General features: G+C 43.5%; 7 protein-coding genes and 1 non-coding gene across 24 annotated transcripts in view; 5 read left to right on the forward strand and 3 right to left on the reverse strand.

Moving 5' to 3' along the window:
* Positions 1-3,037: 3,037 nt before the first annotated feature.
* PPP6C (protein phosphatase 6 catalytic subunit) lies at positions 3,038-37,535 on the reverse strand. The gene is made up of 7 exons (XM_030293141.2): positions 37,386-37,535; positions 16,944-17,039; positions 12,519-12,584; positions 11,370-11,511; positions 6,075-6,154; positions 5,693-5,902; positions 3,038-4,823 (listed from the first exon to the last, which is right to left on the reverse strand). The coding sequence occupies exons 1-7, from the start codon at positions 37,458-37,460 to the stop codon at positions 4,575-4,577; spliced, it is 918 nt and encodes a 305-aa protein (XP_030149001.1). The 5' UTR covers positions 37,461-37,535; the 3' UTR covers positions 3,038-4,574.
* Positions 24,513-24,866, forward strand: LOC115499320 (mitochondrial import inner membrane translocase subunit TIM14-like). The gene has a single exon (XM_032595498.1). The coding sequence runs from the start codon at positions 24,513-24,515 to the stop codon at positions 24,864-24,866; it is 354 nt and encodes a 117-aa protein (XP_032451389.1).
* Positions 37,536-43,244: 5,709 nt separating the features above from the next.
* RABEPK (Rab9 effector protein with kelch motifs) lies at positions 43,245-64,585 on the forward strand. Of its 2 annotated transcripts, XM_030293102.1 has the most exons (8): positions 43,245-43,274; positions 45,244-45,302; positions 47,724-47,881; positions 52,014-52,166; positions 56,945-57,106; positions 60,492-60,641; positions 62,531-62,680; positions 63,261-64,585. In XM_030293102.1, exons 2-8 carry the CDS (start codon positions 45,250-45,252, stop codon positions 63,551-63,553), a joined length of 1,119 nt encoding a protein of 372 aa, XP_030148962.1. In that variant the 5' UTR covers positions 43,245-43,274; positions 45,244-45,249; the 3' UTR covers positions 63,554-64,585. The 2 variants fall into 2 exon arrangements, with proteins under 2 accessions (XP_030148962.1, XP_032451385.1); XM_032595494.1 differs by lacking the exon at positions 52,014-52,166.
* Positions 64,586-64,817: 232 nt separating this feature from the next.
* Positions 64,818-69,243, reverse strand: HSPA5 (heat shock protein family A (Hsp70) member 5). Of its 3 annotated transcripts, none has more exons than XM_030293098.2 (9): positions 69,161-69,242; positions 68,856-69,079; positions 68,522-68,753; positions 67,963-68,100; positions 67,527-67,639; positions 67,035-67,425; positions 66,671-66,908; positions 66,186-66,353; positions 64,818-65,732 (listed from the first exon to the last, which is right to left on the reverse strand). In XM_030293098.2, exons 2-9 carry the CDS (start codon positions 68,975-68,977, stop codon positions 65,170-65,172), a joined length of 1,965 nt encoding a protein of 654 aa, XP_030148958.1. In that variant the 5' UTR covers positions 68,978-69,079; positions 69,161-69,242; the 3' UTR covers positions 64,818-65,169. The 3 variants fall into 3 exon arrangements, with proteins under 3 accessions (XP_030148958.1, XP_030148959.1, XP_030148960.1); XM_030293100.2 differs by having other exon boundaries at positions 64,823-65,732; positions 68,856-69,050; positions 69,161-69,243; XM_030293099.2 differs by having other exon boundaries at positions 68,856-69,212.
* Positions 69,244-69,544: 301 nt separating this feature from the next.
* On the forward strand, positions 69,545-76,461 carry LOC115500112 (hypoxanthine-guanine phosphoribosyltransferase-like). 2 transcript variants are annotated; one of them, XM_032595631.1, is made up of 3 exons: positions 69,545-69,966; positions 71,316-71,341; positions 75,066-76,461. In XM_032595631.1, exon 3 carries the CDS (start codon positions 75,159-75,161, stop codon positions 75,813-75,815), a length of 657 nt encoding a protein of 218 aa, XP_032451522.1. In that variant the 5' UTR covers positions 69,545-69,966; positions 71,316-71,341; positions 75,066-75,158; the 3' UTR covers positions 75,816-76,461. The 2 variants fall into 2 exon arrangements, with proteins under 2 accessions (XP_032451522.1, XP_032451523.1); XM_032595632.1 differs by lacking the exon at positions 71,316-71,341.
* Positions 76,462-79,976: 3,515 nt separating this feature from the next.
* On the forward strand, positions 79,977-155,642 carry GAPVD1 (GTPase activating protein and VPS9 domains 1). 6 transcript variants are annotated; one of them, XM_030294451.2, is made up of 26 exons: positions 79,977-80,113; positions 108,732-108,949; positions 110,754-111,597; positions 113,571-113,657; positions 115,436-115,570; positions 115,716-115,905; positions 120,344-120,504; positions 122,577-122,643; positions 123,845-123,970; positions 126,536-126,709; positions 128,336-128,476; positions 129,558-129,692; positions 130,169-130,288; positions 134,195-134,272; positions 134,408-134,778; positions 135,744-135,831; positions 136,836-136,916; positions 140,460-140,582; positions 142,141-142,270; positions 143,281-143,390; positions 143,583-143,742; positions 144,598-144,785; positions 145,485-145,698; positions 147,911-147,983; positions 148,896-149,093; positions 150,564-155,642. In XM_030294451.2, exons 2-26 carry the CDS (start codon positions 108,765-108,767, stop codon positions 150,702-150,704), a joined length of 4,320 nt encoding a protein of 1,439 aa, XP_030150311.1. In that variant the 5' UTR covers positions 79,977-80,113; positions 108,732-108,764; the 3' UTR covers positions 150,705-155,642. The 6 variants fall into 6 exon arrangements, with proteins under 6 accessions (XP_030150311.1, XP_030150312.1, XP_030150313.1 ...); XM_030294450.2 differs by having other exon boundaries at positions 79,985-80,113; positions 122,577-122,706; XM_030294452.2 differs by lacking the exon at positions 136,836-136,916 and having other exon boundaries at positions 122,577-122,706.
* Positions 155,643-196,476: 40,834 nt separating this feature from the next.
* Positions 196,477-196,589, forward strand: LOC115500226. Its single transcript, XR_003964461.1, has one exon. It is a non-coding gene; the product is annotated as a U5 spliceosomal RNA (small nuclear RNA).
* A 10,079-nt stretch (positions 196,590-206,668) lies between these two features.
* The window catches only part of MAPKAP1 (MAPK associated protein 1), a 245,090-nt gene continuing 163,400 nt past the window's right edge, over positions 206,669-288,358 (reverse strand). For 4 of the 8 annotated variants that reach the window (XM_030294466.1, XM_030294465.1, XM_030294469.1 and 1 more), the window contains 5 exons: positions 270,686-270,793; positions 250,841-250,981; positions 234,835-234,972; positions 213,305-213,402; positions 206,669-208,327 (listed from right to left, as the gene is read on the reverse strand). In XM_030294466.1, coding sequence (XP_030150326.1) covers positions 208,202-208,327; positions 213,305-213,402; positions 234,835-234,972; positions 250,841-250,981; positions 270,686-270,793 — 611 coding nt within the window. In that variant the 3' untranslated portion in view covers positions 206,669-208,201. Of the gene's footprint in view, positions 208,328-213,304; positions 213,403-215,083; positions 215,170-234,834; positions 234,973-250,840; positions 250,982-270,685; positions 270,794-282,734; positions 282,894-288,358 lie in introns of all 8 variants that reach the window. The other 4 variants (XM_030294471.1, XR_003964401.1, XM_030294467.1 and 1 more) reach the window with 4 other exon arrangements.

The raw sequence follows: 288,358 nt of genomic DNA on the forward strand, positions 1-288,358 counted from the left end.
ACTAATTTTGAAATATCATGCATTACAGTTCTTAAAAATAGGGATTAAAATCCCATGTGGTTTTCAAGATCTTTCCTAATTGGCCAACTCCTCTCTGATACATGGTTCTGCCAATAGAGCTGGAGCTTTTCATTTCTTATGCCTTCCCAAGAGGTACCCTCAAGTCCCATCTTCATGTCACATGTAAGTTCTAGTAATCTCCGCTTCTGTTTTTACTATATAAGAAATGTATATCCCATCATTCCAGTTCACATTTAATTCACACTTCCTCTTTTAAGCCTTCCCCAATTACTCTATCCTATGTCAAACACTTCCTTCTCCAAATTTGTTGTAGTTCCAGAAGCCTCACTATATTAGCAACTATCTATTGCCTTAGATTACTCTTACTTCCCAACTACATTTAATTTGGGCAAATACTATATTAGAGTGAGCTCTCAATAAATAGCAGCTTTGGGCCAGGGACCAGGTGCTTTATGTGTGCTGTTTTTAATCTGGAGGTTAACCCTGTATGGTATTCTTATTTTAGACACAGAATTTTAGGATCTAGAGAACCCAACTCACTCAGGGTCATACAGCTACAAAAACCAATAATGCTTACGATGGCTTAAGAGGGTTTAAGATGTACTCTTGCATATCCTAAAGGAGTTGAAGTTCCAGCTCTCCTATGCAACCTTGGACAAGTTACCTATCCTAAGTCTGTTTCCTCATCTGAAGTCCTCCCCTAAGGGGCAGGGCACAGAAAGAGGTAATATAGTCATAGAACCATAGTAAAGGTAAACACAAAATAGGGCATGTACATCATTTAGCTAAGTTAGCTATTACTGCCTGGTAGAGCTGAGTTTTTACATAGATCTGACCCCAGAGCCTATATTCTTTATGCTTTCCATAACACCTCCATGTACTCTTTTATATCTCATTCCCATTTATACCCAAAAGCAGAGTGCTGAGAATAGTGGATGTCCAGGGTTTGAGTGGAACATACTTACGTAGTAAGTATTTTTGTTGATACACACAAAAAAATCTTCACAAATTTCATGCAGTTTTGAATAAAGAAAATATTTGAGTGATCCAAGTCAGAATAGTCTTACTCTCCTGAGGGTAAAAAAGGCAATCACCAACTGATTGGTAAAGAAATAGAAAATGAAGAAGAGGGGAATAAGGAACAAACAGTCCCCCAAGCATCTACTGTGTCGGACACCACGCTAGGGGACTTTGCAAATGCTTCTGGGTGTTTTACTACTGTATACTTCATCAGCATGAATACACACTGTAAACACACAATCGAAAGAGTTGTGACATCTCGTGATGCATGGTTCTGGGCATGGGGTCCAGGACGTAACAATGACTACTTCCTTTAACGAACTGGAACACTTAGCTCAAAGTCAAATGCAAAACAAGAAAAAGTTTCACTTCTGTTTACTAGTCAAGCAACCAAGTGAAGGAATAAGCATTTTTTAGTTTAAATTGTGTTATATAAAATGCTAACTTTTGGTCGGGACATGCTACAGACTATGCATCAGATAAAATTTTCTGACAAACTTCCTATAATCTTTTTATTAATTTACACTGAGAGAATATAGCACCTTTCATCCAAGGAACTGAAGGTGCTTTACAAACATTAGCATTTAAAAAACAATTACAATTAAAAATCTGGATTCGTGCTGTTAAATCTCTTCGACTCCAGGTACACAATTTTCTGGAGGCTGATGGAAAGCAATTCTATTTCTGACAATGAAAAAGGCTCAGAAAGAGTTCAGATTTGCTTTCACAATACAGGCATTTCCAAAACCTGGTGCTGGGCTCACAAAGCAAAAACACACAAATCTTAATGCAATGAACAATATTTCAAACCTTATTTCAAAAGCAAAACCCAGGGTTTAAGACGTCACAATCTTCCAACAGTTCTAGTCATCCAGACGGAGTAGGAGCTGATGCATGTTGCATATGAGATGTGCTCTTGATCCAGGCTTTTTATGTTCACACCCAAATGAACACATTTAAAGTGGTGAGATGTTTCAGAAAAAAAGCATTAACCTATAAAAAGCTAGCCAAGAGCATATCAGGAAGAGGGGAAAGGGAGTCATTGGCAATTAAAAGTAGACAGTTCTCACTAGAGCCTAGGACACTTTATTAGAAACCAAGTATATCATCAGCAAATAAAAATAGTTATCACCCCCATTAATACAACATAAAGGATTTTACATTCAGCCTAGATACAGGGAGTAACAGATCCTCCTGCCTACAAATCTATGACTTGCAAGTATCTTCCACTACATGATTACTCTATATCGTACATAGCCCTTATTTAGTAGAGGGATCCAAATATTCCTTTTAGGCTTACAAAGTCCAATACATTCACTCTCTCTTCCCTTTACATGTCTAATAGTAAAAACTATTTTTTTTTCATGCAAAAAAGCCGTTATTCAGCTGAAGAGAAAAAAATCAGACAAAATAGAGATGGCAATTAAGGAATGGACAGATTATTATTGGCACATGCCCAACTAGTGACAAACAAATGCAGTACACCATGACTTAAAAATAAAGGTCACATTACAGGGATAACTAAAACAACTACATCAATCTGAGCTAGGGAGTGTCAAATGGGAAGGGAGGGCTGAGGTTACCGATTTTATTGATACAACTTAAAAGCAGAGGAGCAAGCACTTAAATACAATTTATGGTAACAGAAAAAAATACTGCAGAGAGCTGTTCAAAGACCACACCAAGTTGTCTGTATCATTAATTTCCAGTGTTTCACAATTAGTAAAATACATAGCTACATATCCCTGTAAGATAAAAATACCTTTCCCCCTGAATTACACTGGGGTCAGGGCAGTAACACAAAGCTACTGACCCAACAGTTCAAGTGTGTGCAGCAAATGTCTTAGCCACTTCTTTCATATAGCTATACAATTAGAAACTAAACAAGGAGCTAGGTGGTTGTGGAAAAAAAAACAAAAAACAAAACATTATTGTGCTCATTTAATAAAAAAAAAAAAAAAAAACCCTGATGAAAAATTATGTGCCAAGAAGCTTAGACTATAAAGATTTTTTATTGCATTTTTAGGTAACCTGGAAGTTCTTATCCTGAAGGGGAAAAGTTGGTTTTCAAAACTACCTGAACAGATACTAAAGTGCTTTATTAACTGGCTGGCTTCACAAAGATTTCCTGGAATGACAAAAATTAATTATAGTAGTTAAGGGATACCAACTATTTCACAAAATAGTAAATTCCCACATCACTTATGACCAGAGTCATAAGAGACACTGGAACACTTGTCCTTATTAAGTGGACAGTTGCATATAAAGAACCGATCATCACACCCTTTGGATATTCAAATTACTTACACAAAGCCGAAACATGGTATCACAGACCTTTACAAAAAAAGGACAATTTGTTTCTTCCTACACTTTTTTAAATTTTGCTTCCAATTACAGTTCACAAATACAAGAGTCCTGACTTTTCAACCTTTCCAGTTGCAGTTAAAAAATGAACACTTTCTAAAAGTTAAGGTCAAGTGTTACAACAAGAGAAGAATGATTCCCATCGAAAAGTACACAGATTTTACTTAATGATACTCATGATAGATTGTAAACTGGATCGATCACATTCTACTCAACTGGTATCAAATGAACACATCAGCATTACAAGTATTAAATGTTTTTCTATTACTCTAGAGAATATAAACCAAAACATTAATATGGCAGTTATGTTCTTTAGGCACAGTTTAGTGATTTTTTTTTTTTTTAAATAAATAGTATTGAATTTCGGTTGAAGTTTTAAACTCAATAACCAAAGGGTCAAGAACTCTGATTAGGAGGGGGGGAAAAAGAATAACTTTAAACTAACAATGTAAGCTGTTTAAAATTTCTAACACTTTAACCTATCTGGGTTTTATTTAAGAGTACTTTATTAAAAAATACAAGGAATCTGAAAAAAGATCAATACAATTATCTTACTGTACAAAGTCATATGCTGTAGCAGTTTTAACTAAAATTTAAAAACACAACAAGGAGGGCAGCCCTTTAGACCAATTTATTTTATATCCACTTAAAATATCATCCAACAAAGGACAATGACGTTTACATCTGGGACAGGTATACATAACTCGAGGCATCTGCAGTCCATCGTGCCCACTGAATAACAACTTTGCTGCTGAAATTTCTTAAAACTTACCAAACTAAAACAAAAGGCTGAATGATACAAAAGGAGGAGCATTTCGGTGTAGTCTGTTCTGTCAATTGGCTTTTTAAAAAGAGGAAACACATCCTGTTTCCCCCAGACCAGTAAATAAGCAAGAGCTACATGCAGCAGTGTGAGTATTAAGACATTTCTCAAGTCTTTTCAAATGAGTCCAAGGTGGGGATGGGATGGGGGAGAAAATTGATAGAAAAACATTGCTATAGACACCGTAACAAACAATAAATTTAGATAATTTAAAATTAAAAAAAAAAGGCAAGAGGCAGCATTTCAGCAGCAAAGTGCTTGATAAAAAGTATATTGAAGAGGGTAATACACGAGAGTTGGGGTAAGAAGAGGGCAGAAAAATGGGTCAGCAGGATGGGCGAAGGCCTCAAAGGAAATACGGCGTCGTCGTTCTGGGAGGAATAACACGTTCTGAATCTGGAACTGCCCGGAATAACTTTGGTTCTCTTGTATTTACATCTTTGAAGACCATGATCGAAGCAATATTTCCACAACGATAGCAGTAATTAGGAGCTGACCATACTGTTACCAGCTTCTCATCAAACATAAATTTATAGCCTTCGTGCACTAGTTGGTGTGCTCTGCAGATGAGTTTTAAGTTGTTGATATGGACAAACTGTAATTTAGAAAGGTTTTGTTAAGTAACCAGCACATTAAAAAAAAAAAATCATGCTACATCAATAAAAGAATAATATCTAATGAAGTATAAATCCTGTTACTACTAGAGTTCTCATGATTACAAAACCCATTCTACTAGTTATCCCCAAAAATTCCAGTCAGTTACACACAAATACAGCTGCTTTGACCTAAGTTATGGAAATCATCCAGTCACGTAATTATATAAAAGTTTCTGGACAAAAAAGCATTCTATAAGTACTAGCAGATATGAAAAAAGTTTTTATAGTGTAATAATAAGTATATTGCTATTAATATCTATCATACTGAGGGTTTAGTATGATCCTTAAAAGAATTCTGAGATTTATCGTCCTTCTTTTGTAACTTAACAGAAGCTCAGAGAACATAAATAACTTACTTAAATTATGCTGAACCCAGCTCTTTCATTCCATTATGTTGGATTACTTCCTTATATAAGCTCATCCCTACATGCGTATGTAATGTGTGTGTATTTAACTGAAAACAGCCTAACCTCAAAAGTTGGCTTTTCACTATAAAAACACATATCAAATCATCATGATGTACATCTAAAACTAATACAACGTTACACGTCAATTACATCTCAATTAAAAATATAGTAAAAATTGTTTACCTGTGTGTGTGTCTATCTTGCCCTTGCTATATTAATATTTAATTGCAATATTTGAAAGAAAAGAAACATTTATTTTATACATATTACCAAGTGGATACTGAGGAAGACATACATGATAAGCTAGATGAGAAACAGACGGTTGTTATCTATAGCCACATAGTTCTTTATGTAGTCTACTAGCAACCAACAAACCATTTTCTCAAAAAAACTGGCTTTACCTCATTTGTGACCTTTGCGCCAAAAAGCCAACCTGCTCCTCGGGGACTGATTGCCCAAGTATCCACATCTTCAGGATCTGACCAAACCAGATCACAAAATGCTCCTTTATGAGGAATTTCCTGATTCCGTTCAATGGTTCGAATTTGATCCAGTGTTTTGATATCAGGAGATAAACCACCATGAACACACAAAATCTGCTCATCTATTAACTAGCAAAAAGGATAACAGAGTTGAAAGTGTAATAATAAACCCAGTCATATCTAAATTCATCAATGAATGCTAATGATAACAATATAATTGAGATGGCAATTGGATGAAAGTATGCAAAGTGTTACTGGCAGGAAAATACTTAAGCTTTTACAAAGATTTCCATAAACTTACAGCTGCTACTGTGAGCATGTCGAAAACTTTGGTACAATATCTCCAGGCATTAGCATTTCCATATTTGGTTTGGCACTCATCTATCAAAGAAACAGAAGAGTTCTCACTAATGAAGTTCTGAATCTGCTGATAAAAATAAAGAATACTTCCAATAATAAAGAAGTTTAGCTTAAACTAGGATGGCAAATTATGACACTTATTGAGCCCTGGTAGGTCTTCCATGTAGAGCCATGAAGGAGACGAGTGTTTAACTAGTCTAAGAATGTGGTCCTGCTTTTCATTCCAGAAGCAGCCCTACAAAGCAGCTGACATCAACATGCTATAATCAGGGAGAGCTAAATATTAAATTCACATAACCCAAAACAAATGCTTTTATCTAGTATGTTATTCACACTGGACAATTCTATCAAGCTGAGTAATTTCTTTAATGTGACCACCTTATTCTACTAGGGTAAACTAATTAGAGGACCCTTAATTACAGGAGCATGGGTAATTCCTATCTCAACATTTCTCAGGCCTAGATTGTCTCCTCTGAGATTTCTGCAAATCATGCAATGAAATACTTGAGCTTCAGTAAGTACACCTGCAGTCATCACTGGGAGACAGACTGCCAATCAGGTCCTTACATATTCCTAGCTGAACACTTTCTATGCTGTCTACAACAGTTAATAGGATATTCATCTCTTCTTTCAATTAATACCATGGAAGTTCTGTTCTTTGACTTCTTCCTTAATTTTGAAAAAAAAAAGTAACATATCGTTATTACAATGATATAGAAGACTACAGGGTATGGTCCATCCTCATGATTCTCTAAATTACATGTCTGTGTGAAGCAGGATCCTTATGTAAACTCACCATGAGAGAGAGAGCCAAAGCATAAGAGACTCGTAAAAACTGAGAACAAACTGAGGGCTGACGGGGGGTGGGTGATCAGTATTGAAGAGGGCATCTTTTGGGATGAGCACTGGGTGTTGTATGGAAACCAATCTGACAATAAATTTCATATATTTAAAAAAAAAAAGAAAGAAAGAAAAAAAAAGAAAAAAGAAACTCACCATGAGAGCGCTAACACTGAGCTGAGCTTGCAGACAGGAATCTTGTCTTTTTCATCTTCATACATACACAAAGCATTTGGTTCACAATAACTGCTCAGTATACATTTATCAGTGTGAACTGAAGGCCCAATATAATTAATAGCTATATATGGACATTTTTACTACTTCAAAATCAATGTTAAGTTCCATGTTGACTAAAATTATCTCCCACCTGAGGAGCTCGTGGGCTTCCTGTCATTAAAACCATAGATAGGCACAGCTTGGGAACAAGAGAATTCAATACTAGATGTTATGCTGTTGTCATTTTCTTCAGTAAAGGCATCTTGATTAAAATGTTGTCTTTAAAAAAAAAAGTCTTCCTTCTCTTCCTCCTTTTTTGCCTTTCATTGATAAATGTTGGTCGGGGGCACCTGGATGGCTCAGTGAGTTTAGTGTCCCACTTCAGCTCAAGTCATGAGCTGTAGGTTCGTGAGCTCAAGCCCCACATCGGGATTCTTTGTTCCCCATCTCTGCCCCTCCCCTACTCATGAGCATGCCAGTGCATGCGCACATGCTCACTCTCTCTCTCTCTCTCTCTCAAAAATAAACAAACATTAAAAAAATAGACGTTGAGCAAAAATGAACTACTGGGACTTCATCAAAATAAAAAGCTTCTGCACAGAGAAGGAAACAATCAGCAAAACTAAAAGGCAACCGGCAGAATGGGAGAAGATATTTGCAAATGGCATATCAGATACAGGGTTAGTATCCAAAATCTATAAAGAACTTATTAAACTCCACACCCAAAAAGCAAATAATCCAGTGAAGAAATGGGCGAAAGAGATGAATAGACACTTCTCCAAGGAAGACATCCAGATAGCCAACCGACACATGAAAAAATGCTCAACATCATGCATCATCAGGGAAATACAAATCAAAACCACAATGAGACACCACCTTACACCTGTCAGAATGGCTAACATTAACAACTCAGGCAACAACAGATGTTGGCAAGGATGTGGAGAAAGAGGATCTCTTTTGCATTGTTGGTGGGAATGCAAGCTGGTGCAGCCACTCTGGAAAACAGTATGGAGGTTCCTCAAAAAAACTAAAAATAGAACTACCCTATGACCCAGCAATTGCACTACTAGGCTTTTATCCATGGGATACAGGTGTGCTGTTTCTAAGGGACACATGCACCCCCATGTTTATAGCAGCACTATTCACAATAGCCAAAGTATGGAAAGAGCCCATATGTCCATCGATGGATGAATGGATAAAGAAAATGTGGTATATATATACAATGGAGTATTTACTCGGCAATCAAAAAGAATGAAATCTTGCCATTTCCAACTACGTGGATGGAACTGAAGGGTATTATGCAAAGTGAAATTAGTCAGAGAAAGACAAAAATCATATGACTTCACTCATATGAGGACTTTAAAAGACAAAACAGATGAACATAAGGGAAGGGAAACAAAAGTAATATAAAAACAGGGAGAGCGACAAAACAGAAGAGACTCATAAATATGGAGAACAAACTGAGGGTGGCTGGAGGGGTTGTGGGAGGGGGGATGGGCTAAACGCGTAAGGGGCATTAAAGAATCTACTCCTGAAATCATTGTTTCACTATATGCTAACTAATTTGGATGTAAATTTTAAAAAATAAAAAATAAAATTTAAAAAAAGATGTTGATTGGGGCGCCTAAGTAGCTTAGTTGGTTAAGCGTCCAACGGGCTCAGATCATGATCTCAAAGCTGGCAGGTTCAAGCCCCGCATCAGGCTCTGTGCTGACAGCTCAGAGCCTGGAGACTGCATTGGATTCTGTGTCTCCCTCTCTCTGCCCCTCCCCTGCTCACGCTTTGCCTCTTTCTCTCTTTCAAAAATAAACATTAAAAAAAATTTAAACTTATAAAAAAAAGTTGGTCAAATTTGGGGGTGTAGTAATATGTATAATAACAAGCTTAGAGCCAGCTGGCTTTTACTAACACCACAGTATGTACTATCCAAACTATTAACTGTCTTGCATAAGAATCAAAAAATTTTAATTCAAATGGTACTTGGTATTTTATGAATGAAAACCAGAAGTAACTTGTAAAAACAAGTAACAGCCATCTAACTTTTCAATTACTAATAACAAAGTTATATAAACAATAAATTATCAAAATTTCTCAATTTAATAATTCACAATGGCTTACAAATCAAAGAGTTAAGAGTTTACTTATCTTTATTTTTTAGCTTACCTTTATAATGACAAAAAAGAATCCAAAATATAAAATCCAAAACTAAAGGGTCATGAGATAAATATTTTCAAATTTCTCAATATCCACCTTAACTGTGCTTAAGGAAATTTCATGTTAATAATCTCAATAGCTCTGCTATCTTCTTCAAAGAGCTTCCTAACCTCATTTTTTTTTTAAAGATTTTATTTAAGTTTGAAAGAGCTTGTGTGCACATGCACAAGACGAGGGTTGGGGACAGAGAGACAGGGAGAGAGAGAATCTCAAGCAGGCTTCATGCTAACAGCGTCAGCACCCCCTGAAAGATTAATTGATTCATGGCGCCCCTTGCAGGTTTTACTTTAAAGTAATCTCTATATTCAATGTAGGGCTCGAACTCACAACCCAATAATCAAGAGTTACTGCTTTATCAACTGAGCCAGCCAGCCTCTCTCTAACCTCATTTTTTAAAACTTTCAACCATATAAAAGTTTTATAGAAGCAGATATTTTGCTTTTAATGGCTAAGTTCTGTTTCTTTTTTTTTTTTTTTTTTTTATTAAAAATTTTTTTTTTTTTCAACGTTTATTTATTTTTGGGACAGAGAGAGACAGAGCATGAACGGGGGAGGGGCAGAGAGAGAGGGAGACACAGAATCGGAAACAGGCTCCAGGCTCTGAGCCATCAGCCCAGAGCCCGACGCGGGGCTCGAACTCACGGACCGCGAGATCGTGACCTGGCTGAAGTCGGACGCTTAACCGACTGCGCCACCCAGGCACCCCCTAAGTTCTGTTTCTGATCCCTGAGGTCCTGGCATTCTCTGGAGCAAGCACACAGGCAGACAAATGGATACATACATACATACATAATTTTATATATGTAAAAGGATATTCTTTCAGCTATGTGTATAACAGCAATTTAAAAACAACTCCAAGGTTCAATGTTAAAGGTATTAGTTTAATCAATTATAGTACATCCATATAGTGTAATATGATACAACTATAAAAATAATGTCAATGAAGTGAAAAAAGGCTGGTCACAGCATTAAGTGAAAAAAGCAGGTATGTACACACACAAAAATATGTTTACAAACACACACATACACACATATACATAGAATAGGTTCTCAAACTTTCTTTTTTTTTTTTAACTTTTTTTTTAACGTTTATTTATTTTTGAGACAGAGAGAGACAGAGCATGAATGGGGGAGGGGCAGAGAGAGAGGGAGACACAGAATCTGAAGCAGGCTCCAGGGTCTGAGCCATCAGCCCAGAGCCCGACACGGGGCTCGAACTCACAGACCGCGAGATCGTGACCTGAATTGAAGTCGGACGCTTAACCAACTGAGCCACCCAGGTGCCCTGGTTCTCAAACTTTCAAGAGCAGAACATTCACCTTTAGCAGATTCTAGGATTCCCACTCCAAAAGGTTTTCAGTGGGGTCCAACAATGCACATTTTTAACAAGCACCCCAGATGATTCCAATAAGGTAAACTGAGGACTACACTTTGAGGCACACATCTAGAAAGATGTACACCAAAAATTTAAGAATAGCTCTCTCACCAGGGGCACCTGGTTGGTTGAGTGTCCAACTCTTGATTTTGGCTCAGGTCATGATCTCGCAGTTTATGAGACTGAGCCCCATAATGGGCTCTGTGCTGACAGTGCAGAGTCTGCTTGGGATTCTCTCTCTCCCTCTCTCTCTATCCCTACCGCACTCTCATGCATGCTCATGCTCTTTCACTCTCTCAAAATAAACAAATAAGCATTAAAAAAAAAAAAAAAAAGAATAGTTCTCTCTCCATGGTAAGGTTCTTGATTGGGGAAAGAGGAGGATTCAAAGGTTGAGAAAGTAGGGGTGCCTACGTGGCTCAGTCAGTTGAGCCAAAGTCATGATGCCAAGGTTGTGGGATCGAGCCCCACATCAGGCTCCACACTGAATATGGAGTCTGCTTAGGATTCCGTTTCTCTCTCCCTCTGCCTCTCTTACTCTCAAAAAAAAAAAAAAAAAAAAAAAAAGAATCAGAGAATAGAAAGTCTTACCATAAAATCCATACACCTGTGTTATCTGTCTACTCTCATGATTTCCTCGCAAAAGTGTAATACGATCAGGCCATTTAGCCTTTAGTGCAAGAAGGTAAGTGAAGGTCTCCAAACTATAGTAGCCTCTGTCTACAAAATCACCCTGTAAAATAAAAGTTTACAGTTAGAAACAATAGCAACAATATTTTTTTAATTATACCAAAGTGTACAAACTCAGAGACCCAGTCAAAAATAACAAAAATGAAGAATCAAACATTGAATTATTTGAATATTGGATTTTAACAAAAAATTCAAATTGAAGTAAATAACTATTTCTACTAAATGTCTGTGCTAGTCTTAGGATTCAAGAGCAGTGCAGGAACCTGCTGTGCAATTCTCTCAAGGATCTTCCCTGGAAAATCACCATTTTTCCAATTCTCTATCGCCTACACTAGCAGATATTTCTAAAAGGTCATGTGTGAATCAAAAAACTTTAGATGAATTTCAAAAATCACTTTAACTGCATCAGAAAAGCTACCAAATTGAAGAAATAGTATTTTTGTAAAAGCAGATACCAAAATTATACTACTGTTCTGGGTTCAGCTTTGTATTTAACAACTGCATGTAAAGCCATACTAATTACACTTCTCATTAATGTCTTACTTGGGACAATATTAGAACAATAGGAAGACACCTAAAAGAATAGGAAAGTGACCCACAAACCTTTAGAAGGGAGGAAAATGACAGGATTCAGACAAAATTCAACAGTAACATTACATTCCAAAGGGAAACTAAGCAAATATCCACCTTAATACCAAATGTGTATATGCCTATATTCATCAATCCACAGATTAATAAACGATGAAATTGCTCAAAACGTGTGATAAAACAACAGTAAAATTAAGATTTGTGTCTTAAATCTATGGTTCTGGGCTATATTTCTGCCAGTCACTACTTAGGGCTACAACCCAGTCCTATGCACACAGCAATTTACTAAAGCAATTATTTTCAACTAGATGACATGGCAAAATGTAAAAAAATACAGAATCACCTTTTCATGTATTTAAATAGTGAATGTCACATGGCAATGAAATTATTACATAATTTACATGTAGCAAGTCAGATCTTTTCCATTTTAATAAATATTTGGTATCATTGGGGTTTACGTACCATAAATATGTAGTTTGTGTCAGGAACCTGACCTCCAGTTCTGAATAGCTCACAAAGGTCATAAAACTATAAAAGAAAGGCAATATATGCTGATTACAAATTCCTGTGAAGGAGTAAAATAATAAAACTGAGAGCGAAATATGTAAAGAAGCATTTAATTAAGAAGACCTCAAATATTTACACTTACAAAAAGAAATTAAGTGTGAGCAAAACTGCCAAGCACACAGCTCTCAATCTTAAAAAAAAGCACTAAAATAAATCTCACAATTACCATTAAAGTCATTCCTAGATCATTAATATTACAGGCCTTCCCCCTCAAATTTCTGTCATTTATCTCCCCATCTATCACTCAAGAATTTTTTTTAAGTAATTTCTATGCACAGCATGGGGCCTGAACTCATGACTCTGAGATTAAGACTTGCATGCTCTACAGACTGAGACAGCCAGGCATTCCATCACTTGAGTATTTGAAATAACTGATCATTTATCTAACTTGTCAATAAGCTAACCTAACCACCCCACCACATACTCAGTAACTATTTTAATGAGACAAAAGATAAGAAAACAAGTGGATAAGAATTTCTTTCAAAGAATAAATTTACATGATACTTCATAGTATCTTGAAGAGCAAATCAACCTACCTTCCTACACTCTACTTTGGAGATGTGTGTACCCTCAGGCTCTACAGCTATGGAGTGTCTTCTCAATAATTAGTAAAACAGAACTGTTTATTTCATCATATTCTATTTGACTGAAAATTGGAAACTCATAAATTGTCCATTTGGTAACTTCAGTCAACTAGATTATCTTAATCCTAATTTCTAAAGAAAACTTCACAGTTTGTCTAAGAAAGGATTTTGAATTAAAGGAATTGACTGTAATATATTATACCAACTACAACTAATTATTTCCTATACAGTTAATCTTCTACACTTGAAACTAAAAAATTATTACTTAAATTTCTAACACTTAAAACAGTACAGAAAGGGGCGCCTGGGTGGCGCAGTCGGTTAAGCGTCCGACTTCAGCCAGGTCACGATCTCGCGGTCCGTGAGTTCGAGCCCCACGTCAGGCTCTGGGCTGATGGCTCAGAGCCTGGAGCCTGTTTCCGATTCTGTGTCTCCCTCTCTCTCTGCCCCTCCCCTGTTCATGCTCTGTCTCTCTCTGTCCCAAAAATAAATAAACGTTGAAAAAAAAAATTAAAAAAAAAAAAAAAACAGTACAGAAATCTTAGTCACAGTGAACAAAACTGAAATTTAAATGTTAACTACTAAAAGAAATAAAGCACTACTCTTTATAATGTTTCATAAATCTGAAGCGTTGTTACTTGCTTAGAGTTAAGAAAAACTTTAACAAGTTTACAATAAAATTTTCCTATCTTCTTAAAATTAGCAAGCAAATAAATGAAACAAATGTTCAACTCAGTCAAGTGGTAAACTTTTGTCCAAAGTATTTGCTGTCCATTTCTACTACGTAAAGACCTTCCCTTTGAAAGTATACTTCTCAATTCCCAACCCACAGATGTATATATGATATATACATATCATTTACATAGTATATACACACACACATAATATGAGCATGTGTGTGTGTGCACACACATGTTACTCTGGCCTAATATTTCCACTTCTTTGACTATATCCTAAGGGCAAAAAGAAGGAAGGAAGGAAGGAAGGAAGGAAGGAAGGAAGGAAGGAAGGACGGACGGAAGGAAATAAATGCTGTGTGAAAATATAGAAAATGTGTTACAACATCATTTATAACAAAAGAAACAACCTTCACGACTAACATAAGACACTATTTTAACAAAGTATGATCTACCAACTCAAAGGCCTGGACCAATCGTGAATAATGATTATAATGCCTGGGTGGCTTGTCAGTTGAACATCCAACTTCGGCTCTCATGGTTCATGAGTTCAAGCCCCATGTGAGGCTTTGCACTGACAGCATGGAGCCTGCTTCAGATTTTCTGTCTTCCTCTCTCTCTCTGCCCCTCAACTCAATCTCTTTTAAAAATAAATGTTAAAATTTTTTTCTTTTAAATACTAATGGTTATGATGGAAACTATGTACCAAAATAAAAAAACAATTAGGGAAAAGAATGTAACACAAAAGTTTACCTATAATAAACTACACAATTTTGTTATGTAAAAATTGAGTATGTACACACAGAGAGTCAGAAAGGGAACATTTAAAAGTTTTATAAAACAGTTGCTTTTGTAAAGGTATGGTAGAAGTGTCCTTTAACTCCTATTCATGTTTATAGTTCTTATGGTTCTTATAGCTATATGTTCTTAAATAAAAACTTTTTAAGTTCCCATTTACCCTATATACATTTAAAAGATGATCAAATATTCTGCTTTAGGGACCCAACAGTTCCTGCCCCAGAATGGAAGTTTTGCCAGAATTAACGAACATAATAAACATTTACTGAGAACATGTGAAGACAACTAAGCTTGTCCTACATTACTGGAAGCTCACCTCATCATTTCACAAATAATCTCTAACGTGTATTATGTTTTCCACATCACAGAAACTCTATAAATGTTCTCATTTTAAAACACAAGCAATCCTGAAGTGGATTTTATTCCATTGTTTGAGGCAAGGAAACAGCTGGCTAGCTCAGTAGTTTTTAAACTTCTTAGCTTCAGGAACATTCATAATTCATATTCTTAAAAATCAGAGGTCCCCAAAAAGTTTTTTGCTTATATCAACTGCTATTAACCATATTAGAAAACTAATCACTTTTTAATATTTAATTTTTTAAATCAGTAACAACTCATTAAATAGTAACACAGATTTCTAATGAAAAATAAACAATGTTTTCAAAAACAAAACAAATTTAATGTCTGGCTAAATAGATTTTCATAACCTGACTCTGTATTCAACCTGTTGGGATATTTTTATTTTACAAAAGAGTATTTTAAGAACATTAAGAAATAACGGTACATATTCCTTTAATACATCAAAACTTGACAAGTGGTCTTTTCCTACTCTGTTAGTAACAAAGACAGACTGGTCTAACACTCTCAGTAGCTAACACACTGGTCATTTGGAAAACAGAAATGATATTTCATTATACATCACCAAAAATCATATTTGTTAATATCACACTAACAGAAAAGTAAGAAAGTAAGTATATATGTATGTATGTATGTATGTATGTATGATTTTCCAGAAAAGTCTTTAAGTATCAGAAGCTGATAGCCTCAGGGCACCCAGTCAGTCACTTCCAACTCTTGATTTCATCTCAGGTTATGATCTCACAATTTGTGGGTTCAAGCCCTGCATTGGGCTCTGCGCTGTCAGAGCTTGCTTGGAATTCTCTCTCTCTCCCTCTCTCTGCCCCTCCCCTACTTGCTCACTCGCACTCTTGTTCTCTCTCTCTCCCTGGCCCCTCTCAAAAAAAAAAAAAAAAAAGTGACAGCATAGGCCTGTCACAAGCTAAAGTAGCCTCTTTTTTTATGGAACACTATTTTTACTTGAGATAATGAAAGACATACGATGGGTATTTGGCAAACATCTTTGCAACAGTGAAGGAAGTGAGCCAGTCACTTCAAGGAAACAATTGACAGTATTTATTGCCAATGACAAAATTTGAGTTTTCAAATGAAAAAAATAGGATTGAAAATTTGAGTCCACAGAACTGTCACTGTATCATATGTCTTACAGCCACAATTCCATTGTATGCATACAGCAGACTGAGTTGAGTGTTCTGTTCAGCTTTCACTCCCAGTTTAAAACCAAAAACCAAACCAAAAAAAAAAAAAAAAAAAAAAAAGAAAAACAAATACAAATACCTCTACAAAACACAGAGGGTTTCCAGCTAGGCTATATGGTGACAGTAAGAGTCTAAAGATGAGGTGTACTCCTCCTGCCACTGCTTTGAAACTCTTAAAAAACAAACAAAAACCTAGCAGGTGAGAAAAGGAGACAAATCCTCCTCCTCCTATTCTAGCAGTGACTTGCTGTGAAATCACGCACCAACAATTTTATCTTTCTGAACCTTTACTATCTCATTCCCACTAAGGAAATGATACATTAAAATATGACATGAATGAGTAAAGTGAATAAATAGAAATGAATAGAATAGAAAATTAGTGCCTAAAACCAAAGCACCTCCTGTTAATCACAATCACTGTGAACTGTCCACATTTATTTTCTCTCGTCCCCATTCCACAGAGCAATAATGCTGCATTCTATCCACTTTGCAAGTATAATTTCAACAAATTCCATGAATAATTTGATCACTGCTTTTACTCACTGTATTAGTAACCAGGAATCATTAGTGTCACACAGACTGAGGCAATCTACCAAATGACCAGCTGTTTTTGTTGTTTTTCTGGTGGCTTTTTCACAGCACAAATGGAAACACACATGGACTATGGACAGTACAAAAGCTAAAAATCTGCTCATGAAATTTTACCTGTCCGTGTATGTCTCCACACACTGTTACTGGTGTTGATACTGGCTGGACATTTGACTCTTCTAAGAGGAGGTCACAAACATAGTCACATAGCCGCTGTAGAAAGAGAAAATAGAATGCAACCTTTCACTACAATATTAAAACTAAAGATCAAATGCAAAAAAGACAAGAATATGTATATTGTTTCATAGGAAAGGAAACTACCCTTTAATGATTCTATGATATGATTTCTGTCTGTTTTTTGCCTTCATCTCATAATGCCTGCGAACAATACAATGGCTATTCCAAAATACAAACTCCCTGGCTACACAGACAATAGGTTTAAGAAAACATCTTTAAAGAAACTGTAAAATGAGGGGCGCCTGGGTGGCGCAGTCGGTTAAGCGTCCGACTTCAGCCAGGTCACGATCTCGCGGTCCGGGAGTTCGAGCCCCGCGTCGGGCTCTGGGCTGATGGCTCAGAGCCTGGAGCTTGTTTCCGATTCTGTGTCTCCCTCTCTCTCTGCCCCTCCCCCGTTCATGCTCTGTCTCTCTCTGTCCCAAAAATAAATAAACGTTGAAAAAAAAAAGAAACTGTAAAATGATGTTTTTCACCAAACAAATAAAAGAGTAAATAATTTTAACATGAAAAGTTTTTTATCTACTAATTTCTATCTACTAATTTTTAAAGTAAATTGCAAACCATGCACTTACCATATGACCTAGCAACTGCACTCAGCAATGAAAATTTATGTCCACATAAAAATCTGTGCACAAGTGTCCACAGAAGCTTAATTCATAACAGCCAAAAATTCGAAACAAATCAGTGTCCTTCAACAAGTGAATAACTGAATTAACTGCTATATTCATTCCATGGAATACTATTCAATAATAAAAGAAACCACTGACACATAACAACCTGGATGAATCTCAAGAGATTTATGTTGAGTGAGGAAAAAAAAAAAAACAAACCCTATCCCAAAAGGTTACATAAGGTATGATTCCATTTATATAACACTCTTGAAGTAACAAATTTATAGAAATGGAGACCAGCTTAGTGATTGCCAGGGGTCCAGAAGTTAGGAGGAACAGGAGGGGAGTGGGTATGATTACAAAAAGACAAAATGAGGAATCCTTTTGGTAATGGAAATGTCTGTGTCTTGAATATGGGGTTGGATACATAAAACTACAGATGTATTAAGATTGCATAGAACTGAATACACACACACACACACACACACACACACACAACACAAATGAGTACAATAAAAACTGGTGAAATCTGAACAAGATCATGGGTTGTGTCAATGTCAATATCCTGGTTGTGGTACTGCTACCACAGTTCTACAAGACCTTACTCCTAGGGAAAACTGAGTAAAGGGTACATAGGATCTCTCAGTATTATTTCTTTCAACTACAAATAAATCCAGTTATTTCGAAATAAAAATTAAAATTTAATTAATTACAAAATGTAAACCTAAAATTGAGGAGTCACCTTACTTTTTAAAAAGAACTGTAGGGGCACTTGGATGGCTCAGTTGGGTGAGGGCCCAACTCTTGATTTCGGCTCAGGTCACGATCTAAGGCTTCATGAGTTCCAGCCCTGCATCAGGCTGTGTGCTGGCAGCACAGAGTCTGCTTGGGATTCTCTCTCTCCTGCCCCTCTCCCCACTTGCTCTCTCTCTCTCAAAATAAACATAAAAAAAAAAACAAAAAAAACAAAAAACAAAACAAAACAAAAACTTAATGAAAAACCATTTGTCCTCTGAAAACATATCAAAAGATTTTGTAGAAGGAAAATGATTCTCCCAACAGTGCTATGGAGAAGGAAGTGTATCATCTTGCTCTCCATGGAGAACTGGAAGAGAACCTACCTTCCAAGACCAGTTTATACTACAGTCAGAGGCCCTACTGGGTTTTATGATAGGTCTGCCAAGAAAGGAGAAATTAAACTACACAAGCATTAAAAAGGTATTTTATTATTTTTTTTAATGTTTTATTTATTTTTGAGACAGGGAGAGACAGAGCATGAACAGGGGAGGGTCAGAGAGAGGGAGACACAGAATCTGAAGCAGGCTCCAAGCTCTGAGCTGTCAGCACAGAGTCCGACGTGGGGCTTGAACTCACGGACCGCGAGATCATGACCTGAGCCGAAGTCGGCCACTTAACGACTGAGTCACCCAGGTGCCCCTAAAAAAGTATTTTAAAAATTTTACTTACTTACTTACTTAATTAATTAAAAGGGGAGGCACCTCACTGGCTCAGTCAGTAGAGCATAAGACCCTTGATCTCAGGGTCATGAGTTCAAGCCCCAGGTTGGGTGTACAGCTTATTCTTAAAAAAAAAAAAAAAACAACTATGCAGACATAATGAAATTATTTTAAACATTAAAAAATCTAAACGCAACAACTTACTTAAACATATGAGAGACACACTTTAACAGCTATAGCTACTGTATACAGAGCCAAGCATAGGAAAGAACTCACAATGAGAGGGCAGGGGAGGCCCCTTGAAAGAAAATGAGGGGAAATATAGCTGCTCAGAAAATTTCAAAATAAAATGGCTTGTTATTATTCCTAGGGTAAGTTCATGACCTTCAAATACCACCTCAAAGGCAAGATCTTTCGTCTGGCCTAGAGTCCTTCTGGCCTTGGGTGTCTGCGTAGCTAGCTCCCTCTTGGGTTGAATTTCCCACAATCTTCAGATGCTTCACCGATCTTTACTCCTGCCAATAATCCATCCACTATTCATAACAGGAATAGACACCAGTGAGTAAAACAATGTTTCTGAACTCAGAGCCTTACCTTTACAATAAAAGATGGTCAAGGTTCTTTCAGTTACACAATTCTGGCTTACATTTGTAAAGGAAAAAAAATCCAGCTTTTTCTTTCCTATGTAGGGAAAAACTCAGTCTTCCCTAGCGTGTGCTTCTTTCCTGTGTGTTTCCTTTACTAGTCACACAGAACATTCACACTCTGGTCACCAAATGTGCAGAGGTTTTTTCCCCCCACAACAAGAAATTCTCTGTGACACCAGCTGGTTGTCCTACAATTTAACTCAATTCTGCCACTACCCATCCAGATCCCACAAGGGCTCAGTCCCACAAGACTGTGCCACCTCTTCCCCACCACAGACACATACTACAGACATCAATCACAAGTTCAGGTTATCACCTATGTTTCTGACCAACTGGCTGCAGATCAAAGGTTATGGAGGTTACAAAGATCTCCTCCTTGGGTTTAATTAATTTGCTAGAGCAGCTCACAGACTCAGGAAAACATTTACTTACATTTATCAGTTTATTAAAGAATATGACAAAGAGAATGAATGAACATCAGATGGAATGTTCCCCCATACTTCGGGGATTTTATGGAGACTTCATCATGTAGACATGATCCATTATTAACTCCATTTTCAGCCCTTCTCTCTCTGAAAAGAATGGGGGGCAGGACTGAAAATGCTAAACTTTTTTTTTTTTTTTTAATTTTTTTTTTCAACGTATATTTATTTTTGGGACAGAGAGAGACAGAGCATGAACGGGGGAGGGGCAGAGAGAGAGGGAGACACAGAATCGGAAACAGGCTCCAGGCTCTGAGCCATCAGCCCAGAGCCCGACGTGGGGCTCGAACTCACGGACCGCGAGATCCTGACCTGGCTGAAGTCGGACGCTTAACCGACTACGCCACCCAGGCGCCCCGAAAATGCTAAACTTCTAATCACGGTTTGGCCTTCCCGGTGACCAGCCTATATCCAGGAGCCATGTAGAAGCCCACCCAGGGTTACCTCATTAGAACAAGACATTGCTATCACCCAAGACATTATAAGGGTTTCTGTGATAGGAACTGGGGGCAGAGACCAATATACATTTTCTATTATATCACAGCACCAAAGACCACCTATGTCAGGGGGGCCTGGGTGGCTCAGGTCGTGATATCACTGTTTGTGAGTTCGACCTGGCACCAGGCTCTCTGCTCTCAACTCAGAGCCTGCTTCAAATACTCTGTGGCCCTCTCTCCCACTCGCATGCTCTTTGTCTCTCTCTCTCTTAAAAATAAATAAACATTAGGGGCGCCTGGGTGGTTTAGCAGGTTAAGTGGCCGACTTCCATTCAGGTCATAATGTCATGGTTTTTAAGTTCAAGCCCCAGGTTGGGCTCTGAGCTTTGCATTTTCTGCCCATCCCCCACTTGCATGTGCACCTTCACACACACCCCCCCCTCAAAAATACATAAACATTTAAAAAAAAAAAAAACCCTCCTATGTCAAATCTCTCACTGGACCCAGATGATAAGACTGAGACCCACAAGCATTCAGGTCACAAAGTTACTTAATTTTTCCAACAGATCTGGGATCCTGGTTACCTACCTCTTTTCACTGTACTATCTTGAATATTCAGCTGTTCAACATAACAAATATTTACTGAGAGTCTAATATGATTACCAGTTATTATTCTAGAAACAAAGTAAATAAATAGTAATGACCAAACAGAATAAAAGCCCTGATCTCAGGGGCTTATACTCTAATGAGGAGAGGTATAGAAAATAAACAAGTAAAAAATATATACATATTACTTTTTCAGATACTAATAAGAGGGAAGGAAAAAAATGAAGCCCTGTAATAGGGATAAAAATGGCAGAGGTGGGTAGCAGGTACTGATATTTTAAATGGGGTGAGCACAGAAGCCTTACTGATAAGCAACTTCTGAGCAAAAATCTAAGAAAGGTAAGTTTATGGGTGAAACAGCACTGAAGCCAGAGAGAACAGTAAGTAAAAAATGCTCAGAGGCAAAAGCATCCTTGGTGTTTTAGAAACATCAAGGCTGGTGTAGTTAGTGGACTGAATGAGGAGAAAAACAGAAGTGCACCACAGAACACTTTTAGGTCCTTTGGGGTGAATGTAAGGACCTGGGCTTTTAATAGGAAGCCACTAGGAGGTCCTAAGCAGAAGAGTGATATGATCTTATGTCTGCTATGTTAAAAATGGTCTATGAGGAACATGGGAGTAGGGAAGAGGCAAAGGCAGAAACAGGCACACCAGTTAGGATGCTTCTACAATAATCTAGGTAAAAGTTAATACTGGCTTGGACTAACATCATGAAAATAGGAAATGATCACAAGTGAATGGATTCCAGATGTTTTCTGAATGTAGTATCCACTAGGTTTGAGAACAACTAGATAGAGAGTGTTGAAAGAAAGGAATCAAGCATGACTCAATGTTTTTGGCTTAAGTAACTACAAGGATGTTAATAGTCTTATCAAGATGGTTAAGACTCCAAGTAAAGATTTTCTTATTGTAGATTCTTTGGGAGAGAGAGAATCCCAATCAGGCTCCACGCTGTCAGGATGCAGTCCAATTAGGGGTTCGATCTCACAAACCCTGAGATCATGACCTGAGCTGAAATCCAGAGTCACACTCTTAAGTAACTGGGCCACTGAGGTGCCCCCCTTTTTTTCTTTTAAATAGATTTAATTTTTAGAGCAATTTTAGGTTCATAGTAAAATTGAACAGAAGATATAGAGAATTCCCATATATCTTCTGCTCACAAACACATACAGTTTCCTCCACTACCAACATCCCATATCAGAGTGGTGCGTGTTACTAATGAACCTACATTGATACATCATTATTATACAGAGTCCACAGTTTACATTAGGGTTCACTCTTGTTGTTATACATTCTATGGGTTTTGACAAATGTATAATGACATGTATACAGAATAGCAATATCATACAGAATAGTTTCACTGCCCTAAAAATCCTCTGTGCTTCATCAATTCCTCTTTCCCTTCCCCCAAACCCTGGAAACCACTGATCTTTTTTACTGTCACCAGTTTTGCCTTTTCCACAATGTCATACAGCTTGAATCATACCTTAGTCTTCAGATTTGCTTATTTCATTTAATGATATGCATTTAAGATTCCTTCATTTTTTTTAATGCTTATTTATTTTTGAGAAAGAGAGAGAGCATGCACGCACGGAGGACGGGTAGAGAGGGGGGGAGACAGAGCATCCGAAGCGGGCTCTGTGCTCACAGCAGAGAGCCTGATGAGGGGCTCAAACTTATGAAACCTGAGATCATGACCTGAGCCAAAGTCGGACGCCTAACTGAACCATCCAGGCACCCTTCCTTCATGTCTTTTAATGGCCTGATAGCTCATTTCTTTTTAGTGCTAAATAATATTCCATTGTTGGGGCACCTGGGTGGCTCATGAGGTTAAGCAACTGACTCCTGACTTCAGCTCAGGTCATGATCTCACAGTTCTTGAGTTTGAGCCCTGCATTGGGCTATGTGCTGACAGTGTGGAGCCTGCTTGCGATTCTCTCTCACCCTATCTCTCTGCCCCTCTGCTTTCTCTCTCAATCTCTCTCAAAATAAATAAATCAAATTAAAAATAATTTTAAAAATAATAATGATATTCCATTATCTTGGTGTACCTACTTATTTATCCATTCACCTAATAAAGACATGTTGGTTGCTTCCAAATTTTAGCAGTTATACATAACACTTCCATAAACATCCATATATAGGTTTTTGGGTGAACATAAGTTTTCAATTAATTTGGGCAAATAGCAAGGAACATGACTGCTAGATCATATGGTAAGAGTTTGGTAAGAAACTGCCAAACAATCTTCCAAAGTGGCTATACTATTTTGCATTCCCATTAAGCATGAATGAGAGTTCCTGCTGCTCCACAACTCTGCTAACATTTGGTGTTGTCAATGTTCTGGATTCTGGTCATTCTAATAGTCTTGTGGTGGTATTCCACTGTTGCTTCAATTTGTATTTCCCTAATGATGCATGATGAGGAGCACCTTTTCATATGCTTATGTGTCATTTGTATATCTTCTTTGGTGAGGTGTCTGCTCCTGTCTTTGGCCCATTTTTTAATGGAGCAGTTTTCTTATTATTGAATTTTAAGAGTTCTTTGATTTGCATATTTTTTAAAAAACTTTTTTTAAAATGTATTCATTTTTGAGAGACAGAGTGAGCAGGGGAGGGGCAGAGAGAGAGGGAGACACAAAATCTGAAGCAGGTTCCAGGTTCCAAACTGTCAGCACAAAGCCCGACATGGGGCTCAAACCCACAAACTGTGAGATCATGGCCTGCACCTAAGTCGGACGCTCAACTGACTGAGCCACCCAGGCACCCCTGATTTGCATATTTTGGATGAAAGTCTGGTATCAGATGAGTGTTTTGCAAATATTTTTCTCCCAGTCTGTGGCTTATCTTCCCATTCTGTTGACAATGTCTTTTACAAAGTAAAAGTTTTTAATTTTAATGAAGTCTAATTTATCAATGATTTCTTTCATGAGCAGACTGTTTTGATTTGAGTTTAGTTTGAGGGACGGGGAATGAAGAATTCGATTTTCAACAACTTCATTGAGATATAATTCACATACCAAAAAATACCTCCAAAATTCAGTTGTTTTTTAGTATACTCAGTGTTGGGAAACCATCATTGTAATTAATTTTAGAACATTTTTGGTGCCTGCTGGTGGTGGCCTCATCACTGTGTGGGAACTGGTTGGTTGCAAACTCTGGGCTGGGAAGGACCACGCTCTCGGTGGAGGTGGGGGAACCAAGCCAAAGCCATGGCCAGTGCAGCGGCAGCAGTCGGACTGACTGTTGCTGCTGCAGGATTTGCAGGCCGTTATGTTTTGGAGGCCATGAAACACAATATGGAACCTCAAGTAAAACAAGTTTTTCAAAGTCTACCAAATTCTGCCTTCAGTGATGGCTATTACAGAGGTGGGTTTGAATCCAAAATAACAAAACAAGCAGCAGCATTAATACTAGGCGTAAGCCCTACTGCCAATAAAGGAAAAATAAGAGATGCTCGTCAACAAATTATGCTTTTAAATCACCCAGACAAGGAAGGATCTCCTTATATAGCAGCCAAAATCAATGAAGCTAAAGATTTACTAGAAGGTCGAGCTAAAAAATGAAGTAAACGTGATGAATTTTAAGTTTTTGATAGTTTATGTATACAAGTGCCAGCTTTTTAGAATAAAATGCCTCAAGCTACAAACTAAAAAAAAAAAATGTTCATCACCCCTAAAAAACTATGTACCCATTGGTAGTCACTCCCCACAACTCCACACCACCGCACTAGGCAATTACTAATCAATCTACTTTCTGTTTCCATGGATTTGTCCATTCTGGACATCTGGCCTTTTTTTTTTTTTTTTTTAATGTTTATTTATTTCTGAGAGAGAGTGCAAGAGCACAAGCTGGGGAGGGCAGAGAGGGACAGAGGATCTGAAGTGGGCTCTGCACTGACAGCAGACAGCCTGATGAGGGGCTCAAACTCACAAACCATGAGATCATGACCTGAGCAGAAGTTGGACACTCAACCAACTGAGCCACCCAGGTGCTCCTGTCCATGTGGCCTTTTGTGCCTTTTGTGGCCTTTTGGCTTCTTACGCTTAATATAATGCTTTTCGGGTCCATCCATATTGTAACCTTTGTTATTATTTTGTTCTTTTTTATAAATAAATAATATTCCATTGTATGTATTTACCACATTTTGCTTATCCATTCACCAGTCACTAGACATTTGGGTTGTTTCCACTATTTGGCTAGAAGAATCTGATTTTGACATATTAAGTCTGAGGTGCCTATCAGATTTCCAAGTGCCTCAGATGTGCTGTAAACAAGTGATCAAATGAGTTTTGGGTTAAAGGAAAAGGCTATGGGTCAGAGAGACCAATTTAGAGATTGTCAGGATATACGTACGTACGTACGTACGTACGTACATACATACATACATACGTACATGAATGAGACTAGAAGATATAACTAAAGTGGTAGCTACAAGCAGAGAAAAGGATAAGATCAATAAATGATCCTTCAGATATACCAATATTTAAAACTTAGGCAAAAAAAGAAGGAACAAGCAAAAGAGCTTGGTGAGACAGAAAGGCAACCATGACAATGTGGTATCCTGGAAGTCCAGTAAACAAATGGACTCAAAGAGGAGTGATCAAAGGGCGGGGACAAAAAAAAAAAGAAGAAGAAGAAAGAAAAAGAGGAGTGAGTGATCAACTATGTTCAATGCCGCTGCAAGGTCAAATTTTGGAGAAACAGCATAGGGCTGAGAGGCAATACTCCTTTATTTCTAATCAACAAGTACTAATCCCAGATTATGTTATCCTCTAAGACAGAAAAGGGGCACACCAATTAATGCCATGGCATAGTTCAGAGGTTAAGAGCATAGCCTTTGAAATAAAAAAAGACCAGAGGCCAAACAATCAGCTCTATCTCTTACAGATTACTTAGCTTACTGTCCATTACTTAGCTGTGTATCCCTGAGCAAGTTACTTGATTTCTGTGTCTCAGTTTCTTCATCCACAAAACAGAGACACCTACCTGGGGATATTCTAAGTATTAAATGAGACAGTGCATGCAAAGTGCTCTGCAGAGTTTTATACACATACATACACAGTTATATCCTCGATCTACTACATAATAAGTGTACAATGAATTATATAACACATGACCCAGAAGGAGGGGTGCCTGGGTGGTTCAGTCGGTTAAGCACCTAACTCTTGGTGTCAGCTCAGGTCATGATCTCACAGTTCATGAGATCAAGTCCCACATCAAGCTCTGCACTGACAGCATGGACCCTGCTTGGGATTCTCTCTCCCTCTCTCTCTGCCCCTCCCCACCCCTCTGAAAATAAATAAATAAACATAAAAAATTAATAATATATATTTTTAAAAGATTTTTAAAATTAAAAACTTAAAAATAAATAAACAAGGGCACCTTGCTAGCTCAGTCAGCAAGAACATGTGACTCAGGGTTGTGGGTTCAAACCCCATGATGGATGTAGATATTACATAAAAATACCTTTATAGGGACACCTAGGTGGCTCAGTCAGTTAATCATCCTACTTCAGCTCAGGTCATGATCTCACAGCTCATGAGTTCGAGCCCCATGTCGGGCTCTGAGCAGGCTCTGTGCTGACAGCTTGGAGCCTGGAGCCTGCTTCAGATTCTGTGCCTCTGGCTCTGTCTGCCCCTCCCCCACTCACACTCTGTCTCTCCTTCTAAAATAAATAAACATTAAAAAAAATTTTAATAACATCTTTATAAAGAAATAATCTTAAAAATAAAATATTTAAAAAATTAAAAAACTTTTACAAATAAATTAAATTTTATGATATAAATTACTCCTCAATAAGTCTATTATTTATATATATATATATATACGTCTGTATGTATATACATAACCTGTTACTGTAAAAAAATAATAATAATAATTAGGGGTACCTGAATGGCTCAGTCACGTGAGCATCTGACTCTTGATTTTGGCCCAGGTCATGATCTCACAGTTTGTGAGATCAAGCCCGCGTCAGGCTCCGTGCTGACAATGTGGAGCGTGCTTGGGATTCTCCCTCTCCCTCTTTCTGTGCCCCTTCCCAATGTGTATGCATGCACTCTCTCTCTCTCAAAAGTAAACAATAATAATAATAATAACCATCTTGATGAAAACCACTTAAAATCACTCCTTATAGAGATGGCTGCTCTTCCAATTTCAAACATTTCTGAAATGTTTTTTCTGATATTATACAATTTTTTTAAATAAGAGAATATAATGATTTTTAATTTTTTTAATGTTTATTTTTGAGAGAGACAGACAGACAGAGCGTGAGCAGGGGAGGGGCAGAAAGAGAGGCAGACAGAATCCAAAGCAAGCTCCAGGCTCTGCACAGAGTCCAGTATGGGGCTAGAACTCATAAACTGTGAGATCATGACCTGAGCTGAAGTCAGACACTTAACTGACTGAGCCACCAGGCACCCCTACAGTGATGTTTTAAAGTACCTATCTTGGGGGGGGGGGGGCGTAAAGTACCTATCTTGGGACCTTACCCACCTTATTTAGATATAATGCCTTGTCTAATTAATATTTGTACTATTTTTTCAGGTACACTCACCAAACCTTCTCAAAGAGAATTTCACCAATGTATTTATAGAAGTACTTTGCTGATCTGTATAAGACTGGGCAGAGTTTTCTGTCTGTTGCCCATGAGGCCTGCATCTTTTCAGGCATTTGCCTCATTCACACTCCCTTCTGGATTTTACACCTTTTAAGAAAAGGTCAAACTTCCATCTGTGAAGGTCAGAACCCATACCAGGAGTTTCAATGTTTCCCCCAATACATCCTCTGACACAAGCTGCCAAAGAAGCTACCTCCCATTCTTCTCTCCATAATGCATCTCTGGAAAAGTTCTCTATTTCCTACCATGTTGATCAGGCTACTTGCCCACTCTCACGAAACTGTTAGTTACTTGTAAATTTGGAGGCTCCACTGTGTACATCCCTTTGAAGATCAGTTACTAAAATGTTACCCAAACAAACCTACAAACCTACTACAAACTCCATCCTGAATTAAGCCAATCTGTCCTTCAGGGAGGCCTGTCCTCACCCTGCATTATACTACCCTCCTTTCCCAATTGCTTTTTCCCAAATTACAACACTCTCTATATATAGATAGATATAGATATACATATATATTTTATTTATTTATTTATTATTTTTTTAGTAGGCTCCACACCTGATGTGGATCCCAAAATGCAGGGCCTGAACTCATGACCCTGAGATGGAGACATGAGCTGAGATCAAGAGTCGGATGCTTAACCAACTGAGCCACCCAGGCGTACCTCCCAAATTTATACTCTAACATCATGCCACACAGCTGTGGTAAGGGACATTCTAGGAAACAGAGCTGGTCACTGTGTAGACTATAAACAAGGTGCATAGGATGCTATTATTAAACAGTTACCTTCAAGGAGAACCCAATAGAGGAATGCCTCTTTGCTCCCTCTATCAGGGATAGGTGTGATTTCCCTGAGAAGATTGTGTTTGTCACCTTTGAGACAAAGACAAATCTTTGGTGAATTTTTTAACTGATCAGTTTCTATCTTTCAGTAGACTCCTAGAAAACTTAGGACTTCATCTCAAAGAAGTAATCTAGTCATCACAGCTTTTATTTTGTATACAATTCTTACTTTTACCACTGGCTCCATCTTGGTTTCCTATCTTTACATTCTTTGTCTCATTTTTCTTACTTATTCTAAATGTAATTTACCTTGCTATATTGAATGTACCTTCATAAGCCATTCTATATCCTTTTGGGAACAAGGTAAGATATCATTAACATTTTGAAACTAATGACAGCACAGATTCCTGAGGGACTCCATGATTCCCATGTTGAATGTGCCAGAATTTGCACCCACATATGTCTGGCTCTCTTAACCCATAATGCCCCCTTAACTGCAAGCCACCCGTAGTGACCAGCCCATACCCCTCAGGGCTCATCTGAAAGTGACAGTAGACCATAAACTCAAGAACATTACTGTGAAACCTTGCCAATCTTAAAAGCTGGTGAGTGTCTAGGGAACACATGTAAACTACTTAGGCAGCATCTTCAACCCAAGGCCAGGCACACTACCTGGAGTAAAATAACAGCTGCCTCTTGTCACTGACACTTCTGTGGTTCCAAATGAGGACTTAAAGAGCTGAATCTCTAAGCCAAAGCTATTTCCTCTCATCTCTCCAGTTCAGCAGTAGCTTACAAGTTCAAACCAAACACATACAAAGTAAGAAGTCTATGAAATCTCAGTACAAACTCTACGTGAGTCAGCCAACTACACACACAGTGGCCTCAAGGAGTGTACCCTTGCCATGGGGAAGACACACGACCCTTTCTTCCAAAGCCCTTTACAGCTTTGTTCTACTGCTCAGTTTGTATGCAGTGTGGTTTCTCTTATTGCTCCAAAACAGTCACTGAGGCAGGATTCTCAATCTTCCCCAATCTTAGGGCAAACTACACCCATCCCTCCCCACAGTGCCCAATGAATTCCCAATCCTTGGACAAGTAGGGGCTCATAGCCCCCTTCTTAGATGAACCTATTTCCCTTCTCTACCTTTCCCTCAAGATAGTCCAGGTTCCATTCTGTTCTCTGCTCCTATCTTCCTGTTCCCTCTTGCCCCTCAAATTTAAAACACTGGGCTTTAAATTTTATAATTCTATGTTTAGCTGCTCTTGTTAGCTAAAGCATACTATTTCCTTTAACATACTGGCATTTATAAAATCTCTTGGCTTAAGAAACAAAAATCTATCTAAAATTATTTTTTATATAGCCTTTGTATAGAACTTCTACAAACCACTGGGAATGAGGAGCTGGAATCCAAAATGACAAGAACATTCACACCTTTACAATGCAGAAGGGAGTATCTGTATCTTCAACCTAAACCAAAGTTTCTTAGCCATGGCACTATGGATAATTCTTTGTTGTGAGGGGCTGCTGTCCTGTGCATTATAAGATATTTAGCACCATCTCTAGCCTCTATACCCCCTAGATACCCACAGTAACTCCCTAGCTGTGACTATCAAAAACGTCTCCAGACACTGCCACATATCTTCTCAGGGGTAAAATCACCCCCAGTTCAGAACCACTGGTTTAGACTTTTCTCTTGAGTTAAAACTATTAGAACTATTAGTGTCTGAAAACACATTTGACAATCAATAAATATTTGTTACCTAACCAGCCTGTGTATCTAACAGTCTTCTGGCCATCTCTACCTTGATGTCTTGACTTGGCAGCATCTCAAACTCAGTATGGCCCAAACCAAACTCCCTCACATTCCTTAATCTAGTTTCAGTATTTACTGAGTAATCTATGCCAGAAACTGAGGTTACGTTGAACTCCTCTCTTTCTCGTAACCTAGACCTAACCTGTCAACAGGTCCTACTAAACCCAACATGGGCTTGAATTTACTACCCACAGGTCAGAGTCGCATGCTCTTCTGACTGAGACAACCAGACGCTCCCATCTCCTTTTAAACACCACAATCACTTGTCACTGTCTTACGTCAAAATCTCCTGTCATTCGGCCTACTGCTTCTGTGACACTTTTGTCCCATTCCAAACCATGGTCTACAAATGCTGCCAGACTATTTCTTTTCTTTTTTTTTTTTTTTTTTACTGTTTTTATTTATTTTTGAGACAGAGAGAGACAGAGCATGAACGGGGAAGGGGCAGAGAGAGAGGGAGACACAGAATCGGAAGCAGGCTCCAGGCTCTGAACCATCAGCCCAGAGCCCGACGCAGGGCTTGAACTCATGGACCACGAGATGGTGACCTGAGCTGAAGTCAGACGCTTAACCGACTGAGCCACCCAGGCGCTCCAATTTCTAAAACCTATTGTCACAGTCCTCCTTAAAAATCTCTCAAAGGTACTCCTCTGTCTATGGCAGTGTTTCCAAAACTCTATTCAGGTAACATCTTCATGATTTTTGTCATATTCCCACCACATACAACAGTGTATGTTGTATATACTATAATACAGTGTATTCCTGTAACAGTTTTCTTTGAATCTACTTTTCTTTTTAGTTAGCTATATTTTAAACAACATCCCAAAGTCACAGTATGATTTGTTTTCCCCTAAAATATAAAAGCATTTCAAAGTGTTTATACATATACCACCTAAAAGATAAAAATCCAAGTTTATCAGCCTAATCTTCCATGATTTGGCCTCTGCCTGCCTTCCAAGCACCATCTCCAGCCAACCAAACCACTAGAAGTTCCCTGAACTGGTCATGTTCTTTCAGATTAAGCTATACCACTGCATATGGTATTTATTCTGCTTGAACATTCTTTCCTTCCTGTTTTGTCTACCTGAACAAACTCTGCTCATCCTCTCATTGTTCCTTCTGTGTGAAATCATCTCTGGCTCCAGTTAGATGCTGCTTTTAATATGTTCCTCAATATCCTGAACAGCCCTCTATTATATCACCTAACACACCATGCAATAATCATTTGTTTATCTATTTCTTTTACTATTTTGAGAGCCCCTCAAAGGTAGAGAGAAGTATCAGATTCTATCTCTAGCACCCATAGGGAACAGTACTTGACAAAAGGAGACATCTGAAGAAATGTGTGTTTGTAAAACGGTATAAAATTACATTAAAAAAATTTTTTTAATGTTTATTTTTGAGAGAGAGAGAGAGAGAGAGAGAGAGAGAGAACGTGATGGGTGGGCAGGCAGAGGGAGAGATGGAGACAGAATCTGAAGCAGGCTCCAGGCTCTGAGCTGTCAGCACAGAGCCCGATGTGTGGCTTGAACTCACGAACACGAGATCATGACCTGAGCTGAAGTCAGACGCTTAACTGACTGAGCCACCCAGGTGCCCCTATACTTTATTTTTAAGTCTATTTATTTTGAAAGAAAGAACACGCGCACAAGCAGGGGAAGGGCAGAGAGAGAAGGAGAGAGAGAATACTAAGCAGGCTCCGTGCTCTCAGCACAGAGCCTGATGTGGGGCTTGAACTCACAAACTACGAGATCATGACCTGTGCCGAAATCAAGAGCTGTATGCTTAACCAACTGAGCCACCCAGGCGCCCCCAAAAACCAGAATACAACTAAATTCAACGAACCTTAACTACCTGTCTATCACATACAATGCAGTGTTCTCTAAGACTATGGAGAATACAAAAATAAACATACATGATCCTGGTCCTCAAGAAACTTGTAGTCTAGGGGTACCTGGATGGCTCAGTCAGTTGAGTGTTCAACTCTTGATTTCGGCTCAGGTCATGATCCCAGGGTCATGGGATCAAGATCCACATCAGGCCCCACGCTGAGTGTGGAGTCTGCTTAAGATTCTCTCTCCCTCTGCCCCTCTCCCCTGCTTGCGCTTTCTCTAATTTAAAAAAAAAAAAAAGTAGAAGAAGAAGAAAAAATAGAAGCTTTGCAGTCTAGTAGAGACTGACATATCTGCTACCACAGAAGACAGAGTGGTAAAGTGGAACAATAAGGTGCTATGTGGCAAAGGTCAGTGCAGGAAAAAACAAACAAACGGGATTTCTAAAAAAATTTTTATGGTAATTTATTCTTGAGAGAGACACACATACAGCGTGCAAGCGGGGGAGGGGAAGACAGAGAGAAGGAGACAGAATCCGAAGCAGGCTCTAGGCACAGAGACCAAAACAGGGCTTGAACCCACGAACTGCGAGATCATGACCTGAGCTGAAGTCAGATGTTTAACCGACTAAGCCACCCAGGCGCCCCCAAAAACGGGAATTTTTAAGAGAAAATAAATTCAGGTATATACTCCGCTGAGTCACTATAGCAAAACCCACTTAAACCTCATCAAGTCTTGGCTCTGATATTTGTTCTGCCTTACACAACTGTGTAAATGATAGAATAAACATGAAGGTACCCTGAAAACTGTAAGCAGCGATGTACATTCTAATCATTGCTAATAATTCTGACTGTAGAATCCAGGAGCTCTGCATAGAGAAAGTGGCATCTGAGCTAGAGCCCAAAAGGGGCAAGGGGGGTACTGCACAGAGGAAATATAAGTGATAGTTATAGATGTGAACCCTGGACCCAGACTGCCTAGGTTTGAATCCTAGCTCCTCCACCTACTTCCCAGCTTTGTAACTTTGGAAAGTTACTTAACCTGTCTGTGCTTCAATTACCTGTCTACAAAATGGAGCAAATATTATACATAACTCATAGAGTATTAAATGATTTAATATTTGTGTTATATAAGTATTTAAAAAGTAGGTGATAGAAACAGACCGAGCAGAAGCAAAGGAGGAGGAAAGTACAGAGCATGTTGTCAGAAGAGAACAGTCCAATGTGCTTAGAATGGGAAGTAAAAAGGAAAGTAAAGTGCAAGATGTACCTAGAAAAGCATACTATTTGTCATCCTAAAAAAGCTATTAACTGCATCAGAAAGAGCTCTGAATAGGGAGGCTTTCCAACCTAGTTCGTTGATTAGGTGTACATCCTTAGGCAGATCATAAACTCTGTGGAGCTCAGTACCCCTCAGTAAAGTAAGAAGGGTACAGAACTAGAAGAACTCTGATTTACTCTTAGCTCTGAAATTCTAGAAAAGGGACTAGGGAGTCATTACAGACATGCACTGTTCCATAGGACATCTACAGCTACATGCCATTAGTCCAAATGTCGATGTGTCATAAATGTAAAATATACGTATTTCATAGACAGTACCCCAAAAAGGATAAAATATTAAATTAATAATTCTATACTGATTACATGTTGAAATTGGGTTAAATAAAATATTACTAAGATTAAAAAAAGGGGAGTACCTGGGTGGCTAGTAAATAAAATATTACTAAGATTAAAAAAGGGGGGGTACCTGGGGGGTCGGTTGAGCATCCAACTCTTGATTTTGGCTCAGGTCATGATCTTACAGTTTGTCAATCGAGCCCTGCGATGGGCTCTGCACTGGCAGTGCAGAGCCTGCTTGGGATTCTTTATCTCCCTCTCTGCCCCTCCCCTGCTCACTCTCTCAAAATAAATAAACTTTAAAAAAAAAAGACTAATTTCAACTATTCCCTTCGATTTTTTTTAAATTTGACCTTTTGAGGTTCATGTTTCTGACCATTTTATTTCTACCAGACAGCACTGTTGTAGACTATTTTCATAAGCCATAGAAGACTGATTCTGTGGCCAAAAAGATAAACAAAATGGCAGATATTATCAGAGAGGGTCTTGAAGACACTCTTCTAGCCCTACACAAAGCCATAATATATTCCTATCTGCCGCATTGGGTTTGATTTTCCTTACTTGAAAAAAAAAACAATGAAAAACCACTCAGGTAAACAGAATGATCAATAACACAAGCACTAAGGTGAGTGACTAAACTAATGGGTTGCATACTGTTTATGATGAGAATCTATAAAATCAGAGTTTGAAATGAGGAGGTGCAAAATCTCAAAAAATCCAGGCAGAATTTTTTGAAGCTTTATGGAAGCATTTCAAATAAAGATACAACTTTGCAGACCCAGGAGCCTTATATGAAAAACTCAGAGATGGCTCAAACTAAACACAAAAATGAATTCCAAAAAGATTACATTAACTATTAATTCACAAAAGTGGTTATTATGGAATTGCACAGTTCCTTGTGCAATTTCTTTACTTGCATGTCATCTTTAAGAACCGTTCAAAAGATCAATCTACAAACTATAGAATCCCTACTCCCCAAAATTCTTCAGTATTCAGTAAACCTGCCTTTATCATTCGTTCTTCCACTTGGCCAGATATGGAATCTGTATCTCCTATGATCCTCTCTGAAATCTTTATTGTAGATGAGAACCACATGAGCTCTTTTTAAAGAAAGGTTATGTTTTGGCCCACTCACTTTCATATATTTCATCTTTATTCTTACAAAACAACTTTGTACATTCAATCCAGTATTAGTGATCTGACCACTTCCAATTCAGATATAAAGAAATCGTGATTAGATCTAAAACATCCTATGCATTTATTATTTTATTTAGTGCTTCCAACTTCTAATCAATTTGAAAATACAGGTGAACTGCTGTCTTTTCTACCAGAACAAACCATTAAGTAGCCCCAATGGTTTGTTTTTTTCCTCTGACACAATCTTTTATTTTGGCTCTAAAGCCTCAGAAAAGGTACTCCTGAAATACTTTCTTGGCTTGTCTAATTTTAGTTTCTAATTCATGCCAAGAAATAGAAACAAAATTAAATTTCTTTAAAAATACTCCAGACAGGAACAGCACAAGTACATTAATCTGATCAAACCATTTCCAAGACAAAGAAGAAAAGCCTCCACTTACAGAGAAAAATTCAGAATTCTCTCTTCCCAGTAGTTGCCCAGAAGGTTTAAAAAAAAAATTGTTTATTAAGAAACAGATACATACTAAGCACAGTCCAATAGTGTTGCAAAGAGAAATGAAATGGTTTGATATCTATATTTCCTTAAGATGGGAAGGAAATCCAATGTTTAACAAACTAAAAGTTTACCTAAAGAAAATCCAACTGATCATCTTTCAAATAATTTCAACAGCCAATCTCAAATTAATATCAAGACATATTGTAATAAGCAACGTTTTATTAATTATAAACACAAAGCTTAAAACAGCTTTATATGCGCTAAAGAACAAAAAAGTCCACATCAAATCACTGGTATGAAAAAATCAACTTCGTCTATGGAATTAACAATGCTACCACAAGACATGTGGTTAGTTTTCCACTAATTAGGTCCCAATGCTGGTTGTATCCTCACTTCTTTAAAAAAGCATATAACAGAAGGAAGCTACAAAACTCATGTCTGAAAGACTCAGATGAACATAAATAAAAGCTACATTTCTAGTACCGGCTTTGTCCTCGTTTTAATCAAATTATCCTATTAAAAAGGGGAAAATGCACACGAATGGCTCCCCCATCATACAGCACATATAATCAACAGGTACACTTAACTTACATCCACCAGAGCTGATGTGACCTTAAACATTTTGCATACTTGTTGACTGATGTTAAATATCAACTTCCTGTATCAACAGAGCAAAAGAAAAAAAAAAACAGTAATATCTTCCTTAAGAGAAAGAATTTACAAAGATAAATTGCTTTAAATCCACAGATGAAAGAAAAAGGACTCAAAACCATCAACAGTTTACCCACTTACTACACAGCAAATCAAAGTTAACTGAACACGTAAAACGGGGACTAGGACTCACCGCTAAACACTGTCAGACATCTAAGCACCGGTTTTAACAAGCGCATGGGAACACTTGTCAGAAAAGCAGTATACCCCAAACTGAATTCCTCTTCTCTTACATCCATTCTTTACCCACACATACATGCACTGTTATTACCCGGACTAAGCAGTAGCAAGGAACGACTCGTCTCCTTTTGGAAACCAAGAAAATGAAATCTTGAGTTAAGAAGGGATTATGAGGAAACAACTTAAGGAACAGAAAAGTATTTGCATGGAAGGCCTACTACTTTACACACTGAAATCAGCTCAACAACCTACTGGAAAACGGGTTCATATCTGAATTAGTAGAAGGAAAGCAACGCTCCTACCAAGCAATTGGGACGCGGGGTATGGAAAGAGGGAAGACCTGGCGTTCTCTGACATCGCTACCCGACCGCCCTGGCCCACCGTCTTCTCATTCCGCCGAGACCTGAACACACTGGGGTCGCGTTCCGGGAGCCGGTGGCATCTCCTGTCAGACGCCGGCCACCCCACGCTCCTGTCACCACTTCTGAGGGATGACCCCATCCCGAGGGCACTGTCCGCTGGGACTCGGTCGGCCTCCGGGAGACCGGAGTCGGGGAGAGAGGAGAGGAGTCCTCCAAGCAAAGCTGTCAGGGCTCCGAGCCCTGGGGTAGTCCGAAGGCCAAGAGGGGCAACCCTGGGGCAGAGGCCGCGACATCCCTCGGGATCCCCTCCAAGGAAACTAGGACAGCATTTGGGGGACTTGGGCTCCCTCCCGCTCTCCGCGTGACGCCTGGTCTGACCCGGTCGCTTCGCCCCGCAATAGGCCCTCCACCGGAACGGGACCGGACGGGATGCCGGCGGGGGTCCCGCGGAGAGAGGAAGGGCGGGCCGGCGGGAGCCCCACTGCCGGAAGGGGCGAGCCCGCAAGCAGCGCTCCCGCCCCGGCTGGACTCACCTTCAGGTCGTTCTCCGGGAGGTACTTGCACAGCCGCGCTATCTCCACATACTTGTCCAAGTCTAGGGGCGCCATTTTAGAAATAACAAGCCCCGACGGCGACGGCGGCAGCGGCGGCGGCAGTAGTAGCGGCGGCAGCGGCAGCGGCGGAGGCCGAAGCCGGAACTGTTCCTACGTCACGTCCGGCCCGTGTGAGGCGTCTGCGCAGCGGCGTAAAGCTTGACCCGATTCTCCCCGCTACCTCCGCACGGCATACGCTCTCTTCAGCTGAACCCAGGCTGCAGGTTCCTAGAGGCGAACCCCAGTTCAGCCCGTGAAACCTACTGGGACCCGTAGTTGTCTGCAGCCTGGGGTTCTGGGATTTGTAGTTTTTAGTAGTGGCCCGCTACTTCACTTTTACTCCCCTTCCCTTCCTTTAGACTTTCACTTCTATCGGCCCAGAGAGGCTTTTCCGATGCAAAAAGACAAAGTAGGTGACTCTAGCCATTCCTTGGTTTCTCGGTTCGACCCTTTTAAGCATTCTGTCACCAAAACATCTTAAAAATTGGGTAAGCCTCGCCATAATAACCTGTTTGTACTTATCCAAGTCCTCGTGAAAACCTCGTCTAAGCCTGTCAGGGATATCAGGCTACCAATCTTGCAGCCTTGGAGAAAAGGAAACAGTGATTAAGCGTTTCTGATGCTAAATGATATATAAATGCTGTTTTTCCGTTTAATTCTCATAACAGTTGATAGGAAACCAAGGTTCAGAGAGGTTAAGTAACTTGCCCCCAAACACACAGGAACTAGGCATAGTAGCCGAGGTTGGAACATAGGTCTAACTGGTTTAAGTATGCTTCAGTGTGAGTCTGATGATGGCAGGGAGTCTTCTGTTCTACTCCCAGTGCAAAAAAACAGAACCTGGCACTTAGTATAACCAACAATTGTTCATTTAACAGCTATTTGTTGAACACCAACTGTATGCCAGGTACTATTGTAGCCATTTAGGATATTGAGCAAGCAAAATAGACAAAGATCTCTATCCTCTGTCTGTAAGTACATTCTAGAAGAGGAGACAGAACATAAACAACATAATAAATAACTACAGCATTTTAGAAAGTGATAAGTGCCGGGGTGGGGGAGCAGTATAGGGAGATGGGGTGATGTATTTCTAAGAACCACCAGAGGTAGGGGAGTTAGCCAGTCAGACACTTGAGGGCAATTATAGGGAAGAGGTTGGCACAGAGAACTTAAGGTGGAAGCATATCTAGATGGAATTTTGGAAATGGGAAGATTAGTGTGGTTGGAGCAAGAGGAGAGGAGATGAGAGAAAAGAACGGTTTTACTTTTAATCTAATAGGGAGTTACTGCAGGGTTTCGAGCAGAGGAGTAACATGTATAACTCATTTTAAAAGGATCACTCTCTGGGGTGCCTGGGTGGCTCAGTTGGTTGAGCGTCTGACTTCAGCTCAGATAATAATCTTGCTGGGTTTGTGAGTTCCAGCCCCACGTCAGGCTCTGTGCTAACAGCTCAGAGCCTGGAGCCTCCTTCAGATTCTGTGTCTCCTGTCTCTGCCCCTTCCATGCTCATGCTCTGTCTCTCTCTGTCTCTCAATAATAAATAAACGTTAAAAAAATTTTTTTTAACAAAAAATAAAAGTATCACTCTGGTTGCTGTATGAGATTGTAGTAGGTAGTTGTTGCAGTTGAGAGACCACTTAGGAGACTTATAAAATCCAAAACTAGCAGGTGCTCAATATTTGTTGTGCGAGTGACCCAGGACTGGATCTTCTTGCGCTAAAGTGTATTTGGGGGACATTTGACTAAACTTTAATGAGATCTCCGAGTGAAGTTCTTTCCAACTATTCTGTAATTGTGAAATTGTTTCAAAGTAAAATTATTTTTTTTTAAGATTTTCTTTTTATGTAATCTCTACACCCCATGTGGGACTCACACCCACAACTCCGAGATCAAGAGGCACATGCTGTAGTGACAGCTCAGTAGTGACTGAGCCACCTGGGCACCCCTAAAATTAATTTTTAGTTTGTTGCAGAGTGCCCGGGTGGCTCATTTGGTTAAGCATCTGACTCTTGGTTTCGGCTGGGTCATGACCTCACAGTTCTTGAGTTTGAGCTCTGCATCTGGCTCTGCGCTGACAATGCAGAGTCTGCTTGGGATTCTTTCTTTCTTCCTCTCTTTCTCTGCCCCTCCTTAAAAAAAATTTTAAGTGTGTTACAGAATGAATGATGCCCACAAGCATACATTTCTTCATTTATTCACTAAATAGTTATATAGCACTTATAATGTGAATGAGACAGATATGATCCTTCCCCTCATGGAGACAGAGGAGACAAATGATATACATATAAACAAGCAAATACCTAATTGCAGTGTGTGATTAGTGCTAAAAAGGGAAAGGAGGGGTACTGTAAGTAAGAAAAATGGAGTGGAAGAAGCCTACTTTAGGTTGGCGGTATATTTTTCTTTTAAGTTTACTTACTTAAACTTGGGGAGGCGCAGAGAGAGAAGGGGAGAGAGAGAACCCCAGGCAGGCTCCGCACTGTCAGTGTAGGGCCGACATGGGGATGGATGAGGCGGGGAGGGGACAGCAGGGCTTGAACTCACAAACCGTGAGATCATGACCTGAGCCCAAATCAAGTCAGATGCTTAACCGGCTGGTCCACCCAGGCACCCTAGGTTGGCAATATAGTAGAGGTAAAGTGTGCAGACTCCAGCACCAGATGGTCGAGTTCAAGTCTAGGCTCTATTACTCGTACCATGATTTTGGCAAGGTTATTTATCCTTTTGGCGCCTCAGTTTTCTTGGCTTCTCTATGGAGATAATAACTGCCATCATATCGTATGGAGATGATAAGCATAATACTTACTGTATAGACTTGTACTGAGGGTTAACAGAGTTAATATATAGAAAGGGCTTAAAATGATAACATGTACAGAGTGAGTGCAATGTGTTAGCTCTTAGTATTAGGTGAGCAGGAAAGGCCTTTCTGAAGAGGTAACATTTGAGATTTTAGGAAAAAAAAAAAAACAACATAAGGATGGCATGCTCAGAATTTCTTGGAGAAAAAATTCCAAATGAGGAAAAGATGCTATTATTTTTGAGGTTTTAAAATTATGATTACAGTCCTCTTTAGAAAGATGGCAATTCACTTTTTTGGCTCTGAACCTCAGTAACTGGGAATTAATCCTACTCAAGATACTTTCTCAGAACTGGGAAGGAAGGCAAGTAGGGGGATGGACATGACTGTTCTTTACAAACTATAATGTGCTTGAAAGGAAGGTGTCATCAGCATCATTGTTTCCCTCTCCGATACGTCAGTGAACAGGTAGGTAATGAAAGCAGATGGTATCCCCTTGCAGCGAAAGCAGGTGGCAGTTCCCACATTACCAAACCATCTGGCAAACTCCCTCCTGCAGCCCCACCTCATTCAGTGAACCTCACTCTTGACATCCACAGCAGAGAGAGATGAGGGAAGCATTCTTCAGAGCGTTTGGTGAGCTCTTAGAAGAGGTAATAGACACATCGGTCATTTACTTTGAAAACTGTACAGAACATGCTGACTGCCATGTGTTCTTTTTTTCTTTTTTTTTAAAGTAGACTCCTCCCCCAATGTGTGGTTCAAACTCAGGACCCTGAGGTCAAGAGTCGCATACTCTACTGACTGAGCCAGCCAGGCGCCCCCTGGAATGTGTTCTTAGTGTTCCTTGGCAAAGCAGTAAATCCAGGCTCCTGTTTCTGCCATTTATGTAGGCTAGTTCTTTGTAAGTTCTCTGGGCCTCAATTTCCATTTTTTAAAGTTTTGTTTAATGTTTATTTAATTTTGACACAGAGAGAGAGACAGAGACAGAGACAGAGTGCGAGTGGGGAAGGGGCAGAGAGAGAGGGAGACACAGAATCCGAAGCAGGCTTTAGGCTCTGAGCTGTCAGCACAGAGCCTGACACAGGACTCGAACCTGAGCCAAAGTTGGTCACTTAACTGACTAAGCCACCCAGGTGCCCCTCAATTTCCATTTTAAAAATAGATCTCAAAATTTCCTTCCAGCAATTTCTGAAATGTGACTTCTAGTGTAAAGCCTAGGTCTCACAATGAAAGTTGGTTGCCGTTTTGCCCACAGACCTCTTCCAATTTTTCTTATTTATGTGCAACTGCAGTTTGGAATCTTGAAATGGAGCTAGCCAAAAGACACAGGGCCCATCAGAGCATTCCACAGCTCTGAGCAGAAATCTCCATCAAGATGTACATGGACATATGGCAGAGCCAACTTAGCCTTGGTTTTCTTTCCTGAAGGAGAGCAGAATGACTGAATGTGGCAGACAGCAGTGGAGATTTTTCCATTAATAATGGGAACTCATAAAGACTCCAGGTGTTTGAAATAAGATATTTGAGTAGTGAGGAGAGCTGCAGACCTCGAATTCCATTTTGTCAATAAATTCCCGTTATAGGGTAGCCTGAGTGGTTCAGTCGGTTAAGTGGTAGACTTTGGTTCAGGTCATGATCTCATGATCCATGAGTTCAAGCCCTGCATCGGGCTCTCTGCTGTCAGCACAGAGCCCACCTCAGATCCTCTGTCCTCCCCTCTCTGTACCTCCCTGCTATGCTCTACCTCTCTCTCTCTTGAAAATAAACATTAAAAAAAATTTTAATGTTAATAAATTCCTGTTATAATTTCAAGAATTGGTATTCAAGGTATTATGATCCTATCCAAGAGATGAGGAAAGTAGGGCTCAGGAAGAATCATGAACTTGGTAAATGTCAGGGTTAGATGGTTAGTGCTGGAGCCTGGATTTGAACCCAAGCATGGCTGTCTGGTTCCCACTAGGCACTATACTTCAGGAGCTCCTGAGATCTCCTTCCTTAGCTTTTTCCTGTTTCCTATGACACAACAACTGGCCTCAGCCCTCCTAAGTGATTGTGGGATTCTCTGGAACATATACATAGGTGAGTCAGCTCTGCATTTTCAGGAAAGCTGCAGAGAACCTATGCTCATGGAGATCAGAGGTAATGCAGATGAGCAGTCTAGCTCAGGACTAGTGTCTAGAGTTTATTTATAGGAATAGCATTATACTTTGCAGAGGACCAGCTCTATGCCAGCCGCTGTGAACTGAGCGTTTTATATTCATTAGCTCATTTATTCCCTGCCATAACCTTGTGACAGAAATCTTACCAGCTCTATTTTACAGATGGGTGACACTGAGGCCCAGAGAAAAGTAACTTCCCCCCAAATGCTCTCGTCGATGAACATTTTATTCCTTGCACTTTTTGCAAATGTACCTAATTATTTTTCTGTTTAATCTCGCTCTCTAGTTAGACTGTAAACTCCAGGAGGCCAGGGGCTACGTTTGGTTCAACATAGTGCCTGCCATAGTTACAAACGCTAATTATGGAATGAGTCAGCTGCTTAAGACACCAAAGCTTGAACTGACCTAAGACCAAGCAGGGACATTTCACACCTAGGAAAGGGTCTTTGAAACCATTTCAAAAACCATTTATAACATCCGCTGGAACTGAAAACACCGTAGCTCCTTCAGGGGAGCCCAGCTGCAGAAGGAATTTGGGTCCTCTAAGCCGATGCCCAACCCCCTGCACTTCGCCTGTTAAGTCGTTTCCAAGGAGCCCTGGCTTATTTACTCCGCCGGGGAGGAAAGGCCCCAGGGACGGCCGGCCAGTTTGGCTCCCGAGACACGCACAGCCAGACCGACATTCCTGGCGGGTAGGAGCCCTCCCGGTCCCCTTCCAAGGGGCGCGCCCTGGGGACCGGGCCAATGACGCGGGGAGACGGCGAGCGGTTGGCAGTCCCGCTCTTCCGGGCCTGGGGGAGGGGCGAAGGCACAACCCCCGCCCATGTTAGGGGCGGAGCCACAGTCCGGGACCTTCCTAAGCTGCCGCAGGTAATGCGGTTCGGGTCTGGGGGTGTCCGGGCCGTGGGTTTGACGCGATCCTGGGCGGGAGCCGCCGCATCCTTTAGGGGAGTGGGCCCGGGCCGGGTGAAGAGCCCTGGGGAGGGCGTGCTCGGGTTCCGGCCCGGCCTCATTGACGGAAAGAAATCAGCCTGTTCTCTCCCGACACTGTGTCCTCTGTCGCTGCCACGCGGGGATGGAACTGGGGGATGGGACTGGCAGAGGTAGCTGCAATGAAGTCTCCGCTCATACGAAGTTTACCCACTGGGCTTTGGGGACCGCGGTCAGTGGCTTAGGCCAAAAGTTGGATTTATTCGTTTATCTCCCAGAAATCTCATCTATGTTCTTTCTTCATTCACTCATCCCTCAATTCTACTCTAAGCCGGGGCCCATTGGTAGGTTCTTTGAATGAATCTGAGAGGCCCAGCTCTGTTGGAATTTACTCTAGAATCTTTTAAATGGATAATCACATTCAGAGTGATCCCTGCAATGATGGTGACTTCATTGATAACCTTCAGAGGGAGAAGGAAGTAACTTGAGGATGTAAATGGAAAACAACAAATCAGGAAGGTTATACTGAGGGAGGGACTTTTGAACTGGGCTTTGGAGGTTGGGAGTTTCCTAGTTGACCAGAAGGGAAGGGACATTTCAGGTACCAGAAGTAACACGCAGATGCGAGATATGAAAGGGCCTGACATGTTAGAAACAACAAATATAGCAACAGTAGCTCACTATAGCAGTGGAGGTGAGTCCCTGGGGAAAAGGTTGAGTCCAGAAGGCTTTGAATGCCATGCTGAGGCATGGATTTATCCCAGAGATCAGTATTTCCCAACCTTTTAAGGTATTTTATCTTTTGGGGTGCCTGGCTGGCTCAGTCAGGAGAACATGTGAGTCTTGATCTCAGGGTTGTGAGTTCGAGCCCCGTGTTGGGTGCAGACATGACTAAAAGAAATTTTTTTTAATGTTTTTATTTTATTTTTGAGAGAGAGAGAGAGAGAGAGAGAGAGAGAGAGCGTGAGTGGGGGAGCAGAGAGACACAGAATGTGAAGCAGGCTCCAGGCTCCGAGCTGTCAGCACAGAGCCTGATGATCTGAGTTTCGAACCCACAAACTGTGAGATCATGACCTGAGCCTAAGTCAGACACTCAACTGACTGAGCCACCCAGGCACCTCTAAAATAAATTAATAAAGCTTAAAAAAAATAAAATATAAAATATTTTATCTTTTGATGAGTATAAACATCTTATGACCCTTGCAAATATTTTTTTAATGTTCATTTATTTTGAGAGAGAGTGCTAGAGCATGGGGGACGGGGAGGGACAGAGATAGAGGGAGAGAGAGAATCCCAAGCAGGCTCTGTGCTGTCAGTGCAAAGCCTGACATGGGGCTTGATCCCCCCCAACTGTGAGATCATGACCCCAGCCAAAATCAAGAGTCAGGCGCTTAACTCACTGAGCCACCCAGGCGCCCCACTCCTGAAAATATTTTGACATATGTCCCTTCTCCATGAAAATCACAGACAGACAGAAAACTTTAGCCAAAAAAACCTCTGTAATTGGGGGCCCCTGGGTAGCTTAGTCAGTTAGGCATCTGACTTTGGCTCAGGTCATAATCTCACAGTTTGTGAGTTGGAGTCCCACGTCGTGCTCTTTGCTGATAGCTCAGAGCCTGGAGCCTGTTTCGGATTCTGTGTCTCCCTCTCTCTCTGCCCCTCCCCTGTTCACCCTCTGTTTCTCTTTCTCAAAAATAAATAAAACATAATAAAGAAAAACCCTGTAATTGTGTCAATAAAGTTGTGTTATATTTGCCTCCCAAATTTAAGTTTATATCAAAAGGTTGGTAATGCTTATTCAGATGAACCAAGCCCTAGAAATCGGCACATCAAAAGGAAAGGTTTTAAAGAAGGAAGTGACCTGATTTGTCCTGTGTGTCTAAAAAGTGCCTTTCTTTCTTATGCATAGGACACCATGAAGCTGCTGCCAGTCTTGGGGCCTGGAGACAAGCCCAGGAAAGCAACATGGTCTGTAAGGAAGGATTCAGACAGAGAAAAACAAGAGTTTTTGTTTCATTTATAAGTAGTTTACTAACATATTTGATCATCTCTGTGAAAGGGTAGAGACGAAGCTGTCTGTAGTTGCTGGTAATTAGACTCAAACTGTCTGAAAAGGTCTTCAGAGGAAAGATAGTGGGGCAATAATTATCACAGAGCAGATGTTGATTTTATTAAAATCCATTTACTAGGAAGAATAAGGCACTGACCATCTGGCATCCACAGCTCCAACACTGTGTCTTCCCTCAAGCTGTGACTCATTTTTAAGATTCTCAGGGAATTGGATTTGGATTAAACTGGCCTTACTGCTTCTTGGTTGCTTGCTCAACCAATGCTTTATTCAACTAACAATGGCCTGACGGGCAGCTGCTGTGTAGGTGCTGAGGGTACAAAGGTGAATAGTCTCCTAGTAGTGGGGGTTACGGACTAAGCAGGTGATGGCGGTGAGTGTGATCAGTACTGAAGGAGGGCTCACAGAAGGCTGTAGAGAGGAGACAATGCTTCTGCAGGACCCTGGAGAGGAGGGTCTCCAGTTTGGCTTCCCCATGTCCCCTCCTGCTCTCTAGCCAACGTAAATCTGCTCCTGGCATTCCCTGGTTTAAAACCCTTTTGTGCCTCTTTGATCTTAAGATAAAAACCAGAGTCCTTAAAATGGCCCACCTGTCCCTGCCTGTCTTTTCCAACCTCAGGTACCCTTACTCATCCTTTGTTCTCTTTCTCTTCCTTAACATGCCTTGCACTGCCCACTCAGGTACTGTATGTGCTGATCTCTACCTGGGTCACTCTTTCCCTCCATCTTTTCATTCCTCTCTTTGTCCACCTAACTTCTCATACTTCAGAGCTCAGTTCAAATGGTGCTTCTTCAGGAAGCCTTCTCTGACCCCCTCCCTCTCACACCTCTCCTTACAGGCTGAGGTCCCCTTAGGATATGTTCTCATAGTATATACCCCTATCTATATCCTGTACTCCTTTATAGCACAATTAAAATAAAATGGGTATTTGTGAAATTACCTGTTTAATGTTTCTCTTCCCAACTAGTCTGTGAGGGCTCTGAAGGCAGGGACTTTTTGTCGTATTCACCACGTATCTGGGTGGCTGTGTGCTCTTGGGTAAGTTATTTAACCTTTCTGAGTCTAGGGTTCTCAGTTGTAAAAATCAGATGGTGATAATAGTACCGTCCTCAAAGGGGTTTTGTACAGATTAAGGGAAACCAGGATTGTAACGAAGTTCACAGCCTACACGGTACATTGTTAGTAATCATCAGGTGATCATAGGGTATGTGAATCTGGTTATCAGAAGAGGGATCTGGAAAAGAAATTGAGACTGGAAATCGCTGATGAGTATGTAGATGGGTGGTAAATTGAGACCATCAGTGCAGATGAACTTGACAGGATAAGTGAACACAGACTGAGAAGAGAATCCAAGGGTATTAAGGGTTAGGAGAAAGCTGGTAGGAAAGGAGTCCGAGCAAGAAAACAGAAAAGAGCAGCCAGAACAATGGGTAGAGAACCAAAAGGAAGGGATGTGGGGAAGCCAGGTGAGGAGAAAGGTACAAGAACGAGGAAAGAGTCAGGAGTACCAGATGCCTGAGAGGTCTAATGAGCCAGGGCCTGAAAAATAGCTACCGAATCTTCTTTTCCAACCGGGAAGTTTGAATTATGTTTTTTTGGTTGGCATTCAGAGGGACTTTAGAGAATGGGATGAATGGATCCTGTGTTTGATTTTTTCAGAGTCCTAGCTCTGGCTTCTGAGTCAAGCTTTCTGAGTAATCTGGAAAAGCTCTTAAAATCTATACATTTTGGAGAATATTCCTTGACAGAGCATCATGGGTTAGGGGCAGGATCGTTGGGGCTGTAGGTTCCTACGTGAGTGGCCATAAAGCTCCAGCCACCATTTACTGAGTCCTTCCCTGCACTGTTACAAGACTTCATCTTACCTTCACAGCAAAGAACTATTGCCAACCTCACTGTCCAAATGAGGAAACTAAGGTTCAGAAAGGTTAAATGACTTCTAAAAGGTCACACATCTCAAAAGCACCTGAGCTGGGAATTCACAAACCATGCTCACAGGTACCATTTTGTGCTGGGACACACCACTGAACTTTTCTGGGTGTCAGTTTCCCTGTCTGCCAAATGGGGACAATTACTAGTCCAGTGCAACCCCATTAGGTTAATGTGAGCTACAAGTGGTGACAAAATTGAAAAGTCAAAGGTTATGTGCAAATGTAGGGACAATTATCAATGAGGGAAATACTGCTTTGGTGGATACAACTTAAGGTGGGTGTATGTATAAGACTCTTCATTCTGGTGAGTATTTCATGAGGAGTAGAAAGAACACACGGCCTCGTTTATTCTCCGCTCAGGTCTCCTGAATACATCCTTCCTTTGGCAGGTACACCTTGACCCCCCCTGGAGACAGCCCCTGTGCTCGGGTTGGCCACAGCTGTTCATATTTACCCCCAGTTGGTGATGCCAAGAGAGGGAAGGTCTTCATTGTTGGGGGAGCAGATCCAAGCAGGAGCTTCTCAGATGTGCACACCATGGATCTGGGTAAGACCAGCAGCTGCGGAGCCCATGCCCTGTGGCCAGAGAGCAGGGCTTGTGCTACCGGCCATGACCAGACCATTCGTAAGAACACTGGTTGAGACCAGAGAGCAGGGTTTTCCTCTAAGAAAATGAACGTCACTGAGAGGCCCCTAACATCTCAGCAGACGTCCACCAACCAATACCTCATTTTGGGGGGTGAAAGAGTCTCTATAGAGCCCTGGACATCCAACCATTGCTTCATCAGATATTTTTCTGGGAGATATTGATGGCTCCACCTCCTCTTCCATCCACATAATTCATTAATCACCAAGCCCTAAACGTCTCTATCTTCACCCACATCTGTCCATTTCCACTACTACTACTGCAGTCCAAGCATTTTTACTTCTCTCTCTTTTTGTTTTAAAGCCTGTCTATTTTTTTAAAGAGTTTTTTTAATGTTGATTTATTTATTTTGAAAGAGAGCAAGCAAGCCAGGGAGAAGGGCCCAGAGAGAGAGGAGAGAAAATCCCAAGCAAGCTCCACATTGACAGTGCAGAGCCCTTTGCGGGGCTCAATCTCAAGGACCATGAGACCATGACTTGAACTGAAACCAAGAGTCAGACACTTAATCAACTGAGCCACCCAGGTGTCCCTGAAGTTGTTTGTTTATTTTTTTTTTTAACTTTTATTTATTATTAAGAGACAGAGAGAGACAGAGCATGAGCATGGGAGGGGCAGAGAAAGGAGGAGACACAGAATCTGAAGCAGGCTCCGGGCTCTGAGCTGTCAGCACCCAGCCCGACGCAGGGCTCGAACTCACAAACCGCAAGATCATGACCTAAGCCGAAGTCGGATGCTTAACCGACTGAGCCACCCAGGAGCCCCTAAAGTTTGTTTGTTTGTTTGTTTGTTTTGAGGGGGGGCGGGGACAGAGAGAGAGGGAGAGAGGGAGAAAATCCCAAGCAGACTCTGCACTGTCAGCACAGAGCCCAGTGAGGGGCTTGAACCCACGAACAGTGAGATCATGACCTGAGCCAAAATCAAGAGTTAGACACTTAACCGGCTGAGCCACCCAGGTACCCCTAAACATTATTACTCTTCAGCTGGACATAACAACAGCCTCTTTTCTGGTCTCCCTGCTTCCAAGTTTACCCCGTAAATGCACCGTACGTGCATTTTCCATACCTAGACAGTATTGTCTAAAATACAAATCTGACCATGTCGTTCCTACATTTCAAGCCTTTCCCAGCTCCTTTCTTGGCTCTCCCAAACCCATATTTGCTACCCTGAGTATCTTTCAGTTCCTTGAACATGTCTTAAATTCTGGCCTCCAAGCCTTTGCACCTATAGTTCCCTCTGCTTGGAAGGCTCTTCCCTTTCCTTATCTATCACCTGGCTACTATTCCTCTTTCAGATCCCACATTAACTGCCACTTCCATCAGAAAGCTTTCCCTGATACTTCTGGGCTAGTTTAGGCAGTACCACTGGAAAGGAGAAATCCTGTTTTCCTTCTCTACTCCTGTCTCTCCTCCCAGCACTAGTCTCAATACTTTATTTCTGGCCACCAAACGTCTGGGAGTCTTTCCCCATACCAAACAATTCTGCAACACCCACTGGGTGTCCTACAACTCGATTCAGTTCTGACAAGATCCAGTTGGACTTAGCATCACATTCTCACAGGTTAAGGGCTCGGTCCCATGGAACTGTCCTGCCCCTGTCCCACTGCAGACGCTAACCCCAAGTCCAGGCTGTTGCCTATGCTTCTGACCTACCAGCTATAAATTGGAGAGTCCCATGATCCCTACGGTTCCATTAATTTGCTAGAGTGGCTTAGAGAACTTAGGAAAATAGCTTACATATTAGATTACTGCTTTATTATAAAAGGATATAATTCAGGAACAGCCAGATAGAAGAGATGCATAGGGCAAGGTATGGGGAGAAGGGCACAGAGCATCCTTACTCTGAGGGTGCACAATCCTCCCAGTACCTCCTCGTGGTTACCGACCTGGACGCTCACCAAATACCTGGTTTTTTCTGGAGGCTTCTCTATGCAGGCATGATTGATTAAATTACTGGCCATTGGTGATTGATTCAGCCTTTCCCAGCAGTGGATGTGGGAGGCTAGGTGAAAGTTCCAACCCTCTAATCATATGGTTGGTTCCCCTGGCAACCAGCCCCCATCCTTAGAGCTTTCCAGAAGTCACCTCATAAACATAAATCCAGGTGTGGTTGACAGGGGCTTTTTATAAAAGACATCCTTTTCAATCTTATCACTTGGGAAATTCCAAGGGTTTTAAGAGCTCTGTGCCTGGAACTGACAGAGATCACATATATATTTCTTCCTTCCTCTCTTTCTTTCTTTCTTTCTTTCTTTCTTTCTTTCTTTTCCTCCTTTCTTTCTTTTTTATATTTTTTATTTATTTTGAGAGAGAGACGGGGAGAGGGAGAATCCCAAGCAGGCTCCGTGCTGACAACAGATGCAGGGCTCGATCTCATGAACCGTGAGATCATGACCTGAGCCGGAATCAAGAGTCAGATGTTTAACCGACTGAGCTACCCAGGTGCCCCAAGATCACATATATATTTCTTAATATAAATCACAATGTCACAACCACCCTCTATATTTCCATAGTATCCTGTACTTCCCCATCCTTATTCCACTTCACAGCTCTTGCCACGTGTGATTATTTCTTATCTGTCTTCCCCACAGGAGTATAAGCTCTTTGGAAACAAGGAACATAGTTATATTATTCATCACTGTACCCCCAGCCACTACCATAGCACCTGGCACAGAGTAGGTGCTTTCTAAGTATTTGGATAGATGAATATGAATGGAAAATGAACGGATGGTGACCACCATGTGCTCTACACGATGGCAGACCCCCATACGTGTTTTGTTAGGCCCATGCAAAGTCGCTATTATTGATTTAATCTAAGTTGTTTACCAACCAAATGTACAAGGGTCTACATATAAGAATTGAGATGGTTTGGCTTCTCTTGATGATTTTGGAAGATCTGACATCAGTAGGCCTGTATGTCTACATGGCAACAGATTTTTGGCACTGAGCTGCCCCACCTATCAAATGGGGTTCTCATCCCCCAACTTGCCACGTTCCCTCCTATGTAGGCACTTGAATTTCTACACCCTGCACTAGGAATTCAAAGGCAATTAAAATTTCTTCCAGCCCTCAAGAAACTCGCTGTGTAGTCCACTTATATTTTTGGTGTGACCTATTATTACTAGCTTTGTGACTCTGGTTAACCTGTGTAAACCATTTGGGCTTCAGTGTCCTATAAAATGGGGCTACTGTCTTACTTCCCTGAGCAGTTGTGAGCTTGTTTTAGCCAGAAATCATTTAGCTGCAGGTAACAGAAACTCTCTTAAACCAGCAAAAAAAGGGAAGAATCTAAACATAGGAGATAAAGCCTAGACTCAGGACAGAGTAGAAGCAGGAATTGGAAAACTGTCAGAGATCATCTACCTCCTCCCTCATCTCTGAGGAGATCTTTTTTTTTTTTTTTTTTTTTGTAGTTATTTGGTATTTCTTTTCTTTTTTTTAAATTTTAACTTATTTTATTTTTTATTTTCTTAAATTTACATCCAAATTAGTTAGCATATAGTGCAACAATGATTTCAGGAGTAGATTCCTTAGTGCCCCTTACCCATTTCGCCCATCCCCCCTCCCACAACCCCAAGGTCTTCTTTATGTAGATGTTTCTTTCTTTCTCTTCTCCATACTTTGGCTTTAGCTGCTTCTCCATACATGCAAGAAGAAATCCAGAAATCTGTTCGAATTCCAGATTCTCTGGAGGGAAGATCTGATTGACCCATTTGGGGTCAAGTAACTACCTTTGACCCAATGAGCTGAAGCTAGAAAGTCAAGGTGTAGTACAAACAGATCTTCTGGGATCTCTACCCCTCTGGTTGGGAGAATGGGGACAGTTTCCATAGAGGAGGGTTTATAGACTAGGCAGACAGCCCCCGAAATTCTATTATAGAACTTTTTGGAATTTGACCATATTCCCTGCCAGTGATCTGATGGTTGTGGTGGTTATGCTTTTGACTTTTTCTCCTCACTACTCTCCCCCAAGTTTGTCAACTGGCATAAACTACAGTGGCAGTTCCAGTGCAGGAACTGAGTGAAATGTTTTCTAGGAACACACCGGTGGGATTTAGCCACCTCGGAGGGCCTCTTGCCCCGGTACGAGCATGCCAGCTTTGTTCCCTCTTGTGCTCCTCATACCATCTGGGTGTTTGGAGGTGCTGACCAGTCAGGAAATCGAAATTGCCTACAAGTTCTAAATCCTGGTAAGTAGCCAAAGGTTCTTTTATTTACCTAAAGAAAGAAATCCAATTCCAATTCCTATAGCAAAACTCATTTGGATTGTACTGAATAATCTGTTTAACTTGCTGGCCTCATAGAAAACAGGAATTTTAACTTCTGGCAAAATCTGAAAATAACAGAATTGCGTTTCCCCCACCCCCTCATCTCGTAACACTTGAGCAATTATCAATTTGTTAAAAGCCGAAACTGGAAGAAACTTCAGAGAACAGTTATGCCAAGTGGGCGACCCAGGTCCAGGGGAAGTGACTTTCCTAAAGTCCTAAGAGAGTCAGTGACTAAGCTAGCCTAGAACCTGTCAGCTAGATCAGGGGGTCTTAACTGGGGGCGATTGTGTCCCTCAGGGGACATTTGGCCATGTCTGGACACATTTTTGGTGATCAAACATGGAGCATGGGCAGTTGCTACTCGCATCTAGTGGGCAGAGGCCAGAGATGCTGCTGTCCCCCCTGTAATGCCCAGGACAGCCCCCCAGAATAGCGAATTATCTAGTCTCAAACGCCAATAGTGCCAAAGTTAAGAAACCCTGACCTAGATCCTCCTATTATGTTTCTTTTAGCCAAACAGTGCAAAGTTCCTACCCAGTCTCACTGGCAGTTTTCTCGCTGACAAAGCAGTTTGGGAACATCTCTTCTAAGAGATTGTTGCTGAACCACCCATGGGAGGTGGACTTGTCTTTTGTTACAAATTATAATTAAAATTTTGTTGTTGTTGTTTTCTCTTTATAAATATAATAAGGGGCGCCTGGGTGGCTTAGTCGGTCGAGTATCCGATTCTTGATTTTGGCTCAGGTCATGATCTCACGGTCGTGGGATTGACCCTGCACATCAGGTTCTGTGCTGAGTGTGGAGCCTGCTTAAGATTTTCTCTCTTTCCCCCCCTCTACCCCTCTCCCTCTCTAGCACAGGCTCTCTCTCTCTCAAAAAATAAATACATACATAAATAAATATAAGTAAGTAAATAAATAAATAAAATTCATTTTAAAATATTTGAAAACTGGGGGCAGCTGGGTGGCTCAGTCAGTTGAGTGTCTGACTTCAGCTCAGGTCGTGATCTCGCGGTCCATGAATTCGAGCCCCGCGTCGGGCTCTGTGCTGACAGCTCAGAGCCTGGAGCCTGTTTCGGACTCTGTGTCTCCCTCTCTCTCTGCCCCTCCCCCGCTCACGCTCCATTTCTCTCTCTCTCTCTGTCAAAAATAAATAAACATTAAAAAAAATTTAAAAATAAACATTGAAAACAAATTAAACAAATTTTTGGAAAGTGTAAATAAGTGGACAAAAGGCATCCACAATCCTATGACATTAAGGCTACTGAGAACATCTCAGTACTTCCTTTCTTTTATTTCTCTGCATTTTTGTAAGCCTGAGTTCATACTGTTTCACCAGCACACTGTTGTACCTTTTTCCTTTTAAAATTCATAATTACTGCAGAAATTATTTCCTGCTGACATTGCTGTAACATCACCTTTAATGGCGGCATGATACTCCATTTTGTGACAATACCATCATTTGGTTGTCAGATTTACACCATTATAAATAACAAAGCAGTGAACATCTTTGCTCAGAAGTCATTGACAATTATTTGCTTAGAATTCATGCCTAGGAATAAAAAGACTATATAAAACATTGAGCCTGACAGCCTTTCCTCTGCTGTTCTGCCTGCCATTCCATTGTGGTATATTCAGTAAACTTCTATCTCCTTTGTTGTGCTAAAACAAAACAAAACAAAACACTGTGAACTTTAAGACTTTTGATACATGCTACCCAATTGCTCTCCAGAATTTTCCAACTGCTTCTCTCTCCAGCTGTGTTTAATAGTGCATTTTCACTCCTGGCTGACTTTGAATTTACCTTTTTTAAAAAAATATTTTAGGGGCGCCTGGGTGGCTCAGTCGGTTAAGCGTCCGACTTCAGCTCAGGTCACGATCTCGCGGTCCATGGGTTCGAGCCCCGCGTCGGGCTCTGGGCTGATGGCTCGGAGCCTGGAGCCTGTTTCTGATTCTGTGTCTCCCTCTCTCTCTGCCCCTCCCCCATTCATGCTCTGTCTCTCTCTGTCTCAAAAATAAATAAAGGTTAAAAAAAAATTAAAAAAAAATTTATTTTTAAGTAATCTCTATGCCCAAGGTGGGGCTTGAACTCACAACCCTGAGATCAAGAGTTGCATGCCCCACTGACTGAGCCAGCCAGCCACCCTTGAATTTATCTTTTTTTTTTTTTTTTTTTTTTTTTTGAGAGAGAGAGAGAGAGACAGTGAACAGGGGAGAGGAAGGGGAGGGAGGAGAGAGAATCCCAAGCAGGCTCCATATCCAGCATGGAGCCTGACGTGGGGCTCTATCTCACAACCATCAGATCATGACCTGAGCTGAAACCAAGAGTCAGATGATTAACTGACTGAGCCACCCAGACGCCCCTGAATTTATCATTTTTAAACACTGCTAATTGGATAACCCAAAAAGCTTGTATCTAATTCTTTAACTATGCATTTTGTTAATGATTAGCAACCTGGACATTTTTCATATGCCAGTCAACTCTTGCCCAGTGCTCTATCACTAAGATGCTTGTTTGCAGACAGTTGGTCTTCTGTCATTTGGGGATAGTAATAGTTTCTACCTGGTTAAGTTTGGCAAGGATTCAAATAAACTCAGTATCTGGCACATAGTTAATGCTCAATAATTGTGGTGGTGGTGGTTGACGTAACTGTGGCTTGGCAGATGGAAATCAGTTCTGGATCCCTGGGCTTCTGACTTTCAACGATGGCATCCATTTGAATAAAATACAGAGAATTTGGAAACCGTCTGTCAGAGGAATTGATTTTCTACCAGATCCATTTTCTCTCCTAGATAGTATAATTTGACACCATGCCCAAGATATAGGAAAAATGTGAGTGAATCATTAGCTGTTTTGTTACTAAGGCTGGTCCGCCAAATGGCTTAGGAGTCCTTTGTGATTATTTGTGCCAGCGTTTGACTTGGCAGCAACACAGTCCCAGGACCTTCTGGTCCTGGAGGTTGAGCATCGACTAACCCCCCACCCCCAAGATCCAAAAGCTCTCCAAGGTCTGTAGCTATAGAGATAATGACATTTTGCTTTAGATATAGGCTGAGACTTGTTTCATCTCAAGGTTCATGTTTGAGTCCAATACATATTCCAGATGCTTCCTCTGGTACTCTGTGTACTGAATGAAGACCTTTACAAAAGGCACAGAATTTCCTAGACGAGAAATAATCCCTGGTGTGTTGCAGTGCACGAGTGTGGGAGTCTTGACAGAACTGAGTTCAAACCTCTGCTCTGCTACTCACAAGCACTGTGACCTGGGGGAAAGAACTTGCATGTTCCGAGCTTCAGTTCCCTCATCTGCAAAATGAGGATACTTTCCAGCCACCTGCTAGAGTTGAGTGGATAATGACAAGACAGAAGGTTAAGGGCAATGATTCTGCACAAGGAAGATACTCAATGTAATGCGTCTGTTTCTATAAAACTCATGCTTCACTCTAAAAAGAAATAAGCTTCTTTGCACCTCCCAAGGTAGTGAAATTTTATTCTCAAGTCAGATGAGTGGAAAACACCTAGATCTTGGTGTTAATCAAGGTGGAATTTGAATCCCAAGTCAGCCATTTATTAGCTATGTCCCTGTATTTTTTTTTAAGATTTTATTTTTTATTTGTTTTTTAAAAAATTTTTTCAATGTTTATTTTATTTTATCATTTTTTTAAATTTAATTTTTTATTTTTTTAAACTTACATCCAAATTAGTTAGCATATAGTGAAACAATGATTTCAGGAGTAGATTCCTTAATGCCCCTTACCCATTTAGCCCATCCCCCCTCCCACAGCCCCTCCAGCAACCCTCAGTTTGTTCTCCATGTTTATGAGTCTCTTCTGTTTTGTCCTCCTTGTTTATTTTATTTTTGAGAGAGAGAGACAGAGCATGAGCAAGGGAGGGGCAGAGAGAGAGTGGGACACAGAATCTGAAGCAGGCTCCGAGCTGTCAGCACAGAGCCCGACGCGGGGCTCAAACCCACGAACTGTGAGATCACTACCTGAGCCAAAGTCGGACCCTTAACCAACTGAGCCACCCAGGCGCCCCAAGGTTTTATTTTTTAAGTAAACCTCTACACCCAACATTGGGCTCAAACTCACAAAATCAAAAGTCACACGCTCCACTGACTGAGCCAGCCAGGTGCCCCTAGCCATGTCATTTTAAACAAATGACTTAATCTGTCTCTGCTTCAATTCTCTTATCTGTAAAATGGAGAACTAATATTTACTTAGCACTTACTATTTATAAGGAACTATTATTATTACTACTGAAACTGTGATAACTTTGTCTACTTTCTTTTAATGCCACATAGTCTGGGGTAATTTGGCACATTTAGTTCTCACCTCTAGTGGGTATGCCTTTTAGCAGATGTTGGTCTCCTCTGAATGGGCACAGGGCAGGGTAGTCAGCAAAGCAGAAGAGCGTTCAGAGAGGACGTTTGAAGGAAGGCCTCCAAAATCAAATCGACCTCATTCTTAATTGCATGTATGACTTTTTCAATCTTGGGGATTTGCCTCTATCTGGGAAAATTCTAAGTATCACCCGCTACCCCTCCTTGACTTTGGTGGCACAAGAACCCTGCCTAGGCCTTTGCTGTCCCCCTTGGGGATAGGGGTATGAAAGGTAACCCTGCCTGGCCTCAGAGTCAAGATGAGAGGCCCATCAGCCTGGATATTTTAGGTGACTGCCTTCTCTCTCTAAACCAGAAACCAGGACTTGGACCATGCCGGAGGTGACCAGCCCCCCGCCATGCCCAAGAACATTCCACACATCGTCTGCAGCCATTGGAAACCAGCTGTATGTCTTTGGGGGCGGAGAGAGAGGCGCCCAGCCTGTGCAGGATGTGAAGCTGCATGTGTTTGACGCAAGTATGGACTGGAGGGCACCCCAGGGTTGCCACTTACCAGGTCAGAGCCACCCTGGCCTACAGCTTACCTGGTGTAGGAAGAAGAGGTTAGAAAATGACACTTTGTCTGAGTGTCTCTCTTCTAGATGTCTTCGGTGTATCCCTTAGCTAATATCTTCTTCCCACAGCAAAATTTGCATTTAAAAAGGTATAAATGATCACTTTAACATAAAGTGTCATTTATAAAGAAAATACTACGAGTTTCCCCTTTAGCTTTTCCTTCCCCCTACATAAACAGAGGTAAACATTGTTAGCAGTTCCTAATGTCTCCTTCTGGACATTCTTACGCGTTTATGAAATTTCTATGAATTTTGAAGTTACATAAAAACTTTAAAACACATACATGGAATCAGATAATAAATACAGTTCTATAGCTTACTTTTGCAGGGGTGAGGCTAAATCTTAGTAGTTGAAAACATGCCCTTTGTAGCCACATAACCTGGACTCAGGACCAGAACTGACACATACTTTCTGTATTGCTTTTTTTTTTTTAAGTAGGCTTCACGCCCAGTGCTGAGCCCGACATGGGGCCCAACACGGGACTTGAACTCACAACCCTGAGATCAAGACCTGGGCTGAGATCAAGAGCCAGATGTTTAATCGACTGAGCCACCCAGGCACCCCTGTATTACTTGTGACTAGTTAATCTTTCTAGGTCTTGGTTTGTTGATCTGCAAAATAGAAATGGTAATAGTGCCCCTACTAAAAAGAACTGGGAAGATTAAATAAGATAATGTCATACAGTGCATAGCACAGTGCCTGGCATATCGGGGGCACCTAAGGGACATGAACTGTGTTATCATCCCTTCATTTAATCATACGTCATGGATGTCTTCTAAGTCACGACCGGTTTCCTTGCAGAGCATATCCTGTGGGTATTCCTTATTTATTCAGTCATTTTCTTACTGATTGACTTTTTGCTGACAGCGCCACAGTGAACATAAATTAATTTTTGTATGTGTTACAAACATTTATGTGGAATAGATGCTGAGAAGTGGAATTACTGGGTGAAATGATATAAACATTTAGAATTTTGAGCCCTCTGGTCAAATTTTTGTATAAGGAACATTTATTTGCATTTCTTCGGCTTACTAGTAGGCATTTATGAATAGCGATTTATAAATAACATGTGACAAAAGTAGTTTTCGTGTGTGCTTTTTAAGAGAGATGTAGCCTTTTGTTGAGAAGATGCAATAAGCAAAATTTCAAACTTATAAAGTGAAATTGAAAGACTGGAGACAGAGTATAGTATGACTTTTCTCTTTCCAGAAAGAATGGTGTTTGCAATTCTTTTAAAGCACTTTTTATTTCAAAAAAAGTTTCATAAGTTTATTTATTTTGGGAGAGCGAGAGTAGGGCAGGGGCAAAAAGGGAGGGAGAGAGAGAATCTCAAGCAGGTTCCACACTTGTGAGTACAGAGCCTTATGTGGGGCTTAAACTCACAAACCGTGAGAACATAGTGACTCTTAATCTCAGGATCATGAGTTCAAGCCTCACATTGGGGGCAGAGCTTATTTAATTAAAATTTTTTTTTAAAAATAGCAGAAATAGGGGCACCTGGGTGGTTCAGTCGGTTGAGAGCCCGACTTTGGTTCGGGTCATGATCTCACAGTTTGTGGGTTCGAGCCCCGCATGGGGCTCTGTGCTGACAGCTCAGAGCCTGGAGCCTGCTTCAGATTCTGGGGGCTCCCTCTCTGCCTCTCCCCTGCTCGTGCTCTGTCTGTCTCTCTCTCAAAAATAAGTAAACATTGACAAATATTTTTAAAAATTAAAATTAAAAAAAGCAGAAATAGGGGCGCCTGGGTGGCTCAGTCGGTTGGGCGACCGACTTCAGTTCAGGTCATGATCTCGCAGTCCGTGAGTTTGAGCCCCGCGTCGGGCTCTGTGCTGACAGCTCAGAGCCTGGAGCCTGTTTCAGATTCTGTGTCTCCCTCTCTCTCTCACCCTCCCCCGTTCATGCTCTCTCTCTCAAAAATAAATAAACATAAAAAAAAATTAAAAAAAATTAAAAAAAAAGCAGAAATAATTTCATATGTAATATTTGTGTCTTGTATTTTTCACTTAAGCACAGTTCTCCTGTGATCATGAAGTCTTCAACAATTTTATTTATTTATTTATTTGTTTGTTTATTTTAAGTAGGCTCCACACCCAACGTGGGGCTTGAACTCATGACCCTGAGATTAAGAGTCACATGCTCTACCAACGGAGCCAGCCAGGTGCCCCAATCTTCGACATTTTTTTTTTTTTTGCTTTTTTTTTTTTAAGTTTATTTATTTATTTGAGAGAGAGATAGAGGGAGAAAGATGGTGAGTGGGGGAGGGGAGAGAGAGAGAATCCCAAGCAGGCTCTGCACTACCAGCACAGAGCCTGACATGGGGCTCAAACTCGCAAACCTGTGAGAACATGACCTGAGAGGAAATCAAGAGCCAGAAGCTCAACCGGCTGAGCCACCCAGGGACCCCTCCACTCTTCAACATTTTAAATAAATGCACAGTATTCTATCATGACTGTAGCAATAACAACTATTCACTTGTCTGTGCACTTAAGCTATTTTCCATTCTTTATTACAAACAATGCCGTGATGGACGTGTTTATGCGTAAACCTTTTTCAGATTATTTCAGATTGTATCCCTTTGAACGGTGGGGCTCCGTGCACAACCTTCAGGCATACCACAAACAGTAATTCTCACACAAACTCTCATGTATTGAATACTTTCTCTGTGCTTATCTCACTTGATGCATACTTCAACCCTGAGAAGGAGGTATTATCTCGATCCCCATTTTACAACTGTAGAGGCTAGAGCTTAGAGAATTAACTGGTGCAAGGCCACGAAGTTATTCAGTGAAATGACCCAGTTTTCACTCCAACTTCCCTGGTCTGTTATCCTATACTGCTGCTCCAGCAGGCCCTGCTAACTTCAAAAGTAACCTTATTTTCCCATGCTTCCAGCAAGTCAATTAAGGGTATTGTCTTGGAAAAAAAAAAAAAAAAAGACTCTGAGGCCTGTCACAGAAGAAGCAGACTATTCTTTTTAATTTTGCTGCCGTTCCAGGTTGAAGCTTAAAGGAGGTCTTTTTAAATTCAAAGCGAGGACTGGTTTCCTAAAGCCCAGTAGAGTGGGCAGGCGTGGTAGGTAGTGAATTCTCCAGCCCTGAAAGTGTCCAAGCAGAGGCTCTACAGGTCGTAGAAGGAAGGAGGTCTGGATTGAGTTGGCAAGTTGGAGTGAATGTCCCCAGGTCACTTTTTGCTTTCACCGTCTCTGCTTGCTGGGGAGTGAAGCTTGGGTGTATTTCTCATGTTCTGGCTTCATAGCTTTTTCATCTGATGCCAATGACTACTTTTCTAGACACTCTGGCCTGGTCACAGCCAGAGACCCTTGGAAAACCTCCATCCCCCCGGCATGGTCATGTGATGGTGGCAGCAGAGACAAAGCTCTTCATCCATGGAGGCTTGGCAGGGGACAAATTCTACGATGATCTCCACTGCATTGATATAAGTAAGTAGGGTAGAGGGCATGGGCAGTTATCTGCTTAAAATGAAATAAAATATACTTTGATAGAATATAGCTTTGCTCTTAAGTGTGGGTAATTTGGCCAGCCAGTGGAATCTTGGCTAGATTTCTGGCAAATGTGGCCTAAATAATAATAAATAATAATACCAATGAAAGCAATAATTTTCTGAGTACTTGCTACGTACCAGCCATTAGTTATCTCTTATGTTTCCAACAACCCTGCTCTTTCATTAAAACTCATTATGCTTTGGGTTCCCTGACTGGATTCCCTGACTGCCATTAGCCATTAACCCTATGCCCGTGAGGGATATGTGTGTCCTCGGAGTATGTCTGGGCGTTGGGGACCAGAATTGCCATGCTAAATGGTTAAAAACCCCTGGAAGAGGAAAGCTGGGGAGAATGTGAGAATCGTCTTTCAGTGTCTGAAGGGCTGACATGTCTTAGAGATCCTGGACTCATTCTGGGTTATTCGTTTAGATGATGAGCTCCCTTAGGGCAAAGGCTTTTTCTGTTTCCCCGGTATGTTTCCAGCATTTAACACAGTATCTGGCAGATTGCAGGTGATGAGTATGTATCTTGGGTGGACAGACAAACAAATGAACATGTTCTGCATTGCCCTAGACTATAAGAATTGGAGCTGTGGGCAGAAGGCATGAGAACTGCTGCTCAGTGTATTGGGCTGCCTTGCCCAACAATGAGTTCTCTGGCTTGGTGACATCTGAGGCCAAGTGACGCTGGCTGGGATTCTTACGTTGGCTAGAGTTTTGGCTCGGCTGAGTGATTCTCCCTTCCAACCCTGAGATGCTGGGCCCCTGCCTTGAAGTGACAAATGGAAAACATCTTCACGGAAGAGTTCCCTGCAGCGGTCAGCTGGGGTTGTAATGCTTATTTAGAAAAAAGAAAGTCCTGGGGTGTCTGGGTGGCTCAGTCAGTTAAGCGGTCCAACTCTGGATTTCAAGTCTTGATCTCACTGATCGTGGAATTGAACCCGTGGGATCGAACCCGCAGCGGACAGCAAATCACTATGCTTGCTTGGGTTTCTCTATTTCCCTCTGTCTCTGCACCTCCCCTACTCACATGCACTCGTGCACCCCTGCGCTCTCTTTTCCAAAATAAACTTAAAAAAAAAAAAAAGTCCTATTTCCTTGTGCTGAGGAGCTACTTCCTGGTTATTTCTCTTCCTTTCCTACTCTAGTAATTCTCTAAACCTAAAATCCAATAATATCTTGCCTCATTTCAATGCTTGTTTGAAAAGACGCAAATATCCTTGCACAAATAGGTTGGGAGTAGGTGTTGGAGGCAGCACATTACGGTGGAGAGAACACAGGTTCTAGAGTCAGACCTGAGTATCATAGCTGTGCTTCTTGCTAGCTGTGGGACCTCGGACAAGCCTCGCCCTCTTTAATTCCATTTCCTCAAATGTAAGAACGAGGGTAGACAGAAGTAATAGCAGTTTCTTGGGGCTGTTAGGAGAATTAAGCGAACAAAATATTTAGTGTCTAGCCAGCACTCACAGAGTTGCTAAGGAACTGCTAACATTTAAAATGCACACACGCAGACATGGAACTCCCCTCCTGTGGGCTCCAAAATAGTAAATGGTGAGTCACCAAAGACAGTATCACTCAGTGGGCTCCAAAGACCACTTACCTCAGAATTACCTGAGGTGCTTGTTAAAACTACAGATTCCGGAGCCTCTCCTCCCTCCCCGGACCACCCAAACAGAATCTCAAGCTCCCCCAAGTAATAAACCTTGTAATACTTAGAGTGCTTGGTGAATGAGCTTCAGTGATTGGTTTGCAAACTACACAAGTCTGACAAGTAAGGTTGAATCCATATTCTAGGCCGTGTTATACCCACTTTCTTTCTCTTGGCAGATGAGATGAAATGGCAGCAGCTAAGTCCCACGGGGGCATCTCCCGCAGCCTGTGCTGCCCACTCAGCTGTGGCTGTGGGGAAACACCTGTACATCTTTGGAGGGATGACTCCCACAGGAGCACTGGACACAATGCATCGGTATCACATAGGTGAGCAGGTGTTCACTGTGGATCTTTAATGTGACCATTCTTTGAAAAGTATCACAACGCTTTAGTTTTTCATTTTGGTCCCTCCGCATCTAAATCTAAAGGAATCAGGGGTGCCTGGGTGGCTCAGTGGGTTAAGTGTCTGACTCTTCATTTTGGCTCTGGTCATGATCTCAAAGTTTCACGAGTTTGAGCCCCGTGTCAGGCTCTGCACAGACAGCACAGAGCCTGCTTGAGATTCTTCCTCTCTCCTTCTGCCCTTCCCCTGCTTGCAGTCTCTCTCAAAGTAAATCAATTAAAAAAAAACAAAACCCAAAACTTAAAAATAATTCTCCCTCTCCCTCTGCCCCTCCCCTGCACACATGCACACACTCTCCCCCGCTCTGTCAAAAATAATAACCCAAAGGAATGAAAACCAAACTTATAGGGAATGACATCATGAAAGCAGTAACACTGCCAATAGATTTTTTTTTTCCTTTTATTTCTTATTTCTGCTAGTACTTAGTGATAACAGCAAATCACTGAGCATTTCTGGAAATTTTTTGACGCAGAGCCTTTGTGTATATTGTTTTTTCTAACACAGAAAAGCAGCATTGGACCTTGCTTAAATTTGATACTTCTCTCCCCCCTGGACGATTGGATCATTCCATGTGTGTCATTCCATGGCCAGTGATGTGTACTTCTGAGGAAGAAGATTCCAATTCTCTCACTCTGAACTGTGATGCTGAGAAAGGGGATTCCGCCAGCAAAGGAGTGACCCAAGGTGGTGACTCACACGAGGAAAGTCAGACTGACACACTGCTTTGTTTTGTGTTCGGCGGGATGAATACAGAAGGGGAAATCTATAGTGACTGTATTGTGACTGTAGTTGACTAATCCCACATTTTTATTAAATGACAACTTTTCAGGGAAGTTAAATGAAACCTTAGCTATTTTATACCTCCAAAATATTTTCTGCACTATATATCCCTCTCTTACCTAATTTGGGAGGCGAAGAAATGGATAGCCCAGTGCAAAAACCTCTATTATATAAAGGGTTTTACCAGCAATACAACCTAGGTGGTAGGTGTGATTCGTCAAGATACTGATCACAAAAATGTTGGAGAATTAAGCTGTAGAAACCATAGTGTGGACATTTACAGGTTGAAGCCTGTCTTTCTAGTATTCACCTAGTAGCTGCTCTCCAGAAAGAGGTGCAGCCTGTTGGCATGTGAGAGCCACTGGGGACAGGGATGAAGACTGGCCCTTGTCTTTCCTATCCACCTGCTAACCCCACAACATACAGCACTGCAGGTCACTTTTAACCGTTGTATTGAACTTGGCCTGAACACCCTTGGTATTATACTCCATGCTTGTCCAAATGCTTCTGGGGCACTGCAGAAGTGTGGGCCTCCGACTATAAACAGTCATGCCATCAGGTTCCAGTTCTGACACGTTAGAAAATTAACCTTTTAGCCCATTGCCCACCCCATAAAATATCTATCCTTGGGCAGTATTGAGTTTCATATCAGCACCAGAGAGCCTGCCCTTTTCGATCATGTAAAATCATTTATCTAGATCATCCTTTTCCCTCAGGAAGCCAATCCAAGTAATCTTGAACCTCCCTTGATACAAATGACTACCTTTGATCCACAGTTGTAATAGGGCTTAAAGTAATTTCTCACCATCCTAGACCCCAACTCCAGACAACTAGTAAGAAATTTCAGAGATGAAGATTCTGACATAGTGGGAGTTTAAAATATACTTTTATAAAAAATAATAAAATACTTTATATCCTAAAATTATGAACTGAATCTCAGTGTATAAAGTTAACATCAGTGATCCATCACTCAGAGCAAGTCTCAACGAATTCTAGCAGCTACAAAGCATTATTAGTAATAAAAAGCCCCCAGAAAGTTTTAAAGGTAAGGGGAAATTGGAAATTTCGACTATGTTCAAGCAAATTCTGCTCTTGGGCATGTGAAATGACTCTTGCCTAGGTAAGAATGTTTCTTACCTTTCCCACCCCTTTTTTAAATTAACGTTAGGGCAAGATCCCTGAAACAACTAAATAAAAAGGTTTCTTTACCTCAAAACCCCACCAAGTAAGAATGTAACCTTGAAGCAACTGACTTAATTAGAAGCTTATCACAAAAATTAGACCAGTGTAAATAACAAACATTTATTGGTGTCACTTATGGTAGAAAAAGTTCCTACACCAGATGCGCATGACCCAATTGTTAAATAGAACATTTCCAAGATGAACACACGCCCTAACTCAGCTTTTTTTACCCACTTTTTAAGATAGCCAATTCTTCCTTCCCCCCCACCCCCAAGACATGTGAGCAACTGCTAATGAAAAGCAGTAAACAGCCACTTGGGCTATAGCATTTTCAACTCCACTCCAAGGTGAAGATTCCAATTACATTCGAGACTTAAGTTCTCTCAATTTTCTCCTAACGAAAGTTCCTGAGTCCAGTATTTACAATATTACAGCACTAGCAGAGCAATGTCTACAACTCATCTTTATCTGCTGGTTCCTCATCACCAGTTGGGGGAGGGCCTGCACTTCCATAGAGTTTGCTGATAATTGGCTGAACAATTTCTTCTAGTTCCTTCTTTTTAGCTTTGAAATCTTCAATGTCAGCGTCTTGGTGACTTTCTAGCCATTCAATCTTTTCCTCTACGGCTTTTTCCATGGTTTCCTTGTCTTCAGAGGAGAGTTTACCTCCCAGCTTTTCTTTATCTCCAATTTGATTCTTTAAAGAGTAGGCATAGCTTTCCAATTCATTTCTAGTATCAATGCGCTCCTTGAGCTTTTTGTCTTCCTCGGCAAACTTCTCAGCATCATTAACCATCCTTTCAATTTCTTCAGGTGTCAGGCGATTTTGGTCATTGGTAATTGTGATCTTATTTTTGTTGCCTGTACCTTTGTCTTCAGCTGTCACTCTAAGAATGCCATTCACATCGATTTCAAAGGTGACTTCAATCTGTGGGACCCCACGGGGAGCAGGAGGAATTCCAGTCAGATCAAAAGTTCCCAGAAGGTGATTGTCTTTGGTCAGGGGTCGTTCACCTAGAAGGTATACACACACACAAAAAACTTGTTAGGAACAACTAACAACATTAGTCTTACCTGGATCCTTACACTGTTAGAGCCTACGGTGGCAAGGGCGTGTTTATCAAGCTAGAAGGGGGTCAGTCAGTATTGCTCTACAAGGAATTTCAAGTGGGCCCAACTGTTACATTACTACTAACTTTTAATTGAATTTCATCTACAGCATTATGAACTCTATTCTTATGGTATTCGAGGAGCCAGCTCAGAAGTTACTTCTAATGGCAAAGAATGATAGATAGCTAGATGATAACTATTATTTTAGGACTGACTCTACCAAACTCAGCACCAGTTAAATTAGGGACCCCTGTCTGAAACCAGCAGATTCTTTCTTTCCCTTCTGTTTTCAATACAATATCTTAAGAGGTCACTTTCCACAAACATACCATGTCATTAACAAAGATAGAGCATTACCTTCATAGACCTTGATTGTAACAGTGGGTTGATTATCGGAAGCCGTAGAAAAGATCTGAGACTTCTTGGTGGGCACCACGGTGTTCCTTGGAATCAGTTTGGTCATGACACCTCCCACAGTTTCAATACCAAGTGTAAGGGGACATACATCAAGCAGTACCAGATCACCTGCAAAGGTAAATTAACCAAGGTTAAGTTCTAATTTGAGTCACAGGAGCACTACCAAGCAGTCTCCCCATGAACTATGTAACTTTATCTTCTCCATCTTGCCATTTAATGAGAGGTTGTATGCAAAATCATTTCAGAAGCAGTAAATTAAATGTAATTGCTAAGGATCTTGAAACTGAGCCAGGTCTTGTCCTCACTTTACCCTTTACCAGCTGTATGACCTTGTTATACATACTCTCTTGCTTTCTAAAGCAATAGCTAATTATACTCTATCAAGCTATTGAAATACTGTGGAAGATGCTGTGACACTGACTTACCTGTATCTTGATCACCAGACAGTACCCCAGCCTGGACAGCAGCACCATATGCTACGGCCTCATCTGGGTTTATGCCACGGGATGGCTCCTTGCCATTGAAAAATTCTTTAACCAGTTGTTGAATCTTCGGGATTCGAGTAGAGCCACCAACAAGAACAATTTCATCAATATCAGACTTCTTTAAGTCAGAATCCTCCAGCACCTTCTGGACAGGCTTCATGGTAGAACGGAACAGGTCCTAGAATAGGAAACAATTACTGTGATGATGCCTATTATACCTAGATACTGTCTAAATAGCTAAATGCAGTGTCCCCAACAGAGTCTAACTAAATCTCGTTAGCAAAGCAAAAAACAAGGAACATACCATGTTTAGCTCTTCAAATTTGGCCCGGGTCAGAGTCTCAGAGAAGTCCTCTCCTTCATAGAAAGACTCAATTTCAATTCTTGCTTGATGTTGAGAAGACAGGGCCCGTTTGGCCTTTTCTACCTCACGTCGGAGTTTCTGCACAGCTCTGTTGTCTTTCCTGACATCTTTGCCTGTCTTCTTTTTGTAGAGCTTGATGAAGTGTTCCATGACACGTTGGTCAAAGTCTTCTCCACCCAGATGAGTGTCTCCATTAGTAGCCACAACTTCGAAGACACCATTATCAATGGTGAGGAGCGACACATCAAAAGTTCCACCACCGAGGTCAAACACCAGGATGTTCTTTTCCCCTTCCCTTTTATCCAAGCCATAAGCAATAGCAGCTGCTGTACTATTAAGAGAATGAAAAAGAAGAAAAAAAAAAAAAAGTTTAGTTAAGTTTACATTATCCCTATTTGGCAAATACACCATACTTCTGAGTTTAACACTTACGGCTCATTGATGATTCTCATAACATTCAATCCAGCAATAGTTCCAGCATCTTTGGTTGCCTGGCGTTGGGCATCATTGAAATAGGCTGGTACAGTAACAACTGCATGGGTAACCTAAGAGAATAACAAAAGATAATTAAGTGTATTTTATCACATTGTTTAACTCATATAAGTTGCACTCAAACCTTCGCTTTAGTTTCTAACACAGTTTGTTAGATACAACATACATCATCTCATACCACGGATTTGCAAGCATTAAGTGATAACATGTGAAAAGTGCCTAGTATTTTGTTTGGCCTACAGTAAGACATACAAAAAACTAAAACTGAAATACACAGATATCATTCAGATTCTAATTATTAAACCAATGAAGGCATCTACGCAACACAATCAATAGTAAAAACAAAATTATTTAACACTGTTCTAGAAGTATTTACCTTCTTTCCCAAATAAGCCTCAGCAGTTTCCTTCATTTTAGTGAGAACCATGGCAGAAATTTCTTCAGGAGCAAATGTCTTTGTCTGCCCACCTCCAATATCAACTTGAATATATGGTTTAGTTTTCTTTTCAACCACCTATTTTAAAGAATGAATTATTATTTTCAGACAGAAGAACATTCAAAACTCTTAATAAAGAGGATGGTCTGAGGCCCACTTCCTCCCCCATTATTTGGTTTACTTTGGTTGCTTGGAGCTAAATAGTGACCAGCAACACTTAAGGAGCATGAGGAGTGCCTTACAAAGGCAAGCATATTCAGTTTCAATCAGGCTACCAATACTAAATGATGTAGACAAATAGTTACGTGTGACATTCCTTCGTACGCCAAGCTTACTTTACCAAATTTTGTAACATACTAAGATTACTCAATAAAAATTATTACATATACACTATGTTCGCATCCTTCTTGTTATCTCAACAATTTTTCAGTAGCTTATTAATCCTAAATACTCCCACCACCACCCACTTTCTATCCGGGTGACAAAAACCCCGTCGGACCTTGAAAGGCAAGAACTTGATGTCCTGCTGCACAGATGGGTCGTTCCATGTGCGGCCGATGAGCCTCTTGGCGTCGAAGACCGTGTTCTCAGGGTTGGAGGTGAGCTGGTTCTTGGCTGCATCACCGATCAGACGCTCCCCTTCAGGAGTGAAGGCCACATAAGACGGCGTGATGCGATTGCCCTGATCGTTGGCGATGATCTCCACGCGGCCGTTCTTGAACACCCCGACGCTGGCGGAAAAATCACCAAGAACGGAAATAATCAGCACTGCGATCCTCACAGCAGCCCAGGAGACCACGCCCCATTCCCCCCTTTCCACAAACCCCACTTACCAGGAGTAGGTGGTCCCCAGGTCGATGCCGACCACCGTGCCCACGTCTTCCTTCTTGTCCTCCTCCTCGGCCCGCGCCGCGCCGAGCAACAGCAGCACCGCAGCCACCAGGGACAGCTTCATCTTGCCGGCGCCGTAGGCCAGTCAGTCGGTCAGCAGGCAGGCAGGACCTCAGAGGCAATCCAACGACAGGCCGCTGCACGGGGGCGCACCGAGGTTACTGATCTGAGGGTACAGGGCCCGGGGTGAGCAGGGGCAGCTGGAAACGCGAAGGGCAGGTCCGGAAAGGCAGGCCGCGGCGCTTACCTCTCAGATTCACGAAACCTCCCAAGCCGTTGAATCTGTGATGTCTCGGCCAGCGTCGACCGCGCCGTCGCCGACGCCGCTTATATACCCTCCCCCCAGCCCCGTCGTGGAGGCCACCGATTGGCGAAGGCCCTGCTCGTTGGAGGCCGCTGATTGGTCCAGGCCACCAAGCTGGCCGCAGCCGATTCGAAGCGGCCTCCTCCGCAGCTAACGTCACCGCTACGCCCCCCCGGCTGGCTCATTGGCTGCTGGTCGCGCCCAACAGTCACCAACGGAAGGCAACATCCTCCCCAAGCATAGGCCCCATTGGTTCAGCAGCTGCCTGTCCCTCATGCGACCTCTCACCCGGAGGCCGTTTCCGCCGGTAATTGCAGAAGTCCCGCCTTCAGGCTGGGCCCCGGGGGCCTGTCCAGTCTGGAGTGCGTGATTCCCCCGAGGCGGTGGGATTTGAGTCCTTGCTTCTCCTTTTCCGCTGCCCTCTTGTCCATCCTTCGTCCCTCATTTCGAAGCGGGAAGCGTCTGTTCCTTCTTCCAGCCTCCATCCCGTCCCAGGCAGGCAGGTCTCAGCGTAGATGCTGTGATTACCTCAGAAAAAAACTTTTCTGTCCTTTATAGCTACTACGGTTCTGGAGTGTCCGAGCCTCAGGGCCTTTTGTTGCTCTCCGGCCCGCAGCCCTCGAGCGGAGGCCTGGCCGGAGCACCGCCCAGCTGCGGATCGTGGCTCTTAGCCAGTTCTGTCGGCCCTGCTCTCCCTAGCCAGCTAGTTTTGTCTATACCAGGTTTTCTCCACATTGCCCTGCCCCACGGTAAGTCACAGGCCTGGCCAAAGTAACTGCCTCCTCGTCCTGAGTCCCCACCCCAGTGTGGCAACCCTGTCCTGAAGAGCTTACTAATGCCATCGCTCACACCCTGCGATGTATCATTTTTCTAGCTTGGCACCCCTTGCTTTCCCCTCCTCTGCCCATCTTTTTCCTTTGTGGCTTGGGTTATCGTTTGCAAGGCCTTCCTGAGCCTTTATTCTTGATGCCTTTCTAACTTCACTCTTCCTAGAGGAGGTCAGATTGTGCTTAAATCCATCTGATAGAGATGTCTTGATATTGCTTTACTCTTGTATAGCCATCCTGTAGCAAAATATAATAGAGGCTACTGTTTACTTTAGGCTCACTATGTGCCAAGCATTGTTCTGTTTCCTGTGTCTTTCAGTTTAATACTTGGCATTTCCCATCTTCCAAATGAGAAAATTGAGACTGAAATATTAAATTATTAGCTTAACGTTGTATAGCTGGTGAGTGATGGAGTTAGAATTGATATCCAAGTCAGCTTGGCGCTGTAGCCAATGCTCCTAACAATTTTTTTAAGTACTTAATTCATTCAACAAATCTTTTTGGAGGACCTGCTATCGACAGACCCAAAGGCCTGATACAAGATATTTTGAGGTGCTTACAGAAAATGCATGGGAGATTGTCACAGTCAGGAACTGATGGCTCCAGTATTTTTCCCACTAGATGTATTTTTGAGATTCATGGGTATGCACAATACCATGTTCACATAGCATTGAGACCTCTTAACATACAGTTTCCTAAGATGCCTAGGAGTCAGTACTCAAGAATTTTCCTTTCTCCTCCAGTGCTTCTGAAAGGTTATGCTGGTGACTCAGAATTGACTATAGAAATTGCATCACCCATCTTACAACAGGGCTTGTAATACTGCTGTGACACTGACCCTCTGTAGGTTGCATCAGTTCATTATCAGGATAGAAGTCACTATTCAGCCACATTACAGCTTCATACCATTTCAAGCAAACTTTGTATGTATAACATCCATTTAAAACAAAGCTCCTAATTTCAGCCTTGTCCTTGATTGATGGAGTAATCTTCTGCAACTCTGTCTTTTCTAAGATTTAGAGAAGCGATAGCTAACTAACTTCCAAAGGGAACGAGTATATTGGTGGTTGTAGTGTAGTATATCCAAACTGATCATTTATGGATTGAATAGAAAAGCACATAGGTAAATCTAGTTTCCTGAATGTTAATGCCAATAATAGTATCGGTGCCAAATTATATATATTTAAGTACCAAACACTGTGTTAAACACTTTATGTGCATTATCTCTTTTACTTTTTACAAAAGCATTTTTTTTTTTATCCTTATTTTAGAGCTAAGGAATCTGAAGACCCAAGAGGTAAAGAAACTTGCCCAGGAGTTCACACAGCTGAGAAGATAGGGATCCGGGATTTGAGCTTTGGCAATTTGATTTTTAATTTCTGTAGTCTAGATTGTCATCCTGAGCTTTGGGGTTATAAGATTTGTATCTTTTTCTTACTGTTGGTTTATTTATTTTGAGAGAGAGAGAGAGTGAATGTGTGCATGAGCAGGGGCAGGACAGAGAGGCAGAGAGAGAATCCCAAACAGGCTCCATGCTGTCAGCACAGAGCCCCACTTGGGGCTCGATCCTACAAACTGTGAGATCATGACCTGGGCTGAAATCAAGAGTTGGGTGCTTAACTGACCGAGCCACCCAGGCACCCCAAGATTTGTATCTTGCTTAGGATATAGGGGAGTTACATAGTTTGCAAATATTTTGGTAATGAGTGATAGACAAATGTAGGTTTTTATCCAGTAGTTTAAACCAGCTCGCTTCACTTGTGCTCCTATGGATAAGAAAATAGATTTCTATTTCCCATCTGATCTCAGAAATCTAAGCAGAGCTAGGATTGATTAGGAATGGATGTCATTGTTATTTAGTTCCTAAATGTTCCTATCTGAAAGGGAATTAAAGGCACAGAAAGGAAGGAAGAGGAAAAGGCTTATATGACAAATTGAATGTTTAGACCCTGGTAATTGAGAATTTTCCACATCCGTTTTTGGTGAGAATATTCAGCTAAGAGTTAAAGCACTTAATCTTGGAAAAAACTAACCTACCAGAGTCTCAGTTTCTTCATCTATTGAATGTCAGGGATTTCTGTCCTGTCTTATTGGCTTGTTAGGATTAGAGGAGATACTGTATGTGAAAGTGTTTGGAAAGTTGTAGAATAATAGGGAGGCTATTAATCATATGAATATACTATGAGAAGATGGGTTTATGTTTTTTAAAAAATATTTTTTAAGCTTATTTATTTAAGTAGTCTTCACCAATGTGGGGCCTGAACTCATGACTCTGAGATCAAGAGTCACATGCTCTTCTAACTGAGCCAGCCAGGTACCCCTGTGAGAAGAAATTTTAGAAGCCCTTCAAGAAAACCACCTCCTGAGTGTCAATTTTCAAGGTTTCTTTCAATGGGAAATAATGTTTGGTGGTTTATGTTGAATTTGACAGATTTTTGGAAATGCTTTTAAAAGTGCTATATCTAATTACTTTCTTACATTGGCCACCCAGATGCCTTTTTTTTAATTTTTTTTTTCAACGTTTATTTATTTTTGGGACAGAGAGAGACAGAGCATGAACGGGGGAGGGGCAGAGAGAGAGGGAGACACAGAATCAGAAACAGGCTCCAGGCTCCGAGCCATCAGCCCAGAGCCTGACGCGGGGCTCGAACTCATGGACCACGAGATCGTGACCTGGCTGAAGTCGGACGCTTAACCGACTGCGCCACCCAGGCGCCCCCAGATGCCTTTTTTATAAAGGGAGTGGGAATAATTTCTCAACCTTCATTAAACAACTCAGGAGTAAAACAAAAGTATCTCCCTAACACCTGAGCCAGGAACAATACTAGGTATAAATCATGTAGCATTTTTTTGTGCTTTTGAAAGTGCAGTGTGCTATGCAATTAAGTCTCCTTCTTTGTATTGACTTTTTTTTTTAAAGAATTTTATAATTAATAGGGAACCTTCCCCACACAAAATGAAAAGTTACAAGCAGTGCATCTTCTACTCTTCACTTTTTTGTTTGTTTGTTTTAGTGGAAGGCATTTAGGAGGGCATGTAGTGTCAGATAGTATGATAGAAAAGCCCATGGAGTTTGAAAGCATAAAAACTAGAGTTCCAGTTCTGACACTTAACTAGCTATGATTTAGGGCAAGTCATTTAATCTCTCTGAGGCTCTGTTTACTAATCTGTAAAATGTAATAATCTGTAAAATGTATATAACTTTGCCTCAACAACAAGGCTGTTGTTACGATAAAGGCATTTGATTACTTGTAAAGCCTTTTGGTTTTATACAGAAAATGCTTTAATTCTTCTGTTTTAAATTGTCTTTTGAAGTAAAATAAGCTATTAAGCATAAAGAGCTACCTCTGTAGAATCTGAGTGGTAATATTCAATATGTATTCTAAATTTCTACATTTAAAAATTAGGAAATATAGGGGTGCCTGGCTGGCTCCATCAGAGGAACATGAGACTCTCGATCTCGCGCTTGTGAGTTCGAGCCCCACGTCGGGTGTAGAGAGTACTTAAATAAATACTTAAATAAAAATAAAATCAGAAATGTAAGTACATAGTATAAAATTAGAAGGGTACAACATGTAATATACAATGAAAATAAGTCTGCCTACCACCCCATCCCCAGCCTTGTCCCTCTACACTGGTAAAGGTAACCACTGTCACCACTTTCTTGTGTAGTCTTCTAGTGCGGTTTTATTCATATTCATATACAGGATGTATATCCCTGTTTTAAAACTAGTGATGGAGCATGCTCCACATGTGGTTCTGCTTCCATGCAGTTAGCTGTATTTCTTGGAGATTGTCACAAATCCACTGCCTCTCTCTTTTTTTAAATGTCAATAGTAGCTACCTTTAATTGAGTATCTACTATGTGCTGGATGTTTTACATATTTTAAACCTTTTTTTAAATAAATTACTATGTGAATACAGAAAAGTTCATAAATGCAATTGTACAGTTTAATGAATAATCATAAAGTGAATCCCTAGGTATTCAAGTCAAGAAAAAGAATGTTGTCAGCACCCGGAAGTCCTCACTTTTTCACCTCAGCTGATCCTAATTCCCTCTTCCATAAAAAAGTTAACTTTTCTTTATTGTTATAGTCTTTAGAATTTTACCATTTATCATATTAGCTTCTGTCTTAATTACTATAGTTTGATATCCAGTAGAACAGGTCCTTCCACATTGTTGTTCTTCAGGAGTGTTTTTTGCTATTCTTGGCACTTGTATTTCCATAAAAATTTTAGAATTTGCTTGTCAAGTCGGCATAACAAACCTATTATATATTAAGTAAGAAAAGTAGGTTATTCAACAATATGATAATACTATATCTTTATTTTTTTAAGTTTATTTATTTAGAGAGAGCATACATGCAAGCAGGGGAGGGGCAGGGAGTGAGTGAGAGGGAGAATCCCAAGTAGGCTCAGCTGTCATTGTGGAGCCCAACTTGGGGCTTGATCGCACAAACCCTGAGATCATGACTTGAGCTGAAATCCAGAGTTGGATGCTTAACCGACTGAGCCACCTAGGCACCCCTACTATACCATTATTTTTAAATAAGCTTTACAAAGTCTTACATCTCAATTTCTGTATTCTAGAATTTTTTAAAAAATTGCGTGAGTTTAGCATTTAAAATTTATCAGGAATAAACAATTTTTATTTCAAAATCATAGGTTGATACTTCAGTATGATGAAATATTATGTAGCTATTAAAATTGTTGGGGCGCCTGGGTGGCCAAATCCAATCTGATTTTGGCTCAAGTCATGATCTCCTGGTTTGTGAGTTCGAGCCCTGCAACGGGCTCTGTGTTGACAGCTCAGAGCCTGGAGCCTGCTTCAGATTCTGTGTCTCCCTCTCTCTCTGCCCTTCCCCTGCTAATGCTCTTTCTCTCTCTCTCTCAAAAATAAATAAATATTAAAAAAATTAAAATTGTTGATATCTATGTTTTTCAAAGAGTAAATCATAAGTATGTTACTTTTTTAATCTACATTTTCTTGTTATTAAAAAAAATCCCTGTTTATCTATCAGGAACTTACCAAGCTTGAAAAACTTTAAGAACTTAAAAACTAAAAGTAATACAGAAGAGAACTGCCCTCAGTCCACGAACCAGCCAGCTCCATTATGGCAACGCGGAGCCCCAGCATTGTGATTAGTGATGATGAATCAGGTTATGACCTAGATTTATTTTGTATACCTAATCATTATGCTCAGGATTTGGAAAAGGTGTTTATTCCTCATGGATTAATTATGGACAGGACGGAACGGCTTGCACGAGATGTGATGAAGGAGATGGGAAACCATCACATCGTAGCCCTCTGTGTGCTCAAGGGGGGCTATAAATTCTTTGCTGACCTGCTGGATTACATTAAAGCACTGAACAGAAATAGTGACAGATCCATTCCTATGACTGTAGATTTCATTAGACTGAAAAGCTACTGTAATGACCAGTCAACAGGGGATATAAAAGTAATTGGTGGAGATGATCTCTCAACTTTAACTGGAAAGAATGTCTTGATTGTTGAAGATATAATTGACACTGGCAAAACAATGCAAACCTTGCTTTCCTTGGTCAAGCAGTATAATCCAAAGATGGTCAGGGTTGCAAGCTTGCTGGTGAAAAGGACTCCTCGAAGTGTTGGATACAGACCAGACTTTGTTGGATTTGAAATTCCAGACAAGTTTGTTGTAGGTTATGCCCTTGACTATAATGAATATTTCAGGGATTTGAATCATGTTTGTGTCATTAGTGAAACTGGAAAAGCAAAATACAAAGCCTAAGATGAGTGTTCCAGTTGAGTTTGGAGACATCTAGAGTCCCCTCGAAATCACTAGTAAAATGATCAAATGTTCTACATCTGTGGCCAGCTGCTTAGTAGACCTTATTGCATATATCTTCTAAGAATTTTATCTGTTTGGTATTTTTGTTAGAAATATCATTTGCTGTTTCCTAAAGTCTTTATTCGCACTGGGAGTCTATAGATTATTGATTCCCTTTGGGTGCATTGTTATTTGACTTGTGAGTGAAAAATCTCTTAAACCACACCACTGTTGAATGAAAATATTGAAATTGTATCTGTAGGAAATATTTAAAGAGGAGATATATTCGTTTTTAATTGGTATTCTAATTTTTATATATTCAGGAAAAAATAGTATTGAATATTGTTAATTATACCACTGTTTGTTTAGAAAAGCAGTCCATTTTTGTTTCAATGACAGGATTTAAGAAGTACTGTTTTGTCAGACAAACCATGTAGGCTTGAATTATTTTACTGTTTCAGTAGTATTAACTGTATTTTCCTTCTTGTTCACATTATTTCTGGTGAATCTTTGTCAACGGTTTCTTTTAAAAACATCAATAAATCCCCCCAAAACCTTAAAATGTAAATAAATAAAAGTAATTTAAGAGAACAAAAAGGTTGTCAGTAAAAGATGTGTAAGATATAATTATGTTAAAGATATTTCATACGTTATAATTAGTCATAGGTTAAATCAAATACAGATGACACACCAAATTTTATGTTGCATTAACATGATGGCTCCCATCAGTGTGGACATCCTGATACTAATTTCACTTTGCTGAAGTGTGAGTTACATGATTTATGATGGTTCAATAGGAGTCATTTTCCTCCTTATTAAGTTCTAGGCTTTTATCTGTTGTCCTCAATTTAGCCAATAATTAAAATTTCTTTGGCAGATGTCACAAAACCATATTGACTGTGACTTGCTTGGGCCTTAGAAGGATCCCCAGGCAAGTGAGTGGCCCTAAATCATGCTTCATAGCAAATCCACCTCTGAGTACTGCTACTATTTCTGAGCCTGCCAGTGGGGGCCACTGTAGGACAATCAAGGGCCCAAAACACGAAGTAAGACCGTGACTCAAGTCTTGTCCTTTACTTTCAACTGGGATGTTCCAAAGAGCAAAAAGCATTTTATAAAGGAATACTTTCTGCCACCTGTGTATAGAACAGCTTCCATGCATGTCTTTCTGGATTTTTGTTTGTTTACAGATTTCCAGAGCTTTAGAAATTTTTTCTCTTAAAATTTTTTTTAACTATGTTAAAAAATATGTAGTTAATTCATGTGAATTTTTCGTTATTCAGAATATACAGTCAATCTAAATGTCCATCAATAGGGTATGCTAATCAGCTATGGTAAGTGATTCTATGGAAATATTGTGCAAAGGTTCAAAACAATGAGGTGGCTTTTTATGTATTGATATGGAATAAAGCTTGGGATTTATTTTTTTTAATTTTTTTAAATTTTAATTAGAGAGCAGGGGAGAGGGACAGTGGGGGGAGAAGAAGAGAGGGGGGTGGGAGAGAATATATTAGGCAGGCTCCACGCTTAGCGCAGAGCCCAACCAGGGCTCGATCCCAGGACCCTGGGATCATGACCTGAGCTGAAATCAAGAGTCAACATTCAATTGACTGCGCCACCCAGGCATACCAGGATTTACTTTTATTGTATGTATGTATGTATGTATGTATGTTTGTATGTATTTATGTTTATTTTTGAGAGAGAGAGAGAACATGAGCAGGGGAGAGGCGAAGAGAGAGAGAGACACAGAATCTGAAGTAGGCTCCAGGCTTTGAGCTGTGAGTACAGAACCCTCCACAGGGCTTGAACCCATGAACCGCAAGATTATGACCTGAGTGGAAGTCATGTGCTCAGCTGACTGAGTCACCCAGGCGCCCCTCAGGATTTATTTTTAAATGAAAAGAAATTACAGAGCACAGAACTGTATGTAGAACATAATCCTATCAGGGAAGGCTGAATGGTGTAGTGGAAAACAATGAGCTTTAGCCAGGGCTCACTGTTTATTCATCCCATTCATTGAAAAGAAAACAGAAACAGAACAAATATGTATTACATCCTAGGCAGTATGCCAGGTTCCAGAGGGACAGTGGGGAACAAACGGGTTCTCTGCCCTCAGGGAGTACTATGTATTGATTTTGAGCATCTTTGCACCTCTTTTTAAAAAAAAAAAATTTTTTTTAATTTATTGAGAGAGAGAGTGTGTGTGTGTGTGAGAGAGACAGAGAGACAGAGAGAGAGCAGGGGAGGGGCAGAGATGGAGGAGGGGCAAAGAGCAGGAGAGACAGAATCCCAAGCAGGCTGTCACTGTCAGTGCAGAGCCCAATGCAGGGCTCCATGAATCTCACGGTTCGTGAGATCATGACCTGAGCCAAACTCTGATGCTTAACTGACTAAGCCACTCAGGCACCCAGAGCATCTTTTCACCTCTTGAGTTCACTTCTCCATGTGTAAAAGGTGTTAAGAACACTACCTTCTACATATTCCACCAGAATTACTGTTGTAGTGATCCATTGTTCTAATGTGGGGGTTGTGTTCCTTGAGTGTGCTAGGTGGGAAAAAAGTTGAAAACCACACCTATTCAAGTTATTCATTTAGAGATGACAGAGTAGGGCTCAAAACAATTGACAATCCCAGTGCTCTTTTCACGACCCTCAAGAACTTTTTGCAACTTTTGGGGTCCTTTTCTTCCTCTCCTCCATGGCGTGGGTGTGTGTGCTCCAGCCCATCTAGAGTACTCAGTGTTAAGTGAAAGCAAACAGTGAATGTGTTCATTTACACATTCATTTTGCTCAGGATGGGTTCTTCCTTAGCAATCCTCACATGCCATTTCCCTTCTTGAAATCCAGCCATCCAGTAACTCCCCAGTGTCATCTTCTTCTTACAGTCATGGCCCCTCAACTTGATGAAGCTTTTCTCAGGGATTCTCATAGAACTACCCTAGATTGTAAACTGTATCTAGTGGCTTTTTTTTTTTTTTTCTCATTCCCCTGAGGCTTTGGGCAATGCTTTAAAACAAAGTTGATATATCGTCTTTGGTTGAACTGAACTCTTGAATCAGTTGAATGGCAATATGACAGTGATAATAGCTGAGTAGCTAACTATAGAATGCCATCGTGGTAATAAGATGAGGCAATAAATACAAAGCAAATTTTGACAATTTTTAAGGGTAATACATCAAAGAGAATGACTAAGTGGAAAGCAGTCTCAGAGCTGATTCATATTTGAAATGGTTGGAAAACTATTATTACTTTTTTTTTTTTGACTGGAGACTCTCAGTGTTGGAGGATATAATCATCGTTTTCAATTTTTTGAAAGGCTGTCAAGTGGAAAACATTCTAAATTGTTCCAGGCATCATAACCACTAGAAGCGGAAGGAAGTAAAAGGGAAGCCGGTTTCAGTTCACACAAGGCAGAACTTTCTAACTTTTAGAGCTGTCCAACAATGGAGCAGGCTGTCCTAAGATTTTGAGGTCCCTGAAATTCGAATTGTTGAAATAGAAGTTGGAAGACCATCTGGCTGGCATGTACAAGAGCGAATTCCTGCCTGGGCGGGAGTTGGAATGACCTTTAGGGTGTCTTCCGATTCTAAAGTTTCTATGACTGCGGCTAGGTTAACTTCACATTTGAATGTATCTGAATTGTTTTTGTAAAATGATAAATCAGTCAACTCAAACTGCATGGTCAAATTTACAAACTAAAACGATACAATGAGGACTGGGAAATCAGGTTTAAAACCGGAAATCCAGATACCACTGAAGGCAATTTGCGACACTTTTAACAGAAAGGGAGAGGTGGTGTGTGTGTGTCTGTGTCCTGGGCAAGTGACACTTGTTAACGAAAATGTAAATGCTCTAAATTGTCTTACTTTACACGTGTCTCTTCCTGAGGGTTTTTCACATCTAGCAGCACCGTATGCGCCAGCAAGTGCCCGCGTCTCCTGAGGAACGACTTTCGGGAAGGCACTTCTCGGTACCGCAGGTGCCCACGACCACTCAAGCCAGGGGCGGACCGGGCTGGCTAAAGCGGAAGGGCTCGGCGGGTCGTGCGCACGAACCACCAGTCCCAGGGGCCCCCGCGGCGCCGCGCACGCGCGATGGCGTGGCGGCAGCGCCGCCGCAGGACGCAGGGAAGCCAACTAGCGAGTAGTGGCGGCGGAGGCGGCGGCAGCGGCTGTGGCAGTTCGCGGCGAGGGCCACGGTTCCGAGACCGAGTGGCGGTTCGGCGGAGGCCTGGGTGCCCTCCTCCGTGTGATCCTCTTGGTGAGTGCGCGTCGCCGGTTAACCATCGCGGAGTGCGCGGCTCGCTGCCTGGCGGCCGGGCTGCTCTGGCCTAGGGCCTCAGCCTGCGCCTAATGGCCGGACCGCCCAGTTCAGCTGACCCCTAGGCCCCGGGCCTTTCCCTCCCGCGTCGGGAGACGTGGGGGTCGGGAGACACACGGTTAGGCCCAGGGGAGAGATTCGGCGGCGCGCAGGGGCCAGGGCGCCCTGGGGCAGATGGGAGGGAGGGACGCGTGGGGGATGGGATGGGAAGGGACCGGAGAACCGCGGGGCGGCTTCGGGTGGGAGCCACAGGCGAGCGACCTGGAAGGTAGAGAACTGAGTATAGGGGGCGAGAAAGAGATGGAATGTCTTCTGGGTGCCGCTGGTGAAGATGTCATGCTTCCGGGACTCTTGACAAGCTGGACTCACGGATCTGGGGGTAGCCCACCTCTGAAACACACACACACACACTCACACTCTGTCTCTCTCTCTCTCTCTCTCTCTCTCTTTCTCTCTCTTTCTCTCTCTTTCTCTCTCTTTCTCTCTCTTTCTCTCTCTCTCGGCATCTTTTCACTTGCTGTTGGATGTCTTGGAAGTGAGGGACTGTTGGTTGCCTCCATCTCCTTTCCTTTAACTTCACCTTTTATTGACTGTCAAAATGTAAATGAGTGCTGGCTAGGCAAACCATAGAAATTGGGTTCTGTGTGTAAGTCTGCGGAAAAACAGGCATGGTGATAACGTTCAGATGAGAGGTCAAAGGAAGAATCATTATTTTTATATTAAAATTTGTGACAGAAGTCAGTTTGCGCACGCTTTGCACTAGAAAGGATTTCTAACCTGGGATTTCACCATTTGGTGGGTAGAGTATAGGGGATCTTTGAAGTAGAATGGGGATAAAATCACATCTATTGTTATTATCTGATAACGAATTTATTAGTTCTTTCAATTATAAATGTAGGCATTAAACCATAGTAGAATTAGCAGTGCCTGTGACTTTGTCATCAATAAAAATTACCACTATTTTTGTATCATGTTTGCAGTTTTTGCAGATATCTTAAAATATCATTTATGCTTATTTCTTCGAATTTATGGCATTATTAGACACACTGTTAGATCTTGTTATTTAATGTGATGTTAAAGCTGCACATACATTACCGAATTACGATTTTTAAATTGGTTTGCTAATAGTTCAGTATAATTGGTTTCTTTTGTAATTTTGAATATTTAATTATGCATTTAAAAGCAATCTGAGGGGCACCTGGCTGGCTCAGTCAGTAGAGCATGCGACTCTTGATCTTGGGGTCATGAGTTCAAACCCCATGTTGGGTCTAGAGATTCCTTAAAAATAAATTAACTAAAATAGAATAAAAATAAAAGCAATCTGAGAGAGAGTCCATAGCCTTCAGCAAACAAAGAGATCCATGGTACATAAAGACTAATAATTCCTGAAGTAGAAATAAGTGTTTGGGGATCTATAAGTCTGCCTGGAAGGATATTTGAATTATTATTTTTTTACTTTTATTTTTTTAAACGTTTTTTTCTTTTTTACATTTGTTTATTTTTGAGAGACAAACAGAGTATGAGCAGGGGAGGGGCAGAGAGAGAGGAAGACCCAGAATCCGAAGCAGGGTCCAGGCTCTGAGCTGTCAGCACAGAGTCCGACGTGGGGCTCAAACCCATGAACCATGAGATCATGACCTGAGCCGAAGCCGGACGCTTAACTGAGCTACCCAGGCACCCACCCCACCCCTTTTTTTTTTCTAAGATAGAAGACAAGGCAGGGATGCCAGGGTGGCTCAGTCAGTTAAGTGACCAACTTTGGCTCCGGTCTTGATCTCGTGGATTTTAGCCCCGTGTCGGGCCCTGTGCTGACAGCTCAGAGCCCGGAGCCTGCTTCAGATTCTGTGTCTCTCTCTCTCTCTGCCCCACCCCTGCTCACACACACTCTGTCTCTCTCTCTCTCAAAAATAAATAAGCATTAAAAAAAATGCTTTGAAAAAAAAAAAAAGACAAGGCAGATAGTATTATAGTTTAGATGAAAGAGGGAATTTTGTAAATAGGGAAGTAAAAGAAAAAGAAAAGATTTGACTGGGTCAGGGTATAATTTTGAAAAATAGACTGCAGATATTTCATTCAGGGTACTGGGGAATCAGCAAAATAAACTTAGGAAAAAAGGGAAGTGAACACTTTGGCCCTTCGATTTTTTTCTAGTAAGGCACCTCCTAGTTCTAAGTGGTTGAAGCCTTCTAAGCTCTTGTGTAAGCCCGTGAAAGGAAATTTTAATGCGTGCTGGTTTTCTTTAAATCGTGTAGGTAGGTAGTGTGGCTTTTGAAAGAGGGGTATATTCCAAATCTTTTATCCTTAAGTAAAAACTACAAGATCTGTCTTCCAATACATTTTCCTATTGCTATTATTCTTTTCATATATGATAGGAAGTAAATGTGCAGGTGATAGAGTTGGAGAATTGGTAAGTCATTTTCTTGAAATTCTATTTTATTTATTTAAAACAGTTTTTTTTTTTGAAAATTTTTAATGTTTATTTTTGAGAGAGGGAGAGAGACAGAGTGCAAATGGGGGAGGGGCAGAGAGAGAGAAACAGAATCCAAAGCAGGTTCCAGCCTCTGAGCTGTCAGCACAGACCCCGACTCGGGGTTGAACTCACGAAGTGTGGGATCATGACCGCAGCCGAAGTCAGACACCCAACCCACTGAGCCACCCAGGTGCCCCTTGAAATTCTATTTTAAATTCTGCAGTTCAGCTCCATTTTGGCATCAAACTCCTTACTGACAAATCAGTTGTAACATTTCTAAAAAAAATTTTTTTTAACATTTATTTATTTTTGAGAGAGAGGGGTGGGGGAGGGGCAGTGAGACAGAGACAGAATTTGAAGCAAGCTCCAGGCTTTGAGCTGTCAGCACAGAGTCCAAAGCGGGGCTCAAACTTACGAACTGCGAGATCATGATCTGAGCCGAAGTCGGATGCTTAACCGACTGAGCCACCCAGGCACCCTGTGTAACATTTCTTTAGAATATGTGTGACTTGAGGGGCGCCTGGGTGGCTCAGTTGTTTAAGAGTCTGACTTCAGCTCAGGTCATGATCTCATGGTTGGTGGATTCGAGCCCCACATGGGGCTCTGTGCTGTCAGTGGGGAGTCCGCTTGAGATTCTTTGTCCCTCTCTCTCTGCCCTTCCCCGCCTGCACTGTCTCTCTGTCTCTCTCAAAATAAATAAATAAACTTAAAAAAAAAAGTTTCTTCTAGAATATGTGTGACTTGAAACTTGAACCTGTTTGTGACACACCTGTCAATATCTTGTGTGAATTTTTTTTTCCCTCTAAGATAATAGCAATAATGGAAAAGCCAGTGCAGCAAACTGTTTTGGGTTTTTTTTGGAAAAAATAAAGGGGAGTAAAGGAGAGTATTTTATGAAACGATGTTGGTGCTGAAATACTTCATGTTGAATTAAACACACCATATTACAAAATCACTGCCTTGGAGGGATCTTGTCTTGCAGGGGTCTTGCCTGGTGTTTTTTTGTGTCCTTAGGCTGCCTCCTTTGTCATTCTTCGCCCCTGTCCCTTCATTTTTTTATAGAATGTATTTATCTGATCTTATGTTATTTGTAGGTATTTTTGTTTCCCCATTAGAATGTTAGCTTTGTGAGAATAGGGACTTTGTCTTCGCCATGGTGCTGGAATGGTGGCTGGCCCGTAACAGGTATTCAGTAAATAGTTGCTGAATAAGTTAATAAATCAGTTAATTTATAATAGCTAGGTTATTTCTGGGAATAAAACCTATTTATTTTTTAAATCTTCCAAGGAGTATTATGTATGCTGGGTTGGTTGAATTTGAACCTTTTCTTCTTACATTTAAAAAAAAACAATTTTTTTAAGTTTATTTATTTTTGACAGAGAGAGAGAGAGAGACAGATAATGAGCAAGGAAGGGGCAGAGAGAGACACACAGAATCTGAAGCAGGCTCCAGTCTCCAAGCTGACAGCACAGAGTCCGATGCTGGGCTCGAACTCACAAACTGTGAGATCGTGACCTGGGCCGAAGTCAGATGCTTAACTGCCTGAGTCACCCAGGCACCCCACTTCTTACATTTTTTAAAAGACAAATTATTTCCCAAACATTATGTGGGAGTTTTTGTGGGCATTTGGTTCATGTGGGGACTAATCGTTCTTAATACATGTTGCCATGTTTGATTATTTTTAACTTTCTGCAGTGATGTGATGAAAGGAAGGGTCTGTGGATGAAGGTCTTTTTTTTTTTTTTTTTAAGTTTATTTATTTTGAGAGGGAGAGCACGAGCAGGAGAGGGGCAGAGAGAGAATTTCAAGCAGGCTTTGTGCTGTCAGTGAAGAGCCCAACATGGGGCTCGATCTCACAAACCATGAGATGACCTAAGCCAAAATCAAGACTGGGATGCTTAATTGACTGAGCCACCCAGACACCCCTGTTGATGAAGTTCTTATTTTGCTAACGCTCTTTTACTTTGCGATCCTAGATTGTTATAAATGACACCGAATTGTTCATATCAAACTGATAAAAAATTTTAATGTCTGACAGTATCAAATATTAGTGAAGAGGTCGCTGAACATGGTAATTTAGAAACTGCTGGTGGAGTTTAAATTGGTACAGCTGCCTTGAGAGACAGTGTTTGTGGTATTTAGTAAAGTTGAAAATGGGCATACCCTACCTATAATTTCCCAGCTTCTGGCAGGCAATAAGAATGGGTGGGGCAAAGGGGATGATCCTGTAATTTTTTTTGAAAGACTGAAAGCAACTAAGGCGATGTTAACAGTTAATTCTGGGAGGCAGAATACAAGTACTAAATCATCTTTGCACCTTTCCCTATTTTCTGTTGATTTTGTTGTTTTGAATCCGTAATTTTTTTTTTTTTTTTTAAGTAATCTCTACACCCACTGTGGGGCTTGAACTCATGACCCTGAGATCAGGAGTTGCATGTTCTCACTGAGCCTTCCAAGTGCCCCTAAATCCATAACTTTTAAATATTGTTTTCCAACTCTGAAAAATCCTAAGCCTACAGAAGGGTTGCAACAGTATGTCATAACAACACCTTTGTACTCCTTACCTAGATTCGATAGTTGTTAATGTTTTGCTCTGCTTGCTTTATGCACTAGTAGACATAATTTTTTGCTGAAGTATTTGTGAGTTACTTTCACAACAGTTTACCCCTAAATACTTTTAGCATGTATTTCCCTAGAACAGACACTTTCTTCTACATATCTGCAATTAGTAGTCACCCTCAAGAAATTTAACGTGGATATTATTTTTTAATGTATAGTACATATTCAAAATTCCCCAGTTGTCCCAATACTGTCCTTAGATGTTTGATTTTGTGTTTGCCCCAAGATTCGTTTAAGGAGCTTACATTGCATTTAGTTGCCTGCTTGAATCTGGACTGGTTTTCTAGCCTTTTTTTTTTTTTTTTTTTTTGGTGGGGGAGGGGAGGGGTCTTTCAGAACAGTAAGTATCTAGACCAGTTGTATTGTAGGATGTCCCTCAATTTGGATTTGTCAGAATATTTCTTTATGATCACATTATGTTAAACATTTTTGGTTGGAACGCTGTGTAGTTGATTTTATGTCTCAGTGTATCACATCAGAGGTGATGTAAATATTTCAATATTTCATTATTGATGTAAATTTGATCATTTGAATAAAGTAATATCTAATAGACTTATATTGTAAAGGCACTCTTTTCCTTTGTAATTAATAAGTAATCAGTGGGGTGATTATTTTAAAACTTTCTCAAACTCATGAGTTGTTAATACAGGTTCTAGTACAAAGAGTGAAGAAGATTTAGACTGGAGACACTACTGAATGGGAGAGTGGAAGATTAGGGAATGCTGTTTGAAAGACATGACATTTGAACTGGACCAACAATCATAGATGTAATTGGCACTAGGGCTATCGGAGAAAGGCCCGAGGTGTAGGGAACAACTTGAACAAAGAAGAGGAATTTGTAAATTAGAATATCCAAGTCTCCTCCCCCCCCCCCTTTTTTTCTTTTTTTCTGGCTAGTGTGTTAGGTCTGTGAAATGGAAAAATGGGAGGAAAGATTGTAAAGATAGCTTGGGATGAAGAAATACTGGAAAATGGGGCTACCCAGATGATAGTGTGTGATCATTTGCCCACAGGTATATATATCACTTCCTTCCTAGTGCTCACTGTGGTGAAACTGCTCACTGGGAGCCTGAAGTCAACAAAGAGCCAGAGAGGCAGCACAGGGAAGTGAAAAGAGTGTGGGCTGTGAAATCAAACAAATCTAGTTTTGAATTCTCTGCTGCATAATAGCTGAATGATTTGTCAGTAAGTTATTTGACTTTTCTAAACCTGATTCCTCATCTGTAAAGTGGAGGTGATAGGATTGACTAATAACAATACCATATGAAAAGCATCAGGAACGTGGCTTTCATTCAGTAGTTGCTAGTTAATCTTTTGATGCTTCAGCTCTCAACCTTTCACTTTCCCTCTTTGGCACCATATTCCTGACTTTAAAACAAGCCTTACTCTTCTCGTGCATTCTTGGACACTGTCACATTGCTGTCACTTCTCAGTTGACTCAGTTGGCTCCACTGTGAGTTTGTGAGCTGCTTTCCAGTGATGGCACAGAGCACTTCCCACCTTAGAGGTGATGCCTGATAATGGCATTCTGAAAATTGCAGCAAGTTAATTTATTTGGAAAAATTACCTCTAATTTTTATAGAAAATTGAAGAGGGAAAGTGGTTATATTCCCAATACTAAGACATTTCACATTATTTAAAAAAAATATGCGGGCGCCTGGATGGCCCAATCATTTAAGCATCCAATTCTTGATTTCAGCTCAGGTTGTGGTCTCATGGTTGTGAGATTGAGCCCCTCCCCCATGCATACACTCAATCTCTCTCAAAATTAATAAATAAACATTTTTTTTTTTAGAGTTGTATTAGGCAAAGTTGGTTACTTGTTACTCTAGGATTCTGTAAGGTAAAATGTAATTTTTTTGTTTGTTTGTTTTGGTAAAGGTCTTATATACATGGAATCCCTTTTATTTGCTATGGAAAGACCAGTACTTGAAAAAGAATTTCTCAAATGGTTAATTAATTTTTTTTCCCTTGCAGTTTTCTGTTTTTTCACCACATGTAATTCCTTCTCTGGAATTAATTTTTTCATAGGCATGAAGGATTTTAGTTATGTACTTTTTACATTTGAACTGCTTGAACTTTTTTTTTCATAGAATTATTGTGACTTTGGGGCACCTGGGTGGCTCAGTTGGTTGAGCGTCTGGCTCTTGATTTCATCTTAGGTCATGATCCCAGGATGGTTGGATCAGGCCCCGAGTTGGGCTCCATGCTCAGCATGGAGCCTACTTGAGATTCTCTCTTTCTCTATCTGCCCCTCTCCCATGCTTGTGCTCTTTTCCTTTCTCTAAAAAAAAAAAAAAAAAAAAAAAAAAATATTTGTGGATTTAACTCTGTAAGTAATCCTAATCAAGGTATTTTCTTTCTTTTTTTTTTTTTTTTTTTTTTGGTTTTTTCATTTTTAAAGGAACTAAGCCCAATAATTTCTGTATCATGTATACATTTTAGAAGAGGCTTTAGGGACTGAGCTGTTTGGTTTCTTGTTTTTAAATTATAGTTCGTTAAAATTTCTTTATACTTAACCTATATTTTCCAATTTGGGGGAGTATGTTTCAATATGTATTATGATTTTTTAAAAAGTTTTCTTTTTTTTAAATGTTTGAGAGAGAGTGCCAGTGGGGAAGGACAGAGAGATGGGGGAGAAAGGATGCAAAGTGAGCTCCAAGCTGACAGCAGCGATGCAGGGTTTGAACTCATGAACTGTGAGATCCTGACCTGAGTCGAAGTCAGGATGCTCCCCCCCGTTTTTTTTTAGTTTTAAAAGCATTTCCAGTAGGGCAGTTTTTCACTGCTCCTAAGCTGAAACCCAGTTTTGTTTTGTTTTAAAGCTTTATTTGTTTGTTTGTTTGTTTATTTATTTATTCAAAGTTTATTTATTTGAGAGAGAGACTGTGAGCACACACAGGTTGGGGAAGACCAGAGAGAGAGGAGGAGAGAGAGAGAATCCCAAGCAGACTCTGCACTGTCAGCACTGAGCCAAACTCGGGGCTTGAACCTACAAACCAACTGTAAGATCATGACCTGAGTCAAAATCAAGAGCTGGACACTTAACCGACTAAGCCACCCAGGCACCTCTTGTTTTGTTTTTTAAGTTTTTTTGTTCAATCTCTACCCCCAACCTGGGGCTCGAACTGGACCAAGAGATTAAGAGTTGCATGCTCTTCCACCTGAGTCAGCCAGGTGCCCCTGAAATCCAGTTTTGAACTCTGCATGTAATAGTCAGAAGTGGTGACTATCTGTTGATACTACAAGTTCTCATATTCACTATATATAAATAAAAGGTTAAACAAATGTTTAAGCAAATGCTAACAGTGTAATTTTATATATGTGTATATATGTGTGCATGTGTGTATGTGTATATAGACATAGATATAAATCAAGCCAAAATTATCTTTGTATACACCTTTTCATATGCCTTTTTTAAAATATAAGGCTTTAAGTATAATGTAACTGTAAAAGCAGCGAGATATCTGCTCATTAATCTGTGTGTCTGAAAAGATGCTTGCTTGGTCTTGCTCCCATGTAATGCTGGTACACCCACCCTAAAGATTAGTGGGAAGCATGTCATCAAACATGTTCAGCTCTTCTTCCTTTTTTTTACTTACTAATTTATGTTTTCAGTTTATTGTCTGTGAATCTTTGATTAAAATTGGAAAATTTTAAGGAAAAAAAAATATTAGTCAAGGGATATTAGCCTGTTTCTCTTTTTATAGGATCAGAGTCAAATTATCTTCCCAAGCAATCTGAATTTTACCCAAATACATTCATTTTTAAAGTTTTAAGGACTTAGGCTAAACTCACCTATTTTTAACCCACTCTGAACTGTCTCCTTTCACTTTCTAATGCAAAACTGACCCATCTCTTGATTTTACTTTCATTACTTATAAATCATGACTAGCTGATAAAAAATACATTTGGTCTAAAAATTGTAAGGCAGAATTGCAAAATGTTTACAAATACAGATTTTTGTAATAGAAGAGCTTAAGAAAGCATAGGTGAATTATTTTTGCAGAATTTGTTTCATCTTTATTACCTCCTTTAGAACCCAAGGAATTTTTGAGTCCTCTAAAACCAAGTGTTTTTTGATAAATAACTATTCAAGGTTGTGATGGGCCAGCTTGGATTCTGAGAAAGTGACCTACTAAGTGTCCTTATGAGTAAATTTCTGTTCCACCATTAATGATAATAGTAATTGGCATTTATTGAGTTCTTTCTCTCTTTGTAGACATTAGGTAAACTAGTTAAAATTATGAATTCCATAATTCTGTGGAGGGATCTTAATGATTGATTTCTTTTTGAAAAGCTATTTTAGGCAACTAGATTTATTTATTATTTATTTTTATTTATTTTTTGTGGTCCAGGAGGTTCCTTTTAGGTAAAACATAGTCAATGGTAATAAATAATGCTGCTTGAAGTTTGATAATATTTATAAATTTATGGGGTGTCTGGGTGGCTCAGTTGGTTAAGTGTCCGACCAACTCTTGATCTCGGCTCAGGTCAGGATATCAGTTTGTGGGTTCGAGCCCTGCATAGGGCTCCATGCTGACGGTGCAGAGCCTGCTTGAGATTGTATCTGTCTCCCTCTCTCTCTGCCCCTCCCCTGCTTGCTCTCCACCTCTCAAAATAAAAATAAACTTTAAAAAATATTCATAATTTTATGAGATACCATTCTGGTAAATCTGATGAAATGGACTGACAGCCTGCTGTTTATTATACCTTCCCTAATTTTGAGGGTGGACTCTTGGATCTTGAAACAGGCTTTACCAGTATTACAGCTCAGCAAAAAATGCAGCTGAAGCTCACAGTTCTCTTTCTGTTTGGTTGTTTTGTACACCCACTGTACTTATGGAGGAAGCTAAGTTTATGCAGGGACCAAAGCTTCCTCAAAGCATGTGAGGTGGTGAAATCATTCTCTCCGAAATTCTCAAAGGGCTCTTAAGGACTTTAGGTTTTTTTTAATTTAAATTATGTAGTTTATCTTGAGCTCCAGCTTTATGAATGTCTAGTGAGTTGTCATTAGAGATTGTTGAATTGGAAGAAATTAGATTTGGTGGTATTTAATTTCAGACTAATAAAATTAATGGAGATTTATCTAACTGTGAAAGTTCCTGATACCCATTTCTAGATTGGTGCCATTGCAGTTCTGCTTATTAGTGTATAGCTTGTTATTGTTGAACTGTGTCCATAAGTACTATCCTTTTTGTTGCACTTGAAATTTTTCACACTTAGGGGCGCCTGGGTGGCTCAGTCGGTTGAGACGTCCGACTTTGACTCAGGTCATGATCTTACAGTTTATGGGTTTGAGCCCCGCTTTGGGCTCTGTGCTGACAGCTCGGAGCCTGGAGCCTGGAGCCTGGAGCCTGCTTCTGATTCTGTGTGTGTGTGTGTGTCTGTCTGTCTGTCTGTCTCTCTCTGCCCCTCCCCTGCTCACACACACACACTCTCTCTCAAAAATAAATAAAACATTAAGAAAAAAAAAAAAAAGCATCTGATTTCAGCCCAGGTCATGATCCCATGGTTTATGGGTTCGACCCCTGTGTCAGTCTGTATGCTGACAGCTCAGAGCCTGGACCCTGCTTCGGATTCTGTGTCTTCCTCTCTCTCTGCCCCTTCCCCACTCATGCTTTGTCTCTCTCTCTCTCCCTCTCAAAAATAATAAATGTTAAAAAAAAAATAAAAATTTCCCATGTGTAATATATTATCATTCACGGAATTTGTCTGGTCCTGAGTGTTTAAGTAATTGCACTAACAGATCATTTAGCGGAGGAATCTTAGTCCCAAGTTTTTATTTAAAAAAAAAAATTTTTTTTTAGTTGTTTATTTATTTTTGAGACAGAGAGAGACAGAGCGTGAACGGGGGAGGGTCAGAGACAGAGGGAGACACAGAATCTGAAGCAGGCTCCAGGCTCTCAGCTGTCAGCACAGAGCCCAACGTGGGGCTCAAACTCACAGACCATGAGATCATGACCTGAGCCGAAGTTGGAATTTCAACTGACTGAGCCACCCAGGCGCCCCACGTCCCAAGTTTTTATTATGTTTTCTTTTTTTTTAATTACGAAAGTAATGTTCTTTGTTTAAAAAAAACCTAAAAATACAGAAAAAGAAAGCTTTTCTTCCCCACATATATATGTACATGCTATATGTTTTCAGTTTTTTCTTTTTTTCCCCCAGAAATTATTGTCAATACTTGTAGTGCTTTACATATATTAACTTGTTAAACTTTTACAGCCCATGAACATACCTTATGAAGTAGATTCTATTTTATATCCTTTTGCAGATGAAGAAAGCAAGGCAAGTAGAATTATGAAAGGTTGCACATCTAGTGAGTGGCAAAGCTGATATTGGAGCACAGGGAGTCTTGCTCCAGGGTTTGTGGTTTAGCTGCCTCTTGGGTCTTACCTTGGGTATCATTCTTCAGTGTGCTTTTTTCATGTAATGGTACACCATGGACAACTTTCTGTGTACCTCTCTCAATAATTATGTATTGCTTCTCAATAATTATGTAGTACTCAGTGACAGAGATGTACCATAACAATGTTTTTCAAAATTAATCTTGTTTAATATTGTCAGTTACATTAGTAATGATTTCAGGTAATACTTTTTTTAGGGGTGCCTGGGTAGCTCAGTTGGTTAAATGCCCAACTCTTTTTTTTTTTTTTTTTAATTTATTTTCATGTTTATTTTTGCGAGAGAGAGACAGAGCATCATCGGGGGAGTGGCAGAGTGAGAGGGAGACACAGAATCCGAAGTAGGCTCTAGGCTGTGAGCTGTCAGCACAGAGCCGGATGAGGGGCCCAAAGTCACAAGCCTTGAGATTATGACCTGAGCTGAAGTCTGATGCTTAACTGAGTGAGCCACCCAGGTGCCCCCAACTCTTTTTTTTTTTTAATATTTATTTATTTATTTTGAGAGAGAGAGCACACGTACAAATGTGAGTGGGGGGAGGGGCAGAGAGAGAGGGAGAGATTCCCAAGCAGGCTCTGCACTGTCAGCCTGGAGCCAGACTCAGGGCTCGATCCCACAAACTGTGAGTTCATGAGCTGAGCTGAAATCAAGAGTCAGACACTTAATGGACTGAGCCACCCAGGCACCCCAAGCACCTGCTTGGGACTCTCTAGCTCCCTGCCCCTCCCCCACTGTGTGCACGTGTGCGCACTTGCTCTGTCAAAATAAGTAAATACATTAAATAAATAAAAAGTCAAGGTTTTTGAACTGGAATAAGTGAGGATACATTAGTATTTACTAAGTAATGCATATTTAGCAGGGATTTTGATATTCTCTCAGTTGGGTTGTGTAATAAAATCTGAGCTTAACCCACGAGCCATTTGGTATGCATGAATTTCATTATTTTTGTGGTTAGTCTGTCTTCTTTAATTCTCGAAAATTAGTAGTGTATTGGGGGCAAAAAAAAATCGACATCTGTTTGGATTTTATTTATTTTTGGCAGGCTGTAGAATTTTGGTGTCATAGCAAGAAGTCTGGTGTGGTGTTAATTTGAGATGTGAATACTGTCTGGCTTTATATGACTTGCATCTTTAAAGTAGTGTGCCTTTCAGTTCCTTGTACCTTGTGCCAGGAATAGTTGGTACTAAGTCCGTTTTTTTCCCCTACAGTGTTTCACTGTTTTTTCAAATATACCAACTAAAGATAATTAAAGTATGATTTGCTTCCATTTTTTTTCCTCATTGACGGTTATTTTTTATTTTTATTTCTTTGAAAGTTTATTTATTAATTTTGAGAGCGAAAGTACGAGCAGGTGAGGGGCAGAGAGAGAAGAGAGAGCAAGAATCCCAAGCAGGCTTTGCACTGCCAGCGTGGAGCCCGGTGTAGGGCTCGAACTCACGAAATGTGCAGTCATGACCTGAGCCAATTTCGGACACTTAACCAATTGAGGCACCCAAGCACCCCAATAGCTATTTTTTAGTTGTGAAGAAGTACATCATTCAGTCATTTGTGTAATAATTTTTTATAAATTCAGATGTTAAACGAGTACCTGCTAAATGCCAGCCTGTCTGCTGAGAAAATGGGGATACCAAGATGACTATGTCACTCCTTCAGGTAACTTGGAGGTTTGTTGAGAAAACAACACTTTGTTGCAAACAGTATAAAATATGAAAAGCTATGATAGAGATGAGCCCAAAGGAGAAAGTATGAGAATGGCCAGGAAAGACTCCTTGGTTTGAGCTGGGCTCTGATGCTTAAGTGAGATTTAACTGGCCAGTGACAAGAGTGGGTCAAGAATTCCAGAGGGTATGTAGAAATCTGGTCTGTGGAATCTATTCAGATTTGTTATGATCACATATCCCTGTGAGAATGAGGGCCCCTCAAGAGCAGACTTTGCCTGTCTTGTTCATTAGTGCCTAGTACATTGTAGATCTTTAACAAACATTTGTTGAATGAGTGAGTGAAGGAAGTGTGTTAAAGTTTACTGTGCTTGTCCATTTTTTAGAAAGAGATGAACTCATTATTTTTAATACCTGACGATTTTTAGATCATGTAATTTAACAAAACATAAAATGAGTAATAAACTGCTCCACACTGAAGGAGGTTAAGTTTTATAAAAGGAAACACATGTAGACAAATCCTTGTAATTCAAAATGGTTATTTATGAAAAATATTTGCAAAAGATGTTCATCTCTTGTATGGATTGGTTAGATCCCTGAAAAGTGGCGGGTAATTAAAATAAATCCTCAAGGGGTGCCCGGGTGGCTCAGTCAGTTGAGCTTCTGACTTCTGCTGGGGTCATAGTCTTGTGGTTTGTGGGTTTGGGCCCCATGTTGAGCTTTGTGCTGACAGTGCAGTCTGCTTTGGACTCTCTGTCTCCCTCTCTTTGCTCCTACCCCGCTCACTCTCTCTCAAAAATAAAGAATAAACATTAAAAAAATTTTTTTAACAAATCCTCAAATTTAAATTATTTGATTGATAAACATTGGAAGCTAACATTGTGGTAGGTCATTAAAAATTGGCAGTCATGTCCTTTTTGCCGTATCGGGTTAATACGGTATCAGTGAGAGTGAATCTTTTTTTTTTTTTTTTTAATGTTTATTTATTTATTGTTTTGAGAGAGAGTGTGTGTCAGCTGGGAGGGGCAGAAAGAGGGAGAGAGAGAATCCCAAGCAGGCTGTGCACTGTCAGCACACACCACACCCTGACGTGGAGCCCGATCCCATGAACCATGAGATCATGACCTGGCTGAAATCAAAAGTTGGACGCTTAACCGACTGAGCCACCCAAGCACCCCAATTAAAAAAAATAATGCTTATTATTTTAATAATAAACACACACGCACATTTTTTAATGTTTACTTATTTTTGAGAAAGAGAGAGAGCATGAAAGGGAAAGGGCAGAGAGAGAGAGGAAGTAATAGGATCCGAACTGCTGACGGCAGAGAGCCTGACGAGGGGCTCGAACCCACGAACTGCAAGATTATGACTTTAGCCAAAGTCAGACGCTTAACTGACTGAGCCACCCAGACACCCTGACAGTTTGAAACTTTCAAAGAAAAAGGGACTTGTCCAGATACTGACTCACCAATGAATAGTTGTTGAAAGACTGGGGCGATTAGAAGTGGCCTTGACTTATGAATTACAGCACTCACAGATGGTGTAGTGGTAAGAGCTCAGTGAATCACATGTACTTGGATTCTAGTTTCATCTTTGCCAGTTACTAATTTGACCTTGGGCAAATTAATTTCCTCAGTTTCCTCACCTGTAAAACATGGATAAGAATACCTGCCTTTCAGGGATGTTATACAGATTAAATGAGAATATTCATTTAAAACATCTGGTTGGTGCCTAGTACATGACAAGCCTGAAATATATGGTAGTTATTATTTGTATTTACTGAACACTGATATATTTTACTATGACCAGTTAATTAAAATTCTTTTCAAGCTCAACCATTATTATTTATATAAAATTTTTTAATGTTTATTTATTTTTGAGAGAGAGCACGAGTGCAAGTGTTGGGGGCAGCAGAGGGAGAGGGAGACACAGAATTCCGAAGCACGTTTCAGGCTCTGAGCTGTTAGCACAGAGCCTGGTGCAGGGCTTTAACTCATGAACTGCGAGATCATGACCTAAGCCGGAGTCGAATGCTTAACCAACTAAGCTACCCAGGTGCCTCTCAACCATTACTGTTTATAATGCAGTTTTAAAAAGTTTGCTGTTATATGGAAATTAATAGGGGCACCTGGGTGGCTCAGTCAGTTGAGCATCTGACTCTTGTTTCGGCTCAGGTCATGATCTCATTCATGGTCTGTGGGTTCAAGCCCTGCATCAGGCTCTGCTGACAGTGTGGAGCCTGCTTGGGATTCTCTCTGCCCCTCCTGTGTATGCTCTCTCTTTCTCTCAAAAATAAATAAATGAACTTTTAAAAACTTTAAACATTTATATATTTTTAGAACAGTTTAAGTTTTACGGAAAAATTGAGAGAATAGTATAAGGAGTTCCCATGTACCTAGCACCAAGTTGCCCCTATCATTTACATCTTACCCTTAGCATGGTATATTTGTTACACTTAGTGAATATATATATATATATATATTTTTTAAACGTTTTTATTTCTGAGAGCAAGTGGGGGAGGGGCACAGAGCGAGGAGGACAGAGGATCTGAAGCAGGCTCCACACTGACAGCAGAAAGCTTGATGCGGGACTCGAATTCACAAACTGAACCATGAGATCGTGACCTGAGCTGAAGTTGGATGCTTAACCAACTGAGCCAGCCAGGGGCCCCACTGAACCAATATATTGACACATTATTATTATTATTTTTTTTTTTTAATTTTTTTTTAACGTTTTTTTTTTATTTATTTTTGAGACAGAGAGAGACAAGCATGAACGGGGGAGGGGCAGAGAGAGAGGGAGACACAGAATCGGAAGCAGGCTCCAGGCTCTGAGCCATCAGCCCAGAGCCCGACGTGGGGCTCGAACTCACGGACCGTGAGATCGTGACCTGAGCTGAAGTCGGCCGCTTAACCGACTGAGCCACCCAGGCGCCCCTGACACATTATTATTAAAGTTCATATGTTATTTAGATTTCCTTAGTTTTCACCTGATGTCCTTTTCCTGTTCTAGGATCCCACTTTATATGTAGTTGTCATTATCTGTGTAATATTTTTGAAGTTTTTTTATTTTTAATGTTTATTTTATTTTTGAGAGAGAGAGAGAGACAGAGCACAAGTGGAGGAGGGGCAGGGAATGAGGGAGACACAGAATCTGAAGCAAGCTCCAGGCTCCAGTCTGTCAGCACAGAGCCTGATGTGGGGCTGAGACTCATGAACCACGAGATCATGACCTGAGCTGAAGTCAGATGCTTAACCAACTGAGCCACTCAGGCGCCCCTATTTATTTACTTTTAGAGAGAGAGAGAGGGAGACAATCCCAAGCAGGCTCAGCAATGTCAGCACAGAGCCTGACCTGGGGCTCGAACTCACAAACCGTGAGATCATGACCAGAACCAAGATCAAGAGTCACTTAACCAACTGAACCACCCAGGTGTCCTGAGAGGTTGTTTAACATAGTGTTGGATGTTCTAGCATCAGCAATCAGACAACAAAAGGAAATCAAAGGCATCAAAATTGGCAAAGATGAAGTCAAGCTTTTACTTTTTGCAGGTGACATGATACTATACATGGAAAACCCTATAGACTCCACCAAAAGTCTGCTAGAACTGATACATGAATTTCAACCAAACCACAGGATACAAAATTAATGTACAGAAATCAGTTGCATTCTTATACACTAATAACGAAGCAACAGAAAGACAAAGAAACTGATCCCATTCACAGTTGCACCAAGAATCATAAAATACCTAGGAATAAACCTAACCAACGATGTAAAAGATCTGTATGCTGAAAACTATAGAAAAGATTATGAAGGAAATTGAAGAAGATACAAAGAAATGGAAAAACATTCCATGCTCATGGATTGGAAGAATAAATATTGTTAAAATGTCAATACTACCCAAAGCAATCTACACATTCAATGCAATCCTAATCAAAATTGCACCAGCATTCTTCTCGGAGCTAGAACAAGCAGTCCTAAAACTTGTATGGAACCACAAAAGACCCCTGAATAGCCAAAGTAATATTGAAGAAGAAGACCAAAGCGGGAGGCATCACAATCCCAGACTTTAGCCTCTACTACAAAGCTGTAATCATCAAGACAGCATGGTATTGGCCCAAAAACAGACACATAGACCAGTGGAATAGAATAGAGACTCCAGAATTAGACCCACAAGAGTATGGCCAACTAATCTTTGACAAAGCAGGAAAGAATATCCAATGGAAAAGAGACAGTCTCTTTAACAAATGGTGCTGGGAGAACTGGACAGCAACATGCAGAAGAATGAAACTAGACCACTTTCTTACACCATTCACAAAAATAAACTCAAAATTGATAAAGGACCTGAATGTGAGACAGGAATCCATCAAAACCCTGGAGGAGAAAGCAGGAAAAAACCTCTGTGACCTCAGCCGCAGCAATTTCTTACTTGACACATCTCCAAAGGCAAGGGAATTAAAAGCAAAAATGAACTATTGGGACCTCATGAAGATAAAAAGCTTCCTTTGCACTGCAAAGGAAACAATCAACAAAACTAAAGGCAACCGATGGAATGGGAAAAGATATTTGCAAATGACATATCAGACAAACGGCTAGTATCCAAACTCTATAAAGAACTCACCAAACTCCACACCCGAGAAACAAATAATCCAGTGAAGAAATGGGCAGAAAACATGAATAGATGCTTCTCTAAAGAAGACATCCAGATGGCCAACAGGCACATGAAAGGATGCTCGATGTCACTCCTCATCAGGGAAATACAAATCAAAACCACACTGAGATACCACCTCACGCCAGTCAGAGTGGCTAAAATGAACAAATCAGGAGACTGTAGGTGCTGGGGAGGATGTGGAGAAACGGGAACTCTCTTGCACTGTTGGTGGGAATGCAAACGGGTGCAGCCTCTCGAGAAAACAGTGTGGAGGTTCCTCAAAAAATTAAAAATAGATCTACCCTATGACCCGGCAATAGCACTGCTACGAATTTACCCAAGGGATACAGGAGTGCTGATGCATAGGGGCACTTGTACCCCAATGTTTCTAGCAGCACTTTCAACAATAGCCAAATTATGGAAAGAGCCTAAATGTCCATCAACTGATGAATGGATAAAGAAATTGTGGTTTATATACATAATGGAATACTACGTGGCAATGAGAAAGAATGAAATATGGCCTTTTGTAGCAACGTGGATGGAACTGGAGAGTGTTATGCTAAGTGAAATAAGTCATACAGAGAAAGACAGGTACCATATGTTTTCACTCTTATGTGGATCCTGAGAAACTTAACAGAAGACCATGGGGGAGGGAAAGAAAAAAAAAAGGTTAGGGAGGGCGGAAGCCAAACCATAAGAGACTCCTAAAAACTGAGAATACACTGAGAGTTGATGGGGGGTGGAAGGGAGGGGAAAGTGGGGGATGGGCATTGAGGAGGGCACCTGTTGCGATGAGCAATGGGTGTTGTATGGAAACCAATTTGACAATACATTTCATATTAAAAAAAAGATGAAAAATAATAGCATGTTTATTTATTTTTTTTTTATAATTTTTTTTTCAACGTTTATTTATTTATTTGGGACAGAGAGAGACAGAGCATGAACAGGGGAGGGGCAGAGAGAGAGGGAGACACAGAATCGGAAACAGGCTCCAGGCTCCGAGCCATCAGCCCAGAGCCTGACGTGGGGCTCGAACTCACGGACCGCGAGATCGTGACCTGGCTGAAGTCGGACGCTTAACCGACTGCGCCACCCAGGCGCCCCAATAGCATGTTTATATATTGGTGAGAATATCCAGTAGAGAGGGAAATATGGATGGGGGATGGGGTAGTTGGGATTATTGCAGTAATATTCTTGAGTAGATAGATGTGAAGGGAGGAAATTAGCATAAAAGTGAGGGTTGGCTTTGATCATGAGAAAGGCAGTCCATTCAAAATAAAAGGTAGAGCATGTGTGTGTGTGTGTGTACACATATATATATACTTGTAGTTACTTGTAGTTTAGTTGTTCCTGGCGTCCAAGTTGACTAAACTTTATGAGGACGGAGGCTGTGTGTGTTCTGTCTTGTACTATTAGTGCCTGGTACAATGAAGACATTCAGAAAATATTTGTTGAATTAAGTTGGAGAAGATCGCTTTTAACAGCCTTACCAATTCTAAGATTCTTTTTTTTAATTTTTCTTTAATGCTTTTTATTTTTGAGAGAGAGACAGCGCGTGAGTGGGGGAGGGGCAGAGAGAGAGAGAGAGAGACATAGAATCTGAAGCAGGCTCTGGGCTCTGAGCTATTGGCACAGAGCCTGAAGCAGGGCTCAAACTCCTGAACCATGAGATCATGACTTGAGCGTAAGCCGAACGCTTTACCGACTGAGCCACCCAGGTGCCTGCCCTTTAATTTTTTTGTTAATGTTTATTTAAAATTTTTTTTAAATTTTTTTTAACGTTTATTTATTATTGAGAGACAGAGACAGAGCTTGAGCAGGGGAGGGACAGAGAGAGAGGGAGACACAGAATTGGAAGCAGGCTCCAGGCTCTGAGCTGTCAGCACAGAGCCCGACGCGGGGCCTGAACTCACAAACTGCAAGATCATGACCTGAGCCGAAGCCGGACACCTAACTGACTGAGCCACCCAGGCACCCCTGTTAATGTTTATTTTTGAGAGACAGAGAGAGACACAGAGCACGAGCAGGGGAAGGGCAGAAAGAGAGAGAGGGAGACACAAAGAACCTGAAGCAGGCTCCAGGCTCTCAGCTGTCAACACAGAGCCCGATGCAGGGCTCAAACCCATGAACCGTGAGGTCATGACTTGAGCCGAAGTCAGACGCTTAACCAACTGAGCCTCCCAGGCACCCTCACTTTTTTTTTTTTTTAAAGAGAGAGCACGAGTAGATGAGAGCACGATAATGAGTGATAATTGAGCATTTTTTCATGTGTCGGTTGGCCGTCTGGATGTCTTCTTTGGAGAAGTGTCTATTCATGTCTTTTGCCCATTTCTTTACTGGATTATTTGCTTTTGGGGTGTTGAGTTTGATAAGTTCTTTATAGATTTTGGATACTAACCCTTTATCTGATGTGTCGATTGCAAATATCTTCTCCCATTCTGTCGGTTGCCTTTTAGTTGTGCTGATTGTTTCTTTTGCTGTGCAGAAGCTTTTTATTTCGATGAGTTCCTGATAGGTCATTTTTGCTTTTGTTTCCCTTGCCTGTGGAGGCATGTTGAGTAAGAAGTTGCTGCGGCCAAGGTCAACGAGGTTTTTGCCTGCTTTCTCCTAGAGGATTTTGATGGCTTCCTGTCTTACATTTAGGTCTTTCATCCACTTTGAGTTTATTTTTGTGTATGGTGTAACAAAGTGGTCCAGGTTCATTTTTTTGCATGTTGCGGTCCAGTTTTCCCAGCACCACTTGCTGAAGAGACTGTCTTTATTCCATTGGATATTCTTTCCTGCTTTGTCAAAGATTAATTGGCCATAAGTTTGTGGGTCCATTTCTGGGTTCTCTGTTCTGTTCTGTTGATTTAAGTGTCTGTTTTTGGGCCATTATCCACCTGTATTTTAAATGAGTGTAAACTCAGATGAAGTAGATATCACTAGAAGCCAGTTGAAGTAAAAACCAATAGATAAAAGGAACTTTGAGGAGTCAATTATTAACAGAACTGAAAATTAAGGTAGATGTGAGTGACAAAATGTTTAGGTTAGTCTGTTGAGAGCAAGGGCTGTTTTTGAATCAGAACTGAGTCAGTGTGAATTTTGATGTAGCTACTTGCTAGATACATCAACACTTTTCTCAACTGTTAAATGAAGTTAATGAGAGCACAGTCATCATAGGGTTTTAAGGATTCAATGAGGAAAAAATAGCAGTGCCTGGAATAATAAAGTTCTGAATAAATGTTAGCTTGATAGAGTATTGTTATTGTTTGTTTGATATTGACAATGTTGTTACTTTTCAGGATACTAACTTATTTGCAGATGTTTGTACTTTCCTGTTGTCTTCAGTATGGTAAAATTTCCCACTTTTAGTTGTTTCTGCCTATATTTTATTTAAGCTATTTCCCAGTAGCAGTTAACTCCTCTTGTGTTTTAGGGTGCCTTAGAAGAGCAGAACAACTTTATAGACTTTACTTTTTACATTCTCCAACCCTCTTTTGGCAACTGTGGGGTTTTTTTTGCTTTTTTTAATGTTTATTTACTTTTGAGAGAGAGAGACAGCGCAACAGGGGAGGGGCAGAGAGAGAGAGAGAGAGAAAGGGGACACAATCCGAAGCAGGCTCCAGGCTCTGAGCTGTCAGCACAGAGCCCGATTCAGGGCTCGAACCCATGAATTGTGAGATCATGACCTGAGATGAAGTCGGATGCTTAACCGACTGAGCCACCCACGCACCCCGGCAACTATTGTTTTTAAGCAGTGACCTGTTAGGTATTATTATTTGTGTGTGTGGGGGGGGGAGTATTTTTTTTTCAGAATGTGTGAGCTAATAATAATCTTGGTGCTGTACCTGATTTGAGTTCACTTAACATGATTGAGCTCCTCCTACCTGCCATGAGGTATGTTAGGACACAAAGTTGAATTCTCTCCCTCAGTGTTTACAGTCTAAGAGGAGAGATAGAGAGAGATGTAATATCATTATACTCCAGTGTGTGGTACATGTTGTATAAGATAGTATTCAGCATATGAATTTAATTTAGGTAAACTGGACATAAATATAGGTCAGAGTTAAATATTTTTAACCTCTTAACATTTTACCCAGTGGTTTACTGACATTTTCTTTTTTTTTTTTTTAATTTAATTCAATTTTTAAAATTTACATCCAAGTTAGTTAGCTTATAGTGCAACAATGATTTTAGGGGTAGATTCCTTAATGCCCCTTACCCATGTAGCCCATCCCCCCTCCCACAACCCCTCCAGTAACCCTCTGTTCTCCATATTTAAGAGTCTCTTATGTTTTGTCCCCCTCCCTGTTTTTATATTATTTTTGCTTCCCTTGTGTTTATCTGTTCTATGTCTTAAAGTCCTCATATGAGTGAAGTCCTATGATATTTGTCTTTCTCTAATTTCGCTTAGTGTAATACCCTCTAGTTCCATCAATGTAGTTGCAAATGGCAAGATTTCATTGGTTTGATTGCCATTTACTGACATTTTCTTATGTTTATATGGTAATGAGAAGATTATGGATTTATACAATATTTTATTTTATTTATAATTTTTATTTTTTTATATAATAATGTTTTAAAAAGTATCATCTTGTATGGTAACCTATTAACCTGCTTTTTTGCCACCATTCAGACCAGCTAATTATAGAAAGAAAAAGTACTGAAACATACAATTCTTGAACTTGATGAAAGGAAAAAAAATGCTTAGCAAGTTTGTCTAGACTTAACCTAAAATATCTTTGATTTGGAGCTATTGAGGGATTTAGAAGGTGAATTCTTGTTTAGATTAGGTGGAGCATTACTTGCATGTGTTAAATTTTTTTTAAGTGAAGCTATATTTGAAGGTTTTAATTTGTAAATTGCATAAATTGGTTCATATTTTGCTATGTCACTGGAAACATTTTATGTGTCCTCTCTATCTTGAACAGTATTTCGGTTATAATTAGACTGTGAGCTCCTTGAGATTAGGGGACCTGGCTAAGCTCCAGAAAAGCTCAGTAATATATTTGTTGAATTAAATTGTATTGAAGCAGCAAGAAGGGCACAGTTTGAGAATTTCTAAAATATTTTTTCCTATTTTTTATTATGAAAAATTTCTAACATAACTGAAATTGTTGAAGGATAGTATAGTGATCATCAACTACCCTTCACCTAGATTCAACAATTGTTTACATTTTGCTGCATTTAAAAAATCTCCTGGGGCACCTGGGTAGCTCTGTTGGTTAAGCGTCTGACTTTAGCTCAGGTCATGGTCTTGTAGTCTGTGGGTTTGAGCCCCATGTCGGGCTCTGTGCTAACAGCTTGGAACCTGGAGCCTGTTTCAGATTCTGTTGTCTCCCTCTCTCTCTCTGAGCCTCCCCTACTCGTGCTCTGGCTCGCTCTCTCTCTGTCAAAAATAAAGAAAAAATTGTTTTTAATCTCTTATTTTTTTGCTGAACCATATACAAGGAAGTTGCAGACATCCTTAACACTATACTTTTATATACTTGAGCATGCATGTCTTGAAAATAAGATATTCTCCTGAGTAACCACAGGATTTTTGCATCATTCTTGTAGGGATCAGGGTAATAATAATGGCGTACTGGCTCTATCATCTGTCTACCACTTGTGTGACCCTGAGCAAATAACTCAGCATCCCGAGCCTCAGTTTCCTGGGCTGCAGAGCACTTGTTTCAGAGGGATGTTATGAAGAGGGAATGTTTAAAGTTCCTAGAAGCACACCAGGCACCATTTTCAGTTTATAACCTGTTTCTCCATATGATACTCAACTGTGGTGAATAATACCATACCTACTCTTGTTCCTAGAGTTGGAAACTTTTACCTTATTTTCCCCAATTGTGATGAACAAATCTTGTGTTTCTGCCTTGTAACATGTCCCAAACTTGTCCTATTCTTTCTGTTGCTACTACATTTCCTGCCTACCAACAACTTCGTTGTCTCTCTTCATCTAGTCCTATCCCCGTGTCCTCATTTTTTTCCTTACTGCTGGAGTTTATGTTCTCAAATATAAATATTATCATAATAGGAGCTTAAACTCCTATTTAAAACTTTTCCCAACACCTACAGTGCAAAGTCTAAGTTTCTTGACTCTGGCTTTTGTGTACCTTTTGTCTCTGCAGCCTTATCTCTCATTTTACCCATTCTCCACCTCTCTCCACCTCACTGAACACACAGACACAGTCCCCCAGACTGTAGGAAGCCATGAGTAACTCTCTAAATGTACTCTTCGTTATACACCTCTGTGCCTTTGCTTGGTTGGCACCTTCTATCTGGAACTCCACCCCACCCACCATCCTCTTTATGTCTGGCAAATACTCGTCTCTCCCCTCCCCAGCCCCTCAACTTGCCTTTCAAGACTAGGTGCAGGTATCTAACTCCTCAATCGTTTCTTCTTTTTTTGTCCCCCCCTCCACATTGTATAGTCTTCTAGCATAACACCCATTACATTTTTGGACAGCCATTTGCTTGCACGTCTGCTTCATTCTGCTAGGTTAGGAAGTTCTTGAGGGTACACATTAGATTTTATTCCTTTTGTATTTCTGGTACCTAATATGTTGCTTGTACCAGGATGATAAATGTAGATATCGTGTCCACTTTTTATGGGTGAAACAAATCTGAGGTTCAGAGAATATGCTTTATGTGCCCAAGTAATAGCACTAATTAATGAAGTATTCAGGTCTTTAAGAGCCCATTTCAGTACTGTTTTCATTAACTGTAATACTTCTTACAATTGCAATCATTTATTCAGTGATTCTGTTCTTAGTCTATGGACCTAGAGCCCCCTAGAGGATGTTAGAGTTCCCACATGGAAGTCTACGAAGTTAAATATATTAATTGTCTGTAAACTGAGTTAATATGATTTTATAGGTATATGTCTGTATGTCACCAGTTATTTTTTGAATGTACCCAGATACTTTTGTTATTAACAATGAATCATCTTAGTGGACGTACTTACATCTTTTGAGAAGAGAGCAATATGAGGGCCTTCATGATACAGGAGATTTAGAATAACAGCTTCGTGTGGTTTGCTTCGTGTGTTTAGAATAACAGCTTCGTGTGGGAATTGATAAAGTATAAGAGAGTGGTCTTTGGAAGCAATAAGATTCAGGTTAGATGGTAATATCTGAAATTTTCCTAGTTTTCAGTAGTTCATTAAAATAAGAAAGTTAAAAAAAATTCCTGAAATGAAAATTATTAATTGCTAAACCTGTTTATGTCAGGCAGCTTTAAATTTTTTTTTTTTAACGTTTATTTATTTTTGAGACAGAGACAGAGCATGAACGGGGGGAGGGTCAGAGAGAGAGGGAGACACAGAATCGGAAGCAGGCTCCAGGCTCTGAGCCATCAGCCCAGAGCCCGACGCGGGGCTCGAACTCACGGACGGCGAGATCGTGACCTGAGCTGAAGTCGGCCGTCTAACCGACTGAGCCACCCAGGCGCCCCTGTCAGGCAGCTTTAAAAAACATTTCTAGCTGCTACCATAATGTTTAATTCTGTTTTTTTGGTTTTAGCACCAAAAAAAATTTCAATATATGAACAGTTTTTTTTTAATTTTTTTAATGTTTGTTTATTTTTGACACAGAGAGAGAGAGAGAGAGAGAGCGAGCGAGCGAGCAAGCATGAGCGGGGGAGGGGCAGAGAGAGAGGGAGACACAGAATCCGAAGCAGGCTCCAGGCCCTGAGCTGTCAGCACAGAGCCTGATGCAGGGCCTGAACTCCCAGACTGCGAGATCATGACATGAGCCGAAGTCAGTTGCTCAACCGACTGAGCCACCTGGGCGCCCCATATGTGAACAGTTTTTATTGGATCTGTAAACATATTGAGAGCTTTGAGGTCTGGGTTGTCATCTCCGTTAAAATGTGAATTCACTACAAATGTATTGTTTTATCAATTCCAAATCCGTTAAGGTCACTCATGAATCTGATTGGCTGGGACATTTTTTTCCTAGCTTTATTGAGATATAATTGACATATAACATTGTGTAAGTTTAAAGTACATAATGTGATGATTTGATACACAAACGTATTGCAAAGGTTAATAAGGTTAATTAACACCTCCTTTACCTCATATAATTACCGTTTTGTTGTTGTAGTTATGGTAAGGACATTGAAGCTATACTGTCATAGTAATTTTCAAGTGTACAATCATAATGTTAATTCTTTTTTTTTTTAAGTTTACTTATTATTCGAGAGAGAGAGTGAGAGAGAGCATGAGCAGGGGGAGGGCAGAGAGAGAGGGAGGGAGAGCGAGCCCCAAGCAGGCTCTGTGCTGTCAGTGCTGAGCCCTACTTGGGCCTCAGTCTCATGAACTGTGAGATCATGACCGGAGCTGGAATCAAGAGTCGGACACTCAACTGACTGAGCCACCCAGGTGCCCCCATAATGCTAGTTCTTAATAGAATTATTTTTCTGACTTACTGACAGTGTGCTACCTGGACATACGATGTTGTATTGTGTTATATGGGCCACAGGCACTTGTGTCGTTGATATAAATCATTTGTGGTTTGGGGCTACACTGATTACTGTTGTTGATATAAAACATCATCACAGAGGGGCTATGAGCTGAGTGCTTTGTGTCACTCTACCCCGTGTCCCCTGGGAAGGTCTGAGACTAGGGCCAAAAGTGTTCCCAACAGGGTCCTCCCTGAGTTTCAGGGAGGTGAGTTCCCAGAGATTGGGTCTTTGCTTGAGGTCAGACTGGGCAGGAGATGCTCTGGACCCCACCCTTGGGGAGGAGGCAGATGCCTCCTTAGCTGGAGGTTGGAACAGATTTGCGGCCAGCGAGTGAGTTTAGTGGCTGAGCTGAGGTACCCTGTCCAGGGACCTCATAACCCAATTCACACTACTCTCCCCTGTTTAAAAAAAAGATGTGGTCTGGCAGGCCTAGGTTCAAGGGCATGCATAACTTAAATAATAATGCTTTAAAATATGTGTGCTATTTCTATTTGTTTAGCTACTAGATAAACAAGAATTGTGTGAGTTTATTCCTTTGGCAAATATTTGTTCAATTCTTTAAAATTTTTTTTTTTAATTCTAGAGTGAGAGTGGGAGTAGGGAGAAGGGAGACGGAGAGAGAGAGAATCTCAAGCAGGCTCTGTGCTCAGTGCTGAGCCTGATGCGGTGCTTGATCCCAGGACCCTGGAATAATGATCTGAGCCAAAATAAAGAGTTGGATGCTAAAAAAAAAAAAAAAAAAAAGGAGTTGGACGCTCAACCGAATGAGCCATCCAGGTGCTCCAAATATTTGTTCAATCCTTGCTATGAACCAGGCCCTCTCCTCAGCCCTGAAGTTACAGCTGTGAGTGAATAAAACAGACAAGCCTTGGCCCTGGTGGCTCTTACCTTTAAGTGGGGAACCATACATACTCTAAGCATAATGAACATGCTAGTAGCTGTCTGTAATTTAATGCTAGACAGAGGCAAGTACTTTTTAAAAAGACTGGAAAAGGGAATAGGAAGGGATGGTTTCTATTTTAGGAGTTATCTGAGAAGGCCTTTCTAAATAGAAATTTGAGCAGAGAGACCTAAATGAAAGTACTAGCCTTGCAAAGATACCTAAAGGAATAGCGTTCCAGACAGAGGGATCATCAAATGCAGGGGCTTTGAAGAAGGGGCATGCTTGGCCTGTTCAAGCAAGGAAGCCAGTGTGTCTGGAGCTGTGTGAGCAAGGGTAGAATGGTAGGAGATGAGGTTGGAGAAGTAGCCAGGGGGTAGACCTTCAGATTTCATTCTAAATGTAAAATAAGGCTTTGGATGGTTTCTAGTAAGGGAATAAGGTGATGTGACTGACTTTTAAAGGATGCTCTGTGCTGGGTAGAGAATGGACTCTAGTACAAGAAAGGAAGCAGGGAAATCAGGAAGTGGTGGTTATAGACCTTTGGGTGAGAGATGATGGTGGAGGAGGTGGTGAGAAGTAGTCAGATTGGAGATGTATTTTAAAGATAGAGTCAAAAAATAATAATAAAAAAAAGTCAACAGGTTAGGTTGATTGCAATGTAAAAAGGAGCAGTCAAGGAAATTCTAGTGCTAATAAATAGACACTAGATTTGAAGGAAATACACAAGGTTTTTACTGAGGATGTCTCTGAGCAGTGGCCTTATTAGGAACTTTCCTTTTTGCTTATCTGTATTTACCAGTGTTTCTTTTTTTTTTTTTTTAATTTTTTTTTAACGTTTATTTATTTTTGAGACAGAGAGAGACAGAGCATGAACAGGGGAGGGGCAGAAAGAGAGGGAGACACAGAATCTGAAACAGGTTCCAGGCTCTGAGCTGTCAGCACAGAGCCCGACGTGAGGCTCGAACTCACAGACCGTGAGATCATGACCTGAGCTGAAGTCGGATGCTTGACCGACCGAGCCACCCAGGCGCCCCATCAGTGTTTCTATACTGAACCTGTAATGCTTCTGCAATAAATATATAGATTATTTTAAAATCAGAGTTAATCATAGTACTAAATGTAGCCTCGTTCTTTTGTTTTTTGTTAATTTTATTTTTGAGTGTGTGAGAGAGAGAGTGCAAGTGGAGGAGGGGGCAGACAGAGAGGGAGACAGAGGATCTAAGGCAGGCTCCGTGCTGACAGCAGAGAGCCTGATGCGGGGCTTGAACTCATAAATTGTGAGGTCATGACCTGAGCCGAAGTCAGACACTTAACTGACTGAGCCATCCAGGCACCCCTAAATGTAGCCTAATTCTTAATGTATTCTCCTACCCCTTTTGATTTTGGAAAACAATGTAAGTGACATCAAATTTTTAAATTTGTCTTTTTCCTCTTAGTGATTAGCCTTTGTACCTGCCCTGCATTTGAAGATGGTGAAGCTGGATATTCATACTCTGGCCCATCACCTCAAGCAGGAACGCTTATATGTAAACTCTGAGAAACAGCTCATTCAGAGGCTAAATGCAGATGTACTTAAGACGGCTGAAAAGTTGTATCGGACAGCATGGATTGCTAAGCAACAGAGAATTAATTTGGACCGGCTTATCATAACCAGGTAAAGAAAAAGTTTTATGAACCACTGTAGTTCTGTGCTCACTGGTAACTGTAAATAATCTATCTCCTACAAAGTGCATGGTTTCAGACAGTTTGAATCAACATTAAGGTGAGTTTTTGTCTATTAATTAAGCACTGTTACAGAGAATTACACCTTTAGTGTTAATATTTTATACCACATCAATTAATTTTGTCTCTTTATATATGTAACATTTTATTGTTGCTGAGAGTAAATTATCTTGTGTTCTACTTTTTTTCATTTTTTTAAGTAGGCTCCATACCCATCATGGGGCTTGAACTCATGACCTGAGATCAAGAGTTTCATGCTCTACCAAGTGAGGAAGCTAGGCACCTCTCTGCTTTCCTAATATTACTGTTGTTATTTTAGAGATGAAAAAAATTTTTTTGTAAATTTATTTATTTTGAGAGAGAGAGAGAGAGAGAGTGCGTGCGTGCTTGTGCATGCAGGCAGGGGAGAGGCAAAGAGGGAGAGAGAGAGAATCCCAAGGAGCTCAGAGCCCAAGGGGCTTGATCTCCAGAACCTGTGAAATTATGACCTGAGCTGAAATCAAGGGACACTTAACCGACTGAGCCATCCAGGCGAGTGACCCAGTTTTTAAGTAATCTCTACACCCGACGTGGGGCTTGAACTCATAACCCTGAGATGAAGAGTTGCGTGTTCCACTGACTGAGCTAGCCAGACACGCCCTTTTTTCCTAATATTATTTAACATATAGTTGGCTCTTGAACAACAAATAGGTTTGACCTGGGCGGGTCCACTTATATGTGGATTTTTTAGAGTAAAGTACTATAAATGTATTTTTCTCTTCCTTATGATTTTCTTATGACATTTTCTTTTCTCTAGCTTACTTTATTGTAAGAATACAGTATATAATACATATAACATACAAAATATGTGTTAATCGACTTTATGTTATCTGTAAGGCTTTCTTCTGGTCAACAGTAGGCTATTAGTAGTTAAGTGTTTGAGGAGTCAGAAGTTTTATGTGGATTTTCCATTGCACCCGGGGTCAGTGCCCCTGATGCCTGCATTGTTCAAGGGCCAACTGTATACATTTCCATGTTTTGATACTATTTGTCTACTTCTTCGTTTAGAAATGTTTTTCACTGTGTTAATACCTTATTGTTCTATTGTTCTAAGAAGCAGTTTTTAACTGTAAGAAGAGTGGTGCTGAGGTATAACGTTGAGAAAAGTGAGACACAGAAAAGTACATACTGTATGATTCCATTTATGTGACATTGAAAAAAAATAGGACCAATCTTTGATGGTAGAAATCAGAATAATGGTGGGGCGCCTGGGTGGCTCAGTTGTTTGAGCATCCGACTTCGGCTCACGTGTTGATCTCACGGTTTGTGGGTTCGAGCCCCGCGTTGGGCTCTGTGCTGACAGCTCAGAGCCTGCAGCCTACTTCGGATTCTGTGTCTCCTTCTCTCTCTGCCCCTCCCCTGCTTGCACTGTTTCACTCTGTCTCTCAAAAATAAATAAATGTAAAAAATAGAAATATAATTAAAAAAAGAAATCAGAATAATGGTTATTTTTTTGATACTTTTCATTGGACCTGATTTAATATGAGGAATTTGTCTTCCTTTGTACTTTTGGTTTTGCCTTTCTTTACACATTGAGATGCTGGTGGGCTGAAAGATTTGAGCACTTTGGAGTGATCTCATTGCTGGGACTATAATCAGTCTACGTTTCAGTGGAGTTGTAGTGGAGTTTCAATGGAGTATATGTGTTATATTATTGTTGTTGATTTTGTTGTTTTGCTTGTCTGCTCATTTTTTAGTGCTGAAGCTTCCCCTGCTGAATGTTGCCAGCATGCCAAGATTTTGGAAGATACACAGTTTGTTGATGGATATAAGCAATTAGGATTTCAGGAGACTGCTTATGGAGAATTCTTGAGTCGGTTAAGGGAAAATCCTCGTCTTATTGCCTCCTCTTTGGTTGCTGGGGAGAAACTTAATCAGGAGAACACACAAAGTGTTATTTACACAGTTTTTACCTCCCTCTATGGCAACTGCATTATGCAAGAAGATGAAAGCTACCTCCTTCAGGTTTTGAGATACTTGATTGAATTTGAACTTAAAGAAAGTGACAACCCCAGGCGACTTTTGAGGAGAGGAACTTGTGCCTTCAGCATCTTATTTAAACTTTTTTCTGAAGGACTGTTTTCTGCCAAACTTTTTCTCACAGCTACTTTACATGAGCCAATCATGCAACTACTTGTTGAAGATGAAGATCACCTGGAAACAGATCCAAACAAGCTAATCGAGAGGTTCTCCCCATCTCAACAGGAAAAACTCTTTGGAGAGAAAGGCTCAGATAGATTCAGGCAAAAGGTTCAAGAGATGGTGGATTCCAATGAAGCCAAACTGGTGGCTTTGGTGAACAAATTCATTGGTTATCTCAAACAGAACACATACTGCTTTCCACATAGTTTGAGGTGGATTGTGTCACAGATGTACAAAACCCTCTCCTGTGTAGATAGACTGGAAGTCGGGGAAGTCAGGGCAATGTGTACTGATCTCCTTTTGGCCTGCTTCATCTGTCCTGCAGTTGTCAATCCAGAACAGTATGGAATAATTTCTGATGCTCCTATTAATGAGGTGGCAAGATTTAATCTGATGCAGGTATGCTTTTGCTATTATTATTAGTGTGGCATTCAGTTGAAAATCATTTCATTAGGTAGATGGGAATAGAAAATACGATGATAATATTTATATATTTTTACCATTCCTTTGCCTCAAACTGCCTTAAATGTTTTCTTCTTAAGAAATGGAAGCAGTTATTATATTGGGATTTAAAAATATTGTCAAATATTTTAGTCATAAAATATTTTGTGTTAGTTTTTAAATAGAGTCCTCAGATTTGAATGTATAGTTGGTTAGATTGTCTAGAACAGGGCCACCGTCCCTTTCCCATGATTTCAAAACCTAGCATGATTGAAAATCTTTATACATCATTTTCTTTTTTTTTTTTTTTAATGTTTATTTATTTTTGAGACAGAGAGAGACAGAGCATGAACGGGGGAGGGTCAGAGAGAGAGGGAGACAGAATCTGAAACAGGCTCCAGGCTCTGAGCAGTCAGAGCCCGACGTGGGGCTTGAACTCACAGACCGCGAGATCGTGACCTGAGCCGAAGTCGGACGCTTAACCGACTGAACCCCCCAGGCGCCCCTATACATCATTTTCTAACATTGTTTAGTAGCAAAACTTAACTTGAACTCACATGAGGCTGTTTATCATCGTTATTCCATTTGCTGCTAATGAATATTCCTGTTTTGCTGCAGAAATATTAATACATTTGATTACAGAATGCCACCCTTAATACTGGCTGTGTTACATCTATGCACTGATCAGCCTTTCAAAAATTACAAATTTTGAAATCTGAAACTCTTCAGGACCTAAGAGTTTTAGAAAGAGGAGTTCTGTGTGTGTATTAGTGTTCCTTACCCCCCCCCCCGACCAATCATCTGAACTACTGAAATCATGTTACTTCTTTTTTAAAAAAAAATTTTTTTTTAACGTTTATTTTTGAGACAGAGAGAGACAGAGCATGAACGGGGCAGGGGCAGAGAGAGAGGGAGACACAGAATCGGAAACAGGCTCCAGGCTCTGAGCCATCAGCCCAGAGCCCGACGCGGGGCTCGAACTCACAGACCGCGAGATCGTGACCTGAGCTGAAGTCAGACGCTTAACCGACTGAGCCACCCAGGCGCCCCTGAAATCATGTTATTTCTTAAGAGAATCTTTTAATCATATCCTATCCCACAGAAATACTGTGAAGAAGAGACTGAGTTTATTTGGAATAGATTATATCTTTGGATGATTTTATTTTTAAACGATAAGCTTTTTTTTCATGGTTAGTTCTATTATATTGGTATGTTTAGCAATTAACTATAAAGAATCCCCAAAATAAAATTAAAAAATTTTTATTATCTCTGAAACACTAAATTTATTCTAAGATAGTGTAGTTGTAGTTTTTATTTTTGTCGTTCCAATAAAGATTGAGTCACTTATTTTCAAAATGAGCAAAAAGGGGAATTGTCCCAGATATTAAGATAATGCTATATGATATTAGTTTTCTCCAAAGTGTCTTTAAAGAGAGTAGATTAACAGTTCTCTCTTACCAGTAAGAAACTTGCTCTGTGAATTAATATTTACCTTCCAAGCAGCTATGTTCTGTAGGATTTTTAAATCTAGAAAAAAAAATTCTACCTTGAGTATTTTATGAACTATATAAGGGAAAAGTACTTCATATTAACTTGAAGTAGTTTGAATTTTTGCAAATGAATTTTAAGATTTCTAAATGTATGAAAAGTATAATATCAGAAACAAAGGTGTTGCATTTTTATTTCATATTGTCAGTATAATGTATAAAGCAAAATTTTCTGTTTATTGTCCATAACTCTTAATCTAAATATAGTAAAAGCTGATGTAGAGAAGATACAGGTTTTATTTGGGACCCTCTTTTGCATGCTTGGTCAGATTGTGTGAATATTACTATGAAACAGATGTTTAGACTAGAATGGAAGTGCTTTCATAGAGAAGAATCTGTAAGTATCTATAGCCTGTGTCTCCCTGCCACTGCTTTGGGTTGCAGGTTGGCCGCCTTTTGCAGCAATTGGCAATGACTGGCTCTGAAGAGGGAGACCCCCGGACAAAGAGCAGCCTTGGAAAATTTGACAAAGTAAGAATGAATACTGTCTCGTGTGAAATACTATTTATAGACAATTTTGCCAGAGTATTAGTGAACTTAACTACTGTCTTTATTGTCTTTCGGTGGTGTATAAATTAAATATTCATTTCAGTTACCCTTGGTATAGCCATAGAAGGATACAATATTGGATCGGCAGCATTCATTTTTTTCATTTTAGAAAGAGAGAGCATGCGCACGTATGAGTGGGAGAGAGAGGTGGGAAGGAGGGTGGGGAAGGGAGGGAATGCAATCTCAAGCAGGCTCCACGCTCAGGGAGGAGCCTGATGCAGGGCTCAATTCCATGACCCTGGGATCATGACCTGAGCTGAAATCAAGAGTTGGACACTCGACTGACTGAGCCACCCAGGCACCCTGGATGAGCAATATTTAAAGGAAGATGTCACAGGGCACCTGGGTAGCTCACGCTGAGCGTGGAGCCTGCTTGAGATTCTCTCCTTCTCTCCCTCTGCCCCTCTCTCCTGCTCTTGTGTATGTGCACACACACACTCTCTTTCTCTCTCTAAAATACAAAAAGTTTAAAAATGATGATGTCACTAGGGATTATTTATTCTCAATTAATGAAGTGTTGAGGAGATGCCATAAGAGAGCCAAAGAGCTATTATTTTAAAAAGTTTAATTTAAGGCATCTGGCTGGCTTAGTGGGTAGAGCATGTAACTCAATCTCAGGGTTGTGAGTTCAAGCCCCATGTTGGGTGTAGAGATTACTTTAAAAAAATTGAAAATGTTTAAGTAAATAAATAGTTTAATTTTTTAAAAAGTCACTAAAGTTGGGTGCCTGGGTGGCTCAATTGGTTAAGCATCTGACTTTGACTCAGGTCATAATCTCACAGTTCATGAGTTAGAGCCCCATGTTGGATTCTCTGCTATCAGTGGAGGGCCCACTTTGGATCCTCTGTCCCTTTCTCTCTCTGCCCTTCCTCTGCTCACGTTCTCTCTCAAAAATAAAAACTAAAACATTTTTTTAATAAGTTACTAAAGCAAACAAGAGATAATTGTATAGTTTTAAGTGTATTTCATAAGTATGTTTTATGGCATTGTTCACTTTAATTAAATTAGATTTTAATTAATCATAGTCAAGTAGGCTATACATTCTACTTTGTTTAAAATTCAGAGGTTATATAGTCAAATTCTCCTTCCACCTCTGATTTCTAGCCTTTATTTCCTCCCCAAAAGATTCTTCTTTTTTTATTTTTTAATGGTTATTTATTTATTTTGAGAGAGAAGGAGAAAGCACGTGCATGTGTGCAGTAGGGGCAGAGGGAGAGGAGAGAGAGGATCCCAAGCAGGCTCCATGCCGCCAGTGCAGAGCTGGATGCGGGGCTCAGTCTCATGAACTTGTGAGATCATGACCTGAGCCAGAATCAAGACTCGGATGCCTAACCAACTGAGCCGAGCCACCCAGGCACCCTTCCTCCCCAAAAGGTTCTTGATGTTCTCAGTTTTTTATGTTTTCTTCAAGAGGTCTATATGTAAACAAGCAAACTCTTACATACATTTTCCTAGTCACCCCATCCCTCCCTTTTCACAAGTGGTGTAGTGTGCACTGTTCTGTGTCATGTTTGTTTCACTTACCAGAATTTTGTGTAGACAATTCTGTATTAATTCATGAAGAGTTTAATTTGTTTCAATGTTGGGTTTAATATAATTTTCAAGAATAACTTTTTGCATGCTTGTCCCCCTTGATTAGACATTCTGTTCCCTTATTTTAAAGGGGAAATATTTCACTTTGATTTTTCCCTGTTTAACAGAGCTGTGTTGCTGCTTTCCTTGATGTTGTGATTGGGGGCCGCGCAGTGGAGACCCCTCCAATGTCCTCCGTTAATCTTCTGGAAGGATTGAGCAGAACTGTGGTTTATATAACCTACAGTCAGCTTATTACTCTGGTAATGGCTTTATTCTTTAATAGGATTTTCTCAAAAGTCATTTATCTAAGCATGGGCAGAGTCATAAATGAGTACATTGTGTGAGAAATATATATTGTATTTGAAAAATTGATCTCACTAGCTAATGTCCTTTTACTTTTGCCAGGTGAATTTTATGAAGAGTGTAATGTCTGGAGATCAACTAAGAGAAGATAGGATGGCTCTTGACAATTTATTGGCAAACCTGCCCCAGGCAAAGCCAGGAAAAAGTAGCAGTTTAGAAATGACTCCCTATAATACTCCTCAGCTGTCTCCAGCAACCACTCCAGCAAATAAGAAGAATCGATTGCCTATAGGTAAAGAGAATTTCTCATATTCAGGCTCTCCTTAAATTTAGTGTGTGTGTATATATATATATATATATATATATATATATATATATATATATATATGTTTTTTTTTTTTTTGGCTTTTGTTTCTGTTCAGTGTTTTGCAATATGGTTTTGAATAATTTGGGAAAGCCTTTCTCTTTATGTTTACTGATACTAATGCAATTTTTAAAAATTGCACCAATTAGTTATGGTTTATGAGTAAGTTCTAGCTTTATCTAGACCTACTTTTCATAATTAATTGAGATCATGCCACCAACAGTATACTTTGATTATATTTTAGTAACTTTTCTTGGGAATCTGGGTGTGCCATTTGTTATAAGTAGTCAGTATTTGGATTATGTAGCCCTGTCCTTTGTTCAAAGTTCTAAATAATAAAATAATAACTTAGTAGTTTCTGTCAGTAAAGTGGGAAATACACAGTTACTATTTCCCCAATATTGTTTTTTTTGGGTTTTTTTTTTTTTTTAACATTTATTTATTTTTGAGACAGAGAGAGAGCATGAACGGGGGAGGGTCAGAGAGAGAGGGAGACACAGAATCCGAAATAGGCTCCAGGCTCTGAGCTGTCAGCACAGAGCCCAATGCGGGGCTCGAACTCACAGACTGCGAGATCATGACCTGAGCTGAAGTCGGACGTTTAACCAACTGAGCCACCCAGGCGCCCACCCCCCCAATATTGTTAATAATGTTTTATCAAGTGAGCTAAGATACCTTTATTTTATAAAATAAAGTTTCTTTTTATTTAGTCAAGCTTATTTAAAACAATTGGGTTTAATTAAGTTCTATTCACCTAGTAAACTTCTATTATCTATCTGTACACACACTCACACAAATTGATTCAGCATTACCATGTACCAGACTCTGGATGAGCACTTTATAGATGTAGTTTCATTTAATCATGCAAAAAGTCCCCACAAAAAGAGTAGGTATAATCACTATCCTGCAGGGTAGGGGTGGGGGCACTGTGTTGGACACTGGGAATGCAGAGAGCATTAGGATAGGCTGCTACTCTCTAGTTGCTGATAGTCTGTTGGGGAGAATAAGAGGAGACCATTTCCCTTCATTATGCTAAGTGTCTGATGGAGATAAGCATGCATGGAGGTTTATGGGGCACCCATGTTGTCCAAGTGGTGATAATGTCAGGAGATGATGCTAGAACAGGTGAAGCTAATACTTTCTCTTGAAGGTTGAATGGGAGTGAGACAAAATAGCCAAGACAGGGAGGGAAAGAGTGTTTAGGCCAAGAGAGCAGTATTTTAGTGCCATTTTTTTAATGAAAATGAGGAGGAGCTCAGCAAGTTAGTGAACATGAATAGGTACTTTATTTTACACATTTTACAGAATGGGATTTCATTTTTAAACTTCCATGAGCTGATTTGTTACGAACTGTTGATTTCTTTTTAATTTTTTTAAATGTTTATTTTTGAGAGAGAGAGACAGATTGCAAGCAGGGTAGGGGCAGAGAGAGGGAGACACAGAATCTGAGGCAGGCCCCAGGCTCTGAGCTGTCAGCACAGAGCTCAGTGTGGGACTTGAACTCATGAACTGTGATCACTACCTGAGCTGAAGTTGGACACTTAACCGACTGAGCCACCCAGGCGCCCCAAGAATTGTCAGTTTCTTAAAATTAATCCATCTTACATTTAATAGAATAATATCAACAAGAATATGATATCATATTCTTCAAGTCTTTGGCTTTCGTCATCCTGAAATGTCAGTTTTCAGAATTAAAAATAGAAAAAAGATGAATTTTGACACTGGGTGATTTTTTTTTTTTTTGACACTTGGGGATTTTTAATATAGCCTATTTGCACTTTTTAAACAAGAAATGAATGATTTTTGGTAAATCAGAGATTTTTTTCCTCCATTGTTCACTCCTGAGTTCTTTCATTTCTTGTCATCTAGAAGTGTCATTAAATATGGGTATAACGGAAAGTAAATATTCAGATGTTTGCCCCATATACTTTGTATAGTCGTATGACCTGGTCACTGAATTTATTTCATATTTTTAAAAAATGTGCCCATTATTCAGAGGGTTGATTTTCTTTCTGTTTAATGCTTTTGCAACCCAGGACAACAGTTAGCAGCCATCACTGTCTGGGATTCCTCAGCCACTAATCTAACTGCTCATATTACTCTAGTAACCCCATTTTGTGTGTAATAGGCTGTTCTTCCTCTTCTTATATAACTTTCATTTAAGAAATAGTTTATGAAACTGTGCTCTGTGTGCATGTTGCTTTTGCTTTATGTAAATTGCTATATGGATTTTTATTACTTGCATTTTTATAAATTATAAAGTTTGTTGCTTAAGATTCATAAGTTGTTCATGAAGTTGAATTTAATTTCACAGTCCGTTAGAAAACAGTGAGTGAGGGTCAGCAAATAAAGGTGGGAGTGAACCTGGGTTACACTTTGGGAAACTGATGTGTGCTCTGAATTTTGAAAGTAAGAGTGATGAATGAACACATCTACAGCATTGTGTAGAGAGGATTCTTTATAATTCTGTCTTCAAGTAGGTCAACTTTCATTCAAAGTGAGGTTGAAAGACTTGTTGCTACAGAGCATTTTTGCTTTATGTCTGTACTTTTGATTATTTTGCACTGAAATAGAATTTCTGTTTAGTATTCTAGTACCAAATTTTATTGCCCTCTGAAAGAAAATTGAATTTATCATAGGAGACTTAAACTTGTAGAGAAATTGTCAAACTAAGTCTTTCGGTGTCTAAAAGTTATTGTAAGATGTGTGGGGTGGATTATTTGTTGTATTTTTTTTTTTAAGTTTATTTATTTTGAGAGAGAGAGAGAGAGTGTGTGCAAGCAGAGGAGGGGCAGAGAGAGAGAGAGAGAGACAGACAGACAGACAGAGAATCCCAAGCAGGCTCTGCTCTGCCAGTGCAGAACCCTACCTACGGCTTGAACCCACGAACCCGAGACATCATCACCTGAGCCAAAAACGAGTCAGATGCCCAAACAACTCAGCCACCCAGGCGCCCTGACAGATTATTTTAGAAAAAAGTATTACTTGTGTACTTATAGGTAGGAGGAAGAAAAATCCCAAAATAATTGGATTTTTTACTAATTTAGAATGTTTCCATAAAGCAGAGGAGAAACTTCTATTCAAACATAGGGAAATCTTTTTTTCTGCATCTTTGAAAAGAAGTTAATACTTTTCAGGAAAATCAATGTGTTTTCAAAAACTGATTCTGATTTTGTCAACGATTGTCTAATTAGTATACGTTATATGGCTAGCAGATTTCTATATGAAATTTTCTTTTTGATGTTTATTCAGTTTTGAGAGAGCGAGAGAGAGCGAGAGTGAGAGTGAGCACGGGGGAGGGGCAGAGAGAGAGACACACACACAGAATCTGAACCAGGCTCCAGGCTCCCAGCTGTCAGCATAGAGCCCAGTGTGGGCCTAGAACTCACGAACCATGAGATCATGACCTGAGCCGGAGTCAGACGCTTAACCGACTGAGCCACTCAGGCGCCCCTCTATATGAAATTTTCAAATGATTGTAAGTTCAGTTATTAGTATGGGAGACCTGTGGCAGTTCAGTCATTTTCCAGGAGAAAGAGTTGAAGGTACACTGATAAGAAATAAGGTAATGCTTTTTTTGTCACCCCGAGTCTTCAGTTAAGAGATGTGTTTGCTGTTGCGCTCATCTGTGTGTCACTTCCTGGCAGGTGCACACAGATCAATGTTTCTGTCAGTTTTGTTTTAAATCTTTTTTTTTTAGGGGCACCTGGGTGGCGCAGTCGGGTAAGCGTCCGACTTCAGCCAGGTCACGATCTCGCAGTCCGTGAGTTTGAGCCCCGTGTCAGGCTCTGGGCTGATGGCTCAGAGCCTGGAGCCTGTTTCCGATTCTGTGTCTCCCTCTCTCTCTGCCCCTCCCCCGTTCATGCTCTGTCTCTCTCTGTCCCAAAAATAAATAAACGTTGAAAAAAAAAATTAAAAAACTAAATTTTTTTTTTTTAATTTTTTTTTAACGTTTATTTATTTTTTGAGACAGAGAGAGACAGAGCATGAACAGGGGAGGGTCAGAGAGAGAGGGAGACACAGAATCCAAAGCAGGCTCCAGGCTCTGAACTGTCAGCACAGAGCCTGACGTGGGGCTCGAACTCACAGACGGTGAGATCATGACCTGAGCTGAAGTCGGACACTTAACCGACTGAGCCACCCAGGCGCCCCTGTTTCTATCAGTTTTGAAGGAGGATCTGTGTTAGTTATCAGCAGAGAACTGGGAAGGTGGAGGGTTTTGTTTTAATTCATATTCTCACCGCCCTTTTTTTGTGCATATGCAAATGTCCTACATTAATAGAAAATATATTTTTGTGTTTAGCATACCATTTTCTTTGTTTTGTCTTGTTCTCTAAATTATTGTATTTGAAAATCTTTTTATTAGCAACTCGGAGTAGAAGCCGCACCAATGTGCTAATGGACTTACATATGGACCATGAAGGGTCATCTCAAGAAACCATCCAGGAAGTGCAGCCTGAAGAGGTGTTGGTCATTTCCTTAGGGACAGGTCCCCAGCTCACTCCAGGGATGATGTCGGAAAATGAGGTATGAACGTATTGTTACATTTAACTTATAGCCATCAGTGTTGAGAAACTTACTTCTTTTTTCTAATTAATGGTCTCTTGTATAAGTCAGTATGTGTTTAATGAATGCATTAAATGCCAAATTCCCTATGAACGTTTCAGGGGCCTTTCACATTAACATATCAATAGCACTGTCATTGGTGATTAGGTCCACACCAGGAGGAATTTTCCTAATAGTATAGAAGAGATAGGAAGCTGGGAAATTGTGGTATGGACATTGACCTGTAGGAAATTTTTTTTCTTTTCTTTTTAATGATAAACTAGTGGTATTGCTGCTTTAAAGAGCCGGACATTCTTTAGAAATATTTTCTGTTCTTTGGTTGGTTAGGAAGAAATGGAAGAGATAACCGAAAACTAAGAAAGTAAAATATTTTGAAGAAATGGAGTTGGGGTGTGGGCATCACTTTTAAGATATTTGTAAACAGAAGAGCTTGGGACAGAGGCAAAAGGAAAGAAGAAATATAAAAGAAGCATCATTTTATATTCAACAGTGACTGCTTATTAGTCAAGAAAAATTCCTGGCCTGGGACAAAGGGACCAGTTATAGTGGTTGATGAAGTGACGATGGTGGTTGGTAAGGCGGTGTTTGGAACTGTGGCATGACCCATACGAAAGAATTGTCAAACTCCAGAACTCTGTCCACACACACACACACAAATACACAAATGAGCTGGCAAAAACTGTCAGAATCAACTTTTTAGGAACTCCAGAATGTAATAAAAGCCTTACCAGAACCAGGGGAATGCTGAATGAGGAAAAACAACCACTGAATTTCAGCCAGGGAACTCTGTGGCACTCTGCCTCCCCGTTAGCCTTCCCCCAGCTCACAGTTCTGGCAGCCTCGCGGACAGCAGCCTGTATCCCCTTGCAGGGCAGTCTCTGCACTGTGGTAGGAGGAGCCTTTTGTTTGCCGTTAATCAAATCGCTCTCTAGACCTTTGGATAGATTTTTCCTGAAGATTCTTTACACATTGCTCACTAGGAGTTTAAAGATCCAAGTTATCTTAAAAATACAAAATGTAAAAGTTTTATGTCCACGTTTAATTTCCAGCAAGTAGGAAAAAAATTCCATTTTTAAATGACTTTAAAAGCATCACCTGAGTAAATGTATAGAGTCGTTAAAAACCCTTTAATTTACTCATTTAAATGCAGGGCCAAAAGCATCTAGAGCGGTTGTTTGTTTTTCCTTTTCAAGGGAGGATACTATTCTTCCTTCATGTTTTACCAGTAGCCTAGGAGCACGGTGGCTGTGATTTTGAGTTCCGGGTGTGCTTAAAACATGCTGACTTCCAGCAAAGCCCTCAATTCTTCATTCAGTTGAAGATACACATATAAAGCTGAGTTATGAGGCTTGTGGGGATTGAAAAGTAATTATGTTATTTGGGAGTCATCTAACAAATAGAAAACATTTTTAAAAGGCCATCAGCTCTAAGCTAGAGATGGCTCTGAAAACACTGTAGCTTCTGGTATGGACTTTTGTGGCTGTGTATATGGTGATCAAGGCAAGGTTCAAACTAGACTGATTGAATTCTGATGCCTACAGGATAGTCTGTTCCTATGTTTTCTTTCTGTTGAATTAGTTTATTAACTTTTGAAAAAATGTACTGCAAATTTAATGTCATTTTACCGTGCAAAATGATTTCTGTGCATTTTTTTATTTAACCCTCAACAACTCCATGGCATGCATACAGTTACTATTGCTGTTTTAGAAATCAAGAAACTGAGGTTTAGGGTAAATAAATTTACCCAAGATTACATAGTTGGTATATGGCAGAACCAGACAGACCCCACTGCTGATTCCGAAGCCTTTTGATTTTTATGATGCTACCCACCAGTCACTGATACCTGATTGTTCAATCTCTGACACTGGGTGATGGAAAGGCATAGGTTCAGGTTTTTTTTAACTGATACACTTTTATTCTAGGGGTACTTAAAAGCTTGATCAGAATCTCGTAATATGCATTTGTTGCAGTCTGTTTTCATATCAGTAATCTGTCTTTCAGTTGTGATAAACCAAAGGCATTTTATTTTTCAGGTCCTAAACATGCAACTTTCGGATGGAGGACAAGGAGATGTCCCTGTCGATGAAAACAAACTCCACGGTAAACCTGATAAAACCTTGCGCTTTTCCCTCTGCAGTGATAATCTGGAAGGAATATCTGAAGGTGAAGGGTTACTTCATTCAAAGAGTTGTGTGATTCAAGTAATACTTTGTTTTGCGATCTTTAAAGGAGCCTTATAAATTATAATTATACCATCTGTTCCTCTCCCTGGGGAGAGTAATGAAGTTTTCCTCTAATGATCTTGAACAGTTGGCTATAAAGATTGTTTCTAGAATAAATTAAGATTTTAAGAAAATAATTTAAAAAAGAAAAAGATTGCAAGAGACCTTTGATCGTATACAATGGAGAAGATATGTCTTTATTGAGGCTTGAATAATACCAAGTTTCTGTAGTATTGATATATACCAATGCTTATAGAGCTCCTTTAGAGGATAATGCATGTCTAAGTGGGAAATAAATGGACTCACTAGTATTTCAGGATGTCGTGTATACTTTTAATGTTCTGTATTTCTTTATTCACACACTCATACCTTGATAAAGCAGGAAGATAGAATGGAAGTAGGAATAAAATAGAAAGTTGAAAGCTAAGATTGAGAATTCATCATTTCATGGACAAGGACAAACTTTTTTAATGAAAAAAGCCCAAGTTTACTATCATTTCAAACATAAAATAATAACTTCTTTTTCTCTAACTTTTCAGAATAGGTAGTATATAGTCATTCTAGAAAATGCAGAACATAAATGGAATCATCTGTAATTTTAGCATTCTGTTAGTAACAGCATTTTGGTTTATTTATAGCCAAATTAGGTTTATGTTTTTTTGTAACCATTTTTTGTCTAACAGTATAGCAGTGATATTTCTCTTTGTAATTTAACATTCTTAAATAGCCTAGGTTTTTAATTTTTTTTTGTTTAACTTCAAATTGGCATAATTTACTTAAACATTCTTCTGTGGTTAAACATATAGGTTGCTTCCACTTTTCAAGAATTATAAGAAGCCCTTCAACAAGCAACCTTACATGAATTTTTGAATTGCTTTCTTAGGATAAATTCTTAGAAGCACAATTGCTGGCTTAAAGGGCATTTATATTTTTAAGGTACAAATGCAGTATTAAAAACACCTTAATCAAAACAAACAAATGAAAGCATCTTAATCTGTTGTCTGTTATCAAGGCATGAAAAGTTGCATGGTGGCTCACGAGTATTAAAAAGCTCACTCACAGTTGAAACATTTCTCTAGGTCCTTCAAATCGCTCCAATTCGGTATCTTCTCTAGACCTGGAAGGAGAGTCTGTATCAGAACTTGGAGCAGGACCTTCTGGGAGCAATGGAGTCGAAGCTCTACAGCTATTGGAGCATGAGCAAGGTAAAGTTAAGTTGAACACAGTTGCTCAAGTAGCAGAGAATTTACCTGGTTGCGAGATAAACTGTGTTTCCATGTAGGATAGCTGTGTTCAGTAAAAGAATAAATTTAAGCTGATTATATAATGACCGTTAAACCTGCATTTATACATGGTTCTTTGAGTTCCTAAAAATATTTGGTTGGTAAATGAATTTTTTAGGCTTAAATTACATAGAATAATTAAAATGAATTGCTTGAATTCTATAATATTTGGCATTTTAGTTCTGTAGTACTGACATTTTAAAGGATACGAAGATAAATACTTAGGGCTTAAGGAACTTACGATAGGGAGAGGATGGTACACAAATAATTAACAGTATCATAAAAGTGCTTTAGCAGTTCTGAGTTAGAGATACATGTGGCTTAAAGTGTAGGGAAAAGCTTAGTGGGGAAAAAATGCTAGCCTTAAAGTCTGGCTGGCATTGTGTTGGCAGAAACTAAAGACAGGGCATTCTAGGTGAAGGAATAGAGTAGTATAAGCAAGTCATAGAGGTGGGAAACCATAGTACTTACTCAGGAACTAGCAAGTAGGGGAATAAGGCGGGGTAAGGACTGAGAAGTAGATGGATCCCTTTTGTGCTCTAGGAAGATTAGTTTGAAAAAGTTGTTTGGATTTGTCCATTTAAAGATCATGGGGAGCCTGGGTGGCTCAGTCAGTTAAGCATCTGATTCTTTTTTTAACGTTTATTTATTTTTGAGACAGAGAGACAGAGCATGGACGGGGGAGGGGCAGAGAGAGAGGGAGACACAGAATCGGAAGCAGGCTCCAGGCTCTGAGCCATCAGCCCAGAGCCGGACGCGGGGCTCGAACTCACAGACCGCGAGATCGTGACCTGAGCTGAAAGTCGGACGCTTAACCGACTGAGCCACCCAGGCGCCCCAGGCATCTGATTCTTGATTTAGGCTCAGGTCATGATCTCACAGTTCGTGGGATCGAGCCCCACCTGGGGCTCTGCACTGGCATTGTGGAGCCTGTTTGGGATTCTCTCTCTCCCCCTTTGTCTCTGTCCCTGCCCTGTTCATTCTCTCTTTCTCTCTCTCTCTCTCTAATAAGAAATAAATAAACTTAAAAAAAAGATCACTGATGGCCTTCAAAGGAGTGTTGAGGGCAGATGCAGATCAACTGGGTCTGAGGCAATGATTCTGAGATCTGAGTGAGCATAAAAATTACCTGGGAAATAAAAAAAAAAAAAAAAAAAGGCCATTTCCCATATCTCATTTCCAGAAATCCTGGTGCAGTCCATTTTTAGAAAGGAAAAGAGCATTGCTAGTTGGGATATGTGTGGCTTGAATAAATGTAATGTTAAATTTTACTGAATTAGTTTGTCCTTGTATCAATTAGGTTTAAATTTTCTGCAAATAAGAGAGAAACCTAAAATAGTAGCTTAAGACAGAAGTTGAAAGAATATCACCTTTTTTTTTTTTTTTTTTTTTTTTTTTTTTTTTTTTTTTTTTTTTTTTTTTTTTAGTTTATGTATTTTGAGAGAGAGCATGAACAGGAGAGGGGCAGAGAGAGGGAGAGAGAGAGGGAGAGAGAGAATCCCAAGCAGGCTTCGCACTGCCAGCGTAGAACCCAATGTGGGGCTCAAACCCACAAACTAGGAGATCATGACCTGAGCCGAAAGCAAGAGTCGACACTTAATCGACTAAGCCCCAGGCGCCCCCAAGAATATCACTTTTTTAACAAGCCCTCTAGGTGATTGATCTTGTAAGTGGTTGGTGGTCTACATTTTGTGAACACTAGGTTAAGAAGTAAATTGAGGCAAATTATAGACTGCTTGTCATTAGTCAAGGGAAGAGAGAAAACTAGTATCAGGTGGATGTATTCAAGTCAAACGAAAGTTTTTTTTTTTTTAGTATTGGTTTATTAGTTGATTATTGCCAGAGTAATGCTGCATACCAAACCACCTCAAAACTTAGTGACTTTACAACAATAAACATTTATTTGTGCTCTCAGGTCTGTGGGTCAGCTGGGAGGTTCTGGTTTGGACTGGGCAAACTCATGTATCTATAGTCACCAGTAGGGAGCTCTGCTAATCTTAGTTGGGGGACAGTTGGCCCGTGAGGAGCTGCTCTAGGATGACCTTTACTGTGTTTTGTGTGGTCCCTCATCCTCCAGCAGATTAACTTAAGCTTATTCTCATGGGAGAAACAAGGGTGAAAAGAGAGCAGAAGTTTATAAGGATTTTTAAGGCCTAGCCTTGAAACTGGCACACTTCCTCCTTACTCTTTTGGCCAAAGCAAGTAACAAGGCCTTTGCAAAGACAAAGAGGGGAATGTTTCCCGTTTTTTTTTTTTTTTTTTTTTTAATCAAAGTCACACTGCAGAAATCACCCCAGTTAATCTACCAGAAGTGGGGGTACATATTGCTGAAAGTTCAGAAGGTGAAAGAGTACATTTGTAGGGCATTGATTCAGTGTTTTGGTACTGCATGCTCCGTGTTAATGATAAAATATGTATCTTTAAAGTTGATTTAAAAAATTATAGCTGTGCTACCATTTTTAAAGTGCTTAATTTTGTTTTTGATAGCTACAACACAAGATAATCTTGATGATAAGCTAAGAAAGTTTGAAATACGTGACATGATGGGACTGACAGATGATAGAGATATATCAGAAACAGTGAGTGAGACGTGGAGTACAGATGTCTTAGGAAGTGATTTCGACCCTAACATTGATGAAGATCGCTTACAAGAAATTGCAGGTAACTGCTGTTAAATTTCTCTGGAAGATTGGTATTTAGTTATTCATATCCACCTGCCCTTCATGGGTGGGAACTTCAGCCTCTGACAGACATGGTGTGTGTGTTCGCACTAACTGGGGAACTGAGAAAAGTGTATGTAACCAGGCACTTGTGTATTTTTTTTCTTTGCCTAAATGTAGGTAGTGTTTTCCTTACCTGCACTTAACTCCCCCTCCCCCACCAAAAAAGAAACTAATCTTCTGAATTAGCTTCTTGTTTTCAGGACATAGTACATATTCTTAGGATATTCTTTTGAGACTAAGCACATTACGTGAAGATGGAAATTCTTAACAGATTATAGCCCCAAAACTTTCAGAATAATATAATATTGAGATTCTCCAAAAATTGAATTTAATGTGGCACCTGACTGGCTCATTCAGTAAAACATGTGACTCGTGATATCAAGGTCATGAGTTCAAGTCAGAGCTTACTTAAAAAAAAAAAAAAAAATTCCCGGAAGGATTAATTCGGTTCCAAAGAGTAACTACTTTTTTCTTTTTTTTAGTACCAAGTTTATTGAGGTACAACGTCCATACTTTAAAATTCACCCTTTTTAGGATACCGTTTTGTGAGCTCTGAAAGGTTTCATACAGTCTCATAAGCACCATCTTCGTTTTCTCTTTAAATCATGGAACCTTTCAGGCAGATACAAGAGAGAATCACGAACTCTGTGCACATCACTCGTTTTCAACTATTACACAGACACAGGTGGCTGGTTTTGTTTCATCTCTTCTCTCACCCCCTACCCTTTTATCCTCTCCCCAACCCAACCCAGTTCTGTTTAGGCAAGTTCCAGACATTATTTTATTTGTAATTATTTCACGATGTATCTTTAAAAATGTAACTTTTACCAGTAACCGTTTGCCAAAAGTTTTTTCAGGCACTGAAGTAGCATTGTTCTTTTATTAGGCGTAATCAGAAGTAGTGGAGCATTCTGAACTTGAGTATTTTTAACACAGGTGTATTATAATGTTCAGTCCTTTCTATTGGTATTTTTCAGTGGTGTAAATAGACTTGTTAATTGGTTCTGCATTACTTTGCTTCTGGTGCCAAAGTAGTATTTTTCCTGGCAATAAGCTCTCTTTGAGCAATGAGCTATATTTGCAGTGGAGTGAGCGTTCCAGAAGATGTGTATTTTCCTGCAAATATATTTTATTGCTCTGAATATGTGGCTAATGTGCCAGAAGAAAACGTATCTGGCCAGTATACCTTTCTGTGGTTAAGTGTCTCTGTTTGAGAGGTTTTAATCCCTGTTAGGACTGTACATTTTACATATTTAGGGACACATGTAAAAATTTGCTAAAAAACCAAGATGAAAGCTAGCTGAAATGATCTAATGTGTGTTTTCTCTATGAAGAGTCCAAGGTGAACAGGAGGAAACTGAGGAAAAGGAGCATGTGCCTTTGTGACCAAAGTGGGAAATTTGTGATTTTAGTGGTGTTATTGATTGAAATCACACTTACCTTGGCTTCCTTCTTGTGGGTAGAGTAGAGATTATGTGTTGGTTTAGCGTTTGGTCCTTCTCCATGATCACTGCTCTTTCCATCAGGATCTTTGTTAATCCTTTGCTCCCCACTGGTTATACAGGTGCAGCAGCAGAGAACATGTTAGGCAGTTTACTGTGCCTGCCAGGTTCAGGGTCAGTGCTTCTTGACCCCTGCACTGGTTCTACCATATCAGAGACAACAAGCGAAGCTTGGAGTGTAGAGGTATTGCCAAGTGACTCAGGTTAGTATGCCGTCATTGTTTGCTTTCTGATTTGCACAGAAGTTTTAAATGTAAGGTATCTTAATTTCTGTATCATGTACATTTTGTTAAGTGTGAGGCAATCACATTGCTAAGAATTTCAAATGGACAGTTAGGTTAAGGCATTTTCTGTCCATCAAGAAAAAATGCAGTGTTGCAGGACATAGGCAAAGATGGCAGGTGCTTTTTGACTCTGTGTGTAGTTACTTGTAAGCATTTGTTAGCAACTCACCGGAGTTCTGTGTGGGACATTGAGTTTGGTATCTCCCACTAACTCGTCACGAAATAGGAATAGCAGTACAACTTGGACCCTGAGCAGTTGGGTGTCTGGTAAGCATGCCTAGATTTATCCTGGGGAGAACTTGACTCTTTAAAAGGTATCTAGTATATTTTTGAAATGTACTGAAATTGAGACTCTGGAGTCCTGAGAATTATTTTGTGCAGGATTATCATAAATGCATATAAAGTGTTTTGTACTTTCTCTTTTCTTACGTATTGCATTTCTGCTTTGCTGATTATGAAGATAAATCTTTGTTTTCAATGAAATGTCAACTACCAAAATGCAGATTTAAGTAACTGTATGTCTGAATTACATTCTTTGTTATCTGCTTGGCTCAAGAATAGTTAAGTGATTCTGATATGTGTTTTATAATATTAATGCATTCAGACATGCTAACCTTTAGATAAGGAGACAGTAGGATTAGCTTACCATCTATTGAGCATCCATAGGAGTTATTTTTTAGAAAATAGTTGGTTTAATGCTAAGCTATTCTGTATTTTCTTGTTGAGTTTACTTGTTAACCAACAGCATACTTTATGAGATTAGTGATCTGCAGGTAGAGTTTTCACTTTTGCACGATAGACTGGCTCATATTGGGATGAAAATCACAACCTCAACTTCTTTAACACTCGATCTGATCAGCTGTGCTAACTGGCCCAGACTTAGAAATCTGTTTACAATGATTTCATTCATGCTCTGGTAGTTTTCCTCATCTGGGTCACAAGCTGAAACTGTGGCATACTAACAGAATCACTAATGTGGCGCTTCATGTCTTCTATTTAGAGGCCCCGGATCTAAAGCAGGAGGAACGTCTACAAGAACTGGAGAGCTGTTCTGGACTGGGCAGCACATCTGATGATACGGATGTCAGGGAGGTCAGTTCCCGCCCCAGCACACCAGGCCTCAGTGTTGTGTCGGGTATGTCTGTCTTGTTTTAAGGAATAAGGATTGCAAGGTGTGTTCCCACCTCCCCATTTATAAAATTGCTAACAGAGAGAGGTGTTTTATTTACGAGTTGAGGAATTTTCTGGAAACAGAATTGTTTCTGAGGGACCTTAAATCTCTGAGAACTTAATACGTGGCTCTATGGAGTCTGTTGAAGTAATTGGCAAACGGTCTGTGCGTGTTCTCTCTCTAATTCTATCTGTTCTTGGTGGCCTCTGCTACTGTATTTAGATACCACATGATACTTGTGATTATGTTGTACAAATCAAGGTAAACATATTTAGACAGTAGTACAATAAAAAGGATATGATACCCAATGTCTCACATGTATAAACCTGGGACACAAAAAATTTGAGAATATTTACATTTCTCCAAACTTCATATACTTTTTGTGTGGTTATTTTGTTCTTCTTGCTATTTATTTTTTACTTTATTTATTTATTTTAAAGGCATAAGTGCAACCTCCGAGGATATTCCCAATAAGATTGAAGACCTGAGATCTGAGTGCAGCTCTGATTTTGGGGGTAAAGATTCTGTCACTAGTCCAGACATGGATGAAGTAACTCATGGTAAGAAGTAGAAATGAGAGTGACCTAAAAATGATCCCATTCATGGGTGACATTGGCAGTCTTCCGTGTCTGTTGGTGATAGTACCAGTTGTTCTAGCACTTTGGGGCATGATTTGGCAGCAGGATAGAAGGCCTTGAAAATTCAAAACTAAATGTGGTTCAGTTAGTCCACTTTAGGAATGAATTGTAAGGAAACAGTTCGATGTATGCAGAAAGTCTTGTGCTTCTAATAGCATTTATACTGGTGTTGTCCATAACATTTATACCGGTGTTCTCCGTAACATTGATTCGGCAGAAAACAAGAAACAACCTGAGAATTGGAAACTAGAATTCCTACATGCATTTTGATGCAACCACTCAGAATTTATGAAACTGGATTTTAAATCCTCTAAAGCATGTGAAATCACATGGAAAATTTTGGAAAATTTATCCCAAAGAACTTCCACATATAAGATAATGAAACATTACAAAACCGATCATAGAGAAAGTTCAGGAAAAAACTACCAAAATGCTAGCAGTAGTTTTTTTGTTCTGAGTACTGGGTTTTTAGATTCTTTTTCTTTTTTATAAAAAAATTCTTTGTTTTTTCTGAACCAAGGTTTCTGATCCTCCACACTATTGGCATTTGGGGCCAGGTAACTCTTTTGTTATGCAAACCCGTTCTGTGCATTATAGGATGTTTAGTGGCATCTCTGGCCTCTACCAGGAGCACAGCACCCCTCTTCTTCCGCTCTGGTTGTGACAACCAAAAATGTCTCCAGATAGTGCCAAATGATCCCTTGGGGCACAAAGTAGCCTGATTTGAGAACTACTGTTGTGAGTGAGCAATTTTCAGAGTATAGTCTTCTGGACCACTAAGGGCCCTTAAGGCCCTTTTGGGGGCTGCAGGGTATGATGTCAGAACTGTTTTCATAATAGTAAAAGATTGTTGTCTTTTCTCTGTGTCAACATTGACACTGATGGTGCACAGGCCAAGGTGGGTAAATTTGCTGGAGCCTTAGCATGAAGCAGAGCAGTGATAGCAAAGTGTTAGTGGTCACTGTATACTCTGTTAGTTAGAAAGCTTTACTTAGAGTGTCTTTCATGAAGCAGTAAAAATTATTTAATTACATCTCAACCCTGAGTACACATCTGTCTAAAATTCTGAGGAAATATGAAATACCCCTAACGCATTTCTCCTGCATTCTGAAATGTGGTGAAGTGTCTCAAGGAAAAGCACTTGTATGGTTATTGGAGCTGTGAGCTTAACTAGCTGTTTCTTTTCTTGTTTGTTCTTCACAAAACACCATTTTTACTTGAAAGAATGACTGACAAAAACTGTAGTTATTCAGATTTGGGTGTTTGGCAGGCATTTCTTAAAAATTAACAGAGTGAGCCTATCACTTCAAGGAAAACAACTGACTTTATTGCCAATGATAAAATTCACGCTTTCATATAAAAATCAGAATTTCGGAAAACTTGTATCCACCTCCATGACCTTGACAGCTTTCTGATACGTAAAGACTTTTCTGGGGAGATTGGTGGTATTATTAAGATTGTGGTTTTTTAATATTATGTATTGAAATGTGTCAACCTGTGGAAGATCTGTATATCTAATTAAACCAATATTTTCCAGGTGATCAATACATGATGTTACAAAAATCATTTAAAGTGCAAGAAAGACAGACCAACTAATTTTAATGTAACAGAGTACAAAAAGTTCATTGATTTGGTGTCACATTCCAAATTGTAGCTTACCTTTAAAATACTCCTTGTCAAGATTTGGTGTGGTAGCACAGAAGAATGTCCACAGTTATCTGAAAAGGCTGTTATATTAAAATATCTTCCCATTTCCAACTACATGTCTGCGTGAGGCCAGCTTTATATACTTCAACCAGAATACATACCGCAACAGATTGAAAGTAGAAGCATATGAAAATCCAGAGGTGTTCTGTTAAGCCACATGTTAAAGGAATTCGTAAAAATGTAAAAGTGTCACTCTACTTGTTTTTTACTTTGGGAAATACTTTTTCATTAAAAAAGAGTTATTTGTGTTACCATTTAATGGATATGTTTAAATGAATTAATATATAAATATTTATGTTTGTTTTCAGTTGTAATTTATGATATGGTAACTATCAATAGGCACAACCAACATAAATAGGCTCTGAGGGGCAATAGTTTTTAAGAATGTCAAAGTGTCCTAACAACAACAACAAAAGAATGTGAGAGAGTCCTAAGACCAAAATGTTAGAACTGATATTCTAAGCTGCCTTTCATAACAATACACTATTTTTATAATTTTAATAAAGGAAGGTGAATATAAGACCTAGAACAAAAGAAGAATCAAAAGGCTTAAAATCCAAGTACTAGCATTCATTATCATGAAAGAGCTCAGACTCAAAAAGTTTAGAGTAATAGTTTCTTTTATATATTTAAAAATTTTAGCCTCTGCATATTTAATTAGCTGGTTCAATATTTCTGATTTTGGCTGTGTAGACATATACTTAGAGGAGTCATTTTTACTCTGTAGCTGAAAATACTTCGAGTTTGTTTTGTGGTGTAATGTAGTATTATTCATTTTTGTTATGAGTTCTTTTATAGTCATTTGCTGAGAGCAATATCAGAATTTCAAATTTTACAACTTTCTATTTATACTCCTTCTAGGTAATATTCCCCTTATTTTTATAGGTAGAAGGAAGACGAGACTCAGGGAAGTTGTGACATTCTGAAGATTTTGATGTGATTTACATTTTTTGGCTCTACTCTTTACATTAAATATAATACAGTTTGGCCATTAAAAGTAATCAACATGTGGATGCTAGACCACTTAAATGTCATTAAAATCCATGTAGGTAGATAAAAACATACCATGAATTTGAAGTAATCAGAATATATTAGGTTCTTTTTTTTCTTTTTTTTTATTACTTAAAAAAATTTTTTTTAACGTTTATTTATTTTTGAGAGACAGAGACAGAGCACAAGCGGGGGAGGGGCAGAGAGAGAAGGAGACACAGAGTCCGAAGCAGGCTCCAGGCTCTGAGCCGTCAGCACAAAGCCCGATTCGGGGCCTGAACTCACGAACTGTGAGATCATGACCTGAGCTGAAGTTGGATGCTTAACCAACTGAGCCACCCAGGTGCCCCCTAAATGTTTGTTTATTCCATTTGAAAGTGTGCACGAGCAGGGAAGAGTCACAGAGAGAGAGGGAGAGAGAGAATCGCAAGCAGGCTCGGCACTATCAGCTTAGAGCCCAACATGAGGCTCGATCTCACAAACTGCAAGTCCATGCCCTGAGCTGAAATCAAAAGCCAGATACTTAACCAACTGAGCCACCCAGGTGCCTTGTTTTCTCCCTCCCTCCCTCCCTTTCTTTCTTTCTTTCTTTCTTTCTTTCGGCATTAAGAGGTGAGGTTCCTAGCCTTACTGCCTTACCTATCCAGACGTCCATCTACTTTCTTTTCCGTTCTTCATCCCTCTTCTTCTTTACTTCCTTATTTCTTCTTTCTTTCTTTCTTTCTTTCTTTCTTTCTTCTTTCTTTCTTTCTTTCTTTTCTTTCTTTCTTTCTTTCAGTTTGGTGTGTTCTTTATTTATTTTGATGAGAGAGGTAAGGGACCAAGCAAGCAATGGGAGGGGCAGAGACGAGAATCCCAACCAGGCTCCTCCCTGTCAGGCAGAGCCCGAAGTGGGCTCGAACTCAAGAACCATGAGATCATGACGATTCTGGAAATCCAGAGTTGGATGCTTAACTGACCAAGCCACCCAGGTACCCCACATTCTTTTTGTTTTTTTTCCCTGATATGCCCCTCAAGTTTTATTGATCAGAAAAGGAAAACCTTGGAAGAATGCTAGAACCTTTTTCACTGTGTAGGAACTCTTACTGAGTGATGAGTTCTGATTTCTTACAGTTTGCCTGTTTGTTTTAGGTGCCCACCAGCTGACCTCTCCTCCTTCTCAGTCAGAGTCTCTACTTGCCATGTTTGATCCACTGTCTTCACATGAAGGTAAACTAGTCAAATGAGCTTTTTGACTCTTACCCTGGGCAGGAGAACAGAGCCAAAATCCTTTGTTAATGCCTTTTTTGGCATTAAAATGCCTAGTTCTGTCTCAGTTGCAAACTTTTTTTCCTCTTGTTCCAGGGGCTTCTGCTGTGGTAAGGCCAAAGGTTCACTATGCCAGGCCATCGCATCCACCACCAGATCCCCCAATCCTGGAAGGAGCTGTGGGAGGAAATGAGGCCAGGTTGCCAAATTTTGGTTCCCATGTTTTAACTCCAGCTGAGATGGAAGCATTCAAGCAAAGGCATTCATACCCTGAAAGATTAGTTCGCAGCAGGAGCTCTGATATAGTCTCATCTGTCCGGCGACCTATGAGCGATCCCAGCTGGAACCGACGTCCAGGGAACGAAGAACGAGAACTCCCTCCAGCTGCAGCCATTGGTGCTACTTCTTTGGTGGCTGCACCTCATTCATCATCTTCATCCCCGAGTAAGGACTCCTCAAGAGGAGAGGTATGGGTCATAGGCCATATCGAAGAATTGTGCTGATTGTGGTCAGCTTTAGTGTTCTATCTACCTGGCTGTCTGGTTATCTGAAATTAACATGGCATATATAAATCTAAGAGGAAGGACAGACAGTAGTCATGATTAAGGGTGATCTGTCCATCTAGTTTGTCCACAACTGTGGTCCATGGGAAACCTGTACTGTTTTGCTTTTGTAGTAATATATTATGCATTTTTGTGACACTTTTAACTTTTCTGCAAGCAATTTTTTATTTAATTTCATTTAAACCTTACAGTTTCCTTCTGAGTTGAGAAAGTAAATGATTTGTCTGAGGCCACATGATAGGCCAGTAAAGGAATAACAGTTTCTGCTCTTTGACATGTGATCTTAATAACTCATTATAATTGGTGATCAAAACAAGAACTCTGAAGTTGGTTGGATCTGGGTTTGAGTCCCAGCTATGCCACAGGCAGACTATGTAACTTTGGGGAAGATGGGGAGATAACCTTTTTTAGCCCCTTATTTCTCATCTATAAAAAGTTTAATAGTAGTATTTATCTCCTAAGGTGACTGTGAGGTTTAAATGGGACTATATATATCCTTACACTCAATATTTGTCACGCAGTGCATACTCAGTTTTATTGGTGCTACTACTGCTGTCGTCTCTGCTACCCCTCTAGACTTTATTTGCATTACGCTTGCACCTTCCCTAAGTATTTATTGAGTGCCTGCTGTATGCTAGGCTCTGTATTAAGGTTTCAGTTTATTAACAGTAATGAGATAGTGCCTGCCCTCAAGCAGATCATAGTCTGGTGCTTAAAAGGTGTACTTCCATATTTCAGAAGCAATAAGAACAGTTTGCTTTTAAGACAAACAAGAGTGGTTTTTGTATTTCACAGACAAACTGAAATCCTTTTCATAGTAATTTATCCTGCTGTCCAACTCCAAATAAAGCATCAAACTTTTTCTACAGACTGAAGAACGCAAAGATAGCGATGATGAGAAATCAGACAGGAACAGACCTTGGTGGAGAAAACGTTTTGTTTCTGCCATGCCTAAAGGTAATTTTATAAAATATTAGAATTATATTAGCAACAAGAAGCAAAGCCCCCAAATCTCTTCCAGAGAGCCAATATGTCAACTTCTCTGTGAGGCTTGCTGGGCCTAAGTTTCTAGCTGTTTTGAGGGTATAGAAAATGGTTTCACTCAGGTGAATGCTAAGACAGACCTTTAGAAATGATAGTTCTTGTTCATTGCATGAAGTGGTAGTGGTTTCATACGTGGAAGTCAGGCAGGTGACGGCTGTTTAAATATCATATATTGTTGAAGTTAAAGATAGGACTTTTGACATATGTATTGCTAATAATTATTGCAGGAAAAAGGGATGCTATTGGTAATTAAACATTGAAAATTTATCCTTTACATTCCTGGAATAACTTAAGCTTTTTATGGTTATGTTCGTTGAGAATGTTTATATCCTGAATATTAGTGAGTATTTTGGAAGGCAGTTGTATAAAATCGTTTTATTTGCTTTCTCTTTTTTTTTTTTCCTTGTGAATAGCCTGGCATTGTACCAGTAGATATTGAGAATTGAGTTGACAAAAGCGTCTCTTCCTGCAAGGAGAGATCGTCCAGGATTAAAGCTAGGGACTTCTTCTGAAGGCCTCTTCTCGGCACTGTGGCACTCAGGAGCTGAGGAACACTGCTTTCACGCCGCACTCAAGCCCACTTGATGAGGAGAGAATGAGACTGAGAGCTTTGAGTGTGTTGTTTTTGAGCAGAGGTTAAGAGGCAGTGGTTTTGATTTAGTCCCAATAGATTCGAATTAAATCATTCTTCCTGTGGCAGATGACCCCAAAGCAGATTCTGCGAGCTTCTGTAAGAACCTTCAATGCTATCTTAAGAACGATTATCAGTTGACACTCGGGATTTCTTAGCTTTTAAACTTTTCACCTTCCTTTCACTTAGAAATGTTGGCACACCAGTTAATACTCCAAAATGACTGCTGTCTTCCGAGTAGTGCAGTATGTTATATGTCACACTACTGACTTTATTTAATTTCCAGCTCCTATACCATTTAGAAAGAAAGAAAAACAAGAAAAAGACAAAGATGATCTGGGGCCTGACAGATTCTCAACACTCACAGGTTTGTAGACCATGGACTTCCTGGCTCCTTCATTCCCAGAGCACATATTTCATAACACTTTTTCTTGGGTGCCATAAGCGTTGCCTTTCTAGAAGAATGTGTTTGTGTGTGTACAGTGGGGAGTATGTTCTTCATAGCTCTGTGGTATCCAGTTGGTGGCCACAGTGAATCTCAGTGTGCTCTTCCTGCAGACCGCCACCACCATCATCATCCTCATTATCATAACTTCTGTTTATGAGGAGGCTCCCGATCCTGGGCCTCTAGGCATTCCCTACAACTCGACATGTCAGTGGGATGATGACACGCAGTGCCTTTTAGGAAAGTGTGGTGATGGTTCTAGTGCGATGCATGCCACATCTTTGGAACGTTGATTGTATAGTTTTCGCTAATGTTGATCAGAGAATTCTAAATTTATTTCCATCTATAGTTCTTGATTATTCGGGATCATAGGGAAATTCTGCTTGACCTAATCGTTTCCTTTTTGTGTGATAAAATGTTCAAACAATATCATAAATTTATGAACTTTGCCAGTTTTTTACAGCTTGAATCCTTTTAACATTGCTGTCTGGCCCAAGGAAAAGACACCTAGGGGTTGGGTTTTACTTTATTCAGCATTTGTATTTTTGCAGCTTTCTGTTTGGCATATTATGAATGAGCACCCTAAAAGGAATGAGTTTGAGGAGTAGTGTTAATGACCCAACCTTGAGTCTGATAGGTTTATACTGTTTCCGAGGACTGTAGCGCATCTAGAGGGAAATTAATTTCTCACCTCCTTTTTTTCTTACCTTGATTTTTCAATTATGTTATCCCACTTAGTTAAAATGAAGATTTTTATTAAAAAATGGCATAGGTTTCCAAAGAACATCCTCCTCAGAGAGCTCAGTATAGTACAGGTAGAATCCCATTTTAATGCATGTTATTCTAATATCTGGCTCCTTCTAATTGGATGTATTTCCATGGTCTAGCATACCGTCTGGTGAGGTGACTTTGTGGGAATGAAGGGCTTTGGAGAGCAGGAGCTGGGCTTCCAGGCCATGGTTCTGTGCGAGAGCCAGCAAGCCTCTCTTATTCAATCAGCAGATACTTTCTGAACATCTGACTCGTGCCAGGCACTGTGCTAAGTGTTGTAGTTATTAAGTCAAATCACATGTCCCGTCTTCTTCAGGAATTACAGTCTGATTGAGAAGAATTGGAAACATTTGTTTCCTGTCCATGTTCCTAGTATTAGAACACCACTAGCATTTATGGAGGGAAATTCTTATAATGAAATCTGTTTTTAAAATGTCGAATCAGTCATTGGAGAAGTTATAAGTTATTTTTTACTTGTGTCTTTGGGCAAACATATTTCTTGGTTCTTGGTGCCTAATCTAGAAGCTAAGTAGGGTAAGTTTTTTTCCATAAGATACTTCATTTTCTTTGTATTTGATTCAAGCAACTTAGATTCCCTACTAATGTAGAAATATTTCTACCCAGTTCTAATTAGTTACCTGTTGAAAATTATCGTTAAAACAATTTTTAAATGTTATGAAAGGATATTTCTTAACAGTCTGTCCATAATCCAGTCACCCTAACCGTTCTTTTTTTTTTTTTTTCCATGTTCTTTCCCAGTCTTTCCATATTTGTATGTGGCTTTTTCATGACTGAATCAGATTATGTGTGTAACTTTGCATCCTTCTTTCACCAAATGTGATTTCATAAACCCTCTCCAGTTTCTACTAGACATGGTTGGTTTTTAATAATTTGTAGTGACTCACAGATAATCTGTCATATCATTTTATGGCCTCCTGAATGTTCTCTTACTTTTGGATACTTAAATGGTATCCAGTTTTTTACTGTGAAAATAATGCTCACAGCTTCGTATATACAGCATTTTTTGTTTATTTCCATTATTTTCCTGGGATAAAATTCTTTCTTTTTTAATTGTTAATGTTTGAGAGAGAGAGGAAGAGAGAGAATCCCAAGCAGGCTCTGTACTGTCTGCACCAAGCCCAATGTGGGGCTCGATCCCACCAACTGTGAGATGATGACCTGAGCTGAGGTCAAGTCAGATGCTTAACCTACTGAGCCACCCAGGTACCCCTTCCTGGAAAAAATTCTTAAGAACGGCATAGAATTAGAGGTTATAAGTGACATTATGGCTTTACGATTAGCCAAATTTTATTCCCTTTTTCAGAGCCCTCAACAGCACTCAAAACCAATAGCAAAAAGGTACTCCCCTTCCAAAGAAAGATTTTGTAATGATAGATGTTTTATCAGTTTACATTTTGAAGATCAGATTTTATTAGAACTCTTTTCTCATGAATTCAAATACCATTACAGCAGAAAGATTCAATTACTTTGGAAATCCTCTTTTTCTGTAATTTACTGCAATTGTACAGAGACATGGATACTAAATTTTATTTTCCATGGAAACGGAAGAGCCCATGAGCATATACTGCTTAACCTTTCTATACCTGATTTCCTCCTCTAGAGAGTGAAGGTGATAAAAGTACCTCCCTGTAGGGTTGTTGTGATGATTGAGATTGTTCGTAAAAGGTGCTTAGCACAGTTTCTGGCATGTGGTAAGTGCTCAAGAAATGTTAGCTGCTATTATTATTAGCTGCTATTACGCACACACATATATAATCTAGTGATTTTTTATGTGTTGTTAGACTTCTTGAAAAATGGGATTCTACCAGAATACGGACATTTGTGGTTACCTGCTTGGTCTGGATCTATGTCAGGAGTTTGCATTTCACTATAGAACTTTATTTTGTCCCATGGATCTGTAGCAGCTCTTTGCTTTGATGACTGTTAATTAATGATTCTGCCATCTTAGGCTCCAGGAACACATTTCAGTGTGCTGATTTTGCTGACAGGATAATGGTCCTGAAAGTAAACAGTGCTACATCTGTGATTGTGATAAGCTTTTTCTCCCTGTACCCCGGGTACATTTCCAGCACTCTCCAGCAGTGGCTAGATTCACAAAAGTGCTCTCTTCCAGCAGCTTCACTGTCGTGGTCAGATTTAGTGAGACAGAATATTAATATCTAAAGGTTTGAAATGTGTAGAGAGAGAAAGTCATACAGCAAGAATGGAAGAAGGCATTTTTTTTTTTATTACTTAAAAGGGATTAATTCTAAATTTGATACTTTTTTTTACCCTTCAGCATGGAGATGTCTGAATAAATGAATCTGCCTATAACAATGCATTGTTGGAAGTTCTGTTAGCATGCATTGCTAATAACAGTGACTTGAGTTATAAGCACTTTAGAAACCCATCATCCATTTAGTCTGCACTGAATTTCTTAACACCATCATGCAGAATTTTGGCGATGATGAGAAAGTGGAGCTAATCCTCCCAATTGCGTGCTTTGGCAAGGCTCTCAGACCTAGAAATGGGACGAGCAGGCAGCTGCATGGTGCCTCTTAACATTGAGATATGTGCTCTTTTTAAGTCTCACCTCCTAATCCGTCTTTGGGATTATGCTACTGGTATCATACTAACATCAGAGTTGGTGCAAACCAAGGGAAGCTAATTCTCTCACTCTCCTTTCCCCTGCAGATGATCCCAGCCCTAGACTCAGTGCACAAGCTCAGGTCGCTGAGGATATTCTGGACAAATACAGGAATGCCATTAAACGAACCAGCCCCAGTGAAGGAGCAATGGCAAACTATGAAAGTACAGGTGATAATCATGATAAAGATTTGAATATAGTTAACCCTAAACAGTGTGGGGGTGGGGGTGGGAAAGGGGGTAGGGGCACCAACCTCCTGCATAGTTAAAAACTTATATGTGACTTTTGACTCCCCCAAAACTTAACTGCTAATAGCCTGCTGTTGACTGGAAACCTTAACGGTAACAAATAGTTAACACATATCTGCATGTTACACATTTAATACACTGTATTCTTACGGTAAAGTAAGCTAGAGGAAAGACGGTGTTGTTAAGGAAATCATTGTTAAGGAAATACAGTCACAGTACCGTATGTATTTATTGAAAAAAATCCATGTAGGGGTGCCTGACTGGCTCAGTCGGAAGAGCCTATGACTCTTGATCTTGGGGTTGTGAGTTTGAGCCCCCACTTTGGGTGTAGACATTGCTTAAAAATAAAATAAAAAAAAAATAAGGAAAGCAAATCCATGTATATGTGCACCCATGCATTTCAAACCTGTGTTGTTCAAGGGTCAACTGTACTAACTTTGGTATCACAGTGAAAAAAGTGATCTGAATAAAAAGTAGCTTTTTAATAGCTACTTTGAATAGTGTTCAGAAAAATATGGTATAATCCCCATGATGAAGAGGAGAGGAAAAGTATATAAAAGCATAAATTGTATGCACATGTGTTTATGCTTGTATGTGCACAGTGTCTCTGGAAGAATCTGACAAACCTGTAATGTGAGCTGGCTCAAGGGAAATTCATAGGGAGCACAATGGGAAGCCGGAGTAGAGGAGAACTTCCCATACTTATTATTTTGAAAAAATAAATAACAAAAGATTTGAAAGAATAGTACAGTGGAGGTCCATATTCCCTCTACCTTTATCAGGTGTTAACATTTTGCCACCTTCTCTCCATGTATTTTTTCCTGAAGCATTTTAAATTATCTCCTAATAAACATATTTGCCCTATGTAAGGACAGGATCTTCATTATATTAATGAATTTTTATCCCTTTTGATTTTGTACATGAACATATTCTCTAAATTGGTTAATTAGAAACATAAAAACCGCCGCGGGAACCACAGATCTGTCCTGGCTGCATTTGTGAGTTCGTCCCAGCTCATTCTTGGGCAGTGGGAAGGGCGCTCAGGTCTCCCAGCCTCCTTACTAGGGTGCGTGGTTCACCTCAGCAGCCAGCTAGCCCAGGGCTTTTACAGCAAGCCACTTTCTGATTGGGCAAGACCCCATGTCTATAAAAGAGGGTTTTATGTAGAGTGATTTTTGAGGCTCCTCTTGGTTCTGTGGTTCAGTGAATCTGATTAGAGCATTATCTGTTTAGTCACAGACGTTTGTTGTTTTGAGTTAAGATTGGTACAGGAAGTAAAAATCATTCACTTCTCAACAACTGCTCCCTTGATTTATTGTCATTGCTATCAGCTTGTTTAAATGAAGTGCTTTTCCTTCTTTCTCAAAGCACTCCGGCTGAAAAGCACAGTGCAAATTTATTGTTGAGTTGCTCTGAACACGTACTAGTGCTAGGCCCCCAGGTTAACCTGCTTATCCTCTCTGGGGGTGGGTTTGTGTAGAGGTCATGGGTGATGGTGAGAGTGCACAGGACTCTCCTCGTGAGGAAACACTGCAGAACATGTCGGCTGATGATCTCCCGGACTCCGCGAGCCAAGCAGCCCACCCTCAGGACTCCGCTTTTTCGTACAGGTATTTCTTTGAGAGGATTGCGAATTTGTGGGTTTGGACTTTGCATCAGCACTGTTGTCACTGCAAGTCAGGATTCATTGAGCCATCTAGTAAATGTATAAAGCAGGGGAGTCGTCTGGGTGGCTCGTTCAGTTGAGCATCTGAATCTTGATTTCGGCGCAGGTCCTGATCCCATGGTTGTGGGATCGAACCCCACATCAGGCTCTGTGCTGAGTGTGGAGCCTGCTCAAGATTATCCCTCTGGCCTTCTCCCTCATTTGTGCTCTCTCTCTTAAAAGAAAAAAACCAAACCAAAAAAAAAAAAGTATAAAGCAGAGAGAATGAATGAAATGCAGTTTCCTGAGAAAACCTTGCTTCACTTTGGATTCCATACATCAAACACTTTAATTCAGGAGTGAAAAAACATCCACCTCGTGTGCTCACAGGGACCACATACATCCTTTAAATGAAACAAGTGGCAGTGCCTTTGCAGACCCCAAGCTCCCTGCCCACATGGGAAATGCTGGGGGAGACCAGGTGGGTGGTAGGGTCAGCCGCAGTTTCAAGCAGTAGAGTGATAGAAAGGGCTTCTTGTCGAGTGGTGAGCTTGTCTTGTGTCAAGATCAACCTTTCTCAGGAGACCTGGTGGACAGTGTTCTTAGTTTGGATGGTGAGATGGTTCTGGTGACTTCTGTGGTCCCTCCTGACCCTGGCATCATGGCGCTTTCTCATTCTCCTCCCAGTGGCCGTTGTGGGATTTGGTTTATGTTACAGGGTCCAAAAGGATTTGTTTGATTCTGGTGACTTTACAGAATAGTCCTTGCTCAGAGCATTTTTATATAGCCTTGCTCCTCGGGTAACAGGTGAAGCCTGTTCCTTTAAGTGAGCTGTCAGTAAATTAAAAAGTTTTTATTTATTTCTGCTCGAAACATCTGAGTCCTGAGGTAGCCTATTAGTTTGTATAGTGAGTGTTCATAAAATATGACCATCTCTGGATAAAGAAATTAATGTACTTTTGGTTCATTCTTCAGAGATGCAAAAAAGAAACTGAGACTTGCTCTTTGCTCTGCGGATTCCGTTGCTTTCCCAGTGCTAACCCATTCAACAAGGAATGGTCTACCAGACCACACAGACCCGGAAGGTAAGTTTTTCCTGTATTTATAGGTTGGATCATATGAAACCGCCTGTATTCCACTGTATTTAAGCTGTGTAACAATTCCATATGGTTTAGTTCTGATCCATGGTAGAGCAGAATGGGATATCCCAAAGGCTGAGGGATGGTATACAATGGAAATTCTCAACAATAACAGAATTCTGTTGTTTGTTTGTTTAGACAATGAAATTGTATGCTTCTTAAAAGTTCAAATAGCTGAAGCAATTAACCTACAAGATAAGAACTTAATGGCTCAACTTCAAGAAACTATGCGCTGTGTGTGCCGCTTTGATAACAGAACTTGTAGGAAACTGCTGGCCTCTATTGCCGAGGACTATAGGTAAATACCCAGCTTGCTTCACTTGTCAGCCTATTTTCAGCTCCAAGTGTCTTTTTTTATTTCACAAGTGAATCTGGGCTTACTGCAATGTGCTTGGCTGTGTTTACCTGGATGACGAACACATTTGGATATTTATCTGGAAGTGTAGTTGTAAATGAGCAGTTCTGACTAACAGAGAAATTCAGTTTCCTTCAGCTTTGCACAGAAGCCGTGCTAGCAGAGGTGAGGCCAGAATAGCTAGGATATCCTTCTCCTTTTTTTTGGGGTGATAGGAAAAACTATTTCCTGGAGTAGGGAAGGAGTAGGCCTAAAAATTGCTGCCCTCTGTCTGCTGCTAGCCCTTTGCTAACAGTTCAGGAGAAGAATGTAATAGAGATCCTTGGGAAATGAAGAGGCCCCTGGGCTTAGGGAATGGGCACTTTAATGATTGTTACAATTAGACTATAAGTAAATAATTGATGATACGTTTAATGGTCTAGTGGTGTATTAACCTATATTTTGTAATTATTTTAGTCTTCTATAGCTATCAATTTCCTGTGAAGTATGAGGTCCTATCCTACCAACATGGAGACTGTGGGCCAATATAAAATAGACCAACGATGCCAAGGGACTTAGTAACATTTAGTGAGTTGGGTAGCTAAGTGTTCAGCCCAGTAGACGTTATTCTTCACAAATACGCACAATGGTTCTGTTTCTTAAGCAGGCAGCATTATTAGTCCTCAAGACAGTTGTCTGCAGCCTGACATGGCTAATTGGTAAAACCAAAGTCTATGAGAGAAAAAATTAAGACTCTTAGTCTCCAAAAAAGTGTGCACTGTACGTATGTGATGTCCTGCAAAGCATATTTCCTTTTAGGAAAAGGGCCCCCTATATTGCTTATCTCACTCGCTGTCGGCAAGGACTGCAGACCACGCAGGCTCACCTGGAAAGGCTACTGCAAAGGGTCTTGCGGGACAAAGAGGTGGCCAATCGATACTTTACCACCGTCTGTGTAAGGTTGCTGCTTGAGAGCAAAGAAAAGAAGATCAGGGAATTCATTCAAGGTAACTAAAGACCTTTAGTTGAAGCATCTCTTCAGCCATGGATTCGTGGGGAGATTTGGAAATTTTTGTTTTGCTAATTTGAGTATCTGCATGTCTACAAGTAGTCCCTTAAACTCCCACGTGTTTTATGGATTCTTAATTAAACCTTAACGTCCAACCAATACATTCCATTTTTATCCTGGATCGAATATCTGTAGTTTATACAAAATTGGGAAAATTGGTTAGAGTTTTGGATCCTGTGTATGTTTTTCTCACATTTAAAAATAAAGCATATCATTTTTAAAAAGCTTTTAACTTTTTAATTTTTTAAATTACACTATAATTAATATATATATGGTGTTATATTAGTTTTAGGTGTACAGTGTAAAGATTCAGTAAGTCTATACATTAGTGAAAGTATGTCATTTTTATATCGTTTTTAAATTTTTATTTTTTTTCTTAAAGTCAAAAAAACCTTTTTTTTTTCAAAGTATGTCATTTTTATGACAAACCCCTTGCTTTTAAACTTTTGCATATTTCTTACGTATCTTCTGATTTTAATGATCTGACCACATTCTCCTAAAATAAGCCATATCCATATACACTTTTGGCTTTAAGAACATAATACCTGCAGAGCTAGTGATTAAAATGATTTCTGTAATTTCCTTTTTAAGATTATTCAGATAGTATATTATAAAAAATCATTATTTTGCATTGGAGACTTTCAGAAACTCACAGCAGCTGATGATAAAACTGCTCAGGTAGAGGATTTTCTGCAGTTCCTTTATGGTGCAATGGCCCAGGACGTCATATGGCAGAACGCGAGTGAGGAGCAGCTTCAGGATGCTCAGCTGGCCATTGAACGAAGTGTGATGAATCGGATTTTCAAGCTTGCTTTCTACCCTAACCAGGATGGGGACATACTTCGTGACCAGTGAGCACTCCCATGTTTACCGCACCTGTGTTGACCACGTAGGGGTACATCAGCCAGTCCCGTGTTTTACACAAGCTGTGCATGAGACTTAGCGATGCCAGTAAAGGCAGTGCATGCTATCATTTTCCCCCATCTGAGTGACAAGGGAGAAAGAAGGATAGCACTCTGTTTTCAGGGAGTGGGGAATTGGGCCGGAGGGCATATCAATCGGTATGGCCTTCCTGGAAGGCCCTGCTGCTATTCTGCCTTCGCTGTTCTCCCCTTCTTTCCTCTTCCTGCTCTTCCTTATCCTTCACGTCTTGACTGCAGCACCACTCTTCTGACCTTTCTGACCAGGGTCAGTCCCTGGCAGGGCTCTCTCGGACCTGCGTACCTTTCTTTAGCACTTGCCACTGTTGGGGTTTCACATCTGGTAGAGTCACAGTTCCTCGGCCTGGCACTACTGGCACGTGGGGCCAGGTAACTCCTTGGTGTGGGAGGCTGCTGTGTGCCTTGCAGGATGTTTGGCAGCATCTCTGGTCTGTACACAGGAGATGCTGGTAGTTCCCCACCAGTTGTAAGAACCAGAATGTCTCCAGACATTGCCAGATGTCCCTCGGGAGGAGGGGAGGTGCAGAATCACCCCCTTAGTGATCCCTGCTGTGTGTGGTCATCTGGTGAACACTTCTCTCCTCCACTGGATTGTCATCTCTGTGAGAGCAGGAACATAATGCTGTTAGTTACCACTCTGTCCCAGCATCAGGCACAGGGCTTGACTTCTGTATGCTCATTATTTATTTATTAAGAATGAAAAGCTGTATGTTTGAATATCAGAAAATATCTGGAAATCTATGATGTATGAGTCATGTCTCGATAAAGCTGGTTTTAAAAAGTAATCCTAAAAAAAATTTATCCTGAAAAAAAAAAAAAAAAAAGAAACCTGGAGTGGTAACCGTGGTTATATTTGGGGTAATAAAACTATGGGTGATTTCTCATTTTCATTTTCCCTCTCTTGCACTTTCTTGAACACTGCTTCACAGCCCTGTTTCTGCCATGTTGAGGTGGCTACTCTGTCCCCAGCAGTAATACCGTCTTACTGTGCCAGTGACTCTCAAGGGGTCCATGTGATAGGACCTCAGGATGAGTCATGAATGGTTAATAGAAGCTTTCTTTCACAGAAATGCTAAGGTCTTACATGTATGTTTGAGAGCACTCACTCTTCTGTGAATGGGTTAGGGTTGTTCTAGCCTGCCTCTCCCACTCTTCATAGTCTAAGAGGCACACCCCATGGGGCGCCTGGGGGGCTCAGTCAGTTGAGCATCCGACTTCGGCTCGGGTCATCTCACGGTTCGTGGGTTCGAGCCCCACGTCGGGGTCTGTTCTGACAGCTTGGAGCCTGGACCCTGCTTTGGATTCTGTGTCTCCCTCTCTCTCTCTGCCCCTCCCCCGCTCACGCTCTGTCTCTCTCTCTCTCTCAAAAATAAATAAACGTTAAGAGGCACACCCCAGCTTCTGTGCCTCATTCACCAAATAGGACATATTTTCTTTCCGGAGACCAGTTTTTAGCTTCCAGAATGGGATAAATGGGAGTAGGGGCATTCAAACTGTATTTCCTGCAAAGAGCGGTATTGGGTACCCTCTCCTCCGTGGCATGTCTTCAGGTTTTATAGAGTGCACAGTTAACCAGTGCTCCGGAAAAAACAGTAGAAGCCAGGAAGGCTGGGTTTAGCGCCTGCTGCTAACCCTTGTGTGACCTCAGGCAAGCCTTTCACCTGTCTAAGCCTGATTATTTTCATCTATGAAATAGGAGAGAGGTTGAGTGTTCTCAGAGTCCCTTCTCTGTCTGAGCTCCTGTGGTCTTTGGTTTCTGGCTTTTAATCCCTCTACTTCCTCTGTGCTTTTTACTAATTAGTGTGTCCGGGTGGCTTCTGGGCTAGGGCTCCTCCCCTTTCTCCTTTGGAATGCTGAACTGGGCTGGGAAGGAAGGACTTCCCTACTCTCCTTGCCTCCCCTCAGCCCACTCAGCATTTCTAAGGAGATCCTAAGTGTGAGACATTTTTGACAAGAGGGAATACTTAACAGCTAAGCGTCTCAGTCTCAACCGTAATTGTAATCTGTATCTCGAAAGAAGTCTTAACGTTTTAAATGTTTTGAAAAAAAAAAAACAAAACATTTTTTATGTGCCTTTTTTTTCTGAAATATGTATTTACATATGTGTTTTTGGGGTTTTCAGAGTCCTTCATGAACATATTCAGAGATTGTCTAAAGTAGTGACTGCAAATCACAGAGCTCTGCAGATACCAGAGGTAATACAGTTTTATGTAGTATTAGTAGTTGCTTGATAACGCCGTATGCATGTTCAGAACAATTTGCATTCGAGGTATTTCTAACTTTAAAGTTCTCAGAGGTCCTAGGATTAACATATCCTGGCATGGAACGGGCCTTGGGGAGAGGAGGAGGAGGGCTGCACTGAGGGGCCCCTGCCCAGATGCCACTCAGCGTGCGGGCGGGGCTTCTGCCTACACCTGCTCCGCCTGCAGCAGCCTTGCTCTCCAGGGATGTTTTTATAGCCAGGTTTCTGCAGAAATGTCCCATTCGAGTAAGGGATCTGGTGGCACTCCACAGAATGTGACAGCTATTCCAGGGGAACAAATTGAATCTGAATGTGACATCAAAGTTACCTGTTAGTGTCATACAACGTCTACAAAATAATGGAAAAGTTCAGGTATTTGACTTTTCTGGTTGTTTTATTAGTGTCCCCACTAATGAAATGTCAGTAGAAGTTTATAAATTACCTTGGTTTTTTTTAATCTGTTCTTTCTAGAACTACTGCAACAAAGGTAACATATTTTTACGATATTTTCCTTCAGAAGTAGCTTGTTTGTACTTTTAGAATCAGCTGCTCCTTGTAGATAAGTTCCATTCTAGCTATTTAAGAAAGATAATTGTTTGGCATTTTATGAGGTCTAGGTTGGTGTTATCATATGTCCTTTCCTCCATTAATGGAGGATTGATTCATTTGAAAATGCAAAGCAAATTATTTAAAAATTTACTAAGCTTCAGTCTTAGTGGAAGGGAGGGAACCACAATCTGGTTTTACTGAAGAAAGGAAAAGGCACCAAGCTTACCCTTCTGCTTCCTGACATGGAGGTTGTCCTGGTCGCTTCCTGTAGTTGCTGTTGAATTCAAGATTCGGGTCTGTTTGTGATCTCGCTTAGGTTTATCTTCGGGAGGCACCATGGCCATCCGCACAGTCAGAAATCAGGACAATAAGTGCTTACAAGACGCCCCGGGACAAAGTGCAGTGCATCCTGAGAATGTGCTCCACGATCATGAACCTCCTGAGTCTGGCCAATGAGGACTCCGTCCCCGGAGCAGATGACTTTGTCCCTGTTTTGGTATTTGTGTTGATAAAGGTGGGCCCCTCACTACTATTAATGAAGAGAGTTTATTTGGCGGTTCCAAGCAGGTTGGTGCGGGGCTTCACGTGCTCTTCCCAGTCTCAAGCTCTGTGTTACCCAGAAAGAGTCTAATGTGAAGTCTTGTTCTGTCCAAAAGTTAAGATTTTCGAAAGAAAGGATAGGAGGACTGGATTCCTAGATGAACATTGTCAACTTTTACATGCCTGAGGTTCTTGGTTGGGGCTCGATATGTAATTATTGAGTGAGTGAATGAGGGAAAATTCTTTTTATTGTGCTCTTACCATCTTCTTCCACACTGAATTCCTCATAGTCCTTGTCACCTGAACCGTCAAATCTACCAAACACCTGTCTCCTTTTGGCCTCTTATTTTGTAATTGTGCCATGTTATCTTTTTAAACGTTTATTTATTTTGAGAGAGGGAGAGAGAGCAAGCAGGGAAGGGATGGAGGGAGAGAGAGAATCCCCAGCAGGTTCTGGGCTGTCAGCACAGAGCCTGACGTGGGGCTTGATCCCATGAACTGTGAGATCATGACCTGAGCCAAAATCAGGAGTCAGATGCTTAACCTACTGGGCCACCCAGGCGCCCCTGTGCCATATGATCTTAAAATGTACTGGTGTCTCTTGTGTGTGTGTTGTTGTTTTTTTTTTTTTTACTTTAAAATTGAAATGTCATCGTTTAAACGGTTTGTTGTGAGCATTTTCAGGGGAACCATGCAGTTTGGGTGCACACAGCCGCCAAGTGACTGTGTCACTTGTGTGTTCCAGTTAGCTCAGACCACCTGTTGACGTCTAAAGTATCTGACATATGTTTTACTAATTCTTGATATTGCGGTATTTCTGCAATCTGAATTCTTAGCTCAGTCGGCAGCCTATAGGATCAGTGTGCGGTCAGCCTTCCCGACTCCTGCTGTCGGCCGTTGTCCTTGTATCTTCCAGGTGTGATGTGTCTCGTTCTTTGCAGAGCCAGTGCGAGCTTGTTCTGGGGCACAGGCCTTAGTGTGTCCTCCCAACCACTTACAACGCCTGTGTCCTTTCTGTCTATGTGAAAAAAGTGAAAAAGCAGGAGGTGTTCTGTGTTACCTCTGGCAACTCACCATATTATCTTTTTAGTTTTTTTTCTTTCTCAATTGGTGTACAGCCTTTATTTCCTTATCTAACATTCTGGAATCCTGGGATGTGTTGAGTAAAGTCCACTAGGATTAGTTCAGCCTCCATAAGGACCAGCAAGCTTCATTGACTTACAAGGATAGAAAGCTGGCATTAGAACCTGAGTTGCCTTTCCAGTATACCGTTGTTACTCATAGTGGCTAAGGTTTATAAATTGCTCCTGAAGAAGACTTTGGGGATTATTTTCAAAAGGACTGGTGTCTCTTTCATAGGAAGACATTGGAAGATGTTAGCTTAGATGGTTTTTGCGGAGTTGTACATCTGAGTAATTGACTCTCTTCGTTTTCACTTCTCTAGGCAAATCCACCCTGTTTGCTGTCTACCGTCCAGTATATCAGTAGCTTTTATGCCAGCTGTCTGTCTGGAGAGGAGTCCTACTGGTGGATGCAGTTCACGGCAGCGGTGGAATTCATTAAAACGATTGATGACCGGAAGTGACCAAGACCAAGGCCCACCGAGGCAGCAGACTGTTAGGCGGGCAAACAGCTCTCTTAGAAAATGTACCAGCTGCTTTGAAGGCTGAAGATTGTTTTTGTATAATATTGTACAGCGTTCAGACATTTTAAAACAGATCTTTACTAAACAGATTAATGAGCTAACAAGCAGGTTCTCTTTTCTTTGGGCTCTTTTCTTTTCTGTTGCATATTTGGTTATTTTCTTGTCCCAAGTAGAGACTAGTACTGCAAAAAGGGACCACATTTCATATTTTGAAATATTAAAAAACAGAACAAAATCTAGAAAATTCCTAGATCTCCATTCACGAATACCCATTCTTTCCTTTTATTTAAAAAAACAAAAAAGAAAACGAAAAGAACAGTACACCTCTTTTTAGATGCTGCGTAATCTTCTATGCATCTAATGGAAGGAAAATAGCAGTTGCACTGAGGATTATAATAGTGGTGACATTAGTGGCATTATATAAATACACTCACCTAGATCGAAAAGCTAAGAAGGAAATGTAAATATAATATATATTTATATTTGATGTAATATGGACATCTTCAGATTCTAATAAACAAGGAATATTGCTGATAGTAGGTTGTGACGTACCCTCTTGTGAAATGGTTTCCTTGACAAAGTTTAAGCTGAGCTTAAAAGCAACAAACAAATACACAGAAATATTTATTAAAGTGTAAAACAGTTTCTTGAACTTCCTAGGTGTGGAGTTTGATGCACAAGGCTGCCTTTGATGAGGGGTATAACAATCACTTAGACATTCCTCACCACAGACGTCTTTGAGCCTGCAGGAGGAGCGAGGTAGACTGTTTAATCGCCATGCGTTACATACAGAGGAACAGTAGATACCTAACATGTTACTGTGGTACATACTAAATACAGTGTAGAAACCCCAAACAGAACTCCTTTTAAACCTTTCATTGTAATATATTTTTGATGATTATTCACATTGAATGACAGACCAGGAATTCAGTGAATGTCATTTTTTTAAAAACTAATTTGTATTGTCTGCTCTAGTGATACAAGTTTTACTAGTGATAAACTATTTTAATCAACCATATTATTCTTATGGAAAAAAATCTATTTTGGCAGGTTTCTGTGCCTTTATTTCCCTCTTCTGAACAAAAGTCTGGGTTTCAGTATTTTGGTTTGATTGTATATTGATAATCAGGAATGGGTGTTGGTGTGTGAGAAATTGGCTAGGGAGGCACACCAGAGCTTCAAGCACAAGTCTGGGGCGTAAGTCATCCCCGACTGCTCTCACTCTGTATGTTTCCTAAACTTGGTTAGCTTCTTTTATAACAAACTCAGTCCCATACTTTGAGTCCCTTGTTGCTAGCAGCATTTCTAGGCATTTTTAAGGGAACTGTGACAAACAGCGGTGAGCAGATGAACCCGGAGGCCATCTTCTCTCCGAGACCTCTGTGTTTAATTGTGCCTAAAGAAGCTGGATTTTCTTTATGCTCCCATCTCTTCTCATTCATTTATTTTAGAATACCGAGATAAGTTACATAGGAGTGTGGGATGTGGTTTCTGCCTTTTAGGGAGAGATCAAAATTAAACTAGTACTACAAAATGTCCTTTTGAATGTTAGGTCAAGAAATCTGTGTAGAGTCCTGTTCTTCATGGGCTGTGACTGTCAAACCTGCCTACGTATTAGAAGTCAGATCCTGTCATTAAATACTTTACAAGACAAACAGTCTGACACGATTTCTAAGACCTAGGGCGAGTCCATTTATTTCAGTATTTGATTCAATAAATGTTAAGTCAATAGAAGACTTGGAATAGTTGAAATTCATTTTTATGGGCTTTAACAGATTTTTTTTCCTCTCCAAATGGTTGCTAAATCCATTCTGTGTTATCACTATAGAAATAAATACGAAGCTGTGGACATTGCACAGGGCTCTTTTCTGTAGAGGAGAAGGTGGTGAGTTGTGGGTGTAGGGCTGTGCTGGAGGCAGGAGGTGAGAGCCATGCAGTGCTGGGGCCAGGGGTGAAGGTGGAACCCCAGGGATCTGGCATCCGATTACACCTCTGAGACAGAGGCCCGGGCCTGGGTCTTAACTCGGGAGCTGGCGGAGAAGCACAGCCCGGCTCTTTAAGGAGTAGCTACATCTCCCTCTGCAAACCCTTTTAGGAGCAAGAACCAATCAGCATCAGCCATTTTGCTGGCTTGATTTCATGGCATGATTTTCTTATAGTGTTGATTTCTGAATTTAGGAGTTGGTGACTATCTGCGTGGCAGCGGTAGGGTGGGAGACAGGGAGTAATTTGACTTTGCTCCTTTGGGAAGGAGGGATAGTTGTTCTTTGGTTCTTATTACATTTCCTCCCAGCACTTATTTTATATGAGGGATTAGTGCAAAAGTATAAAATCACCCATAGGAAACAGTAGCCGCTGAGTATTATGTGGAATTTGCAATGATGTTGTTAAATGGAGAGAGAGTGGCTCAGTTCACTGAAATATTCTACAGTTAACTTCTCTAGTGAAAAATCAGTTTATATTTTGTGTTAATATTCTGCTTCCTGAAAGTTAAGCAGTAGAAACACAGACTGAGGATGGTCTTCATAAAATTACTATTTTTTTTTAAACCTGGTAAACGTTTTTGTTTTCTTTCTCTGCTTTAGTTTACGTCTCAGCCCCAGGAATTGCTGGCTTCTGCTTTTTCTTTTTAAAACCTGCTTATGAAAGCCTTTTTTTATACAGATATTAAATTGCTGTAGTAAGAGAATTAGGCTTCGTGAAGGATTGAAAATAGATGTGATGCATGGTTTTCCCTTTTCCTGTTGTGTCCTGGAAGGCTTTGTTTAATCCAGACTTTCAATATACACGTTGCTGAGGTGCTAAGCCAGAGAACAGGAACCTGGCCCAAATGGTAGTGAGACCGCGCTCTCGTCAGACCCAGCAGCTGAGCGCGAGTGCCCATCCAGCACCGTCTTTGCGTAACCTGCCATGCAGATTCCGGTTTGAGCCAAGTAAAGGTCAACTTCATGTTTTAAGTGGGTGAGGCTTTAAAGACCCCGTTCTCTGATGTGATTGGGTGTGGAAAGGGAAAAAGAGGACCACACTTGCTCAAAATTATTAGTGGGTTGCATGGGAGTGATAGAAATGTAGCGGGGTTAGCTTCTTCAACGTTTTCCTCCTGCTTCTCCGTTCCTGCTTTATTTCTTTAAGGAAAAGTCTATATTTGCCCTCTTTCTAGTTCTTTTAAATCTAGTGAATTTATTCTGTATTTGATTGCCATAATTCGGGGGGTGGGGGGAAATCAGAAACCATCTTGAAGCTCAAAGAATTTTTAGTAAGTAGATTAACAGTGATGAGGTATTTTAGATATTTTGAATGCCAAAATGCTTGAGAATTTGCCAGGTTAATACTTAATATACCTTAGAATGTAGGTTACCAAGAAGTAAGATGACCAGGAACGGCTTTATTACCCTGGAGAACACTTAGAGAAAGGGAAACATAGTTTGCGCATTGTCACGGTTGGTGTGGTTGAGCTATGGAGTCACGGTGGAGCTCATGTGTCCCACAGGCCTGCGCTCAGCAATGGTTAAGTTCGAGAGTGGGGAAGTCCTCTCCACTTGGTTAATGGCAGACAGTGCGGGCAGGGGCCACACGCCTTAAAAATTCACCCCTGCTGAGTTGATATTCTGTCTTGTTTACCGTATTCTTGTGCTTCTCCTGTACTAAAAAGCTTTGTACTGCCTCTCCTCTCGAACTGATAAAACCTTACCTAAGCCTCAGTTAATGAGCTTGCACAATCTTGTATATGTACAGGAGACTCATCCTGTCTTCTAATGTGATCACTAATGTACAGTCTCATTCTGTAAAACTGATTAAAAAGGGAGAGCAGTTGAATTCACTGCGTTTTATGTTTCCATCATCTATTTTGTACGCAGAAGCATTTCTGAAAGTTTCTTTGACTCCAAATATTACTAATGTTCTCCAAGAATTCACACTTGCCTTTTTTTCATCTGAACATCTAAGGACATTTGTTAAGTGTGGTCCAGGAAGGAATTAGAGTGAGCTAGCGGTTACTAATGAGATTGTGAACGTTTACTGTTTTAACACAGTTTGTATCTGGCCCTTGTATTTGGTAGCGATTCATCAGCCTTAGTTCTGAGAGCAAAAGTCCTAATCACAGTATTCCCTGAAGCCTTTATTAACCTTTTCGGCCCAGGGGAGGTGCTATTAGACAAGGAGCCCTTGTCACAAGCTCACTCTGCAGGCTTCCCTTGCTGGTGGAAAGGTGCTTTCCCTGTATTGATTGCTCCTTATTTAGAAGGAAACATTAAAATTTTTGATTAGGGCTCAGTGTTCACTCAGTCTGTTCAGTATTAAAGTTAATGCTATCACTGGCCTAAAACTGGACATAGAATTCGACTCTACTTGCCAACTTGGCATTACCTGTGTGCTTGGACTCCTGTTATATTTGTACCCACTCAACCCTTCTCTCCAAAGAAGTGGCTCTGTAGCTTTTCCCAAAGGAGGCTGAGCCAGTGGCACTGTTTAGCTAGGCCTCCATGCAGCACTGCCTGTAAAACGTGTCATGATCCTGAAAAGGGAAATCCTTTCTCAGAAGCTCCTCTTGGCTGTAAATGTGTCCTCCGCCTAGAGATTTCAGTTTTCATCGGAGAGCTTTTGCTTCGGTCATTTCATTCCAGGAGAATCCTTTTCCATCTTCTTGGTGGTACCAAAATGCAGTACATAGACTTTTTAGAAAATTGACCAAAGAGGCTGGAAAATCTCTGGTTGCGAGAATCCTGAAAACATCTTCCACATTTGGGAATAGTGCTCAGTTCCAAGTCATTGAACCTGTTGCGGATGCTGAACATGAAAACCACAGTAGACCTAATTCTGTTAACTAGGAATTCAGCATGTTGCTGGCCAAAACCATTAAATTTTATGTACCTGTGAAAAGAGTATCTGATGTGATTTTTTAAAGTAAGCTCTGCCTAACGTGGGGCCTGAACTCACGACCTCGAGATCAGGATTAGCCCGCTCCACTGACTGAACCAGCCAGATGCCCCCTTTTAATGTGATTTTTAAAAATATAGGACGTTTTCACTTCAGCTTTCCTTACTGCTCTTAATTTGTAGGCTTGACAAACGTTTTTTACCCAGGGCTGTTGATTAATATACATAGCTGCTGATGTTTCTTAATCATTCCTGATGAATTCAGTCAAGGGCTCTGTTCTGACTCACTCTGATCAAAGGAATTATAATCTCTGGGGTTGGGACCTAAAATTGTGCCCCAGGGAGTTCTGTAAACCATGCTTTTCTAAACTTCCCTGTTGAGAATCACCTGGTACTCTTGTTTGTAAATCTGAATTTATTGAGGATGGAACCAGGAATCTTTACATGCTTAAGTGGTCCTAGAGAGTCAGGAAAAGGCTAACGATTAAATTGTAGAAAAAAGAAAATAGAAGCCATATTTCAAAGAACTGTATTACAGGTACTTGATCAGTTTTTATTTATTTTTTTTTTCAACGTTTTTATTTATTTTTGGGACAGAGAGAGACAGAGCATGAACGGGGGAGGGGCAGAGAGAGAGGGAGACACAGAATCGGAAACAGGCTCCAGGCTCTGAGCCATCAGCCCAGAGCCCGACGCGGGGCTCGAACTCACAGACTGCGAGATCGTGACCTGGCTGAAGTCGGACGCTTAACCGACTGCGCCACCCAGGCGCCCCACTTGATCAGTTTTTAAGAGCAGAGTCTGAAATAGCAAGCAGTTTCGTTCTTGAAAGATCTCTGAATCGTGTGCATTTACTAGGGCAAGTGGGTCAGGACCCTGTCATGACACAGGTGGAAGAAAAACACCCAGTCACAGTATTTTCTCCAGCAGCAAATGAGATGTGGCGATGAGAGAAAAGTGAAGCATACCAAGTGGGTGATGTCAGTCAAATGACAACGTGGCACAGTATGTCATCATTCCAGGCAAGTTTCAGAGATGTGGCCTATTGGTATACGAAGAAGGGTCTCGAATTTATATGGAAAGGGAAATAGACTATGGTGAATTCACGGCCAAAAATAATGGAAGGTGACAAGGAACAACAGCAGTAGCTGGTAACATTTTATTTCTGAGTGACCAAGTGACCAAATGAAGGCATGGAATGGACAGTTCTTATTTGGCCATTGTTTGGTAGTCTTATTTCCAAATCATGTATAGTCCTTATAATTAAGACAATTTTTTTTTAATGTTTATTTTTGACACAGAGACAGAGCGTGACTGGGGGAGAGGCAGAGAGAGAGACACACACAGAATCCGAAGCAGGCTCCAGGCTCCGAGCCATCAGCACAGAACCTGAGATGAGGCTCAAACTCACAAACTGTGAGATCATGACCTGAGCCAAAGTCAGACACCCAACTGAGTCACCCCGGTGCCCCTAGTCTTTATAATTTTTAAGGGCAAGCATTAAAAGTTTTCTTTTATATAAAAACAAAAGTAAGTCCTCCAGGTGACATCCTCAGGGAAGTTTGAGAAGTGCCATGACAGCCAGCCTTTCACCAAGTATGAACCAGTGGACCACGTGCACTGCCTAACTGGCGACATCCATAAACTTGTGATCTCACCCCGCAGCCATTGAATCAGATTTCTGGGGGAAAGTCCAGGAATCTACATTCCTAGCAAGCTCCCCATCTGACTCTGATGCTTGTTAAAATTCAGGATCCACTGCAGAAGTTGTTCAATTTTTAAAGGCTTGGCCCCACATCTTATAAGGATGACAGGTGTGAGGAAGGCAGACCCTTACACAGGGGTGCCTGGGTGGCTCAGTCGGTTGAGTGTCTGACTTCAGCTCGGGTCATGATCTCATGGTTTGTGGGTTCAAGCCCCACAGAGGGCTTGATCTTCTGTCCCCTTCTCCCTCTGCACCTCCCCTGCTTGTGCTCTCTCAAAAACAAATAAATATTAAAAAACAAACAACTTTCACCAGATGGCCAGTCCAGTTTATCCTGTAAGGATAGCTCTTTTTATTTGCTTAAATACAAGTGTTTTCTTTACTCATAACCAGGGTGGTTATGTAAAAACTATCTTTTTCCCAAATCTCAAATGCCTGAACATCTCCAGAGGATCGCAGTGTTCAAATTTCTATATGGAAAAGTATTTGTCTAATCTTCTTCCTCATAATCCTCACTATTTCGCTTTCAAAATGTCTGATTTCTGTTGTGTTTTGTTTCCGCTTACAATTGGCGTCCCATTAGTTCTCGCAGCCCCTGGCTTCTGACTTGACTTTCCTCTCTTTCCAAGCCCCTCAATCCATGGAATCCAACTCCTGGATTTATTGACCTCCTTCCTGCCCACTCATTTCTTGATCACCAACAACCCTGTGTCCCTTCTCTTGTGGCTGTTGCTAATGACTAATGAGGCCCTGGGGCCGAGTGGGGAGTGAGCCGCTCCAGGAGAGGAAGGGGAAGGAGGGAAGGGCATAAAAAAATGACAGATGACAGAAAGGGAAGGTGGTAAGGGCCTCCCCCAGCACTTCCTCCACTGCAAAACTGGACCACACCCACCAGCCTGAAGTGTCTTCCCTCCCTGGAAGGTTCCAGCCACCTGAAAAGCCATGGTTTTGAGTTGTGTGTGGCTGTAGCACCCGAAGACGGTTCTAATCTTAGCTTCGCCACGAACCAGACCTAAGGCAAGTGACAACTTCGAAGGGCTGTTCCTGGTTGGGCTCTATTATCTCAATGACCCTTCCAGTATCTGATTTTTTTATTGTATATTAGGATTATATATAGCATCTTGAAATATTTCTCCTGCCCTATCGTTTGAGGGATGTAGCTAAAGCGCACTAACACCGTGGAGGTCACCCTAGACGGGCAGCAGTGGCTATGCCCCTAGACATTCCAGGCACACATGAACAACCCGTGAGCACAGAAACCACTCGAAAGGAACCCATTTTTAACTGAAAGGCTCTGTAGTGAACCTATGTCTTTTGTGCTGTGGTCATGAATACTAACTAGAGTGGAACAATTTCTGAAGCTTTCCTTTTTACCCTTCTGGGTTTGGATACTTCAGTCCATAAGCATCCTGCCCCATCCTGCCTCTGGCGCTTTGCTTCACTGCCCCCATCTCTGGGTCACCCAAACCTCCTGATGTCTCCCGAGCAACTTCTCCTGAATGTACGTCCACTACCACAGCCGTTTTCCCCCACCTCCGTTCCCGCAACCACCTTCCGACTCCCTCCAGGCCCTTTCTCCTAGGTGCTCTTACAATTAGGTCTAATCAGATTCCCCTTCTGCCTAAAATTCTCTCTTCTATTTTGGTTCCAACCTACTTTTCAGCTATATGCCTCTCCCTGTCCCTTCTCCTTCTCCAGCTCCACCTGGGGTCTCAACGCTCTCACCTCTACCCAGAGGGTCATGCTTTGCCTGCCTATAAGCCTTTGCCTTTGCTGGGTCCTTCTGGCTTCAATACCTCTCCCTAAACACTCCTCCAACTTCAAATGTCCCTTCCAGAGGAAGTCTCCCCAGACGCTTCCATCCTTCCCTCCATCCGCAGTGAGGCCACATCCCCTGTACACTTCTCTACAAAGCAATGATCTCCCTGGAGTCTGTGCTCTCCTAGGGGACTGTCCCATCCCAAATTGCAGGTGTCCCCAAATGTCTGCAGATGGGGATGGAGGAGAGGACAGACAGTAGCTCCTCAGCAAAGGGGGTTCCTCCTTCTTTCCCCACCTTCACATCTTCTGGAAAGGCAACCTGCCCCAGGCCCGTGGCCTCCACCTGGTAGGCGCGTAGGTGGGGGGACACTCCTCTGCAGCCCCATCTAGTGGAGGAAGTGATGAGGAGCCTTGCACCCACCAAAGTGCCAGCACAGCTGTGCCAAGTCTGTGACAAGTCTGTGAAGAACTTAGGCTGCACACTGGGCCCCTGGGCCAGGGTCAAGGTCTGTGGGCCCTGTGGGTCAGGATGGGGGCCCAGAACACCTGGGTTCTTCACCTGCAGCTGGTCCTCGGGTCTGGAGACACCAGGGCACTGGCTGGGCCTCGACAACTCCTGCTGCGTGCCCTGGCTGGGCAGGGGGTCCCCGGACTCCAGACTGTGGGCTGCCCACCATTGGGGTGGTTCACTTGGGGCTGCCCTGGGGACTCCAGGGCCGGAGTCATACCCTTGCTCCTTGCTCCCCATCGTCGCCGTTCTAGATCCAGGCACCAGGTGGTGGCCACACAAAGAATTGGTACGGGTCCTGCTGGGCCACGTGGAGCTGAACAACCGGGAAGGTGGAGTCATCAGAAGAGGGAGCCTGGGGGGGGGCAGAGGATGTGCTCTCAGTGTGTGCTCCCCACACCTTAGCAAGCACGGGGCAGGGATGGACGCTGTCAGGTACCCTGCTGAGCGCCTGCCCCAAATGTAGCCCAGTCACACCAAAGCGTGGGTGTCGTTGCCGCCTTCCTCCCCACCCTTGTTCCCCGGGCACTATTTACTCCTGCTCTGTGAGGTGGGAATTATCATATCTACTTATTAATTCGAGGGGGGGGGTCTATACAAACTAGTGTTCACTGGGGCAACAGGGTCACATCCTGCTGGAAGTCTGGGACCTGAACTCACTGCAGCACGTCCAATTCGCGGGCTCTACCCCTGAGGCTTCCCAGGGGTGGGGGTCCTGTGAGAAGGGCTGGGATTTGCCATTTCCTGGGCTGGCTTTGGGCTAGCCGGTTTCCTCCCAGGTCCCTGCTTTGCTGTTCCTTGGGTGACATCTTGTGGCCAAGGACAGGTACAGACAATTGGCTGAAAGGGCTTCCTGGTGAAGGTTCCCCGCCACCCCCTCCCACCCCACCCCACCAGGCCCCTTTGGAGGAGGGGTCAGTGTGCCCAGGAGAGCGAGAGGCTCCTGGACACAGGACCAACCCCCTTCATCGGGTCTTTCACCAAACTATTTGGCCAGCTCTAGATGGACCCCGGGACTCCTTCATGCCCTGCCCCCCCACTAGGCACACCACAGTCCTCCTTGCCCGCCCTATGTTCTAGCAAACAATAACCATTATACCCGATCTAGAAAGTATTTCTATAGCAAGGTTATTATTCCCATTTCACAGATGAGGCAGCAGCCCTCAGTCACATAGCCAATGAGTAACCCAGTCAGGACTTGAGCCCAGCTCCGACAGGTTCCAAAGCGAGATGATCTTGCTGGACACAGTCCAGTTCTCAAACTGCGAGGACCCTCGCACCCTGTCCTTCAGGGAGGTGCTACCGAGGGTGCACATATTGTTAGTCACAATAATGCCTCGGGTTCTGGGACCATCTTCATGTGCCTGGCACAGCGTTGAGTGCTTTATACACGATACGTCACAGAGCCCTCACCTGTGAACTGGGTAGTATTATGAGCCCCATTTTACAGATGAGGAAGCTGAGGCTCAGAGAGGTGAGGTGGTTTATCCAAAGCCACGTAGAAAATAAATGGCAAGGCTCGGATCTGAGCCAGGTCTAGAGGATTTCCAAGTCCTTGTTTTTTTTAGCTACTTGGGGGTCGTGTCTGGCCCTCTGCAAAATATCAGCCCGACAGGATGGGGTCGGGGGCAGCTCCCATGAGGCGGGAGCAGAAGGAGCTTCGCAAACCGTAGAGGATGGTACCCATGATGGGTCATTATCCTGATCCTGGGTGCACTCCTGCGCAGACGATCCTTTTGAGGGCAGGGCTAGACGCTGGTCGCCTCCCCGGTGCCCAACATGAAGCCTGCCACCCAGCGGGCACCAGCAGATCAGGCTGAATAGGATTCTTTGGAGCAGGGACAGCCTACTTCCCCCTTCCCCACACACAACCAGGTCCACTTTGCCAGTGTCAAGGCCACGCCAAGGACAGACGGAGCGTCTCCACCTCCTGATTCGCCTTGTTCAGAAGAAGGGGTGACCTTCGCCTTTGTTGTGACAGGCTGGCACCTGGACTCCCGCGCAGGGACCGGTGGGGGGAGGGGGCCTGGTTGCTGGGGACCCCTCGCAGACCCCTGAGGAAACAGCAGGGCAGGCGGAATATAAATGCGGCTGTGAACGCAGAGGAACAGATGAGAGAGAGCCTCCAGGTGACTGGGTGGAGAGGACCCACCAGGGCAGCGCCTCCTCTCTGCGCACAGATTGAGCCCATGATGAAGATGAATGGAAACCCCTTTGCTGGAAAATGTGGAGGCAATCAAGACGGCTACCTGTGCCGAGGGGCCCTCCCACCAGCTCTGAGCAGGGAAATGTTAGGATTCGGAATTTCAGCCGCGGCCACGTGGTTAGCACAGAAACCAGGCAAAACTCGTGACAAGCGGCCCCAATTACAGGATAAATGATACAGGACGCCCGTTAGCTTGGCAGGAGTCAGCGGACTCAAACGGCGGCTGCGGGCGGGTCCGGGGCGGATGACAGCTCGCACAAAAGAAAGGCAGCCCAGATTGGTGAGGACCGCTGGCCCCCGCCTCGGGCCCCTCTGTGAGGTGGCCTTAATGACCAGAAGCCTCTGGAGCCGGTGGCTATGGGGATTTTAAAGGCTGGGTGAGGGGGAAGGTGGGAGATTGTTTTGCGGGTTATCTAGCGTTTGCTGATGAAAACAAACCCAACTTGTCGCTTCCAAATCCCACACTGGGAGGCAGAACTGATGAGGACACTGTGTCTTCATCTTTCCAGGCCGAAAAATCCCAATTTTTCTCAATATGTCCACTGCAGAGCAATATGTGATCATTCGGTCCCATGCACAGTGGATCAGGAAGAAAGGTTTGCTGAGCGAATTAATATTGTCGACGAGATTGCAGGGGGCATGTTTAACTCACTTCAGGTGCTCTAGAAGATTCGCACAATGGATAAGCTAATTACAAATCATGCCTATTTATTCATTAAAAAGGGCCTGGGGGAAATTCAAAGAGGCAACACTGTCTTAACTTCATTCAATTTGCAGTCTGTGATTAAACGGAACACAGCTGCAAGACTCCAGAAATGCCGCCTGATCCCCGCCTTTTCCCTGGTTGAGACTGACCTCTTCTCTGGGGGCCATTTCTACCCTCAAGCAGGGTCTTGTCACCCTTCTTCAGCCCTTCAGACACTCGCCGGCTACTTGTGACTTTGGGCAGGTCCCTTCACCAGCCCACGTCTCAGTTTCCTCATCTGTAGAGTGGGTCCCCGATCCTCTGGCTCTCTGGATTCCCAAGGAATAAGGAGGTGATGGATGTTCAGTGGCCGTTCCAGAACTCAGACAGTGGCTGCGTGTGAAGATTCCTTGTCTGCCTTCCCATTCCACCTCTGTACAGTGGGCTGCCTGCCCAGTGCCGGATGGAACTGGCCTGATGTCTCCTACCCATGACCCTGGGAGTCCAGGGGCGGGGTGACCAGCTGTCTCAATTTACCCAGGGCTGAGGTGTTTCCTGGGGTGTGGGATTTTCGGGGCTAAAACCTAGACAGTTCCAGGCAAACCCGGACAGTTAGTCACCCTGTGCTCAGAGTCCCCCAAACCCCTCCTTATCTATGTGTCCTAAAATTAAAGTGGAAAATAGAGCTAACTTGATCTTCAGTCCTTGCAAATGTCTGGGAGGCCCACGGGTTGTTTATTATCATCAATAAATTATAAGAACTGAACAGCCAACATTTGCTTAACATTTTCCAATTCACAAAGTGCTTTTAATTTACCGGATGGGTGTTTTGGGGCTTCCTTTCCATTTACTCAGCACCCACTGGCTGAGCCCCCAGAGCTGATGTGGGAAATAGGAATCCAGGGGCTGTAGCAGAAGCACTGGGTTCTTGTCCCTGGTCCCCTGTGAGGCCTCAGAGCTGGCAGCCCCTTGGAGCAGGCTCAGCTGCACGGTTTCTGTCCCTCTCTCTGCCTTTTTCAGAGGCTTCCACATCTTAGAAAGGGACCCTAGCCACAAAGTAAAATACTAGCCCGATCCATCTGAAATTACTCTTTTTGTGGGTCCCGGTCAAATATGGGCAGCTTCATATGGTTCAACCTAATACAGTAGTGGTGAAGTTCAGGCCACGATGCAACCCGAAACTGTTAATTTCTCTGAGCCTCAGTTTCTCATCTGAGAAATGGGGATATTAATAGTTTCTCTGTCCCAGTGTTGCTGTTGGAATTAAATGAGATCATCCATGTATGGCATTTCAGTGATGCCATACGTGGCACATAGTAGGTGCTCTATGAATTAGAGCTCTTATGTTTGGCTTGTATCTGTGTGCGTCCTTCATCTTTCTGAGTTGTCTGTGGTCAGCCACGCGGCAGGCAACTGACAGGGTTGAATGAAGGAGCGGAAGTAAATGCATGCTTGTTTCCCAAATGACCTTGAACTCAGATAGGCTGCTTCCCCCTCTGCCAACCAAAGGGCTCTCCCTCTGCCCCCCTTCACTTGGAGACCTCTCGGTAAAACACCCCATTTCCCATGGCTCCCCTCAGGGGGCCTGATGGGTTGTGAGACATGTTTCCATCCCCCCTATGGTTTCTAAAACATACAAATCATTCTGGCTGCACTTCTGTGTTTCATTACTAGGAATGCACATTTGAAAACAACAGAGGGTGAGGTTTAAAAGCAACATGCAATTTTTATTACATATATCTCCAAATCTGCCATTAGGCCCGTCCCCGTGGTGTTATTGACCTTGATTCTTTCTCATTTGCATCCTGCATTTTTCATCCTTTGGAATATGGTGTTTTGGGACTTCTCCATCATTAAGTGGATTTACAGCAATTTCCCTGTGTGTTTTCTCCAAGGGATTCTGTTATGAGATGCACATTAAATCTCCATTAATACCTCATTATCCGACTGATAAGATTACCATGATAATGAGGCAGAAATTCTAATTGTTTCACTTCTTATTGTGCCTTCCATTTAATCCTTTACTCTACCTGGAAGTTGGTCACGAGCTGGTGAGCACCAGGCTGAAAAAGACTTTCCAAACAGAGGACCCGAGACTGGGGTTGTTGTGATCAATAGTGATGGGTTGGGGGTGGGGGGAAAGGAGGTGGAATAGTGTTTAAATTAATTACATTTCCTGGGCAAAAAGTTTGGGGATGGAAAGCCATCTTAAGTGGGCCTAGTTGGCTTATGGAGCTCCCCTGCTCCTGTCTGAACCACACACACACACACACACACACACACACGTGCACATGTGTCTATGTGCACACACAGGCATGTATATCAATGCACGGGCACATATCCTCACAGCATTCACACATGTGACCATGAGGCACATGTCTGAACTCCAAGTTCAAGAGAGCCTAGCCTCTTGACCTCATGCTGTTTTCCCACTGGCCTGGACTCTCTTCCTATCTCTGGAACTCTCCATGAACCTACGTTCCAGATTGATGAACTCATTTGACAAAGAGTCAGAGGCACCGAGCCAGAAGACGTTGTGGGGCAGGGAAGGGAGGGATAGAGACAGCGGGAGAAGAGGCCTCTTCAGGGCAGAGCCTGCGCAGGACTGTCTGTGAGGACTGCTCCCACCAGGGCATGTCCGGCCCCCTGAGTGTGCTCATCAGTGCCAGGTCAGCTCCCTCCATCTGCTGGGGAGGAAAGTCCCCTGCGACCGTCCTGGTAACACCGCCCCCCCACCCCCCCGCCCCAGCTGTACATCACCAGGAATCTCCCCTGAGACCCCTAACCTGGGCAGGAGCCCTCCCTTGTGGCAGAAAGAGCATTTCCAAAGATTCTGCAGGGATTTGGAAGCGGCCAGCAGGACGGTGGCCACCAGTGGCAGCGGGTGTGTGGCTGGAGAAACGGTGCGTCAGTGGGCCCAGTTCTTCAGGCATCCCGAGGCCTGGCCCAGGCGGCAGACCTGCTTCCACAGACGGGATGGGCAGTGTAGCTGCCAGGGCTGGTGGGGCCCAGACATTGTAGGTGTCTTAGATTTAATGGCAGACTAGTGCTGATTTTCCCGTTGCCTTCTGTGTTTCCTAGGGCTCCCGTAAGAAAACACCACAAACTGGAGGGCTTAAAACAAAAGAAACTAATGTTCTCACGTTTCTGGAGGCCAAGGTCTGAGATCAGGGTGTCAGCAGGGCCGTGCTCCCTCTGAGACTCTGGGTAGAACCCTTCCTGCCTCCTAGCCTCTGGCGGCAGTGGCAGCCCTTGGGGTCCTTGGCTTGTGGCCGCACCCCTCCAGTCCCTGCCTCTGTCGTCACACGGCCGTCTTCTGGCCATGCATCTCCCTCCTTTTCTGATGAGGATACCAGTCCTGTTGAATTAGGACCCACGCTAATGACCTCACATTAACTCAGTTGCATCTGCAAGGACTCTCCCGAAATGAGGCCACATCCTCAGGTATTGGGGGTTGGGACTTTAACGTATCTTTTGGGGGGGACACAATTCAAACCATAACACCTTCTGAAATATTAATATTAGCAATATCATTAGGCAAATACCAGTACAATTGGCAGGATTTGTGAATGGGTTTTCAGATGTTGAAGTTCGGGCCTCACTGTAATGATGTGTCCAAGGCTGGACTCTATTATAGATGGTCCTTGAGGTCCCAGTTTCCAAGGCAGTTGTAGAACCACAGATTGGCAGAACTGGGAACACTTCCTGAGACCAGTTCGACCCCATCATCTTCTTTATTTGTATTTTTTTTTTAATTTTTAAAACATTTTTTAACATTTAGTTATTTTTGAGAGAGAGCGAGAAGGGAGGGGCAGAGAGAGGGAAGGAGAGAGAAAATCCCAAGCAGGCTATGCGCTGTCAGCACACAGCCCAATGTGGGGGTCTCTTATGATCTGTGAGATCATGACCTGAGCCTAGATCAAGAGTTGGACACTTAACCAACTGAGCCACCCAGGCACTCCTTTATTTGTATCTTAATTACTCTAAAAGCAAACAAATTTTTCCCCTAAAAGCAGTTTTTCCCCTAAAAGCAAACAAATACAAAGTTTAAAAAATCCAAATGGTACCAAAAGCTCCTAGTGAAAGCCTGCTGGCCCTTGACCCATCCCTACCTCCTTGTATGTATACACCCCACCTTGCTTACCTATTCATCCATCGGTGGACACTTAGCTTGTTTCCACATTTTAGCTGCTGTGAGTAATGCTGCTATGAGTATGGGTGAGCAAATATCTCTTCAAGTCCCTACTTTAAGTTCTTTTGAGTATACCCCAAAGTGGAGTTGTTGGATCCTATGGTAATTCCATGTTTAATTTTTTGAGGAACCACCATACCATCTCCAGAGTGGCTGCACCATTTTCCATTTTCACCAGGGAGGCACAAGTGTTCTGATTTCTTGAACACTTCCTTGAACAACGCTTGTTTTTTTCTGTTTTGATTGTTCATTTGTTTATTTTAAATAATAGCTGTTCTAATGCGTGTGAGGTGGTATCTCATAGTAATTTTGATTTGTATTTCCCTAATGATTAATGATATTGAACATCTTTTCACGTGCTTATCGGTCATGTGTATATCTTCTTGGGAGAATTGTCTATTCAAGTCTTTTGCCCATTTTTGACTCGGGTGTTTGGTTTTCTGTTATTGAGTTGATATATATATGTATATACACACACACACACACACACATTCTTGATATTAATCCCTTATCAGATGTATATCTTCTCCAGGTTGCCATTTCACTTTCTAATGCCCAGAGCCCAAGATTTATTTTATTTATTTATTTATTATTTTAAGTAAACTCTACACCCATCGTGGGGCTGGAACTCATGACCTGGAGATTAAGAGTTGCACGCTCCACAGACTGAGCCCACCACGCACCCCTCCCAGGATGTATTTCTATTCCTCCCCCAGAGTAGGAGGGTGTTTCTGTTTGGTTCCCATAACTGCAATGGGTCTGAGGGCTTTCTCTGACCGGCTCTCGGCTACTTGAGGCTCTTGTTCCATAGTGGAGAGGGTGGAAAAGGCTTCATACCTTTCCCACAGTGATCAGTGATCTAGGAGGCCTCTTGCCCTGCCCTCAATCTTTCTTACGAGCACCGGGTGAGGTACTTGGAGGCGAGCTTGTGAGTGGGTAGGAACTCCCCTGTGTCTGCATCTCCCAGGATTCTGTACCTCACACTATCTCACACTACACCTTTAGCAAGTTACCCACATTTTACCTGAATTCTTAACAGCTTGCATGGCGTCTGAAGTCTGTACCATGGGTCCTGTCTCTCCTTGGAGTTTAGTTAGTGGTCCTATAACCTTAGCTTAGAAAAGCTGTGATTTTGTTAATTACCCACCTTTATAGAAGCTGCAAGTCTACTGTTGTGCTTGTACTAAGTGCCAGGCTGGGCCCAAAAGGGGATAACACAGGTGCCGGCCCCGCCCTGATGGACACATAGCTGTCCTAGTGGATCTTGTTGGAGCCCTGCAGCGTCCTGAATCATTGGGAATTACTATCTCTACTGTACAATGGTAGAGCTGAGCTCTGGCGGGGAAGCCAGCCCACCAAAGCTGGGGAAGCAGTTCTGGTCCTGGTCTAACTCCTCCCCAGGTCCAGGTGGCAGCTGAGTCCTGCCTGGGGCTGGTGTCCAGGGCTTTGGTCACTGGACCTGGGTCTCCTCTTCCCTTCCCCCTTGCTCACCAGTCCATGCCCTCAGCCCCACAGGAGGTAGACTGGGCCCTGTATCCATTTCTGAGGCTGAGTGTGAGGGGTGGGAGGCCAGGCTCGGGAGGTGGATTGCCAGGCTTTGAATCTGGCTCAGTCACTCATCAGCTGTGACACCGGGCAGGTGAATTCTCTCCTCTGAGCCTCAGTTTCCTCCTCTATAAAATGGGAGTAGTGTATCCCTACCTTGCAGGTGGTTGTGAGGCCCACATGAAAGAATATGTGAGGTGCCCACCGTACCAGGCCCCTGGCAAGGACAGAGCTGGGTGGGGAGGAGGCGGCTCTGCCCAGAAGCTGCTGAACTGGTTTATCAGACCGTCCAGGATGGCATCTGCTGTCGGCCACCATGCTCTACCCAGACGTGCTCCAAAGGGGCAGCCTGCCAGTCTGCCTTCTGAATGAACTCAGACCAGCCTGTTGTGAATTTAACAATGAAGCCATCCAGGGAAGATTTAGGGCAGCCCAGGACCCAGGTAGCAAATCTGGGCTTTCGGCCACTGTTAGGAGTTGAATTTATCTCTGATATCCCCCTCCCCATTCCTATGTTGAAATCCTGACCCCCAGTACCTCAGAACGTGACCTGATTTGGAGACAGGGTTTTACCGTGGTAATCAAGTTAAAATCTTTTTTTAAAGTTTTATTTATTTTGAGAGAGAGATCACGCACGAGTGCAAACGGGGGAGGGGCAGAGAGAGAGAGAGAGAGAGAGAGAGAGAATCCTGAGCAGGTCGCAGGCTGTCAGCACAGAGCCCGACGTGGGACTCGATCCCATGAACTGTGAGATCATGACCTGAGCCAAAACCGAGAGTCAGACGCCTAACCGACCGAGCCACCAGGCACCCCTTAAAATCTTTACTTTTATGTTGTAGGAGGAAGTGCAGGTTTTGATGGAGAGGCTGGAGGAGGTGGGGCTGGGATGGACTGAGCATCGGGGGCGGCTTAGAGAATGGGGACTCTGGTTGGAGGCCTTGCAGCCCTGACTACTCTTCCCAGAGGAAGCCTGATGTGCAGAATCTTGGATGATCTACGGGTTGACAGGAGAGTCCTGGGATGAGAAACACTTGGGTGCTCTGGATGCTGGAGGCCCCCCGACCCAGGCTCATCCATGGAGGGGTGTGGCTCACACCATCTATCACACAAACCCCAGTTCTCAGCACGCCTCACCGCCCTCCCCCAGAGTCAGTGCAATGGTTACAACACTTGATTACCTCTGTAAAGACCCTGTCTTCAAGTAAGGAAGTCATTCGTCATTGGGCCCTAATCCAGTATGACTGGTGGAGACTAGTGTCCTCCGATAAAGGGGGAATGTGGGGCCAGAGAGCACACAGGGAGAGCGCCATGTGAAGTTACAGCACAGAAGGGACAGCCAAGGAACACAAAAATTACGACCACCAGAAACTGGGAAAAGGTCCTCCCCCAGGAGGAATCAACCTGGCTCACACCTGGATTTCAGTCTTCTGGCCTCCACGACTATGGGACAGTAAGTGTCAGCCATTCCTCCACCCAGGCTATGGGATTTTGCTGCGGTGGCCCTAGGACACTTCTACAGCCACTAAACCACACTGTCTTCACTGGACAGGGCTTGGGGGCCAGGTTGACTCCGGCCGGCTCCTTCACCCTTCACTTCCTGTGGTGCCTTGGAGTTACTTCCCTCCCTGAACCTGGCTTTCCTCATCCGTGCTGGGGGGCGAGCGTCCCCGCCAAGCCACCCCACCAGAGCTATTTCCAGTATCACTGGGCCACGTGCTCTCGGTTTTGGAGGGGAAGTGTCCCCTTTCTGCGTAGCCTGGACCCTGCTGCCCTCCAGCTAGAGAACATCCATCAAGCAGAGATGATGTGGGTCACCAGACTCCGCTTTCTGCCCCTTGTAGACCTCAGACATGGCCCAGGGTCTGGGTCCTGCTGCAGGGCTGGCCCAAGGCTGGGGCTATGCTCTCCAAGATGTGAGTCAGGTCTAGTGGGGCAGGGGTACTCTGTTCTCCCAAACCAGATACTTCCCAGAGGAGACTCAGCAAGTTTGGAAGCTGGAAATGCTTTCATGGATGACTCTTTCCCTTTGCGTTCAGGTGGGGAAACAGACACAGGAAAGGCAGGGCCTGGCCCAAGGCCCCGCAGAAGGGCAGGGAGGGGACTTTGGTGGTGTGGGGCCATGTCCCACAAGCTTCCTCGAGCAGAAAACTCTATCTGGCAGAGGGACCAAGGCCCTCCTCTCCACCCCCTCCCCCAGAGCTGCTTCCTACTGTCCTTCTCCACTCGAGGACCGGACGGAATTTGTCTCCATGCTCTCTCACCTCCCAGCCCTGACACAGGTGTTTCTGGTGCCCAGCAGGGTCCCTCCTGGGCCACCGAGAGTGTTATGGGATAACGGTCTATATATAGTTAGGTCTGACATGGTGTGGAAGGGCTTGGGAAAGTGATGCCCCTGAAGGAGAAATTGGGGGACCTGGGGAAGTCTTACCGGCTGGCCAGTCCGAAGCCTGCCCAGCCACCCAGCTGCTGGCTGTAAAGGGGGCGCTCAGGGAGAAGTCTACGCGGGGCTGTTGCTGATGTGGGGCTCCCCTAGGGGGGTCTGCAGCTGTGGGTTACACAAGGCACACACAGTCCCCTTGATGTCAGGGTGATGGTTATCTCCCTTCCAACTGTGTCACACTCGCCTTCCGATATCCTAGACTGGAGCACGATACCTGCCTCAATGCACTTCACATTCTCTAATGAGGTGACGGGAGAGGGAGAGAAAGAAAAAGAATTGATTCTATATAAATACATCTCTATGGAGACAAGGAAGAAATACAAGTGACTACAGGAGCACCTGTGTGGCTCAGTCAGACATCTGACTTCGGCTCAGGGCATGATCTCACTGCTCGTGAGTTCGAGACCCGTGCCAGGCTCTGCACTGACAGCTCAGAGCCTGGAGCCTGCTTCGGATTCTGTGTCTCCCTCTGTCTCTCTGTCCCTCCTCCACTCGTGCTCTGTCTCTGTCTCTGTCTCTCTCAAAAATAAATAAACATCAAAAAATTAAAAAAAAAATACAAGTGACTACAGTCCTTGCTTCTACAACAGGCCACATGGCAGGAGCTGGAATGAATTCCTCTTCCGCTACCGTTTCACATGCTCTTTGTCCACGTCAAGCAGCAGCCGGTGTGGTTCCTTGCCTGCTGGGGTGACCCAGACCTTCATTCCTGAAGGGTCTATGTCACTAATGCTCCTGCCCGTTTTCCATTCCAACCATACCTGTCCAAACCCCCACTGTATATTTAGCAACCCTATTTCACTGTATAAAGAACCCAGTGTGGCCAGATGGTAGGCTCAGCTTTCAGCTTTAGTGGAACTATTGTGTCCCTGGTAGGAATTTTCCTCCCTTGGGAACTCAGAATTGCAGAATGGGAAACAAAATTTTGCTAGTGGGTCACTAGGGATGATAAGGAGACGGGTTAGGCCTTTTCTATCCTTCGACCCCCGGACCCATGCATTCTGGCCGTGGACGCAATAGCAACCCATGTTGCCTACTCATTCAGATCACGTGCCCATCCTGGGGGACACTGCCCCAGCCCTGCAGTGTATCTTCAAAAGGCCGTTCCACCATTCCATAAAGCCACCTGCTTTAGCACGATAGGGATTCCACAGGCCCTTTACTTTGGTGCAAAACGAGTTCCTTGGTCAGAAGCCAAGCTTGTCGGTACACCACAATGGTGGCTGAGGCATTCTGTAGGTGTAGGGGTTTTGGCAGGGAAATGCACGCTCGGGATAAGCGTCTATACCAAGGAGGACAGAGTACTGCTCCTTCTATGATGGGCGTGGCTCACTGTAATCCACCTGCTGCCAGGTAGCTGTCTGATGTCCCTGGGGAGTGGTCATCTGGGGGCTCAGGACACTAGTGTGATGGCCTGTGGAAGAGGAGGGGTCTCAAGGCCCCCGTGGTCTAGCCTGTGAGAGACGGCTGGATAGTTGACACAGCCCTGAAGTAGGATGGGAGGGTCTATTGCCCACCCTACCAACTGAAAGTTAACTGCTTTGATCAGGGAAGGGGTACCAGATGCACTGGTCAGCTCCAGCCAAAGAAAGCACCTCTGGAACAGCAGCTGCAATTGGGATCCCCACCTGAATGAGTTTACGATGTCTCCTGCCTTTCTGCAAGCTCCATCAGTCATCTGTACAGACTCGATCTCGGTGAGTTGAATGGGGACGTCATGGGAATCACCACCCCCACATCCTGCATGTCCTTGGCGGGGTGCACACTCTCCCTGCAATCCCTCTGGGAATGCGGTTTGCTTCTGGCTTACCCTTTTGGTGGGGGGCTTTCTTTTGGCCTTGCCTCCCGAAAGAGCCCTCACCGCACAGGTAGGGGAACCACCGGTTGCTCAAGATGTCAATTCCAACTGTGCTTTCCAAAACTGGGGAAACAACCCTGAGCTGTGTTCGGGGACCTACTGCGTCCACGTGACCTGGCGCTCAGCCAGCTTATCCTAATTACCTGAGGTGATTTCCTGCAGTATTCTTAACACATGGCCATGCGTGCTTTGACATTTCCCCCATCAAGAGGTGGGGTCTATGTCCTCTTCCCTTGAATGCGGGTGGGCTTGTGGCTGCTTCAAGCAATAGACTGTAAAGGAAGTGACGCTGTGTGACATCTGAGGCCAGGTCACACAAGGTGAGGCACTTTCTACCTTGTTTTTTGGCACACTTGCTCAGGGAAATCAGACCCCTCCCAGACCGTCACCGGTCTCAGCTGAGGCCTGCCTACCAGCCAACCTTGCCAGGGAACCAGATACGTGAGCGAAAGGGTCTCGGACCCCCCAGAGCAGCCCCTTGCCAGTGATCTCAGCTGACCGCACAAGGAATGAGAGAATCCCACTGAGCCCCATCCGCACTCCTGGTTTGCAAGATAAGAAGATGGTTGTGGTTTGTTACACAGCAGTAGATAGCCAGAATACCTCCAGAAGCCCTGACTCTGAATGGACCGTGGCGGCATTTTGGGTCTTCTGGAACTAATGTTGGCTCCGAACCAGCCTCCAATAATCCCTAAAATATCTTGTAGTTCCTTCTCTCCAATGCACACTGTGGTAAGTGGCCTCAGGGCCATTTGGAGGAAGATCAGGAGGAAATTTTACAGCATACAACGTGGCTGTGTGGCAGGGTCCTTCCTCAAGCGGATCCGGACTCCTCTTTCACTCAAGGGGCTCTGCGTCCATGAACGGCCCAGTCTGGAGGGGCCGCCATTTTCTACTTTGTTGCTTCAGTTAGATTTCTATTTACCAGACCTGCAGTTTTCTGCTTATACAAATCAAGATTTTATTAGGCTGCCCACTTATTTCAGTCTTGGGAGCACTGTGATTGATTGATTGATCAATTAATTAATCCCATTCCCCTGCCCACCCCCCAAACTTAGGGGATGGTTGAACAGGTATTAAATAATAAGCCCACTTCTGCATTTGGGCACTCTTGAATTATTGAATACTTTCTTCTACACTAAAGAAATTCTAGAATCTCAGCTACAGTCAGGGTAGGCTACACTTAGGGTCCAGGTTTCAAGAACCAACTGAGCAAACCTTCTAGTTGCTTGAGCTAACACAAGGAATCCAGGATTGGATTGGGCGCTTAGCGCACCCACCCACGTCAATAAATTTGCCCAGATGCAACATTATATTCCTTCCGTTAGGATGTGCCACACTTGGGGTCCATTGCCATACACGTTTCTCTGTTGATATGAGCTGGCAACATCTTGTAATGCTTTGGTGTGTCCCACGCCTCCTCATGGGTCACACCTTATACCTGACCTGAAACTTCCAGGCCTCGAGTCTGGTTATAAATCTAGAAGCAGCGAGAAGTGGGGTGGGGGTGGGGGGAGGTGGTCTTGAGGAAGATCACTTTTCCCCTGCAAGGACACCACCTCAGGACAGGCCACCAGAGATTCTCCAGGTATAGGGAGGACCTCTGGCTCTTCAGTCAGACTTTGATCTGGAAAGCCCTGAGCTCATCTTTGTTTTCCAAAGTTTTCCAGTGCACTTAGAAGCAACCAAGCAGCCCACAGCCCCTATTTATTTCCACTGACTCATGCTATGCCAGCTGCTGCTTGGTCACCCAGAGCCTGCCAGCGGCCTTGACTGCAGGGGTCTAAAGGTGATAATTTAAGTGACCACTTCACTGTTGCATGCCATGGACCAGCAGTGTCCCCGGCACCCCCAGGCACCCCAATAGCAGGCATTTAACACCTCCAGATCTACCCAGAACAGAGAACCAATGCCAGATTCCCATCCTGAAGGTTCTCTGTTCCGGAAGCATTGCCCATGCCAAGAGCTATCCGGCAAGGTGGTGGTCGGGAAGCAGAGCCACTGTGAGTGTTACAGGACAGGGACTCATCATGTGTATATTATTTTTAGAAAAATTTTTAATGTTGATTTATTCTTTTTTTTTTTAATTTTTTTTAACGTTTATTTATTTTTGGGACAGAGAGAGACAGAGCATGAACGGGGGAGGGGCAGAGAGAGAGGGAGACACAGAATCGGAAGCAGGCTCCAGGCTCTGAGCCATCAGCCCAGAGCCCGACGCGGGGCTCGAACTCACGGACCGCGAGATCGTGACCTGGCTGAAGTCGGACGCTTAACCGACTGCGCCACCCAGGCGCCCCAATGTTGATTTATTCTTGAGAGAGTGAGAGAGACAGAGCGTGACTGGGGGAGGGACAGAGAGAGAGAGAGGGAGACACAGAATCTGAAGCAGGTGCCAGGCTCCGAGCTGTCAGCCCAGAGCCCGACGTGGGGCTCGAACTCACAGGCTGTGAGATCGTGACCTGAGCCGAAGTCGGACGCTTAACCGACTGAGCCACCCAGGCGCCCCTCATGTGTATACTATATTAGGCCTGATGTGATTGTGGGAGGGGCTGGGGATGCGAAGGGGGACTTGGGGTCAGAGAAAGATTCTCCCCCAGGGCAGCCTGAGAAGCCAGGGATGTCTGCGGCCGCTGGAAGCTGCCACCCCTGTGGGTTCTCGGCCTGGTGCTACTGTTGCTCATGTTTAAGCGAGGGGCTCTTAAGTAAATGATGGAAATTGTGCTGCTTTTACTTATTTCGCTCTCGTGTCGTCCTCGCAAACTCTGAGCTAAGTCCAGTCATTATCCCCACTTTTCCGACAAAAGAACAAAGGCTCAGAGAAGGGCACATGACTGCCTCTGGGCCAGATGGCATGCTCAGCTTGGTCTGATTCCAGGGACCAATAAACACATGAAGCCATGCACCTGGGTAAGAAGAAAGGAAGTCAGGGGAAGATTCCTGTGAGTTACTCATTTTTAAATTGTTTTTTACTGAGCACGTGCAGCCCTTACTGCCCAGTGCTCACAATGGCAGTGACCCTGCTGTTATCATTATTTGTTTAATTTTCCTGAAAGGGGGACAGAGCAAGCCTCCCAGGACCCAACCCAGAGGCCACATTGGAGTCAAGGGGGCCTGTCAGGGCAAGCCTCACCCTCACAGTGGTCATAAAGATGCTTCTGGAACAGCGTGCCCGGGCTCAAATCCCAACTCCACCTTCACCACGTATTAGTGGCATGATTTTGGGCAGGTTTCCTCTCTTGGCCTCAGTCATCCCATCTGTAAAATGGGGATAATAATAGAACCTACCTCACAGGGTTGTTTGAAGATCAAGCAAATTAATATTTGCAAAGAACATACAACAGTGACTGGCACATAGTTAAGTCCTGTAACAGCACTTGCTTAAACACACACGCACAAATACACATGCACACATAATTGCTAGAAAACGTTTGAGAGTGATCCGAGCAGTACGTCTCACATTTTTTAAAAAGCGGGCTCCACATCCAGCGTGGAGCCCAACACAGGGCTTGAACTTACCACCCTGAGATCAAGACCTGAACTGAGATCAAGGGTCAGATGCCTGAGCGACTGAGCCGCCCAGGCACCCCTACCTATCAAAGTTTTAAATGAGCAGCGCCGATTCAGCAGTGCCACTGTGTGGACTCTGTCTGGTAGACACATCCATACAAATTCGTCATGATAAATAGTGAAGAATGTCTACTGCAGTGTTATTTGTGAGGTCAAAAAAATGGAAACGATACAGATGTTTAAGCAAAAGGGGAGTGGTTAAATAAAGTAAGGTACTTCAGCAAGTGGGGGACTACCCACAGGGGAAAAGAATAAGTTTCGTGTGTTGGGTTGAGTCATCTGAACTTGCTAACATTTGACCATTTTTGATTTACGAAGTGGTAACGTGGCAATTGCAGATGATGTAATCCAATATGGCGCACTTGTGTTAGCGCAGACTGAGCTGCGGCAACAAACAAACCCAACATGTTTGTTGCTACAGTAACAGACCCCCGCTACAGAGGCGTGATCAGTGAAGGAGAGGGGGCTCTCTTCCCTTAGGTGCTTCTGGGACCCGGGCTGAAGGAAGAGTCTGACATCTTCAGTGGGTGTGTTGTGTTGTGTTTCCTTGCTGGCCTGAAGGGAAGGAGCATAGAGGAGCATGTGACCCAGGCCTAGAAGGGGCACTTCTGACTTGGGCTCACATTCGGCTGCCAGAGAACTCAGTCATGTGTCAAACGGAGCTGCAAGGAGGCTGGAAAATGTCTAGCCGTGAGTCTGGGAAGAGGAAAAGATGGGTTTTGGTGGATGGATGGGATGTCTCTGCCCCAGTACGTTCTAAGCCTTCAGAATGGGGGCAATAACAGTAGCCACTGCACAGGAAATGGCATAAGGTCTGTGTCCTTATCACAGCCCTGGCCTATTGTGAATGCTCAATAAATTTTAGTGTGGCAGCTACCTCCCAGAGGCTCCCAGTGGAATTGAGTTCCAAGCACGCACTAGGGTAACTTGCCTGGTAACTGTGGCTAATTGTATCTCCCCACATACAATGGGTTATTGACATTCCACCCAATCTGAACCCGGGCAGAAACTTCCTGACTGGTGGCAGAAGTGATGCTGCATGGCGTCTGAGGCCGGTGGTGACAGGACCCATGGTTTCCACCTGACGTTTTCTGTGTGTGTGTTGGGGGGTGGGGGGGGGGATTGCTCTTGGAACCTGGCCACATGTTTCAGGAACCCAGGCCACCTGGAGAGGGTAGCTGTGGGGGTCTCAGGTGACAGCCTCAGCTAGGCCCCCCAGTGGGCAGCCAGCATCAGCTACCCCACGTGTAAGCGAGAGACCTTCCGAGGATTCCAGCCCCAGCCTTTGAGTTTTCCAGCGGAGGCTATGGAGGAGAGAGAATTCATCCCTGCAGTCTGCTTTCCTGACCCACAGAAATCTTGAGAAGTAGCAAATCATCGTTGCTGTTTTAAGCTACTAGCTTTTGGAGCCGTTTGTTGCATAGCAATAAGTGACCAGGACAGTCCCTTCCCTTTCCTCACCTGATTTCCCCACTTGCCTCTTCTCGCTTTTCCTGCGTCACCTCCTAGACCATCCACCTGCCTTCTGGTTCTCGTCTCAGGGTCTGTTCTGGGGGAACCAGCAAAGGCACACATTATCTGGAAAAGATACACGCAGGAAAGTGGCAAATGGAAAATTATTGAGTACTTTCTCTAGGTGGGTTTGAGAACCAGAAACTTTACGTTTTAGTCAATGTATCTGAATAAGTGACTTTTTTTTTTGTTTTATTATTTTAATTTTAAATAATTTACACTTTAAACAATTCTTCATTATAATTTTTAAAAATACAAAAATTGTGAGTTTGAGCCTGTGACAGCCCAGAGCCTAGAGCCTGCTTCAGATTCTGTCTCCCTCTCTCTCTGCCCCTCCCCTACTTGTGCTCTGTCTCTCTCTCAAAAATAAATAAACATTAAAAAATATTTTTTAAAAATACAAAAACTGTCCATAAAACCAGAGGCAGTTCTCATAAGACACAATGGATAGAATGGGTTGACTTGAGGAGGACAGCTTCTGTCGTCAGCCCCCGTCCAGCAGCTAAGCGGGATGGGATGAATCCTTCCCCCTCCCCCTTCTTCCTTACACTTTATCATTTTTAAAAATATTTTATTTATTATTTATTATTTATTTATTATTTTAGAGAAAGAGAGCACAAGTTGGGGAGAGGGGCAGAGGGAAAGGGAGAATCCTGAGCAGGTTCCACGCTTAGCGTGGAGCCCGATATGGGGCTCGATCCCATGACCCTGGTATCATGACCTGAGCTGAAATCGAGAGTCGGTCATTCAACTGACTTAGCCACCCAGGCTCCCCTTTTTTAAGCTTTACATAAACTAAGAAAGTTGAGCTTCATACACATAACATAATGGCATGAAGCACATTCACATTGTTGTACAACCCTCACCATCATCCATCCACAGAACTTCTTCATCTCCCCAAGCTGAGGTTCTGTACCCCTTAAACACGAACTCCCCATTCCCTCCTCCCCCAGCCCCTGGCAGCCGCCCGTCTACTTTCCGTCGCTACGAACTTGACTGCTCTGGGGACTTCATCTAAGAGGAATCACACACTATCTGCCCTTTTGCATCTGGCTTATTTCACATAGGGTGATGGTTTCTGAAGAGGTCCCAGGATCACTCTCATGGTCACGGCCACTGGTGGCCATGCTTCCTGGCATGAGACCTGCACCCTCCCTGCGCAGGTGCGGCTGGTGGACGAGGCTGGCGGATGCGGCAGGCAGACGTGGCTGGCCCAGACACTTTGTTCCGGACCAGCTCACGGCGCCTCTCCTTCCCCAGTTCCGAACAGAATCGCCGGGCGAGGGTTAATCAACATTCAGTCATGTTTCCAAGTTTAAATGGAGCATTTGTTTAATTATGTGTAAGTAGCAATACATTGTGGCCATTATCTAAATCACTATTTTATTTCCTGGATGTGGTTTCATAATGCAGGGTTTCTGCTCTAGCCTAGCATCATTAACAGAGAAGAGTTAATGAATATAAAAGCGTAAAGGCTAATTACACTTTAATTTACAATCATGGTCTCATTTTGGGACCACATGAAATCTGTTTTGAAAACAATTAAAAAAAAAAACCCGCTCTTGCCCTGGTAAGTGGAGGGACCCCGGCCAGGAGCCCGGCTCTGGCTGCCACATCCAGCATTGGCTGGCACGGATCCCCTCTCTGGTGCCATTACTGGGAGGCTGCTGAGGCCAAGTTCAGCGCCCTGTGACTCTTGTCTTTTGTTTCCAGCAATTTTCCTTTTGCCTTCAGTGTCTGCCCTTGTGGCTGCTGGGGAGAGTTGGGGGAGCCCCATCAGGAGCACTGGAGGCCTGTGCACGCTGCCCTGACGTGGCCTCACATTGAGAGGCAAGCTGGTCAGAATTACCGTGGTTTCAAAGGTGGTGGTGATGGAAGTTCGTCTATTAAGTTTACTAAGTTCCTATCGTATTTAGACACTAGGCTGGGTACTTTTACACATATTATTTATTCCTTGAAATTGTTATTGGGGCGCTGGGGTGGTTCAGTCGGTTAAGCATCGAATCTTGATCTCAGCTCAGGTCTTGATCTGAGTCATTAGTTCAAGTCCTGCATTGGGCTCTATTCTGGGCGTGGAGACTACTGAAAAAAAAAAAAAAAACCCTGCTTATCAAAGGCAATTAGTCTCCCTGAATTTTGAACCGATCCCTCTGAAATGCTTAACGAAAAGTGATGGAATACTTTTTAATTTTCGTGGGCATAATAATGGCATTGTTGTTATACAGAAGAATGTTTTTATCTTAGTAGAGGAAAAGAAGTTTGGGGATGAAGGGTCATGATGTCTGCCACTTTCTTCTAAATGGCTCAGGAAAGAAAAATATATATCTATAGAGAGAGTGATAACTGGACAAAGTATGAATCATTGTTGAATCCAGATAGAGGGTATACAAGTGTTCATTGTCCAATTCTTTCAACTTTCCTGTGTTTTGAAATTTTTATAATAGAATAATTATATTATATTATAAATATATAAGTTATAATAATTGTAATAAAAATTGGGGGAAAAAACCATCATCCCTCTGGCTTCCACAAATTATTTTGCCTTCTTTTCTTGTTAAGTAAACTCCTTTCCCCCCCAACAGAGGTCAAAGTTCCATTTAATTAAGCCCAGACTTTGTCTGTATAATTTTGATTAATGGATTACTGAGGTCTGGAATAATAACTAATCAGATAATCAAATAATAATTAATCAAATAAATATGTACAAACCAAAAAAACAAAAGAAAGCCACAGGGAGGGTAGTGAGCCGTCATACCTAACTTGCCTTTTTTGCTTCTGAAACCCTCAATTCGGGCTCCCCTTGCAAGGAAAAACCATTCGTGAGAAAATACCAGCAGCTATTACCCACTGATGGCTGGCGGTGGGGGGGTGGGGTGGGGAGGGGCAGTAAAGGGACCCTTTCAGCCAGGCTGGTGGGCTGGTGCTGTGTAGGTGGTGTCACTTCTGGGAATTCATCCCCGGGAGACATGGTGGGGGGGAAGGCTGTTGGCTGTAAGATCGTTTATGTTAAAAATAACGGTAGGACCAACCAAAATAGAAAAATCTGAAAAGAAACGTCAAAAATTTCTTTATAATTCCAACAATAAGGTGCATTTTAACACTTTCTGTTTGTCTCAACAGATTTTGCAGTGCGGGCTCACAAATCCGTGGGCCATACTCCCCACCTACGGTGGGCAAAGTGACTGGCAGCCTGTGACTCCACCCCCTTGGCTATAGCTGATTGGACGAGGATGGGCACTGGTGCCCAAGCCAGGCCAATCAGAATGCCTTCTCCAGGAATTTGGAAAGGTGACCAAGGAATCCCAGACTCCGCGGGAAATCTGGGAGCTATCAGGGGCCATCCTGCTGCCATGGGGGCTGAGGGCCTTGAGTGCCACCACAAGCATGAAGCAGACACAAGGAGAGAAGCAGCGGGAGAGCGCTGGGGAGACCAGACCTTTCCTGGTCCTGGGTCAAGGCCACAGTCCTGCCTTTGGTTTCAGAGACTCCCCTGCAGCATTTTATTAAATTCGCTTTTTTTCATGTTTAACCTGGCTTGGGTGGGTTTCTGCTACAACCAAAGCAGTTTTAATATATTGAGCCTGCATTATTTTAATAGTAGAAAGGAAAATAATAGGAATTACAGCCATTCACTGACTGCGCTGGGTACTTTGCGCTGTGCCGCCTGTCGCCTGGATGAGCCCTCCCTGGTTCCAGCTTCCACCAGGTGGCCCCTGGAAACCCCATGTCCTCCCTTTGTGCCCAGAGGGAAAGTGGCTTCCCGCTACAGTCGTCTCTGGGTCACTGCCCTATCCAATTTGGCTTCTCAGCTCTTCTGTCTCCTGTGTGGTTAATTCCTTGGATCACATTCCCTGTTTAAATACCGTGTTCCTGGCTGGACATTAACTGATACGCATACGTTATCTCATTTTGTCCTCAAAATGCCCCTCTGCGGGAGGTATTAGGATTCCTACTTTGCAGATGAGGAAGCTCATGCTCAGAGAAGCTGAGTAATGTGCCCCAAAGCCACACAGCTTGTCACAAGCTGTGTGAGCTTGTATCACTGTATGTACTAGGCTGCTTTTTAGAATCACCTTTATTAAAAACTAAAACCAAAACAGATCCTGACTTCCAGGCCCTTCCAGCCCTGCCCAGCTGTGCAAGAGCAAGGCTCTGCGGAGATCCTGCAGGCCCGGGAAACTTCCTCAGGCAAGCCCAGCTTCTCTCTGCCCCCAAACAGTGTGGGAGCTGATTCTGGAAGCCCCCCGTTCAGCGTGCCAGCCAAGAACCCTCGGGCAAGTGCACTTAACCTCTGAGCCTCGTTCTCGCCCCTGTCACGACAGAAGTCGTGTCTAGAAGGTGAACTCCTCCGTGTCCCTGGCTCCCCACAGACTTGGCACGAAGGGGCCGTGGGAAGTCATTGATGCTTAGTGTCTGCACACTGGCCAGAGTGCCCACACGCAGCCTGGCATGGACTCACACCCAATAGCCTGCTCAGGTTTTCCGCTCCTGTCCCTTCACCAGGGGGCCGCAGTCGCCTGTGTGCAAATGGAGAGGGAGGAAGTGGTATCTGCCTCTCCAAGCATGGACGTGGCGTCCTTCTGTGACGTGGTCTCCAGCTGCCTCAGTTTCTTCCACTGTGTCCTGCTGCGGGGTTCAGTGAGGATTCATGGTGGTGTCGGTCACTCTACTGATTCTTCTGTATCCACAGATAGATTCTTCTGAGTCTATAGTGTTTTGGGGGATGGAGCATGTCCATCTCACGTCACCCCTGAGGACCGTCCCCTTGCACTCCTCTGTTGGCAGGAGGACTCTTGCTCCTCCCTCTGTTCCTCTCAAGGTTGCTGGGATGGGCAGCTCCTTGCCCCTTCTGGCTTGATTCTCCTAGAGCTACAGTGCAGTTGTGGAAGTTGTACACTGCACAATCCCAGGGGCATTCACTGTTCATGTCGAAGACATGGCAGATTTTCTAAAGTTAGGACAATTTCCTGAAAGATGGGAGTAAAGAGGTAGAAAGGGTGTCTTTTACGAATTCTCACAGAGATGCCAATGCGAACCGGAACCATTTCTATTTTGGGAGAATGACATCTCGATCCAGTGAACTCCATTCGACTTTCAAAGCATGCTTCCAATGATTCCTCCCCGGAAAGCCTCTGCTCTCTATGTAGGAATCACTGCCCATTTCCCCATCCAGGGCTCCCTCAGCTCCTTCCTTCCCTCTGCCAGGCTCTGAGCTCCTGGGTGCAATAATGGTTGCACTGGATGGGACCCCACCCACCCTCTGGCCTTTGCCTGCCCAAGGAGAGAGTCCATGGCATTCTAGAAGGCCAGCCTGGGCCTGAACTGGAAGGCTGATGGAGTTTCACAGGTGCCAGTAATGTTGGAGCTGGGAGGGCTGGCCAAACTCCCATCCACTCCATTTTACAGGTAAAAACACTGAGGCCCAAAGCAGGGACGTACTTGGACAAGGTCCCAACGGTGAGTTGGGAGCCAAAGCCTCTTGACTCCCACTGAGGCTGTCTGCATCTGCTTCCCGCTACGTGGTGGAGAAGCCCCCCAGGGGTGCGGGATGGGTGGTGTTGAGGATAACGTGCAGATATTCAGGCCACCACTCCCAACCACCGCCCCGGAAGTCATTTCCAAGCAGCTTCCCAGGGAGAGTTCTCGACACGAAGCCAGAATGTCTGGACGCCTTGGTGACCGGTTCTCTGGCACAGCTGTAGAGGTCTGGGCTCGGGGTCTGAGGGCTGCGCAAAGACCTCGTCTGCAGCCGCCTGGACGCAGAGTGACCCTCTGTCCTGCCTGGCTGCTCCAGCCCCCCATCTCCAGCTCCCCTCCTCGTCTGATCCACTTCTTCCTTCCGAGATTTATTCCTGGGCCTCAGAGCCTGGAAATAATTTGCTGACAAAGCCCCATCCCAGGCAGGTGCTTTAATTGGTTTTGTGGGAGCAGGTCTGGGAGCATCTATTTAGAAGGAAATAGAAATTATGGCGGCACCGCCTGTCCTTTCTCTGTAATGGGGACTTCGGAGTGTCTCTGTGTGGTGGGGGGCAGGGCAGCTCTGAGGAAGGCAGAGGCCTGGTCACCAGGAACCCCGGGTGTTTCTCTGGGGTGCAGGTGCTTGGGCCTGAGGTGTCTGGGGCCATAGCTGCAGGCTGGCCCCGCCCCAGCCCCGCTCAGCCTCAGAATCGGGTAGGGCGGTGTCTCTACCTCACAGAGCTGAGGATGAGAAGCATCGGGGCCGAGGGGGCAGAGGGGCAAGGACACGGCTGGGGTTAGAGCTCAGGGCCCTTTTCTCCATCCTTCTTCGGGGACACCCTTGCCTTTGCTCCGTGGGCACCCTCTAAAACATAAATCCCATTTGTACCTCCTTGACTCAAAGCCCTTCCACGCCCTCCCACTGCCTTCAGCAGGAAGCCAAATTCCTTAGCTTGACTTTCAAGGTCCCTCGCTATCTGATCTCTGATGACCTCCTCAGCCACATCATTCATTGCTCCTATCTGGTCCCCACCAATAGCCTCTAGCCTTTTCTACTGGGTACCTGTGTGTTCCCCTCTGTGCGTGCCACCCTGTGCTAACTCTGCAATTGCCCCGTGACTGAAGAGATCATCATGGCTTTCATTTTACAGATGAGGAAATGCAAACTCCAAAGGTTAAGTCGCCTGCCACAGGTCACACAGCAGGACCGGGACCCCAATCCAGGCCTATCTAGTCCATACTCTTAACTACCAAGGTATAGATGGAACTGGCCATGCTCCCTCAGGCCTTGAAATCCCCGGGTCCCCTGAGATATCCCTGCCTGCATTTTTTCCACTGGCAAACTCCTACTCATCCTTTAAAACCCACTGGATGTCACTTGCTTGGGACTCCTTCCCTGATGGGTTCCTCCCGCATCTAGTCTCTTCCCTGGGCTTCTCCAAGCCCCAGCCAAGACTTCACGTCAGCTCTGACCTCTGAGTTTGTTATCGCTTGTGTCAATGTCTGTCCCCTCCCTTCCCAGACAAAGAGCTGCAGCTGAGCTGTTGACCCTACACAGTGGGGGTTGTGACCCTGGAGGCCCAGCTGGGCCTTAGACTCTTGTCTTGCCTGGGTTTTGAGCAGCCTAGGCCACAGCAGCTCTGTGTGAACCTGAGCCAGGCCCCGGATCTCTGTGGACTCATTCTGCCGGTATGTAAAGCTGGAGGGTCAGCCTGGAGGCATCTGCCATGCTGGGGACATTGAGGGCCAGGCTTGGGCTGGAATCTCACACACGTGACCAGTATTATTGTGACTCTTGTGATGTATATATGAGTGAGCGGGTCGTGCCAGGGTGGGTCACGTCGCCAGGCCAATCTCAACTCTGCCCCTCACCTGCTATATGTGAGCTCCGGCGAGCCTCCTGATTCTCAGTTTAGTACAGAATAGTAATAATACTCCCCCACGGGTTGATTCGGAGTGAGGATTTCAGGGCCTGGCCCAGAGCATATGCTGCAAAGGTTCTCACCACTGTCATCACCCTGTCCCTGCAGGCCACAGTAGGTGGTGGCAGACAGAGGGGCCTGAGGATCTCGGTCCAGACAGACAATCTGACTCACAGAGGCCAGGCCAGGGCAAAGGAGCGTGCACAGGTCTTGGTTTTCTGGGCCCAAGGTGAGTAGTGAGGCTGGGTTTCCAAGCTTCTTGTTTTCCTGCTGTGACTTTTCTAAGACTCCAGGACAGTGTTAGGTGGGAGCAGTTCCCGAGGACAGAGGGGAGGCTCGGATGAGGCCGGTGGGTACAGGTGAGCATGGTCAGTGGCCAGGGCGGGTGGCAGGCCAGCTTCAGCTGCCCCGATTCCACAAGCCCCAGAGTCAGGGTCCCGGCCTGGTCTCTCCACTTCCGGGTTGTGGCCGAGCCTCCGTGTCCCCTTCTGTAACCGGGAAGCGGAGGGGGGGCGGGCAGCAGAGCAGAGGGGCAGGTGAGGTCGCAGCTGCGGGCTCCGGGGCCTCTCTGCACGTGACGCGGTGGCAGCGCCCGCGCCACCCCCAACCCCGGGGCTGAATCCGGGAGGGGCGGCGGGGCCACCCTGAGACTCGGAGACGGGCTGCAGGACCGAGCCGCGGGCGCCGGGGGCCGGGAAGCCGCCGCAGTGCGGACCATAGGTGGCGCCACGAGGCTGCAGTTGGGCCTCCCCGGCGGCTCCCGCGGCCGCGCGTCTCGGCCGTTCTCGGTCCCGCGTGGCCGTCCCCGCCGCCATCGGCCCGTCGGTCCGCGGAGACCCCCGTATGTGTTTGGGGCGCTAGGGGTCGCACCCCCGCCGGCGGAGGCCAACGCCAAGGCCCAGACGGACGCGCAGGCAGGGGACAGGCGGACCTTCGAGCGGCCGGATCCCCCACCTCATACACTGTCCCCGCAGCTGCCACCCAGGCCTGGGCGACCGAGGCTCCGGAGACGCGGGCCCTACACCCTCGGGCTTTCCTGGGCCTGCGGGGTGGATGGACCGGCTCGCTGCAGCGGCTGTGCTCTGGTGGGGGGGGGGGGCGTGGGGAGGGTCCTGGTGGCTGTGCGACAGCGAGTGGAGTCCACCCGTGTGGTGAGGGTAGTCATGAGTGGGAACAGGGACGTGTTCCGGCCTTGAGAGTCCATGGGGAGGCCTGCGTGTGCTGTGCACGGGTTTGGGTGCCTGGGGTGGGTGCTGGGCACGTGCGTCCAGCCCGGGGAATTCTTTCTTTGTTCTTAGCGGAGGTCCCCGCAGGGGCAGAGAGATGGGGTGTCTCTTCCTCCCCCTTAAATCCCCATCTCCGGGTTCCTGGGCTGCTTCCCCCAAGGGAAGACATGAGTGGGAGATGGTCACCATCCCTTTTTGAAGGAAACAGCTGGGGTGCTGTGGTGTGTGTGTGTGTGTGTGCATGCATCTAAGTGTGTGTCTTTGTAGGGCATCCTCTTGAGTGTACGCTGGGCCCAAAGAAAACTTTTGATCTCCCAGAGAAGGCCTGGAGGCGAAGCCCCGAAGGCAGGTGAGCTCGGGGGGGCCAGCTTGAGGGGTGGGGGTGGGACTGACTTGCCCCAAATCAGCAGCAGCAGCAGCAGCAGATATGTATGGCCTTGGAGGTGGTGAGCTGTGTGGAGGTTTTTGACCTGAGGACCGTTGTATCCTTTCCAGCTCATTCCAGAATCCACACATTTCATAAGTAGCTGCCCTGAGCTCCGAGCCTGGAGTCGGGGAAGTAGGGTTGGGAGAGGGGGTTTAGAGAGGAGTAAGGCCCCACCCCTGTCAGACATGCCTAGTCCAGCAGAGCAGGTAGGACACATCTTTGGGGGCTGCACGTGTTGGGGGGCAGGAGCCAGAGGTTGGAGGACCTCAGTGCCAGAAAAAAGGAAATTTGAACTTTCTCCCATAGAAGCCGGGAGAATCTCTCTCCTAAACTACTGTGTCACCACCCTCACCCCACCTAGACATAGACACACACACACACACACACACACGGATTCAGGGCAGGCTGTGTGATCTGGGAGAGTTGCTTAATCTCTCTGAGCTGTATTTTCTTCCCTTCCCTCTTGGTAGCAAGCCCTGTGCCCACTACTGAGGACAGCAAAGGAGGCATGATCCAGGCCTGCCCAATCAGAGTGCCCCATCCTGGCGCTGTGGTTGGTTCAGAGATGGGCATGTGACCCCCTTGGCCAGAAGCTTTTCTGCTGGAACGGCTTTGGAACCTTCACTACCACGTTCTTTCTTTGGCTTTTGAGCCATAAATCCCTTATCGACCTTAGCTGGTTTGCATTTTCACTGTTCTGCGATTGGGAGAGCCCTGAGCAGATCAGAAATAATAAAGTACTTCCTGTGCGGCAGGTTCATTGACGCTGTGTGTGGCGTGCCCTTCTTTATGGGAGCTGCTTTGGGTAGGGGGAAAGAGCTGAGATTGGGAGACAGATCTCAGGGACCCCATCTCTGCAGTTTCTCCCTGAGTGACCCTGGACAGGTCACTGCCCCTTCCCGAGCCTTAGTTTCCTTGTGTGTAAAATAGACACACAGTTCCTCTCTCAGGGCAGTTGCCAGGGCTCGGTCATGGCAGTGGTGGGCCTGCTGGAGGGGGCAGGAATGGCTGTCCTGGGCTTCCTGAGTGAGAGGGTTCAGAAGAGGGGCGGCCAGGGGGCGAAGGCTCCCTGACTGAAGAGGGCTGGGGCTGTGTGGCCACAGTGGGGACTGCAGGAGTGAGGGAGTGCAGTGGCGGGGGCCGGGGGACCCCCATTCTTGCCTTGCCCAGATCAAAGGTAGGAGGCTGCAGTTTTGCTGGTGGGCTCAGAACCCCTTCCTCCAGCTGGGGACAAGGAACCAGGAAGAGGCAGCAGGAGAGAGAGAGGAGGCAGACTGCTGGCTGGAGCCAGAGGGTGGAGACGCTGTGACAGGTGGTAGAGATGCTCTGACAGGTGAACGAGCCTCTGAGCCCGGACACCTGGAGCCCCACCAGCTCTGCTCACCAAGCAGAGATGTCTGCGACAATGGTCCTCCTATCCCTGAGGTCTCTGGCCCACTGTCCCTCCTCGCCCCTTCTCTCTCTCTGGCCACCGCGGCCCCTTCTTGCCCTCCAGTCTCTCTCTTACCTACTCGCCACAGGACAGCCCGGTGGCCTCAAATCCAAATGCAACTATGAGCCGCGCTGGACCACATCGTGAATCCCCGAACCACCCTCGGGGCCCTGCCGGGCCTTCCGCCTCCGTCTTGCTGTACCGCGTCCGCATGTGCTGGGTGAACTGTGTTCCCGAGGGCCTCCCGACCCTGCACGTGGGCCTGTCCTCTGTCCTATCTGCGTGACACCGGCGAACCCCACCATCTGTGCGCTAAGGTCCTGAACCTATAGGTGATTGCGTGAGCGCAGGCTGCACTAGGCCTCTAGGGCAGCCAGTGTTCCACCCGGGGCCAGGCCCCGGGGACCTGTGATTCGTCGTCATCGTCAATGCTGGTCTGAGGAAGCCCCATCCAGGCTCAGCCCAGCCCCCTAAGAGCTCTTGCTGGCTACCCACCCAGACCCTCGCCCCTTTCTCTCCTTCCTCAAGGCTTTGTTCCCACCAGAGTGGCAGGATGAGTCTTTGGGGTGGGGCCATTGTCACCCTCTGCTTGTGTCCCCAGCTACCCTTCCCAGGAACTCGGACCCAAATCCAGGGACGGGGGGACACCTGGCCCTATGGCCAGTGGAGAGCCCCCAGAGGGACCTGGAGAATAAAGAGACACGGCAAATCATTCTGGCAAACTAGAAAGACTCCACGTTGTGTCCTGAGCGAGGCGAAACTTGAGCTGAGCACACTGGCTCGGGCAGGGTGCTGAGTGCATCACTAGCTGGAAAGGTGACACACTTCAAGGGCCATGGCCAACTAAGTTCTTTCCAAATGCTTGGTTTTGCTTTGTTTTTGCTGTCTAGGCTGATGAAAAATGTACTCTTTCCCCGCCATCAGAGAACTCAGAGGATGACGACTTCTTTTTACCACACACTGGTTTTGCGTCCCCCTGTCTGTGATCCCGACACGGACAACTGTCAGGTGTCCCTGCTTCTGGGAAGTTACGGAGGCACATGGAGGGAAGGGCATGATCCCCGCCCCCTTCCCGAGCCTTCCCCTCTTTCCCGCCTGCTTCACCCCACCCTCCATGAGATCTGGACTCCTTAGGGGCAGGTCCATCTGGCTCTTCCCCCAGCCCTCCTCCCCCAGCAGGGCTGGGCACTGGGGAGGGTTTGAGGGATGCTGAAGGGCTGGGGGTTGGTGCTTTTCTTTACGAAACGGTACTCATTTATTGAGCACCTACTGTTTGCCAGAGTCCATGCTGAGCATCGAGAGCCCTGCCTCCCTGGGTTCCAGGTCTATCAAGGGCTGGACACTAATTATACATTATTTGATTTCAAGGAGGACACGAACTCATAGCAGGGCTTGGTCTCCACTGGGGGTGGTGGGAGCTGGGACCTCAAAGGTGACAGAATGAGGGGCCCAAAGGGCAAGTTTGGAAGGAGGGGCCAGCCAGCCGGGTGCAGGTCCTGAAGCAGGAGGGACGGCATTTTTTGAGGACAGGAAGGCAAGCCATGGAGCCAGGGCTCTGAGAGGGGGTGAGTAGTGAGGGCTGAGGTAGGTGAGGCCTGTGGAAGACAAGCACGTCGGAACCCAGACGTGGCAAAGACCCTGGGCACGGTCCAAAGCCTGTGGGGAGCAGCCACTGGAGGGTTTTATTTTCTTATTTTATTTTTTTTAATATTTATTTTTGAGAGAGAGAGAGAGAGAGAGAGAGCAAGTAGAGGAAAGGCAGAGAGAGAGGGAGACGCAGAATCCGAAGCAGGCTCCAGGCTCTGAGCTGTCAGCACAGAGCCCCACGCAGGGCTGGAGCCCATGAACAGCGAGATCGTGACCTGAGCTGAAGTTGGGTGCCTAACTGACGCCCGTTGAGGCGTTTTAAAACAACATGAGGTGGGAAGGTGGCGGGGCCCGACTGGATCCGGGTTTCTAAAGGATCTTCCTTAGTCTGTGGAGGGGAGGATGGGTGGGAGTCGTGGAGGGGGAGGGATGGGGGTGCTGGGCCAAGGGAGGGGGCGAGGTGGGCAGGAAGGAGTGGTTGGTTTGGGGATGTGCTTTGTGATGGGGGTATCGGCACTTGCTGAGGGATGGGGTGGGGAGTGATAGGCAGGAGACAGGAGGGCCCTCCCAGGTTTCTGGCTCGTGCAGCCTAGTGGATAGAGGTGCCATGGCCAGGAGAAGGAGCAGGTCAGGGACTCCCAGCCAGGCCTGATGGGAGCCCTGGCGAGCCTTTGGCTCTGATCCGTGCCAGGCTCTGGGACTCAGGAGCCCTGAGTGGCCTGTCTACATTGGATGTCAAGCCATATGGCCTCCAGATGTTTCCTGATCATTGAAGAATGTGAGTCCTGGGCAAGTGGGCCCATGGCCATGGGCATGGTGAGCTGCTCGGCTCCACCAGAAGGGGCCCTGGGCTCCCTGGTGTCTTACTCGGGGGAATGGAACTGGATGCAAAGCCTGCTGGTCCTCCACAGCTGGGCCAGCAGGAGAAGCCTGGATCTCGTTGGGGGGTGGGGTGGGGTGGGGTAGTGAATGGTGGGGGCAGCGAGCACTGTCTCTGGAGTCAGGCAGACCTGGGTTCAAATTCTGGCTCTCCCACATACTGGCTTGATGTTGGGCAACGGGGCCTCTCTGAGCCTCAGTCTCCCCATCTGTGAATGGAAATAATGATAATTCCTACCTCCTTATAGGCTTGTTGGAAAGGCTAAAATTAGGGAACATGCATGAAATAGCTCAGCACATAGCAAATTCTCAATAAATTTTAAGTGTTGTTGTTGGTATTATTATTATTACTATTATTATAGATCTTGCACACAACGGTAAGTATTCTACTTCCAGACCTTTGCAAATGCTGTTTTCCCCCCTCAGAATGTCCTGGTCCCGTTGGTTTACTCAGTGTCCACGTCAGGGATCTTATCTTGGAAGCCCCTCCAGGCTCACCCCGGCACCCAGCCGTCTTGATTCATCGGTCTGTGTACCGCCCTATGCCTGGTGTACCCTCTTCACGGCACTGGCTCACCAATGGCTGTCTCTCCTCTCCTAGACTGGCCACCAGGGGTGCTGGGTCTGACTTTTCTCTGTGTCTCCAGGGCCCAGCCAGGGGCCCCAGAAACCCCCATACCATGCTTTCTGGCTCCTTACTTGAACTCTGGCTCTCTCTACCCTCAGATGCTGAACCCTCTGGGCTCAGCACTGGGAGGCCTGGGCAGGGCCCGGCAGTGAGGTGTGGGATGTCAGCTGAAGAGGGCAGGATCCAGGATCTACACTGGCCTGGGCTGGGCTAGGTGTGAGGAAGGGGGCCGGAAGGCCCAAGAAGAGCTGACGTACCTATGATGGAGGAGACGGAGGTTGAGCCCACATGAGCGGGAGAGGTGGTGGCCATCTTGCTTGTGGCCCCCTTGAACGCAAATACAGGTACGAGGGAGCAAGAAATGTGGGGATCTTTGTCAGGGGCCAAGGCCCAGGCAGGCAGGTGGCCTAGGTCTGGAGGCATGGACAGTCCTGCTGCTCCATTGGCCCTGGGCTGAGGTCAATTCCAGGCCTCTCTCCTCAGCCTGAACGGGAGACCCAGTTGGCTTGATGTTGGGTTTTGAGTGGAGAGGAGGGATTTTATGGCCTTGGTGAGGGGAAGTGGCAGAAAGGCAGGGGGTAGATGGCTTTCCCGGAATCCCAGATCGCGCTTTAATAATTTGTTTCAGAATTAATGTCCATTCACGCCATCTTCACTGTTCCAGCTCATTGGAAGATTAAATAAAAACCCGCGCCGCCCTCCCCCCACCCCCGCCCCCCACATGGAGGGAGACCAGCCCCGTTCTTTCCGGCTGGGCTGGCTGCCTGAAGCCAGCACAGGAAATAAATCTCTCAGAGAAAACCACTTTGCTCACACGATTTCAATCCAACAGGGCATAGTGGCCCCAGTCACTTCTTGTTTTATTTAGCTGATAATCTTTTATTGTATCAGGAGACCCTCCCAGAAGCACCATGTCTCTACAGATCCGAGGCCTCCCCAGACCGCTGGGCCAGGCCTCCTGAGTGGAGCACATGCTCCCCCCCATCTCCCGAGTGTCTTCCCCTTTCTGCACGCCACAGTGCCGAGGACCCCGGAGGGTGGATTCTTGGGTCCCAGGGCACCAGGGAAGGGACAGGCAGTGGCCGCCTCCGGCTCCAGTGCACAGACCCAGGCCTCTATGGACCTCTGGGCCTCCAATGGCAGCATTTTGTGTTCTGGGTACCAACCCAAGGAGGCTCATCCGCCAGTAAGGCTGGGGGCAAGGTCCAACCGAGGCATCACTCACTCACTCAGCAAATATTTATCGTGGGCCTTCTCTGTGCCAGACTCCGGGAATAAGAAGTGACGAGACAGACAGGTTCCTGCCGTCTGTAGTTATGGCCTTTCCTGGAGTAAAGCCTTTGTTTTACTGTATTATCTGATTACACTTTCCTCCTCGTGTGCCATTTTCTCTGACTCAGGCGTATTCTTTTTCTCTGTTTGTTTTTTTTTATTTCATATGGGCTATTAAGGACAGAAGCCAAGATATTAATAATATTTAGAAGTATTAGGAGTTGATAGAGTCTTCCAAAGATGAGTAAAAGCAAATCTTCACATCAAAGGGGCACATGATTGGATAATGATCACAAAAAATCCGATAACCTTGGGGTCAGGAGAGAAAATCAGACAGCACTAAGATACTAGAGTTCTACTTCATCCAATGTTTATGAAATTTTTACTATCATTCTTTTTAGTGTGCCTCTTTATGCTAGTATCAGCCAAGCTTTGTTATGTATTAATAAACTTTCCCACACAAAATTCTTTGTGCTTATAAGTCATATCTATCATATCTTTCATAGCTCAACCCGGGCTCACTAGACTGTTTTTAATTCTCCCTAGGGCTTCATAAATGTTATGTAAATAAAATTTTGGTTCTGATTTCAATACATTTCTCATTTTTAAATTTTCCATTTTTTTTTTTTTTGAGAGAGAGGGCACAAGTGAGTGAGGGACAGAGAGAGAGAGAGAGAGAGAGAGAGAGATTGAGGGAGAGAGAGAAGCGGGGCTCACACGAAGCAGGGCTCGAGCTCACCCGATGTGGGACTTGAACTCATGAACTGGGAAAGCATGACCTGAACCGAAGCAGATGCTTAACGACTGAGCCACTCAAGCGCTCATGTTTTTAAATTTTCTAAAATACTTTCTAGGGACACTTGGGTGGCTCGGTTAAGTGCCCGACTTTGGCTCAGGTCATGATCTCACAGTTCGTGGGTCCAAGTCCTGTGTTGGGCTCTGTGCTGACACTTCAGAGCCTGGAGTCTGCTTTAGATTGTGTGTCTCCCTCTCTGCCCCTCCCCTGCTCATAACTCTGTCTCTCTCTCTCAAAAATAAACATTAAATTTTTTTTTTAACTTTTTATTTTATCGTTAATTATGTAGACTTAACAAAAGTTGCAAAAATAGTCATGAGAGTCCAGGATACCCTTCCCCCAGCTTCCCACAAAGGTAGTATCTTGCAGAGCTGTGAGACGTTACCAAAACCAGGAAAATCAGGGGCGCCGCCTGAGTGGCTCAGTTGGTTGTCTGACTTCGGCTCAGGTCATGATCTCACGGTTCGTGGGTTCGAGCCCCGCATCGGGCTCGCTGCTTTCAGCGCAGAACCCACTTTGGGTTCAGTGTCTCCCTCTCTCTCGGCCCCTCCTCCACTTGCGCTCTCTCAAAAATAAACATTAAAAAAGGTTATTAAAGAAAAAAAAAAGAAACACAGCCTAATACAAATTTCTCCAGATTTTACATGATTTCATTTCTGTGTTTCCATGCAGTTTGTATGACTCAGATGCATTTAACGTTATGTTTATTTCCCCTAACATTAAAATTTTTTTTTTTAACGTTTATTTTTGAGACAGAGAGAGACAGAGCATGAACGGGGGAGGGTCAGAGAGAGAGGGAGACACAGAATCTGAAACAGGCTCCAGGCTCTGAGCTGTCAGCACAGAGCCTGACGCAGGCCTCAAACCCGCAAAAGGTGAGATCGTTATTGATCTAAAGCTGCCCAGGAACTCCTGCACTCCTTGACCAGTCATACCTGCCCCGCGGGGCCCTCGGGGACCGCTCAGCATCTCCACGCACAATGGCGAGGTCAGGTGACAGCGCGGAGGACATCTGACAGGGCCCCGATCACATTCCCTGCGGCCCTGCTGTCAGCCGGGTGCGGGTGCTGGGGAGCCAGCGGTGGCCAGACGCGCAGGGTTCTTGTCTTCACGGGGTGGCTGGTCAGTACGCCTTTGACTCTGACTTGCTGCGGGAGGTGGTTAGATCCATATCTTGCAAGGGGAGGGCCTGGCCGGGTACTGGAGCTGGAGCTGGGAGGCCATCGGGAGCTGGAGGCCATCGAACTGAAGCTGTGGGCCATGGAGCGGGCCCAGGGGCTGAAGCAGCCCAGGGCGCAGGGCCAGGCCTGGGAGGAGGAGGGCACAGGGACCTCGAGGGCCAGGGATGAGCCCTGGGACCCCCACGGAGAAGGTGGAGTAGGGCCGAAGACCAGTCTACGTGGACAACGTGGACAAGGGGGCAGGGCCCAGGAGCTGGAGGCCTACTTCATTTCCTGTGCGACGCCCACTGGGTCACCAGGCTGTGTGACAAGTTCCCCGGACACCCCGAGGGCTGTGCCTACGTGGAGTTTGCCTCCGAGAGCTCAGCCTAGGCCGCCGTGGAGCTGGACGAGGGTGTCTCCCAAGGCCGGGCCGTCAAGGTGCTGCCCTAAAGGACCAGCTCCACGGGGCTCAGCTCCGTGCACCTCGGGGCCTCGTGGGGATAGCCAGGCGCCAGGGGAGGACCATTCCCCCCACCCCACGCCAGCAGGGTGAGGCCCGCGTCAGGCCACGAGGACAGAAGTTTCTCACCATGGTATTCCCGGACTTTGAGAGTGGGGGGCTGGGTGGGTCAGGAGTAAACAGCTGTGCTCCAGGCAGGACTATTTATTCAGCACAGAACTGCCCTGCCCCCTTCACTCTCTGGGACCTCTTGTTGGGAGCTTCAACGTGTCCCCTCCCACATTTGTATGTCGAAGTCCTAACCCCTGTACCTCAGAAAGAGACAGTATTTGGAGATAGGGTCTTCGGGGAATTAATGAGGTTGAAATGAAGTCATGAGAGTGAGTTCTGATCCAGTATGACTGGTGTCCTTATGAAAAGAGGAAATTAGGACACAGAGGGATCCAGGGAGAAGTCAGCCATCTGCAAGCCAAGGAGAGAGACTTCGGGAGAAACCAACCCTGCCGATCTTACACTTCCGGCTTTCAGAACTGCAAGAAAGCTGGGTGCCTGGGGGGCTCAGTCGGTTAAGCATCTGACTTTGGCTGAGGTCACGATCTCATGGTTTGTGAATTTGAGCCCCGTGTCAGGCTCTGTGCTGACAGCTTGGAGCCTGGAGCCTGCTTCGTTCGGCTCAGGTCACGATCTCACAGTTTGTGAGTTCAAGCCTCACGTCAGGCTCTGTGCTGACAGCTCAGTGCCTGGAGCCTGCTTCAGATTCTGTGTCTCCCTCTCTCTGTCCGTTCCCCGGTCGTGCTCTGTCTCTCAAAATTAAACATATATATATATAAAAAAAGTACTGTAAGAAAGTAAATTTCTTTTGTTTAAGCCTGTGGTACAGTGTTATGGGAACCCTCATCAAGGAATCCACTCTCCAGTGTATTAACCTACACTCAGGGGAGGGAGCAGGGTGGCCCCCAGGAGCCGAGATCAGATGAAACATAAGATATTCAGTCCAATTAGAATCACAGATAAACAACAAACACTTTTTTTTTTTTTTTTTTTAGCATGAATTGAGTGGGATACACTTACACTAAAAGTAAAAAAGAGTCATCGTTCACCTGAAATTCAAATGTAACCGGCTGGCCTGCATTTTCGTTTGCTCGATCTGGATCTGGCCACCGGCCTGAGACCTGAGGCAGAGAGGCTCCCAGCAGGACAGCGGCTCAAGGACACACGGGCCAGTCCTGCTGCCCAGACCCCGGTGAGAGCCGGAGGCTGCTTCCCAGGCCTGGGCCACCCTCCCCAAATGGTTCCGTCTCCCGCACAAACATATTTATTGGGCTTGATGGCAAACAGATTATGCTTGTCCCGGGAAGGGCAGCTCGAAAGAGAAAACCTTGAAGTCCGGGAAATAATGATGGGGGGAGTTAAATTAAAGTGCATAAAACCCTCCCGAGAGATAACGTCAGGGTGAGTTACAGGCCCGATAAGGGACTGGGGGCTCACAGAGGGGGCTCAGAAAGGTCGCCTGGCGGCGTGCAGAGGACCAGGAATCATAAATATGGGGCAAGATGCCCAGCCGGGGTCGCCGGGGTGAAAATATTGGGGTCATTCCAAAAACAATTATCCTGCTTGGTTTGCTCTTCGGGTCTTGTAAATCTTTCACCTTTTATAAAAGATTTCTGGGGGAAGAAGCACTTTGGAAGCTTTAACTGATTTTTGCGGCCGCTTCCTGGTGGTTCTGCTAAAAGAAAACAAAAAGACAAAGGGGAAAAAGTAATTACCCAGCATTCTCAGGGGCATAGGGAAGGGCTAACGGGTTTCTTCTTATTCCTTGGAGTGTGTAGGCTGCCCTGGGCTTTGACTCACTCCATTTGGAGTCTGGTCACAGTTTAACAATTAATGTGTTCCGTTTCAAGTCCAGTCTCAGCGGGGCTCAGCTTTTGGGGGGGCAGATGTGGCAGCCGTGTGGCGGCCATCTTGACAAACGTGGTGGCCATTCTGACTGAAGAGGCGGCGCCTTGGCCTATGTGGCAGTCCTCTTGGCTCATGCGCACCACATTCAGGGTCCTGAGGCTGCAGTGTGGGTCTAGGCTGTGCCTGGCCTCAAACTCACTGCTCTGCTGTATCCCCTGTTTTCCCATTGTCTGTCCAAGGGGAACCCCGGTTCAAACTCTGTGCCTCTGTGTCTCTGTGTTCTGGGACAATCTGCAGCACCAGCAGAAGATGATAATTCATTCTGCATCAGTTTATGGAGAGCTGTTATATGCCAGCCACCCTGTGGGCCCTGCTGCCTCAGGCTCAGCTGAGGGCTTCCTTTGGGAGGCAGGCATTTCCTAGGTTTCCCTGTCCTCTGGCCACAAAATTGGTGCTACCTCAGAAATCTCTCTCCCATCTACTAGCTCGTTTAATCCTCACGACCCTGTAAGAAGGGGGATTATTAGCCCTATGTTACAGATAAGGAAACTGAGGCCCCGAGAGGTGAAATGATTGGCTTAGTGCCACACAAATAGGGGACAAAGCAGAGGTAGGATTTCAATCCAGACTCCAGAACTGTGTTGTTCCTTGTGTCCATGCCTTTTGGTCAAGAACAAAGGCCTTAAAGGGTTAAGGTTAAGACTGCTGGGTCAGGAGTCAGATGAAACCTGGGTCGAAATTGCTGCCCTGCTTCCTCCTAGCTGTGTGATTGATCTTGGGCGAGTCACTGAGCACTCTGAACCTCACTCTCTTCATCTGTCTAATGGGCACAGTGCTATAGTTCTGCCCCACGCCCCTCCCCCTGCTGTGTGTGCTGTGGAGTCGAGAGGCTTATGCGCCCAGAGTGTGGAGCCCAGGCCTGGAGCCTCTACTGCCCTCTAGAGGTGGAGGCCGTGGTTTATTCGTGAATATCTGTGTATGGGATTTCTCCCAGTCATCTTTCTGGTCAACCAGCTCCCAAAAGGGTATAATTATTCCAATTGAATAAATGTTTGCTGAGTGGGCCATAGACTTCCTTTAGGTTCAAGCCAGACCGAGGTGCAAAAGAAGGGTAGGAGGAGGATCAGAGAGGGGGGTGGCCATGCCCGCCCCAAACTAAACCCAGAGTGTTCACATAGGAATATCGTTCATTGATTCATTGATTCATTCGTTGATTCATTCATTCCACAAATGTTATTGTGTGGAGGGCCTGCTCTGCTAGGTGCTGGGAATACAGTGAATGGGGACCAAGAGGACTTGAGTCCCCCGGGCTCAGAAATCATATCGAAGGCTGAGAGGCAGATGGGAGCCAAAGAAGCCAGGGAGGAGGCCACTGCTGTGTGGTACAGAATGGTGAAGATGGGAGTCTGGACAAAGATGGAGTGATGATCCCCATGGAAGCCTATGGGATAACTGAGGCTCAGAGAGGCAAAGTGATTTGCCCGAGGTCACACAGTTAGTAGGCGACACAGCTGGTTTGCCTGACTCTGGAGGCCACGCTCTCAGCTGGTCCCTGACACGGTTTCCCTTGGATTGCCTGAAAGAGCATTACCAGCCTGAGTTCTGACTTACCCCAGTTCTAGAAACATGTACACATGCTTTGGCAAAAGGGTGCTTGGGAAATGCTGCCTACTTCAGCCCCTTCCCAGGGCACAGTAAACGGTGGTTAGTTAAAGGCTCTGAGAAGTCCTGCAGGAGAAGAGCCTGCTGAGCAGGTACAACACAGCATTTCCCATCTATGTCCATGGAACCCTTTCTGGGGCCGGGACGCCTTCTGGCTTCGTTCCATTCATTCACAAACCTTTGTTGGGCACATACTACATGCCAGGCACTGACCCCTGTAGTCCCCGCCCCCAGGTTGCAGACAGTTAGTGTAAGTCACTTCCCCGGGGCTTCACCCTAAGACAGTGTACCTGGGCAGGAGGAGGGTGTAGAAGATTGTCACCCACCTGCACATTCCTGAGCTCCTGTGGACAGACACCTGCCTGCACGACCCCCTCCTTGGCCCAGTCAGGGCCAGCATTGCTGGTCCCACCGGGGCCCTCGGACGCCCCCACAGTCTCCCCCTGGGAGTTGGTGCTCAGAGGTGAAGGAGTGACAGGGTGGTGGCCGTGCAGATGGGGAGCATGCGGTCTTGGGGGCTGGTGCTTATGGGTATCTTCACCACCAGGATGCCCAAAAGGAGCCAGAGAGAGGGAGAGGTGACCCACAGCCCAGGCCTCTGAGAAGGGGAGTGTGGCCCGGTCCTTGAGGGCCCCGCTTGGTTCCCACAGTGCCTGGCTGTGCTGAGGCCTGTGGGTTTTTATGGGGCTCCCGTTGCCTGCGTTCTCGTGGGCTTCTGTTCCTTGCAGTCAAAATGCCTTGGCTAAGAGGATGCCTTCGAGGGGTCAAACCACCCAGCTCTGGCGGGGCCCTCCCTGGATGCCCTGGAAACCAGAAACCCCAGTCAGCAGCGGAAGGAGCAGAGCAGCAGAGGCGGGCCTTGCCAGCTCAGGCAGGCTTCCTAGAGGAGGAGGAGGTGTTGGAGTCAGGCCAGCCGGACAGCCCAGTTCAGGCATCTGCTGGAAGGCTGTGGATATGATGGTGAGGAGCAGGGGCTTGGGCAGCTGGAACGGCCCTGTTCAAATCCCAGTTCCGCCCTCAGCAGCCATGTGACCTTGGGAAAGCGACAGGACTCCTGTGAGCCTCGACTTCCTCATCTGTCAAATGGGATAATGACAGAGCCTCAAGGTGATCTTTAAGGCCGTAGTCCAGAGTGGCCCAGAGGAAGATTCCACTGGTGGGAGTGTTGGCCCCGCAACAGAGACAGGGTTCTTTTCCTTGTCTTCACATTCTTTTTCTCCTCCGAAGAACCAGAGACTCTCTGGAAAGTACTCCTTGACCTGAAAAAGCCCCCAACTGGACGCTCCTGTGGGTCTGTTCCAGACATGACTTTGCAAATCAGACGTGACAGGGAAATGTGTGCCAAGATGGTGGCCAGCTGTTCGGCTGTGGGGAAGGGGCTGCTTGGAGACGTGTTCGGCCTCCTCGGAGAGCAGACGGCCGTCAGCTTCGGCTGTGCCCGGGGCACAGGTGTGTGAGGGTGGGCGCCCCTGCCCGGGAGGGGAGGGAGGGTTAGCCGGCTGCTGGTGGATGAAGCTCACACACACACACACACACACACACACACCACTATTCCCCGGGGGCGCTGTGGTCGAAGCGAGGATTCCACCTCCACTGTGCCCGTATGGAGGAGGGAGCCCTACAGGTGGGGACATTCGGGACTGGAGTCAGAGGCAGGTCCAGGTCCCACGAACACCCCTTTCCTTGCTGGGCAAACTCCTTCACCCTTTAGGCCTTGTTATTGCGGAAGGATGCTGTGGACCCCCACTTCTCGCTGAGTTTGAGAAAATTAAAAAAAAAGGTATTTAGCAGAGTGGTTGGCACATAATAACTGCTAAAGAGGTGCCCAGATTTTACCTGCCCCCTCCCCTGCTCTGGTAAATGGGGCCCCTTCCCCCGAGCCCCAAAGTCATGGACCTGCTGCCCATCATGGTAGCTCAGCCCCTAGCCCCAGGGATTGGCCCAGGGATGGACATGTGATCCCTGTGGGACCAATCAGAGACCTGGCCTGGGATGTGTATATGGTATTTGGGAGAGAGATCCTTCTGAGGCTTGGAAATCTTGTCTAGGTCATTCTTGCCATGTGGAGGATGATTTCTTTCTTCTTTCTTCTTCTTCTTCTTCTTCTTCTTCTTCTTCTTCTAAGTTTATTTATTCATTTATTTAAGTAATGTCTACACCCAGGGTGGGGCTTGAACTCATAATCCTGAGATCAAGGGTTGCATGCTCTACCAACTGAGCCAGCCGGGTGCCCCAAGGATGCCCTTCTCAGGAAGAGAAAATGAGGCCCAGAAACGGGACAGTAGAGCTGAGGGGCATCAAGGTGACACAGGGCACTGGTGACGCTTACGTTGACCAAAGGCTGGTCTCCCGCGTTGGGAGGTGCGAGTGTCAGCTGGGAGGGGCTCTGTGGCAGCCTAGGAAGGACGTCTGGTCCCTGCTCCCCAGGGAGATAAGTCCCTCCCCTGAACCCAAAGGTCTCCTTTTCCGGCATGGGAGAAACCCCATCCGGGAGTAGCCACCGGGAGGCCCGCTCTCCATAGAAGTGGAGGATTTCTTGGCTAAGCATGAAGACAACCATCTGTGAGCTCTAGGCCCCTGTGGCACCGCGGCCGTGGGTCCCACAGCAAGGCTGCCTGAGCTCAGAGGGAGACCGAGGAGTCACCTCTTGCTAACAGCTCTCCCCACGGACGGGCTGGACTTGAAAGGCACTGGCTTTTCTCCTCCTTGGAGAGTTCCTCTTGCAGTTCTCTGCCTTGGGATCTGTCCTCCCCCGGCATTCACCACTTGTCCTCCAATTAGATCATTCTGAGCCACCCGTCGCCTTTACCAGGAGCCCCTGGCCGCGAACAGAAGAGGGCTGTGTCTGCTTCTACTCCCCAGGCCCAGCAGCTTCTGTTACAGACATCTGGCCACCTGAGCACTTAGAGACAGGGTCATGGCCTCATGGACCAGGAGTTCCCAAGGACAGGCTCTACATCAGATCATTTCCACACATTCAGGGCCTGTTTGGGCAGACTCCAAGGTAGGCACTGGTGGATGCTTGTTGAATGAATGCTGAATGCTTACATTCTTCCAGAGTTGAGGAACTCACTCCTCATCAGGAAACTGCTCTCACCTTATAGTAGCTGCCTTGGAAGGATTCTTTGGGTTTCTTCTGGGGTGGGTTAGACGGGGATCCCTACCTGGCTCCCGGGTCCCCCAGCCTCCCACAATGGCAGCAGCTCCCTCTCCCCATGCCTTCCTCTTGCCAGGATGGAGACACTCTTTGTAAATCTAAGTTAACACGGCAGCTGCTTTAGTCGCAGACCCTGGTTGGAGTCTAAACTGTGGCTTGTCTCTGTCAGTCAAGGCATTCTATCTTCCCCGGAAAGCCATTAGAAAGCAGAGCTGCCCTCTCACCGGATTTCAGGTCTCCGCGCTAAATTTGTAATTCTGGTTAACCATTGCTTGGACAGAGGCCTTTCCTCCACATTGCCTCGATCATGGCGGCTCCTACGGCCCCGGGGCCTCCCTGGGCGTGACCTCACCTCAGCAGCCCATGAGGGACGTCTTATTATTTCTGCCTGCGTCTCACAGATGGGCCGTCAGGCAGATGGAAGGATTCACTCCAAGACCCTGGCACGGTGACTCCGGCAGGAGGGTATGGGCCCCGGTCAGTGCAGCCCCCGACCCCAGAGTGCCAGCTGTGGGGAGAGTGCTCATGCAGGCCCCAGGCCCTGACCTTGGATGCCCCGGGGGACATGAAGCCCCCACCCTATTTGCCCCTAAAGGCAACTGTGGACCCCCCCTCCCCGCCATTATCAGAGCCTTCCCCTGGCTCTTCAAGGCCTACCCCAGGAGGGGGAGTCCTAGGAGGCCGCAGCCCGTGGGCCAATCATGAGGCTTCGCAAAGACAGCTTTGGGGGGCCCTGCATTGTGGGGTGATTGAGGACTCACTCTAGGGGCTGGAGCCAGGTACAGATCAACCAAAACGATCTACTCGAGTTTGCACACGTGTCATCATCGTGGACCCCTCAGCAAGGCCAGCCAGTTCACCCTGGAGGTCACCTACTCTGTGGAGCCGATGACAGCCCCCTTTCATGTGTATTCTCTCAAACATCACCTGTGCACAAGCTGACCTTGGCCCTGTTTGGGGGCCAGGAAAACAGGCACAGAAACACACCAAAGTCACCTGTTGGCAAGTGGCAGAACTAGCGCTTGACCCCATCCTGACCGCAGCGCCCATGCCCTTGGCCCCGGGCCATCCTGGCTCCCCAGACCGGGGCTGCTCTAGTGAATTCTCCCCATAGCCACAAAGCAGCTGTGACTTTCCAGTAAGGAAACGAGACTTCTGACACCTCCCCAGGATCCCAGGGTTTGGCTCAGATGCTCCCCAGTCCAGAGGAGTAACCCCCAAGATGAGGTGGGTGCAGAGGTTTGGGGGCCACCTTGATCTAGAACTTTCCTTCTCTCCTAATTTACAGCCTCCGCCATCCTTTTTCTCCAACGTACATCAGCTAAACCCTTAAAAGAGTCAAGGGCTTGAAGAATGCTAAAAATTTAATGTATGTTAAAAGGGTATTAAATTCTAAACTAAAATTTACATGGGAATATGACATTAAAATATTTTTAGCTTTCAGGAAGCTGGGGGCTGGAATGCTATAACACAGACGAATTTTATCATTTTAAAAAGAATTAGCCTCACAGTATTTCTTACGTATTCATGGAGGGAATGCATACAGATGGGAGCTCTGTCTGGAGTTTCTCTGCAGAGGCAGGCAGGGGGGGTGGGCGTGGGGTGGAAGGGGGCGGGTGGGCACTGAGAGGGGGGCGGGGAGGGGCGCCCAGAGACCTTCCCTAGGGGCCTGGGTTGACGCCCTGAGGCCTGAAGTCCTGCTGGCCGGGAAGACCTTGGCCAGGGTGTTCCCAGTGAGTATGTGACCTGGGCACCCTTGTCTCATGGCTGCCCATCCCCCACTGTGCACCAGGCCTGCGACATTATCTTATTTATGCCTCATGCAACTGCCATAGGGCTCCCTCCAGCCGGTGGCACAGCTCAGGAGCAGTGTCCTGCTTCTGAATTAGGAGGGGGGGAGCCCCAGGGACGGGCAGAGCTGGGTCCCTGACACAGCTGCCTCTCCCCAGCCCACCCCTGCTCCAGGTATCGTCACAGGGCAGAGAGCCAGAGGGGCTCCTCTGCCCATCTGCTCTGGGACCCTGTGACCCAGCAAGGGTCCCCAAAGGCCTATTACACTAGAGGTCATGGTCAAGGGAAGGCCCCGCACTTGGTGGCCCATTCAGTCCTTGTCACAGCCTGGGGGGCGCTGACTGGGGACGGTTGTCCTAGGCAGCCCAGAGTGGGAGCTGAGTGCATACCAGCCCAGGCTGGGTCACTGACCCCTTATCACTGAGATGAGCTCTCTCTAAGCAGTTTATTTAAAAAAAAAATTTTTTTTTTAAGTTTATTTATTTTGAGAGAGAGAGAAAGAGAGCACGCATGTGTGTGGGTGAGGGGCAGAGAGAGAGAGGGAGAGAATCTCAAGCAGGCTCTGCACTGTCAGCACAGACCCCGACTCGGGGCTCGATCTCACGAACCGTGAGGTCACGACCTGAGCCAAAATCCAGAGTCAGACACTTATCCGACCGAGCCACCCAGGCACCCCTGAGAGGAGTTCTACTTTCTCCATTTTACAGATGGGGAAACTGAGGCTCCTCAATCACCTGGCTGGACAAGGGCAGGCCGGGGCTTCCTACCTGGGGCTTTGACTTTAGGCCACGGCTGTGTCCTGGAGGAGGCCCCTGAACCCCTGGGGTTGGTGACAGCGGGAAGGCCCAGCAGACAGCCCTCCCCACCCTGGCTGAGGGCACCTGCAGTCGGCCAGGACGGGGCGGGGAGAGCGGCTCAGACTGGCAGCCAGCTCTGGTCCCAGGAGGAATCCCGGCCAGGACAGGGGCCGGCACGGGCAGAAATGACCACTCGCTGCCTGGCGGGCGCCTCCCCAGCCGCCGCACCTCCGGGAGGTCACTCATTGGCAGTTAAAAATCTATTGTGACTTGTCAGAAAAATGAATAAATGGGCACATTATTTTTTCATTCCAGACCTCAGCATCTGTTTGTCTAATCAGGAAGGAGAGTGGGGAAGTCGGCAAGGGCTGCCGTGCACGTTTCATGTAAGTTTTCCTCTGTCAGAGGAGTTTAAATGGGTAATGAACAGGCTGTGGTGATTTGAAATATAATCCCATTACGCTGACGAGATTACAGGGCTTCGAGACTTCACAAATCACTCTTAGGGCTTTTATAGCAAACACCACCCTGTTGGGACTTTGCATTTAAGCAGAGGTGTTTGGTGGGAACAGAACATGACAGGCTTAACTCTTTCCCCCTCCTGGGCTGCTCTGTGAACAGCAGGGCCCTCCCCGTTGGGGCCTTGGTGGTGCCTGCAGGATGTGGGGCGTTTAGGCCTCATCGGCCATCGGGGGCCAAGATGGAGGCCGGTCGGGAGGCTGGAGGCCACTTCCCAGGGGAGGGACTCTGCTACTCTGCCTGCTACCGCATCTGCAGAAGGAGGATTAGGGGGCCGGGGGCCATCACGCCGGGCCCTTCCCAGCCCGGTTGGTGCGGAACGGTTCCAGCTTCCTGACACACTCCTGCACGCTGTGTAACCTACCCCTCAGGGAGCCCCAGGACACCCGTGACACCGGGAGCTGGCCGCCGCACCACATACCTCAGGCCTCCAGGCCCCCGCTGGTCCCCCCAGAGTTTCCATGGCAGCCACTCCGGGGTAGCCTGGGGATCACTTGTCCATCTCCTGGCCTCACCAGACCGTGAGCGCCTTGACGGCTACGTCAGAACCTCGCTCCCCTCCCACCGCTGATGTTTGGCAACCTGAGCCGGGGAACGGAAGCAGCTGGCGGGTTTTCAGGGGCACAACAGGGGTGGGGGTAAGCTTCTTCACCATGAAGAGAAGACTCAGGGTGGGGGTCAGTGTGGACACCGGTCCTGGGGCCGCGGTAGGGGGTGCTGGGAGGCAGCTGCCACTCAGGGTGGAAAAGGGATCTGACGTGCAGAGGCTGAGGCGCGCTGGGTGGTTCTGGCAGGCCACTAGGGAAGGTCAGCCTAGGGTGACCAAATGGGCCAACAAGGAAAAGCACGGAGCCACACGGGGGCGCGTGCTCCACTGGCGGAGGTGTGCAAGCAGGGGCTCAAAGACTGGGAGGGCACACGCACTTGCCGCCCCAAGAGAGGAGGATGGACTAAACGGCCGCGAGTCTTTCTCGGAATTCTTGTTCAGAAGCAGAAAGGCTCCTGCAAGTTTTGGCAAACAGAAGCCGCCGGAAAGAAGGCTGGGCTCACTGATTCCGAGACATGAAAGACACTCTCTAGAAAGCTCCGCAGAGGTCACCTACTCCAGCATCTCTATTTACGGATGAGGAAACCGAGGCCCCGCGGAGGCAGTGCCCACCTCAAGGCCGCAAAGCCACCAGCTGTGGCTGCGGGTGTCGGTCGTGGTGTGTCCCAATGAGAGGTGAGACCCTTCCACGCCCCAAGTCCTCACCTCTGGAACAGAGGTAATGCCAGGACCTGCCACAGGTCGGCTGTGGGAGTTACAGGGGCCCAGGCATATGGGTCGGGGCCCAGCACACAGCCCGCCTGGTGTGCTGTAGGCCAACAGGCCGGGGTGGGGGGCGGGGGGGTGCGGTTCCCAGCGGCCAGCTGAGGCCAGGGCTCCAGGGAGCGGGGCTGCCGGCACTGTCATGTGGGGTGGGGGCGGGGCCGCCCCGGAGCCAGGCCAGGGTGCTGCTGGGAGAGCAAGTGGGGCCCAGGGGGACCTTACCTCGGCTCTGCCGAGCTCCTGCTTTGTCAGGTGTATCCCCGAGGAGCTCCTGGTCCTCTCTTAAAATCCAGGTGTGGGGTGTGAGAGAGGGGCCGAGGAAAAACTGAATTTAAACGGTCCTGATATCTGGTCGGCCTGGGTGGTTTTACGGTGTTCCCCCTTCAATTCTTGCGTCAGCTGGACAGATGAGCTTTACGTAAACTGCGCACGTGCCATACTTCCCGATATGAGAACGGGGTGGGTCTCCGTACTGGAGGGAGGTCAAGATCTCGATGTCGCCCCCGAGTGAAGAGGGTCATCCTGTCTTGCTCAGTATGTGAGGAAGCCCACGGTGCATTTCAGAGAACTTGGGCACATCAGCTGCCGCGAATGCCCCTCCCCAGAGTGACGCGCAAGTCAGGATGATGTGCTCGAGACTTCGAGAATTCAAAGCAATACGCAAAAGATGGTATTTATATGACTTTTATTTTAATATCGTTTTAATATTGAATATGTCACAAGATTTAATGACCAAATTAGTCATTTACATTTTTCAAAGGTATCTAAATATAAAATTGCTAAAAATCCAAATACAGATAGCAAGCTACAAATAATATTTCTTTTGTTTCTGGGGTGGGTAGGAATGGAAGACGTTAGAAAAGGATGCTTCTGTTGGCTGAACAAAGATCAGAATGAAAGAGGAATTCATTAAAATGCCCCCAGTGCAAAGAAACACACTCGACTTGGAGATGCTGTTTTCGTCACATCTCTTCCTGTACAACAATTTAAAAAACTGTTTGAAACGCGGGTCCTCAGTGAAACATCCGGTCCTCGACCCTGGCCGGGGACCGTGCGAAAGGACGTCACTCTGGGAGGGACCCTGGAGTGGCTGGTGAGGACCGCAGAGGCATCTGGTGTGGCCAGAGGTGTGGTGTCAGCGATGCTCGATCCTTGCCCGCCCCCCACCCGCGCAGTCGGACCCGGGGGAGCAGGCGTCCCTCTGTCCTGCCATCTCTGCTCACCGCGCCCTGACAGAGTGAGACAAAGCAGCGTCCCGCCTGCTCAGACAAGGAGGCAGGCACTGTGTGGACAGGAGGAAGGGGAGCGGGGGCCCTTCTGAGTCAGTAGAGCAGAGACTCTCCCAGTTCCAGGAGAAGTCCACATGCAGGTCTAATTGCTAGCTGAAACGGACACTTGCTATTTAAGAAATGGAAAAGCCCGCTTGTGCCGGGAGCTCAGCGTGACCCGAAGACCAGCCGTCACCCCATTCTCCCGGCGCCCCGGGCATAAACTGCACGCAGTCCCGCGTCTCCAAAACCAAGAGGTTCGGGGATGAGCGGACGAGAGGTGACTCCTGAAGGGGCACAGCCTGGGACACACATCGCCGGCTCCCCTTCCTAACTTTAGTAAGATACTATCCTCAAAGCAATGCACTCATTTAAACAAATGGCATAGTTAAAACTATTGACTAAGCCCTAAACATTTCTTCTGAGAAATCGAGCCATAGCTTTTCCAATCTGCTTGTTCAATATGGGAACAGATTTTAAAGAGAATGACATGATCAATCCTCTGCCCCAAAGAATGGCCCGTCATACCAACCGTGGTAAAGAGTACACCTGTTTATTAAAAGGAAAAAAAAAAAAAAAAAAGAAATGTACATTTTTGTTCTTCGTTTGTTTTAAGAAATTTGATCAAGTTGCAAGGAAATGTCTGGGCATGGCTATGTACATCCTCAGCAGGGCCGTCGGGCAGTGAAGATGGCTGGGCGGGGTGCCTGTGTTCTGGCCCCTGGCACTGCTCATCAAAGCCACTGCCACTCAGGCTTCGGTCCCGTGGAGATGTCCCCGGCTCCGTTCCCCAAGAGCCCCCCAGCCTTGTGGCCGTGAGCCAGGGGCTGGCCTGCCGCTGAGGACTGCGGGACACGGGGTGGGCTCTAGGGCCACCTGGCCCCGGCAGGCAGGCTCTGAGCTACGGCGACAGATTGGGGTTGGAGGCCGGTGTCATTGCTGCCCTGATTTCTTCTCCTTCTGGAAGCTGAAGCTTGTACGTCTGTTCAGTTTTCTTTGTTTTTGAGCAAAATAGTCAGCCCGGGCAGTGCTTGCTCGTGATTCCAGGATGTAGTTCACCTAGAAAGCAAGAGGACATAGTCCAGTCACTCGGCAGCCTCTCCGTTCGCCCAGGGCGAAGAAGGGAAGGGCCCTGACCCAGGCTGGGAGCCCAGGTGCTCTCTTGTGCCCGGAGCCGAGTCACCGCAGCAACCTGGCAGGCTGGGACGGAGCCCGCTTTAAGCCGGAAGATGGAGGCCTGGAGGGGACAAGTGGCTGCTGCGGGCCCTTCAGCCACCAGTGGTGGAGCTTTTCTGATTGCAGAGCCTGTGCTCCCTCCTCAGCACATGCTGCCTTCCGGAAGGCCGTGCGCCAGGCTTCCTGGTTCTGTTCGCCTGCTGTGCAGTCCTGGGCCTGCACAGGACTTCCTTGAGCCCTGCTTTCCTCGTCTGGAAGACGAGAACATTGCAGGGATGAGAAACCAACTGAACCGAGGCTCTGAACGCAGCCTCCCCCTCCCCGCCCCCAAAGGTACAGAGCTTCTACTTACGGGATTTCCTCTACTGCCCACGAGCACCCTGCCCACCTGGACTCATCTGATAAAAAGGAGTGAGCCTCAGGGAAGGGCACCTCGCTGACCAGGATCACCCAGAGGCAAGGGTCAGAGCTGGGAGGGTCCTCTGTGGGGAGCACACAGCTGGGATGCGCCCGGGTGGCGGCTGCACACGGTCAATGTCCGCAGCACCTCCGGCACCCAAGCACCTCCGTGTCTGAGCCTGGCCCCATGCTTGGTTCAAGAGACTGGGGAAAAGTAAGACATGGTCCCTGCTCCGAGGCACTCACAGCCTGGTGAGTACCCAAGAGCATGACAAGCGTGACACCCGAGACAGAAGGAGCACGAAAGAATGGGGTAATGATCAGGGAGACGTGGGGCAGGGACGTCTTGCAGAGGGAATGAGCCAGTTGGGTTCTGAGAGAGAAATAGGGGTCTGGGGTGTACAAGGGGCAGGGGAGAACCGGCACGCGTCCCAGCACAGCAGCGGAAGACAGCGAGGGATCTGTGGAACCGAACAACTTAGTGGGCGGTCCAGGTGGGCCGGGAGGAGCCAGGGAGGGCAGTGGTGCCGGGATCAGGCCTGTGCCACAGTGTGGACCGTGAACTCCAGGCTGGGCAGCATGGTGGTGGCGCTGCTGGGGTGCTCTGCAAGGACCAACTCATGGAACCTTCACAAAAGCCCACGACATCGATGCCGTCATCATCCCCTTGTGCAGATGAGAAAATCAAGGCACAGAATGGCGGTGCGTTTACTCAAGGCCACAAAGCCAGCAAGTGTCTGCGCCGGGATTGCCCTTGATTAACATGCTTCTAGTCTCCCAGGCCCCTGGCCTCCAGAGAGGCGTGCCCCCCCACCCCGCCCAGATACCATTCCTCCCACTGCCCCTGCCGCCCTCTGGCTGGGGCTTTTTTTTGAACAAACACCTTTCTCTTCACTCTCAAGTATCTAAAAGTTATGCTAGGAAACCCAAGTATTTTGACTCCATCGACCAGCCACCACTTCCGTTGATTCCCCTCTGAGGGCCCCGCGTCCCACACCCTAAGCGGGCGAGGGCCGCGCTGACTGTGAGAAAGGAGTCGGGGGTGTCGTGGGGAAGCGGTGCGGGATGGATGCCTCACAGACACGGTGTCCCCCTCCAAACTTCCTGCTCTGACAGTCGCCAGCAGCAGCAGGCGTTAAGGACTGGTGTGTGAGTACAGAAGGCCTGACATGCTTGGCCCACTGCCTCGCTGAGCTACCAGCTGAGAGCAATAAATCATGAGGACCGCGGGGCCGGGCTGACGATGTGGGACACTACAATGCATGGAAATAAGAGGTTTTATCATTCTTAATAAGAGCAATCTTTGGATTATACTGTTTGCACACTCAGCCAACCTAGTGTTTTCAGTGTATTTTTGGCACACATAACTTGACAAAAGCATTTAAAAATGATCCTTAACTAGCCAACTATCTCCTAAATTTATTATCTTCAGTGCTTTGTGATAATCACATAGATAATTTTAATGGAAGATTAATGTAATAATCAAAAGATAAAAACGCCCTTTGGTCTGCCATTAGTTGGTTAATATGCTGTGGCTTAAAACTGGCACAATTTTATGCACTATAGAGTGTTTCACTTTCAATGCATTTTACAGCTTACGGCATAAAAATATAGGGAGTTTTCATGGTCAATAAAGCCACAGCCTCCATCACTCGATCACGAGAAGAACCCAATTTGAAGAGACCAATGATTCCTCTGAGATTCATCTCGAAGCCTGCAGAATTAGGGACCACACATGGCTTAGCTCAGTTACAGCTCGGGGTTGAAAGGACAGGCCTGGGACTCCTTCGGGCTGGGGTTCAAGCAGAGGCTCCAACCTTAGCACATTCTCTGGCTTTGGGCCTCTATTTCCTCATCTACAAAATGGGGATGATAATGTCTACACTCTGCAGGGCAGTCGTGAAGATTAAATAATTACATACAATGTCTTGTATGCCGTTGGCGTTCAAGAAATGAGAGACATTAATGTTTCCACACGAGAGAAGAACATGACGGGATAAAATCACTGGACGGAGACTGCCTGTTCGTAACATCTTCTTTCACAGTGGCCTCTGGCCCTTATCTCCTCCCTTCAGTTTCCATCAAAAGCTCTCATTTTATGCAAAACTTCTGAATTCTAGGACCACCACGTGCAGTACTTGAGTCTAGGCCTGACACCTGGAAGAGCCTCCGATGGAAACATTTCTGGCAAATTCTGGGACGCGGGGCCGGGGCCTCAGCCACTCGGTGCCGGTGCAAAGCCCGCAGTCACTGTGGGGATGGCAGAGAAGGCTAAGTATTTAAATTGCTATAAAAATCAGAGACAGAAAACATGAAATTTAATCTTCCATCAGGATCATGACCATTAGCTCTCTAAGTAAATCAGGTCTGGGCTCGCTGTGACTCTCCTGGAGTCTCGGGCGTGATGCAATATTTCTGCAAACATTTTCATATGAAAACAGACATTTCAGGAGAGGCGACAGGCCTCAGGGATTTTGCAGAAAAGCATCTGCTTTGAGGGAGCATTTGGTCCTGGAAAATGATTTCTCTGCACTTGCTCTCGCAGAGCCTCGGACTGAAGTCATAAACCCGTGTTTCTGTCATCAATCTGCTGTTGTGAAAATTATTTTGATGTCAAACACAGGATTATAATTTTACTAGAATCCTTCTCAGGTCTTGAATATTTTAATGCTGGCTATAAAAAAAGGCCAGCCCCTGATGGGGTAATGGAATATTTCTTTACCTGGTCCCCGAACACTGCACAAGTTCCCTGTGCTGTCTGGTGACAATCTGGCAAGTTAACTATTAGCTTGCCGGTTTCAGGCACCGCAGCACACCCCGTGTGTCCCCACCAACTGGTCCGAGGTGGGCCCTGGTCCCGACTGTCCCCCCCACCAGCTTTATCCTTCCATGTCCATCTACTACTTTTGGAAATCTTTGGCAGCCATGAGGACGTGGCCTCGAAATGTCTCTGCAAAACAATGCCATTTCATGGAAACCTCTCTTTCAACTCCTCGAGGGTGCACACATCCGGGGGGTCAGGAGCCCAAGTTCTGGAAGCTGCCAAACCTGCGGTCAGGTCCAGTTCTGCCATTCATGGTCCTGGCTAAGATCTGTTTCTGAGTCTCAGTTTTCATCTAGGAAATGGGATGAAGTGGGAAAGATTTTTACAGTACCGTCTTGCAGAACCATGGAGATTCTGTGAAAGAAGGTAGATAGTGCTTAGCTCAGGTCCTGTATTCTGCAAGCCCTCAAGTACAGCTTAGCTACTTTTATTATTATTACTCGACGGCTTTCACTCTCAAGAGGAGAATGAACACTAACTTAGGTAGGTTTACACGACCTCATTTGACCCCTGTTCCAAGAGCCCTTTGCTGCGGTGGGGCAGGGTACCTACCATTATCTCCATTTTACAGGCAGAGAAACTGAGGCCCTGAGAGGTGATGTGACCAGCCAGAGTCACACAGAGTTACCAGAGTCACCCCTCTGGCTGTAAGCCCTGCTCCACCCCAACTAAGCAGCTCTGTTGTTGCTATCTGTTCCGTCTGTGGAAGATTCGGCTTGAAGAAAGCACTTTTGGTTTCGAGAAGTCTGAAAACCACTAGTCCAGGGTGACTCAGAGTGTGGTGCACAGACCAACAGCCTGGGCAGGACCTGGGAACCTCTTAGAGATGCACTGTCTCGGGCCCTACCCCAGCCCTCCCAAGACCCCAGGGGAGCTCTTCTCAGCCCGTCTCCATTTTGCAAGGTTCTGCGTGACCTGACCTTTCTGCCCCGCTCTGCTCCAGCCATATGGGCCTGGGTGCCACCCCCCAGCCTCACACGCTTGCCCTGCTTCTCCGCCCTCCACAGTCTGCTCCAGGAGATGCGTTTTCTCTCTCCCCACCTGGTAAAATCTGTGCCTTTCATCTAGCCGTCAGGGTTCAGCTCTCCACCCGTCCCCTCTACCCCCGTCAGTTTACCTCTTCCACATCCACGCGGTACCTTTGTGACTGTTTAACAACCTGTGTAATTTAATGTTTAACGTGTGTCTGCTCTGACAGAGGAAGAGCTTTCTGGGGGCAGGGCCGGGTCCGTCACCGCAGCATCCTGAGTGCTAGCCTGGCACACAGAAAGTGCTCAGTGGGCACGGCTGAGGTCCAGTAACATAGGATTGTACCGTGAAGTTGAACATGTTTATGACAGGTTGCTAAAATTACCTTGAATACATTAAGTGTCTCCACACAAGAACAACAATCTCCTTGGGGCCCGTTCCTGGAGCCTCAAGGAGCTCCTGACAATGGATGGGAGGAGAAAAATGGTGCATAAAAAGGATAAATACACGAAGAAGCAGGATTACTGGAGGAGGAAGCCCCAGGGACTCCGCTTTGGCTGACGTGGGTGTGGAGCCCTGTCCAGTGCGGGGAGGAGGGGGCTGCCGCTGGCCTGAGAACCGGCCGTGCAGAAGCCCACCCCGCACACGGGCGGAGGAGGAACACTCACCTTGAGTACGATTTCGTTGACGGTAGCAGCGTCAGATTCAAAGTAGAGGTGTTTATAGTCATGATTGCTTAGATACGTGAGTTTAAATATTGCATGACCTGGAGAGAGAGAGAGAAAAGGCAATGAGGGGGTTCTGGCGACTTCCCTTTGGGGAGGCCCTCACATATTCTCCCCTTGTCATTCCAGTTCAAGCAAGAGCAAGTGAAGGCGGTGAGGCCGAATGCTCCCAGGAGCAGTTCATTTTTCTCATCACGGGCCAGGGAGAAAATGGACAGTTAAAAAAAAAAAAAATCAAATGGCTAGTTAGGTCTCCTTCCACTCTGGAGCGTGTTCAGAGCATGCCACATTAGGAAGGCTGTGCAGAACTACGTCTATACGGTGAGTACATGGAACAGGTGGCAGTTCTAAGGTAGACGACCAGTTAACCCCAAACGATTACCGTGAAAATAAAACTGTGCTTCAAGCCAAACGAGCAACAGGAAGGACAGAGGCTGCCGGCAGTGCCATCGCAAGGCTTTTCTGTGGCTCTGGCTACAGCAGGGAAGGGCAGTCCTGGTCTTGCGACCCTGAGTGGAAGCTGCTCCTGGACCTCTGGTCACTTCTATCCTAGAAGGACGGCACTTCACCCAGCTGTCCGACCTTGGGGGGCCAGACCCTCTGAACACACAACTCTTTCCCAAAATCAAGTTCCTGCACGCTCCTTTCCTACCACCTTCAGGATAACCTTGTCATTTCTGGGACTGCTTCCTGTCCAGCCTCCCCTCATGCTGCCCTCCTGTGCACAGGCCAGCCCCCGTGGCACTGCACACGCCCACCAGCCGAGGCCTGGGGCATCGTCTCTCACTGACCAGTCCGGAAAAGACCTGCTGACCCTGGGTTACACGGCTCACCTGCTCCCTCCTGGGGCGAGTCTTCTTAGCTATACTCCTAGATACCCTTCTCATGCAGGCCTCCTATAATACATGCGGCCTATATTGTCCATGACACCTGCAGACAGGGGTCATGTGCCTGTCCTTCGGGCCAGATGTGCCACATTCCCTCCTCTAAACAGAGATGCCAGCCTGTTTCAGTCCCAAGTGAAGCCCTCCCTGGCCCATCAGCACGTGCTGTCCTTGAGTTGTGGGAGACCCTGTGGCACTCTAAGAAAGTCCTCTTGCACCTTAAGCTATTTTGAAGTCGGTTTCCATTACTGGCAACCCAATGAGCATTGCTTCCGAGAGACATGCAGTCAGTGCTCAGCAAAGTTCCCAGACTCAGGAGCGGCCGGTGACCTCCTCCTGCAGACAGCCTCAGAAACAACCTTCCCTGGTCTGCTCTGTAGACCTCAGTGCTGGTGAGATTAAGCATATCCTTTCTAATAGGCCTTCTCATCCGTTTTGCTTTTAATTGAAACAGCCCTGGTCATAGTTATTAATTAATAATATATCACCCATATTACTGTAAGTTCACTTCTTTCCCGGAGAAATCTTCTTGGGGACTTTATTTACAGTAGCTAATTCTTCAGTTCTCCAAAAATAAACTGATATATGTTGTACATTTGTGGCCAGGAAAGTTGAGCTGCTGGTATTTTATCCTGGAAACATCATTATGATATACTAATTGTGACTATAAATTCTATATTGAAAAAATTAGCTAATAATTTCTGAAAAACCTTTCAGTCACTTGACAAATTTAGCCTGATTCTAAATCATGGTACTAAAATGTTAGAATTCCTAGCCAGAAGCTAATCATTCTGTTAATATGTAAATGACTTGTTTCTGATAAGAAAGTGAATCTCACATAAAAAGATGTATCTGTATGTATGGTGTGCGTTCCTTTATCTTCACAGGACCCGCTTTGGAAGAGTAGTCTTGATGGTGATATCACTGTGTGGAAGAACAATGCAGTTAACCGTTGGCCATACTGTGATCAAGTAGGGACATCCATGAAGGTCACAGGGCTGTGAAGGACAAACAGAGACACGCCCTCCAGGAGGCCTTACCGCTGACACCTGGCCATGACAGACACAGACACCAGGGCCTGGGGCTAAAAAGGACCAGAAGGTCTTGGGGAGGCCTGTAGACCTGAAGCTTCAGGGTTCACTGACCACTTTGATAAGGGATCTCATGGACGGTCTACACCACCTGCTCCCACTCATCACTGGCAAAACAAAACCAAACCTCAAGATGCCAGACCATGTTTTGCCCCAAAACTGAAACGCTATAAAAACCTTTTCTGCACTGTTTAGGGAGAGCCAAATCTATACATGGCAATATGTGATATGCAGTCTGCACCGGCCTGCGGGAGCCTCTAGAAACCCGGACACTGTCCTCTTGGGATCACACTGCCTGTGGAGCGTATCGACTGCGGGCTGATAGAGGGGAGGTCTGCAGCTCATCTGTACAACGGTCACATGAAAAACAAAAAGAAAACATCCCAAGTCTCCTGAAAGGCTGCGTATTTGGGCCAGGTGAACACAAGCACACTAACATCTGTATTTTGCTGTACTGGGGGGCTGCGTGTGTTCCCTGCTTGTTCCCGGTGCTCATTCCAGAGCTCCAAGGAAAAGTGAAGCCGACAGGAATGATGAAGAGTCCGCCACTCACCGCCTCTGAAGCCTCTGATTTATTTGTCCTTTCCAGGGAAAGCATTCACATCACAGAGAGAAGAGAACACTGAGAATGTTATCTAGAGTACTTGTATTTGAATTTCAACGAATCAGCCCTTTTATGATTATTACAGAGCCACAGATGTTAATAACTGGGATGAGGTGTGGGGAGACGGTGACAGCACAGCCCCCTCTTACTCTGTGGGAGAAATCCTGAGGGACAGCTCTAGTGTATAAGCTCAGGTTAAAATCAGCAGCCATGGTTTCACTTATACCGGAGCCATGGGCTATGGGGTCAGCTCAATCCAAGTGAGAGTTTTTGCTGTGAGGACTGTTTTGTTTGGTGGCCAGTTTTACTCAGTTCAGGACCTGCCAGCAGCACAGACTTGTGCAAGAGCCAGAGGAATGAACAGAGAACCGAGAATAATGAGCGCCAAGAGGGTGCTGAGTGCAGGTTGCTGCTGTGGAGACCCCAGATGGAGGTGGGTGGCCCAGGCAGGGAAGGGTCATCAGAGTTTCTTGGAGGAGCTGATACTGGAGCAGTCTTAAAGGAAGATGGGGAGTCAGCTGGGTAAAGGCAGGGGTGGAGAAAGAAGCACCAGGGTCAGGACAGAGGTACGGGGGCCAGAGGCAGTATACCTCCGGGAGACCCGAGCAAGCTCACAAGCAGCGGGGCAGACAAGAGATGACACACGGCAGACACAAAGTGCTGGAAATGCTGGACTGGCCAGCTCAGGGAGCCCCTAGTGGGTTGCAAAGCTGGGCAGTGAAGTAAATGGTCAAACTGTGCTTTTGCTCCTGGCTCCCAGGGCCAGGAGGCAGGGAGACCAGCAGCCAGTCACCCAGGTAGGAGTGTATGCGGTTTTGAGCTGCACAGGGGGCAAAAAGGATGCCGAGAAAGGGACTCACTTGAGAACTGTAGAGAAGATAACACTGGCAGGATTTGGGGATTGTTTTATGACAGAGTAACAGTTAATAAGCAGGATTCACACTTGTGTAATTTCATGGAGTCCAAAACCTATATATTAAGGTATAACAAGTTCGTTGACCTCTTGCTGGAAACAAATCCATCAATAGACATGAGTTATACACACTACATGGTAAATTTCCACCAGAGGCAGAAGGGAAGAAGGAATCACTGGCATTTCAATACCAATTGAACAGGTGTTCAATTAAAAACAGAGTAAGAAAAGTCTGTTATCAAATCTTTATCAGCCTCAGGCACCTCCAGGCTCACCTTAGGTAAGGGAGGAAGGGGGCGGATGACCTCCTGAGCTGCAGCCTACCGGGGCATCTGTCCTGGGATGTTGGTGGGAATCTGAGCTGGGTAGGTCATCCACATCCTCGAAAACTCAAAGAGCATTCGCTTTCATGGGGGGGGGGGGGGTGGTGGTAAGCCAGAGGGGCAAACAGTCTTTGTAAAAATGTCAGCCGAGAAAAAATTATCTATCAGCATGATTGAAAAGAAAATGCAAAATCTAATACTTCAATCAGTCTGAATTATTTTGCTTGGATTGCTAAATTCTGTTTGGAAACTAAGGCATGACAAAAAGCCTGGGACACAGAGGGGAAAGTGTGAGCTCTGGATTCAGACGGACGAGGGAGTTCCAGCGGCAGGACCAGGGCAAGGCACCATCCCTCCAGGTGCCCAGGTCTGCCCCGAGGCATCTCACGTGGCGCCCGGATACAGTGGGGCTCCGTGGGCGGTGGCGACTGTTCTTACAAATGTGATGGAACCGATATCTGAAGAGAAAATCCTCATTATTTTGAAGACTGTGTTTTTAATTGGGCCGCCTCTGAGATTTGCTTTTAGTGTTGTAGAAAGAAAATGAAATATAATGGGGCATAAAATGGGCACCTAAGCTATGGTCACATGCTCAGGGCAGACACTGAAACTATACATATGCTTCTGAACACTGAAAGGGAAATCTGGATATGTAAAAATGTATTTACATTATACATTTTTTCCCAAGTAAAACAGAGAAGATGGAATGGAACGCCAAACAGAAACTAATTAGCAGCACAAATGTCAGAAGTGGAAACGCTGGAGATTTCGTGCTCTAATTTCCCTTCTGTGTTATGAATTTTAACTTAAACAAGAGGCGGTGCCAGAAAAACAGGTTCCTCTGGTCGTTCAGAGGGTAATGACCAGAACTCAATCCCAAAAAGCTGATGTCACACGAAGGTCGGTGTTAGGGCAGAGGGACAGGAGCTTCTATAGTTTGCTAGAAGCGCTCCCAGATTTCCTCTGCAAATGGGATGGAGATTACTATTTGAAAGGAGCACCTTCTAACATAACCTGCTGGCATGGACTGTGGTTGGCAATAACTGGGCAGAGCTGCCTTTTCAATCCGAGCCTGCAGTCCACCTTTGTGTAAAACACCCGAGGTGTCACCAATGGTCAGGAAAACCAAAAACAAACATTCCTTCTTCTCCTTTTCAATTAAAAACATATAAAATGTATTTTAAAACTATTAAAAATTTAGGGTGATTGGCATTGAGGGCACCTGTTGGGATGAGCACTGGGTGCTGTATGGAAACCAATTTGACAATAAATTACATATAAAAAAAACTACTAAAAATTTAGAAGAGAGGAAAAACCTCCACACTCTGTCCCCCACTAATACCAATACCCAGCGTGATTTCTACGGTCTTTTTTTTTTTTTTTTTTTTTTTTTTTTTAAATCATTCCCACATGTCTGTTTTCACATAGCTCACATAGCTGTAATCTGACAGGATCCCACAATTTGGGACCTTTTTAAAATTTTTTTTTATTTTTTAGTTAACATTTTACCATAGCCCTTTCCCTGCTGCTACATAGTCTCTACAACTATGTTTCTCAATAGCTGCATTTTATTGCCACAGGTAGATGTGTATCAGGGTTCCTGCTCTCTCTCATGGGCATTTAAGATACTTACAAAATTGCCAGTATTATAAACAAAACATTGAGGATTTGGATTCTTTCTCCATTCCTTTACATCAGGCATGGATTTTTTTTTTTTTTAAGAGGATAGATAATTCTAATTTTACTCAGAAGGAAACAGTTTCTTTTTTAAATTGTGGTAAAATTTACCATTCAACCACTTTTAAGTGTAAAATTAAATTGTATTAAGTACATTTACAACGTTCTGCAACCACCACTATCCATTTCCAGAAATTTTTCATCATCCCCAATAGATACACTGTACTTACTAAATAGTAACATCCTTTCTCCCTTCTCACCATCTCCTGGTAACCTCTATTCTCTATTCTACTTTCCGCATCTTAAGAGATTGCTTATTCTAGGTGACACAGAGCAGGGGAATCATACAGTATTTGTCCTTTTGGTTTGGCTTATTTAGCAGTTTTCAAGGTTCATCCATGTTGTGTACCATGTATCAGAGTTTCATTCTTTTCAAGGCTGAGTAATATTCCAGTTTATGTACACACCACATTTTTCTCCATTTACCTGGAGATGGGACATTCGCATTGTTTCTACCCTTCAGCTACTGTGAATAGTACTGCGATGAACACTGATGTGTATCTATTTGAGCCTCTGCTTTCAATTCTTCTGGGTCTATACATAGACCCAGTGGGACTGGCGGATCATATGGTAAGTCTGTGTTCAACTTTCTGAGCCAAACTGTTTTGTGCTGCACCATTTTACATTCCCCCCAGGATTGCACAAAGGTTCTAATTTCTCCACATCCTCACATTTGTTCTTTTCTTTTTTTCTTTAATATCGGCCAACCCAATGGGTAGTGACTAATAATGTTAAACATCTTTTCATGTGCTTATTGGCCATCTGTATACCTTCTTTGGAGAAATGTCTATTCGAGTCCTTAGCTCACAATTGGATTGTTTTTGAGGAAACTGAGTTTTAAGGCATTTGTAATTTGTATTGCCCAAGATTATCCAATATGTAAGTGGCAGAAATAGCATTCAAAAATCTACGGGGTGGGGTCCCAACCCCTTGCTGTCTTTATAATTCTAAAAGGCCTCCTTGCAAATCAGTGCATCCTAGCCAAAATTTATTCTCCCCACCTATGGACCCAGAGAAGGAAGACAAACATTTATAAATTATAACAGCTGCTGCAGCATGGATACTTTTTAAAACTGGGTTTCCAGGGTCTGCTCGTTTCTGGTTCATCTGGCCTGGAAGGAAGTAGGAAGCTCTTACTGGATTTCTTGGGGAGAAACAAATGGGAACACACTGTTCTTTTAGGTAAAGCTGTACCTTTCTATAGATCCTGGGGGAAAGGATGGGCTGGGATTCTTTGGTTTCTGGGTGCAAACCCCCTCTGGATCCAGGCTCCACTGTAAGCAGCAGTTCTGAGCTGCTTGTGGGAACTTCAGGTCAATGTAATTCAACTGGCAAAGGCTGGTGCCTCTTCCCCAGCACTCCTACAGTGGCAGAGGACCAGAGACTATAATGACCTCTTTGACCTCTAGAGCAGGGACCTTGTCTGACCTACTTACACTTCTGCCTGCATCTTTCAAACCTTCTCTCTCTTTGGCTCCTTCCTATAAACATAATTAAAGCTCTCTGATTATAAAAACTCCCATGGCAATGTGATTCCCCTCCTTCCTCTAATTTATTGAAAACACTCTTGCTAAGGTCACTGTGACCTTTATGTTGAGAGGTCCAGTAGATACTTCTCAGCTTTTAGCTTGCTTGGCTTCTCAGCTGTATTTGATACTTCTCCCTGAACTCCTCTCTTCCCTGGGATTCCGTGGAACCATGGTCAGCAGATTCTTCAGTAGCCTTCTCCAGCCAATCTTCTTCATTCTTATTTTGTGATCTTGTCCTTCATCTGTCCTTTAAATGGTAGTCTTCCCAGTCCTATGCTTGACCCTCGTTCCTTCTGACTCTGCATTTCTCCTCTTCCAGGTTTACTCCTTAGGTTTTAATTACTACTCATGTTGATGATCTTGAAGCAGAAATATGACCTAGACTTTTCTCCAGAGTTTCAGAGTCAGCTGGCGAGGAGAGCTGTCACCTTCCCATGGCCTACAGTGCAGCATGCCCTGAATCAATGTCAACATTTCCCTTTAAACCAAAAACTGTTCCAGGCATCCGGTCTCCTAAATAGCTCTCTCACATAGTCACCTTCCACCCCCTTCCATCCTGTGGTCATCAGTGTTCACCCAGGTCCTGACCATCAGTTGCCTCCCCTCTGGTTTTTGTACTTTCGATCATGTCTTCTTCAGATTCAAACACCCAGCCACAGGAGTCATCCTTTTGTAACACACATAACGGCCCTAAAACACTGTGCAGCTCCATTTCCTGTTGTCCTTACAGTGAAGTCCAAACTTAAGATGATTTTCAAGACCCTAGATCGGCAGTTCTCGAACTTTGGTCTCAGAATCCCTTTACGTCATAAACATTATCGAGGAACCCAAAAAGCTTTGTTTGTCTGAATTACATCGATATTTATTGCATTTGAAATTCAAACCAAGAAATTTAAAAAATATCTAATTCATTAAAAATAACAAACCCATTACAAGTTAATATAAACAATGTATTTTTTTTTAAATGCAAAAACCCTGGTGTTTCCCCAAACAAAAAAATTCTAATGAATGGCATTAGTTTATAGTTTTGAAGTCTCTTTAATATTAACAGCAAACAGTGGGATTATCCTATCTGCTCCTGCATTTTGTCTGCTGTGATATACTGTTTTGGTTGAAGCATGTGAAAAAAAGCCAGCCTCACACAGATATGTTTTTGGAAAATATAAAAATATTCTTTTTTGCAATATTTTAATATTCTTCTTTGCAAATATTCTTCTTTGATACTATACCAAATTTGATAAATGGTAGTTTCTTAGAGTGGCCGCAATGTGGAATTTAAAACCACATTAATAAGCCTGTATTCTCTTACATTAAAATCCACTGGTCTGACACTTTGGTTTTTGGTCTGGCACTTTCTGGAAAATACTGGTTCATGGAGTTATGCAGGTAGTCCAAATGTTGACATGTTTCATTATACAAAAAGTATCACAAGAAAATTCCAGTCTTTCACATTCACCACTGATCCCATCAGAAAAGTCTTTAAGCTCTGAGAAACGAAGCCCAGTGACAGATACAAGTTTCCCAAAATTCTGAATTTTGTCAGAAATTGTCACCTGAAATCTCGAATTTCATCATTGCAATAAAATATTATCACTTACTTTCTTTGAAGTGAAGGCCTCTCTCCTTCATTTTCAGGAAAATGTCTGCTAAATACTCAAATTTGAATAAGCATGGTTTGTCAGTCTTTCTTTCATGTAAAGATGGTGTTCCGTGAGATCAATGGCTAGTTCAGCTTGCAACTCAAACAACCATATGAATGTTTTCCTTGAAACAAGTATTCTACTCCCACATGCAACAGAAATGCCTTTGTGTACGTTAGGAAATGAATTCACAACAATGGTTTATGGAGTCTTTTGATTCTTCATGTGCAAGTTGTTCTAACAAAATATATGGCATTTCAGTAATCAAGTACTGGCTGAGTTTTACCCTTTAGCTTTTAGAAAGGTAGATAGGCAAGAAACAAGTTTTGTATCTGGGCTTTCTTCCACAGTTTGCAACAAGTCTGAGTTTCCAAGTACTCTTGGGAGCTAAATTATAACAAACACATGAAATACCTTCTATCCAGGATCCTTAGAGCAGACAGCTAGAGTGACCTTTGTGCAAAAAAAACCTTTTCTAATTTTTAGCATTAAATTCCACATTACAAAATTTCCTTCTGTATTAGAGTATAGGGAAAATAAATTCCTGTGTTATGTTCATCTTTATAGGTATGGAATATTATGATTTTTTCAGGATTCAAAAGGCTCTAAGTCTGGCATAAAATAGTAGCATGCTGCCATACTACTCTGCTTACTGAGTTTTTGGACTGCTTTTTAATAGTTTTTCTTTTGTTTCATTTTTGGTCAACTCTTGTAAGTTTTCACTTCCCACGGTCTTCATTAAGTTGTCATTCTTTCTCCTCCTCTTCCAATTTTCTGCATTTAATATTCTTTAGGAATAAAACCCAAAAAATCAAGCATGGTTGAAATGTGTTAAAAAATAAGACTTTATATAGGGTCTGAGTTGGGGCTACGGATATACCCTTCCACGAAAGCAGCCCAGAAGTTTAGGTGCCTTGGCTTTGTGTCAGTGGCAGAGAGAAGAATATAAACCTCTATTACCATTTGTACAGTTGACCACTCAACAGCATGGGTCTGAACTGTGTAGGTTCACTTATGGCTAGAGTTTTTTCAGTGAATCTATACACTTATGGTATCAACAAATACAGTATGGTATTATAAATGCTATTTTCACAAGCAATCCTTGTGATTTTCTTAACATTTTTTCTCTAGCTTACTTTATTGCGAGAATACAGTATATAATACATACAACATACAAAATGTGTTGATGGACCGTTTATGTTATCGGTAACGCTTCTGGTCAACTGTAAGCTATTAGTAGTTAAGTTATGGGGGAGTTAAAAGCTATACATAGATTTTTGACTACGTGGGGGTCAGTGCCCCTAGTGCCCCATGTTGTTCAAGGATCAACTGTATATAACTTTGGAGAAGTTAAATAAATTCTCTGAGCCCCAGTTTCCTCAGTATTATAAAATGGGAATAATATCAGCTTCACAGTGTTGATGCTAGGATAAAATCAGCTCAAATTATATAATAAATGTATATAAAACCTCATAGAGCTGTTATACAAATTAAATAGTGCATATAAAGTACATGGGGACACTGCCTTTACATGGTAGTTTCCCTCTGTTTTTTTACTTCCATTCTCTAAGACCAGCAAACTTTACCTGAAAAGGAAATAGTAAATATTTTAGGTTTTTCAGGCCAAGAGGCAAAATTAAGGATATTCTGTAGATACTTAATGAGGAAAAAAATTTCCAAATTTTTTATTGTAAAAATGTGAAATATAATGATCAAATATAATGATCAAATCAAATTTTGGGGGGGTATAATACAGTCTACCAAAGAGAAGGATAGAACTTTTTGAGGGTGGTGAATAACTTTCCTTAAATGGAAATTCAAAGTCAGTATTCCCTATCAAATCAATTGCAAATGTTCACCTGTAAAAACCATGCTTAGCTCACAAGTGGTAGGCTGGATTTACCTTTGGGCCATAGTTTGCCAATCCCTGCTCAAACAGGTCTCTCTTGTTTATTTCCTTTTTCTTGGCTCATTCCATGCAGTTGCTAATAATGACATTTTGAGGGCAACTTGTGTAGATCTGAGTTTTTATCTGGCATTTTCCCCCACTCCAGCCTTAACCTTTCTTGCAGGAAAGGCTTAACAGCAACACATTCCTTCATCTTTCGAGTGTCTGAAAATGTCTTTATTTCACCTTTATTTCTGAAGGATCCTTTCACTGAATATAGATAGAATTCTAGATTGACAGGTTTTCTTTTAGCACTTTAAAAGATGTCACTCCATTGTCTTCTGAATTGCATTAGTTCTGATGAGAAGTCAGCAATCATTCTTGGTTTCTCTGGCTGCTCTTAAAATTTTTCTCTTTATCACTGGTTTTCAGCAATTGGATTATGATGTGCCTTGATGCGGTTTTCTCTGTATTTATCCTGTGTGGCCTTCACTGGTCTTCCAAGATTGGTGGATGATATTTTAAATCAAATCTGGAATAGTTTTGCCTTTCATTCTCGAGACCTAAATTACCTGTATGTTGGAACACTTGATATTATCCCATAGTTTGTTCTTCTCATCAATTTTTTGTCTTCGCGTTCTAGGCTGAATAGTTTTATTGTCCTGTCTTAAAGTTTACTGATTGTGGGAGGCAGATTCTGAAATGGCCGCCAATGATCCTGTCTCCTGCATTTCATATCGTGTCATCTCCTTGTGTCTTGTGTGCGGGCTAGACTGTGTGACTTACTTCTGATGAGTAAGATACAACAGAAGTGTATTTCCTTTTTTTTTTTTTTTTTTAAGCAAAAGTGTATTGCTAAGCCACTTCTAAGATTAGGTTGTAAATGATTGTGACTTCTTCCTTGCTAGTAGTACTCTTGTATTCTTAGTTATTTTGATGAAGCCAGCTGCCATCTTGTGAGCTCCTCTATGGAGAGTACCATGTGGCAAGGAACTGAAGGTGTTCACAAAGAAATGAACTCTGCCAGCAACTACTCAGTGAGCTTGGATGCAGATCCTGCCCCAACTGAATCTTAAGAGGATTGTGGCCCTGGTTGACACCTTGACTACAACCTTGTGAGAGACTCTTAGCAATAGGACTCAGCTAAGCTGTGCCGGATTCCTGACCACAACCCTGAGAGGTAATACATGTTCTTGTTGTTTTAAGCCACCAAGTTTTCGGGCAATTTGTTATACGGCAATAGACAACTAACACACGGACCTTTTAAGCAAATTTCCTAATCTAATTGCATCAGTGTTGATTCAGGTATTGTATTTCTCAGCTCTAGAATTTTCATTAGGTTCTTTTTAAGTAGTTTACATTTCTTTTTGAGTTCTTGTTTTTCTTTAAATCTTTAAACACATTTCTAATAGCTGTTTTAAAGTACTCTATTTTAAAGTGCTCACTTGCTAGTTCTGTGATCCCTGCCACTTCTTGCTGTTTCTATTGATTGACTTTTCTCCTGGTTACAGGACACATTTTCCTGCTTCTTTGCATATCTAGTAATTTTTTATTGAATACTGGACACTATAAACATTACATTGTGGGTTTTTTGCATTCTGTCATCATCCTTTAGAGAATACTGGATTTTATTCTAGCAGCTAGTTAATTTACTTGTGGATCATTTTCATCCTTTTAGGACTCCCTTTAAAGCTTTATTGGGCAATCACTAAATATTGTACACGTGAAACTAATATAACACTGTGTTAACTTACTAAAGTTAAAATAAAAACTAAAAAAAAAAAAAAAAGCTTTATTAGGCAAGGATTAGAGCAGTCTTTAATCTAGGGGTAGTTTAGCCTTACTCCTAAGCCATGGTCTTTCTGGAGTCACTGCTACAAGTCCTGTAAGCTACAAGTCCTGGAAGCTCCCCTCTCGTTGGTCAGAACTCCAGATGATAACGCCCAGTGGTCGTGCTTCACCAGGCTTGTGAGGTCCCACCACAGGCATGCACAGCTTCATACACAACAAAAGATTCCAAGGTGTCTTTCTGGATCTTTTTCTCAATGTACCTTCCTCCTCTCCACATTTAATTTATTGTAAATTTCAGCCTCCTCCAACTCTGATTTCTGTCTCCAAGCGTGGTGAGCCTGTTATACTCTCCTTGGGAAACCCTGAAGAAAGCTGAAGTGATAGTAAGTCTCACCTCATTTGTTTCCCTTCTCCCAGGGCTCATAGTCCTGTACTGCCTGTTTTCCAGTGTCTGAAAACAGTTTCTTATATTTTGTACAGTTTTCCAGTCATTTATGATAGAAAGGCTAATCTGGTAGCAGTCACCCTATCCTGGAAGTTGCCTATGGGAATCTTGTATGCCATACATACTTTGATTTTAATGAAAGAATGGCTTACTTTTTCCATGTCTATGAGAATAACTTAAAATCTAAGCACCCCATTTATTATGAAACACAATTTGGAGCTTGGCAGGAGGCAAGGGAAACAGATTTTTCCTATCATTTATCCAGCTGAGAAATCTTTCACATAGTTTTTCAGTAGGGAACAGTCTCTACCCTTACCCTCTTCTCAATTAGGAACTCTTCTGATATTAAAAATCAAGAAAGAAAAAATCTGAAGAAATGGTAATCAAAATATAGGAAAGTGGAATATGTAAATGTATGCAAATTTCCTATTATACCTGTTTTGTTCTTACGGGTCCATAACACCCAAGTCAACAATTAAGCAAAAACTTAATAGCAAAAGGAAGGCTTTTCCCGGGAGGGAAAAAAGTTGATACCCCACACTGTTTTCTACTCTAACAAATATCAATATTCCAATTGACACAAACATATTCTTTGTTCATCAATAAGTCCTAGGGAAAAAACGAAGTAAGTTTACAAAGAAGATAATGAAAACCCACTGGATATCTCAGCACCAGCCAATTTTCCTCAGAAACACAATCTTACACATTATGTAGTTAGCAAACACGCCCCCAATAGCTCCTATGAGCAACTGTGGTACACGATAATGAATATGGGAGATGTGTTGTTCTTATCACCTGTCTGGGGCTCAGAGCAGAATCTCCTGCCTCCTAAATTCATAGAGCGTTGACCTTCCAGAGACCACACACTGTACCAAAGCACCTCTTTTCCCGGAACTACAGAGACAAGCACACTGGTCCCATCTATCATATGCTGAGGGCAAACTGCAATAGTAGGTTAAGAACAAGACGTTGGGTTTGCCTTTTCACTACAACCTTGAGAAGTTCTCCGTTATGCTTCCATATCTCTTTGTTGAATGGCCACACTTGCTCTTGGCTGATTCCAAATTCTAGAAGCAACTTTTAAATGCTTAAGGTGCCAGACGGAGTTAGACAGTCATTGAGCACTGACGTTAGCCCCTGGACAGCGGCTGCTGGATCTCTAAAGGATGCAGATGGGAGCATACACAGGCACGCTTAAGTGCAAACATCAGGTGTCAGTTAATGACCAGGTCAATGGCACACACGCTGGGTTGGTTCCCACTGGCTGAGTTCTCAGGGGCCTGGCCAATGTTATCCAGCCCCAGAGAACCGTTCCCTGAAGTATAGTGATGGCCTATTTAAAAGCAGATCACAGCTTGAGGTTACTGGAAACCAAACTGGGTCAGAGAACCTAAGAATATAGCCTGGCAGTAGATGATGCACGCTGGCCCCACACTTAAGAGTTTTCCCCCACCTTTATTCTCTGGCACACCTCGGGTCCTTCCCTCCCACACACTTGGAAAATGGAGGTGGTCCCCCTGGTTGCCTAAACCCATCTCCCCAGCAGCTTCCTTGTTTTGGAAGGAGATGATAAATAAATCAAAATGCACTAAGCAGCACTTCCACAGGCACTCGCCTCCTCCACTGAACGTGCACCTCATCAATCACACTATTGTCTGCTTGAAAGGCGAGCCTTGTAAATGTCATATCCACTCAGGCCCAAGGAGAGGCGCATCCAAATGCAGCAAGGAGTTTTAATTGGATAGTGTAATTAAACTAAAAAACCCCAGCAGACTCCCTTTGACAGGATAGATGAAGACCCCTTTTAATAGGGCTAGGAAACATATCTGTTAAAAGGATGAGGCACTGCCTGTTCCTGATTGTGCTCCAGAGTACTCTTATGAAAAGGCAATTCAATAACTGGGGCATTTACTATGTTAGAGTCCATTGTGTTCTGTAATCTAGCAGTACTTACCGTATTTGATCTGGAACTTATGAAATAAGCCCTCGTCAGAGAGTAAAAACACTACATGGCCCATCCACCTGATGTCTGGAATGCCCGGGCCTCCTGGGAATCAACAGAGCCTCAGGACAGCCTGTGGCCTTCCTGGGCTACAGGTCCGTGTGAGTATAAAGGCCAGTGCCTTACTTACTGGGGCCTACAGCACGCGGTGCGGTCAAGGCCATCCACCCACTCATCCAGGGGCTGCAGCTCTTTCATCCAGGGGTGGCTAACGTCCTCCTCACTTCTCTTTCATTCTCATGAGCAACTAAAGAATGACAAAATCCTTGGGTATCTCCTGCCATAGGAACTGGAATGCCTGTCACATCAGTGTGTGCGTGCGTGTGTGCACGCATGTGTGCATGCGTGCATGTGCATGCTTGTTCTCTGCTAGCATGACTACCCCTGCCAAATAGGAAGAAAAGAAATCAGCAGATCAGAGGATTCAACATATGGATTGGGGTGTACCCAAGTGGATTTTAGTAACAAAACCCGAATCCTTCTGTCACTCTCCCTGTTCTCTCTCCTTTGTTGGGACAGGGGGTGGGGGATGCACACACAAGCACATTCAAAGATACACACACACACACACACACACACACACACACACACACACATTAAAGGCCTGCAGCTCCACAAGCAAAGTCACAGAATTAGTGGGGACACATGAAGACGTTTGTATCTGTGCGGGGCCGTCTTACAAGCAGACCAGAACAATCCCTTTCCGAAGGAATGCTAGTGTCCCAAGGGCAAGGTCAGGGAACTCAGCCTTTGGGTGGATCAGGAGAGCCTCTGAGCTGGGGCTGAGGTGGGGTACCGAGAGATTTCAGACTTCCCCATCTGTAGCTTTCCAGAAACAGTGAGATGCTTTACTTTATGTACAAAACCCTGGGCCCTCAGACTGATTTTTCTTTTTTAAGGATGGTGAAGGTTTGTTTGATGACTGCTTTTACTCCTCCATAAAGCCTGCTTGGAGCTCTGTTTGCAAACCTCTGAACAGTCTTAATACTGGTGTTTCACTATGAGTTGATGAACCCATTAAGGACATATAAGCGAATGCTTATAATCTATGAAAACTGGATACTGAATTAAACCATCAAATACCTTTAGGTTTAAATGAAAACTACATAAAAGCATTTCAGCCATCAATTTGGCTATCACTTCTGGCCAGTATGAATTCTGCTGGAAAAGCTATTTTCGTGCAGATGTGGAATTCAATGGGAAAGACTGACTCGTGTACCAACATCAATCAAAATGTCGACTTCCCTGGCAGCTCTCAACAGTAAGGCAGGTTCAAAGGTCACAGGATAAAGAAAAAAGCCAAGCTCTGGTTCAGCTCTAATATCTCCTCGGTAGAAGTCTTGCAAAAGTACCCCCTTCTGTATTAGCCTTGCTTTCATTAATCTTCTTGCCATCTTCTTTAACTAGTCATGCAGAACCGCTCGATAGCAAGACGTATAATGGGGAAGGCCCTGTGCCTATTACCGCGTTAACATTCTCTTAAGCCCCAGTGTAACAATGGAACGAGAAGGCAAAGGGAATCTGCAACTGCAGGGTGCGGTGCAGGCAATTCAATTACAGCCTGGGCTTACCTACGTACTTCGGACCTATAAAACACGAGAGGCCTTTGTGTCTAACTGGCCTGGTCATTAAGGTGGCTGAAGATCACAACAATGCTGATCTTTTCTATTTAAGCTAAATCAATGTGGACAAATCATTATTCAGTAGCTTTAATTTAATTAGTAAATTAAATACACTACTTTACAGATCTTGTCAAGTACTTATGAAAAGAAAGATTCATTTAAGCGGGAGGTCACCAATAAGCCCAGCTAATTTAACTCATAACCTTAACTGAGTCTCATCTCAAACATCCAGCAGGTTCTATTCACGAGGGCTTGACAGTCTCTCGCAGTTGTGGTTAACTCATGATTCCAAAGAGTTCCTATCCTGTATCCACACACTGTTTTGGACAAACAAAACAAAACAAAAACAAAAAACAGCAAGAAAAAAAGCCAAACAAGCAATCCCCCACCAGCATCAACAGAATCAGATTTCCTTTAAATTATACTATTGCAAGAGAACATAATCAGATTACCTCTATTATGTTGCTTCCTTAAGATTTTCTATTATCTATACTTAATTGAGATACAGCGCTCTTTTCAGCTATAAAGACGACAGCTACTTTATTAAGGTTTAAATCTGATTTCTTAATGATAGGCTGCTTCCTTTGAAGCCTGGAAACCTGCACAACCTTCTCATGATAAACGCAGACCTGGCACGGTGGAGGCTGGTACCTCATTTAAATCCAGCCTGAGAGTCTCTGAAGGGTGCTAGTTTAAAAAAAAAAAGGTGCCTTGCTTTTGTTTCAGCGTTGGAGTTTGAGGCTGACACTTAAAAAGAGAGCCCACTGCATCTAAAGCCTAGGTTTGGACCTGTAGAAGGACGGAGAATTATTTCTCTGAGATAATTTAGCCATGGTAGTTTCTGATATGGAGGCATTCTCCCCTCCTATGTGCCATATACATATCTGTTCACTTACGATGAATTAAAATTAATTCATCTTTTAGAGGTTTGTGACATCCTTCAAAACAGCAAAAGGTATCCTAAGGAGTGGCAAAACCAGACTAAGAAGTCACTGATTGCAATAATAATGACAGCGTGCAGCCTTTCTTCCCCCCTCCCAACCTGGAAAGGCAGAATTTATTCTCAATTTCTCTGGGCTTTTGATACACAGATTTTCTCAACTAACTGGTGAGAGTCTATATTTATACGTACAAATTTCTTCTAAGGCATGTATCTATTTAGTCATTAAGTTCCAGATCCTTAAACACTCACAGGGACAGAGCAATAAATCTTCCCTCTGAGAACACAGCCTAAGACAGAGAAGTTAGGAGAAGGAAAGAGAGCCACAGAACTGCTATTTATGGAGCACGGCTGCAGAGTCCGGGTCTTTCTGACCCACGGTATGTGTAATTACGGGTCTCACTGCGGGCGCTCCGTTGCTCAGTCCCTTTGCCAAGTCCTCTATTCACATACTTTTTGGATATGGTGTCAGTTAAACTTGAGCTGCGTTCCTTATGACGACCAAATTAACGGTTTGACAGAGGCTTTCTCAATAAACACTGCAAACTGGCCATATTCGAAGGTTTTAAAAACCATTTCTTTTCTGCTCAGAATTCTGACAAACATGTCTCAAGACAGACCAGGACAACTTCATTATCCTTCCAACACTTACTGCCTTTTTGTAAAGAAGGCTGTTTAATAACACGTCTGCTGTTTTCACAACTACATTATTCCAGTTGGTCACACGTTCCAGTCTTCGGCAGGACGCTTGTGTTACGAGAGATAAAAACATGAAAAAGGAAATATATTGCAGAAATCAAAAACCTTATCTACTTCTAGACTCTCTCTCTTTGCCATAATTCATTCAAGAAGGCCCCCAGAATAATTTTTGATGTAAACTCAGCTACAAACATATATCACTATGCTGATAAAAATCACAGGCTAAACTTGGGAAATATAGTGACTTTCATTTCTTGAGTACTGTTAAAATAACTTTTTTCTAAGGTTCAACAGACACAAAAGATAAAAAGGGTTACCATTAATCCTTTAAAAAAAGAAGAGGAAGAAACAGCCCTATAGATTAATTCTGTGGTCTGATGATGGTCTTGAAGATGAACTTTTTAGATTAAGTCACTGAATTAATTTGATGAAGATACTGGAAATCATAAAAAAAAAAACACAGCATCAAGCTGATTCAGTTAATACACCTTTGTTTGCGCACTTTACAACATAAATTATGCTGAGTAACTTTTGGTTTCTAAATTCTGGCCACATTAAGTTCAATTTGAAGATAGCAAACATTCACTGAGGACCACTCTGTGGACACTGTGCTGCAGACTGAGGACACAGAAAGCAGTTCCTGGGTCAATTAGTTCAGCAAGGAGATGGGGGTGGGAGAGAGGGACAGACTTGAAGTCGATACATATGGCACAGCGTGAGAGCTACTGTACCACAGGCGTGTGCAAGCTCCTAGAGACAAAGTCGTGGAGAGAGCCTGACCCTAGAAAGATGAATGAGCCAGGCCTGAGGAAGCAGAGGTGCCTGTCAGTTAGCGGGAGAATCAGGGTGGAGGCGTATTCCAGGTGATGGGAACAGCAGAAGCACAGAATTCGAGGTGTGTTCGTGTGCGAGCAGTTCACGGTTGACTGCAGCTCAAGTTCAGGATGGGAAATTATGGGCCATGAACCTCAAGTGGTCAATGTCTTTAAGGGCTATGCTGAGGAATCTGGATTTTACTTGGTGAGCCTGTAACTTTCAAAAAAAATTTTTTTAAGTAGCAAAATCCTTTTTATCGGTTGACTTTTTTTTTTTTTTTTTTTTAAGTAGGCTTCACACCTAGTGCAGAGCCCAACACGGAGCTTGAATTCACAACCCTGAGATCAAGACCTGAGCTGAGATCAAGAGTCAGACGCTTAACCAACTGAGCCACCCCCGACAGACTTTTTAAATGCAGAATCCCCAAAGAGAAAATAGTAGAGCTCTACTGGTTGAAGGGGAGTCCTTATGCCCAAACCTGCCCCCTCCCCCATCCCCAGACCTCTGAGGAACATGGTTTGGAAAGCACTGACAGGGCACAAGGACATAGGAAGTGTCTGACTGGGCCAGTGCGCTCCTTTGTTCAGGCAAGTGTCACAATTTTTAGACCTCGGGAGCCAGAATGAGAGAGAAGGAAACCTCTTTACGACCCACATGTGCGGTTTTTACACAGAACCATCCAGTAGGTCTGCAAACACGACAAAAGACTCTCTTGCAGGATTGTCAATATTGCAAAGGTGGGCCCCACGTCTGCTCTGCATCCCCCAGGCCTGGAACTTGTGGTCACTGTCACAGACGTGTGCTAATCACTTCCTGACTGACTGATGGCCAGAGGCAACCGGGAGGTGCTGTCTGTGCATCCTTTCTTCCTTCCCTCTCACACTGGCTGTGCTACACCCTTCACCTTTCAGTGCCCGAAGCACACTCCTTGGCAAGTGAGTGTCTTGGTATGAGTGTTAAGGGAAATCTGAATCCCGCTTCTAGTTCTTTCCCTAACCTTTCTACTCCAGCTTATCCCTCTATGCAACATGTGATTGCCTTTCATTTCTCAGAGACACGGAGAATTTATAAAATGTTACTTTTCAAAGCACCCTGAGTTCTTGGGAAGAAAGATGCTAGAACAATGACATCTTTATTGGCTGATAAGCTGCAGTGAGAGGGATTAGGAAGATGTTTATCTAAAGGCAGAGGCAAGGGCCCCAGAGCAGCAAGCAATTTTCTCACCAGCCCCTTCTGGCAGCCATCTTGCAGGATCTCCTCACTGGGATGACAGGAATGGCAGGACGCTGCGGGGAAGGGGGGGGGGGGTGGGCCCGGCCTGCCTCCTTTCCCTCGGTACCACTAGGTTCTCCCTTCTTGCCCAGCTGGAGCCTCACAGGTTGAAAGGAGGAGATTGCGTAGCCCAGCATAGCTGGATCTGACCAAAAAACCCCCACCCATAAAGCAGGCAGTGTGGCAGGTGCCCTGTCTGTACACCTCCCTCGGGGTTTTTTTTGCTTTTTAGGTCCCAGTTTAGTCAGTATTATCTCAAAAACTTGAACCATATGATAAACACTTGCTGGCCTTTACATTTCTTATTGTTCCTTTTGAGTACGTCATTCCTTATAACACTTGTTCCCCAATTCAGCGGGCACTGGAGTAAAGGGATTAACAAAAATCATGTCATTCTCCAAAGTTACTGAATCAGAACCCGCTGGGGATGGGCCCTTGGATAACTGCATTTTAAACAGGCTCTACAGGCGATGCCGATACGTACCAGGCTCTGACAATAACTGTCTTGTAGCCTTTCCCTGGCAGCTAACAAATTCTTGTCTAGTTTAAACTTTTTTCTTCCATGGAGGAATTTCAGCGTGATCTGTGTCCTTTCTGCCTCTCGATGGGACTGAAGTCTTAAAAATGATTAATCTAAATGCTACACTCAATTACTTAACTGCAAAAATATAATATGCCAAAATATACAACCAGACTGTATCTACTTTGATAATTTAAGCAGAGGAGTGCCAGCCCAGCAGTGATCTCTTCTGCAGGACCAGGCAGGAGTTTAATTACGAGCTGGTAGGTCATGCAGCTGCCAATAATCTGGAGGCTGTTGACACTTCCGGCTTGATGGATATCTAAATCTAGTCTTAGGCTGCCACAGGAAATCTCCCAGCCTCCCTCGATCTGGAAGGAAGGCAGGTCCAGGTCCGACTGCCCAAGTCCCCCAAATGGGAAGAGGAAGGGAGCACAAAGTGAAATGAGGGCTCTGGGGAGTCCAATTCTCAGCAGGAACCTGCCCCCAGGCCCCTAGTCCCCAGGGCGGGGCTCTGGAGGTCAGGAGCCAGGGCTGTGAGGTTCTCTGCTGCCATCAAGACGGAACAGGATGGGGGCCCATGTCAGGCTCTGGGCACCATAATACAATCCTGTCTGATTAAAAGAAATTTCTGGTAATGAATTAAACAGACCCAAGGAAAAAAGGACACGGTGGCAATATATTCTCCCGGCACCCAGCACACAGAGGGGAAGAGGGGGAAGAGAGAAAGGAGACATAAATAAAAGGGACTACTCACTGGGGCTTTTTTCTTCAGCAAGGTCACAGGCACAGAGCAGGTCAGAATCGATTGAGATGGGTTTCTGCTTAATCCAAAACTTAGTGCTGGCTTTCTGATTCGTAACAGGGTCTATCTCTACTTTGTCTCCAGAGATACCTGTAAGGCCGGGGGGTGGGGGGGGGGGGGGGGGGGGGGAAGGACAAAAAAGAAGCCACAAAAAGTGGAAGGTGTAAGTGATTTCAGTGTAATCATTTGACCTGTTTTGTATATTTTAAATTAGATGAACAAGAGCTCTTCCTTAGGGCTTTGGGGAATGCCACTGGCTTAAGACAGCCATAAGGAGACGCCAAAGGGCATACAGAAGATGCACAGCCTGGTTTCCTGCGTGGGTGAGTTGAGGGGAGAAACCACCAAGAAGCATATAGAAAGGTTAAAAAAACATGCCATCCTAGATGCACCACAGATACAACACAGGGTTCACCTGCATAGTTAACCCTACATTATACCTCCGTATGGTAATGAAATAAACCATAACATAAAGTTCGTTAAGAAAAACATTTTGATCAGTGGTCTTTTTTTTTTTTTTAATACACTAAAAATAGGAAAAATCTATCTTTGCCCTTCTCTGACACTAAATAATTATCCAAGCTATACTGATTGAGAGAAGTCACAGGAGGATCAAAGGTCCTTTAGATAAAACCTTCCAAGTTCAAGTCTTGGAGCTTTGCTTCAGTCTGCGGAGGTCACTGCTTCTCCAGCGTAGGGAGAAACAGCACTGGGTGTGAGATTTATGCAACAAAGACTTTATAACAGGAATGCAGCAGGTTAAATACTGGCACTGTGGGCTTCATTTTCAGAGCTGTGAAAGACATAACATACTGTACAGTCACTGGGAGCAAAGGTGTTGGGAGAACAAAGGTGATGCCTGGGATGAAAGGTGTCCTGGGATAACTGTGGCGACGCACAGCAATCGCTCTCCCAGGGTCACTGAGCAGCGTATGCTCGGCCCGACACACACGATCTAGACTAGATGCCCTCTTTTTCTCTTTTGCTGAAAATTGAGGAATCTGTTCATGAAGTGAGACAAAAACCTTCAATATGCCTTCCAGAGTGGGCCCCAGATAAAATCTTGAAAGTAACTAATATTTCAGGCCATGGTTTAAAGGTCAGGGGCAAAGTGGAAAAAAAGCAAAATCAAACAAAGATATAAGAGATAATTAAAGCCATCAAATGTACATACTGTAACAAAAAAGACAATCAGAATTAACACATTTTGTTCCATGGATCACCTCAGAAATTTTTCAGTACGACATTGAGAAAACTTAGTAGGCCAAAAGGAAAAGCAGATAAAAGAAACAGCTCAATTAAAAAACAAACAAACAAAAAACCCCCCAAAACACAACGACCATAGTCTGTGAGCAAATTTAAAATTAAGCAAACGAACAAAAAAAAAAAAAACAAACAAACAAACAAACAAACAAACAAAAAAAAAAAAATATATATATATATATATATATATATATATATTAAAAAAACCGTTCTAGTGATGAGGTCTGCCACACACTCCATTTCTATTTTATTTTCTGACTAAAGAAATCCCAAAGAGCGGTCAGACAAAGGCAGGAGACCATACAGACAACACCGGTCTTGTCTGCGGTCTTCACAGGAGACGATGCGGCACAGTTGCTTAACCCTGGTCATCACTGTGTGGTCTTTGGAAAAGATGAACTAGTATATTTTTATTAATTGAATGCTGGAATTTGTCATTAGACATATTTCAGGAATACCATATTTCAATCAGGCATAATGTCATAAGTCCAATGGACTCCGGCCGTTCAGGTCTAGATGATTTCAGGAGGGTGAGAATGTATCAGGAGACCAATTTCATTACATTTCACTTAAAATAGATTACGACTACCCAGTTACACTCTTCCCTCCAATTTGGCCATTAATTGTTAAAGATCTGGACATTTCTATAGTTCCCTGAGAGAAGAAAAGTACTTACGCCATGGCTGCTGGTAGCAAGTGCGTTGTTTTTTTTTTTTTTGGGTTTTTTTTGTCCCTCCTCCTCCTTCTTATTTTGACATTTATAACAGTCAAAACTGAGCAGAGCAAAATAAATGTGCATATCTCATATGTGGAATAAACCCTGCCCCACATTCCTTTCCCAGAAAGGGGGGGGGGGGGAATCATCACCAGAGAGACACAGCTTTAAAATTTTGTTCTACGGCCCTGCGACTCCTGAAGCCGTAGTCAGTCAATATTGTTAATGTACCTTGTTAATTTGATAGGATTTGTCAGGTAACTCCACTGGAAAATTATATAAAACTGTTCCAGATGAAAAGATGATAGTGACATGAATTAAAGTGATAGAACAATAGTGGAATATAAACCAGAAATGACACCCAAAGTGGCTGTTGATTTATTGCCGTACTGAGTTTGGTTCTGGGCTCCCATGTATATTAGTGCTACAAATCTGGGTCCATTTAGCAGAGGGATGCTCATACATACATCACCAGCTCCTGCTCCAAGCCAAGGTCACTCCCCATGGCATCAATCTTTTCAACAGAGCCTACTTCACAAAGCAGGACTTTTGTAACCATCTCAGATGTAACAGACTCTCGTCCTCTTTCATCTTTCTTTTATCATGTAAAGTACACTTTAACTTCTATTATTTTTATCTGCAAATTGTTACTGTATAGTTCATCCATTTTGGGCTGTATCTCTGCATCAATTGCCTACTCTCTGCATGGCCACAAAAACACTTTCCCAATGACGCCCTTTCTGGGGGTTATTGTGCAGTCACTGTTCGCAGAGGGGAACCCCAATTCTGGCGTTTGGGGATGAAGATGTGGGAGACTGAATGCATTAGGTTCAAGATGGGCAGGCAGGTGGAACACCATTTAAACAACTGGTGTGTTCCAAAAAAGTTGCCTGTAAATCAGATTTTTTCCGAATCAAATCACATTTTCCCACTGACTTCTAGTTCCAGAGATACTTTATATTCATTTTGGATTGATCTGTAATTGGCAGGAGCTCCCAACACTTTAGTCTGAAGTTTCTCTGCCCTGCAGGCTTTCAGTCAAGTAGTTAATGATCTGTAAAACACTCGCCTGCCTGGAGGAGTCACTATTTAAAGGAACCTGTAGGGGGATCTTTCCTGATGGGAAAAATCCTTTTGTACATTAAATAATCTCACTGTACTTGAGATGTGTGTGAGTCTCAGCTTCTTAACACAGGGCACACAGCCCACAGGAGCTGATCTGTGCTTGCTGGACAAGTGACAACCCTCTGCTTCTAGTTTGGCAGGCCCTGGGGCGGTTAGCCTTGGAGCCCATTCTCCTGGGCAGACCCAGAACCCACTGCTGAGGACAGTCTGCAGAATCTAGCCTGGAAGCAAACACAGACCTCTTCTGTCCCTGCCTTGGGGGTCCAAGGTCTCCTTCTTGGCTGGAAGGAGGAGGCAGCCTGGTGGAGAGGAGACCAGTTAGGAGGCTGGCACCACAGTCCACGCCAGGGGCAAAGAGGGGTGAACATTACCTGGCACCAAATATATGTTAGCATGGTTAAAAATCCTGTGTGCACGAATTCAAATCTCACAACGCCCGGATCAAATTGGTTACTGTATTTATCCCTATTTTATAGATGAGAAAATGGAAACCCAGGGCGGTTAAGTAACTTGCCCAAGATCACACAGCTAAAATGGGGCAAAGCTAGAATTTGGAGAAAGTCAGAAAATTTGGTCCCAAAATCTGCCCTCCCAGCCACTATGCTATTCTGCAAAAAACCATGCTTGGTATTTTCTATAACATGCGCTAGGAGAGGTGAAGGTACGTGTCCAAGTTTGGGAAGCTTTTAAGTGGAAAAGCCATTTCATGCCCAGAGAGATCTTGTTCCTAAGTATGGCACTTCCCACTGCTCTGCATGGACGCATTCAGTTGAGTTCCAGATGTAATGAGAAATTCTGCTCAGCTAGTCTTTAGTATCCTCTTTCAATGTTTTTTTTGTTTTTGTTTTTTTTAAAGTGGGGATGGACAGGAAGAGGAGAGAGAGAGAGAGAGGGAGAGAAACCCAAGCAGGCTCCACGCCATCAGGACAGGGTCCAATGTGGGGCTTGAACCCATGAACTATGAGATCATGACCTGAGCTGAAATCAAGAGTCAGACTCTTAACTGACTGAGCTCCCCCAGTGTCCTTTTTAAATTTTTACAAAGGAAAAAATAAACATTCAAATGTGCCAATAAATGCACACCTATTTTTGTTCAGACATGACAAACTGGAGCATGAAATCCTAGCAATATTCTTCTTTACGACCAATGAGCGTGGTTTTAATTTCCTTGGCTAAAGTTTTTGTGTAAAGTCACTGAAGGAAAGGCAGAGGCATTCCTTAAAGTGTCACACAGTATGTGTAAGTATTTCAAATTATAAACACATGTCTATGAAAACAAGGGAAGTTGGCTTTTGTGAAGTTTCCATTTCTCCAACTTAAATGGCCAACAAAGGAACAGTTAATCCAACTACGATGGACTACAACACAACCATGAAAAATTCTGTATGAGAAAAGCTTGGACTTGGAAAAATTCTTCTGAAGCTAAGTGAAAAGAGCAGGAAAAATATTTATAGAAAAGAGATCTAAAGGATATGTTCCCAACGGGAACAGTGTCAATTCTGGCTAGTAGGATTAGGTCCTTTCCTTTTCTGTGTTTTTACAAAACAAAAAATTCACCCGAAATAAAAACAAACATCATTTTAGGAGCTGACATTTTCTTGGTTTCTACTCGGAATTCAGTACCCTGAATCCGGTAACATAGTCATGAAGGCAAATCCTACATAAAGACCTACTTCCATCTAGCAGTTCTCAAGCACCCACGTGGCTGGGCTGCTGGGAAGGGCTCCCGTGGCTACATTATGGCCACCCTGGGGCCACTCTCACAAAACGCTGCCTGGCAGGGCTTCACCTGACCAGCTGTGGTAGGTGAGGAAGAGAGCATGAGGGCTGGCCCAAAGCGGACAGGGTCAGCCCCTTCCCTCAGAAATAAGTGAGGCCAACTGTCTCCTTTAACCAGCTCTCCCCCTACCCACTTATCCATAGCCATCCGTCATGACCTTTTCATGCTCCCACTTCTGACAGCTTCCAGATAGTGAGTCAAACCTCACTGGAAGCAAACTATCACGCCAACTGTCAAAGGTGGAAAACAATGCCTGATTGCTGTCCTAAGTCAATGCCAGCATATAAATCCTTCCCTAACAAGACAGCTCAAAATAAACAAAAATGCAACTCTAATGTATATACAACTCTCTGGGGGAAACTATTTGTCCAAGGCTTTAGAGTTATCACAAGGAGACCCTTGTCTGTTTTAACTACCCAAAAGATGTCCATAAAAGGAAATTAGCATGTATATCATCTTCTGCTAACAGACTGAATATCTACTTTGGGCAGCTCTGTGCTGGGTCCTTTTGTGTTGACCAACTTACTGAGAGCTTACTCACTTCTATCTGGAAGGCAGTAGAGCCCATTTTATATTTAAAGGCAGTATGTGCAGAGAGATTAGGGATAGAGACTTCAGAGTCAGAGAGTCCTGAGTTTGAATATCAGTTTCCTTAATTCCTAACTATGTGACTTTGGGCAAGGTGCTGTAAAATGGTGATGATAACAGAATCTACCTTCTGGGCTTTTGTGAGGATTAAATAAGACTTGTAAAGTGCTTGGAAATAGGGCTTCATATATCACTGTGACCTACACCACTATTTCTCATGACTATCATTATCAGGAGTTAGGCACTGGGCTAAGGGATGTGACACAGACCCTGTGCTGAAAGTCTGGACAGGGAGCACAAGGAGAGCCGGGAGGGATGTGAACAAGGGATCTGCTTGGCCCTAGTCTGGGGGCATTATCTCTGGGACCTGCTCTACATCACAGCCTTGGAAGAACCAGGATCCAGAATGACTGTCTGCCTGGGGAGACCAACATTCTCGCCCTCACGCATCCTTGCAATAACCTCCCATTACCAAGTGTCATTGGCCATACTTCTCTGCAACCTAGAGTCCATATTCGACACCAGGAAAACCGTTGTCACAGCTGGAGCAGTGGGACCACTCTTGCTAGGGGAACCCCCGGCACCTCCCAGCCACCTCCTAGGTCTCTAGATCTTGATTTTGGTGGCACATCCCCATTGTTGTCCTGGGTTAAGGTGCTTCTCCCTGGGTAAGCCTGAGCTTCCTCCTCTGTGAAAGGGGGTAACAAACAGTACCAGCTCCCAGGATGCCATGAAGATGGGGTGGCATAAGCATGTAAAACACTCAGCAGAATGCCTGGCACATAAGGGCTCGGGGTGCCTGGGTGGCTCAGTCGGTTAAGTGTCCAACTTTGGCTTAGGTCATGATCTCGTGGTCCGTGAGTTAGAGCCCTGTGTTGGGCTCTGTGCTGACAGCTCAGAGCCTGGAGCCTGCTTCAGATTCTGCGTCTCCTTCTCTCTCTCTGCGCCCTCGCCCTGTCCCCCCCACCCCCCGCGTCTCAAAAGTAAATAAACATTAAAACAAATTTTTAAAAAATAATAAGGGCTCAGGTTTTAAGTAAGATTATTACTGAGATGAACTGCAGAAAGGTGAAATGATGTACTTAGGCAGGGTGTATCAAGTCAGTAAATGGCAAAGCTGGGTTGAAAACCAGGTGTATCTGACCAACTCTGGGTTGTTTCCCCACCAGCTTGCCGCTTCCTACTGTCTCAGAGGCGCATGCTTGACTCCCAGGAGGCACAATCTCCCCTAAGGCACGCTTAAAATGCCCTTCTAAGAAGCTAAAACACCAGTTTGGCAAAAATTAGGGCATTTAATATTCCATGCCTCAGTGTATTTCCTCAGTTGTTATTTATTTGTTCAGACATCACGAGCTGTGGTTCATTCATCAATTTCCTACAACTTTGAATCTAAGACTAGAAAAGCTCCACTGTTGTTAAATCCTGGAGTAGTTTTTTATACAATTCTACAATCCTCTTGTCTTCGGGTTACCTAGAGCCTGTGAAAGCCTGGAAAAGCCCCTGGGAGTGCCACTGAACAACTCTTTGCTGGAGTGGATTGTGCTGAATCCACACAGCCAATCGATAGCATCCACAGAGCATTCAGGGAAGTCTTTGAAACTTGCCTGAATTTACACACAGGATCAGACACAAAGGCTGTTTGGGCTTAATGAGACCTCAGAGATCACCCAGTCTGGGGCTTTCATTCTCCATATGAAGAAATTGAGGCTCAGGGTGGGGATATGACTTGTCTGATGTCACCCATTAATGACAGCGCTGTACCCGTAATTCACGTCCCCAGACTATCAGGCCAGGGTTTAAACAGACCACCTCTCCTGTCTCAATGCATCAAGTTTATATAGTGGGTATATTCACATCATGAGCAAATGCAATACAGTATAAAAAGCACTGTCTCCCTAAGGGACCCAAAATAGGTAACAATACAATATTTTAGCCACAACTATAATGATACCCAGTGGAGCCTTACATTCTTGAGATCAAGTGGGGGTACTGGGCCCCAGAATCACTGGTTCCATTCAAGGGCTAATCATCTGAAACCTTTTGGGAACCATAGCTAAGAGCTACCAATTCCAATGTGTGGTCAGTTAGGGACTCGGTGACAAGTGTGAGTATACTTGACTAGGCCTTTATCCTTGGAATGAAAACTAAGCAGTGGCCTGAACAGGAATGAGTCCATGAATACACAGCTGTACACAGCACAGCATGGGCACAAGGGTGGAGCTGACTGGATGAGACCCGAGACTGTTCCACCCAGTAACACCTGTCCCTGGATGAGGACTAAGCTCTCTCTGTAAGAAGGCAAGATTTTGTACTGAGGGAGTTAGATTCCCAAACTAAACATGCTCCTGGCAAGTAGATGCTTCAGGTGAGCTTTCAGCGTCAGTTAGGAAGCAGTATGTCATTTCCTAAGAGCATTTGTGATTATCACCTACAGAGGATGGAAAGACCAGATCTTTCTCATGTTCAGGCCCTGGTATCATGTTGGAGCTCAAGTGCCGAGGTTGAGGGTCGGGTAAAAGGAATACAGAAGCTGGATGGACACTCCATTACCCTATTTCCATTAATTTCATTATGCCAATGGCTCTCCACTTTTCCCAGTTCTCAAGGCTTTCTCAACCATCTGAGGAACCTCATACACTGTCATTAGTAGCCCTGGAATACTCAACAGGTATTCTCAAAAGGGCAGATCTGGGAGCAAAGAATTAGAGGAAGGTACACAGTGAGAAAAAACCCCTAGAGCTTCTGACATTTCCTATCAGGGGATCTTCCCTCAACCCAAGTACTGCAGTAAGCACTAATGTGGTAAAATTTTTTTTTTTCTGGAGGCAGTCTTGATAGTATTTGTCCTGCTATTTCATAAGCTCATTAGTACTTGTTAAACTCTATTCCAAATTTTGGTTCAGAAAATGTTGTCACAACAGGGACAGAATAATCATATGATACTAGAATTGCCATCCTCAAATTACTCAATGGACCCAGGGATTTTGGAGCTAAGTGTGATGAATGTCTCTCATGATCATTTTCATGTGTCTGAATGGAGGAGGAGATCTCCTTAGTACTCAGTAAGAAAATGAAACAGAAATAGGAGGGAAAAATCAATTCACTTGCTAAGAACCTACATTTCCAGATTATGTAATTACTCGAACTATACTCTGCAGGTGCCCCAAGTGGAAAATAACAGGGGCAAATATTTTATTCATAGAGCCACACAGCACCAGAGTGAGCCCAAGGAGTAAAAAAAAAAAAAAAAAAAAAAAAAAAAAAAAAAGTGCAGGCCACAGCTGCTTGCTTTCACTCAGTCTTGTGTTATTAATGTGCTTCTTAAGTTTGCATGCTGTATATTAAAAAATAGCAATGTAATGAAGTCTTCCTTGAGTGCTGGCTTGTAGGTATTGACCAGGGGGTTAAATGGTAAGTGCAACAGGACAGATAAACCAGGTTAGACAATAGATGGCAAATATGCTGCCTCTCATCATGCTCAGGCTCAGGGCAGGCATTTTTAATCAATCACAGAGTTTCTTTATGTTGCCCTCAGACGCAGCTCCAGATGCTGCCTCAGCATAATGCTCTGGGCAGCCATTACAAACTTGATTGGAGTCAGTTTATGAGATGAAACCTCTCTGCCTTCTCTATGATATGTGCTATTGTACTTGATACTTTTGATAAATAACTACCATGATCACAAGTGTTACGATTATACATATGGATTGTTTTATGAAGAGATAGTGGAGGCGACCACGAAACCTTTCAGAGAGATTTTATGAAACAGTCTTTATCTGTAAATCCTATACAGAATCTGTACATCTTACACAGAATGATGTTAGGTTATATATGCAATTATGACGCAGATGGAATTCATGGTATATTACAGATTCAGTGACCTATAGCTTTGGTGCCATGGGGATAGGTCTATACTGACAAATGATAAAGGGAAGGGATCAAGTCAGCACAGTGGCACAACTGTCAAGGCACTTCTCAGCCTCAGACCCTATATCAGGGACTCCAAGCCAACCTTCCCAGTAAAAACAAGCCTTGGACCAAGAGATAAGGGGCAAGAAAGTCCTCTGGATGCCAAGATGCTGCATTTCCCAAACCCCACAATTACGGGGAGATTCTGACTAGCAGGCCCGGGATGAGATCAGGGACTTGGCGACTCTGATATACAGTCAGGGTCGCAATCGCTGCTCTGAGGTACTATGTAATTAAGAGGTACCCAACGGTGGTATCTTGGCCTTCTCTGCTCCGTTTCTTACGTGGATTTCTGGCAGCCTCTTGGCTAGTGCATCACAATCCGGCTTCTACCAGGCAGCCAACAAATACTTACTGACAGAACGCTATGGGTGTCCTAGATCCTGGTTGGCATCCATACTTGATCCTTTGAGTTTGATCTTCTCCAAACCCATTTCAAGCTCTCAGCCTTGGCATTTTTGGCCGCACACGTCCTAGTGCCTGATCCTATGGTCAGGCAGCCAGCATCAGACATATGGGTAGATCACATTAATGGAAATGACCTCAACGTGGTATAAGCTCAAGCAAGGGCTACACTTAAGGGCATCTGTACTTTTAGGCCCAACACAGAGAGGAAGCAGACAAAATGAAATATTCCAAGGACGTTTTCAAGGAATACACGAATGGTTAGGCATGACGGTTTTGTGTGGTAAACCTTCCAGGCTGGCACGGCAGGGATGGTGAATAGATTTCAACTTAAGAACCAACTTCAGGGGCGCCTGGGTGGCTTGGTCAGTTAAGCGTCCGACTCTTGGTTTCAGCTCAGGTCATGATCTCATGGTTTGTGGGCCTGAGCCCCTGTCGGGTTCTGTACTGACAGTGCAGAGCCTACTTGGGATTCTCTCCCTCTCCCCCTCCTGCCCTCTCTCTCAAAATAAATAAATAAACATTAAAACAAAAAACAAAAAAAGAACGAACTTGAACTGACTGCGAGGGCTCGCTTATAGGGTTGTGTTAGAAACGATTCTGAGGTCAGATCTGGGCCCAGAGGGAAGAAGGGCAGTGACTGACTGACAATGTGAACAGAGGATGGAACAGCGGTGTGCATGCTATGCTGACCCTGACCCCCAGATGCTAGGGCAGGGGGAAGAGTGAGGATGTGCAGAATCTCTGGAACTGGCCAACTAGAAGTAATCACTTCCTTCGTGAAGGAAACCATGAAACCTTTCAGAGAGATTATTTGAGACATCCATGGCTTGATGGATTGGGTTCGTTGTATGGGACTGGGCTTCAGTCCCAGTTCTGTTACTGGGACTGGATATCCCACTGTCTATCCTGATGGCTGGGGGGCGGGGGGGTGGAGGGAAGGAAAGTTAGTGCTTATTAAGTAATAGCTATGTGCCAGTAAACACTAAATTCTCTATATGCATCACATTACTTCACTTACTCCTCCAAGCCTTGGTTTTTTGTTATGAAATGGGAATAACATCATCACTGTTCTGTGTGGATTAAATAAGGTGATGGGGGGAAAGTTCACAGTACACTGAAAATTGTCCTAGAGCTAAAGAGTATTAGTGTGATGACAATTTGCATTCAAGGCATAACATAGTAGTTGGGTGCAGGACGAAGCTTTAGACAATCTGGATTCTGATCTCAGCTTCATTACTTGATGAGTAATTGTTCCCTATACCCTAGTTTCCTGATATAAAAAATGGAGATAATATCAGTACTATCCAGTAATAGTGATATAATTATAGGAGACAATGAATATAAGAGTGATCAGCGAAGTGCCTGGCACATAGCAAGCACTTGATAAATAACTGCCTTTAAAAATTGTAATTCTGGGGCACCTGGGTGGCTCAATCGTTAAGCATCTGACTTCATCTCACGGTTTGTGGGTTCGAGCCCCGCATCAGGCTCTGGGCTGACAGTGCAGAGCCTGCTTGGGATTCTTTCTCCTCTCTCTCTCTCTCTCTCTCTCTCTTTCTCTCCCTGCCCTTCCCCCACTTGTGCTTTTTTTCTCAAAAGAAATAAATAAACTGAAGAAAATTGTAATTCTTCTTAGTATTATTTACAAAGATCAGGTCTTTGCCGCAGGTTTCACTACGGGACTCCAATAAAGTTTTTCAATCACAGAAAAGTCTGGTGGAAAATCAGTTTAAGTTAGGGTCTTGCAGATCCAAATTTGCGTCCCTCCTCGCCTTTCTCAGAAGCAGATGGCAGATGGTGAAAACGGGAGCACGGGCCACGACTACCCGATCGGGAGACAAGCAGCTGTGATGGTGCCGCGGAGCTGGGGAATTCTGATCGCTGCTGCGTGCTCCTGCGTACCACTGACTCAGAGTGGACGGGGAGTTTTCTGTGGAATCAGCAGGGCTACTGGGGAAATGCCGCACACAGACACTTACCACTTAGAAGAACTTGCCACAGGGGGCAAGTGAAATCTCTGCTCTGACTGACACAGGATGGATGAGCAGAGGAGACCATCCATCAGTGTCAGGGAAGATCTGAAGCACCTGGCTAGTCAGTTGAAATAAAATAAATTATTTACTGATCTCAGAATCCAGCTGCTCACTCAAATGCTCATAAAAGTGCGTTGTTTGCTGCCCTGTCCTTTACAGTAGAGTCAGTTTTGGAAAGAAGGAATTCCTGGATTACTCTGCCGGTTTTTGTTGTCGTTACCGTTAAAATGAAAGGGTGTCACCTGCTTCGCGAGGGAAAGGGGATCTGAAGTTATAGAACTCATCTACATGGCAACAGGAAATGAGCTTATTTATTAATCACATGGTATAGTACTCACAGGCAGAGTTTATGTAATTGTCACAAAATTCCTTAGGACTAATATATGAAGTTCCTGTTCATAATGCTCTGTTTGTAAGACTGAGTGTAGATTCATAACTGAAACAGATATTCTGACAGTTGACTGTTCAGAAGCTCCTTGGAGCCATGACTCACCACCAGAGGGTGCCATGTGTACCACTGGAATCTTCCAGAGGTGACTGGGACCTGGTCTCTAGTCACACTTCTGAGAACCACTGCTCCAGGGAGAGATACCCTCACCACTGTCATCATCCACTTCTACCTGACAAGTGTCCTCCACCGTGGCTACAAGTGAAACTCTGCCAACAGAGCCACTACCTAATCTAAGTGATCTGGCTAATTTCAAGATGGTAGACTTGGACAGAAAGCAATGGGCAAAATAAGTAACAGTGACAACAGTAACAACAACTAAGATGAGCCTCCTTTCAGAATACAGCTTCTCTGGGCCAAACACTTTATTTTATTCTACCTTGAAAGGTAAACATTAGAATTCCCATTTTACAGATGACAAAAACTAAGCCTGAAAAGGGACTTGTCCAAGGAGACACTGGGGGTAAGTGGTAATGCTGGGATTTATTTTTTTATTTTTTATTTAAAAAAATTTTTTTTAACGTTTATTTATTTTTGAGACAGAGAGAGACAGAGCATGAACGGGGGAGGGTCAGAGAGAGGGAGACACAGAATCTGAAACAGGCTCCAGGCTCTGAGCTGTCAGCACAGAGCCCGACGCGGGGCTCGAACTCACGGACCGCGAGATCATGACCCAAGCCAAAGTCGGCCGCTTAACTGACTGAGCCACCCAGGCGCCCTGGTAATGCTGGGATTTAAACCCAATCCTGACTACAGAGTTGGGCTCTTCCCACAGATCCTTTTGTGGACTTCTTCCTTTAAATGAATATACATGTCAGAATCTAATGAATTAAAGTTTGGCTTTTTTGCCTTTGGAAAAAAAAAACAGGGAAAGAAGCTCACGGTCTTGGTAATCTTTCCAAAGCACTGCTTTTTTACCTTGGGGATGGGTGGATTTACTGATTGTGCTCCCTGGGAAAATCCCTGCCTTGTAGCCTGGACCTCTGTCTTGGCTGCAATCCGGCTACTTACTGGGCTCCTTAAAACCAGACCCACTCCTTTGTTACTGGGAAGGTACTGTACGCAAACCCAAACTAGATGTCTGAGTAGCATTCTTATTTTAGTAAACTTTTAACTGAAAATATATCAACAGAAAATGCATGAGTTGTAAGAGTATCTATAACTTGATTTTTTCTTAAAAAAATTTTTTTTTGCTGTTTTTATTTATTTTTGAGAGAGAGAGAGAGAGAGAGAGAGAGCAAGCGAGAGAGTGAGCCGAGCTAGGGAGGGGCAGAGAGAAAGGGAGACACAGAATCCAAAGCAGGCTCCAGGCTCTGAGCTGCAGTGGGGCTCGAACTCATGAACCACGAGATCATGACCTGAGCCAAAGTTGGAAGCTCAACTGACTGAGCCACCCAGGAGCCCTGTGTAACTTGATTTTTTTCACAAAGTCTACATACCCATGTAATCGGTACCCAGATCAAGAAGCAGAACCTTACCAGCATCCCAAGTCTCCCCTGCAGTCACTACAGCTTCCTCTCCCAGTGGGATGACCACCTTCGTTACTCCTGCACAGCAGATGACTGTATTTTTGGAAGGCAGCTACGCTCACCACTATAGCACCAACGCTATTTTTGAATGGTACGTAGTGGAATAATATAGTACGTACTTCTACTCCCTCCCCCCTTTCTTGAATCTGGCTTGTTTTTGAGTAGCCTCATTATTTTTATTTCTATAAGTACCAGGAAAAGCAGCTCCAGGAAGAAAAACACCAAAGAATTTTATGTTTAAGAATTGACATTAAATAAGCAACTTTTTTTACAATTTAGATATTTAGCTCCTTCCTTCCTTCCTTCCTTCCTTCCTTCCTTCCTTCCTCCCTCCCTCCCTCCCTCCCTCCCTCCCTCCCTCCCTTCTTTTTTTAGGAGGCAGAAACAGGTCCAGAAAGAGGAAAAAAAGATGGGTTCTGTGTTTTGGTTCAAAGTTACTGGGTGCCAATCCATCTAGTTAGTCTGTTCGAATCCTCATCATCTTAGCAGCTGGTGTTTACTGAGGACTTGCTATGTGCCAGGTGCCTTTCTGAGTAGTGTGCATGTGTGGTGTCATTTCATCCCTGTAAGGACATCTGTGAGACAGGGATTATTATCCACACTTTATAAATGAGGAAACAGAGGCTCTGAGTCATTTGCCTGTGGTGATACAGCGGGCGAACGAGCCAGGGTTTGAACCCAGGCCTCTAGCTCCAGAGTCTGTCCGAAGCCCTGCCTCTCCACCACGAGCTCTCCTTTACAGGGGGTCCACCACCCGTCGGGCCCTGTGCTAAGTGCTTCACATGGCCTAACTTGCTCCCCAAGGCAATCCTAAGAAGTTGGTGCTACTGATATTCCCAGTTAGAATGGAATTGAGGCTCTGAAAGATGAAGGCACTTGCCTGACACAGCTGGTTACCGACAGAGCCACGATTCAGAGCTTTGTACATCCGAGGGTCCCCTCTTACCTACTAAGCTGTGCTGTCAGCGTGTTTCAAGCTCCAGTCAGTGAGGCTGGGAAGGAGTATTTGAAGAGATTTTTGAGGCTTATTACAAATTAGCCAGACTAACACCAGCATTACAAAAGACTTTACTATGAGACACATACGGAGCATTTGTGAGAAACCCAGAATCGGTGGGCCTCGACGTTGGAGCGCAAACCTCCTCCCTTCACACACAAGCAAACGAGTTCCGGGAAGGGGTGGCGTGGCAGAGGCAGGTGGCAGAGCCAGGTCCGCTCCCTGACTAAGCCTGGCACCCACACCTGCTCCCTGCTCCCCCCAGTGTCCTTTCGGAGGGAGCAGGTGCGCTTCAGTTGGCCAAACCAGGGTTCTGCTCCTCACACTACCACCTACCTGCTGTGTGAGCTTGGGCACAGACGTCACCTCTCTGCACCTCATTTACCTTCTTTGTTAGACGGGGAAGATACAAATACCCACCATCTAGGTAGTTTTGCAGAGTATGTAAAGCACTTAGCACGGTGTTTAACACACAGCAGACACCTATAAATGACAGCCGTGATGATGATGATATTATGTTGACTACTACGAGACTTCTACTCTTGTTACATGTAAGTCAAAACAGAAATGTAGCCTTAATTGGAACAGATTAATCCCAAATATTTGAGTATATGTGCTGCCGAAGCGAGCACAGATTAATCCCAAATATTAATTGAAAGTTCTGGATTATTCGGTGAGGATCCAAATATAACTTCTGAGATCATTAAAAAGCTTCCTGAATAAAGTCATGAATGAATAAGCAATGAATTCACCTGAGTTAAAAAAGGCAAGTGGCAACGCTACAAAGCGGTTCTAAGGATAGCGTGTAGAAAATTACAGAATGAAAAGATTTATGGAACTTCACAGAAGTCAATCAGTTTGAAAAGAGTCTCAGGTTAGTTCTATTTCTAATCTTCTGCTTCATAAAAAAAGAAGACAAGACAGAGCACTCAGGTGGGAAAAAGGAGGTACTTTATATTTCACTGTTTAAACATTTTCTCTGAAAACAAATTACCGTCAGTCATTCAGGTCACATAAAAGTCAGATGTTGTTTCTCTCCCTGTTTCTACACTGACCACTGATACGAAGGGTTCAGTCCATCATCGGTTCATGTACTTACTTACCTAACTGGACATCGGTTGTGAATCGCAGTCTGTGGATCATGCTGACTTTGAATGACTTGTAATGGTGACTGCTCAGCATATCCTGTACTGTAGCTATGTCAATTTGTGAATCCTCCTCAAAAACCCCGTCTGCCCTTGAACCTGGGGAAGAAAAAGCAGTTTAACACATAAAGATACATGAGGCTTGGAAAATGGTGTCTGCTTAAAATGCTCTGGGATAAATTAAAATAATATGGGCTATTTAATTTAGAGAAGAAAAGGCTGAGCGATGACTCAATAATGCCATTCCAGTAAACAGAGAATGGTAACATATTCATCATTCAACAATTAATACCACAAACACTGCCTATTCTATGGCAGGCCCTTGGCTGGGCAGCAGGGAGTCACAAGGATAGAAAAACTGCTGCTCGCCAGAAGCTCTCCATCTCCACGAGAGTTAAGTTACAACCACAAAAGCACGGGTGGTCATCCTTCTTGCTTCTTTTCTGAATAATTTTTCCAATCATAAAAGTAATCCGTGCTCTTGGAGAAATCTTGTGCTTTCCAAGATTCTCAAACTGTGTGTTCATCAGTTTCCCGTCTTGCATCCCAGTCTCCACTGGTGTGGGAACGAGCCTGCTCACTCTCAGATGGGTGTAACAGTGTCCTCATGGGCCTTCCAGCCACCGAGCTCTCCCTGCAATCCAGCCACCATAGGACTGTCTGATTCATAAAGCTTTCTAAAGCCTAGATCATTTATTCACTCGTCAAATGTTTAGTGAGAGCTTCGTGCATGCCCAGTACCCTGAGAGGTGTACTGGGGACAAGTAAGAAGGCCAGTGCTCAAAAATCTTGCCTGGCTTCCCATGGCCTTCTGAACGAGGCACTGTTTTCAGCCAAGCAATCAAGGCTGTCCATAATCTGCCTAAAATGTAATTTTTCAATTTTACTTGTTATTTCTCAGCCATACCTTCTCTCAGCTCTTCCCAAACTCCTCAGACTGCACACAAGTCTAGATTTTTCTACTGCTGGCCCTTTGTTCATGTGGTAGCCTTCCAAGCTTACCCTGGACTTGTCAAAACTCCACTCAAGGCGGCTCAAAGTCTATCTCCTCTTGAATTCCACAGCAGTTGGAATTTGTGAAATCTTGGTTATACTGGACTCTGGGGCCAGACAGCCCTGGGCTTAATTCCTATGCCTCTAACTTGCTATATGATCTAAGGTCAAGTGACTTTAAACTCTCTGAGCCCGTTTTTACCATGCACAGAATGTCAAAATGTATTTAAAGAATCTAACCATAATACACTTAGTAAACAGCAGTCATGATTGTTTTTATTCTACCGTCAGAGAGGACCATATTCAATCTTGCACTAGAATTGTTGACTGGTCACTCTGGCCTAATTTGGAAGCTTTTTGATGGTCGGTAAAGCTTCTCATTCATCTCTGTATCATTTACAAGCAGTGCAGGCAACTGGTATGCCCTCACTAAATTGTGCTAAGTAAATAAATAAAAAATACATAAAGAACCAGTGCGTTTGAGTGCTTACTAGACATCAGGCATGGCGCTAAGCTCTTTACACATGCACTTAAGCCTCATGACAACCTGGTGGGTACTCACTTTCTCTATTATACAGATGAGGAATCTGAGGCTTTGAGAGGTAAAGTCATGTGCCTGAGTCCACACTAAGCAAAGCTAAATTATTTCCCGTTCCCCAGCTTAAAATGTGGTCTTCTGCAGGTGCAGCTACTGGTACCATTCACCAGTGGGAGGGAAGCACCTGTATGGCAGAGGCCAACCAGAACAGGGTGCCCTAAGCCTTGTGTTGAATACTCAGAGATGGCTTCACAGGGAAACCCAAAGAGAACTCCTTGGGACAGAGTTGGAGGAATGGAAAACTCTAGATTTGGGTATCAAATGGGAAAATTCTGTTACATAACTGGCAGCCTGACAATTAACATGCTTTTCCTTCCCACAGTTATTGCCTACAGGGTAAGCTTTTAAGTCAAAGTTGGTTTCTGATGCCTTCACATTGAACTCCTTTATTAGGAACGGTGCATTTGATTTCCAAACACTTTCCCAGTTTGGACCACTCTAGCACCCACAATAATGCTCCCTGCTCAGGGAGGATGCAGCCTCCCCCTTAATGGACCATTCACTGCATGCCTGTGATACAGTCCCATCTTTGAGCATCTGCATATATTATACTGTCCTCTCTGCCCAGGTCCCCTTCTCCCCACTTCATTCTCTCCTGACCTATTCCTCCAGGTGTCCTATCTATTTTTCCTGAAGAGCCTAGCTCAAGTGACATTCCAGGGAAACTTCCCCGACCCCCGGCCCCCAAGTGTAGCTCAGCTCCCTTTGCCACTGCACCCAGCATTTTTCTGCAGAATGCTGTCACAGCTAGTCATTGTCTGTCTCTGCCGCTGGACTGCAAACCCTAATAGAGCAGGCAGAGTGACTGCTTTACTCACCATTATAGCCTAGACCCTGCTAGTGCTACCATGCCCAGGATAAAGCAAGTGCTCAATAAAAATGTACTGATGAATGCCAGCTGCCGTGGCCACAGGAGAATCAGAGGGGCTGAGCGACTTAGCTAACATCACATCACGAGGACCAGAAGAGTGGCACTCAACATCTATGAGGATCATTAGGTAAGTTCACTACCTTTCTTTAGGACTCGTGTAATTTTGGACAGAAATGGCATCATTGTGAGCATGACTGTCTTCTGGGTAATGTCCATATTTTAAACCAAGAGAGTGGCTAGAATTTATAGAGTTTCAAATAATCAATCACTTTCCCCAATATACACTTTCCTGAAACAGAACCGAGAAGATGTGTTTATTTCTATTTTTAGAACCTTTTATATATGAGAGCTGTGGAGAATTTTTGGTGAAATGTTAAAATCCTTTCATGTTTTTTTTTTTTATTTTTTATTTATTTTTTTTTTTAAGTTTTTTTTTTTTCAACGTTTTTTATTTATTTTTGGGACAGAGAGAGACAGAGCATGAACGGGGGAGGGGCAGAGAGAGAGGGAGACACAGAATCAGAAACAGGCTCCAGGCTCCGAGCCATCAGCCCAGAGCCTGACGCGGGGCTCGAACTCACGGACAGCAAGATCGTGACCTGGCTGAAGTCGGATGCTTAACCGACTGCGCCACCCAGGCGCCCTCCTTTCATGTTTTAAAAACCAGTTAAAGTCATCTTATCTGAGAAAATGCCATTATTAGATACAGCTTAGCTCAAGAACTTCTGCTTTCTTTACTAATTAGTATTTTCTAAATATTGCAGGTATTTGATTTGGAAAGAGGTAACAGCTCATTATGCTAAAATGCCAATTACTAAAAAAAAAAAAAAAAACCACACTTAAGAGTTTTACATTTTATGATGTTGGATTAAAACCAATTTAAAAATTACTATAACGTGACATATAATTTTTTACTGAGCAATTTCAATGCCAGCTGCTAATAAAGCATCTTAGCTGTAAATGATAATTCAGATGCTTTTAGATAAAGTGGTGCATAAATATGGCTGGAAATTGATTTAGCTTCTTACAGAAGCTACTGAAGAATGACATATTTTGTTTAATACACCAGCTAATGTAGTCCTAAAAGCTCAAACAAGTGCCAGTTTTCACTCCTAAATTTGCTGTGGGAGATTAATGAAAACTTTATATTTTGCTGAAATGTTAATAATGGGCAGATGAGATGATAGGATTTTAGTAGAGGTCTTAAAGCTATGGAATAACCAGCAAGGCTTGTCAATTTCCTTATATTAATTTTGTTCAAGACTTATATAGCTGGAGCTGGCTCAACACACTAATGCTTCTTGCATTGACCTTCTACTCTCTAACAGTGTAAATTCATATCCCATTTGAGGATTTAGGCCCTCCTGTTACTTGGGTAGGTTCTGAGCCTTGCCCCAGATGATAAAGGGGTGTGTTTGCTTTTATGATTAGAAGGGCAACAGCACCTGGGGGAGTAGGAAAGGACAACAGCCCTGCACTCGCCTCCAGTACACGCTGCTCACCCCCAAGCAGGTCATCTGCCGAACATGAACAACTTCCGGTCTTCGGAGTTATAGAGCCATTTTTTGACAGAGGCTCAGGAGTGTCGCTGCTCGGAGGGGGCATGTCTGTGTGTACGGATCAGTCAGCCATATAACCTGCAACTACTGTCCCCATGCCAGCAGTATGCTCGCCTATGGAGGCACACTGGTGAGGATAAGGCAGGGTTCCTGATCTTCAGGAGCTTACAAACTTGCTACAGAACACAAAGAAAGTATTACAAGGCAGAGAGAAGCACCCAATAAATGGTGCGTACGAGAGACATTTTACATCTAAAGACAAACATCCAAAGCAGAGCATTATACCAAAAGCATGTTTTGGGACCAGAAAAGTTCAAAGACTTTGTATGTATACCTTTACTGTTTGTATCCTTCTAGAAAGGAGTGAATCCAACCATACACTGGCACTGTATCATTTGCATATTAGAATTATTACTATATATCAACTTCACATTTAAAAACCCACTTCTGTTCAAGAGAAGACATTTTTATCTACTCCAAGTAAAAAGCAGAGAGAGCCAGAATGTCTTAAAAATAAACATATATTAAAAAAAAAAACCACTCCCAAACTGTTAATTTAATTGAAACATAACCCTTTGGTATTTTGTTAAATTAGCAATTAAAAAGGTCATAAGCAATTAAATGAAACAAAAGCCACACTGTGTTCATCTACATTAATGCTGAACTGGGTCTCCTCCTGAATGACAAGATAAATTGTAATGGTGCCTTCAAAGACTTCACAATGTATTTTGTCAAAGTCGGGAGTGTTAATGTCTCTATGTGCTATGGATTACCATAATGTATCGTGTCAAAATGCCCGAGCTGCAATAACTCAAAGATGTATTGTGATAGATCAAATTTTGGGGTGGGACCTAAAAGTGACTTGAGCACCGGAGCTCAGATGGACTGACACCAGGGTCTGGAAGAATGGCAGAGAGCCCATTTGCAATTGGTAAAGGTTTGAGGGGCAAAATCTACAAGGGGAAGGAGCTATTTGGGGGAAGGAATCAGGAAGGAGGAAACAGGAATGGGTATCTATCTTACTGGCAAAACCAGGCCAGGGCAAGAGGGGTCAGAGGGAAGCAGAGAAGAGAGGAAGGTGGAGGCAGGCAAAGTCTAGGGCCTGCAGCAAAGAAAGAGAAGGTGCTGAGAGAGTCAAGTGCTGGGAAGTGGCCTTGAGGCTTAAAAACACTGGAAAGAACCCAGAACGTAGAGTTCAGAGACGTAGGTTCAAATCCTAACTCTGACATCCAAGGTCAAGAGTGGGTCAAAACCTTGCCCGAGACACCATTTTTGGGAAGAGGCAGAGCTGGGACGGCTCTATTAAACCCGAGTCCATGTTCTTCCTGCTGTGCTTCTCCTTCTCCTCCCACCTCACCGCATTCCTACAAGCAGCAGCAAGCAGAGACGCTGGGTAGGTGGTAGCTGCAAACTCCAAACCAGTGGTTCTCGGAGAGGAGTCCAGGACCCACTGGAGGGAGTGACCCCCAAGAACCAGTCCAGGCGGCCATAATCTCAATACTATTTTCATAATATTAATAGTAAGATATTATTTGCCCCTTTCATGCCTGTTATCTTATAAGAGCACAAAGTAATAATAATAAGTATACAAGTTTATAGATATGGTTCTGATTCCACATTGCGACTACCCTTTAAGAATCAATCACTTGAGTTGTGGCATATTAATGAAAATTAATATCCACTATTGTCTGAAAAGGCTACTGAAATACTCCTCCCTTTTCCAACCACATATCTATGTTAGGCCAAATTTTCTTCACCTACTACAACTGGAACAATATATTATAGCAGACTGAATGCAACAGACATGGAGATCAAGATGTTTTCTCTAAAGCCAGACATTATAGAAATTTGCAAAAATATAAAATGGTGCCCACTATAGTATTCAGGTGATTAGCCAACAATTTATCTTCCTGATGGAACAAAAATAAATGCTCTTCAGAGAAAGAAAATGGAAAACAAAACAAATAAAAAAGAACAAAAGAAAATATAGCTATTTTCATAAAAACTTAACATGTAATGGATTTATTACTTTTTAATAAATTTGTAAATATTTAAAAATTTCTCAGTTTTGATTCCTAATAAATAGATATAGCTCAATAAATAAAAGCTCTTTGGGGGTTCTCAATAATTTTTTTAATTTTTTTTTAATGTTTATTTTTGAGAGAGAGACACAATGTGAGTGGGGAGGGGCAGAGAGAGACAGGAAACACAGAACCCCAAGCAGGCTCCAGGCTCTGAACTGTCAGCACAGAGCCCAACATGGGCTTGAACTCACGGACTGCGAGATTGTGACCTGAGCCAAAGTAGGACGCTTAACCAACTGAGCCACCAAGCCAACCTCCTCAATAATTTTTAAGAGTGTAAAGGGGTCTAAGACCAAGAAGCTTGAGAGCCATGCCACTGCCTTTATTGGTTCTTATGCCATGTTTTCAGTGTCTCTGGATATCCTCTGGACAATCATGATGAGACGTGAAAGTGCGATTACAGCTGTGTATGTGTTACATATCTGACAACAAACACAAATAGAAAGCGTGGACACACATTACAAGAGTAACAGGCTTGTTGTCAGGTGATCAGATCAAGGTGAATTATAACTAATGCTGTTTTACATTTAAAATATGTTTTCATACACATGATTTCACTGAAACTTAGAGGTACATACGGGACTTCCTTTCTGACAAATGGACACTAATCAACAAATCAAAGCTCAGATGAACTCACTGTATGCTACTGGCAGATGTCTTATGTTTATAGATACAAACTACACAGGAGTTTACACTTCATTTTATGGTTCAACGAGTCTTAGGCCAAGTCAAAAAGCTTGAATCCAGTTTATGAGTTAAAACAACTTTAATCTTTCTTCTCCAAAAAGATCAATGCGAACTCTAGAACTCAACCAGAAGACGATGATGGCCTTTGTTACATCCTCTCCTTTAAACTCTCTGTAGCAAGTTGATGCGGTTGACTGATAGTATCAAGTTCACAAATAGGCCAGCACCAACCACAGCTGTGGGACTATGCTAGTGCTTCAGGAACACAGGAGGATGGCAGGAGACCCAGACGATGGGAGGGGACAGGCAGTCCACAGAGGGAATAGTATGGGGAAAACATGAAGTCCACCAAGTGTGAGAGCTTATATAGGGATCAGCAAATGTTTGCATTTGGCTGGAGCAAAGAGTGTATGAAGGGGAGTGGTGGAAAATAAAACAGTCAGGGTTGGAGGGGGATAAGTTCTTCAAAGGCAGAGACAGTATCCATGGCAGGACCTGGCACACAGTAAAATACTGCTGTACAAATAACTGACTAAATCAAGAGGAGATAAACCATCTTCTGCCCTACTCTCCTCCCTCCCTCCCCCAACATAGGGCTTGAACTCATGACCCTGAGATCACGCTCTACCAACTGAGCCATCCAGGTACCCCTGCCCTACTCTATCTTTTTTTTTTTTTTTTTTAATTTTTTTTTTCAACGTTTATTTATTTTTGGGACAGAGAGACAGAGCATGAACGGGGGAGGGGCAGAGAGAGAGGGAGACACAGAATCGGAAGCAGGCTCCAGGCTCCGAGCCGTCAGCCCAGAGCCTGACGCAGGGCTCGAACTCACGGACTGCGAGATCGTGACCTGGCTGAAGTCGGACGCTTAACCGACTGCGCCACCCAGGCGCCCCCCTGCCCTACTCTATCTTGATGCCTTATTGCTATTCCCCACATAGAACAATCGCTGCACTTCGGCTAAAATGGACTTTGCTCAGGTTATACCATTTGGCAGAATGTCCTTCCCACTCTTTAAAATGTATACACTTCAGTGTGCCTGGGTGGCTTAGTTGAGTATTCGACTCTTGGTTTTGGCTCAGGTCATAGTCCCAGGGTTGTGGGATCAAGTCCTGTGTCAGTCCTGTACTGAGCGTGGAGCCTGCTTGGGGTTCTCTCTCTCTCTCTCTCTCTCTCTCTCTCTCTCTCTCTCTCCCTCTCCCTCTCCCTCTCCCTCTCTCTCTCTCTCCCTCTTCCCCTCTCCCCCACTCACACTCTCTCTAAAAAATAAAATAAAATATGTACACTTCCAGGTCTAGTCTAGAATCTTTCCTGATCTCTCTCCCGGAACCCTGTCATTCTGAAAGCTCTTGTAAACCTCTTATGTGATAAACATCTGTATTCTGCTTCTACACAATGAGTTCCTCTGAGGGCAGGAACATTCTATCCTACAGAGCACAAAGTCGATGTTCAATAAGTGCCATTGGGGGCATGAGTGAAGTTTGCTGAACCACAGGTTAACTGTAACAGTATACCTGAGTTTGTATACCACCCCCCATATTTATCTCAGTTAATAGAACCTAACACACCATTCCTAGTCTTCCACTCAGGCAACCCACCAAACTGGGATGCTGTCTCAACAACAACCACAACAGAGGTTAACATTTACTGAGTGTTTACTATATGCCAGACATTATGCTCAGCAATTTATTTTTTTTAAAGGCGAAATTTATTTCGTGAGAGAGAAAGAGTATGTGGGAGAAGGGGCAGAGGAAGGAGAGGATCCCAAGCAGGCTCTGCACTGTCAGCACAGAGACCAACGTGGGGCTTGAACTCACGTACCATGAAATCATGACCTGAGCCAAAGTCAGGAGCTTAACCGAATGAGCCACCCAACCCAGGTGCCCCACATGTTCAGCACTTTAAATACGTTATCTCATTTAATTTTCCCCAAAGTTGTAGTTTATTATCCACTTTTCACAGGTGAGAAAAATGAAGCTTAGAATGTCATCCGGCCGGTATAGCCATGCAACTCGTATAAGGTGGAGCTAGGAACCGAACCCACGTCTGTCTAGTTCTAAAAATGTGTCGTTAGCCACCACATAACCCTTTGGGTAAAAATGTTCCTTAGATGGGCTGTGCATGTACAAATCCTTGGGCCATAACAGTATCTAAGGAGAACACAGTTATGCCTGGCCTTGCCAGAACAAAGAATCAGGGATAAAACCTAATTCTCTTCACTCTTTCTGTAAGACTCCAAGCTGGCTGCATAAGTGAGTCAAGGAGAAAAACTCTCCCTTGCTTTCTACATCCATCACATTTTTTTTTTTTTTCCAAAGGCCTCTTAAGTCCCTAAAGCCTCATAAGCCCCAAACTTCTCTTCTATTAAACACTTCCCTTTGGCTACTAGTCATTTTTGCTGGTCTCTAAAAAAGAATCAATAGGTGATATACTATAACACACACACGTGTGCAGGCATGCCCCTCTGTAGTAATCTCTCCAAAGCCGTCAGGATCACATAGTAGGATATGCCCTTCACTGAATGTTCCATGCAACAATCAGGGTAGGGATCCTTGCTGTCAGGGCCTAATTGATTAAACTCTTGGAGTCAGAGCCTTTCCACAGGGAGATTTCAGACCTTCAAATAAATCAGGGTAATCTTGTTTTATGAGGTGATCAGAAAGAAACAGTTTCCGGTTTGCAGAACTTCTAAAAAGAGTAGGACCTTTGGGCTCTGCTTTCTAGATCCTGCGCAGACCTCTGTCTTAACTCCCAGCACTCTCACCCTTGCTCATTTCCTGCCCCCTCCATTCATTCATTCCCGAACAGGTCAAGCTCCTTCTCAAGGCCTTCAGATGAGCTGTCCCTTGCACTGAAACATTCCTTACTCACTAACTCCTTTTATTCTTCCACAGGGAAGCTTTCTCCTTTTCTCACGGCCCCAGTCACCTGCTAGCTACTCTTTTATACTTTTTGTCGCACCTAGCACAACTGTGGGCTCCAAGATGTGCAACTCCTTTCCACCGCCTCAGCATAGTGCCTGGCCTGGAGGAGGATGCCATCAATGTTCTGGGGAGGAATAAAAGAATGTGTGCTCAGAATGGAACTAACCACCTTTTAGAGGTTAAAGCATGACTATCCAAGGGTCCCGACCGTTGGTTCATTACAGGTTTGCTTGGACGTTAGGTTGATGACAGAATTCCTATCGTTTCCTCTTCCTCCAATGTGTCTTTGTTACTGTTGAAAACACAGGAAAAGAAGCCTGGGCATTTTTTGACAACTGACATGACCAAATACCTAACAACTGTAGTATCTGATCAACACTGAGGCCCTCTCACTCTATTTCTCTCTCTCTGACTCCAGAGTCAGAAACTGAGGTCACACACACTGGAAGAACCCCACCTCCCATCTGGGAATCACTACAGAAATGTCACCTGATGCATTACCAAACCATTAGTCAGGGGCTGCAGCGTGGTCTCTGGGGCCAGGAGCTTACCAAAGGGATGCAAATCCCTGTGCCCTCACTTAGAGCCCATACAGGGTTTGTGGCTCGTCAAACATGTTTCCTTACTGCTCTAATGTACCAGTGTATTGCTTAATGAAAGTTCTTAATTGTAATTCAATTAATTACATACACAGAGTCCCCAATTACATTTTCCAATAAGACATTGGCTGTGGTACAGGTCTAAATGCACTTAACCAATTTCAATATATTAAGACCAATTTCCCTTGAATACTAATTACTACCTAATGATAAAATGAAAAGGGGGGAACTTTCAAGAAAGGGGGAGAGCAAAAAATGCAATTCATGTGGAATTTCTCAGCCCACATAGTACAATTCAGACATTCATTACTGAAGAAGTAGGTGTGGACAGGGCACAAGTCTGCTTCTAGTATAGGTTAGCACTGTCTTTTGCCCTAGGTACCATCTACCCTTGGTGCTGGCCATTGCCAAAAGGGCCTGTGGGAAGTCTAAGAGCTAGTGGGAAACCAGGAATAACAGGGAAGGAAGAGGCCATCACACACAAGCAATGGACTAGCTGTGGTGTCTGGGCACAGGTGCTCGCCCTACGTCTCAGGCACACAGCAGACAAACACTGGAATGGTCAACACTTGCCCCGTGCATTACACATCACTATGTGCTTTTAGTACACACAAATTCGCTTAATCCTCCCAATATCGCCAAAGGATAGGGATTACCATCACATTTTACAGATGGGAAAATGAAGTTGGCAGAGAAGGACTTGCCCAAGGTCACACAGTGCCTGTAAACATCTTGCGTTTCCCACTACATCACATTACCAACCAGCCCACATTAACTAGAAAGCAAGAGGTGCAGACACACAGGTATTCTTACACTGGGGATAACGTTTTTGTTTCATTTAAATTCTGTTAGCGTGCAGCAAGCAGGGAGTTATTATCCAATATATACGTGCAAAAACCTTCACCCGTACAAAAACTCCTTATGGTGAATGCTTTTCCCCCAACCAAAGCCAGACACATAACTGGCTTTCAGCAGCAACTGAACCTAAAATCCGTACCATGAACACCACAGGTCATTTCTATTTGTAAATAGAGTTTATTTGCACAATCACATTTCCTTTTGCGTTTAAAGACTGCTGTTGTGGTATAATAAAAGAGGCTTAAAGCCTTGGTATTTAAGTCACATGACAGAAATTGGAGAGATTAGTAATTTGTAGCTGAAGAAAGCAAAGCCTCCAGAAGCCAAATGGAACCACCGGGGAGTCTCCAGGGCTGGCACAGAGCACACACAGGAGGAGGGATCAGCCCACTATGAATAAGCACCATGAAGAGGAGCTGGAAACACATCATGATTAACAAACATTCACTGCCTATGGCTGCTTCCTGCCTTCCTTTCTTATTTAGTAGTATTGGGCAGCGGCAGGGAGTGGGGCGGGGGCAGCCCAAGTACCAGCATGAAGAAACACAGGCTTAGATACTTACCTAAATCCCCAATGGTCTTTAAAAGCTATCATGTACTTGTCCCCTGGAGCCCTACTGAGAGGCCTGGTGATGCCAGGGACTCAGGATGCTCACTCCATCCAGGGGAATAAACTATACCTGGCCGCAGCACCCGATGGTCCCTGCCCTGGGCGAGGGGGGGTGGTGGTCACAGTCCAGTGTAATCCATCCAGTGGAATCAGTGATTAGACTGGGGTAGGGAGAGACTCTTCCGGAGTCCAGGGAGTGGTCTGGGAGGCTTTTTAGGCAGAGCTGCCTCCTCTTTCGGTCTTCAAGGGCAAACTAACAAAGCTGAAAGAGGCTTCCCACAGACTAAGACCCAGAGACACTGTCCTGCCACAGTCCACTTATCTAGGTGACTGTCCACCTTGAGTTGAGGCCTTCCTCAGTATAGCCTTAACCTAAGGAAATTAAGGATTTCAGTAAGGCATTGAAATAATAGAAGGTCTCCTTTAAAGATCAAAGGAGGATGAGCTGGCATTTAGAGAACAACTGAAACCTCTGGATGGCAACTTCTACTTAGGAAATAAAATAATCAGATTCAACTGTTGTTCTAGACTTACTGGACAGAAAACAGTTTTCCAGCCTCCCATCCCCACCCCCCATCATTATTCATGTGATCATGAGCACATCATCCCGTAAAGCCTCAGTTTCTTCTATAAATTAAGGATGATGAGCATAGTGGCCTAAAAGGCCGTTATTATGGCAGCACTTGTATCTCATTTAATCCTCAAAAAACCCTTATAAAACAGATTCAACAACCTCCATTTATATAGGAAACTGAGGCTCAGAGAGGGAACCTGCTTTGTCTAATGTCAGAGGCTGCAGAGGCATAGTGCTTTCAAAGCACTATGCTGAACTACTAGAAGGACAGACTACTGAGTGATCAAACAGTAAAGACAGTGTCTGACGTTTTGCTGGTACCCTGTTAAGCCAGTTTAATTTCAAGCCTATTTTAGCTCTGGCGGTGGAGAATTCCCAAGTTTCTCTCTTAAAAGTTGTGCAAAGAATAAGTTGGTTCACACCGTGTCTTTCTTCTAAGGACCTGGATGGGCTACCTATGTGAGATCAGTGGGTAAGTGAAAAGGTCACCGGCAACATGTGGCACAAAAGGAAATTGAGGCTCAGTTTGGTGCCAGGATTTATATAGATGCTTGGACAAGAATGGGAGTCTTCTAATGTTACATCCTCTCCAAAATGTACTCATGTCTCCTTCTGGTCTGATTCCAGCTTCTGGCAGACAGTTGGCTGAAGGATGTAGTAGATTATCAGACAAGAATCCAAACTGGAAAGCTCAAGGACTTTGGCTTGTCATTTTCTTATTTAAGCCAAGATCCAAGCACAAATGTTAGCTCTCAGTCCCCAGGCAGAAACTCTTGTCATATTAGCTTCATTAGCAAGCTTCTCTCTCAGAGTGTGTAAGACAATGGTCATCACAATTCTTCGGATTGAAAATTTAGGTTATTTTATCAACAATCTCAGGGTGGGCTTTGGAATCAGACAGCTGACCGAGGATTCTGGTTCTGACATTTGTTGGCTAGCTAACTTTGGGTAAGTCACAACTTCTCTCCACAATTAGAACAGTATCTTATAGGGTGGTTATGAAAACTACAAGAGCATTTGTAGGGGCACCTGGATGGCTCAGTTGGTTAAACATCCAACTCTTGATTTCGGCTCAGGTCACCATCTCATGGTTTGTGTGATCAAGTCCCGAGCTGGGCTCCGTGCTGACTGCACAGAGCCTGCTTGGGATTCTGTCCTTCCCCGCTTGCACATGCATGCTTGCACACTTTTTCTCTCTGAAGATAAATAAACTTTAAAAAGAGAGAGAAAAAGAGAGCATTTGCAAAATGTCTAGCACAATGCCTTACAATAAGGCCTAAATAAATCATTAAAAAAACATCCTTTGATGTGGTTGATACAAAGGTATGCCCATCCCACTTGGAAGAAAAACTGAAAGGCTTATATCTACCTTTACGGTCGTGTGCTTTACTTATAAGGTATGCATCTCTTCTGGAACCCCAAAGCATATATGCTGGAAAGTACCCTGCTTCCAAGTTCTCTCATCTTATGACACAGATTACAGACATGCCTGCCCTCCACTCCCCTTCCTCACTCCATTCTGTATCACTTCCTTCTCCCATCACACACCTCCTTGTGGGCCCCAACAGGTCTATGATTCCAGATCTCCACATCTGTGGCCCATCTGCTCTGTCAGACACAGAATGCTGCTTTCATTATTTATTAATTACAGTTAACATTTATTGAGTATTTATTATGTGCCAGGCACCATTCTAAGAACTTTATGATTATTGAAACTCACTGAATTCTATCAACCTTATGAAGGCAGATAAACTACTCGATAAAGGTTAGGTAAATTGTTCAAGGTCACACAGCCAGTAAGTGGCAGGGCCAGAGTGTAAACTGCCTTTACTTAGTCTGGCTCAACAGCATAGTCCCTTAAACAATGCATAATAGATGTTCACAATTTAGCTCACTTCTATAATGGCTTTATGGGGGTGCCTGGGTGGCTTAGTCAGTTAAGCATCTGATTCTTGATTTCGGCTCAGGTCATGAGCTCATGGTTTATGGGATTGAGCCCTGCACTGGGCTCAACACTGACAACGTGGAGCCTGCTTGATACTCTCTCCCCCTCTCTCTGCCTGTCCCCCACTCACGCATGGTCTCTCAAAATAAACAAATAAGTGTAAAAAAAAAATGGCTTTATGGACAGCAAGCTTGTCCTGATCAAACATACCAACAGAAGCAAAAAATCCATTTTTGAAATATTTACGTCTCAACCCAAATTTTTAATACACAGCTATTTTAAGCCATTCTTAATACTGGAAGAACAACATGTCTTTCCTCATTGGAATTTCTATTTAAAATAAAGCAAAGATTGGGGCACTTGGGTGGCTCAGTCAGTTGAGTGTCTGACTCTTGATCTCATCTCAGGTCTTGATCTCAGGGTTTTGAGTTCAAGTTCTGCATTGGGCTCCACACTGGAGCTACTTAAAATAACAATAAATTAAATAAATTAAAAAAGATAAAAAAAAAAAAAAAACAACCCTTCTCTAGAAAAGGAGTAAATTGTTTTTATTTACTTCCATTTTATGAAGAGTAGTTATAATATTCCACTTTTTCAAACCACTGACTGCCTTGTGCCCTTTGTAAATGCTGGTGAGGACTTCTTTTGTGAACACAGTGATTTTGACTCAGAGCGAGACAACTGGAATTTCTTGCAAATCCTTTAAGATGCTGAGGCTCACAGATATCACACAAGTTATTTAAGACTGTGCTCATGCTTAGAAGTGGAGTGAGAATAAGAGCCCAGATTTCAAAGCTTTATCTAACAATCCTCAGTGTCTCTTTCCTAGGATGAGCGATAGGCCTCATCTTCAAAACAAAGCAAAGCAAAGCAAAGCAAAGCAAAACAAAACAGATTTGAAATTATGTACACTTTGAAATACTGTGGCGCAGTTAAAAAAAAGAGGTGAAAAAAAGATTTTAAAAAAAGAGAAAAAACAGAAAGAGGTGAATTTGTATGTGGAACAGCACGTGGATTAACATGAAAAAGCTCTACAATGTATTGTTAAAATGAAAAGAGAAAGATGAGAACATTAATGGTAAGTTTGCTATCATTTGTTTCTAAAAAGAAGAACAAATGTACGTGTACATTGCATACATGTCAGCATATATATGTACGTAGGGGGTACAGTCACATCCGTAATCAGAACATGCTTGCGTATATACAGACAATGCCTGGAAAGACACCAAAGAAACTGGAAACGACTATGGTCTCTGGAAGGAGAACTAGGGGAGAGAAGAGAGGCGAAGTTTTCACTAGAGACACTTTGTTACCTGAGGAATTTTTTTTTTACGTAAGTACTGCATATCCAAAAAATTTACCAAGATGCTAACAAATGATATTTCCTCTTAATCATTTAACAAGGAGTCAATATTCTGAAACAGAATCCACTACAGAACTCCTGTGAATCAGTTTCCCCAGTTTGTTTTAGACTAGATTCTTTAAAGATGAAAGAAAATGACAGGGGGGAAGGATTACCCACTTACATAAGGTTAAAAAAAATTAGTTAAGCAAGTTACAAAGGGGTGTGCTATTCTAATTCCCCCTTTGGTGAGCCATGGTGTGGCACTGTACATGGTTTGAGATTTCAAATGTCACAAGGACTATTAAACTAAGAGCTACTCTCATTACATAATCTTTATCTATATCAACTTGACCTTTATTGTTTGTTTGCATTTTCTTCTTAGAAAGTCATGGATGCTCATTATGGAAACTCCAGAAAGTATAAGTATAAAGAGGAACAAAAATGAATTACACAGAATCTTGCCAACCAGAGACCACTATTAATATTTTGACACTTTCCTTCTATTCTTTTTAACGTAGTTGATATTAGTCCATATAGCTTGTTTTGTATCCTTGACATTTTTCCTCCTTTAATATTACATCAAAGTTATTTCTCCTGTTATGAAAACTCTTGGTAAACACAACTTACAATGGTTGAATATTCCACATATTCTGAAATGACTGTTCCTTTTTTAAAAAAAATTTTAAATGTTTATTTATTTTTGAGAGAGAGAGAGAGAGAGAGAGAGAGAGAGAGAGAGATACAGAGCATGAGTGGGGGAGGGGCAAAAAGGAGACACAGAACCCGAAGCAGGCTCCAGGCTCTGAGCTGTCAGCACAGAGCCTGATGTGGGGCTCAATCCCATGAACCATGAGATCATGACCTGAGCTAAAAAGTCAGATGCTCAACCAACTGAACCACCCAGGTGCCCCGATGATTGTTCTTTTAATCTGCTATTGTGGCAAATTATCCTGACTGGGTTTTTCTAATGTTAAACTAACCTTGAATTCTTTGAATAAACCCAATGTGGGAATGCTATATTATCCCCTTAATACTGAATTCAGTTTAATATTGTTTAGGATATTTGCATCTATTTAAATTTTCTGTGTTGTATGGTCTTATTAGGGTTTGGTAACAAGACTGAGACAGTTTCTTAAACTGAATCAGAGAGTGTCACTTCTTTTTCTTTTCTTTGGAATAGTTGATGTAAGACGGGAGTTATTTCTTCCTGAAGTATCTGGCAGAACTAGCTAGCAAAATCACCCAGATGTGAGTCTTCTTTGTGGACAGATTTTTAATCGTGAACTCAATTTTCAAAATAGTTATGGGAATATTCCAGTTTTCTATTTCTTCTTCTGTCAATGTTGGTAAGCTGTCTTTTTTTTTTTTTTTTTCCTTTTTCTTTTTAGGGATTTGTCATTTCATATACATTTTCACAATTTTTGGTATGGAGGTTTTCAAACTAATTTCATATTATCTGTTAATAACTGCAGGATCTGTAGTTATTAAACAGATAATAAACCTCCTTTTCATTTTTATTACTATTTGTTTCTGTTATTTCTTGTGTTTGATCCATTTTATAGAGGTTTAGTAATTTATTAGTGTTTTCTAAGAACTTTGATTTTGATGTCCCTAAATATTCTATTTCATTAATTTATGCTCTTTATTGCTTCTTTCTTTTTATTTTCTTTATGTTTCTTTATTTGGTTTCTTTTCTAACTTCTTGAGCTGAATGCTTAGCTTATTACTTCTTGGACTTTCTTCTTTCGTAATATATGAATTTGAAGGTGGTAAAATTTCCTTTAAATATTGTAGTCCTCAAACTCAGATGATGTCAGGACAAAATTGTTCCTAGGTATTGATCTCCCTTCTTTTGGTTCAATCTTCTTCCAGATATAGACCATTAATTATTTTATTTCTCATGCTTTCTGATGACTTTAGGGTGAGGATTTATGTATTTTAATCAGCTTTTTAAAAAAAATCAGCTTTTAAAAAAAAAATTTTTTTTTTCAACGTTTATTTATTTTTGGGACAGAGAGAGACAGAGCATGAACGGGGGAGGGGCAGAGAGAGAGGGAGACACAGAATCGGAAACAGGCTCCAGGCTCTGAGCCATCAGCCCAGAGCCCGACGCGGGGCTCGAATTCACGGACCGCGAGATCGTGACCTGGCTGAAGTCGGACGCTTAACCGACTGCGCCACCCAGGCGCCCCTAAAAAAATCAGCTTTTTAAGTTACCTTCAGTGGGGGAATTTGTCCAAGCTACTTAGTCTGCCTTTACCAAAAGGTGATGCCTGCACAATTTTCCAATATAGATATACCTTATTTGACTACTCTTCTAGTGTTAGACATCATAAATATCTAACAACTATCATACACATAAATATTTTTTGCATTTTAGATTTTTTCTCCTTAAGATAGATTCCCAAAAGCAGAAATGCCAGGGAGGGGGTACCTGGGTGGCTCAGTTGGTTGGGCATCCGACTTTGGCTCAGGTCATGATCTTATGGTTTGTGGGTTCGGACCCTGCGTCAGGCTCTGTGTGCTGACGGCTCAGAGCCTGGAGCCTGCTTTGGATTCTGTGTCTCCCTCTCTCTCTGCCCCTCCCCTGCTTGTGTCCTGTCTCTCAAAAATACATGAATGTTAAAAAAAAATTAAAAAGGAGAAAAAAAAAAGACACGCCGGGGAAAACATCTTTAGGTCTCTTGATACTTTCAGTTACATTAACTTACCTTAACTTAGGTATTTGAATATGCCTATTTCTCCCTAGCAATAAGGACTCTTTCGGAAACACCTAGCTTATTTAATTGGTGAAAAGAATTACATTGTTGCTTTAAAATGTTTCTATCTTAGATTGTTGACAGGGATAAACATTTTTTTTTTTTTTTTTACTACTTATTTGAATTTTTGGAGCATTTGGGAATCCAATTAATTTTTATTTCTTTGCATATTTATATAAGATACTTACAACCGGCGGCAGTCTGTGGGGATACCAACCTTCTGCCTTTGAGAATTTGTTGCTAAGGGCAAGATCGTGTTTCACTATTCTGGTGAAATTTGTGCATGCCTCTCCAGCAGAGGCTGCCAGGGCCCCTGGTCAATGAGTAGTAGGCTGGTCTTGCTTAGAGGGCCAGTGGCATGACTAAAAACTGACATTCATTCATTCATTCATTCATTGATTCATTCATTCTTTATTTACTAAGTTCCACAGTATCGGCCTAGAGTGAATGATGAACAAGTATTTGCTGAAATAATGAGGGACAACCTGGTATGAGCCAAAGATGTGCTCACAGACTTGACAATCTAGTGGGGGAGATAATCAAACAATCATTGAGAAAAATATGTAATTATAAACAGAAATATATATATATATAATAAAGAAAAAGTAGTATGCTCTGAGACAGAACCTAACAGGGCACCCAAATGAGGAACGGATTAGGTTTAGGTGACAGGGGACAGGGAGATCACAGGTGGCCTTTCTGAAGATGTGACATCTGAACAGAGACAAAGGGTGAGAAACAGTTAACTGGAGTGGGGGAAAGTGTGTTCCTCACAGAAGAAACAGCCTCTGTAAATGCCCCAAAGCAGGAATAACTGCAGAGAATTGGCTGCCATAATCTCAGTTTTCATGTCACCTGCCCCGTAAGTCAGCGGGAGTATAGAGGAGGGAATGGCAAAGATTCACAACTTGGAAACTAAAGAAAAAAATGAAAGAAATTAACCGAAGTTTTAAAAGGGTTTACAGCATAGCTCTGGGAAACACTACATTGCCTCCTACTAAGAAATATGCAAACAGAATTTTCTAAAACTAGAACTCTGAACAGTGATACTGACAGGGGCCAGTTGTTTTATGTACAAAATATTCTTTCCTCAGAAAAGGCCTCATATTTATTTCTAAGCTGCTTCCAGGGCTGCTCCTAACTTAGGAAGATACAGTTCAACAGAAAAATATTAATCACAGAGGGCTAAACAGGATGCAGACTTTTTACCAAAATGCATAAAATCAATCATTTCATTTTGGGACACACTTTTGGCACGGAGGCTGAGCTCTGCCTTGGGAAAAAAAGTCATCTCAAAGCTGCCAAGGGAAGCCAGACCACTGAGTGTTCCCAAACACAGGACTCCTAAGCATGTTTGCAACGGACAAAGCGGGCATGGAGCGAGGAGGCCAACGTACTGTTCTCGCGGACCAGGCAGAACTCCCATGCGCTCTGGCTCTCCAAAGTGCTTTCCAGGTCCACGGCGACATTGGGCTCACTCTGCTTCTCCAGGCGGTACTGAGGGCCTGGAAGATCAAAGGGGCAGGAGGAGGGGAGGAAGTCTGAAACAGTGAATTTAATATTGAAAAAAACAAAACAAAACACCCAAATACTGGCAAAAAGCTGATTTAAGCATTAGGAAAATGCTGGTCTGTCTGAGGGCTCTAGCTATCCAAGAAGGAAGAGTTTGGGTTTTGTTTTTTTTCCCCCCCCGCACAAGGTTCCACACACTTGTTTGTTCTATTATCAGCTCCGTTTTTGCTCGGCTCCCCCAGAAAGGCAGATGGCTTTTGAGTCAGACTGACCTGGAATCACAACAGGGTTACCTGGTTTCTCAGGTAGGAGGCAGGTAACCTACCCTCTCGGAGCCTCTGTTCCCGAATATGTGATAGGGGAAATGCTTATAACTTAAAGATTACTGTGACGATTACAGACGATTCAGGAAAAATACTTAGTAATGCACCTGCCTCATAGGAAGCACTCCTACAGAAGTACTTATTAATAATCACTATATAATAATGCATAATCAATTATAAGCAGGGATAAAGTATGTGTAGAATTCTAATATGATGACAGCCCCAAAATTCAAAAAAATTTTAAAAAGGTGAGGTTAAACAAATTCTATGCTTTCAGGGTTACAGTGATAGACAGTGGCTGCTGATTCATGTTTTTGTTGAAACATTCATGAAAACACAAAGACACAGGTTCAATAATACTGAAAACCAGGAATACTAGCCATCCTGTGTCACACAGGGGGTTCTGGCAGATCTTAATAAAACACTGGGCATTTTATACATTTATTCATGTATTTCTTTGTCAAGCCAAATGACAATCTTGTTCTTCTCAGATAACACCTAACGGGTCCAATGATCAGATTCAAAAGACTACTCCTGTTGTTAATGGTTATTGAAAAGATTAGAGGTGTAAGAAACTGTCTTCTTATTTTGACTCTGAAAGGCATGTTTGGTCAGACAGAGGAGGGCTGTAAGAGATCTGAGGAAAGCATCAGAGGCCTTCCGGGGCTCCCGGGCAGAACACATATTTTTAGATATGTTCTTCAGCTGTTGTCAGCTTGCTGTTATTCACACCCAGTACTTCTCCCTCAGCAATCGAAGGCATTTCGCTCACCTCCTCCGTGTCATTCTCCTCGCCTATGTTCTATGTTCACTGAGAGCACTGCAGTTTCATGGGACAGTCCCTCTTTCCTCTAATTGGTATTTCATCAGCAATTCTCAGAGTTATTACACACGTTCAGTCTTTTTTACACTACAGATAGCTCTTAAACTTTTACTAAGTAAACAATGCTCAAAATACTTATACAACTGTTTATGCAAATACATGCTCAGAAGCCTACATGATTCCTATAAACTCTAATATGCTACATTCAGGTCAACATTATACACCAGTTATATTTTCATTTCAAAAAGATTTAGCAAATAAAGGTATGGAAACACAGGTAATTCCTAGTATTCAATACCTGTCACTTGCCACTGATATCTGTCAATTACCAGGCATGTTTGCTGTTGATTCCTGATGTCACTGGTGGACGTAATCACAGAAAAATCATGCCCAGCTGAACTTTCAGAAAACTTAGTTGGTGAGAAGATTCCCATCCACCCTCTCCTTTCCCCTCCCTAACACCTACCTTTCATAGCTGTGGGCCTTTCAGCCCACTAGGAAGGGAGTCACTGCTGAACCTAGACAGCTACTTTCTAAGACGCTGGCCTGTCAAACAATCTTGGGCGGCCCCACCCCCAGTACCTCCCAGCAACACAATGGGCAAGACACTGACATCCACCTCTATGGATTTACAGTGAAATCAGGTACACAGTTTAGCTATAATAATTCATTTTTTTTATGACAGCCGAAATTTGGGAACACTCTAGAGAGAACAACAGGGGACTGATTAAACAAAATATTGTGAAATGCCATAGAGATATTAAAAGTGATGCTGCAAAAATACTTAATTTTATAAAACATGTTTATAATACGCTATTTTATGAAAATGGCAAACTATAACACAATACATGCAGGATGATTGCAATTGTGAAAAAATATATGTAAAGTCACAGAGGGGAAAAAAGACTGCAAAGTTATTTCCAAAATGTGAATAGTGCTGGGGCGCCTGGGTGGCTCAGTCAGTTAAGCTTCTGACTTTGGCTCAGGTCATGATCTCAAGGTTCATGCCTGGAGCCTACTTCAGATTCGATGTATCCCTCTCTCTCTCTGCCCCTCCCCCAGCTCATGCTCTGTCTCTGTCTCTCTCTCTCAAAAATAAATAAACATTAAAAAACGTGAATAGTGGTTGTACTGGATAGTGGGATAATGAGTGTTTTTATTTTTCCTTAGTGTTTTTCTGTATTTTTTACATTTCCTATAATAAAGGCTACTTTTATCATTTAAAATATGTCATATATACTTATAAGTCTTCTGATCTCTTACTATACCATTTTTCTGAGGATACCATAATCACCACACGTTGTGGCATCTCTAATGGGCCTTTCACATGCGATAATTTAATCAAAACCAGACACTCGTCTGTTTATGTAGCTCGCTATTTTCATCTTAAGTAACCCTGTAACCTAGGCTTGCGTAGTCTGACTCTGAGCCCAGGGTACAGGGGGTTGGGCTTCTGGAGCTGTGTGCCTGACAGCTGGACTGTAAACGAGCCACCCCTTTCCCGATCGCTGGGAGCCAAGGCCTGGGTGCATCAGGGTTATTTCAGGCTGGTCTCCTTTGCACTCTTTTCCTTCCAGTCTCTGCAGCTGTCTGGGAAACATGATGAGGGAAATTGCGGGGGGAGGGGAGGGCAGGGGGTACTAGGAAAGGTTCCTTGTCCCCAAACATGAGCCCCTGCACCACTCTCAAAGTCATAACTGCCATCATTCAACATGTACTCTCTTGTTTCTTAGGTCTTGCAGATATTTCTATTAAAACAGTTTCTTTCATGAAAGTAGCTTTAGAACTTTCTCCCTGAAGCCTAATATGATGATGACTCTCACTTACTGAACGGCTATTATATGCCAAGCACTCTCCACAGGTTACCTTAGTGTATGCTCACAGCAACTCTAAGAGGCAGATACTATTATCCCCATTTGACAGATTGGGACCCTGAAGGTTGGCAGGGTGAAGTAACTTGCCCAAGATCACAAAGGTAGGAAGTAAGACAGGGGAAATAAAACCCAAGGGTCTTAAGCTCTGAAGCCTGTGTGTTTTGAACCTTTCTTTCTCTAGTGAACTATAAATTACTGGCCAATTATAAAGAGGCCATAGTTTATACCATACTATAGATTTTTGTAGATTTGTTGTTTCATTTGGGTTCTGAATCACTTAACTTGTGGTTTTCTATAAATTCAAACTGAAAATGATCTGAAATAATTTATTTTAATGAAATCCATACATACTAAATATCCTGTCCAATGGCTGTATCCTGGGTCCTTATGAAGACAGGATCACCTTATTTTTCCATCCATCCAGGAAGACTCTCTCCTTCCATCTTTCCTTAAGAATATGCCTATGTGTGCCCAGTTTTGTCAGTAACTGAAATTCTGAGCATCATCTTCTGCCCTGGGTACTCCCTCCACTCTTCCATAAAAGCTAAAGACCAACTTGGAAACCTATTTACGAACTTAGCAAAAGACTGATAGGTCTTGACTTCAGGGAAAGCAGGGTGGTTAAGCTCTAGATGAGACTTGAGATCAAAACCCAAATGGAAAATTGCCTCTTACAAATATCAACTTCTCTCCTAATTCTTGCCTGAACAGTGGAGAAGACCCCTCACATGGAAAGCCTGTCATATACACTTTCCCCTGAAAAGGCCAGACTGATAACTTCAAGCCGTATGTGTAATGAGAGGCAGGGTGTGTATGAGAAGCAACTTAAGCCGGTGGCTATGGGTATGGGCTTGGGGCCAGATTGCCTTGGTCTAGTCCTGGCTGAGCAGCTTAGCTGTATGACTCTGGGGCAATTCAACCTCGCTCAGTTTATTCATCTGTAAGACGGGGAAGATAATAATACCTCATGGGCCTATCTGAGGATTTAATGAGTTAATAGTTGTAAAGCAGAGCAGTGTTGGATACGTGAATAGTGCTACCTAGTGTCAATTGTCATCCACATCCTCATCACAGGACTGTAACAAAACTAAGAGATCATAACATTAACAGGGCCTACTATGGGCCAGGTTCTCTACCAGACCTTTTATAGAGATCGCCTGATTTGTCACCCTAGGATGTAAAGAATATGAATTCCATTTTATAGGGGAAGAAACTGGGGCTTACAAAGGCTAAATAACTGGCTCAAGGTCCCAGAGGAAGTGGTGGGATTAGGATTCATAGCCAGGGCTGCACTCTGCAACATGTACGAACCACATCGCCTCCCTCATAACGAGTTTTTAATAAAAGTCTGGTAATGATAATCAAGATTAGGACAACCCAGACCTACTAGATCTATCAACTTACAGTTTCTATCAAATGCTTAATTTTTAGGCAGCTGACATGGGAGAAAAGAAAAAACAGCAGCCAAAACCATTTTAAAAAAGACAAGCTGTGAGGTCAGTTTCTATTAATAAATTTTTGCTAAGGAAATGATTTTATAAAATATAAAAGTCTCTTTCACAAGGTTCAGGACATAGCTCTCAAGGCAACATCCACCTTTGGAAAGAGGCTTTAAAATGTCACAGCTGCGCATGAAGCCACATGCCTTCTACTTCACAGTCGATGTGGACACAAAAGGAAGATTCCGCAAAGCAGTTACTATGCAGCGACAAGGAAGCCTGCTTGGGCATTCCAATGATGTATTTATTGCAGTAACACCATGTCACTGGACAGTCTAGGAACAAAATACTGCTCTGGGCACTTTGGGAGGGTTCCAAGTTATAATACCCAGGCAGGATTTTTATGGGATTTTGTAAACCTGAGGCAAACATCTCAGCACATAAGTTTCAAAGAAAATCTGTAGTATCTGTTGGACGGTGGATACATACATGGTCAGTCCAGCTTCCTCTATCCCTTCAATCCTTGGCTGAAACATAAAAGGTTTTAGCACACAATTCCTCAACAGCTGAGAGCCAGCTGAGAGTTGAAATTCAACGGGAGGCAAGTGTAGAAGCCCCAAGAGAGAGACCATAGCCTCAACCATTCTGCATCTTATTTCTAAAGAAATAAGGGGAGAAACTTCCTTCAGACCTCTCGGTAAAAGCTGCACTTTCTTGGGGCAACTGGCTTGCTCTTTTGTATCTTTAGACAGTTTAACATAAATCCTGTAACTAACTGATAGCGTCCCTTTCTCCTTTGCCCGTTAGGAAGCTCAGCATTAAACATGTGACCCAACTGTGCTGACTGGGCACGCATTTCCAGGACAATGAACCCTCTGGATCTTTATTTTCCTTTTCCTTTCATGTAGTTGTTCAATACATGTATCTTTATCCTATTGTAAGGGTGTATATGTTCCAAATGCTCTTTGGATTGAAGTCATAAATAAATGAATGAACCTATCGTTATTATTGCTGAGCATCAGAACAAGTTTGAGGGTCTGAAGAAACCTGTCTGGAGAAAAATGAGGAAGTCGAAGGTGGAATACTTCCGCGGATGTGCCTTCATGTCACTTATTTTTCATTCACCACCTTCAAGAGCCGCTTTAATCTGAAAGAGCTTCTTGTAGCCAGAAAAAGATGAAGTATGAGCCAGTAAGAGGAAACGCTGGATTCTGAGCAGGAAACTCCAGGTGCTCGCACCCTCTCAGGGAGTAACACAACCAGATATGCATTCTGGGGAAGTTACTTGATCTCTGTGTATTTTCTCATCTGTAAAATGAGGATAACAGAACTTCCTCGGAAGGCTGCTGTGAGGATTAGAAGAGACGATCCTTGACTCCTTAGCACAGTGCTCAGTGCTGGCGGCTGTTCCTGCTAGCACAGGCTGGAACAGAGGTGGCTGTGGGAGGTGCAAGTATACCCCCTAGGCCAAGAGTCCCAACAGGCTAACAGCCCTATTAAGGGACGATACATGGTGGCGGGGAATGCTGCGTCAAAGCAGATGTCATATCCTTTCTCATGTGTGTCCCAGGCGGGGGTGTAGGGTGGGAGAGGGTACGTATCTGTTTAAACAGGTTTGCTTTTAAGCTACAAGATGAGAGACTTGTTTGGCATCCAGGATTCCTAAGGTTCCCTAGGCTTAGGTTCTACAAAAACAGTCTAAAAATGATGAGTAAAGGTCACAGAGCTGAGCATGGCAGCACAGGTATCAAAGGAGAGGCGAAGTTACGATGCCAACCGCATGTCCGTAGAACAAACATCTTCTAAGCATCCACAATGTCCCAGCCACAGACATGAATAATTAGTGATTCCTGCCTTCAGGCAGGCTGGGGGAGGTGGCAAGACCCAGGAGCAGCTATTATCCAAAGAGCCCAATCAGTGCTCCCCTTCAGGCAGGGACCGGCAAGGTGCTGTGGAAACAGAGAAGAGGGAAGCACCGAACTTCCACTCCCCCAAGACGGAAACATCTGAGCAGAGTCTTGAAGGAGGACTCAGAGCCAGATGACCCAGGGGAAACAGCGCATTTCTACAGAGGGAATACCATGTCCAAAAGCAAGGAGGGACTGAAGAGCCCACACGGACTGAGGGAAATTCAGTGTGGACAAGGCCTAGGCTCGTGTTGGGGTGCGAGGGGAAGTGGGTTGGCAGGCTTGGCCCAGACTGTCGGTCAAGATTTGGATTCTCTGTTATAAGCAACAGATGCTACCAGAGCGGGGAAGTGACATAATCAGCTTTACACTGTGGTAAGATTCTTCCGGTGACACTGTGGGTAATGGGCTGGAGGAGACTGGTGGCAGGGAGGTCCATTCGAGGCAAACCGTGCCAAGCCTTGCCTGCTCTACGGCAGGGGCTGGCTGAATCCCGAATTCCTCACTGAGCCAAAGCCACCCCTGACAAGCTGACGCTGTCAATATCAGAGCCCAGACCCAACATCAGCTATTCTAAAATATCTGCATTTAGTGTCAGTGCCATCACTTACAACTCTTCCTCTAGGGGAGACTATAATCATTTTCTGCTTGATCTTAATGTAAGCACTGAATTATATTCAAGTGATAGCCACTGTAGCTTATACCCCCTCTGAGGCTCAGATTGGATAATTTGGAATTTAAATAATAAAAAAGGAACAAGCTGACATGACAATAAGGTCACACTTTAGCCTCTTCTGAGCCAATACACAATTTGCTCTCAGTGAAACAGCCGAATATAATCAAATTAAATACAATTCCTATTACAAAAGAAGAAAGACCAAGGCTGTTCCAATAAACCAATTCTCCTGCCTAGTTAAACTGCAAAACCTTCAGGAAAGGTTTTGAAAGCATGACCCATCAGTTCTAATTTTTAAAACTTATCCTTTCAGTCAAGACTAGAAAAAGGCCCATTCCAACTTTTATCTTTACTACAAAGTGCTGTTATCTTGGCCTGATGTCAGGAGCTCTATCTCTCTTTCTGCTGACAAGCAGAGACGAGAAAGATAAGATTGGAAACGAATCTCACTTCTCTGAGTAAATAAATAATCAATACTCATCTAAATGTAAATGAGAAGGGAGCCCCCTCTGATAACAGCACTCTTATCAGAGAGCCAATTTTCTTCAGACATTTGGCCTCAACCAAATCACCATCATTCAGCCCCAGCCTAATGGCAAAAAATCGTAACTAAATTGAACCGATCACCAGAGATCAACTAAGTTCGGCCCTGGCCACTTCAGGTTCAAATGTTTGGGAATGCAATTTTGCCCCCATTAACTTTCAATAGCAATGAAGAACAGACTGGTCAAGGGGCCAGTCTGTGCAATAAACAAACCCCAGTAAGGGGGCCAGCCGGCGGATGAGGAGGAGTGGGCTTAAGTGTTTAAACAAGGCCATAACTGTGGCAAACCCCTAAACTCTGCAGGGAAGGTCACTCCTGCGGGGTGGGTAGAGGGTACTCTTTCCTATCCTCACAGGCTTGGCTGAAATTGAGAAGACATTTAATATGCCTGATGATGATGGTTAAAGTTTATTAAAACAGATGTAAATAAAGGAAAAAAAAGAGATATTAAAAAGCTACAGTAGTTAAAAATAACCTAACGTTCAAATGATCAATTTCCTCCAAGTAATTTGTATCAGACTTACATCTGACCCAGCAGTGCCGCACTGACCTGATTTTACTGAAATAAGACGCCGTCTACAAGACAAATCACTTTAAAACCACTGCACTGGGGTTTCCATTTCTTTGCTGCAAGACTCAATTCACTGCTGATGAGAGTATTGGGGAAATTATGACCATTATTGATAGGACAGCAAAACCACTTTTACACAGTAGTCTTCAAGTTGACAGAAAGCTTGTACTGGACCATTAATGAAGGTGTCAGCTAGAATCAGAAATTAAAGACAAAGGCTGGAAAGGCCTAATTTTTAGAGCATGTTAAGGACACCGGACAACCAGAAAAAGCAGACCTTCGTTCTCTGAAGAGTCACAGGCCCTAAACAAGGACCAGCTGAGAAGCAGGCTGCTCTGCCTGCAATTAGGAAAGGAAATGCCTTTTTTTTTTCTTCTGCCTGACTGTGGAGTTCTTAGAGCATAGTTTCTCAACACTATCTGCTCCAGAATCTTCGTTAGCCAAAGGAGGCCATGACTGTGTAAGACAGAACTACTTTTGAGGAGTTTTAACCAGTTTTAACATCTCTGCTCCTGCTGAGTATCTAATCCTAGCAGGTGGACATGTGGCGGTTAGACAATGGTTTTGGAGTCAGAAAGACCTTGATTAAAATATTGGTTTTTTTACAAGCCATGTGACACTGGGCACATTAGCTGATCTAAACCTTTGAGGGGTAACTGCAAAGATTGTGCAACACAGTGCCTACGACGTAATAAGCACTCAATAAATGTTGGTGGTTGTACTGCTTTGCAAATTTTATAAAATCATCAATTTACCCTTTTTTTTAAAATACAACAGTAAGCGACACTGAGGACTCCTGGCCCTTAACAAAGCACTTTACATGCATGAGCACTCTGAATCATAAAACTCTATGAGGGAGGCCCCATTATCATCCTCCTTTTACAGAGGAGAAAAAAAAACGTGGAGCGGTTAAGTCATGTGCCCACAGCGTGTCCAGGACAAGAATCCAGGTGTGTGATTCCAGAGCCCGTGCTCTTAACCACACTACCACACTGTATTCCAGATAGAGCGTACTAGAATCTTCTTGATTTGGGGGTTGAAAAAAAGAATTGTAAGGTTGAGATGATTTATTGGTTCAGAAAGGAGTAAAGCTGTTGGGTGGGAAACTAGGTGGGAAGACAGAGAGTAGTTGGGTCTTATGGGGGTCAAAACTGGAGGCTCCCCAGCCCGCGTAACAGGCATCTATCCAACGAGCACTCAGAGTGAACACCAGCTGCTTGCCCTGGTTTTTTGGGGTGGAGGGGACCTTTCTCTAAGTTAAATGATTTACAGAGTTACTGCCTCAATCCACAGTTCTGAAAGTATGATTTCTTTAGGGTTTAACTATACCCATTTCTAGTCTTGTTACAACTTTTTTATTGCGATAGAAAACATTTACTGGAAATATGTTACTGCTATTACCAGGTCATAAAATAAAAAGAAAAATAGTTTATGTATTGCCATCATTTCCAATCATCAATCAGAAAGTGCCAAGAGGAGGAAAGGAAAGGGCGTACAGCCGAGATTTCCTTCTTTGTGTAGGAGAAAATGCAGGAGCATCATAATTCTTTAGAACAAATTTCTTCTTGAACACCCAGCCTCACAGATGGGCTCCCGGGAGGAGTAGGGAGGCACACCTTTTGGCATCTCCCCTCCTCTCTGCAGCCCTGCCTGAATCCCTGTCAGAATCGAGGGCTCTTTCATTGCAACTTCCTTGGGGCCTTGCTTCTCCGGGTGTATGGAGCATGCCGGATTAGAAGCATTTCTGCCTATTTGTCATTGTTTACCCCCCCACTCCTGCAAATCTTTGAAGATGAGGGTGAAGGGGCTTTTTAATAAAACCAACTCTATTCCCAAGAGCTCCAGCACAGCAACAGGCTCTCTGGTGGTGCTCAATAATCTTTGTTCAATAGAATGACTTCAACAAGGTGGCGTTTAAAATTGAACAACCTTGACTCTTGACCCAACAAAGGAATCTATCCTGAGGAGCATTACTCCAAGTACACAATGATATATGTTCAAAGATGTTCACTGCAGCACTGTTGTAAAATCAAAAATTGCACACAGCCTAAATATTCTCCAGCAGGAAATGATTAAATAAATTACAGTATATCTGTACACTGGGATGTTATGTACCTGAGGAAAAAAATAAACTAAGTTAATAAGACACGGGAAGATTTCCATGATACATTATTAAATTAAAAAAGACAGAGAATGTACAGAGTATGCACCATATTAATAAAATAAAACTCTAGCTATTATGTAAGTGCATTTATATGTGTGTGTGAAGCGTTGTTGAAAATACACACCCACACACAATCTGGAAAGATATCAGCCAGATTGTTCTCACAGTTACTCAGTTAACCAGAATCACCTTTGTGTGTAGGATGGGGTGGTAGCAAAGACAAAGGCTTTTGCTTTTTTACTTTATGGATTTCTATCTTGTTTGGATTTTTGACATGCATTGGTATCACTTCTGTCATTAAAAATCCAATTAAAAAAATGAGGTTAAATAATTTTAGAGGTGATTCCAGCTAGGATCGCTATGGACTCTGGCCTCTGGAGCCTCCTCTCATCATCTCTGGCTCCTCACAGATTATGGGGGCTCAGGGGCTACTGGAGAGACATGTAAGCAGCTGGGGGGCCAGGAACTAAAATGGCACAGAGCATTTTCATGGGTTCCCATGGTCCAGAGTCAGGCCACAGGGGGGACCACAGAGCTATCTAGAGCTGCCCAAAGGAGCTGGGCAGGAAAGGTGAAAATCACTGGAATACCTGAGGCCAGGCTGTTCACAAAGAGAGGCCATGACTGCAGACCAAGGGTCAGACTGCCCATGTGCTTCTCTTATCACCACAGGCTAGACAACTATGCCTGCCCTGTCTGCCTCCTGGATTCTAGATGGGCTGTGGAAAGCAACGGGCGACTCCCTACTGTTACCGTCTGGCCTATTCAGCCTCCTTCTGGGATTGTCCTGATGCCTCCACTCAGGCTTTGAGACAAGAGACGGTGTGATAGGGGTCTATCCCTGCACCTTGGGAGGACAGGAAGAAGATGTGGATTTGATCCCTGCCCTATACTCAGTAGTTTGAGTGTGTGTGTGTTCTAGGGAGTGCCCTGCAGTGCCCGCTGACCTCCTTATCAGCCAGACTGCTTGGGTTCGAATTCCCAGTCCCACCACTTACTAGCTATGTGACCCTGGGCAAGTTACTTAAACTGTCTATGCCTTGCTTTCCCACCTGTAAAAGAGGAATAATAACAGTATCTCCCGCTTAGAGTTGTTCCAAGGACTCCATAGATCACAAGTCTGGGTTTCTGCTTCTGCTTTCCAGACTTCACTGGGCGGGGAGTGGGGTATGATTCTTCAGCAGAGGCTGGAACCTCTAAAGGTCTGCCACACTGATGGCAGATCTGATCGCCTCTCAACTCCCACCTAATGACACAATAATCCAGAAATATCCCCCAAACCATGCAGTTTCAAGCCCCTGTGCTCTGCTCATCATAGTCCCTCTGTCTGAAGTCATCTTCCTGTTTCTTCATGTCTCTGGTGCTCGCTCCCTCCTACTCAACAAGTCCAAACTGCCCAAGTGCCACTGCCTCTGGACTGCTCTGTGCGACCCAGCTAAACAGATCTCTGGCTGGACCTGGCTCTTGTGCTAAATGTATGCAAACTGAGGTTGGAGTGCACATTTCAGTATCTCTGCATTCCTGGGACAGTCACAGCAAAAGGTGTATTTCAGTGTATATTTCGGTGACTAAGTGGGAACACAGCTTGCTTGGCTACCTCCTTGACTACCTACCTCCTCCTCCAAAGCAGACTGGGAGGTCCACCTCCAACTGACTCCATGTGTCCCCACTGCTTCGATAATCACAAGACAGCTCCATCTCTGGGTTGGGGTTGGTTGGGTTTCCTGGGGATGGGCGGGGCTGGTGTAGATCGGTGCTGTTTTGGGCACTGGCTGGAGAATGGAAGACCACCACTGTCAGGGGCCAATCCTGCCTCCCCATCAGCTCAGTTCCCTCAGCCAGGCCTCTCTTCTCTCCCCACAGCAACCTGCCCCACTGAGCTTCCTGCCAGTGATCTCTGAACTACAACACACAGGCCTGGGAATCCACTCAACGTCAGAACAAGAAGAGGTAAGGCATGGACAAGCCAAAACTTGGAGAAGGCTGGAAGCCACTGGACAGGAGCCTCTTCCACACCACCCCAGGCAGAGAGAGTGCTGAAGGGGCAGAGGAATGCTCACAGTCCCTATCCTGTTCCTATCCAGCTGGCATGAATGCACTTCCCTTTGGAGAAAGGAGGCCTGATATTACTTTTAAAAGAGAAACATTTTTTCCCTTCCTTTAAATCCAGATATCACTTGTTAGAGAGGATGGAAACCTTTAACACTGTCCCTTAGCATCCAATTTTTCAATCTAATCTGTTTCTCTTAACTTGAGTCACTGTGACATTACCAAATTTTACGTACAGTTATCTGCTACTCTGTAAAGAAATACAGATGGTTTTTGTGGAAATAAACAGTCATTTATTTTAAACAATTGTAAAATAGTTTATGGAAACCAGTGGGGTAATGCATTCAAATAAATGCCAAAACTGGTTGATGGGGAGCCAGGGTGCTAAATCACACTGCTGAGGAATTCAGCTGTGGGGAGCAGATAGTAAATCCAGAGTGACAGAATTTCCCGTGATGGCAAAGGTTTCTGACATCCAGTCCAGTACTCAAAAACCACAGCAGTTCAAACCCATTTTCCTTAACACAGCCTTGACAGCCAGCAAAATTAGTGAATTTAGTCACAAACACCTAAGGACAAAAACAACAGAAACAACCAGAAGGAGACTTTGTCTGTAGCCTTTTCTGAGCTATATAAAAGTGGTGACTCCAGCCCAAGTCAATGGAGAGAGGGCTTAGGGCCAACTGTTTTCAATCATCAGACTTTGTTACGATCCAGTGTAATCTGAAGACTTCTATTCAAATCTGCTTATGGCAGAGACTGGCTCGGGTAAACCACGTCCTCTCTGAACCTCAGTCTCCTCCCCTGAAAATGGAGATAATAGTTGTATATACTAGACAGGCTACTGAACAGATTCCAGGTACCAGGAATGACAGCATTTTATAAACAGCTGGGGGCCAGTGACCCTGGTGGAAGGGGTTCTAACCCTGGGCGGGACAAAAGGCTGCAGGGCCTCTTAGGGACATCCACCAACTCTCCAAGGAAGTACTGCTGACAATAAGTGACTCAGGACTGTCTTTGCAGGAATGAAGAGAACTCCAAGCACCTATTTGATTCTAATTGTATAGGATAATCAACTACAAACTCATGAACCTTCTCTACTCAAACCAGCTCTTTTTCCTTGTAACTGGGTTTCCAATGATGACACCACAAGTCTCCAATGGATTATCTCAGTTGTTCATCAAACATTTACTGAACCCACCGTGTGCCAAGTCCCAGGCTATGCACTACAGATGCAGAGATCATGAAGGTTGATTCTGCCCTCTAAGGATTCAGAGTCGTGAATGAGGAGGCACTCGCAAGTCTGGAATACTTCTTACCCAGCCTTCCTCCTTGTTGACGTGAAGTCAACTCCCAAGTTCCACAGACTCTACCCACTTAACACATCTCCTCTGCACTGCTTATCGTCCAGCCCTCAGTAATGGTTTCCCAACTCATCTCCTGGCCTCCAGCTATCCATTCTTCCTCCAATTGTCAGAGGGGGATCTCTGGAGTCCAACTCTTAAGGCTATCACTTTTATGCTTAAAATCCTTTCACAACTTCCTTACCCTACTCTCCAGACCTTCTATTCATCCTAATTTCTTGCCCATCTATGTCCTCTATGAGCCAGCAGAACTGGTCTCCTTCCTGTTCAGTGCATAGTATCATGGCTCCCTTCATCCACACCGCCTGCTAGCAGTCTGTCAAACCACATCCCTTTTATGGTCATTCCCTAAGTCTTATCTGGCCTCCACAACTCTTTGCATATGCTTTTCTCTGACTGACTCCTATAACAACATCAGGCCCTGACAAGACTCCCAGAATGGCCCGCTTTCTTTTCCCACAATAGGGAAAACTGCATCACCTAACATTCCTCTCGCTGCAGGCTCGGCTCTAAGGCAAGAGGATTTCTGCACTTTGAGGCCAACCCAAACAAGATTTCCTTTCTTGAAATCTGATCTTGACCTTAACGTCTCATTCAGGTAACTGCCCTTGCCCCCAGCCCAGTCCTGCCCAGAACCCTGCCCTGGGTCTAGTACCCTGCTAGGTCCTCAGTGTGCCTCTCAGGAAACTGGGCCTGTTCTTGATGTCGCCTACTGCCTGGATCTCTTTGTATACAAGTCACACATTTAATTTATCTGAATTCACCTGTACTTGTTTGGCAAAAAACGAGGAAAAAGAGAGAGTGAGGAATGACCAAGAGAACAATTTAAATAGTTTGGAGAATCCCACTTACCATGTCTTCCTGGTGATTCAATAAACCACAAGAAGGTGAATGGGAGGTGGGAGCCTTAGTCATCGCTGCAACTACAGAGCTTGGTAAACGTCTGATGAATGACTTACTGAATTAATTGGGTGGATGCCGGTGTCTGTTGCGTAGCTCCTCTTATAGTGTGAGCGTCTTTCTGTGCCAAGTTTGATTTTAGCATTTAAAGATATGTATTTTTAGTTTTCATTGGTTCTCATGCTAGAAAAACAAAAGCTCGCTGCGTTGGAGTTAATGAGAAAACCTACAGTGTGCTGGCCTCTCACAGGCATTTTTAAAGGGATTTTTTTTTCCAGAGGTAATCTTGACAACAGGAGTTTTGCTCACCTGTTGCCTTTGTGACCTGACCCTGCACAGGACACGGCTCTTTGTGATGCCGAGCATCATCTGTTTCCCTGGTCCTTGCTGCCACGACCTGCCGTTCCCCCTCATTCCTTGTGGTCCTCAGGGATCAACTGCCCATCTGCCCTGCTCCCTGCTTTGGGGGATCAGACCCTTCAGATGTCATCTCCGCCTGCTAACTCGGCTCCCCTCTGCCTGCCCATCTTCCTTCTAACCACCACTGTCCCAGTTAGCATTGCATTTCAGGACTCAGTAAGCACTTTTCTTATTGCCAGTACCCCGTCTGGCCCCATAATAGCCATTTGGGCTCTTGCTTACTTTCCACTGGACTGGTAGGACCTTAATGGCACGGTTCAAATCCCAGCTCCACTAAGCTTTAAGACCTTGGGAAATTACCTAAGTGCTCTAAGCATTGTTTCTTTATCTCTAAGTTGGGGATGATGATCATTTCTAAAGCATGAAGTTGTTATATGGGTTAAATGAGATAATAACACATGTAAAGCACTTAGTCTGGCACATGGTAAGTGCTCAATAAATGGCAACTTCTTAATACTATATCAACACAATTTTACACATTTCACCATGTTCAACTATGAATCTATCAAGCCAGTAAGAAGCTGAATTATAGATCCTGTTTTACTTTAAACCAGCTGTGACTTATAACCTAAGATGCTAAAGTATGCTTCTCCTTGTGCTAAACACACAAAACAAAAAGGTAAAAGCAATGGAAAGAAATGGCAGCAGAGGAGGTAGAGGAGTCGTGGCTGCCAGCCATCTTCCTTCCTGGGAGCTTTCCTTCTTGTTACATCTATTATCTGGGAGCTGGGCTGCCCTGCTGGCTTTCCATTTGCCTTGCTAATAACAGTAAATCCAGCAGCTTCCACTGCAGCTCCTGTCTCCTTCAGCTGACTCCGAGGCCAATCAGCATTTCCTCTCTCCTAATGTCAGATGTTCCCTGGGAAGTCCTGCTGAAGAGGAAATTTATGACAAAAGTTTCTCCAGCTTTTAACCCTTCTGCATATCCAGCCCCAGATGCAGAGTGCTCCAGAGGAATGCCAGGTCACTCTTACATGTGCATACCTATGTTCTCACTGATGCTTTGCTGCTCTGACAAGGGGCCTCAGACCCCTGGAAAAGCTCAAATGAGCAGCTGGGCAGACAGATGCACACATTCTGGGCCGTACGTAATGTGGACTAAATCTGAGCTGGGTCCCTTCGCGGCTAGGGTCTCTGTTGAATCATGACTCAAAGCAGTCACACTCATAAAAAAGAAAGTGTTAGATCACAAAACGGTGAGTATGACTGGGTCTCATAACAATGAAATTGAAGGGAGGGGGCAGGACTACCATTTAGTGAGTAATAAAATGGTAATAGCTAAGTGTTTGCTGTTTCACCTGGATTTCTATTTAATTCTCACAACAATGCCATAAAGAAGATAATATTATTCTCATTTATAGATGAGGAAAATGAAGTTCAAACAGGTAAAGAAACTCATCAAAGAGCTAGAAAGAGTGTAACAGGAACAAGAGCAGAGCCGGGGAGATGGTTCTTCAACTCAGGGACTAAGCTCTCCCACAGTTACAACTACCAGCCAGTAGTCTGTGATCTAGTTGTGGTTTTATTTTACTGACGAGCAAAACAAAGCAAGCGACTCAGAGAGGGCGAATGACCGGACCAAGGTCACCTAGCTGGTAGTGGCAGGGCCAGCTTTAAGCCAACAGAGGGAGTACGGTCTTCTGATCCACAACAGCAGCCCCTGAAATAAACCCTCCAAGGGCTGCAGAAGATGAGCAGCACAGATTCAGGCTTTCCGGAGACAAGGGGGTGGCGCTCCACATCTCTCCAGCCAGAGAGAGAACAATGGCTGTCCACCGAGGTGCAGGTTCTCTGGCAAGGGCAGCAGTGGTGCGGCAGCCACCGCCAGGCCCTTACGGACCTTATGTTCTTGGCACAGAGGGGTCTCATCAGAGGGTTTTTATGTTAACTAAACTTGAGTCTTTGGAGATGGCTACATTCTAGCTCGAGAGGTTTTTCTGTGACCTCCTCTCCACCTTTCCACAGAAGTTAGATGATATACTTAACCAGATTAGTAGATTCAGTAAACGAACTTTTGTCCCAATTTGGAAAAAAGAAAAAAAAAAAAAAAGAATGTCAAAATGTACATGTGACAGCTGTTTGGAACTCTAATGTTATGGAAAAGCAGCTGTTTTCATTTATATTTGAGATATTAGTCATTCTTAGAATGGGACAGGAGTACTCAGCTAATAGCCTGTGCTTTAACCTACGGAAAATACAGGTCACAGAGACAAGATGTTGGCAGAATCACAATATAATGGTTATACTCATATAACATTTTGGTTTTGAAAGGTTTGGAGATGTTTGTAATGGGAAGCAACTATTTAATAACAGTGTTCTCACAGAAAACTGACATCCAACACAATAAAATGGATTGTGGCTTTTAAGAGAAAGGAAGTTACCAAATGAAGCAAGTCCATGTAAGCAAGGGAAAGAAAGAAATCTTTCTCAGCTCTAGATTTTGAAAATAAGCAGTCTTCTTTTTATAAATTAAAAAAAATTTTTACTTTTACCGAAGGAACACG

This window comes from Lynx canadensis, chromosome D4, assembly GCF_007474595.2.
Source record: "Lynx canadensis isolate LIC74 chromosome D4, mLynCan4.pri.v2, whole genome shotgun sequence".
Classification (NCBI taxonomy): domain Eukaryota; kingdom Metazoa; phylum Chordata; class Mammalia; order Carnivora; family Felidae; genus Lynx; species Lynx canadensis.

Coding starts and splice junctions, on each gene's coding strand:
- LOC115499320 (XM_032595498.1), top strand. CDS start 24,513: ATGGCCAGTGCAGCGGCAGCAGTCGGACTGACTGTTGCTGCTGCAGGA.
- PPP6C (XM_030293141.2), bottom strand. CDS start 37,460: ATGGCGCCCCTAGACTTGGACAAGTATGTGGAGATAGCGCGGCTGTGC. Junction 17,040..37,385: donor TCCCGGAGAACGACCTGAAG/GTGAGTCCAGCC, acceptor CTCTTTCTACAG/CGGCTATGTGACTATGTTTG. Junction 5,903..6,074: donor ACATGCTCACAGTAGCAGCT/GTAAGTTTATGG, acceptor CCTTTTTGCTAG/TTAATAGATGAGCAGATTTT.
- RABEPK (XM_030293102.1), top strand. CDS start 45,250: ATGAAGCTGCTGCCAGTCTTGGGGCCTGGAGACAAGCCCAGGAAAGCA. Junction 57,107..60,491: donor GCTGCATGTGTTTGACGCAA/GTATGGACTGGA, acceptor CTACTTTTCTAG/ACACTCTGGCCTGGTCACAG. Junction 60,642..62,530: donor TCTCCACTGCATTGATATAA/GTAAGTAGGGTA, acceptor TTCTCTTGGCAG/ATGAGATGAAATGGCAGCAG.
- HSPA5 (XM_030293098.2), bottom strand. CDS start 68,977: ATGAAGCTGTCCCTGGTGGCTGCGGTGCTGCTGTTGCTCGGCGCGGCG. Junction 67,640..67,962: donor AGGCTTATTTGGGAAAGAAG/GTAAATACTTCT, acceptor TTATTCTCTTAG/GTTACCCATGCAGTTGTTAC. Junction 66,354..66,670: donor GTCTGGTGATCAAGATACAG/GTAAGTCAGTGT, acceptor TTACCTTTGCAG/GTGATCTGGTACTGCTTGAT.
- LOC115500112 (XM_032595631.1), top strand. CDS start 75,159: ATGGCAACGCGGAGCCCCAGCATTGTGATTAGTGATGATGAATCAGGT.
- GAPVD1 (XM_030294450.2), top strand. CDS start 108,765: ATGGTGAAGCTGGATATTCATACTCTGGCCCATCACCTCAAGCAGGAA. Junction 134,779..135,743: donor AGGACTCCTCAAGAGGAGAG/GTATGGGTCATA, acceptor CTTTTTCTACAG/ACTGAAGAACGCAAAGATAG. Junction 142,271..143,280: donor GACTCCGCTTTTTCGTACAG/GTATTTCTTTGA, acceptor TTCATTCTTCAG/AGATGCAAAAAAGAAACTGA.